The sequence below is a fragment of the Oncorhynchus clarkii genome, chromosome 21 (genome assembly GCF_045791955.1).
Source record: "Oncorhynchus clarkii lewisi isolate Uvic-CL-2024 chromosome 21, UVic_Ocla_1.0, whole genome shotgun sequence".
Taxonomy (NCBI): domain Eukaryota; kingdom Metazoa; phylum Chordata; class Actinopteri; order Salmoniformes; family Salmonidae; genus Oncorhynchus; species Oncorhynchus clarkii.
The window spans coordinates 24,139,162-24,427,519 of NC_092167.1; the positions used below are offsets into that span (position 1 = coordinate 24,139,162).

At 41.0% G+C, this 288,358-nt stretch overlaps 1 protein-coding gene across 2 annotated transcripts; it reads left to right on the top strand.

The window, feature by feature from the left end:
* The first annotated feature begins 11,862 nt into the window (after positions 1 to 11,862).
* LOC139378780 (ankyrin repeat and BTB/POZ domain-containing protein 3-A-like) lies at positions 11,863 to 231,112 on the top strand. Of its 2 annotated transcripts, XM_071121275.1 has the most exons (18): positions 11,863 to 12,927; positions 117,998 to 118,147; positions 124,268 to 124,472; positions 145,295 to 145,447; positions 159,612 to 159,777; positions 167,859 to 167,992; positions 171,657 to 171,676; positions 179,807 to 179,844; positions 184,283 to 184,376; positions 190,498 to 190,633; positions 215,216 to 215,442; positions 216,067 to 216,245; positions 218,416 to 218,518; positions 219,028 to 219,130; positions 219,574 to 219,655; positions 219,902 to 219,970; positions 221,119 to 221,232; positions 230,435 to 231,112. In XM_071121275.1, exons 1-18 carry the CDS (start codon positions 12,063 to 12,065, stop codon positions 230,663 to 230,665), a joined length of 3,069 nt encoding a protein of 1,022 aa, XP_070977376.1. In that variant the 5' UTR covers positions 11,863 to 12,062; the 3' UTR covers positions 230,666 to 231,112. The 2 variants fall into 2 exon arrangements, with proteins under 2 accessions (XP_070977376.1, XP_070977377.1); XM_071121276.1 differs by lacking the exons at positions 171,657 to 171,676; positions 179,807 to 179,844 and having other exon boundaries at positions 167,859 to 167,948.
* Positions 231,113 to 288,358: the final 57,246 nt, after the last annotated feature.

Below are 288,358 nucleotides of genomic sequence, written 5' to 3' on the forward strand. Positions count from 1 at the left end.
TTGGAAGTGTCGTGACGTTGTATTAGTTAATGTGATGATTGTTGCTCATTGAATGATTAAAGGTTTCTAATTGCGTTATTAATTAATCAAGCAATTATTAACTCATTAACATGGGGCACCATGGGAAAATTTGTTTTATTGCGTTTCTATTTCCCAAATTAACTCAAAGAATATCAGAATATCGATTTTACAACAGCAGCTAATTAATCAGTTACCTCTACAGTCTTGTTCTGAACGCCGCATAATCCGGGAATCTGCATGGACCCAGGTCTCACCAATGAGTTCGTACAACACCAATCTTAGTTGAGTGTTTATTTACTAGAAAGCTAAAATTATGATAAAATATACACATACACAAAAAGGGGGGGACGACTGCTATGATGATCCACAAACCAGGACATCGAATGGTCATTCTCATGGTGGGTTGCAACATGCAGAATCCTTCCAAGTTGAACCTACCAGAGGGGGACTGTCATGACTGTCCTGATCAGGTCAGGTTGCAGGAGACCACAATTCTACAGATTATCTCTCAACCACAACAGAGGAGGAGAGATCTAGGGGTCTGAAGATGTGGGGTTTTTATGACCCCTCGCGCCCATGGTAAATCTCAGGCCACAGACAACATTCCTGTGTGTTCTCAATATGGAGAACCAACCTCAGAACATTAAAGATGCAACATTTGGAATAATGGTTTCCGTCAGCCACAATGGTGGTCATGACGATAGATGGAATATGAAAAGCTATGTCATTTTTGTTTTGTTATTAAAGGTTAACTTCTTGACGCTTACCAATTCCTGTAGTGGGATAATTTTTGTCTGCAACCGCTGAATAGCATAGCGCAACAGTCAAATAATATTACTTGAAAATATTCATATTCATGAAATCACAAGTGCAATATTTTGAAACACAGCTTAGCCTTTTGTTAATCACCCTGTTGTATCAGATTTTGAAATTTTCCATAACAGCGAGAGGAACAATGGCCGCTTCACTCAATTGCGCACCATCTCACTCTGAGAGCCCCCACCTCTCCACTTACGCAATGTGATCCTTCAAGTTCATTTTTCAAAATAAAAGCCTGAAACTATTTCTAAAGATTGTTGACACCTTAGGGAAGCCACAGAAACAGGAATCTGGTTGATATCCCTTTAAATGGAGGACAGGCACGCATAGGAACACAGAGGTTTCAAAATGATCAGTTCTGTTATACCCACAGACAATATTTTTACAGTTTTGGAAACTTTAGAGTGTTTTCTATCCTAATCTGTCAATTATATGTATATTATATATATTATATAGGCTGTTTACTTTGGGAACGTTATTTTTCCAAACATAAAAATAGTTTCAAGAGGTTCAAGAGGTTAATAGATGACGTTATTACGATGACGTTATTACGAAAACATTGTAACTTTAACTTCATATGGCTGCAGGGTAAGTATTGAGTAGCTTGGATGAAAAGGTGCCCATTGTAAATGGCAAGCTCCTCGGTCTCAGTTGCTAATATATTAATATTATTATTAGTTTTGGATAGAAAACACTCTAAATTTTCTTGTCTGTGAGTATAACATAACTGATATTGCAGGCGAAACCCTGAGGAAAATCAAAGCAGGAAGTGGCCTCTATTTTGAAAACTCCATGTTTGATAGCCTCCCTTTGCTCCATTTAACGGTTAACCTCCGCTTTTTAGGGGCAGGCCTGTGCCTTATACCCGGGGGTCTCTTTTTTGGTCTTCGAGACAACATCATAAATATATTCAAACACAAGCTTAGCCTTTTGTTAACTTCTTGACCATACTTGAGACGCAGACGTCTCAAGTATGCCCCTGGAAATGCAAATGCGCTACGCTAAATGCTAAATGTACTCGTTACAACTCAATCTTTGATCAAAATTCACAAGCAGGGTATTGAATTAAAGCTACACTCGTTGTGAACCTAGCCAGCAAGTCAGATTTTTAAAATGCTTTTCGGCGAAAGCATGAGAAGCTATTATCTGATAGCATGCACCCCCCAAAATGCCAGCACGACACGTAAACAACAGATTTTGCGGTAGCCGGCGCTACCCAAAACGCAGAAATAAAATATAAAACATTCATTACCTTTGACGAGCTTCTTTCTTGGCACTCCTATATGCCCCATAAACATCACTATTGGGTCTTTTTTTCGTTTAAATCGGTCCATATATACCCAAAATAGCTTTGTATGGAAGCTGTGTCATTCAGAAAAAAACATCGTTTTTAAACGCTGCGTAATTTTTTTAAATTAAAAAAGTCGACGATAAACTTTCACAAAACACTTCGAAATCCTTTTGTAATCCAACTTTAGGTATTAGTAAACGTTTATAATCTATCAAAATGATTACAGGGCGATGTATTTTCAATAGGTCTTCGCTTGCAAATCAATGGCTGCTAATGTCTTCATCCACTACATCCGGGTGAAGACTGGGAAAATGGATGGCAGATAGATGGATTTTCCAACAATTAATTCAATTGAAAATGACGACAATGGCGACATCGTGTGGAATTTGTATGAATTGCAGGCAGGTCGATATTAAATTCTGTTCTCTTTTAACAACTCGTGGAAGTGACTTATGGAAATTATTTTTAGCTTTCAGAGAGCAGTTTTTCTTGCGTTTTTCAATGAAACACACGATCTGTTATAGTCACAGCCGTGATTTAACCAGTTTTATAAACTTCAGAGTGTTTTCTATCCACACATACTAATCATATGCATATACTATATTCCTGGCATGAGTAGCAGGACGCTGAAAAGTTGCGCGATTTTTAACAGAATTTTCGAAAAAGGAGGGGGTAGAAGTATTAACAACACTGTCATCTCAGATTTTCAAAATATGCTTTTCAACCAAAGCTACACAAGCATTTGTGTAAGAGTATTGATAGCCTAGCATAGCATTAAGCCTAGCATTCAGCAGGCAACATTTTCACAAAAACAAGAAAAGCATTCAAATAAAATAATTTACCTTTGAAGAACTTCGGATGTTTTCAATGACGAGACTCTTAATTAGATAGCAAATGTTCATTTTTTCCAAAAATATTATTTGTGTAGACGAAATAGCTCCGTTTTGTTCATCACGTTTGGCTAAGAAAAAGACCGGAAAATGCAGCCACTTACAACGCCAAACTTTTTTCCAAATTAGCTCCATAATATCGACAGAAACATGGCAAACGTTGTTTAGAATCAATCCTCAAGGTGTTTTTCACATATCTATTCGATAATCTATCAGTGGTGGCAGTTGGCTTCTCATCAGAAGCAAACGGAAAAATACTGCAGCTGGAGATTACGCAATAATTGCGACGGACGACACCAAGCGACCACCTGGTAGATGTAGTCTCTTATGGTCAATCTTCCAATTATATGCCTACAAATACGTCACAATGCTGTTGACACCTTGGGAAAGCGACAGAAAGCCTAAGCTCATTCTTGGCCCATTCACAACCATATAAGGAGTCATTGGCATGAGGCGGTTTCAAAAAATGCGGCACTTCTTGATTGGATTTTTATCTGGGTTTTTTCTGTAACATCAGTTCTGTGGCACTCACAGACAATATCTTTGCAGTTTTGGAAACGTCAGAGTGTCTTCTTTCCAAAGCTTCAAATTATATGCATAGTTGAGCATCTTTTCGTGACAAAATATCTTGTTTAAAACGGGAACGTTTTTCATCCAAAAATTAAAATAGCGCCCCCTATATCCAAGAATTATGAAAAGCTACTTGCCTGTCACCAGGAAAAAGTTGGGGGTGCATGGTGATATGAGGAGCCCACTTTGACAAACTGCAGAGGTCTCCCAAGACCCCCCGGTTGCCTGGTGGGGACAGAGGTGAATTTGTGGCTTATCGCTTCTCTGCCTTTTGGCTAAGATCAAGCGATCGATGGTCAGAGGGCGCCTTTCCTTGTGATTTAAGTTTAATTTGGTATTTTGTTCAGATTTACTCGTGTTCTTGATTCTTGTCTTTTTGAAACCTGGCGGAGTGACCGTTGGAGGAACTACAGGTGCTTCGGCACCTTTAGGGCGTGGTCTGTGTTTTTCCTTTTCCTTATTTCTTTACTTTTGTTAGTATGATTAGTTCTTGTTAGCATGTGTTTGCTTCCTTTCTTTTCCATATTTCTGCCCGCCAGCCCGCCCCACCATGTTTCGCCCCACCATGTTTCCTTGGCTTCGTACAGTCCTTGGCCTAGTGTGCCTCAGAGGCAGAAACGGCATCTCCGTGTGCTACATGAAGCAAAAATTTGCCCTTAGGCCATGCATCGCTTGCAAAAGGGGAGCTGTCGGTCATAAAAAAAGAGTCCCTCTATCTGCCCAGTAAGAAGAGTGCTGGGGGGTGTACAAAACCCTCCAAACCACTCTGGATCCTCCCCCAGGATGGTCTGGAATGGCCTCCTCCCTTTCCAGTATTCCAGTGAGTCCTGAATGTAAATGTGCTGAGGACATTACCTGGACAAAAATTATTATCTGCAACATCTAACAAGTGGTGATTGTACATGTGCACAGTGACCACGCGGAAGTTCTTTCTAAACAGGCATGTCACATGAAAATCAGACAACTTCTCACCTGCTTTAACCTGTTTAAGATGCTGCGAATTTTCGCAGATTTTTGTTAAAAATCGTGCAACATTTCAACGTCCTGCTACTCATGGCAGGAATGTAGTATATGCATAGTATGATTAGTATGTATGGATAGAAAACACTCTGAAGTCTCTAAAACTGGTTAAATCATGTCTGTGGCTTTAACAGAACGTGTTTAGGAGTAAAAATCCAGAGGAAAACTGTTCACAAAAAAAAAAATTATAATATTCATCCGCCAGTCTATGTATTGTCTACGGCAAGATAGAGATAGAGACCCGTTTACAATGCCTACAGATTCCACACGATGTTGCCAGTACTGGCATTTTATTAGTAGTTTATCCTTGGTGTGATGACGAATAGGCACTTCCTGTCTTGGGGTCCACCGAAGGAAGTTATGAGAGGCAAAATATGGACGATGATTTCAAGACTTGCTGCTATCGAATACAGATCGCCCCGTGATCAATTTTATCGATTATTAACGTTTATTAATACCTAAAGTTGGTTTACAAAAGTAGTTTGAAGTGATTTGTAAAAGTTTATAGGCAACTTTTAGTAATTTTATACGTTTTGGAAAGGCGCTTTTTAGATCCATGACAGCAACACCTTTAGCTTCCGTATAAAAAGTCACATCATATTTATGCTTCAAAGACATCACTCACTTTTTGTCTTCAAAACAGTCTTTCCAAAAGTATCCCTCGTCATCATCGACCAATCCATCTCCTTTCACTGAAATGGCACTGTGTTCGGGACCAAGTCTCGTCTTTGGGACCAATCTGCTTAACTGCTGGTTGTCATCGCCGCGAAGAGAGCTTGTTGGTGGAACAGATGATTCAAAGCTTTTATTTTATCTACTCAAACACTTACAAATTGAACATTTCACCTTGCAAAAGAAAAACAATCAATGCCTCCCCCCCCATTCTTTTGTAGGGGCTCGAGCAAACAAAAATCATACATACTCAGCGCATTTAAAACAACAACAGTTAACCTCTCTAGGGTATGTGGGATGCTAGCGTCCCACCTGGCCAACATCCAGTGAGATTGCAGATCGCCAAATTCAAATACAGAAATACTCATTATAAAAATTCAGAAAAGATACAACTATTAAACATAGGTTTAACTTCTTGTGAATCCAACCATGGTGTCAGATTTCAAAAATGCTTTACGGCGAAAGCATACATTTCAATTATTTGAGAACATAGCCCAGCAGACAAATCATTACAAACAGAATCCAGCCAAGTAGAAGAGTTACACAAGTCAGAAATAGAGATAAAATGAATCCCTTACCTTTGATCTTCATATATTTGCACTCAGAAGACATTTATTTATTCAATAAATGTTCCTTTTGTTCGATAAAGTCTCTCTTTATATCCGAAAACCTCCATTTTGTTCGCGTGTTTTCTTCAGTAATCCACAGGCTCAAAACAAGCAGACAAAAAAATCTAAATTGTATCCGTAAAGGTCATAGAAACATGCAAACTATGTTTATATTCAATCCTCAGGTTCATTTTAGCCTAAATTATCTATAATATTTCAACCGGACAATAATGTCGTCAATAGAAAAGTTAAACAAGAAAAGGCACACTCTGGTCGCGTGCATGAAAAAGCTCTGTGACAAGGCAGGTCCACTCATTCAGACTGCTCTTACTCCCTCATTTTTCAGAATACAAGCCTGAAACAATTTCTAAAGACCGTTGACATCTAGTGGAAGGCATATGAACTGCATTTTGAGTCCTAAGTCAATAGAAAACTACAACATCAACAAAAAATCCTACTTCCTGAATGGATTTTTGTCAGGTGTTTGCCTGCCAAATCAGTTGTGTTACACAGAGATTATTTTAACCGGTTTGGAAACTTTAGAGTGTTTTCTATCCAAATCTACTAATTATATGCATATCGTATCTTCTGGGCCCCGAGTAGAAGGCAGTTTAATTTGGGCATGCTTTTCAACCAATATTCCAAATACTGCCCCCTACCCTAGAGAAGTTAAACAATTTACCCTACACTTTACCTACCTCTTTCTGTGGGTCCACACATACAATGACTATGAACAGAATGAGGTTTATCTGTGGAGAGGGAATCCCCGGCGAGGCCGTCCTTAAACAGGTTACCTTACCTCCACACTCGAGTGCATCTTCTCTTGATGTAGATTCAATTTACATGGGAGTGTATCTTTTTTAGGATGCAAGCAAGGTGGAAGAGGATAGCTTCAACGGCCCAACAGGGGTCAGCAGCACCGCGGATGTGTTAGAAGTGACGGAGGGGTAAGAACAGTCAGAAAGCACGAGTGTGATTAACCTTTCTTCATGTCCCATCACTTCATGTGTGGAAAAAATGTGGTAAAAATATTGGAAACCCAAAACCTGGAAAAACAAAACTAAGAAAATGGAATTTGGGAAAAAAACTGAATTAGGCAAAAAGTTAAAAGGCCATACCAATGTTTATTTGCTGTACATGACTGCAGTTTAGAGTGTGCGTCATCCTGCAGCACAGCATTTTGGGGGAAGTTGAAGTCAGGTCCAATATTGACTATGCACCCAAAAGGGACAGAGGTTGGGCGATCCTAGAAATGTTTTAATAAAATATAATATATAACATTTAACAGCCACTCTTATCCAAAGCGACTTATAGTCATGCATGAATACATTTTTATGTATGGGTGGTCCCGGGAACAGAACCCAATATCCTGGAGTTGCAATGCTCTACCAAGATGCATGACATGTTTATAAATGCTTTGTGAATCCTCAATGTCAAATGATTTATAAGACCTTTATTAACTTTGGGATAGGGAGAGGTGTTTTGACGTCCGTATAAAAGTGTGCCCAAAGTAAACTGCCTGCTACTCAAGCCCAGAAGCTAGGATATGCATTAAATTGGTAGATTTGGATAGAAAACACTCTAAAGTTTCTAAAAGTTGGCAGGCGAAACCCAGAGGACAAACCATCAAGAAAAAAATAATTCAGCATACCACTGATTTCAATGCCTGGCGATCCTGGAGGGAGGAGACGCAGAGACAGCCTGGTGCGTGCGTGGGGCTGCCACAGGACCCACCAGGCTGGGGAGACCTACAGGAGGCCTGGTGCATGGAGGAGGCACTGGATGGCCCGAGCTGTGGGGGAGCACTGGAGCTCTGGTGCGCAGCATTGGCACCACTCCTCCAGGCTGGATGACCACTTTAGCCTGGACCCTCCAGAGTGCAGGCACAGGTTGAACCGGGCTGTGGGTGAGCACTGGAGATCTGGTGCATACCACTCACACCTCTCCCTTAGGATCAAAACCGGGCGGTGCGCAGGCATAGGACGCACTGCACCCTCCCAGCACCCCGGAGACACAGCACGCAACTACCGGCGCAGGATACCCTGGGCCGAAACGGCGTACCAGAGACCAAACACGCTGGGCCGGCACAATACGCCCTGGCTGGATACCTACACTCGCATGGCACTTGCGGGGGGCTGGCCTATAGCGCACCGGGCTATGAGCGCATACTGGAGACACCGTGCGCTTGACCGCATAACACGGTGCCTGACCAGTACGGCGCTTCCTCCGGTAAGCACGAGGTGTGGGCTCAGGTCTCTCCAACCTGACTCCGCCACACTCCCCGTGTGCCCTCCTCCCCCCATTTTGGGGGGGCTGCTGCCTCTCGAGCTGCCGTGCTACCTCCTCATATCGCCGCCGCTCAGCTCTCGCTGCCTCCAGTTCTTCCTTGGGGCGGCGATATCCCCCAGCCTGCACCACGATGCTTGGTCCTTGGTTGGTAGGTGTTTCTGTAATGGCTGCCGTAGGTGGAAGAAGGTGCAGCGTGGTACGTGTTCATGCTTTTAATAATGGAACTGAACACCAATTAACAAAACACAGAGAACAACCGAAACAGTTTTCTGGTGCAGACACAAAAACAGAAAGCACTCACCCACAACCAAAATGGGGAAAACAGGCTACCTAAGTATGATTCTCAATCAGAGACAACGAACGACACCTGCCTCTGAATGAGAACCATACTAGGCCAAACACATAGAAATATAACATAGAAAAAATAATATAGACACAAAGGCATAAAAAGATACTAAGGTAAGAACTTGACACTACTTAAATATGATCCCCAATAAGAGGCAACGATTACCAGCTGCCTCTAATTGGGAACCATACAAAAATCACCAACAAAGAAATACAATGACTAGAAGACCCCCCTAGTCACGCTCTGACCTAAACAACATAGAGAAACAAGGGCTCTCTATGGTCAGAGCGTGACAGATATAATTCATGCCTTACCTTTGAAGAGCTTCTCCTGTTGGCACTCCAATATGCCCCATAAACATCACAAATGGTCCTTTTGTTCGATGTATTCCGTCGTTATATCTCCAAAATGTCAATTTTTTTGGCGCGCTTGATCCAGAAAAACTCTGGTTCCAACTTGCACAACATGACTACAAAATATCTAATAAATTACCTGTTATCTTTGTCCAAACATTTCAAACAACTTTCCTAATACAACTTTAGGTATTTTTTAACATAAATAATCAATCAAATTTAAGAAGGGATAAACTGCATTCAATAGTGGATAAAAACAAAGTGGAGCGAGCTTTCAGGTCACGCACCTTAACCACAACAGCACACTTCACTCGACCCTCGTTCTGAACAGGGCTACTTCTTCATTTCTCAAAGGAGAAACATCAACCAATTTCTAAAGACTGTTGACATCCAGTGGAAGCGATGGGAACTGCAAGCAAGTGGCTTAGAAATCTAGATCCCCATAGAAATCACATTGAAAAGAGAGTGACCTCAAAAACAAAATTCCTGTATGGTTTGTCGTCGGGGTTTCGCCCGCCAAATAAGTTATGTTATACTCACAGACATCATTCAAACAGTTTTAGAAACTTCAGTGTTTTCAATCCATATCTACTAATAATATGCATATCCTTGCTTCTGGTCCTGAGTAGCAGGCAGTTTACTTTGGGCACACTTTTCATCCGGATGTGAAAATACCACCCCCTAGCCTAGAGAGGTTTTAACAGTCGTGGGTCTTTTGCTCTCCCTCCTGATGTAGCCTAATACTTGTCAGTCGCTGAAGTGAGGCCATTACCTTTAGTCAATGTATTTCTTTAATGCTTAATATTCATCTATCCTGCTCCATACTCAACTTTTTGATAGTAAGTGATAGTAAACACTAAGGCTCGGTTTCACATACACTGATTAAAACTAGTCCTGGACAAAAAGCATTTTAAATGGAGATTGCACTAAAAAGCATTTTTGATTGATTTATTGTATTTGCCAGTTTAAAAAAAATCATATCCACACACAGCACATACATTTTAAAAACTTTACAAGGATAACACAAAGTCAGTGACTTATTTCCATTGTGTTCCCTAATCTGCATTGAATGTGCTTTTTAGTCCAGGACTGTGCCTAATCTGTGTGTCTAGGGTTATAACAGCATTGGAAGCCCTTTCTATGAACAACCTGTATTTACATTAAGTGTATTTTAAATGAATGATTAATGAATAATAGGCTTTTTTCATTTTAGGCTTTTTAAAAGTGTCATGACCGCGTTATGAATGCTTCTAACAAATGTAATAAACATATGAACATTTATAAGCCTCATATGCATTACATTGCATTTATAACAAATTAATTTAGCATAAAAATGCTAAACGCATTTATAAGCTCTTCATGAGGCAAATTTTGCTGGGTGAGTTGTTATGAATGTTGATAGCATATTGTGCAATACGCAATGGATGTGATAAAGGGCACTACGCATATGAGTAAAACGAATGTTGAATAATGTGTGTAACGCTATAAATCTAAATCCTGAATGAAAAACAGGGTAACTAATAAGTACCAGTACCAGTGTTTTATGGCACTCAAATGAGGAAATATAAAAAATACCCAATCAATTAGGATTGTACAAACTACATAGTTAAAATGTTCATATAGCCTTTAGCCCACTGCCATTTCTTGATTGTTCCTTTATATCCTTTTGGCATTTGATGATGTTTCCATAAGATTATCTGCAGTAGGACTGCAAGGGTATGTTCAGTGATGTGAGCCATTCAGAAGGTTGCAGGAAGAAATGTAGCATTGAGCTGAGCGGACATAATTAATTATTTTAAGCCTACCTACCTGACCGAAAACCATATCTGTATATAGTCCCAACATTCAGTAACATTGCACCTCTGTGAAGATAGGACCTTCACCCCAAAGACACTGATGTTTTTTATCCTTTCCATCAATATTGTGAATGTTTATCTATGTGTATTTCAGGATCCTGTATTCATTCCATTTTCATATCATTGCCATAGTCGAATTATTTGTAATAATTTTTCCCATGCAGTCTATTGATTTGTAGCTTATATCAGTGAGTTCGTTTACATGCATCACTATTAAACTGGTTATAGCAGTAGGCAGATCATGCAATAGTCATGTAAACACCTTTGTGCAATCGAAAGATTGCTTTGCCTATCTTAAATCAGTGTAAGGCCAAATTCGAAGTAAGCATACTCCGATTTAACACAAGGTTTTCTGAGCAATCTTTCGAATTATTAGGATATTTAAACACCCCAATCGGCATCTCAGCTGTATATTTGAGCTGCACATGTGCAAGCACCAGCCGAGCAAGTCTTTAACATGAACTAAGTGAGTTTGAAACAACTGAATGTATGCGTCTTAGAAGTAATTTTCACATACAAACTTCATATGTTCAAAAAATAGCATGGTCGCAGTGGTTGAATGTTTATTTAGATTGCCAATTTTATGCATTCATCAGAGTGCCATCAGGTAGCCTGATTTCAGATGTGTCCATGTAAACAGGATAATCATTCTTCTTCCAAAGCATGTAAACATTTTAATCAACTATCATATGAATCTGATAATCCACAACAATCACATTATTATGTGCATGTAATGTACGGAGTGTGTCTTCATATGTGCAGACAGACATTGTTAATGTGCTAAATGCAACACCCTCCCAGCCATTAGGCCTGCTCAATAGCAGGTGTATGAATGTGTGGGAGAGTGTCATTCTTAATCTGCCTGTTTTAAGTCTGTTGTATTTATTATGATATAAGACTCAGATTTTTGAGTAAATCCCTTTCCAGTCATATTTGAAACATGTTTAATGTGCCCATCAACAGCTAATATCATAATACATCCCAGTTGACAAATTGAATATGTCAGTCAAGAGTAATAAAGGCATCAGATTGGCCTTTAGCAGCCAACCATGTGCCTAGCCCCTCCTCTCCATGCACGAGTCGTGCTGCGCCTGATGCAGTGGCTTGTGGATTCGATCTCTCTCAGGTTACGGAGGAGTTAGAGAAAGACCAGTTTAATGGAATATTTTCAGTAAACGCAAGAAAGCGAAAACTAGGTACAAGATTCACTTCATTTACAGAGATTGTATGTAGCCGAATATAACTCTTGGAGCCGTGGAATAGCTGCGACAGAGACAGGGTTTGTGGCATTCATTGAAAAAACAGACCTTTAGTATGCAATGCAGCCATGACAGGCAAGAGTAAGACAGCTGTGAGGACGCTGGAGGATTTAACGCTCGATTCCGGTTATGGTGGAGCCGCTGACTCCTTCAGGTCTTCCAGTGTGTCGCTGTGTTGTTCGGACACGAATCTGTCATATGCGCATGGGGGAAACTGCTGGCATCTGACTGAATCTATGCACAGCCGACACAACAGCTTGGACACGGTCAACACCGTCCTGGCGGAGGACACGGATATATTGGAGTTCTCCAGCCAATGCGCCAAGCTTCCCGAGCTGGAGGACGTGCCATGGAGCCTCAGCGAGGTGGAGTGTGCACTCAGGAAGAAAGAGGAGCTATGTGTCGGGAGCCCGTCACAAGAGGTCCTGGCCAAGCTCTCAGCACTGGTCAGTCGGGCGTTGGTGAGGGTCGCCCGGGAGGCTCAGCGCCTCAGTCTGCGCTATGCCAAGTGCACCAAGCACGAGATCCAAAGCGCCATCAAGATGGTTCTCTCCTGGACCATCTCTGTCAACTGCATCACCGCAGCACTCGGTGCACTTTCGCTCTATAATATGAGCACTAGGGATAAATTATACCGGGGCAAGTCAGCGCGGTGCGGGCTCGTCTTTTCTGTAGGACATTTTTTCAAGTGGATGGTTGAGAATCGAGTGGCACTCCGGGTCCATGAGCACGCGGCTATATACTTCACTGCCTGTGTGGAAAGCCTGTTCCTTGAGGTATTCAGCCGAGTGCAGCGGAGCGCGCTCATCGAGAATGACAACGGTACCTCCACATTTACGCTTGAGTCCCTAGAGCAGGCCATCAACAATGACTCAGAGATCTGGGGTCTGCTGCAGCCCAACCAGCACCTCATATGTGGGAAGAATGCAACTGGTAAGAAAAACAAAATGCATGTTGCTCGTTTTCTGTTGACAGAAATATGTCCTGAGTGGAATCGGATGTAATATGTTGTGGGTTTTTCGTTGGAAACTCAGGTCGTTTCAAGCAGAATGTACTTTGTTGACCACATCGTTGGCACAGATCCTTTGTTTTTGTTTCTATTATTTGTCTGGCAGATCTGCCAGTGCATTGGGGGATACAAGGATGTGTTAATAGCCGTCTGTTTGTATCATTGGCCCTCGCCAATGTTGTTGTGAATGACGGTCACCTCACGTGGAGTTGAGGGACTGTTTATAGAGGTGGCTACTTAATTAAAGCTTATTTTAATGGGTCTTTCATAATTGAGTTATTTTGATAGAGGAACGAAATTTACATCACCCACAGCTTATTGGTTCATAATCTGCATTTTTAAGCCACATTTTGTCATAGGTTAAGATTATTATATATTTTTTTTTACCTATTTGCCAAAGTTAGGGTAATATGGGGTAACTAGCTTCCTCGGGCAACTTCCCCCCCTCCCTTTAATTTGCATTAAGACCCAAATATGTTACAATTAACACTCTCTGTGTTGTAGATATATTCCAATGAAGTTAGATCTATAATTGTTTTTTAAATATACAAGAAGGAAAGCCTTAAGATAAATAATCCACTTGTTTAGAGAGAAAAATGTAGATAATTTAAGTAAAGTAGTAATATGTTGGATGAGTGTGTTGGGGCTACACCCCCTCCCCCTCTTACTAGGGGGTAATTGGCCCCTAGTATGTGTTTCCACCTGTAATTTAGACAATGACTAGCCCAGTTAGCGCTAGTTTATGCTAATTTGCTCGCTAGTTACTTCACCAGCAGTAAATACTAGCCAGCTAGCTATTTAGAATAAGCTGTTAGGAGTGCTAGCTAGCAACCTTACTAGTTGTAAATGTTTCCACTAATGACTGATAGTTTTACAGTTATTGTTACTTTTTAGCCTTTTAGCTGTTTTACACAGCATTTTATCTAATATAGCTAGATACTATAGCTAGCTCCATTTTTAAGAGAGCTTTTCAATTGGCATCTTTCCCCCTGTTTTCAGTCACAGGTGGGGTCTGGATTAGGTGTGAGCGGTGCAGGAGGTGGGCTCATGAGTTGTGCTCCAATTTTACTGGGGATAGCTTTATTTGTGACCTATCTACAAATTAGAATTGTGCAATAGCAAAGCATAACAGTTGCCATGTCAATGTTACACTGAATTAGTTAGTTAAGTTGTTGTTATTAAATGTTATTAGTTATATTCCAATTAATATATATATTTATTTAATTAAAAACAACTGTTAAACCTTTTGCTCTGGAATGTATTAAAGACTGCTGGGATTTAAAATCGTGCGTTATTCAAATCATATTTAGTGCAATTGTACATAATGGATTGTATGGATAAGGAATAACAAAGAAGGAACAAATAAAATGGATCTGAAGGTGACCTCTTATGGCTGCGATCCCCGTACAGGGATCAACATCAGGGGGAAATTTCAGAGTGACAGCTAAAAATACAATGTCGTAACAAACATTCTTGAAAATGCAAGTGTCCTACATCCTTCAAAAGATTAGAATCTTGGTAACAAACTACGTTTTCCAATTTAAAATAGCTATTACAGAGAACAAATACCATGCTTTTGTTTGAGAAGAGCGATCAACAACAAAAAACATTTTCCGCCATGAAGGTTTAGACACATTCACATCTGAAGGTAAAATTATGACTTACATTCTGATATCTTGCTCTTATTTATCTTCCTGAGGGTCCCAGTGATCAAATGAAATGCAGTTTTCTTTGATAAAATCAATTTTTATAGCCTAAAATGAAACATTTTGTAAACCGTTTTTGTCGTGAATTCCATCTCTATCAACTTTTTACGGAGAATTCGACGTAATTACACATACTAAACAATCGTTTATCTAGTCATAGTTGGTTTCAGTGCAATCCTCTGGATGTTTGCAACACAGCCAAACTTGATTGTTTTTTTTTGCGGGATGTATTGACCGAAGTGAACTGATTTGAAGACGACGAGCAATGACTTCATTGCGCACCAATAATATCTGCGAAGCTTCGTTGATTGACTGTATTTCTGCCCAATGACCACTGATCTTCTTGAAATCTAGCTGGGTAGATAGCCAATGAGCTGAGGTAAACGCCAGTATGTGATGTTTATGGGTTGGACCACCACCCCTTGTTTGTAAACGCATGAATAACGGACTTCATTCTCGCCTTGACCATCAGAGTAGTTGCAGTCACGCTTGTTACGCACAGCAGTGTTTTGGAAAGTAATATTTTGGAAAGTATTTTTTCAACAATTTCATTGAAGACATCATGGCGAATAAATCAGGAAAGGCGAAGTCCAAGTCTAAGTATACAGATTTGCACCAGATTATAGAAGAGATTGATCGGGAAAGTGAGACAGATTTTTTGTTTGAGGAATCTTTGAGTGTTATGATTCAAACATTGAGTAGCTGTTTCTGCAAGGACAGGACGTACTTCTGGACGGGTAAGTGCTGATGCCGTTATATTAAATATATATATAATTATACACTGATCAAAGGGAACACTTAAACAACACAATGTAACTCCAAGTCAATCACACTTCTGTGAAATCAAACTGTCCACTTAGGAAACAACACTGATTGACAATAAATTCCACATGCTGTTGTGCAAATGGAATAGACAACAGGTGGAAATTATAGGAAATTTGCAAGACACCCCCAATAAAGGAGTGGTTCTGCATGTGGTGACCACAGACCACTTCTCAGTTCCTATACTTCCTGGCTGATGTTTTGGTCACTTTTGAATGCTGGCGGTGCTTTCACTCTAATAGTAGCATGAGACGGAGTCTACAACCCACACAAGTGGCTCAGGTAGTGCAGCTCATCCAGGGTGGCACATCAATGCGAGCTGTGGCAAGAAGGTTTGCTGTGTCTGTCAGCGTAGTGTCCAGAGTATGGAGGCACTACCAGAAGACAGGCCAGTACATCAGGAGACGTGGAGGAGGCCGTAGGAGGGAAACAACCCAGCAGCAGGACCGCTACCTCCGCCTTTGTGCAAGGAGGAGCAGGAGGAGCACTGCCAGAGCCCTGCAAATGACCTCCAGCAGGCCACAAATGTGCATGTGTCTGCTCAAACGGTCAGAAACAGACTCCATGAGGGTGGTATGAGGGCCCGACGTCCACAGGTGGGGGTTGTGCTTACAGCCCAACACCGTGCAGGACATTTGGCATTTGCCAGAGAACACCAAGATTGGAAAATTCGCCACTGGCGCCCTGTGCTCTTCACAGATGAAAGCAGGTTCACACTGAGCACGTGACAGACGTGACAGAGTCTGGAGACGCCGTGGAGAATGTTCTGCTGCCTGCAACATCCTCCAGCATGACCGGTTTGGCGGTGGGTCAGTCATGTGTGGGGTGGCATTTCTTTGGGGGGCCGCATGTGCTCGCCAGAGGTAGCCTGACTGCCATTAGGTACCGAGATGAGATCCTCAGACCCCTTGTGAGACCATATGCTGGTGTGATTGGCCCTGGGGTCCTCCTAATGCAAGACAATGCTAGACCTCAATGTGGCTGTAGTGTGTCAGCAGTTCCTGCAAGAGGAAGGCATTGATGCTATGAACTGGCCTCCCCGTTCCCCAGACCTGAATCCAATTGAGCACATCTGGGACATCATGTCTCGCTCCATCCACCAACGCCACATTGCACCACAGACTGTCCAGGAGTTGGCGGATGCTTTAGTCCAGGTCTGGGAGGAGATCCCTCAGGAGACCATCGGCCACCTCATCAGGAGCGTGCCCAGGCATTGTAGGAAGGTCATACAGGCACGTGGAGGCCACACACACTACTGAGCCTCATTTTGACTTTAAGGACATTACATCAAAGTTGGATCAGCCTGTAGTGTGGTTTTCCACTTTAATTTTGAGTGTGACTCCAAATCCAGACCTCCATGGGTTGTTCAATTTTATTTCCATTGATCATTTTTGTGCGACATTCAACTATGTAAAGAAAAAAGTATTTAATAAGAATATTTCATTCATTCAGATCTAGGATGTGTTATTTTAGTGTTCCCTTCATTTTTGTGAGCCGTGTATATAAACATTTACCCCAAAAATATATGGGAGATTGGAAATGCAACATTTAGGTGATAAGCAGTAATGGGCAGCCACTACCATCATGGGACTTTTATTCATTGTTTTATTTGAGGGCGGAACCTAACAGACCTCAAAAAGTGCAAATTTGTCAACACTACAGTTATGTAACGACACCCAATTAAGGATATGGCCTGTTAGGTTCTGCCCTCAGCGCAGTGGTTATGCTCTCGGGCACTGTCACCCTTCTACTATGCCACCTACTGCTTGCCTCGCTGGCTAAACAACTCTGGCTCATGGTATATACAGTGCCTTCAGAAGTTAAACACCCCCCTTGACTTTTGTTTTGTTACAGCCTGAAATTAAAATTGATTAAATTGAGATTTTGTGTCACTAGCCTACAAACAATACCCCATAATGTCAAAGTGAAATTATGTTTTAATAATTTTGAACAAATTAATAAAAAATGAAAAGCTGAATATCTTGAGTCAATAAGTATTCAAATCCTTTGTTATGGCGAGCCGAAATAAGTTGAGGAGTAAAAAGGTGCCTGACAAGTCACATAATAAGTTGCATGGACTCACTCAGTGTGCAATAATAGTGTTTAACATTATTTTCTTCTGTACCCCACACATACAATTATCTGTACGGTCTCTCAGTTGAGTAGTGATTTTCAAACAGAGATTCAACCGCAATGACCAGGGAGGTTTTCCAATAGTTTGCAAAGAAGGTAACTTATTGGTAGATTGATATTAAAAAACATCTGACATTGAATATCCCTTTTAGCATGGTGTATCATCAATACACCCGCCCTTCCTATCTCAGTCATGCCAATAGTGACTTTAAAACAGTTACAGAGTTTAATGGCTGTGATAGGAGAAACCTGAGGATGGATAGACGACATTATAGTTACTCCACTATACTAACCTAAATGACAGAGTGAAAAGAAGGAAGCTTGTACATAATACAAATATTCAAAAACATGCATCCTGTTTGCAATTAGGTACTAAAGTAAAACAGATAATAATGTGGTAAAGAAATCAGACCTGTAACTTCTTCTTTAAGAGGCTCCTCTGTCCTCCACACATTACCTGTATTAATGGCACCTGTTTGAACTTCAGTATGTCATCAGTATAAAAGACACCTGTCCACAACCTCAAACAGTCACACTCCAAACTCCACTATGGCCAAGACCAAAGAGCTGTGAAAGGACACCAGAAACAAAATTGTAGACATACACCAGGTTGGGAAGACTGAATCTGCAATAGGTGAGCAGCTTGGTTTGAAGAAATCAACTGTGGGAGCAATTATTAGGAAATGGAAGACATACAAGACCACTGATAATCTCCCTCGATCTGGAGCTCCACGCAAGATCTCACCACGTGAGGTCAAAATTATCACAAGAACGGTGAGCAAAAATCCCAGAACCACACGGGGGGACCTAGTGAATGACCTGCAGAGAGCTGGGACCAAAGTAACAAAGCCTACCATCAGTAACACACTATGCCGCCAGGGACTCAACCTGCAGTGCCAGACGTGTCCCCCTGCTTAAGCCAGTACATGTCCAGGCCCGTCTGAAGTTTGCTAGAGAGCATCTGGATGATCCAGAAGAAGATTGGGATAATGTCATATGGTCAGATGAAACAAAATATAACTTTTCGTGTTTGGAGGACAAAGAATGCTGAGTTGCATCCAAAGAGCACCATACCTACGGTGAAGCGTGGGGATGGAAACATCATGCTTTGGGGCAGTTTTTCTGCAAAGGGACCAGGACAACTGATCCGTGTGAAGGAAAGAATGAATGGGGCCATGTATCGTGAGATTTTGAATGAAAACCTCCTTCCATCAGCAAGGGCATTGAAGATGAAACATGGCTGGGTCTTTCAGAATGACAATGATCCCAAACACACCGCCCGTGCAACGAAGGAGTGGCTTCGTAAGAAGCATTTTAAGATCCTGGAGTGGCCTAGCCAGTCTCCAGATCTCAACCCCATAAAAAAATCTTTGGAGGGAGTTGAAAGTCCATGTTGTCCAGCAACAGCCCCAAAACATCACTGCTTTAGAGGAGATCTGCATGGAGTAATGCGCAATAATACCAGCAACAGTGTGTGAAAACCTTGTGAAGACTTACAGAAAACGTTTGACCTCTGTCATTGCCAACAAAGGGTATATAACAAAGTATTGAGAAACGTTTGTTTATTGACCAAATACTTATTTTCCAGCATAATTTGCAAATAAATTCATAAAAAATCCTACAATGTGATGTTCTGGATTTTTTTTTTTCATTTTGTCTGTCATAGTTGAAGTACCTATGATGAAAATTACAGGCCTCTCTCATCTTTTTAAGTGGGAGAACTTGCACAATTGGTGGCTGACTAAATACTTTTTTGCCCCGCTGTATATATATCTGTCACGTTCTGACCTTTATTTCCTTTGTTTTGTATTTATTTAGTATGGTCAGGGCGTGAGTTGGGTGGGCAGTCTATGTTTGTTTTTCTATGTTTTGGGGCATTTCTATGTTTCGGCCTAGTATGGTTCTCAATCAGAGGCAGGTGTCATTAGTTGTCTCTGATTGAGAATCATACTTAGGTAGCCTGGGTTGCACAGTTGTTTTTTTGTTTACTGGTTTTGTATAGTTTTCAGTGTTCAGTACTTTCTTGATTAAAGATTTTACCATGGACACTTACCATGCCGCATATTGGTCCTCTGATCCTTTTCGCCTCTCCTCTTCAGATGAAGAGGAGGATGACCGTGACAATATCTGTTTATTATACCTGTTGATACAGGGCTCATATGTGAAACTATTCTAAATGAACATTTTCTTTCACAGTGACACTGACTCCGAATGGGAGTCTTATCCGGTGTCCTGTGTGAATTTATGTATGCTCTCTCTAATTCTCTCTTTCTCTCTCTCGGAGGACCTGAGCCCTAGGACCATGCGTCAGGATTACCTGGCATGATGACTCCGTGCTTCTACACCTGCATTGCTTGCTGTTTGGGGTTTTAGGCTGGGGCTATATAAATAGATGTGATTTGATAGAGGACTGAGGGTCTTCCAAATATTGAAAGTGTGTAAATAGTTACACATGTTATTATGTAAATGTAAATATACATTTTTTTTCATTTGATTTTTTTATCAATAATAATATTTTTTTTCCATTTTTTTGGGGGGGGGGGGGTGTGTTAGAATACCATTTTGGTATTTTGTATATAGTTATTTGTTTCAAAATGTATACCTTCACCAATTTGGCCACTTGGGTACATTTGGGATACTTGTGTGGGACACCTGGGTGACTTCATGATAAATGTCATGTAGCACACTCATTTTGGAAGTTATCAATTTCACTGAAATTGTCCCCATCATCCTATCTGAATGTCTGTTTTATTGTTCATTTTAAAGATGATGATACAAAAATAAAAAACGTATGTTTTTTTTTCATTATTTTATCTAAACCAGATCTATTGTGTTATATTCTCCTACATTCAATTCACATGTACACAAACTTCAGTGTTTTCTTTCAAATGGTGCCAAGAATATGCATATCCTTGGTTCCTGAGCTACAGGCTGTTAGATTTGGGTATGTCTTCAGGTGGAAATTGCACAAAGTAGGGGGGGAGCTGTAAGAGGTTGTTAAGCTAAATAGTCTGATCTGTTTTTGGGATGCTAGTGGTTGTATTAATTTGGGATCTATCGCATTCCACAACTGTCCCAGACTATTTTGGAATATTTATTTCTCGCACATAATAGAAAGGGGTAACTTTTGTACATCGTAGATTGCCATAGGCTAGTGCTTTTGCTGTTCATTAGGCCTACTCATCTTGTTGGCTGACACAAATTACGTGTACAGTTCTTCCAATATCTTCAACATGCGCCTTGGATTTGGATAAAGACTCGTGCAGTTGCATCCCGATGTGTCTGTCTTCACTTGTAGCCTGTGAGAAAACCTGATAAGGTGACACAGAGCAATGTGAGTGAGGGGTGCTTCGGATCACACAGCCGGGAGAAGAAAAGTATAATTATTATACTCAGTCCAAGGGCACAACGGCCACTGGCCGAAAAAGGCAAGGATTTTTTTTAGGGGGCATTACGGCCACAAAAAGGGAATGCCGCCAGGAAATTTTAGGCATTATCAAGTGCTTGTCATTTTGCGAATGAGAGGCTGATGATGTGTGTACAGCCTGCACAAAAAAAAAATAAAGGTTAAATAATAAATATATATTTGTATAACTTTTTCAAATAATTATTAGTCGTATCATGCAGCCTTAGAACATATTAAAAATCAAAACATACAGCCCAACATTTGTATCACAACTAAAGTTGCAGAAATAACTCCATATTAAGCATATAGGAGTACCTGTTTCTTTGCTAACCGCTCAACACAGAGTAGTCACATGTAGTCCTATTTTCAGATGTGAAATATTATCACAGATATTATCACAAAGGATTGGGGGTCTTTATTCCAGTGAGATTGCTAAATATTTCATTTCATTTCCAGACTAAATTAATGTAGACATTGCTGTTTCTGTGTGTCAGGTCAGTTTGTACAAAGCTAATAACATGGGAAACCTTGCATGGACTCTTATCAAAAAGTAAGCAAGTGAATCCCAACTTGGGTCGATAGAATTTGTTGCAGGTAAGGCGTCTCAAGCATTTCAGGTTGAAGCACATTTTAACAACTGTTCACATGCTCTGTGGCATCTGCTGGCAAAAAAAATTGGTGATTTAATGAGGAATTGCTGTCAGGGAATTAAAATACACACCATGGTAAATTGATTGGGATTGAAATCGTAATATGAAGACCCCTCCAGCTCTCACTCTCCACTCAAATTGTCTGAAAGGGTTCTCTTTAAGGTACTCATGATTCAATCTAGATTAACTGATAAGCACCAATCTTATCATCCATGTACTACACTGATATAACCTATATTATACCCTATGAAGCCTCAGTTTTGAACTCCGATATAGTTTAAATAAATACAGCTTCCCATGTGTCAATTATGTCATCTGAAGTGTTTTTTGTCTTCTAAAGCCCTCCCTGGGAGAGAAGCAAAAAGTAAAAATACAAATGCTAATGAAGAATTGATTGACGTGAGCCTGACGCCCCCTGCACTCATCTCTATCTCGATATATTGTGTTGTCACGACGTGTCCCTTTCTGGGTATAGCTAGTGGCTTCCCCCTTTCCCTCTCTCCTACACCCAGGTTCTGTTACCTCAGTTTGTAAATTCCTGGAGGAGACTCTCTCCCCCTGGCCATGCAGAAAGAGACACATAGAGAGAACAGAGGATTTCACATGGCGAAATCCTAAATCCCCAAAATGGGGATTTGATACAAAATGTCCACTTGTGAGAAGGTGGGAATGGTCCCTGGACACTTAAGAGACGGGTATGACGAGTGTGTTTCATTTGATGATTTCAGAGAGGACAGGAAACACACATAACTATATCTCCTTAAGGATTCACATGTGAGGCCATCTGCTAAACAGAGTGAGTATGGTAGACTAAAGGCTGGTTTATACTACGTCTATCTGTAGACAGTTGCCGTCCGACATCAAACTTGTCCTTATGAAAAAGGATAAACACATAAACGATAGGCTTCATGACATCAGGTCCAAAATAGCATAACTGGTATACAGTGGGGCAAAAAAGTATTTAGTCAGCCACCAATTGTGCAAGTTCTCCCACTTAAAAAGATGAGAGAGGCCTGTAATTTTCATCATAGGTACACTTCAACTATGACAGACAAAATGAGAAAAAAAATCCAGAAAATCACATTGTAGGATTTTTAATGAATTTATTTGCAAATTATGGTGGAAAATAAGTATTTGGTCAATAACAAAAGTTTCTCAATACTTTGTTATATACCCTTTGTTGGCAATAACAGAGGTCAAACGTTTTCTGTAAGTCTTCACAAGGTTTTCACACACTGTTGCTGGTATTTTGGTGCATTACTCCATGCAGATCTCCTCTAAAGCAGTGATGTTTTGGGGCTGTTGCTGGGCAACATGGACTTTCAACTCCCTCCAAAGATTTTCTATGGGTTTGAGACCTGGAGACTGGCTAGGCCACTCCAGGATCTTGAAATGCTTCTTACGAAGCCACTCCTTCGTTGTTCGTGTGTTTGGGATCATTGTCATGCTGAAAGACCCAGCCACATTTCATCTTCAATGCCCTTGCCAATGGAAGGAGGTTTTCACTCAAAATCTCACGATACATGGCCCCATTCATTCTTTCCTTTACACGGATCAGTCGTCCTGGTCCCTTTGCAGAAAAACAGCCCCAAAGCATGATGTTTCCACCCCCATGTACTGACTTAAGCAGGGGGACACGTCTGGCCCTGCAGTATTTGAGTCCCTTTCGGCGTAGTGTGTTACTGATGGTAGGCTTTGTTACTTTGGTCCCAGCTCTCTGCAGGTCATTCACTAGGTCCCCCCGTGTGGTTCTGTAATTTTTGCTCACCGTTCTTGTGATCATTTTGACCCCACAGGGTGAGTTCTTGCGTGGAGCCCCAGATCGACGGAGATTATCAGTGGTCTTGTATGTCTTCCATTTCCTAATAATTGCTCCCACAGTTGATTTCTTCAAACCAAGCTGCTTACCTATTGCAGATTCAGTCTTCCCAGCCTGGTGCAGGTCTACAATTTTGTTTCTGGTGACCTTTGACAGCTCTATGGTCTTGGCCATAGTGGAGTTTGGAGTGTGACTGTTTGAGGTTGTGGACAGGTGTCTTTTATACTGATAACAAGTTCAAACAGGTGCCATTAATACATGTAACGAGTGGAGGACAGAGGAGCCTCTTAAAAAAGATGTTACAGGCCAGTGAGAGCCAAAAATCTTGCTTGTTTGTAGGTGACCAAATACTTATTTTCCACCATAATTTGCAAATAAATTCATTAAAAATCTTACAATGTGATTTTCTGGATTTTTTCTCTCATTTTGTCTGTCATAGTTGAAGTGTACCTATGATGAAAATAACAGGCCTCTCATCTTTTTAAGTGGGGAACTTGCACAATTGGTGGCTGACTAAATACTTTTTTACACATTTGTTATTAAGGCACATGTTCCAGGAGGCTTTTTTTGGGCAAAAAACGCATTTTGATAAAAATAAATATTTACATTCAAATGCCGCTGAAAGGTGAATTTTTCTTCCGGTGTCTGTTGGATAGCAGGCAGAACCATGTTTTCCTCTAGGTCTTGCCTGTTTTTAGCACTATTCCATTTATTTGTATGAAAAAACTTCCATATTCCTTGCCGAAAAGCATACCCATAACATGATGAGGCACCACCATGCTTAGAAATACTGTATGAAGTGGTTCTCAGCAATGAATCTGCTCCAAACATACAATTTTGTATTCAGGGAATAAAGTTAATTTCTTTACCACATTATTATCTGTTTTACTTTAGTACCTAATTGCAAACAGGATGCATGTTTTTGAATATTTGTATTATGTACAAGCTTCCTTCTTTTCACTCTGTCATTTAGGTTAGTATAGTGGAGTAACTATAATGTTGTTGATCCATCCTCAGGTTTCTCCTATCACAGCCATTAAACTCTGTAACTGTTTTAAAGTCACTATTGGCATGACTGAGATAGGAAGGGCGGGTGTATTGATGATACACCATGCTAAAAGGGATATTCAATGTCAGATGTTTTTTAATATCAATCTACCAATAAGTTACCTTCTTTGCAAACTATTGGAAAACCTCCCTGGTCATTGCGGTTGAATCTCTGTTTGAAAATCACTACTCAACTGAGAGACCGTACAGATAATTGTATGTGTGGGGTACAGAAGAAAATAATGTTAAACACTATTATTGCACACTGAGTGAGTCCATGCAACTTATTATGTGACTTGTCAGGCACCTTTTTACTCCTCAACTTATTTCGGCTCGCCATAACAAAGGATTTGAATACTTATTGACTCAAGATATTCAGCTTTTCATTTTTTATTAATTTGTTCAAAATTATTAAAACATAATTTCACTTTGACATTATGGGGTATTGTTTGTAGGCTAGTGACACAAAATCTCAATTTAATCAATTTTAATTTCAGGCTGTAACAAAACAAAAGTCAAGGGGGGTGTTTAACTTCTGAAGGCACTGTATATACCATGAGCCAGAGTTGTTTAGCCAGCGAGGCAAGCAGTAGGTGGCATAGTAGAAGGGTGACAGTGCCCGAGAGCATAACCACTGCGCTGAGGGCAGAACCTAACAGGCCATATCCTTAATTGGGTGTCGTTACATAACTGTAGTGTTGACAAATTTGCACTTTTTGAGGTCTGTTAGGTTCCGCCCTCAAATAAAACAATGAATAAAAGTCCCATGATGGTAGTGGCTGCCCATTACTGCTTATCACCTAAATGTTGAATTTTTTTTTTTTTTTGGGGGGGTGGATCAGCTTTAATGTTGCGGATAGATTATCGCTTCCATCAATGTAATTGTCTGAATCATTTCCAATCCCCCATATATTTTTTGGGGTAAATGTTTATATACACGGCTCAAAAAAATGAAGGGAACACTAAAATAACACATCCTAGATCTGAATGAATGAAATATTCTTATTAAATACTTTTTTCTTTACATAGTTGAATGTCGCACAAAAATTATCAATGGAAATAAAATTGAACAACCCATGGAGGTCTGGATTTGGAGTCACACTCAAAATTAAAGTGGAAAACCACACTACAGGCTGATTCAACTTTGATGTAATGTCCTTAAAACAAGTCAAAATGAGGCTCAGTAGTGTGTGTGGCCTCCACGTGCCTGTATGAACTCCCTACAACGCCTGGGCATGCTCCTGATGAGGTGACGGATGGATCTCCTTCCAGACCTGGACTAAAGCATCCGCCAACTCCTGGACAGTCTGTGGTGAGACAGTCTGTTGGTGGATGGAGCGAGACATGATGTCCCAGAAGGAACTGCTGACACACTCCAGCCACATGAGGTCTAGCATTGTCTTGCATTAGGAGGAACCCAGGGCCAACCGCACCAGCATATGGTCTCACAAGGGGTCTGAGGATCTCATCACCCCAAAGAAATGCCACCCCACACCATGACTGACCCACCGCCAAACCGGTCATGCTGGAAGATGTTGCAGGCAGCAGAACGTACTCCACGGCGTCTCCAGACTCTGTCACGACTGTCACGTGCTCAGTGTGAACCTGCTTTCATCTGTGAAGAGCACAGGGCACCAGTGGCGAATTTGCCAATCTTGGTGTTCTCTGGCAAATGCCAAACGTTCTGCACGGTGCTCCTGGCAGTGCTCCTCCTGCTCCTCCTTGCACAAAGGCGGAGGTAGCGGTCCTTCTGCTGGGTTGTTGCCCTCAGGAGACGTGGCCTCCTCCACGTCTCCTGATGTACTGGCCTGTCTCCTGGTAGCGCCTCCATGCTCTGGACACTACGCTGACAGACACAGCAAACCTTCTTGCCACAGCTCGCATTGATGAACCATCCTGGATGAGCTGCACTACCTGAGCCACTTGTGTGGGTTGTAGACTCCGTCTCATGCTACCACTAGAGTGAAAGCACCGCCAGCATTCAAAAGTGACCAAAACATCAGCCAGGAAGCATAGGAACTGAGAAGTGGTCTTTGGTCACCACCTGCAGAACCACTCCTTTATTGGGGGTGTCTTGCTAATTGCCTATAATTTTCACCTGTTGTCTATTCCATTTGCACAACAGCATGTGGAATTTATTGTCAATCAGTGTTGCTTCCTAAGTGGACAGTTTGATTTCACAGAAGTGTGATTGACTTGGAGTTACATTGTGTTGTTTAAGTGTTCCCTTTATTTTTTTGAGCAGTGTATATATGCATACATACCCATATACACACACACACACACACACACACACACACACACATATTTATAGGAAAATATATATTTAAAATATATGTGCGTATATATATATATATATATATATATATATATACACTTTGGGGAGAACAAGTATTTGATACACTGCCGATTTTGCAGGTTTTCCTACTTACAAAGCATGTAGAGGTCTGTAATTTTTTATCATAGGTACACTTCAACTGTGAGAGACGGAATCCAGAAAATCACATTGTATGATTTTTAAGTAATTAATTTGCATTTTATTGAAAGACGTAAGTATTTACATCAGAAAAGCCAAACTTAATATTTGGTACAGAAACCTTTGTTTGCAATTACAGAGATTGTACGTTTCCTGTAGTTCTTGACCAGGTTTCCACACACTGCAGCAGGGATTTTGGCCCTCTCCTCAATACAGACCTTCTCCAGATCCTTCAGGTTTCGGGGCTGTCGCTGGGCAATACGGCCTTTCAGCTCCCTCCAAAGATTGTCTATTGGGTTCAGGTCTGGAGACTGGCTAGGCCGCTCCAGGAACTGGAGATGCTTCTTACGGAGCCACTCCTTAGTTGCCCTGGCTGTGTGTTTCGGGTCGTTGTCATGCTGGAAGACCCAGCCACGACCCATCTTCAATAGGGGAAGGAGGTTGTTGGCCAAGATCTCGCGATACATGACCCCATCCATCCTCCCCTCAATACGGTGCAGTCGTCCTGTCCCCTTTGCAGAAAAGCATCCCCAAAGAATGATGTTTCCACCTCCATGCTTCACGGTTGGGATGGTGTTGTTGGGGTTGTACTCATCCTTCTTTTTTCTCCAAACACAGTCGAGTGGAGTTTAGACCAAAAAGCTCTATTTTTGTCTCATCAGACCACATGACCTTCTCCCATTCCTCCTCTGGATCATCCAGATGGTCATTGGCAAACTTCAGACAGGCCTTGACATGCGCTGGCTTGAGCAGGGGGACCTTGCGTGCACTGTAGGATTTGAATCCATGACGGCGTAATGTGTTACTAATGATTTTCTTTGAGACTGTGGTCCCAGCTCTCTTCAGGTCATAGACCAAGTCCTGCCGTGTAGTGCTGGGCTGATCCCTCACCTTCCTCATGATCATTGATGCCCCACGAGGTGAGATCTTGCATGGAGCCTCAGACCGAGGATGATTGAACGTCATCTTGAACTTCTTCCATTTTCTAATAATTGTGCCAACAGTTGTTGCCTTCTCACCAAGCTGCTTGCCTATTGTCTTTTAGCCCATCCCAGCCTTGTGCAGGTCTACAATTTTATCTCTGATGTCCTTACACAGCTCTCTGGTCTTGGCCATTGTGGAGAGGTTTGATTGAGTGTGTGGACAGGTGTCTTTTATACAGGTAACGAGTTCAAACATGTGCAGTTAATACAGGTAATGAGTGGAGAACAGGGGGATTCTTAAAGAAAAACTAAGAGCTCGGTGAGAGCCGGAATTCTTACTGGTTGGTAGGTGATCAAATACTTATGTCATGCAATAAAATGCAAATGAATAACTTAAAAATCATACAATGTGATTTTCTGGATTTTTGTTTTAGATAGGAAAACCTGCAAAATCGGCAGTGTATCAAATACTTGTTCTCCCCACTGTGTGTGCATATATCTATATCTATATATCTATATCTATATCTATATATATATATATATATATATATACACATACTGTATATATTTTTAAAATATATTTTCCTTTTTTGGGGGGTGGCAGGTAGCCAAGTGGGTAGAGCTTGCTGGATCTAATCCCTGTTCTGCCCTTGAGCAAGGCAGTTAACCCACTGTTCCCCCGTAGACCGTCATTGTAAATAAGAATTTGTTCTTAACTAACTTGCCTAGTTAAATAAATATATATTATTCCCCTCAAACCCTACCACACCTCCCCTAATTGGAGTAAAACAACAACACGTAGGTTTCTACTTCCAGCTTATACATACTATATCTATTTTACAATAGTTATATTTTAGTTTTCTATTTGCCATACATTTGTAACTGTGCTATTTCACAAAAGTTCTGAACAGACCCTGTATGTTTTATGTCAGCGATTGGGTGCAGAGTGAAAGCGGAGTCAGGCGCAGGACACAGGTATGGAGTAATCCAACTGAGTTTACTCAAAGAATAAAGCAAAATTCCAAAAATGGAACATACAACAAAACTCTAACACAAACACAACCACTAACGACATAAACAATCACGGACAGAACAGAAATGTATGTTAGATGGTTAAATAGGGAATGTAATGAGGGAATGTAAAATGTAATCAGACAAAACAAAAAGAAACAGAAAAATGGATCGGTAGTGACTAGAAAGCCGGTGACGTCGACCGCCAAACACCACCCGAACAAGGAGAAGGGTCGACTTCGGCGGAAGTCGTGACAGTACCCCCCCTTGACGCTCGGCTCCAGCAGCGCGTCGACACCGGCCTCAGGGACGACCAGGAGGACGGGACGCAGGGCGATCCGGGTGGAGACGGTGAAACTCCTGTAGTAATGAGGGATCTAGGATGTCCTCCACCGGTACCCGGCATCTCTCCTCCGTGCCGTACCCCTCCCACTCCACCAGGTACTGAAGGCCCCTCGCCCGACGCCTTGAGTCAATGATGGCTCGTACGGTATACGCCGGGACCCCCTCGATGTCCAGAGGGGGTGGAGGAACCTCCCACACCTCAGACTGCTGGAGTGGACCAGCCACCACCGGCCTGAGGAGAGACACATGGAACAAGGGGTTAATGTGATAATCAGGGGGAGTTGTAAACTATAACAAACCTTGTTCAGTCTCCTCAGGACTTTAAATGGCCCCACAAACCGCAGACCCAGCTTCCGGCAGGGCAGGTGAAGGGGCAGGTTTCGGATCGAGAGCCAGACCCGATCCCCCGGTGCATACACTGGTGCCTCACTGCGGTAGCGGTCAGCACTCGCCTTTTGCCTCCTTACGGCCCGTTGTAGCCGCACATGGGCAGCTTTCCATGTCTCCTCTGAGTGCCGAAACCATTCATCCACCACAGGAGCCTCGATCTGGCTCTGATGCCATGGTGCCAGGACCGGCTGATAACCCAGCACACATTGAAATGGTGATAGGTTGGTAGAGGAGTAAACGTACCATTAAACAGTACCATCATGATTGAGTGTCTATATAGCTGTCAATATAGTCTATATTGTAGTCTATATGATATTTGTATTGCTACTAGGTAAACCTCCAATTGGTCCCCACTATTCCACCTGCTAAAACCCCTCCTCATCCCGAGTTGGGTTGTCATCTCAGTGACCAGCAGATCACCCCCGACCCCCCCGACCCCCCGGATCCCATGGCCCCTCAGAGACTGGGACCCATCCTTTGAAAAGTTGTGTATGTTAAAACAAATGTTATCTGATGACTTTATTATTTCATTCCAAGTCATCATCTCTATAGGGCTGCTGCATTTGCTGTCACTATTTTGTTGTTCTTCAAAGTAAATAAGCCATGCTTTTATGACTGCCGAATACCAACTATCAATCACTTAGATCATGTATTTACAGGTACAGTAGAGATACTTTGCAAAGCAACAGCTGCTCTCTATATACCCTCACGATCGAGCATGCTTCTGACGCTTGCGTAGCAGGCCTAAAACAACGCAGACCGGACAAGTAGATGCACAATGGATTATGGTCATTGTTTTAGGCACTCAATTAGGTAGAATATTGGCCTATTGGAAACTACAACTCCCTACTACATTGCACAGTTCAGGCTGGAATTGATTTAACTCAAGAGAAACATTTCAATGTGTGAATTGATCTCAAAGAAAGAAAACTGACAAAATTCAAAACGAAAAATAACCAATGTTGGTTATCCGCTCAGCAATACATAACTGACAGCCTTCTGTCCATAGCCAGAGAGAGACAGAGAGAGGTGGGACACATTTTTTAAAAAGAGAGTAAGCAAAAGTAAATTAAGTGGGAGGTGAGGTGTGCATGATGGTAAAAGTCAAAGTCTACTTTTTTTGTAGAGATTCTCAAAAGCAAAGTGGATTTCTGGAAAAAGTCAGGTCATCTGGTGTATAATGCAGTGTTTAATATGCTTTTTGTGCACGTTGAGTGTGTAAAACGTATCTGACATGCATACATCTTCTCCTATTTGTTGGGAAATTGATCTAAAAAGCCTACTACCCATGGGCAGTAGTGCCGAGCAACATGTATGGATTATATAACACTCACTCATAAGTTCACTGTTAACTGCATGAGATGTTTTATCAGTTAGAACAGCCTCTACTGTGAGTGTCTGCTTCCCCAGCATTTGGCATAATGTAGGTAAATTGAATAGCCACATTTTCTGCAACCTGGAAAGACAATATACAGTCTTTGAAAAATAAGGTTTAGATTTGTTCCTAAAGGGGTATAATTGCTTGTTACTGGGGTGGTATCCTGTAAGGTACATCCCTTGCACCTTTAGTTACATCTACATAATTGTACCCCAGTTCATATCTCTAGTTCATACCTCAGTTAGCACAATTCTAATATATACAGTACCAGTACAAAGTTTAGTCACACCTACTCAAGGGTTTTTCTTTATTTTATTATTTTCTACATTGTAGAATAATAGTGAAGACATCACAACTATGAAATAACACATATGGAATCATGTATTAACGAAAAAAAAAGTGTCAAACAAATCTGAAATATATATTTTATATTTGAGATTCTAAAAAGTTGACATGACATCCGTCGAAGTCGGCTCCTCTCCTTGTTCGGTTGGCATTCGGCAGTTGACATCACCGGGGTTTCTAGCCATCGCCGCTCCATTTTTCATTAATCCATTTGTTTTGTTTTGTTCCCTGCACATCTGGTTCTCCAATCGCACTGCATGTATTTATTCCTCTGTTCCCCTCATGTCTTTGTGTGGAATTGTTTGTCTTACGTGTTAATTGTTGACGCCCCAGACTAGTTTGCTTATACCGTGTTGTTCACGAAGATGTTTATTGTTAAACATAAATTATTGTGACTGTTTTGCGCGTTTTGCACTTTTGCCTATTGGCTGGAGGTTTTGACGCAATTGCGTCCATCTGTTGGTTTCTCCTGCATCAGTAAAGTGTGCGCCTGTTCACAACTCTCTGCTCTCCTGCACCTGACTTCGCTACCAGTAACGCACACACCTGACAAAAGTAGCCACCTTGATGACAGCTTTGCACACTCTTGGCATTTTCTCAACCAGCTTAACCTGGAATGCTTTTCAAACAGTCTTGAAAGAATGCCAAGAGTGTGCGAAGATGTCATCAAGGCAAAGTGTGGCTACTTTGAAGAATCCAAAATATATTTTGATTTGTTTAAAACTGTTTTGGTTACTACATGATTCCATATGTTTTATTTCATAGTTTTGAGATCTTCACTATTATTCTACAATGTAGAAAATAGTCAAAAATAATGAAAAACCCTTGAATGAGTGAATGTGTCCAAACCTTTGACTGTTACTATATATTATTACTCCACAGGTACAAAAGTGGGCTCTTAGAAAAGGTAGATGTTGTCTTCATAGGAAACAACCACAGTGACAAGTCAATGTACTCCTCAGAAATGGCATAAATGTACCTGTACCATAGACCATTTAAACTGATACACTTCCACTAATGGGTGGCCAATAATAACAATCTCAACCCCAAGGTACAACTAAGCCATGCCTCAAATATAATTTACCAGTGTGCCTTACCTTTTCAAGTGAATTGTAGTTAACACCCATGAGATAGAGATAGCATGTAAAATGACTTTGGAAAAACACTTTAAAAATGAATATACAATTAAACTCTTAATGACAATACATTACATATCTTATAAGTTCTTATTTTGAGACGTAATTTTACCTGAATACTTGAATATCATGGTTTACAGGGCACATCAGGCTTGCAGGTAGTAGTGTTACAGATCTCCAGTAATTTTCCCAGAAAACTTTTTGAAGGATTCTGCATTTCCTGCTTATTCCCTCTCACTTCCAGAAATCTTCCAATTGGGATTTCTGGAAAACCTGTGAATGTTATCAGCATTTTGTAACCTTACCTGCTGGTTTGCATTATGCTGTGTAATTCCTATCAGAATCCATCCAGAGTTAGACTTGTTTTATTTACCTGCAACCTGCATTCAGAATGACTGCCAGGGTTCAGATTTTTTTTTAGGAGACTGCCTAAGCCATTTGAACTGGAACAACCATTTCAGTAACGGGTGCAAAACAAATGTACTTGTTGATTTGGATTAGTTTAGAATGTTTTTATTCATTTTTGTGTAGCATAAGATGAATCAATCAATACTGAAGAAAAATAGAAATGCAACATGCAACATTATCAATGATTTTACTGTGTAACAGCTCATTTAAGGAAATCATTCAATTGAAATAAATAAATTAGGCCCTAATCTATGGATTTCACATGACTGGGCAGGAGCGCAGCCAATCAGAATGAGTTTTTGCCCACACAATTCTGTACCCTTATTTCTACAAGTGTAAAGACTGAAAGTTTGACATTCTAGACTAGCTTCAGGATCAATTTAAGCTATAGATTTCCCACCGCAAAGGGATCTCACTCTTAAACCCAAGTGAGCCACTTTTGTACTGGCATCAATACGGCTTTTAAATACATTTAATTTTTGTGATTTGTGTACAGTATGTCATGTTGCTGGTATGTGTTTACTATACAGTATGTCTATCTTATCTGACTTGCCACAATTGAAGTTCTCACTGGGATATTTTTCTTCTATTCTATTCAATGCAGACAGCATGGAGCTCCTGCGTCTGATGGACTGTGACGATTGTCCTTAGGTCCTCCGTCAGCTAATCTAAAGACGAGCCTTACTATGAATAACCAGACAATGAGAACATAAACCATTTATGACAATCACATTTATTTATTGTAATGTGTGGTCTTGATATGTGAATTGTTGAACATCTGAAAAAAAATAAGTGAAACTTGAATGAGATGTGCTACGTTTGGAGCATCTACAATTGGTTTGGGACCGAGACCTGTTGCTGTGCGTCTCCTGGTTATTGTATTATTTCTGTCATGTATGTAACAATGTAACTTTTAGATAAAGCTGTAGAAATGTTAAGGCTTACCCTATATTTCCTTATTTATTGAATGTTTCCTGATCAGATTTTGACAGGCAAACAGTGGCTGCTTTTGAGCGCATGGTTTATGAAGATTACGAGGTATAGCTGAAGCACTTTTTTCGCAGGGGATGTACATGCAGAGATGGGCAGTATTTCTGTTACATCTATTTGAAATATGTATTTAAATTATTTCTGATTCTTTTGTAATTTTAATTACGTAATTTATATGTTTAAAATACAAAAGACTTTTTTTATAACTTGCAATTCACATTTTGTGGCTCCCTTCCACCCTGCATTGGTATCAGAAGTTTGATGTCACTATGGGTGTGTTAAGAGTTTCTGCTAAATTAACTGAATAAAAAAGTATGTATAAAAATGACCATTTGCAAAATGTTTTATTCGAATGAGCTCCATCCTGAAACAAGGCCAGTAATAAAAAAAAACACATTTAATAAAATGTAGTAAAAAAAAAGCACAAAGCACATTTCAGTGTGCTTTGCAGTTCATTCAGGTAAGTTAATTTTCACATCTACATTTACTGTACATTATGGTTATATAGCAGACACTATTTTCCAGAATGACGTAGTCAGTGCATTCAACTAAGATGGATGAATAGCAACATATCACATAGTCATAGCAAGTAAAAGGTTTATGTAAACTGTTATTGAGAATTTTGTTGCTGCAAATGTATTTTTGAATTTTAAAATACATGTAATACATTTTTTCTAGTTTATGTTGATACATTGATCTTTATGGTATTTTATCATTTTGATTTGTTTGATAATGTGTGTGGCTTGTGATGTTAGGTTTGATACCGGAGCTCTGAGGCAAGCGTAGAAATCGCTAAGCAGCTAACTGATCATTTGATAACATGCATTTTCAAACCATGTGCTGCAAAATGCAAGATCCCAGTGCTTTCTTAGATTCCGAGCTGCTTTCAAACACCATTCAGACTGGAAACCGTACTTACGTACTTACGTCCCGTACTTATATTTAGCATATTGTACAAAAAGTTTACCTGGCCGGTAGCTTAGCAAGGAACTATGGAACATTCAGGGACGTGAGGTATGAGATTGAATCCTGTTGAAGACACATTATTGAGAAATAATTTTACGTGAAACCACACTTTCTGCACTATTAGTAGAGTATAAGCTTCTGCGTTAAGCATCCTAAATAATGCCATAAATTTAGTTTTTGAAAAATAGTAAACTTGAAGCATAATGTAACATTTAAACCTGGTATTCCAAATGGAAAAAAAAGCCAACGATTTAGTGCTGCACCACAGTTTTGATTATAACATTTTCTATTTGACAATCACATGCTGCTATTCATTGCCGACCAGCAGATGTCACAGATAATGAAGCTCAAAGTAATGAACAGTTTTTTTGCACAATTTGGTAAAAGCGCCTTCAGAAAGCCTGCTTCCCATCAATAATTGTAACGCTTGCCTTGTGATGTTAATTGAACATGTGAAATTTAAGTTACCTACTTTGTCTGTCAACACCCCTAGGATAATGTACATTTGATGCAGCATTATGACGACTCATTGTCACAATGGTAGAGATTAACTGAGCTGGTCTTGGGTCATTGTGAATACTTATGTAAATTAGGTATCCTTGTTTCATTTTCAATAAATTAGCTAACATTTTTAAACATGTTTTCACTTTGTCACTATGGGGTACTGTGTGTAGATGGGTGAGAAAAATATTTCATGCATTTTGAATTCAAGCTGTAACACAACAAAATGTGGAATAGGTCAAGGGGCGGCAGGGTAGCCTAGTGGTTAGAGTGGTGGACTAGCAACTGGAAGGTTGCAAGTTCAAACCGACAAGTTACAAATCTGTCGTTCTGCCCCTGAACAAGCAGTTAACCCACTGTTCCTAGACCGTCATTGAAAATAAGAATTTGTTCTTAACTGACTTGCCTGGATAAATAAAGGTAAAAAAAAAAAAGAAGAAAAAAAAAAGTGGTATGAATACTTTCTGAAGGCACTGTAGGATAAGCCTTGACTAGAATAGAGTATATACATATGAAGTTTGTAAAACATGATGACCAGTGTTCAATGACTATGTACATAGGGCAGCAGTCTCTAAGATGCAGGGTAGAGTACTGGGTGGTAGCCGGCTAGTAACAGTGACTAAGTTCAGGGCATGGTACTGGGTGGAGGCCAGCTAGAGGTTAATATTTAAGTCTGTTTGTCAGCCCCTCGGTCCCAGCTTTGATGCACCTGTACTGTTTCCACCTTCTGGAAGCGGGGTGAACAGGTTGTGGCTCAGGTGGCTGAGGTACTTGATGATTTTATTGGCCTTCCTGTGACACTGAGGGCTTTAAATGTCCTGAACGGTCCCAGTGTGCCCCGTGGATGAGTTGGGATAACCGAACCACCCTCTGTAGAGCCCTGCGGTTGCGGACGGTGCAGTTGCCATACCAGGCAGTGATTACAGCCCGACAGGATGCGCTCAATGGTGCGTCTGTAGAAGCTGATGAACAGCATTCCTTACATAGGTATTCCTCTTATCCAGATGGGATGGAGAATTGTGCATTGGATCTGACACTGTTGTAGTCCATGTGGGGTCAAACGACATCAGGATTGCTAGCTCGGAACATTTGTAAATTAATTTTAAACTGATTTTACCTTTAAAAGACTCCAAAAAATTGCCAATAATTTCAGGTCCAGTGCCATCGTTGGGCCACGGGTGTGAAAGATTCAGCAGACTGCTGACATTACACATCTGACTAAAAGACTACTGTAGCTCTGCTGGAGTCACTTTTATTCTACAGAAATGACTGGGTCTCTCCAAATCATCTGGGCTCCTGGACTCTGTCCATGCATTTCAAGGCTGCATTGAAACAATGACTGGTAAATGATTCAGGACCAGTTCAGTTAATCCCTACCATTGTGACAATGAGTCGTCATAATGCTGCATTAAATGTACATGATCTTAGGGGCATTGGAAAACACAATGTAAGTAATTTAATTTATGTACCCCTAATTGCACTGAATACATCTGTTTATCCTACGCCCATTGTAAGCTGTAATCATGTGCCTATAAACCAGAGTTACAGTGTTAGCACTGAGGCAGTGTGAAATTGGAAGACCACTTTATGCAACTCACCCTGCACCATCAGCTCCAATATCAATCACATTAATAAATCTACCTCTGATAAGCTTCCCAGTAATGCATTAAAAACAATCAAGCAACCAGAAAAGTGCTAAAAATATCCCATATTAACAAATGTAGCCTAAGAAACAAAGTCCATGAAGTCAATAACTTGCTTGAAACCGATGACATTCGTATTCTGACTATCTCTGAAACTCACTTAGATAATACCTTTGATACAGTGGTAGCAAAACATGGTTATAACATCTACCGAAAAGACAAAATGCCAACAGAGGCGGTGTTGCTGTCTATATTCAGAACCATATTCCAGTAAAGCTTAGAGATGATATAATGTTAAATACTGTTGAAGTAATATGGCTACAGGTTCATCTGCCTCACCTAAAGCCCATTCTTGTGGGAAGCTGCTATAGACCACCAAGTGTGGGTGTTTGAAGGATGTACATTGCATTGAGCACAGCCATTACATTTGTAATTTCCATCCAGTAGGGGCGCAAATAGACGTTGTTCAGAAATATCTTGGGGTGGTAAATCAGAGTGTACCAATTGGTCTCTGAGATTTCTGCCCCGCGAGAATACGACCAAGGGAAGGTCCGAAAACACATTACCGAGACGATCATCGGATTCCCTTAATTTGTTCAGAGCACTTTGAATAGCGGGTAGTTAGAACACAAGAATGCGTCTTTTTGCGAGACTGACCTTGAAAAAGGTCATGTCTCGTTTTGTTTTGAATTTTCTCAATGGCAATATTAATCTGATCATTCTTGTAGCCCCTCTCCTTGAACTTTTTTTTTAATTTTTTTATTTTCTTTTTTATTTCACCTTTATTTAACCAGGTAGGCTAGTTGAGAACAAGTTCTCATTTGCAACTGCGACCTGGCCAAGATAAGGCATAGCAGTGTGAACAGACAACACAGAGTTACACATGGAGTAAACAATTAACAAGTCAATAACACAGTAGAAAAAAGGGGAGTCTATATATACATTGTGTGCAAAAGGCATGAGAAGGTAGGCAAATAATTACAATTATGCAGATTAACACTGGAGTGAGAAATGATCAGATGGTTATGTACAGGTAGAGATATTGGTGTGCAAAAGAGCAGAAAAATAAATAAATAAAAACAGTATGGGGATGAGGTAGGTGAAAATGGGTGGGCTATTTACCAATAGACTATGTACAGCTGCAGCGATCGGTTAGCTGCTCAGATAGCAGATGTTTGAAGTTGGTGAGGGAGATAAAAGTCTCCAACTTCAGCGATTTTTGCAATTCGTTCCAGTCACAGGCAGCAGAGAACTGGAACAAAAGGCGGCCAAATGAGGTGTTGGCTTTAGGGATGATCAGTGAGATACACCTGCTGGAGCGCGTGCTACGGATGGGTGTTGCCATCGTAACCAGTGAACTGAGATAAGGCGGAGCTTTACCTAGCATGGACTTGTAGATGACCTGGAGCCAGTGGGTCTGGCGACGAATATGTAGCGAGGGCCAGCCGACTAGAGCATACAAGTCGCAGTGGTGGGTGGTATAAGGTGCTTTAGTGACAAAACGGATGGCACTGTGATAAACTGCATCAAGTTTGCTGAGTAGAGTGTTGGAAGCAATTTTGTAGATGACATCGCCGAAGTCGAGGATCGGTAGGATAGTCAGTTTTACTAGGGTAAGTTTGGCGGCGTGAGTGAAGGAGGCTTTGTTGCGGAATAGAAAGCCGACTCTTGATTTGATTTTCGATTGGAGATGTTTGATATGGGTCTGGAAGGAGAGTTTAGAGTCTAGCCAGACACCTAGGTACTTATAGATGTCCACATATTCAAGGTCGGAACCATCCAGGGTGGTGATGCTGGTCAGGCGTGCGGGTGCAGGCAGCGAACGGTTGAAAAGCATGCATTTGGTTTTACTAGCGTTTAAGAGCAGTTGGAGGCCACGGAAGGAGTGCTGTATGGCATTGAAGCTCGTTTGGAGGTTAGATAGCACAGTGTCCAAGGACGGGCCGGAAGTATATAGAATGGTGTCGTCTGCGTAGAGGTGGATCAGGGAATCGCCCGCAGCATGAGAAACATCATTGATATATACAGAGAAAAGAGTCGGCCCGAGAATTGAACCCTGTGGCACCCCCATAGAGACTGCCAGAGGACCGGACAGCATGCCCTCCGATTTGACACACTGAACTCTGTCTGCAAAGTAATTGGTGAACCAGGCAAGGCAGTCATCCGAAAAACCGAGGCTACTGAGTCTGCCGATAAGAATACGGTGATTGACAGAGTCGAAAGCCTTGGCAAGGTCTATGAAGACGGCTGCACAGTACTGTCTTTTATCGATGGCGGTTATGATATCGTTTAGTACCTTGAGCGTGGCTGAGGTACACCCGTGACCGGCTCGGAAACCAGATTGCACAGCGGAGAAGGTACGGTGGGATTCAAGATGGTCAGTGACCTGTTTGTTGACTTGGCTTTCGAAGACCTTAGATAGGCAGGGCAGGATGGATATAGGTCTGTAACAGTTTGGGTCCAGGGTGTCGCCCCCTTTGAAGAGGGGGATGACTGCGGCAGCTTTCCAATCCTTGGGGATCTCAGACGATATGAAAGAGAGGTTGAACAGGCTGGTAATAGGGGTTGCGACAATGGCGGCGGATAGTTTCAGGAATAGAGGGTCCAGATTGTCAAGCCCAGCTGATTTGTACGGGTCCAGGTTTTGCAGCTCTTTCAGAACATCTGCTATCTGGATTTGGGTAAAGGAGAACCTGGAGAGGCTTGGGCGAGTAGCTGCGGGGGGGGGGGGGGCTGTTGGCCGAGGTTGGAGTAGCCAGGCGGAAGGCATGGCCAGCCGTTGAGAAATGCTTGTTGAAGTTTTCGATAATCATGGATTTATCGGTGGTGACCGTGTTACCTAGCCTCAGTGCAGTGGGCAGCTGGGAGGAGGTGCTCTTGTTCTCCATGGACTTCACAGTGTCCCAGAACTTTTTGGAGTTGGAGCTACAGGATGCAAACTTCTGCCTGAAGAAGTTGGCTTTAGCTTTCCTGACTGACTGTGTGTATTGGTTCCTGACTTCCCTGAACAGTTGCATATCGCGGGGACTATTCGACGTTAGTGCAGTCCGCCACAGGATGTTTTTGTGCTGGTCGAGGGCAGTCAGGTCTGGAGTGAACCAGGGGCTATATCTGTTCTTAGTTCTGCATTTTTTGAACGGAGCATGCTTATCTAAAATGGTGAGGAAGTTACTTTTAAAGAAAGACCAGGCATCCTCAACTGACGGGATGAGGTCAATGTCCTTCCAGGATACCCGGGCCAGGTCGATTAGAAAGACCTGCTCACAGAAGTGTTTTAGGGAGCGTTTGACAGTGATGAGGGGTGGTCGTTTGACTGCGGCTCCGTAGCGGATACAGGCAATGAGGCAGTGATCGCTGAGATCCTGGTTGTAGACAGCGGAGGTGTATTTGGAGGGCCAGTTGGTCAGGATGACGTCAATGAGGGTGCCCTTGTTTACAGAGTTAGGGTTGTACCTGGTGGGTTCCTTGATGATTTGAGTGAGATTGAGGGCATCTAGCTTAGATTGTAGGACTGCCGGGGTGTTAAGCATATCCCAGTTTAGGTCACCTAACAGAACAAACTCTGAAGCTAGATGGGGGGCGATCAATTCACAAATGGTGTCCAGGGCACAGCTGGGAGCTGAGGGGGGTCGGTAGCAGGCGGCAACAGTGAGAGACTTATTTCTGGAGAGAGTAATTTTCAAAATTAGTAGTTCGAACTGTTTGGGTATGGACCTGGAAAGTATGACATTACTTTGCAGGCTATCTCTGCAGTAGACTGCAACTCCTCACCCTTTGGCAGTTCTATCTTGACGGAAGATGTTATAGTTGGGTATGGAAATCTCAGAATTTTTGGTGGCCTTCCTGAGCCAGGATTCAGACACGGCAAGGACATCAGGGTTAGCAGAGTGTGCTAGAGTAAGAGTGTGCTAGTAAGACACACTTAGGGAGGAGGCTTCTGATGTTGACATGCATGAAACCAAGGCTTTTTCGATCACAGAAGTCAACAAATGAGGGTGCCTGGGGACATGCAGGGCCTGGGATTACCTCCACATCACCCGCGGAACAGAGAAGGAGTAGTATGAGGGTGCGGCTGAAGGCTATCAAAACTGGTCGCCTAGGGCGTTGGGGACAGAGAATAAGAGGAGCAGGTTTCTGGGCATGGTAGAATATATTCAGGGCATAATGCGCAAACAGGGGTATGGTGGGGTGCGGGTACAGCGGAGGTAAGCCCAGGCACTGGGTGATGATGAGAGAGGTTGTATCTCTGGACATGCTGGTTGTAATGGGTGAGGTCACCGCATGTGTGGGGGGTGGGACAAAGGAGGTATCAGGGGTATAAAGAGTGGAACTAGGGGCTCCATTGTAAACTAAGACAATGATAACTAACCTGCACAACAGTATACAAGGCATATTGACATTTGAGAGAGACATACAGCGAGGCATACAGTAATCACAGGTGTTGAATTGGGAGAGCTAGCTAAAACAGTAGGTGAGACAACAACAGCTAATCAGCTAGCACAACAACAGCAGGTAGAATGGCGATTGATTAGGCAGAGAGGGTCGGATTAACTACACACAGAGCCTAAGTGCGGCTGGGGCCGACAGATAAAACATAAACAAGCAGAATGGATTACCGTGATTAATGGACAGTCCAGCATGCATCAGCTATGTAGCCAAGTGATCAGTGTCCAAGGGGCAGCGGTGGATGGGGCAGGGAAGCTGGACTGGCGAGTGTTATCCAGGTTAGAAAACTAACAATGACTAAATAGCTTGTAGCCAGTTAGCTGGTTAGCTTCTGGAGGTTCTTGAGTGTGTTCTAAAAATGTAAAGATAATAGCGGTTCCGTATCACATTGGGTGAGGCAGGTTACCGGAAGGTATAAACAAATGAAAAATCGAAAAGGGATAGAAAGTAAATATGGGTTCAGTGAGTGTTTGGGACGCGGCGATTCAGACGGTTAGCAGGCCTGTGCTAACAAGCTAACAGTTAGTAGACGGTGCTAAACACGGTAGCAGTTAGCGGACCGGGCTAAACAAGCTAGCAGTTAGCAGGCCGAATTTGCAAGCAAGGAGATAGCAAGGGCTAGAGAGTTAGCCTTTGGGGACGTCGCGATGGGGGGAGTCTGTTTATTCCTCTTCATGCGGTGACATCGATGGACCGGTCGTGGGTCTGGATATTGTAGCCCAGGAGCTCAAAATGTTCCGTTTGCGATGGGAATCCGGGGATGAAAAATAAAAATAAAATAATAAATAGGTCCGTTATGCTCTGGTTAGAGTCGCGTTGTTCGAACTGGCGAGAGCTTTCCGAGCTAAAGGTTAGCTGATGACCGGTTAGCTGAAGACCGCTAGCAATGTTTTGCTGAAGCTGGTAGTTAGTTGGCTAGTTGGCTAGCTTCAGTTGAGGGGTTCCAGATCCGAAGTAAATATAAATACTTTAGGAAAAATAGCTACGTTGGGTGAGGCGGGTTGCAGGAGAGTATTTAGAAGAAGTTGAGGTTCAGCAAAAAGTTTTAAAGATATGTGAAGAAAAAAAAACGAAAACAAACGATATATACAAGGGACACGACACGACAACACGTCCTACTGCTACGCCATCTTGGATCCTTTCTTTGCGTCTCAGCCATATTTCTGTCGAAATTTGATTGTTTTTTGCAAATTCTTTTGATTCGACAGAATTGGCTGAAGGGCAAACTCTTTTTCAAGGGAAGTGGGTGACAACTATCAGCCCTCAACAAACTGTTACGATCAGTTGGTTTCCTGTAAAGATCAGTGTATATTATCTTCACACAAGATCAGAAGATCAAGAAAACTGATTTGACGTGTGCATAGTAAATCTCAGATATTCAGAACAGGAGTTAAGAAAAGCATGGAATGCCTGGAGCTGTTTTGCATCACCCCTCCATAGAACAAAAATATAATCAATATACCATTTCCAAATAATGATGTGAGGCAAGAAAACATTTTTGAGAGGATTGAAAATAGACTGTTTCTACATGTAACCCACATACAAATTAGCATAGTTAGGAGCCATAGCAGTACCTTTCGTCTGAATAAAGAAATAATTTAGAAACATGAAATAGTTATGTGTGAGTACTATTTCAGCCAATGTTATTATGCAGGCACTGGAAGTTAGTTCATTAGGGTCACGTTGCAGAAGAAAATGTTCCATAGCTTCAATACTGCCCTCGTGTGGAATATTTGTGTATAACGACTCAACATCAAAAGTAACTAACAAGGTATTCTCAGGGAGAGGATCAAGAGATTCAATGATAGAGATCATACTGCTGGTGTCCTTCACAAAGGAGGGGAGCTGTTCTGCGAATGGTCTAATAAAAAAGTCAACAAGAGTAGATAGAGGGGCCGTTACTGCATCAATGCCCGCTACAATAGGGCGCCCTGGAGGTTGTGTAACATTCTTGGGTAATTTCGGCAAAGTGTAGAAAGTGGCAATTTTAGGGTGTTGAATAGCCAAAAAATCTTTTTTGGTTCTTTTTTGGTTATCTGACCAGAACTTAAATACCAATCTAGGACAGTAAAGATAGTGTTCTGAAATTGGGAAGTGGGGTCACTTCTGAGTTTCTTGTAAAAGGTGTTGTCAAGCAGCTGTCTATGACACTCATGTACATAAACTGTCCTATCCATGAGTACAACTGACCCACCCTTATCAGCAGGACGAATAAGGACTGACGTATCGGATTGTAAATCAAGCAAAGCTTGTTTTTCATCCTTAGGTAAATTATTGAAAGATTTGGACCCCTGTTTATTCTTAAGGAGATTTCCAACATCATTTTCCACAAGTCTGCAATATGTCTCGATAGAGTGATTGCGATTGGCTGGAGGTATAAAATAACTCTTGCTTCTAAGTATGTGCAGGAGAGCAACCTACTGGTTCAATGGAAGTGTCAGAATTAGGGGAGCTAAAGTATTCCCTTAAACTGATATTTCTAAAAAACTTAAACATGTCTACCTTAACATCAAAATTGTTGCACTGGGTTGTAGGCACAAAAGATAACCCTTTATTAAGCAAAGAGATATGGGCATGGCTCAAAATATTGCTTGATAAATTAAAGACACTCAGTCCCGTGGGTTCTGGTACCGTGTGAACGGACACCCGTGCATACCCCACAAGACATGCCAGCAGAGGTCTCTTCACAGTCCCCAAGTCCAGAACAGACTATGGGAAGCACACAGTGCTACATAGAGCCAGGACTACATGGAACTCTATTCCACATCAAGTAACTGACGCAAGCAGTAACATTTGATTTGAAAAAACAGATGAAAAAACACCTTATGTAACAGCGGGGACTGAAGTAACACAAACATTGGCACAGACACATGCAGACACACACACACAATATCATACGCACTATACATACACATGGATTTAGTACTGTAGATACGTGTTAGTGGTGGAGTAGGGGCCTGAGGATACACAGTGTGTTGTGAAATGTGGGTATATATTGTAATTTAATTTTTTTTTAATTAACTGCCTTAAATTTGGTAGCTGCTGCTAAGGAAATGTTTTACAATGGCAATGGCCCCAACTGTTCACTGAATCCCCCTAAATCAGGTAGGCACATTCCTTCATATGATGTGGGAGTGCCCTGCAGTTAAATGCTTCTGAGGCAAAGTTACTAAATTAATTTTGAAGTGTATGAATTTCAATATTCAATGCTTTGCATCTATTTTACTTAACAATGATAGCCCCTTGAATCTCTGTCAGAGAAGATTACTGCTGGCAGTCATGAAAAATGTAAAAAAATTTGGCTCTAAGACGGCAACCACCTCTCTCCCATTGGATACAGTTACTATTAGAAGTTATAACATTAGAATTATCGACAGCAAAACTGATTGGTAGTAGATAACAGAGGTGGGACCAAGTCATTGTTTTACAAGTCACAAGTAAGTCTCAAGTCTCAGCACTCAAGTCCCAAGTCAAGACCGACAAGTATCAAGTCAAGTCCTAAACTTTGAGTTTCGAGTCCTAAACAAGTCATAATGTGCTCTTCACCAAATGTAATACCATTTCATATTTTTAACAAGAGTAATAGTTAGTATATTACATTTACGCAAATCATGAATGCTTTTAAAAATATATTTATTACTTTCCAAATGAACTTTATATTTCTATGGAAATACATGGGTAGCCTCGACTATCGAGGATCGCTATGGGGTGCAATCGGGTGATGTAGGATTGTACACAATCGCCCAACCTTAACACACACACAAGCACATACACCGTACATATGTTGGGAGAAATTATTTTTTATAAAATAAGGCACAGCTCTCAGCCTTTAAGTAAAACAATACTTTATTTTTGACTGTTTTCATAACAAAATAATAGGTTCAAACATTAATTAACTTTACTTTACATTTCGGGCTGCAACTCAACTACAGGTCGGCTTTGACCACTGTCTTTCCGTACGGATGAAGAAGTAACAGAAAAGGCATCCCATTTTCTTTGGTTATCATACCAAGGACAAAGTATTTTATGGTCAGTTTGTATCCAGCCGGCTAAATCACTGGTCCTTTTGCCCAGAGTATTCCGTAATAGAAAGCATGAAGGTAACTCTGCCAACAAAGCCCAGAACTATACTGAACAAAAATATAAACGCAACATGTAAAGTGTTGGTCCCATGTTTCATGAGCTAAAATAAGACAAATCCCAGAAATGTTCCATGTGCTTATGAGTATTTATGTCAGTAATAAAGCCTTTTGTGGGGAAAAACTAATTCTGATTGGCTGGGCCTGGCTGCCAAGTGGGTAGGCCTATGCCCTCTAAGGCTTGCCCAGTCATGTGAAATCCATAGATTAGGGCCTAATGAATGTATTTCAATTGACTGATTTCCTTATATGAACTAACTCAGTAAAATATTTGAAATTGTTGCATTTTTATTACAAAATCTACCCCTCTTTAAAAAAAAAATGTTAAAAGCCCAAATATTTTTTTTCCACACATTAATTACAACAAAATGTACAAAACAGATGAGCATGGTTAGTAATGTTTCTTAAACAAGGAATGTATTACTAGTAATATGTATCTTGTTTTCAATGCAATATTTTGTGATCTGAGTCTTTTAACCAAAATATTACAGATGAGACTAAAGTTCAGCTGCCCATTTTAAGGTTACCGTGGTAACGGCCCACTCAGGTCCTCACATGTGCCTGGGTTCTTTTAACTAGAGGCAGTTGATGCTTGAAAACCCACAAATGTTGCTCAGTTACAGCAGTTTTCTTTGAAAGAGTGGTTCAAAATGCCTCCACAGCGACATGAGAGATCAATAACTACAAGAAGCATTTGGTTAGAGACATTGCAGCTAAATGTGGCACAACCAGTTATTGCATGTAAGGGAGCAATTACTTGTTCTTAACAGGGACATTGGGTGTTGCATAACTTTGTTTATGAAATAAATTAAATGGGTATAATTGTGTTATTTGTTCACTCAGGTTCCCTTTATCTAACATTAGGTTTTGGTTGAAGATCTGATAACATTCAATATAAAAAAATATACAAAAGTTGAGAATTAGAAAGGGGGCAAATACTTTTTCATGGCACGATCTCTTCGTTAGTGGACTCAAACATTGTTTTGTTCACAAGTTAGGTTGTTTTTAATGTAAATATTCAAGAAACACAAGGAAGTCTCACTATAGTAGATAGAAGCAATGAGCACAGGTATAGAAGTTGGTCTAAAACTGACTCTTTTCAGCTTCACTCAGTGCGCATAGTCCCCCAGGCAGGAGGTGTTGCTGTGCGAGGTGGGATATAACGCTAGGATTCGTATGTCTTTGTGCATTACCAGATATGAAACAAAACGGCAGAAATACTTAAACAGTTACTGCAGCATTTTTTTTGCTATAAATCACAACTTCCACATGGGCCTTGACTTGACTTTTGCTTGCCCTGTAGAGCCCCGAGTGTGACCACCCGCCAACGTGGCTGGTTAATTAGTCATTCTTACCCGCCAATGCCAAAATCTACCGCATTTGGCGGTGTTCATTTTTGGCACTGTCTGCCAAGATTAGTTCTTAGAGCTCTTCTCTTGGAAGAACTCTGCTTTGCAAAATAGGCCATTTGATTTCCATGCACAGTGAATTATTTTCAACTCAGGGCAGAGTTGACCATAATAAGGAAGTATGTTTTTATTAAAATAAGTTAACGTTGATGGATGGTGTAAAAGACAATTTGACAACAGATGAAAAGTAAACAGTTCCTACAGCTTTGCTTGTACATTTCAGTATTCCAGTCTTTGTTCGGCAACAGCGACACACGTTGCGTCAGAAATCATGCGGCACCATTGATATCCAACTCCCATTGATATGGTAGATGGCATGAGATATTTCTTCATTGTCTACATGGCATGGCTATTGTTAAAACGTGTGACTCGTCAGTGCATGGGAAGACGATTTGAGGGAGTAATGGTGACAACACTGCAGCATTCTGGGTTTGCACCCCACGGAGTGTGCTGCATTATATGTCTAGGAGTTTAGCCATACGATGCGTCATCGGGGTTGTCATGTAAGATGTAATCAAAGACAATATGATCCAGGAATGGAGATGTATTAGCATTCCAAACAGAAAGTCTAATTGAGTTGATGTCACTTCATTTCAAATCCATGTCGCTGCACCATGCTTGGCAAGAGTGACTCCTTTTATGCATAGTACGCTAGATTTGGTTCACTCCCCTGACTTTGACTTGAGGTTTCCTTGCTGTACACAGCACAATCACCTGCCGAGCTGAGTCACACTAAATAAAATGGTGCTTTTGAGAGCCACATCACCTGCCTCAGTGCGAAGGGGTGAGAACCTGTGTAAGCTGCCCACGTCCTTCTTTCCCTCGTATCACTCTGTGGAGGTGGTGAATTGGTCCCAACAATGCCGCATTTCTGCAGTAGCCAGGCAACAGCCCTGGCGTGTCATTGGAGGTGTGTTTACCAGAGTGCTGAGGACAAAGAAGGATCTTCTCAGAGGCTTCTGCTATACAGCCTTGGCTTCGCCAGCAGAGTGGATTTCAGCTTGTGATTTCCTTTCTAACGCAATTTCCAGCTATTTCACAGCTTGCTGTTTCTCTGATGCCCTCCACTCCCACCTCTCCAGGATCTAAGTTGTCATGAAAATGACTGGGTTGGGAGTTGGACTCTTGCATTCTTCTGTATTCAGTCAATATCTGTATCTTGTATTTCAGACTTAAAAATAATAAAACATGTTTATCCCTACCCAGTGGATAATGTGTACATGCATAAGAGTCAAGTCTTTACACAAGCTAAAGACCAGAGGATCTCCCCATGACAGCGCTTCACTCCATGCCTGTGGTTAAGGTGGTACCAACTGGATGTGTAAAGAGGCATATCAATGATCTGTGATGCTGTGTTCAGGAATAGGCAGACTCATGCTCTAAACGTGGAACAAATTACGACAAATTCAACAATTTAGCCATGGTGCAACAATTTACGTTTTTCTTTCCCACATTTTTGCCACATTTCAGGGCCCAGTCTCAGAGGTCCGTTAAAAGCGCAGAGAGCATCATGAAGAGCAAGGAACACACCAGGCAGGTCCGAGATACTGTTGTGAAGAAGTTTAAAGCCGGATTTGGATACAAAAATATTTCCCAAGCTTTAAACATCCCAAGGAGCACTGTGCAAGCAATAATATCGAAATGGAAGGAGTATCAGACCACTGCAAATCTACCAACTCCTGGCCGTCCCTCTAAACTTTCAGCTCATACAAGGAGAAGACTGATCAGAGATGCAGCCAAGAGGCCCATGATCACTCTGGATGAACTGCAGAGATCTACAGCTGAGGTGGGAGACTCTGTCCATAGGACAACAATCAGTCGTATATTGCACAAATCTGGCCTTTATGGAAGAGTTGCAAGAAGAAAGCCATTTCTTAAAGATATCCATAAAAAGTGTCGTTTAAAGTTTGCCACAAGCCACCTGGGAGACACACCAAACATGTGGAAGAAGGTGCTCTGGTCAGATGTAACCAAAATTGAACTTTTTGGCAACAATGCAAAACGTTATGTTTGGCGTAAAAGCAACACAGCTGAACACACCATCCCCACTGTCAAACATGGTGGTGGCAGCATCATGGTTTGGGCCTGCTTTTCTTCAGCAGGGACAGGGAAGATGGTTAAAATTGATGGGAAGATGGATGGAGCCAAATACAGGACCATTCTGGAAGAAAACCTGATGGAGTCTGCAAAAGACCTGAGACTGGGACGGAGATTTGTCTTCCAACAAGACAATGATCCAAAACATAAAGCAAAATCTACAATGGAATGGTTCAAAAATAAACATATCCAGATGTTAGAATGGCCAAGTCAAAGTCCAGACCTGAATCCAATCGAGAATCTGTGGAAAGAACTGAAAACTGCTGTTCACAAATGCTCTCCATCCAACCTCACTGAGCTCGAGCTGTTTTGCAAGGAGGAATGGGAAAACATTTCAGTGTCTCGATGTGCAAAACTGATAGAGACATACCCCAAGCGACTTATCGCAGCAAAAGGTGGCGCTACAAAGTATTAACTTAAGGGGGCTGAATAATTTTGCACGCCCAATTTTTCAGTTTTTGATTTGTTAAAAAAGTTTGAAATATCCAATAAATGTCGTTCCACTTCATGATTGTGTCCCACTTGTTGTTGATTCTTCACAAAAAAATACAGTTTTATATCTTTATGTTTGAAGCCTGAAATGTGGCAAAAGGTCGCAAAGTTCGAGGGGGCCGAATACTTTCGCAAGGCACTGTATATATATATATATATATTGTATTTCTTATTCTGATCCGTAACAAGTAATTAAAGAGCAGCAATACAATAACAATAGTGAAATAGTGAGACTATATACAGGGGGGGGGGGGGGGATTCAACGTGCAGGGGCACCGGTTAGTTGAAGTAATATGTACATGAAGGTAGAGTTATTAAAGTGACTATGCATAGATGTTAACAGAGAGTATCAGCGGTGTAAAAGAGAGGGCAATGCAAATAATCTTTGTAGCCATTTGATTAGGTGTTCAAGAGTCGTATGGCATGGGGGTAGAAGCTGTTTAGAAGTCTCTTGGACCTAGACTTGGCGCTCCGGTACTACTTGCCGTGTGGTAGCAGAAAGCACAGTCTATTACTAGGGTCTTTAACTATTTTTAGGGCCTTCCTCTGACACCACCTGGTATAGAGGTCCTGGATGGCAGGAAGCTTGGCCCCAGTGATGTACTGGGCCGTTCGCACTACCCTCTGTAGTGCCTTGCGGTTGGAGGTCGAGCAGAAGCTTTTGAGGATCTGAGGACCCATGCCAAATATTTTCAGTCTCCTGAGGGGGAATAGGTTTTGTCATGCTAGCTTCATGACTGTCTTGGTGTGCTTGGACCATGTTAGTTGCTGGTGATGTGGACACCAAGGAACTTGAAGCTCTCAACCAGCTCCACTACAGCCCTGTCGATGAGGATGGGGGCGTACTCGATCCTCTTTTTCCTGTAGTCCACAATCATCTCCTTTGTCTTGATGAGTAATGCAAGACATGTAAACATTATTAAAGTGGAAAAATACTTCAAATCTGCATACACAGTTGAAGTCGGAAGTTTACAAACACCTTTGCCAATTACATTTAAACTCAGTTTTTCACAATTCCTAACATTTAATCCTTGTAAAAATTCCCCTTCTTAGGTCAATTGGGATCACCACTTTATTTTAAGAATGTGAAATGTCTGAATAATAGTGAAGAGAATTACTTATTTCAGATTTTATTTCTTTCATCACATTCCCAGTTGAGTCAGAAGTTTACACTCAATTGGGGCGGCAGGGTAGCCTAGTGGTTAGAGCGTTGGACTAGTAACCAGAAGGTTGCAAGTTCAAACCCAGAGCTGGCAAGGTACAAATCTGTCGTTCTGCCCCTGAAAAGGCAGTTAACCCACTGTTCCTAGGCCATTGAAAATAAGAATTTGTTCTTAACTGACTTGCCTAGAGGTAAAAAAATAAATAATTGTATTTGGTAGCTTGGTCATCAAAACAAAATGCCTTTTCAATAGAAACAACGTTTTTTTTAAACCGACGCATTTCGGCTGCATGGGGAGTACAAGAAAAAGGAATACAATGTCCTCTTCTGAACAGCTTTTCCAATTAGCCCTAATTGGAAGAGGGAGTGGTTACAAAATTGATTGGACACGCCTAGTAAGCAATATTATTGTAACGGATCTCGTCCTCCTCCTCTGAGGAGGAGTAGGACCAATTTGCAGCGTGGTAAGTGTTCATGATGTAATATTTAATGAATCAAAACTGAACACTGAAATACAAAAAACAATAAAGTGAACGAACGAAAACCGAAACAGTCCTGTCTGCCGACATACACAAAGACAGAAAATAAACACCCACGAAACACAGGTGGAAAAAGGCTACCTAAGTATGATTCTCAATCAGAGACAACTAATGACACCTGCCTCTGATTGAGAACCATACTAGGCCGAACACAGAAACCAACATAGAAAAACAAACATAGACTGCCCACCCCAACTCACGCCCTGACCATACTAAAATAAAGACAAAACAGAGGAACGAAGGTCAGAACGTGACAACTATACACATTAATAGGTGAAATACTGTAGCTATGTTATCATAAAAATACAACTCCAAGCTAGACGTATCAGAATACTTAAACATGACTGGGAGAAGTGTCAAGAATAAGACAATTATATATTCCATAGTACACTAGAACACAGCAAAACATGAACAACAACAGTCTAAACATAGCTGAGGGCAATTGAGCAAATGTTTTATTTTTTTATTTTTTTTATTTCACCTTTATTTCACCAGGTAGGCTAGTTGAGAACAAGTTCTCATTTGCAACTGCGACCTGGCCAAGATAAAGCATAGCAGTGTGAACAGGCAACACAGAGTTACACATGGAGTAAACAATTAACAAGTCAATAACACAGTAGAAAAAAGGGGAGTCTATATATACATTGTGTGCAAAAGGCATGAGAAGGTAGGCAAATAATTACAATTATGCAGATTAACACTGGAGTGAGAAATGATCAGATGGTTATGTACAGGTAGAGATATTGGTGTGCAAAAGAGCAGAAAAATAAATAAATAAAAACAGTATGGGGATGAGGTAGGTGAAAATGGGTGGGCTATTTACCAATAGACTATGTACAGCTGCAGTGAATTATTTATTTCTGTTTGTAGAGGGAGAGAAACCAAAAACCTACAGTCATCTCGTGGGTCTCACAGTTGAGGCAAGCACAAATATTAAACCAGCAAATGTAGCTTGCATTGCTATGAAGTGTCTTAGACCATTGCGCCACTCAGGCAGTACTAGAGTAAGAGCAAAATAAAATAATAAAATCCTTAAAGTAACAACAGTTTTAGTAAGTAATACTGAATTCATGCACAATTATCCGTTTCTATTTAGGTTTATGTTGCCCATTCATTGTCAGTTAGATACACAAGAGGACCCAAAAGCATAATCATTGCTCTAACTCCCCTTGCGCTGGTCTGGAGCAATGAAGTGGTGACGCAGGGTAATGTACTAAACCACAAAGTACCACTGGAGGTAGGGTCATAGAGATTTTTTTATTTTTTTATTTTTTATTTCACCTTTATTTAACCAGGTAGGCTAGTTGAGAACAAGTTCTCATTTGCAACTGCGACCTGGCCAAGATAAAGCATAGCAGTGTGAACAGACAACACAGAGTTACACATGGGGTAAACAATAAACAAGTCAATAACACAGTAGAAAAAAAAGAGAGTCTATATACATTGTGTGCAAAAGGCATGAGGAGGTAGGCAAATAATTACAATTTTGCAGATTAACACTGGAGAGACAAATGATCAGATGGTCATGTACAGGTAGAGATATTGGTGTGCAAAAGAGCAGAAAAGTAAATAAATAAAAACAGTATGGGGTGTTGCCATCGTGACCAGTGAACTGAGATAAGGCGGAGCTTTACCTAGCATGGACTTGTAGATGACCTGGAACCAGTGGGTCTGGCGACGAATATGTAGCAAGGGCCAGCCGACTAGAGCATACAGGTCGCTGTGGTGGGTGGTTTAAGGTGCTTTAGTGACAAACCGGATGGCACTGTGATAAACTGCATCCATTTTGCTGAGTAGAGTATTGGAAGCTATTTTGTAGATGACGTCGCCGAAGTCGAGGATCGGTAGGATAGTCAGTTTTACTAGGGTAAGTTTGGCGGCGTGAGTGAAGGAGGCTTTGTTGCGGAATAGAAAGCCGACTCTAGATTTGATTTTCGATTGGAGATGTTTGATATGAGTCTGGAAGGAGAGTTTACAGTCTAGCCAGACACCTAGGTACTTATAGATGTCCACATATTCAAGGTCGGAACCATCCAGGGTGGTGATACTAGTCAGGCGTGCGGGTGCAGGCAATGTCCACTAGATGACAGCAAACGGATCCATCACGGAAGGGTGAGAATTCCATATCTTCATTTAAACCAGAGTATTTAGTGGCCTTTAGTTTGTAAATCCCAAAACCTTCCCTTTGGTTTAACTGTTTAAGACGGTCCCCTTTTCTAATAGAGGCCGGAATATGATCAATACCCGTAGCTTGTAGGCAGGGTTGCCATGGTGTAGGGACTTGTAGTGCCTTGCCATGGGGTAGTCTTCATTGCCTACCCATATGGCGTACTTGTGTTCCGCTAAGCGGTCTTGAAGGCATCTCTTTGTCCGTCCAATGTAGAACACCTTGCACTGTGGACATTCCAATCTATAGATGACATGAGTGGTTTTACAGAACTTCTTATGGCTGGGGGCAGTATTGAGTAGCTTGCATGAATAAGTTGCCCAAAGTAAACGGCCTGCTCCTCAGTCTCAGTTGCTAATATATGCATATTATTAGTATTGGATAGAAGACACTCTAAAGTTTCTAAAGCTGTTTGAATGATGTCTGTGAGTATAACATCTCATGTGGCAGGCAAAATCCTGAGGAGAAATCGAAATAGGAAGTGAGATCTGAGCTTGGTATGTATTCACCACAGTTCCCAATGAAATCCTCTTGAGATATTAATGATGTTGCACTTCCTGGGGCTTCCACTAGATGTCAAACGTCTATAGAAATTTGAATGAGACTTCTACTGTGTTGTAGGACTGAATGAGAGCAGAATATATCAGGTGACTGGCAGTCAGCCATTTTCTGATCACGCGCATTCCTCATGGTATCCACTTGCGTTCCATTGCTCAAGACACAAAATAATACTCCGTTTGGAACTTTATTGCAGCTATACGTTCAAAACATCCTAATGATTGATTCTGTACTTAGTTTGAAATGTTTCTTCGACCTGTAATATAACTTTTTGAAGTTTTTCTCCGACGTAACGCTGACCAGAATGAGCGTTTGGATATGTATACCAAACGCGCTAACAGAAGGAGGTATTTGGACATAAATAACGGACATTATCGAACAAAACATACATTTATTGTGGACCTGGGATTCCTGGAGTGCTTTCGAGTGCTTTCTGATGAAGATCAAAGGTAAGGAATAATTATCATGTAATTTATTGTTTATGTTGAAGCCAACAAAAATTGTTTTGTGACTATTTTTCTGAGCGCCGTCTCAGATTAATGCATGGTTTGCTTATTCCGTAAAGTTTTTTTGAAATCAGACACAGCGGTTGCATTAAGGAGAGGTATATCTATAATTCCATGTGTATAACTTATCATCTACATTTATGATGAGTATTTCTGTTGAATGATGTGGCTATGCAAAATCACTGGATGTTTTTGGAACTAGTGAATGTAACGCGCCAATGTAAACTCATATTTTGATAAATATGAACTTTATCAAACAAAACATACGTGTATTTTGTAACATGTAGTCCAATGAGTGTCATCTGATGAAGATCATCAAAGGTTAGTGATTCAATTTATTTATTTGTGCTTTTTGTGACTGCTATCTTTCGCTGGGAAAAATGGCTGTGTTTATTGTCATTTGGTGGTGACCTAACATAATCGTTTGTGGTGCTTTTGCTGTAAAGCATATTTGAAATCGGACACTGTGGTGGGATTAACAACAAGATAACCTTTAAAATGGTATAAAATACATGTATGTTTGAGGAATTTTAATTATGAAATTTTGGATGTTTTGAATTTGGCGCCCTGTACTTTCACTGGCTGTTGTCATATCGTGTCACGTTCTGACCTTTATTTCCTTTGTTTTGTCTTTATTTAGTATGGTCAGGGCGTGAGTTGGGGTGGGCAGTCTGTGTGTGTTTTTCTATGTTGGGGTTTTGAGTTCAGCCTAGTATGGTTCTCAATCAAAGGTAGGTGTCGTTAGTTATCTCTGATTGAGAATCATACTTAGGTAGCCTGGGTTTCACTTTTGAGTTGTGGGTGTTTGTTTCCGTGTGAGTGTTTGTTGCCACACGGTACTGTTTCGGTTTCGTTCGTTTCACGTTTATTGTTTTTGTAGTGTTCAGTTTAGTCTTTAAATAAACGTTATGGACACTTACCACGCTGCGCATTGGTCCTCCGATCCTTCTCACTTCTCTTCCTCAGAAGAGGAGGAGGAATGCCATTACATAAACACCCACCAATAAAGGACCAAGCAGCGTGGTAAAGGGCAGCAGCGGCAAAGAACACAGGACTCTTGGACATGGGAGGAGATTCTGGACGGCAAAGGACCCTGGGCACAGCCAGGGGAATATCGCCGCCCCAAAGCAGAGCTGGAGTCAGGGAAGGCAGAGATGTGCTGGTATGAGGAGGCAGCACGGCAGCGCGGCTGGAAGCCCGAGAGGTAGCCCCAAAAATGTATTGGGGGGTGTGGCGAAGCCAGGTAGGAGACCTGCGCCAACATCCGGTGCTTACCGGAGAGAGATAGAGACCGGGCAGGCACTGTGTTATGCGGTGGAGCGCACAGTTTCCCCAGTGCTTGTGCATACATTCCAGCTCCTCATATCGGCCGGGCTAGAGAGGGCATCGAGCCAGGTGCCATGAAGCCGGCTCTACGCATCTGGTCTCCAGTGAGTCTCCTCGGGCCGGCTTATATGGCACCAGCCTTACGCATGTCGTCCCCGGTTCGCCAGCACAGCCCAGTGCGGGCTATTCCACCTCGCTGCACTGTCCTGGCTACGGGGAGCATTCAACCAGGTAAGGTCGGGCAGGCTCGGTGCTCAAGAGCTCCAGTGCGCCTGCACGATCCGGTCTACCCAGTGCCACCTCCACGCACCAGCCCTCCGGTGGCAGCCCCCCGCACCAGGCTGTCTCTCAGTCTTCTGCCTACAGATGTTCCCGCCTGTCCAGCGCTGCTAGAGCCTTCCTCCTCTCCAGCGCTGCCAGAGTCTCCCGTCTGTCCTGGGCCGCCAGAGTCTCCCGTCTGTCCTGGGCCGCCAGAGTCTCCCGTCTGTCCTGGGCCGCCAGAGTCTCCCGTCTGTCCTGGGCCGCCAGAGTCTCCCGTCTGTCCTGGGCCGCCAGAGTCTCCCGTCTGTCCTGGGCCGCCAGAGTCTCCCGTCTGTCCTGGGCCGCCAGAGTCTCCCGTCTGTCCTGGGCCGCCAGAGTCTCCCGTCTGTCCTGGGCCGCCAGAGTCTCCCGTCTGTCCTGGGCCGCCAGAGTCGCCCGTCTGTCCTGGGCCGCCAGAGTCTCCCATCAGCCAGGAGCCGCCAGAGCCGCCAGTCAGCCAGGAGCCACCAGTCAGCCAGGAGCCGCCAGAGCCGTCATTCAGCCAGTAGCCGCCAGAGCCGTCAGCCAGCCAGGAGCCGCCAGAGCCGTCAGCCAGCCAGGAGCCGCCAGACCCGCCTGTCATGCTGGCGATGCCGGAATCGCCCTTCACTCCGGAGCTGCCGGGGGCTCCCGTCCATTCAGAACCCATTTCTAGGGTCCCCAGTCCGAGGTCGGCGGTGAGGGTCGCCGCTCGTAAGAGGCCACGGAGGCGGACAATGTTTGGTTACTACATGATTCCATATGTGCTATGTCATAGTATTGATGTCTTCACTATTATTCTACAATGTAGAAAATAGTAAAAAATAAAATACTCCTGGAATGAGTAGGTGTCAACTTTTGACTGGTACTGTATATGGGCTTTGATTGCCATCATGCAACAGTCCAAGCACTCTACGTGATTTGAAAACCGAGGGGTATTCAAGCTTATGGAATTCACATTTTATCTAATAGTACTGGGTGAGCAGACCACAGTGGGCTTCTTTTGAGCTAAAAATAACAGCTGTAAGAGTGGAGTTCAAATACCCCTGGTTGTATAGACAACAGTACGATGACAACACTTATGGGAGATATTACCTGAGCGGGGCTTGGTCTGTTTCTGAGTCAATATCTTAATACTGCCTTGAAATAGTATACTACAATCTGCCAAAACGATACATTAATCACTATAGTGGCCAATTATTGCCTAAGAAACCGTAACTCAAAGTTTAGCATAAATCAGACATTGATGTCAATGTGATCCAAGTCAGGATTCCGCCCTGTAAGTGGATGTGAGATTTTGTATTTTATTTGGATCCCCATTAGCTTTTGCTGAAGCAACAGCTACTCTTCCTAGGGTCCAAAAAATATTTGATCCAGAGCAGTGAAGTTTATCATTCATCCTGTTCATGAAGCACACAATCCCCTGCCTGCCACTGAACCTGACATTAGGCACTTAATTTTTAATTTTCACTAAATAATCCCCCACTTATATTTACCACTAGCGAGAACCTATTTCCCCTCACTATTATAATATTGCTGGCGGCTGCATGTTCTGTCTGTTGTGAGCGCTGCTCGGCTGATTTAACAGGAGGCAGACCTGTCAAACGATGCCTCTCCTCTGGAATAATTTAACAGCCAGAGGTCGACCTCCATGGTGGTGAGCACTCTTTGTGGCGCAAGTTGTCGACCACTGAAGGCATTGCGATTCTACAACTAGAAACGGCAGGTTCGTTGGTACCAGGTCTGTACAAGAGAAGGAATGGCCTCCTACTGTGCTAAGTACCTATCAGCAGTCAGATTTATTGGCTTGTCTGTACCATTACATACTCCAAGTGACTGAAGGTGCCTGCCTTTCTGTCAACTAACTTCCTCAAATATACTGTATCGCCAGTGAAATATATATATATATCTTTTGTGCTTTATCTATATTGAGGGATCTGTTGTACGCAGTGGCGGTGTCACAGGATTCTTCTGTTGAAGGAGAGGCGGACCAAAACGCAGCGTGGTTATTGTGATACATCTTTAATAAAGATGAAAATAGAACAATATACAAAAAACAAGAAACCGTGAAAAAAACGAAAACAGCCCTATCTGGTGTAACAAACACAAAGACATCACCCACAAAACCCAACACCAAACCAAATATGGTTCCCAATCAGAGAAAATGACTAACACCTGCCTCTGATTGAGAACCATATCAGGCCAAACACAGAAACAGACAAACTAGACACACAACATGGAATGCCCACTTAGATCACACCCTGACCAAACAAAACATAGAATCATGCAAAGCAAACTATGGGTGTGACAGGCGGTCAGTGCCGTTTCAGATGAGTGAGGCCAATACATTTTTTCATGAGCATGGCCTTCTATTACAGCATATTGGATGACTCATTCATATTCAATTCACCCAGGTAAATATAACAGCGACAGGTTTAGGCTACTACATGATACTCAAATGTTCCCTATACCCATCATGAGGTTGCTACAACCTAGCTGATAGTGGGTGTAATCAAGAGTTTCTATTGGACAAATTTGGGTATGTTTATCCCCGTTTTTTGTTCTGTTTGATTCTGTTCATGTAAAGTTTTTGAACAGAATCGGCAGAATGAATACACCCTTGACCATGCGTAAACACAGTTCACCGTTTCATAGTAGCCACGTTGTATTCCTTCTCGCATCTACGTTATGCGCTCCTCCTTTCACCTCTTCCCTTCACTTGTGGACTTCAATGTACAACACATCAGCTGTATGTGACCAGGCGAAAAAAACATTCAAGCCAAACCGCTACACACAGCCTACATCATTGTCACCATATTAGCCAAAGTAACATCCGTCAGCAAAGCTAAGAGAACTAATGTGTTAGTAAACTTTGTACAATCATGTCGTAAGGTTAGTGTACAGTCAGTAAGCAGTTACAGCAGGCGGGCCCCGGTGGCAATAAATGGCAATAAATACTGTATATTGTGGATAAAGAGTTACCTGTCTAACAGAACAGAGGGTGTTCTTTAATGCAAGCCTCTCCAATATAATCCAGGAAGAATCAGGAATTCCACAGGGTAGCTGTTTATGCCCCTTTATTCAATCTTTACTAATGACATGCCACTGTGTATGTATGCGGATGACTCCACACTATACCTGTCAACTACTACAGTGACTGAAATGACTGCAACATTTAACAGTGAGTTGCAGTTTCAGAGTGGGTGGCAAGGAATACTTTGTCCTAAACATTTCTAAAACTAAAAGCATTGTATTTGGGACAAAACATTCACTAAACTCTAAATCGTAATAAATAATGTGGAAATTTAGCAAGTTGAGGTCAAAATAGTCATGGTTGACACAACAGTAGCTAAGATGGAGAGAAGTCTGTCTATAATAAAGCAGTGCTCTGCCTTAATGCTATCAACAAGGTCCTACAGGCCCTAGTTTTGTCACACTTGGACTGCTGTTCAGTTGTGTGGTCAGGTGCCACAAAGGGACTCAGGAAAATTGCAATTGGCTCAGAACAGGGTAGCATGGCCTGTGGTATTGGTGGAGTAGGGACCGGAGGGAAGTGTGTTGTGAAATCTGTGAATGTAATGTTTTTAAAATGGTATAAACTAACTTATTTTTGCTAGACCCCAGGATGGGGATCCATAACAATTACAAATGTCCCTTTCTTAGTTGTTACATGTTAACAAGCCTCTGACCTTGAGGATTTTACTCAACTCAGAGATGATGCTCCATCTGAGTTGAGCTTACAGTATATATCAAACAACCAAACAACATTTTTCTCACATCCTCTGAAAAACATGCTTCAAGTTACTCTAGTAATTAATTTGTTCGTACTAGCGTACGGTTGAAATTAAGTCGAATACTCAACATGAATTGTGATTGCTGGACACTCCCACTAAAGGCATTGGGGGTGCATGAGTAAACAAATAATTAGGGTTAGGGTTTGGCCGTGGTAGGCCGTCACTGTAAATAATAATTTGTTCTTAACTGACTTGCCTAGTTAAATAAATGTAATAAAAATACTAAGTAGAGACAAACATCCTATTCTCCTAACTAGGGCTACTCAACATTTAAATTTCTTTCTGCGAAAGAGGGCTGGACCCTGGAAGAGTATTCGGATATATAGCCAAGGGAAAAACAGGGAGGGAAGGAGGGGGAGGGAGATTCATACCCTCTCTCTCCTCATTTCTCTCTCACCTCCCCCTGTTTTTAGCTCACTTCATCATTCTTCTATCTCTAAAATAGACTGAGCACAGGTAGTGCTATGGGGAGGTTAGATATTCCGGACCTGCCCTGGGCAACTGTCAGAGCAGTGAACTCAGCCACTACCCAACTGCCCCATTACCCCTGAGGGTTAGAGACCTGTGACCGTGCTATGCATTGAAATCACCAAGCTCCCGATTCAACCAGAGTGGCCCCCTGTAACCACAATCACCACAGCTTTTGTCCAAGTCAAGCTTCTTCATTGTAGGAGTAGGTTGTTTGAGGACTTACCTCTGGAAGTTTTGTCTGTGCATGCTTCATTGAACACTTTTCCAGAAACAAACTTTGGAGTGAGTGGATTCTTGACAAGGCCATTGTAACTTCTTATGAATATCATCCAAGTTATTTTATTATAATTCCTAATACATTATACTGTAGTTGCACTAACTTGGACACCATCCATATGGACTTGATCAATCCTCTAAGGACTTTATACACCGCAAAATGTACTGCCTGTATAATGTATGGCTTGACCTTGCTCTCACCTTCTCTGTGAATATCTAGAAGTGTTTGTGCGTGTATCAGAACTGTAAACAGACAAAGCCCAAGGCTGTGTATTCATGAGATCTGTGCCTGTTGCAGCAAGTCAAACAGTCACTGTAAAAAAATACAAAAAACATGTTAATTCAATTGTAAGGCAACCAGGTGCAATAGCATTGAAGTTGATTCAACATACAATTGTAAAGCAACCAAATGTAATAGGATTGTGAGTTTCCTCAACTTTTAGATTGAGTGAACAGACAACTTGAGAATTTACTCAACCTTATTTGCATATTTTCCAATCTGGCACTGCCTTGCCTTTTCGAGTGAATTGTAGTTCCCACCAATGACGTACAGTAACAGTCAAAAGTTTGGACACCTACTCATTCCAGGGTTTTTCTTTATTTTCTACATTGTAGAAAAGTAGTGAAGACATCCAAATCATGAAAAAACACAGGTATTATGTGCTTCTACACCTGCATTGCTTGCTGTTTGGGGTTTTAGGCTGGGTTTCTGTACAGCACTTTGAGATATCAGCTGATGTACGAAGGGCTATATGAATACATTTTATTTGATTTGATTTAAAAGGTAATTTGTGGAATTTCTTGTTAAATTACAAGCCTAGTTGGTTTAGCCATGGAAAAAGCGGAACCTTCCCACTAGCCATGACTGGCTGAGATGAGTTTGGATTGGTCTGCCATGTATCAGACTTCTGTCTATAACGTGCTGCTCTGTGTGTGTAGGCAATTATTTTCTAATGCTTATTTTTTTAAATATTTCACGAAGAACTGCAAAAGTGTTGCTAATGCTCTCCACTTTCTGGAGGACTCTGAAAATGAATGAATCAGACGATAAGGGAATTCCTTAGTTAGGTTATAAAAAATTATTGAACCAGATATGATAGTCTTCTGAAACGGCGACAAACAGTGTTGTCCCAAGAATTGGACCTAGTATTTAAATAAGTGGAATGCCCGGTGGAAGCACAGTATGATAGATAAGGAGATGGAGACAATTCGGGCATTTGATGCAAATTTGCAGAGGGAGTCAAAACGAGAACACACAAGGCAGTTGTATAAAACACCTGTCTCCGGATTACATCTTCAAACTAAGGTCAACCATGGCATCTGTGACAGAGGGAGAAGCATTCATCCATATATGTAAGCTTGCTACATTTTCAAATTTCGTGATTCGTTTTCATTACAAGTTAAAGCATACTGTTAGCTCGCTAATGTTAGCTGACTGGCTCGCTAGCTAACATTACGTGTATGATCTGTATAGTAATATTATTTGTATCTCAGAAGGCAATTTAAATTGCCAGTTATAGCCTAATGTTAACTAGCTAACATTGACCCTAGTTGGTTAGCTTTAGCTTCGTGCAGATTTCTGCAGAGTAGTAACATGAGTCTTGATGATGGTTAATTGTTTAAGTTCTTGACGCTACGCATCCCTTAAGTGGGATAATTGTCATCAGCTACCGCTGAATAGCATAGCGCCTCAGTCAAATAAATTACAAAAAATATTCATATTCATGAAATCACAAGTGCAACATTGCGAAACACAGTTTAGCCTTTTGTTAATCCACCTGTCGTCTCAGATTTTGAAATTATGCTTTACAGCGAAAGCAATCCAAGCGTGTAAATTTATTGATCGCACGACAAAACATTAAGTACACTTAGCATCAGGTAGCTCGGTCACGAAAATCAGAAAAGCAATCAAATTAATCGTTTACCTTTGATGATCTTCGGATGTTTTCACTCACGAGACTCCCAGTTACACAGCAAATGTTCCTTTTGTTCCATAAAGATTATTTTTATATCCAAAATTCCTCCGTTTGTTTGTTGCGTTATGTTCAGAAATCCACAGGACAACGCAGATGAAAATTCCAAATAGTTTCCATAATGTCCACAGAAACATGTCAAACATTTTTTATAATCAATCCTCAGGTTGTTTTTAAAATATATAATCGATAATATATCAACTGCAAATGTCTTTCACAGTAGGAGAAGGAAAAACAATAGCTGTCCAAATTCTGTTGCGCTAGCAAAACTCATGTGACCACTTGATGTGATGTTATCGTTCTGGCTCATTTTTCAAAATAAAAGCCTGAAACTATGTCTGAAGACTGTTGACACCTTGAGGAAGCGATGGGAAAAGGAATCTGGTTGATATCCCCTTAAATGGAGCAATGGGAGGCTATGGAACATGAAGTTTTCAAAATAGAAGCTCGGAAAGCTCTCACCAGTTTGTAGAAAGCGATTCAAACCAGAGCATACCGGCCCTATTTTCTCTCCATATCCCCGGGTTCCTACCGCAAGCTCTGAACCTTTCACCGGATCATCGCAGCTAGCTAGCTGCAACTCGAGTGACTACTCCTGGCTAACGTCTGTCCCGCAGCAAGCACCAATTAGCCTGGAGCAAGCCCATGCTAGGCCAATTCTCCCGGCTAGCTGAAGAGGCCCATCAGCCACTCCTAGGCTACAATACCCGGACCCCTTCTACTCCCTGTACAGGGCACGGAACCCTGCCGATCCCTCACGACTGGACTACCAATGTAACATGCTCGAGGGGGTATTCAACTGGCCCCTATGCCGCGACATCACCTGAATGCCCATCTGCTAGCCTACTAGCCGCGGCCTGTTAGCTGCATATTGGACTGTCAGCTGAATAGATCCATCGGCCAATTTCTTGTGCCACTATACCTATTTTGTCAATTGGACATGGACCCCTCTGCTACTCGGAACCCTACTAATCCATCACAACTGGTCTATCGATGTCACCGCATGCGGAGGCTAAAACAGTCTATCCGATGTTGCGACGTCCTTCTAAGGCCCTTCTGCTAGCTTGCTAGCCCCGGCCTGCTAGCTGTCTGAATCGCCATGTCTCCAGCCAGCCCAACCACTCACTGGACCCTTATGATAACTCATAGGGTTCGTCTATTTTGAACTTATGCTTTACAGCAAAAGCAATCCAAGCGTTTGTGTAAGTTTATTGATAGCCTAGCATAGCATTATGTACACTTAGCATCAGGAAGCTCGGTCACGAAAATCAGAAAAGCAATCATATTAGCTGTTTACCTTTGATGATCTTTGGATGTTTTCACTCACGAGACTCCCAGTTACACAGCAAATGTTCCTTTTGTTCCTTAAAGATTATTTTTATACCCAAAATACCGACGTTTGTTTGTCACATTCAGAAATCCACAGGAAATAGCGGTCACGACAACGCAGACGGAAATTCCAAATAGTCTTCATAATGTCCACAGAAACATGTCATACGTTTTTTATAATCATTCCTCAGGTAGTTTTTAAAATATATATTTGATAATATATCAACCGAGTTATGTAGCTTTTTCCATAACAGCGGGAGGAACAATGGCGGCTTTACTCAATTGCGCACAAACTCACTCTGAGTGCCCCCACCTCTCCACTTACGCAATGTGATCCTTCACGCTCATTTTTTCAAAATAAAAGCCTGAAACTATGTCTAAAGACTGTTGACAACTTAGGGAAGCCACAGAAAAATGAATCTGGTTGATATCCCTTTAAAGGGAGCAATGGGAGGCTATGGAACGTGGAGTTTTCAAAATAGAAGCCACTTCCTGGTTTGATTCTTCTCAGGGTTTTGCATGCAATATCAGTTCTGTTATACTCACAGGCAATATTTTGAGTGTTTTCCATCCTAATCCGTCAATTATATGTATATTCTAGCATCTGGTCCTGAGAAATAGGCCGTTTATTTTGGGAACGTTATTTTTCCAAACATAAAAATAGTGCCCCCAAGCTTCAAGAGGTTTTAACAAAAGGCTAAGCTGTGTTTTCCAATATTGCACTTGTGATTTCATGAATATAAATATTTTTAGTAATATTATTTGAACGTGGCACTATGCAATTCAGCGGTTGTTGATGACAATTATCCCGCTACAGGGATGGGTAGAGTCAAGAAGTTAACTTGTTAATCCAGCCGCTTTGTCAAAAAGGCTTTACGGCGAAAGCATACCATGCAATTTTCTGAGGACAGCGCCCCAGCCCAAAATACTATTTCAACCAGCACAGGTGTTACAAAATCAAAAATACCTTTGAAGATCTTCCTCTGGTTGCAATCACAAGGGTCCCAGTCACACAATGAATGGTTGTTTTGATCAACAAGGTCCTTCTTTATCTCCCCAAAATGTCAGTTTATTTGGCGCCAATGAACTCAGTAATCAAGTCCTTCAAGATGTATACAAACAAATCCAAAAATGTACCAGCAAAGTTCGTCCAAACGAGTCAAACTATACGAGTCAAACAAAGAAACTACTTTTGCTGGACTGCTCCTCTTGGATAAACAACTATTACTCGTTGGTTTATCAAGAAACTAGCCTGAAACCATGTATAAAGACTGTTGACATCTAGTGGATGCCATAGGAGTAGCTTCACATTTGAAGTAGATGGTATCTCAACAAAAAAAATGACGGATGTATTTTCCTCTGGTTTTCGCCTGCCATATCAGTTCTGTTATACTCACAGACGTTACTGTAACAGTCTATCTCTTCCTTAAGTTGTATAGTCCAGATACTGCTCCAATAATCCTGACATCGCTGCTCCTCCTGCCGCTGCCTGTCACCACGCTGCTTGGTCCTGTTTTGGTGGGTGATTCTGTCAAGGTTTTCCTCCTCTTCGTCTGAAGAGGTGAAACAAGGATCGGACCAATACGCAGCGTGGTAGGTGTCCATGGTTTTTTAATAAGAAAAAACTCAACATGACCACAAAAAAAATAAAAAATAAACTTGAACTAACCGAAACAGTCCCGTGTGGCACAAACACTGACACAGGAAACAATCACCCACAAAATACCAGAATATAGCTGCCTAAATATGGTTCCCAATCAGAGACAACGATAGACAGCTGCAATAGATATACAATTACCTAGAAAGGATACAGCCCCATAAACTTACAAAACCCCTAGACAAGACAAACACCCTAGATGAGACAAAACCATACATCACCCATGTCACACCCTGGCCTAACCAAAATAATGAAGAAAACAAAGATAACTAAGGCCAGGGCGTGACAGGATATAGATCATTTTGTACCTGTTTCCTCCAGCATCTTCACAAGGTCCTATGCTGTTGCTCTGGGATTGATTTGCACTTTTCGTAACCAAAGTACATTAATCTCGAGGAGACAGAACACGACTCCTTCCTAAGCGGTATGATGTTTATACTTGGGTACTATTGTTTGTACAGATGAACATGGTACCTTCAGGTGTTTGGAAATTGCTCCCAAGGATGAACCAGACTTGTGGAGGTCAAAAGACAATTACTGAGGTCTTGGCTGATTTCTTTTGATTTTTCCATGATGTCAAGCAAAGAGGCACTGAGTTTGAAGGTAGGCCTTGAAAAACATTCACAGGTACACCTGAAATTGACTCAAATGTTGTCAATTAGCCTATCAGAATCTTCTAAAGTAAGGACATTATTTTCTGGACTTTTCCAAGCTGTTTAAAGGCACAGTCAACTTAGTGTATGTAAACTTCTAACCCACTGGAATTGTGATACAGTGAATTATAAGTTTAATTATCTGTCTGTAAACAATTGTTGGAAAAATTACTTGTGTCATTCACAAAGTATATGTCCTAACTGACAAACTATAGTTTGTTATGAAGAAGTTGGAAAATGAGTTTTAATGACTCCAACCTGTGTATGTAAACTTCTGACTCAACTGTATGTGATAGTGGAGTTGTCGCCTGAGTGAGCACACTAAATGTATTGGGTAAAGTGTTATAAGTCATTTTAAATTATTTATAACCACCTTCAAGTTGCTGCACGACAGGAATAAATGCCATTGCTTGTGGTATATTTAGAGCACGTAAAAGCAGTGGAAAGTACCAAAATTCCTTGATATTCTGGAGGTGCAAGCAAGCAGATGAGGACATTTTTTCTAGGATAGACAAAGTACATAGTAAAACCTGCAAAAGGGCAAATGTAAACCAGAGGTAATAAAACCCTACTTCCCCTGTGCCTCAAAAAAGCACACTACCTTACCCAAAGTTTGACACCCACCCCTTTTTTGGGACAGGGCCTTACTAACCAGGGAGACATGCCTTTTTCAGTTGGCAGATGGCATTAAACTTGGCTGCAAACTTTCCAACTTCTCCAAAAGTTATCATCTAACTTGACAACACGTGACCCAATTCACTTTGATGTAAACTGTCAGTCTCATTATTGAAAGTAGCTGTGTCAGAGTTGGTAGAGTAAGCTATTTCTCACATAGGAAGATAATAGCATAGCTTCTCTGTGCATTCAAATGTGGTATTCGAATTAGAAAGGCTAAGAGGATATTTTTTTCTGTATTTTCATGGAAGTTGTAATGCTCTGGGTGTCGTGGGTGTGGAGTCAAACGCAGGAGACAGAGAATGCAATGCTGTGCTTCTTTAATTGCACCAAACGCACCACAGGGTGCTCACAATAGTAACGGCCCCAAACACAGGGAATGAAAAATGTACATCCGAAAATGCACGACCAGGCACTAACACGTACCTCTACAACAGAGCCGAAGGTTACAACGAATAATCCCACACAACAACCAGGCGGGCCGGCTGTCTAATAAAGACAAACTAATCATTCATAAACAGGTGCTACCAATAAACATGCAAGGAGGGGGAGGAAAGACAATCAGTGGCAGCTAATAGGCTGGTGACGACGACCGCCGAGCGCCACCCGCCCGGGAAGGGAAGCCACCCTCGGTCGGACTCGCAAGTGAAATGACTTGCTTGCATTTGCATTACATTGACAGATACATGCATTGATGGTTTATTTATGAGGACTGTCTCTTATTGGACATCATTGCAGGGTGATGGAGTTAGTTCTTGGAATGATGTTACAAGGATGTGCAAGAACATCAACTTTATTTAAGCTGTTGAATGGGTCACTTTTGAATGTCTTTCATATACTGTATAGTGAGATTTTTTTTAAAGTGAGTGTTTTTAGTAGGTGTCATTGTAATACTGTAGTTGTCCTGGTTTTGATCTTCAATTAACTAATCCTATATATGAAGTACTTAAGAAATTATTGTTTACCTAATGTGTAAAGTGATAGATCATGTGCATGTCTGTGATTTGGTTGGCCCACTGGGTACCAATGCTAATTTGAATAACTAAAGCAATGTCTGGAATATTGTCATCATTCTCATATTCAACCTTGTAATGATTCAGTTAATCAAAGAATTACAAACAAATTTTAAAAAATGCTGATCTTCCATGATCCTTTTATAATTTTTTTGCAATTCTACTGCCGTAACTCTCCTTTGGGGTCATTACATTATGGAGGGGCAGCAGGGCCACCACCTAATAGTTCAACCATCGCACAGTCTGGACCCTCTGTAGTGTCAGTGGCTAAGCTCTCTAATATTCTAATGTTCTAATGCTCTCTAAAGTCCTCCTTGTGCGGGCTTCCCGGGTTGCGCAGTGGTCTAATGCACTGCATCGTAGTGTTGCGGCGTCACTACACCCTGGGGTTCGATCCTATGGGACCGGGAGTCCCATAGGGTGGCCTACAATTGGACCAGTGTTGTCCGGGTTAGGGAAGGGTTTGGCAGGGGGGGCTTTACTTGGCTCATAGCACTCTAGCGACTCCCTGTGGCAGGCTGGGTGTCTGCAGGCTGCCTCAGGTTAAGCTGGCGGGTGTTAAGAAGCGCGGCTTGGCGGGTCATGTTTTGGAGGACACATGTCTCGACCTTCGCCTTTCCCGAACCCATTGGGGTGTTGCAGCGATGAGACAAGATCGTAATCTCGAAATTGGGGAGAAAAGCACTTTACAACATGTGAAATGCTTGTAAAAGGCCTGTGCAGATGTCAAGTTAGGCAACTGATAGATTTTTCCATGTCCCTTGCAACTAATGCGGTCTTAATCAAGATCTATTAACCTGTTGCGATGACCAAACCCGGATCCGGAATTCTATTTATAGACCTAAGCTCATTACCATAACGCAACGTTAACTATTCATGAAAATCGCAAATGAAATGAAATAAATATGCTATCTCTCAAGCTTAGCCTTTTGTTAACAACACTGTCATCTCAGATTTTCAAAATATGCTTTTCAACCATAGGAAAACAATCATTTGTGTAACAGTAGCTAGCTAGCGTAGCATTTAGCGTTAGCATTAGCGTTAGCATTTAGCAGGCAACTATCACAAAAACAAGTAAAGCCTTCAAATAAAATAACTTACCTTTGAAGAACTTCTGATGTTTTCAATGAGGAGACTCTCAGTTAGATAGCAGATGCTCAGTTTTTCCAAAAAGATTATTTGTGTATTAGAAATAGCTCCGTTTTGTACATCACATTTGGCTACCAAAAAAATAAATTAAAAAAAACAAAAATTCAGCCCTCAAAACGCGAACTTTTTTCCAAATTAACTCCATAATATCGACTGAAACATGGCAAACGTGGTTTAGAATCAATCCTCAAGGTGTTTTTCCGCATATCTCTTCGATGATATATCCTTCGTGGAAGCCTGGTTTCTCCTTGCTCTCAAATGGAAAAATAATTGCACCTGGCTTTGCGCTCCAATTTCGACGCAGGGACACCAGGCGGACACTTGGAAAATGTAGTCTCTTATGGTCAATCTTCCAATGATATGCCTACAAATACGTCACAATGCTGCAAACACCTTGGGGAAACGACAGAAAGTGTAGGCTCATTCCTTGCGCAATCACAGCCATATAAGGAGACAATGGAAAACAGAGCTTCAGAGATTCTGCTCATTTCCTGGTTGACGTATCATCTTGGTGTCGCCTGTAGAATGAGTTCTGGGGCACTTACAGACAATATCTTTGCAGATCTTTCCAAAACGGTCAATAATATGCACAGTCGAGCATCTTTTCGTGACAAAATATTGCGCTTAAAACAGGAAAGTTTTTTATCCAAAAATGAAATAGCGCCCCTAGAGATCCAAGAGGTTAATTCATTATTGATGAGCGAATTACAGCGCCTTGCGAAAGTATTCGGCCATCTTGAACTTTGCGACCTTTTGCCACATTTCAGGCTTCAAACATAAAGATATAAAACTGTATTTTTTTGTGAAGAATCAACAACAAGTGGGACACAATCATGAAGTGGAACGACATTTATTGGATATTTCAAACTTTTTTAACAAATCAAAAACTGAAAAATTGGGCGTGCAAATTTATTCAGCCCCTTTGTAGCGACACCTTTTGCTGCGATTACAGCTGTAAGTCACTTGGGGTATGTCTCTATCAGTTTTGCACATCGAGAGACTGAAATGTTTTCCCATTCCTCCTTGCAAAACAGCTCGAGCTCAGTGAGGTTGGATGGAGAGCATTTGTGAACAGCAGTTTTCCGTTCTTTCCACAGATTCTTGTTTGGATTCAGGTCTGGACTTTGACTTGGCCATTATAACACCTGGATATGTTTATTTTTGAACCATTCCATTGTAGAATTTGCTTTATGTTTTGGATCATTGTCTTGTTGGAAGACAAATCTCCGTCCCAGTCTCAGGTCTTTTGCATACTCCATCAGGTTTTCTTCCAGAATGGTCCTGTATTTGGCTCCATCCATCTTCCCATCAATTTTAACCATCTTCCCTGTCCCTGCTGAAGAAAAGCAGGCCCAAACCATGATGCTGCCACCACCATGTTTGACAGTGGGGATGGTGTGTTGCTTTTACGCCAAACATAACGTTTTGCATTGTTGCCAAAAAGTTCAATTTTGGTTTCATCTGACCAGAGCACCTTCTTCCACATGTTTGGTGTGTCACCCAGGTGGCTTGTGGCAAACTTTAAACAACACTTTTTATGGATATCTTTAAGAAATTGCTTTCTTCTTGCCACTCTTCCATAAAGGCCAGATTTGTGCAATATACGACTGATTGTTGTCCTATGGACAGAGTCTCCCACTTCCAGAGATCTCTGCAGTTCATCCAGAGTGATCATGGGCCTCTTGGCTGCATCTCTGATCAGTCTTCTCCTTGTATGAGCTGAAAGTTTAGAGGGACGGCCAGGTCTTGGTAGATTTGCAGTGGTCTGATACTCCTTCCATTTCAATATTATCGCTTGCACAGTGCTCCTTGGGATGTTTAAAGCTTGGGAAATCTTTTTGTATCCAAATCCGGCTTCCCAACAGTATCTCGGACCTGCCTGGTGTGTTCCTTGTTCTTCATGATGCTCTCTGCGCTTTTAACGGACCTCTGAGACTATCACAGTGCAGGTGCATTTATACGGAGACTTGATTACACACAGGTGGATTGTAATTTATCATCATTCGTCATTTAGGTCAACATTGGATCATTCAGAGATCCTCACTGAACTTCTGGAGAGAGTTTGCTGCACTGAAAGTAAAGGGGCTGAATCATTTTGCACGCCCAATTTTTCAGTTTTTGATTTGTTAAAAAAGTTTTAAATATCCAATAATTGTCGTTCCACCTCATGATTGTGTCCCACTTGTTGTTGATTCTTCACAAAAAAATACAGTTTTATATCTTTATGTTTGAAGCCTGAAATGTGGCAAAAGGTCGCAAAGTTCAAGGGGGCCGAATACTTTCGCAAGGCACTGTAATTACTTTGTCCATTCATTCTCACTGTTACCTGTTGAAACATGCTTCTGTAAAAGGCCCCTTCCATCAAAGGATAATTGTCTATCATAGGATATGAGGCCAGTGCGAAATGCAATAAATAAATGAGTCCATGGTGTGGCTTCCACTATAACAGGTGGAAATCCTGTACACTCACCATCACTTGTGTGGTTACAGTAAAAGTGGTGCTTTTCCCTGCTCAACCAATCACACAGCTGCTGGGTAGCTCTCATCTATTGCCATGGTAACCACATGTTAATATTCTGGGAGCATTTCTCTCTGACAAGAGACTGCTTAAAAAAATAAATAAATAAATTAATTAATTTAAAAAAAGCAGCATTTCGCTACACTACAAGCATTTCGCTACACTACAAGCATTTCGCTACACTCGCATTAAAATCTGCTAACCATGTGTATGTGACAAATAAAATTTGATTTGATTTGATTTTTTATTTTTATTTTTTTACTCGCTACAGAAAATAAATCCATTGGATGTGCATTGGCAATTGGATGTGCATTGGCAATTATGCATTGGCAATGCATTATTGGGTCTCAATGGCATTCCGATACACTGCCGTAAAATTGCTGTAATTGTACAACACAATTTTAAAGTATTAGCTGTTTCTGCTGTATATTTACAGCAGCATACAGCATAATGATGGTGCATTGTGGAAAAATGTGGGCATGGAAAGAATCTCTTGCTCTTTAACATATTTTGAGGCCTGCCTTGTAAGAGGATATATTTTTTGCACCCTTTAGTGAGAATGGTGAACCCCACAGAATACAGTACCATACCGTGTTTTTGGAATCTAAAAGCATTTTCCTCTGCTGTCAGTAATTTACAGTAATTCAGTACCACCCCACAATACAGTACCATTCTCAAAAACCTTTTGAACACTAGTGGGTGCATGGTATTGTTTCTAGCTTATTAACATATTTTGAGGCTCATTATCTTGTAACAGGCTATATTTGTTGCACCCTTTGGTGAGAGTGCTGTACCAATTTAACTGAAATGTGGTAGTAGTTCCCAAACAATTGAATGTATGTAGAAGACGGATCAGTGGCAGCAAATCTCAAATCTTAATGATTTGAGTGTTTTGTAATGTTATTTTGATGCATTTTGTCTACAAGTGCAAGTGATATAAATCAAAAATATATGATTTGGTAAACTGTAATGTATAATTACATAATTGTTGTAATTTTATTACAATACAATTTCATAATAAATTACTATTTTGCTGTATATTTACTGCAGCGTTCTGCAAAGTATGATGCATTGTGCCGACTTTGTCAGGGGAAAGTGAGTCCATGCAATGTATTATGTGACTTATTAAGGATCGGACCCTTTTTTTCAATTTTCGCATAAAATGACATACCCAAATCTAGCTGCCTCTACCTCAGGACCTGAAGCAAGGACATGCATATTCTTCATACCATTTGAAAATAAACACTTTGAAGTTTGTAGAAATGTGAAATGAATGTAAGAGAATATAACACATTAGATCTGGTAAAAGATAATACTAACAAAAAACATGCGTTTTATTTTTGTATTTGTTTTCATCTTTGAAATGCAAGAGAAAGGCCATAATATAAAATTGCAGTTTAGGCGTGTGTGTGCAAACTTTCATATTGATCCAGTGAAGCATTGCAATACTGGACAATATGTTGTTTCAAGTCTGCCCAAATGTGCAGAATTGGTAAATTGATACATTTTAAATTAAGTACATAACTATAGAGAATATACACAAATGATATGATAATACAACATTTAAGTTTACACACTCCCAGAAATGTCATACATGATGGATCATTAGCTTATACACTAACTTTCACACATCTACATGGCTGGGCGGTAGAACCCAGTTCCTATATTTAAATATAAAGATTGATTTTATCAAACAAAACTATGCTACAGTTTATCTCTGGGACCCTCAGGCTGACAAATCAGAGCAAGATTACTGAATGTACAGTGGGGAGAACAAGTATTTGATACACTGCCGATTTTGCAGGTTTTCCTACTTACAAAGCATGTAGAGGTCTGTAATTTTTATCATAGGTACACTTCAACTGTGAGAGACGGAATCTAAAACAAAAATCCAGAAAATCACATTGTATTGAATCCCGTTACAGTTTGTCTTCTTCCTGTATTGAACACAGATCATCCCGTCTTCAATTTTATTGATTATTTACTTAAAAAAATACCTAAAGTTGTATTACAAAAGTAGATTGAAATGTTTTGGCAAAGTTTACAGGTAACTTTTGAGATATTTTGTAGTCACAAGTTGGAACCAGTGTTTCTCTGGATCAAACACGCCAAATAAATGGACATTTTGGATATATATGGACGGAATTAATCAAACAAAAGGAAGATTTGTGATGTTTATGGGACATATTGGAGTGCCAACAGAAGAAGCTCGTCTAAGGAAAGGCATGATTTATATTTTTATTTCTGCGTTTTGTGTCGTGCCTGCTGGGTTGAAATAGGTTTTCTCTCTTTTGTTAATGGAGTTGCTATCCTCAGATAATATCATTGTTTGCTTTTGCCGAAAAGCCTTTTTGAAACCTGACATGTTGGCTGGATTCACAACACGTGTAGCTTTAATTTAGTATCTTACATGTGTGATTTCATGAAAGTTTGATTTTTATAGGAATTTATTATAATTTGGCGCTCTGTATTTTCTCTGGCTTTTGGCCAAGTGGGACACATATCCCAGAGAGGTTAATCCTCTACAGGATCTGTGTTCCTATACCGGGACAGTTGAGCTAACATGCACTAATGTGATTAGCATGACAGTTGTAAATAACAAACTTTCCAGGACATTGACATGTCTTATATGACGAACTTTGTACGGCTAAAAATCAAGCTAGGCTTCCTCTATAGAAACAGGACATGTTTGTCCTCTATAAATAGAAGACACATTTTACAAGCTAATTATTATGGGGATATTATCTACATGCATGCTATGGCATTCACACTTAAATCGCTGGATGCTACTTATCATTGCATACATAGGTTTATTACGGGTGCTAGCTACAGAACTCACCACTGTGTTTTATATCAAAATCTGGGTTGGTCTTCACTGTCAATGAGACAAGAACAACATGTTCTCGTGTTTGTCTATAAAGCACTTCTGAATAAACTACCTTCTTATTTATCATCCATCTGTAAATAGCCCACCCAATCTACCTACCTCATCCCCATACTGTTTTTATTTACTTTGCTGCTCTTTTGCACACCAGTATCACTACTTACACACCATCATCTGCTCATCTATCACTCCAGTCTTAATCTGCTAAACTGTAATTACTTTGCTACTATGGCCTATTTATTGCCATACCTCCTCATGCCATTTGCACACACTGTATATATACTTTTTTTTATGTGTTGACTGTACGCTTGTTCATTCCATGTAACTCTGTGTTGTTGTTTCTGTCACACTGCTTTGCTTTATCTTGGCCAGGTCGCGGTTGTAAATGAGAACTTGTTCTCAACTGGCCTACCTGGTTAAATAAAGGTGAAATAAAAAGTACACAAATCACTCGTCACCATCAGAATTATAGTTCCTAAAACCAGGTCTCAAGCATGGATTACACTTGAGGCCCATGCAATTTACACAGAGTTGGGTGTTGCTGTCTTTTCCTGTTACACTCCTTGCCTATGGAATAGCCTGCACACTAAACTTAAACGTGAGACTCTTGTCCCCCTTGCTCATAGGAGGCTGTAGGAGACCACAGATCTGGGACCAGGCCGAAACATATTAACCTGTAAAAGAAAAGGGTTCATATTGAAACAAAAAGTATTGAATTCTTTGAATTCTTTAATTATAACTTTCAAAACCGAATTACTTTCCCATTGTTCCTCAGCTATAGTGTATGACATAACATTTTCTAGCTCTGAGTCTGTACTTTTGTAAAAATGTAAAAATGTAAAAAACAAGACCGAATCGAGCCAGTCGGTCACATCTCTTTTCTCTGTATATATCAATGATGTTGCTCTTGCTGCGGGCGATTCCCTGATCCACCTCTACGCAGACGACACCATTCTATATACTTCCGTCCCGTCATTGGACACTGTGCTATCTAACCTCCAAACGAGCTTCAATACCATACAACACTCCTTCCGTGGCCTCCAACTGCTCTTAAACGCTAGTAAAACCAAATGCATGCTTTTCAACCGTTCGCTGCCTGCACCCGCACGCCTGACTATCATCACCACCCTGGATGCTTCCGACCTTGAATATGTGGACATCTATAAGTACCTAGGTGTCTGGCTAGACTGTAAACTCTCCTTCCAGACTCATATTAAACATCTCCAATCGAAAATCAAATCTAGAGTCGGCTTTCTATTCCGCAACAAAGCCTCCTTCACTCACGCCGCCAAACTTACCCTAGTAAAACTGACTATCCTACCGATCCTCGACTTCAGCGATGTCATCTACAAAATCGCTTCCAACACTCTACTCAGCAAACTGGATGCAGTTTATCACAGTGCCATCCGTTTTGTCACTAAAGCACCTTATACCACCCACCACTGCGACCTGTATGCTCTAGTCGGCTGGCCCTCGCTACATATACGTCGCCAGACCCACTGGCTCCAGGTCATCTACAAGTTCACTGGTCACGATGGCAACACCCACCCGTAGCACGCGCTCCAGCAGGTGTATCTCACTGATCATCCCTAAAGCCAACACCTCATTTGGCCGCCTTTCGTTCCAGTTCTCTGCTGCCTGTGGCTGGAACGAATTGCAAAAATCGCTGAAGTTGGAGACTTTTATCTCCCTCACCAACTTCAAACATCTGCTATCTGAGCAGCTAACCGATCGCTGCAGCTGTACATAGTCTATCGGTAAATAGCCCACCCATTTTTACCTACCTCATCCCCATACTGTTTTTATTTATTTACTTTTCTGCTTTTTTGGACACCAATATCTCTACCTGTACATGACCATCTGATCATTTATCACTCCAGTGTTAATCTGCAAAATTGTAATTATTCGACTACCTCCTCATGCCTTTCGCACACAATGTATATAGACTCTCCTTTTTTTCTACTGTGTTATTGACTTGTTTATTGTTTACCCCATGTGTAACTCTGTGTTGTCTGTTCACACTGCTATGCTTTATCTTGGCCAGGTCGCAGTTGCAAATGAGAACTTGTTCTCAACTAGCCTACCTGGTTAAATAAAGGTGAAATAAAAAATTAAAAAATAAAAAAATCTCTATGACCCTACCTCCAGTGGTACTTTGTGGTTTAGTACATTACCCTGCGTCACCACTTCATTGCTCCAGACCAGCGCAAGGGGAGTTAGAGCAATGATTATGCTTTTGGGTCCTCTTGTGTATCTAACTGACAATGAATGGGCAACATAAACCTAAATAGAAACGGATAATTGTGCATGAATTCAGTATTACTTACTAAAACTGTTGTTACTTTAAGGATTTTATTATTTTATTTTGCTCTTACTCTAGTACTGCCTGAGTGGCGCAATGGTCTAAGACACTTCATAGCAATGCAAGCTACATTTGCTGGTTTAATATTTGTGCTTGCCTCAACTGTGAGACCCACGAGATGACTGTAGGTTTTTGGTTTCTCTCCCTCTACAAACAGAAATAAATAATTCTAAATAACAAACTGGCTTTATTTACAAATTTGTAACAATGTCCCACCCCATGTTCAACAATGGCCTTTTTCTCGCTAATTTTACATGATTTGAAAACAAAATCATCTCCAAAATATATTTTTTAAACAAAGTGACTATTATTATTATTAATTTAGGACTATATAAAATCCAATTGGATATTCTCACAGATATATTATTAACCCTGTTATTAGCAGGACAATAAATAATGGCTGCCAAGTGACGCACAATGTGATTGCTTTACAGTTCTCCCGCTGTATGCACTGAAAGCGTGCGAGGTTCAAGGCACAAGGGCAGGGGGCATGGGATGGGCCGCAGAGCCGTGCACAGAAAACAGACCTAGCCCATGGGGAAGGGAGTAGGGGTGGACCCTCGCCCCGCCACACTGGGTAGCACAGAGCAACACTTTAAGGAGCATTGCACTAATAATAATAACTAAGGAAACATTCCCGCTGTTCTAGCAGGTATCTGGACAATAGACTTGCCTAGATGGAGGGTAGGGGGAGAATTCTATCATCAAATGTATTTCTAAGTTAAGTATTATTATGATGTATCACATCTGACCATGATTGGGAGTCCCATAGGGCAGCGTACAATTTAGTTGTTTTTATTGTACCAGGCAAGTAGGAACAGTTTGTTAACGGCCTTGTTCGAACGACAGATTTTTACCTTGTCGGCTCGGGGATTCAATCTCTAAACAAATCAAAGTTTAGTTGTCACGTGCGCTGGATACAACAGGTGTAGACCTTACAGTGAAATGCTTACTTACAGGCTCTAACCAACAGTGCAAAAAAGGTATTAGGTGAACAATAGGTAAGTAAATAAATTAAACAACAGGAAAAAGATTGAAAAATAACATTAGCGAGGCTATAACAGTAGCGAGGCTAAATACAGGCACCGATTAGTTGGGCTGATTGAGGTAGTATGTACATGTAGACATGGTTAAAGTGACTATGCATATATGATAAACAGAGAGTAGCAGTGGCGTATAAGAGGGGTTGGCGGGTGTTGGGTGGCGGGACACAATGCAGATAGCCAGGTTAATCAATGTGCGGGGGCACTGGTTGGTTGGGCCAATTGAGGTAGTATGTACATTAATGTATAGTTAAACTGGGCCGTTCGCACTACCCTCTGTAGTGCCTTGCAGTCGGAGGCAGAGCAATTGCCGTACCAGGCAGTGATGCAACCAGGATGCTCTCGATGTTGCAGTTGTGGAACCTTTTGAGGATCTCAGGACCCATGCCAAATCTTTTTAGTTTCCTGGGGGGAAATAGGTTTTGTTGTGCCCTCTTCACGACTGTCTTGGTGTGTTTGGACAATTCTAGTTTGTAGGTGATGTGGACACCAAGGAACTTGAAGCTCTCTAACCTGCTCCACTACAGCCCCGTCGATGAAAATGGGGACGTGCTCGGTCCTCCTTTTCCTGTAGTCCACAATCATCTCCTTAGTCTTGGTTACGTTGAGGGATGGGTTGTTATTCTAGCACCACCCTGCCAGGTCTCTGACCTCCTCCCTGTAGACTGTCTCAATTTTGTCGGTGATCAGGCCTACTACTGATGTGTTGTCTGCAAACCAAAGGATGGTGTTGGAGTCGTGCCTGGCCATGCAGTCGTGGGTGAACAGGGAGCACGCACCCCTGGGGGGCTCCAGTGTTGAGGATCAGCGTGGCATATGTGTTGCTACCTACCCTCACCACCTGGGGGTGACCCGTCAGGAAGTCCAGGATCCTGTTGCAGAGGGAGGAGATGTTTAGTCCCAGGATCCTTAGCTTAGTGATGAGCTTTGAGGGTACTATGGTGTTGAATGCTGAGCTGTAGTCAATGAATAGCATTCTCACATAGGTGTTCATTTTCTCCAGTTGGGAAAGGGTATTGTGGAGTGCAATAGAGATTGCATCATCTGTGGATCTGTTGGGCGGTATGCAAATAGGAGTGGCTCTAGGGGTTCTGGGATAATGGTGTTGTGAGCCAACATGCATTTCAAAACACTTCATGGCTACGGACGTGAGTGCTATGGGTCTGTAGTAATTTTGGCAGGTTGCCTTCGTGTTCTTGGGCACAGGGACTATGGTGGTCTGCTTTGAAACATGTTGGTATTACAGACTCAATCAGGGACATGTTGAAAATGCCAGTGAAGACACTTGCCAGTTGGTCAGCACATGCCAGGAGCACACGTCCTGGTAATCTGTCTTGCCTTGCAGCCATGTAAATGTTGACCTGTTTAAATGTCTTACTCAAGTCGGCTACGGATAGCGTGATCACACAGTCGTCCGGAACAGCTGATGCTGTAGTCTGTAATAGTTTGTAAGCCCTCTCCAACATAAGACGAGCATCGGAGCCGGTGTAGTACAATTCAGTCTTAGCCCTGCATTGATGCTTTGCCTGTTTGATGGTTCGTCGGAGGGCATAGCGGGATTTCTTATAAGCTTCCGTGTTAGAGGCCTGCACCTTGAAAGTGGCAGTTCTACCCTTTAGCTACCCTTTAGCTCAGTGCGAATGTTGCCTGCAATCCATGGCTTCTGGTTGGGGTATGTATGTACAGTCACTGATGCACCTATTGTTAAAGCCAGTGACTGATGTGGTGTACTCCTCGATGCCATCGGAAGAATCCCGGAACATGTTCCTGTCTGTGATTGCTAAACAGTCCTGTAGTTTAGCATCTGCTTCATCTGACCACTTTTTTATAGACCAAGTCACTGGTGCTTTAGTTTTTGCTTGTAAGCAGTAATCAGGAGGATAGAATTGTGGTCGGATTTACCAAATGGAGGGAGAGCTTTGTATGTGTCTCTGTGTGTGGAGTACAGGTGATCTAGATTTTTTTTTAATCTGGTTTCCTGATTGCTTATTTCATTATACAGCTGACTGAGTGTGGTCTTAGTGCCAGCCTCCGTCTGTGGTGGTAAATAAACAGCCACGAAAAGTATAGCTGAAAACTCTCTAGGTAAGTACTGTGGCCTGCAATTTATCACAAGATATTCTACTTCAACACCAGCACCAGCTGGTGTTAACAAATATGCACAGACCGCTCCCCCTTGTGTGTGTGCTGTTCTATCTTGCCGGTGCAGTGTATGTCCCGCTAGCTGAAAATCCATGTCATCATTCAGCCACAATTCCGTAAAACATAAGATATTACGTTGTTTGATTTGCAGCGTTGTAGGATATTCGTGATCGTAACTCGTCTAATTTATTGTCCAATGATTGCACGTCGGCAAGTAATATTGACGTTAACAGCAGCTTTCCCTCTCGCCTTCTGCGGATCCTAACAAGGCACCCTGCTCTGTGTCATCTGTACCAATCTAACAACATTTTGGTAACTTGAAAATGCTCTAACCACTAGGCTACCTGCCACCCCAAAATTGGCCCAGCTTTTCTCTCTCTCTAAAAACAGAAATAAATGTTTTGGCCTTTGCAAATATTATTTTGGCCTGTATTCAGATTACAATTGCTCACTTTCATTTTTTGGGAAATTAAATAACCTCAAATATCATTATATATTATCAAGTTGATGGCACAGTCATATAGCCCGGTACCTACATAAAGCTGAGTGGCTCACTCTTTCATGGCTTGTACCATGTACCAACATTCTTTCTGATAGTCTATAAATACATGTTTTTGGTTACCCTGACCTGGACACCATGTACAGTATTATAATAGCCCATTATGGATATAGACAATATACCTTGACCAACACCTCTCTGTATTTTGAAACTTTGTGGATGGGGGCTCCTGCAGTGCAAAATGAATTGCTACAGATGCAGGTTTGATACACATGCTGGCCGCCACCGGGAGACCCATGAGGTGGCTTTTGGTTTTAACCTCTATAGAGAGTGTGGGACGCTATCCCAGGTGGGATGTTGTAGATTGCAGATTGCCAAATTCAAATTAAATTACTATAAATATTTAACTTTCATGAAATCACAAGTGTATTACATCAAAATAAAGCTTAACTTGTTGTTAATCCAGCCACCATGTCAGATTTCAAAAAGGCTTTAGGGTGAAAGCAAACCATGCGATTATCTGAGGACAGCGCTCAGCACACAAAACATTACATACAGTTACCAGCCAAGTAGATTAGTCACGAAAGTCAGAAACAGCAATAAAATAAATAACTTACCTTTGATGATCTTCGTATGGTTGCACTCACAAGACTCCCAGGATTTGAAGCAATAGCATACAACTATTTTAGCACAGTTTCACACTGCTCTGAGTCAAGCATGGGGACTGGTCTTGATAACTCAATGAGTCTTTTATTTTCACTGAATCTCTGAATTAGACTAGAATTAGAAAATTAGGGTGTAGGAATGTTATGCTCTTAGTGTAACCTTTATTTATCTAGGCAAGTCAGTTAAGAACCAAATCTTATTTACAAGGACAGCCTTCCCCTTCTCCCGGTCAGGAGTCTCACACGTACGACACGGGGATTCTTTAAGTAAATAGTACTGTACTCCCGACAGTCAAGTTGTACAGCGCCATATTTTATGTTCATCCTAACAGAAACCCAGCGGGTTTTTGGTGTTTCTTGGAATAGAAAAACCATAATATTAATAAAGCAAGTACCAGTCAAAAGTTTGGACACACCTACTCATTCCAGGGTTTGTCTTTATTTTGACTATTTTCTACATAGAATAATAGTGAGATACCACAACTATGAAATAACACACATGGAATATGTTAAAGGTTGAACCACTGTACATACTAGAGGTCGACCGATTAATCAGAATGGTCGATTAATTTGGGCCGATTTCAAGTTTTCATAACAATCAGAAATCGGTATTTTGGGCGCCGATTTCCGATAATTTTTTTAATTACAAAGAAAATGCTTTTTTTAGATACCTTTTATTTAACTTCTTGGATATAGGGGGCGCTCTTTTAATTTTTGGATAAAAAAACGTTCCCGTTTTAAACAAGATATTTTGTCACGAAAAGATGCTCGACTATGCATATAATTGACAGCTGTGGAAAGAAAACACTGACATTTCCAAAACTGCAAAGATATTGTCTGTGAGTGCCACAGAACTGATGCTACAGGCGAAACCAAGATGAAATTTCAAACAGGAAGTGCCCCAGATTTTGAAGGTGCTGTATTCCAATGTCTCCTTAGGGGTTCCAATCTTGCAACCGCACAGTTAAATAGTCCAACGCTCTAACCATTGCACTCCACGAGTAGGACTCTACGCGAATGCAGTAGAAGCCAAGGGAAATTGCTAGCTATAATTAAACTTATCTCATAAAAAACAATCAATCATAATCACTAGTTATAACTACTAATCCAGTTTAGCAGGTAATATTAACCAGGTGAAATTGTGTCATTTCTCTTGCGTTCATTGCATGCAGAGTCAGGGTATATGCAAGTTTGGGCTGCCTGGCTCATTGCGAACTAATTTGCCAGAATTTTACGTAATTATGACATACATTGAAGGTTGTGCAATGTAACAAGAATATTTAGACTTAGGGATGCCACCCGTTAGATAAAATACAGAACCGTTACGTATTTCACAGAAATAATAAATGTTTTGTTTTCGAAATGATAGTTTCCGGATTCGATCATATTATTGACCAAAGGCTCATATTTCTGTGTGTTATTATGTTATAATTAAGTCTGATTTGATAGAGCAGTCTGACTGAGCAGCAGTAGGCCCGTAATCATTCATTCAAACAGCACTTTCGTGAGATTTGCCAGCAGCTCTTCGCAAGCACAGTGCTGTTAATGACTTCAAGCCTATCAGCCCAATGGCTGGTGTAACCAATGTGAAATGGCTAGCTAGTTAGCTGGGAGTGTGCTAATACTGTTTCAAACATCACTCGCTTTTAGATTTGGAGTAGTTATTCCCCTTGCGCTGCAAGGGCCGCGGCTTTTGTGGAGTGATGGGTAACGATGCTTCGAGTGTGGCTGTTGTCAATGTGTTCCTGGTTCGAGCCCAGGTAGGGGTAAGGAGGGGGACGGAAGCTATACTGTTACACTGGCAATTCTATAGTGCCTATAAGAACATCCAATAGTCAAAGGTATATGAAATACAAATGGTATAGAGAGAAATAGTCCTATAAATACTATATTAACAACAACCTAAAACCTCTTACCTTGGAATATTGAAGTCTCATGTTAAAAGGAACCACTAACTTTCATATGTTCTCATGTTCTGAGCAAGGAACTTAAACGTTAGCTTTTTTTACATGGCACATATTTTACATGGCACACATTTTTTCATGGAACATATTACTTTCTTCTCCAACACTTTGTTTTTGCATTATTTAAATCAAATTGAACATGTTTCATTATTTATTTGAGGCTAAATTGATTTTATAGATGTTTTATATTAAGTTGTGCTCAAAGAAATAAAGGGAACACTTAAACAACACAATGTAACTCCAAGTCAATCACACTTCTGTGAAATCAAACTGTCCACTTAGGAAGCAACACTGATTGACACATGCTGTTGGGCAAATGGAATAGACAACAGGTGGAAATTATAGGCAATTAGCAAGACACCCCCAATAAAGGAGTGGTTCTGCAGGTGGTGACCACAGACCACTTCTCAGTTCCTATGCTTCCTGGCTGATGTTTTGGTCACTTTAGAATGCTGGCAGTGCTTTCACTCTAGTGGTAGCATGAGACCGTGTCTACAACCCACACAAGTGGCTCAGGTAGTGCAGCTCATCCAGGATGGCACATCAATGTGAGCTGTGGCAAGAATGTTTGCTGTGTCTGTCAGCGTAGTGTCCAGAGCATGGAGGCACTACCAGGAGACAGGCCAGTACATCAGGAGACGTGGAGGAGGCTGTAGGAGGGAAACAACCCAGCAGCAGGACCGCTACCTCCGCCTTTGTGCAAGAAGGAGCAGGAGGAGCACTGCCAGAGCCCTGCAAACTGACCTCCAGCAGGCCACAAATGTGCACGTGTCTGCTCAAACGGACAGAAACAGACTCCATGAGGGGGGTATGAGGGCCCAACGTCCACAGGTGGGGGTTGTGCTTACAGCCCAACACCGTGCAGGACGTTTGGCATTTGCCAGAGAACAACAAGATTGGCAAATTCGCCACTGGCGCCCTGTGCTCTTCACAGATGAAAGCAGGTTCACACTGAGCACGTGACAGACGTGACAGAGTCTGGAGACGCCGTGGAGAACGTTCTGCTGCCTGCAACATCCTCCAGCATGACCGGTTTGGCGGTGGGTCAGTCATGGTGTGGGGTGGAATTTCTTTGGGGGACAAGCACAGCCCTCCATGTGCTCGCCAGAGGTATCCTGACTGCCATTAGGTACCGAGATGGGATCCTCAGAACCCTTGTGAGACCATATGCTGGTGCGGTTGGCCCTGGGTTCCTCCTAATGCAAGACAATGCTAGACCTCATATGGCTGGAGTGTGTCAGCAGTTCCTGCAAGAGGAAGGCATTGATGCTATGGACTGGCCCGCCCGTTCCCCAGACCTGAATCCAATTGAGCACATCTGGGACATCATGTCTCGCTCCATCCACCACCACAGACTGTCGCTCCATCCTTCACCACAGACTGTCCAGGAGTTGGCGGATGCTTTAGTCCAGGTCTGGGAGGAGATCCCTCAGGAGACCATCCGCCACCTCATCAGGAGCATGCCCAGGCGTTGTAGGGATGTCATACAGGCACGTGGAGGCCACACACACTACTGAGCCTCATTTGGACTTGTTTTAAGGACATTACATCAAAGTTGGATCAGCCTGTAGTATGGTTTTCCACTTTAATTTTGAGTGTGACTCCAAATCCAGACCTCCATGGGTTGATAAATATGATTTCCATTGATAATTTTTGTGTGATTTTGTTGTCAGCACTTTCACCTATGTGAAGAAAAAGTATTTAATAAGAATATTTAATTCATTCACATCTAGGATGTGTTATTTTAGTGTTCCCTTTATTTTTTGAGCAGTGTATTTATGCGTAGATGTCTTTCACTGTTGTCTCTCTGTTTAAAACCACTCGATCTGTCTATGGGGAGTGGTTTGATGTAAGTCTCTGGTTGTCCAACAGAGGTCACAATATCCTTAGTTGTAGGCCTCTTTAGTTTTGGAGTGTTTATTAGAATATACACTTCAGGTGTACTACATGGCAAATGTCCTAGACTACCTTCCAAGCACCGCTGCAGACTGAATGTTCTGGTTTAGTCTTTACCTTCATTCAGGTTGAGAGTTTGAGGGTCTTACCATTTTCAGCTATTTAGCCACAGCTCCACGTGGTCTGTTCTTGTAGTTTTAATAATTTCTACTTGTGGGCCGCGGCCTCACGTTCTCTGGTCTAATGTAAATGTCATTAGCGAGTCCTTTTAAGCACTCTGGCCTTGGAGGGCGTTCCGCCATGTTGACAAGAACTCTGAGCTCACTTGGGCGTGGCTACTGAGTGGACACAAGTTTGCATGAAAGACAATTCTAATTTAGAAGGCTAAAATCACATTGCTATCTTCACAAGAGCATTCTCATATTTAATCATATAATTTTTACAATTTTTTTTAAATTTTCATTTAGATCTAAACCTGATATATACAGTGTGAAAGCTGTTAACCTCTCTAGGGTATGTGGGACGCTGGCCAACATCCAGTGAGATTGCAGAGCGCCAAATTCAAATACAGAAATACTCATTATAAAAATTCAGAAAAGATACAACTATTTTACATAGGTTTAAAGGTTAACTTCTTGTGAATCCAACCACGGTGTCAGATTTTGAAAATGCTTTACGGCGAAAGCATACCTTATAATTATTTGAGAACATAGCCCAGCAGACAAACAGTAACCAGCCAGGTAGAAGAGTTACACAAGTCAGAAATAAAGATGAAATTAATCATTTACCTTTGATGATCTTCATATGGTTGCACTCAGAAGACATTCATTTATTCAATAAATGTTCCTTTTGTTCGATAAAGTCTCTCTTTATATCCGAAAACTTTTTGTTTTGTTCGCGTTTTCTTCAGTAATCAGTAATTCAGTAAAGTAGGCCGCTCCAGGACCTTGAGATGCTTCTTACGGAGCCACTCCTTAGTTGCCCTGGCTGTGTGTTTCGGGTCGTTGTCATGCTGGAAGACCCAGCCACGACCCATCTTCAATGGGGGAAGGATATTGTTGGCCAAGATCTCGCGATACATGGCCCCATCCATCCTCCCCTCAATACGGTGCAGTCGTCCTGTCCCCTTTGCAGAAAAGCATCCCCAAAGAAGGATGTTTCCACCTCCATGCTTCACGGTTGGGATGGTATTGTTGGGGTTGTACTCATCCTTCTTTTTTCTCCAAACACGGTCGAGTGGAGTTTAGACCAAAAAGCTCTATTTTGTCTCATCAGACCACATGACCTTCTCCCATCATCCAGATGGTCATTGGCAAACGTCAGACGGGCCTTGACATGCGCTGCCTTGAGCAGAGGGACCTTGCGTGCGCTGCAGGATTTGAATCCATGACGGCGTAATGTGTTACTAATGATTTTCTTTGAGACTGTGGTCCCAGCTCTCTTCAGGTCATTGACCAGGTCCTGCCGTGTAGTTCTGAGCTGATCCCTCACCTTCCTCATGATCATTGATGCCCCACGAGGTGAGATCTTGCATGGAGCCTCAGACCGAGGGTGATTGACCGTCTGTTACAGGAATTTAATTCCTCTGTTCTAATACCCAACTAAAATTAAACACTCTGTCAATTCATAAGAATTTGTAAGACCCTTATTTTATAGAAATGGACAGGGCCCGGTCTTAAAGTCAAAGCAGCCTTATTTCACGAGAGTACTGAACACGATACAGGTTACCACATGTTATAAACTGAAAATGACGTCATTAGTTTCAGTACCAACCCGTGCCATCTCCGTTCCAGTACAAAGGATGTATCTCAAGCCTTCCCACATCCGTCTCCATACCAATTTAATATAATTTACGAGCCAAGGCCTTCTCGTGTAGATAAGCATTCTAGCCAGTCTGAAGATATTGTTCATTCATTCCTACCAAGGAACAGACAGTCATTGTTCTAACTCTTGACAACATTCACAGACATTATATTCAGTACTGGGATCAAGAAAGAAAACTCATACATATACAGAATAGTATTCTGATTAGTACATATACAGTAACTTAATAGTATTCGGATCAGTACATATACAGTAACATAATAGTATTCTGATTAGTCAGTCCTGATTGAAATGTATACATAATTAGTCATCATTGATAAAAATTCCCTTAACATATCCACCCTTTGATTAAATATTATACATCCAATCACACATGTTATATTGTAATATTAAAAAGCCTATTTCTATTTTTATTAGAGATATTTCTTGTCATCAAAACATCACCTAAACATAACCCACTACTTGCATTCGCCATGACTATTTTTTATTTTTTTTATTTTTTTAGGCCTACATCAGAATCATATCTCTTCTTATCAGGATTTTCGTTACAATCTTCATAAAAAAAACAGTCTAATATTGAAACAGGATACAACCTAGCCTCCCTACACATCAAAAATGGTCTCCTCAAACATAAATTCCCCACAAATGAAGGATCCTGATTCGTCCACTTGTTCTGTAGACATGCATTCAGCACTCCACGGGTCAGAACCTGGAATCCACTGGTACCTCACCATCTATTGTCATCGATTTCTCCAGAGTCCTGGAAATAAGGCCTCGTACACAGGGAATTAGACAACAGCCCCATAAAACTGAAACAGTCACACAGGTGAATGTAGCCCATAATACAGTGATCATAATATTTTTTCAATTTTCCGAACATACTATCAAATCAATTAGTCAGAGAAGTATCCACCCCAGAGTTTTCTGCCAAACCGTGAGCCAGGGTGGTGGTCAAACCAGCTGAGGCTTCGGGCACTGATTCGTCCGGAGCTGTGTTATTTGGGATGTAAGCACAAACATGGTCCCGATAATCATGAAACACTTCTCCCTTTTCAGCCAATAACATATCTAATGCAATTATATTCTGCCAAGCCATCAGGCTGGTTGCTTCAGTCTGTTCTGCAAAACCTTTAATATCATCTCTGGTATAATTGTTAAAGCGCTGTTGATTATAATAAATATAATTAATCCAGTCCACGTTCTTATTGAGAGTAGACCACCCGGAAATGCTTAACTCTAATCCTGCTATGATCTGATTTCTTGCTTTGAACTCATCTGGCACCCCCCGTGGAACCCCAATGTTATCAATGTATACTTTGTCATCAAGAGATAAACTTCATGTCTCGGTGTTGAATGAGTGTGAAAGGCATTCCCAAATGTACAAGGGAGCATAATCCTGTCCATCTGCTGGTAAAACCTCGCCCTGACATCATTTCCCAAGAGTACTGTACCGGGCCAAACGGTAATAATCTCCTCCGGTCACTGTAAAGGGAGGAACCTGTGGATATAAATAGTGCAAGTCAATGCAACTGTCATTATCTGGCATTCCTGCTTTCGTGAACAGCTTTACCATACTGGCCTAAACTCCTCTACCCAGAACCGTACTAGGGTGTCGACCAAGACCTGGTCATATCCATCATACCACAACCCTAGATTCTCCTTCATTACTGTTTAAAGGGTTAGGTGTATCTTTATGCAATACATCCCTCTCTCCGGATTACAATCAAAAACTCTCACCTTCACTATACTCCACCTCCTTCCATACTGGGTGAGTGGATTCATATAGCCCTCTCTCTCCAAATGAGCTATGACCTATGTCCACGATCAATATGGGGACCTGCACCGATATATACCATAATGGCTCAGAGTCCTAGACTGCCATGTAGTTAGAGACCCCATTTGGTCTACATAAAACTCCATTGAGAGATCCTTCCCAACCTCTACTCTAACTTCCTGTCTACCCAGATCTAGGGATCTCTTATGCTTGTTTTGGAACAAAATCCTCATCGTCTAAACCATGGGTCAAATTACCACTCTCCGCATACTCAGGTAGGATGTGCTGTATCAGGAATATGGCACCCACGATAAGACAGCTCAGATGAACAGCTTCCATGTGAAGCCCCACCCTCTCCCCGAGAACACATCACTAGCAAGAGCCAGACACACCTTCACTTCTATGAACAAAAATAGGGGTGATAGGACAGGGAGGATTACTTAATTCGAGAGTTGGCCCCCGGAATTCTGTTAATTCCAGTTCTCCTCTCGAACACTGTTTATTGTTCGACAGTGTCAAAGTGTCTTACCCTCCCGCCGTGCGATATCAATCCGGGTAGCTCTTTCAGCTAGCTGTCACCAGGAGTCCTTGGTATGGTCCCCCCAACAAGCCTCTGGGACTGGATTGAGTGACTTCACCTGTAGTTCACCTGTAATGCATAAAATCCTGGACATACAGGCTTGTTTAACAAACAGTTTCTCATATGTTTTATCTGATTATATCTTTAACTTCTATGCCTATTTTTTAGCACATTTTTTTATTTTGTATTATTAGTTTATTATCCTATAGGCCACTAACTTACCCACCCCCCTTTTGATACCTGGCTCTGCCCAGGTAACAACCTTATATACCCTAAATAATGATTTAGGTAGGATTAGTAAATTATCCTTATTTTCTGACATTATCATGTATGTCCAATTCTCCCTTGGGCATCCATTCATCTCAATCCTGTATCAATTCTCTGTCAGGTGTCTTATCTAGTTTAAGAAGTATCTGTGCTATTTATATATGTTCTTAAATATATATATATTTACCGATTTAAACAGCAATTCCTTTCTCTCCTATCTCTCAAAATGCCACTAAGCGTCTCACTGTTTGACTATCTAAAATTATTGATTTTTAGAGAAAAAAACATGTCTATAAGTGGCAATCTCTAAAGTCCTTACATTTCCTTAATCAATCTATCTTAATCCTTACAATAATCCTAAATCACCACAGATGTCCTATATTCCTGTTAAATTTAATACTATTTAAAAAACCTCCTGATAGTTAAACAGAACCAAAACAAATGCTAACCTTATCAAAATCCTTCCTACACTTACAAGCTCTTTCCTTCAGGGATCCTCAGTATTCTATCTGACAATAACATGAATTGAATATATGTTGCATAGTGTGGAATACCTTATCTACAGTAATTTATCACCCCTATTTATTCTCAATGATAAATATAATTATTTTCTGTTGTAATGTCAAATCCATAATAGCCAATTAAAAAACTTCACAGCTAATATTGTAAAACAGAATCCTGAAACACTTTCTCTTCAGTGATTCAAACAATAATTCTGAACCACAAACTAAAACTCCATTATAATTAATTTACCTTAAAATTAGTAACCCAACTGACCACAATTCATTATACAAATGTCTCTCCCCCGGGGCTGATCAGACCCCAAAAGATAGCCATGATAAGGTCAATAGGTCATGCCACCCTTTTATAGTCATGTTCCATACTACCTTAGACATATTAAAGAACCCTTTATCCTTAAAATAAATAAAAAATTCACTTGTGTAATTAAAACTCATAAAATAAAAACTCATAAAGTTCCATATGTGAGCGTGCCTCTTTAAAATACCTTTGCACTAAAACAAATAGTACTAACAAATGTTTTATGTGTATATATTTGCAAACCTTAATGGATAATCAAAACTTCCAGGCCTTTTTTAATTTGGTCGTTTATGGACGCTATCTCAGCCACTCTCCCCAAGATTATAATCCCAGGAAACCCAGAAGAACACATCCCGCCTAACTAGCATTCACTATGCTACTTCGATTCAGAAACTCAAAAGTGAACTATAAACTAAACCTAATGATAATTCCCCTTTGACTCAAATCATTAATCATAAGTTTTAAACAACGTCTATGTATATGTTTACTTAAATGAACATGCTACCCTTAGATACAATTAACCTGATAACATTATTATCCAATGTATTACTTTTTCCCTCTGCCGCAAATGTCGTACATTTCTCAGTGTAAGAAATCCGTAATTTAATCCCAGATATTTAATAAAAATGCAATCGCATTCTCCCATGGCTCCTTCAACTTACATATTTTAGATAACTTCCATCCGTCCCGGAATAAGGAATCCTACTTAAACACACCAGAATACAATGTTTAACTAAGTTAAATCAAACCCTAAAATTGACCATAACCAGTAACCAAATAAACAAACCACTTTTATCAGCAAAAAACAAACTATACAAAAGCTCACTACTATAATGCTTCAGATGACAAAATTACTCAGAGACTCACGTTTACATCTGCTAGTTCAGCTTGCCCCTGTTACAGATGTCTACGTATCAGGGGAAAAGCTCAATTAACCAAATCTAACCTAGCTAATTTCCTGAAACATATGCAATTGTGTTTTTCTATAGAGGTTGCTTTTCCACATTAATACCATAACATTGTTCCACATAATGGAAACAGTGCTCAAATTCACTGGTGTTACATAAACAGTCAAACCAGGAATCAATAACCATCAGAATCCATTATCACGATGTTTTACGATTCAGACATCCAGTCTCCCTTTCTCATAGCCTAACCACAAATCTATGATGCCCACCTAGCGAATCAGCTGCTAGTTTTTAACATCTTTCCTGACGACTCACAAACTACTTTTAAAAATGTATTTTGAAATTTTTATGAACTTCTGAAAAGTGACTCAAAACAATAATGCATGCATTTTCCTTCTAAAAGACAAACAATTTTCTCCGTTACCCCTAGTCACAACATAATTTCCGTGGCGACAAAAGTGCCTTGCGAGTGATGTCATCAACAAGCGCTCAACCTCGACCCAATCCGTAACGACTTTCAATAAATTGTAAATAATTGTTGTTCGATAAACCAAACCTAATTTATCACATCTGTTCAAATCTTGAATTATAATTTACAACCCCAACCAATATCTCTAAATTCGCTAATTTAATAAAAATATTTAGATGGGCCTAAATCGTAATTGTCTCTTCGTTATTATTTAGAATTCATTTTTATTTAAGTTACTGTCTCGTCTTTGACTTAGTATTTTAATTACGACTCTATTCCCAATATGTTATTCACTTGTCTAATTAAAACTCCTAACAATCCTTATGTGAGTGTACCCCTTTAAGATATCTTGTCTCTGGGAACAGGGAAATCCCCTTAACCCAAACTTTTACTACAACAACGAAACCTAATAATTATGATAATCCCTTCACATCATTCGTTTTAAATCCCTCGATGTTTCATGTAACTCATTCAGTCTATCTTCAAATTGTCGTCCCAAAATATTTTATACACTGCCATACACTCAAACCACTGTGATAAACGTGCGCTGTCCCTTTAAGATAAGACATTTACTTGTTCCCCGTAATGAAAACAGATAGTGTTTTTAGAATACGTTAACTTCTTGTTCGAATTCACTGGCGTTACCTAACCAAAAATCAATACTCGGGAAAACAATCACAACTTTTTACGATTAAACTATTCTTACCTATTTTATAGTTCAAAGTGTTGCACTATATAGCCCCATTGAATGCCTAGCAATTCCGTTGCTAGCTGTAGCATCTTTTCAGACTATCCTTACGATATTTATATCCTTTAAAAAAAAATGTATTTGGAACTTTTAGCCACTTTTGAAAAGTAACTCTAAGCTATAATGCACGCATTTTCCCTCTAAATGCCACAAGCCATTTTCTCTGTTTAAATTTATCGTATATCCATCGATTCATGAAAATATAACATCCTGGTTATCGTATCTCTCTGTTATTCCCTACAGAGTAGCCTAGTGGTTAGAGCATTGGACTAGTAAACGGAAGGTTGCAAGCTCAAACCCCCGAGCTGACAAGGTACAAACCTGTCGTTCTGCCCCTGAACAGGCAGTTAAACCCACTGTTCCTAGGCCGTCATTGAAAATACGAATTTGTTCTTAACTGACTTGCCTAGTTAAATAAATTTAACTTTAGGTTACTTTTCTGTCTGACTATGTGTGTGTCTCTTTTATGGAAATCTTATCAATAGCTTTGACTGTTGAATCAGATATTAGGTCTTACCTTATAAGCCCAGGGGTTGTAAATCCCTAGTTAATATCTTATTTTCCGGTTGTGTCAAAGGCTTTTAAAGAACGCTAATAATCGTTATCTCATGCCACTATTTCTTAGGCTTCCCTCTCGCATGGAACCTCTTGTCTATAGATTTGGCTTTTATCCCATTCCTTTAGATTTTGGTTCCCTCTCCTCCTTATTTGGATATTTCAGTAGTATTTGTTGAATCGGAACGATGATCAATACTGCCACAATTCAAATGACCATTCCAGTTATCTTGAGCATTCCCTTCCTGTCGCCCCACGCCTAGTATTTGTACAAGATCACCGTCCTATCCCCCAGCACCTCTTTAATATCCCGTCTTAATCTCGGGCGAATATGCCTCTCATGATTAAGTTTAGTTTATTTACGATAGTACCACAGGTTATTTTCGAACCTGCTCAGTGTATATCGGTTATACAAAACCCAGTGTATGTTGGTCATACAAAACCCTGTGGTAATAGCAAAGCTCCCATTATTGATGAATTCAAAAAATTTTAGAACATCAATCAAAGAACTCAAATCCCCCCAGAATCGAGAATATAGGCTACTAACCATGCCGCCGACTGGGAAAAGCATTGTTTGTTGGATCTAGTCACCGTACCTGCCGTCTGGGGTGTATACCGGCCTGTTTTTTAACCTCAATTTAGGGGCCAGGTCTTAAATAACGGGACCAGACCCGCTCGTGCACGATTTTTCCGGCGTACGACCTCCAGATGGCAGAGACGGGTATTTTAGATCCCGGTTCGAAGGACCAATTGTTACAGGAATTTAATTCCTCTGTTCTAATACCCAATTAAAATTAAACACTCTGTCAATTCATAAGAATTTGTAAGACCCTTATTTTATAGAAATGGACAGAGCCCGGTCTTAAAGTCAAATAGCAGCCTTTATTCACGAGAGTACTGAACACGATACAGGTTACCACAGGTTATAAACTGAAAATGACGTCATTAGTTCCAGTACCAACCCGTGCCATCTCCGTTCCAGTACAAAGGATGTATCTCAAGCCTTTCCACATCCGTCTCCCTACCAATTTAATATAATTTACGAGCCAAGGCCTTCTCGTGTAGATAAGCATTCTAGCCAGTCTGAAGATGTCGTTCATTCATTCCTACCAAGGAACAGACAGTCATTGTTCTAACTCTTGACGACATTCACAGACATTATATTCAGTACTGGGATCAAGAAAGAAAACTCATACATATACAGAATAGTATTCGGATTAGTACATATACAGTAACATAATAGTATACTGATTAGTCAGTCCTGATTAAAATGTATAAATAATTAGTCATCATTGATTAAAATTCCCTTAACCACGTCATCTTGAACTTCTTCCATTTTCTAATAATTGTGCCTACAGTTGTTGCCTTCTCACCAAGCTGCTTGCCTATTGTCTTTTAGCCCATCCCAGCCTTGTGCAGGTCTACAATTTTATCTCTGATGTCCTTACACAGCTCTCTGGTCTTGGCCATTGTGGAGAGGTTTGATTGCGTGTGTGGACAGGTGTCTTTTATACAGGTAACGAGTTCAAACATGTGCAGTTAATACAGGTGGAGAACAGGAGGGATTCTTAAAGAAAAACTAAGAGCTCGGTGAGAGCCGGAATTCTTACTGGTTGGTAGTTGATCAAATACTTATGTCATGCAATAAAATGCAAATTAATTACTTAAAAATCATACAATGTGATTTTCTGGATTTTTGTTTTAGATTCCATCTCTCACAGTTGAAGTGTACCTAAAATTACAGACCTCTACATGCTTTCTAAGTAGGAAAACCTGCAAAATCAGCAGTGTATCAAATACTTGTTCTCCCCACTGTATATTGTCCCAGTGTCCAATATTTGATTAAGTTTTGGGCAGCACGAGTCTCTCGGTAACAAAGGGATTTTTACCTTCTCTAGTACTGCAGGGCAAGAGAGAGAAAGTTTACAACTGGCTGTCATAAAACCATGCCAACTCCCCCCTATCTCCTCTCTGGCTCTGTCAGCCATGTGCCGAGCTGATCTGGCAACTTTGATCCTCACCAAGGAGAGAGAGAGTCGTGACAAAGGCCACTGTGTTCTTAGGGATCTTCAATGCTGCAGAAATGTTTTGGTACACTTCCCCAGATCTGTGCCGACACAATCCTGTCTCGGAGATCTATGGACAATTACTTCGACCTCATGGCTTGGTTTTTGCTCTGACATGCACTGTCAACTGTGGGATCTTTATGTAGACAGATATGTGCCTTTCCAAATCATGTCCGATCATTTGAATTTACTACAGGTTGACTCCATTCAAGTTTTATAAACATCTCAAGCATGATCAATGGAAACAAGATGCAGCCAAGCTCAATTTCGAGTCTCATAGCAAAGAATCGGAATACTTATCTAAATAAGGTATCTGATTTTAATTTTTAATACATTTGCAAAAATTTCTAAAAACCTGTTTTTACTTTGTCATTATGCGATATTGTTTGAATCGTTTTTTTTCCTCATCAATTTTAGAACAATGCTCTAATGTAACAATGTGGATAAAGTCAGCAGGTCAGAATATTTTCCGAATGCACTGTACATTCCCCCTGGGACATTCTGTATAGGTGGGGCTAATGTACAGGCGCCGCTCATAAGATTATTTTGGGGCATGGTCCAAAATGTGTTGTATATGTGCCAACCACTAGTGGAAGTGAAGAACCAGTCAAAGCGTTTTTATCATTATGTTGTTGAGGGTTGAGCACCTAATTTGTCCAATCCTTGTTATACAATAATTTGTAAGTACGTGTGACAATCAAAGCTGCACTGTTAAATCTTAGAGCTACCCCCCATGGAGAAAAAACATGAAAAAAAAAATATTTACAAAACAACACTTTCAATATTTGGAAGACACTCAGTCCTCTACACAATATTGTGCTGATGCCAAGTGCCATAGCACATCCATGCCTGCAGAAATACATTTGGGCAGATGAACACCACTTGTGGCAGGAGCTGGATGATCCAGCTTCAGTGGGGGATGGACACCTTGGCACTGGGGGCTCCCATTCGGAGTCAGTGTCACTGTGAAATAAATTGTTCAGTTAGAATAGTTTCACACATGAGCCCTGTATCAACTATATATATATATATATATATATATATATATAGAGAGAGAGTACAGGGAACATAAGGTTGAATATATTATTATAGACCTGCTTGATCTACTGTCTCATTTATATTATGACATTTCAGCTGGATCTACTCTCTCTATTATATTATGACAGACCAGCTGTATCTACTGTCTCCATTTCACTTTGGCCATTGTTGTGGGCCTGCCCTCCCCTTAACTGCCTCAAATAGGCTATTTCATTTCACAAATAATATTTTATATTATTAATTTCAAACAACGGCATTAGCATGAGAAGGACTTACCAGTCCAAAACGATGTCCTCTCCGTTCAAAAAACATTCCTCCATTTGGGAATCGCTAAATGAATCGTCCTCGATAAATTTCTTCTAAAATTGTGTGTACATCTGTATATCTAGACTTAGATTTAGCTTTCCCTGACTTAGTCGCCATACTGATTGATATATATACAGCTGAATATGCGCTTTACCAAAACAATGCTGTGCACAACATACGTGGCTCCTTCCAGTATGAATCGTCAATGGCGAATGAACCTCTTTACGCCGGAGTTTACTACATGAGTTGGTCTTCCAACACACAAACATTACATATTGCCGTTTACCTCAGCTCATTGGCTATCTACCCAGCTAGATTTCAAGACGATCATTGGTCATTGGGTTAAAATACAGTCAATCAACGAAACAGCGGGCAAATCATTGGTGCACAATGATGTCATTATTTGTTGTCTTCAAATCGGTTTCTTTCAGTCAAAACGTCCCGCGAAATGACCCATCAGGTTTGGTTGTGTTAACCCAATGACCACTGATCGTCTTGTTACAAAAAAACCAGTTGATTGCAATGAAACCAAACATGACTGGAAAGGTCACGTTCTGTGTGTGTATTTACCTCGAATGTGTTGTCGAAAATGGAATGAGATGGAATTCACAACACAAGCAGTTCACAAAATGCTTCGTGTTAGGCTATAAAAATTGATTTTATCAAACAAAAAAACATTAATTGTGTAACAATGAGCATCGGGATTGCAAACAGAGGAAGATAGTCAAAGGTAAACAATTTATTTTATTGCAGTTTGTGATTTTGTTACGCCTGTGCTGGTTGAAATAGTTGTTTTTTATGGGGCTATATCCTCAGATAATCGCATCGTATTCTTTCGCAGTAAATCCTTTTTTAAATCTGACAACGCAGTTGGATTAGCAAGATTCTAGGCTTTCGAAACATGTGAGACACTTGTATTTTCATGAATGTTTAATATGACTATTTATGTAGTGATCACCATATGTTGTCGAATTTCATCCCGCTATCGGGTTCGGTGCGCAGAGTGGTTGAGGTTCCTTTGCATTTTCCAGTAGTTCAAATCAAACTTTATTTGTCACATGCGCCGAATACAACAGCTTTAGATCTTACCGTGAAATGTTTACTTACAAGCCCTTGTTTTAAACCTTTATTTAACTAGGGAAGTCAGTTAAAGAACAAATTCTTATTTACAATGACGGCCTACCCCGGCCAAACCCAGACGACACTGGTCCAGTTCTGCACTGCCCTATGGGACTCCCAATCACGGTCGGATGTGATACAGCCTGGATTCGAACAAGGGACTGTAGTGACGCCTCTTTTTTATTTCACCTTTATTTAATGTCTAATTTCAACTGCGACCTGGCCAAGATAAAGCAAAGCAGTGTGACAAAAACAACAACACAGAGTTACACATGGGATAAACAAACGTACAGTCAATAACACAATAGAAAAATATGTATACAGTGTGTGCAAATGAAGTAAGGAGGTAAGGCAATGAACAGGCCATAGTGGCGAAGTAATTGCAATTTCACAATTAACACTTGAGTGATAGATGCACTGAGATGCGGTGCCTTAGACCGCTGTGCCACTCAGGAGCCCTTAACCAACAATGCAGTTCAAGAAAGAGTTACGAAAATATTAAACAATGCAACAAAAAAAAAAAATAGCACATTTGTTTAGGAGCCCATAAAACGGCAGCCATCCCTTCTTGTCGCCATTCTAGCATTCTCCAAGTTCATGTTGATTTTTCAATAATTTACATAAATACAGTTGCTGCAAGTAGTTATTGTAACGTTCAAAGTAACTTACTGTGGCTTATCTCTGTAATGTTCACTAACCTGATGGTGTCCCACTATAGCATTTTCCAGTTGGTGCCCGCATTGGCTTCATGACGTTATCAGAGTGCACGGAGAGCATGATATGTATGTAAATTTCTCATGGCTCAGAGTGGAAAAGATTGATGTCATCACTACTTGTTTTTGTAAGAAGTGTTGACAAGCTGAATGTACCGAGCTGTCTGTTTAACCCTTGTGTGGTGTTCATGTTGTTGTTATTCACCCAATGTTCGCGGATCTGATGGACCCACAACATTAATAGGGTTTTAAAACAATACAGCCATAACAATTATGTAAAAATACTTATGTTGACTCATGTCAATTACAAGCAATATAGACAGCATAGATGGGGACTCAGGTAGGTAGCCTAGTGGTTAGAGCTTTGGGCCAGTAACTGAAAGGATGGTGGATCAAATCCCTGAGCTGGGAAGGTAAAAATCTCTAGTTCTGCCCCTGAACAAGGCTATCATTGTAAATAAGAATTCTTTCTGGATAAATATTTATTTTTAAATGGTTAATATTTGACATTTACCTCTGCTAGATCACATTTATCAATAAAAGCGCTATTTGTTTTTTTGATAATGTGATTTTTTTGTAAACACAAAATCAATTATAATCAAGACATGTGTGGAATAAATCATATTCATCTTGAACAAATATAAATGAAACACGGTTTTCATCACTATTGATGTTTATTTCTTTGAAATTAACAAATTGAAGGACAAATTTTACATACAGTATTTTATGAAAATTATAAATGAGCCCCATTGTAGACACATTAAGGCCGGTCTACACACCACGAGGGGCAGAGTTTTACTGTGTGTGTTGCAAATATATTTCCTGCACTTGATGCATGTGTACTGTGTCTTCCTGTCCTTCTTGGGTCCACACACATCGCAACGCTTCTTCTTGTTGCAGACACAAACATCCCTCACAACATCCCTCATATGCAACAACATCCCCCTTAGTTCCGGTATTGGAGTTGTTGGTTCTGTGGGTCGGGCGGATGGGGCACAAGCATCCTCCTCACGATGGCTGCAGAAGCTGGGGCCCTTGGGATATGTTGCCTCATCTGGACTTGAGGTCCTACCACTGTCTTGCCCAGCAGCTCGAGAAAGAGCCATCTCCTCTGTATGTTCCCTCTGTTTCAATCTGGGTTCAATGCCATCCATTTGACAAACGTGTTGTACACCGAGATGTCCAAGATATTGAAGAATATCACAAGTGGCCTGCATATTGTTCTTCTTTTGCAGCTGTTTACAGTCACCAGCTTGTCTAAATTGTCCACCCCTCCTTTTGTGGCATTGTAATCCATTATGATTTCAGTTTTTTGATGTTCCTGGCCACATATTCTTCCATCCCTATTCAGCGTACTCGTGAGTACCACATTTTTGCCTTTCTTTTTCACATAGGACGTGTCGGCCATGAACACAAACTTTGAGGAATTGACAGGCCTGTTCCGTGTATTCAACAGCTGAAGTGAGAAGAAAAAAAACAGTTTGTACTGTTCTTACAATTGTCAGCTTCCTCTTGATGTGCTCCTGTCCCAGCTTGTGCGAAGCATTTGCATTTGATGTTGTGGCCACGGAGTCCCTGTGTCACGTCCAGGACAACCCGCATCCCTTGTTTCTTCTCAGGGGCTCCTCTGTCAGACTTCCCCTTATACACTTGCAAGTTCCACCCATATGATTAAACAGCAGTGGGAGCCCAGATCTTGATTCCATATTTTGCGGATTTAGACGGTATGTACTGCCTGAAGGGGCCAGCGGTCCCTAAATGGCATAAGCTGCTCATCAAAAGTAACGTTGGGCCCAGGTTTGTTAAATAGGGGAAGGCGGTCCACCCACTGGTCCCACATTGACCTGACTGCAGCTAGCTTGTCTCTCTGCCGCCAAGCTAGTGTGCTGTCTTGGTTATGGAAGAGGATAATCCTGGAAATAATGTGGAAGTTTTCCAGAGAAATTATTGCACATAAAAGTTCTCTACCAGTTTCCGCATCCCACAGGGATCTGAAAACACCAGCAAGGGTAAGAACACAAAAGTATGCATGTAAATAAGTCTCCTTCCATCTCTCTTCAAAAACACAACTTCCCTCAGAAGTCCAGAAAGATTTCTGGATGTTGTCTGGGATGAACAGTTCAAAAGAAGACTATGTCCTGCACATGAGTAACCGCCATCCGTGTCGGCCCTGGGTTGCATCCTTATCACATTGGCAGTCATTCTTTGGACAAGAAGACCCTCCATATTTCTCATTCTGCAGGCTGCTGATGAGCTGGTTGCTGACTGGCTGGTCCTGGTTTTGGCTAAGGGTCAATCTCATCCTCTTCTTCCAACTCACTGTCCAACTCTAAATTGACAGAGACATGATCCTCATATTCTGAAAATTCTTCATCTTCCAAAGTGGAAGACGCTCCTTCTCGCTCTGCAAAAATGATTTCTAAGGCCCTCTGAGCAGAGATTATTTTTTACCATACTCATTGATTGTGGTAAGGAGTCACACATGCAAAGAGGCGGTCCACCCACTTGTCCTACATTGTCTGAAGTTTACATACACCTTAGCCAAATACATTTAAACTCTGTTTTTCACCATTCCTGACATTTAAATCCTAATAAAAATTCCCTGTTTTAGGTCAGTTAGGATCACCACTTTTTTTTAAGAATGTGAAATGTCAGAACAATAGTAGAGAGGACGATTTATTTCATTCATCACATTCCCAGTGGGTCAGAAGTTTACATACACTAAATTAGTCTTTGCCTTTAAATTGTTTAACTTGGGTTTAAACTTTTTGGGTAGCCTTCTACAAGCTTCCCATTTTGGCCCATTCCTCCTGACAGAGCTGCTGTAACTGAGTCAGGTTTGTTGGCCTCGTTGCTCGCACACATTTTTTTTTATTTCTGCCCACACATTTTCTATGGGATTGAGGTCGGGGCTTTGTGATGGTCACTCCAATACCTTGACTTTTTTGGCCTTAAGCCATTTTGCCACAACTTTGGAAGTATACTTGTGTCATTGTCCATTTGGAAGACCCATCTGCGACCAAGCTTTAACTTCCTGACTGATGTCTTGAGATTTTGCTTCAAAATATCCACGTTTTTTCTACCTCATGATGCCATATATTTTGTGAAGTGCACCAATCCCAACCTGCAGCAAAGCAACCCCACAACGTGATGCTGCCACCTCCGTGCTTCACAGTTGGGATGGTGTTCTTCAGCTTGCAAGCGTCCCCCTTTTTACTCCAAACATAACGATGGTCATTATGGCCGAACTATTATATTTTTGTTTCATCAGACCAGAGGACACTTCTCCAAATAGTACAATCTTTGTCCAAGTTGCAAACCATAGTCTGGCTTTTTTATGGCGGTTTTGGAGCAGTGGCTTCTTCCTTGCTGAGCAGCTTTTTATGTTATGGCGATATAGGACTCGTTTTACTGTGGATATAGATACTTTTGTACCTGTTTCCTCCAGCATCTTCACAAGGACCTTTGCTATTGTTCTGGGATTGATTTTCACTTTTTGCACCAAAGTATGTTCATCTCTAGGAGACAGAACACAACTCCTTCCTGAGTGGTATGACGGCTGTGTGGTCCCATGGTGTTTATACTTGCATACTATTGTTTGTACAGATGAACGTGGTACCTTCAGGCATTTGGAAATTGCTCCCAATGATGAACCAGACTTGTGGAGGTCTACAATTTTTCTCTGAGATCTTGGATGATTTCTTTTGATTTTCACATGATGTCAAGCAAAGAGGCACTGAGTTTGAAGGTAGGCCTTGAAATACATCCACAGGTACACCTCCAAATGACTCAAATTATGCAAATTAGTCTATCAGAAGCTTCTAAAGCCATGACATAATTGTCTGGAATTTTCAAAGCTGTTTAAAGGCACAGTCAATTTAGTGTGTGTGAACTTCTGACCCACTGGAATTTTGATACAGTGAATTCATTATTAGTGAAATAATCTGTCTGTACACAATTGTTGGAAAAATGTCTTAAGTAGATGAAAAGTAGATGTCCTAACTGACTTGCCAGAACTATAGTTTGTTAACAATAAATTTGTGGAGTGGTTGAAAAACACATTTTAATGACTCCAACCTAAGTGTATGTAAACTTCTGACTTAAACTGTATGTGTTGTGTCCCTCCCCCAATTTGCACCTGGCTGGGGTAGAGTGTGGGAAAATAAAACTTTTTACAATGTATGGAAATAATATATTGTAATAACATTGTGCAGGTTCCCGCAAGACATTGTGTAGTTTCAAACACTACAAAGGATGCGGGACACAGACAGGTTCTTGGTGCTATGTTGAATCAGCATTCCCAAGGGGGAGGAAAACGGAGTGAAGACACAGTAAACCTTTTTGTTTAATTTTTACTTGTTTTCACACACACTTTTGTTACCCTTGGGTCCAGTGGACCTGAACACCACATACGTAATATATATGTTTAGGGTGGTGCAAAGTGTGAACTCAATGCAAATGTGTTCTTTTACATGTTCTTCACAGAAAATGAGCCTCGGCCAATGAGTCTCACGCTGAAAAAAGTATTAATTGTATAATTTTAAAACATTGAAAACATTGAAAATGGGTCCCACAGACCCGGAAATTACACAAGGATTAAACTGCTAGCACACAGCTCGGACACCCATGCATTCCCCACAAGACATGCCACCAGAGGTCTCTTCACAATCCCCCAAGTCCAGAACAGACTATGGGAGGCGCACGGCACTACATAGTGCCATGACTACATGGAACTATATTCCACATCAGGTAACTGATGCAAGCAATGGAAATACAATAAAAAAATATACTGGCAAAAATACACCATATGGATCAAATGGGACTGTGAAGAGACATACACAAAGGTGCAGACACACGCATATGCACACGCACTCTACACACACGTACATAGTAATATTGTTGTGTAGTGGTATCATACATTTTGTTTTGTGTAATTTATTTATTTTATTTATTTCACCTTTATTTAAGAGTTACACATGGAGTAAAACAAACATACAGTCAATAATACAGTATAAACAAGTCTATATACGATGTGAGCAAATGAGGTGAGATAAGGGAGGTAAAGGCAAAAAAAGGCCATGGTGGCAAAGTAAATACACAATAGCAAGTAAAACACTGGAATGGTAGATTTGCAATGGAAGAATGTGCAAAGTAGAATAAAAAAGTAAAATAATGGGGTGCAAAGGAGCAAAATAAATACATAAATTAAATACAGTAGGGAAAGAGGTAGTTGTTTGGGCTAAATTATAGGTGGGCTATGTACAGGTGCAGTAATCTGTGAGCTGCTCTGACAGTTGGTGCTTAAAGCTAGTGAGGGAGATAAGTGTTTCCAGTTTCAGAGATTTTTGTAGTTCGTTCCAGTCATTGGCAGCAGAGAACTGGAAGGAGAGGCGGCCAAAGAAAGAATTGGTTTTGGGGGTGACTAGAGAGATAAACCTGCTGGAGCATGTGCTACAGGTGGGAGATGCTATGGTGACCAGCGAGCTGAGATAAGGGGGGACTTTACCTAGCAGGGTCTTGTAGATGACATGGAGTCAGTGCGTTTGGCGACGAGTATGAAGCGAGGGCCAGCCAACGAGAGCGTACAGGTCACAATGGTGGGTAGTATATGGGGCTTTGGTGACAAAACGGATTGCACTGTGATAGACTGCATCCAATTTGTTGAGTAGGGTATTGGAGGCTATTTTGTAAATGACATCGCCAAAGTTGAGGATTGGTAGGATGGTCAGTTTTACAGGGGTATGTTTGGCAGCATAAGTGAAGGATGCTTTGTTGCGAAATAGGAAGCCAATTCTAGATTTAACTTTGGATTGGAGATGTTTGATATGGGACTGGAAGGAGAGTTTACAGTCTAACCAGACACCTAAGTATTTGTAGTTGTCCACGTATTCCAAGTCAGAGCCGTCCAGAGTAGCGATGCTGGACAGGCGGGTAGGTGCAGGTAGCAATCGGTTGAAGAGCATGCATTTAGTTTTACTTGTATTTAAGAGCAATTGGAGACCACGGAACGAGAGTTGTATGGCATTGAAGCTTGCCTGGAGGGTTCTTAACACAGTGTCCAAAGAAGGGCCAGAAGTATACAGAATGGTGTCGTCTGCGTAGAGGTGGATCAGAGACTCACCAGCAGCAAGAGCGACCTCATTGATGTATACAGAGAAGAGAGTCGGTCCAAGAATTGAACCCTGTGGCACCCCCATAGAGACTGCCAGAGGTCCGGACAGCAGACCCTCCGATTTGACACACTGAACTCTATCAGAGAAGTAGTTGGTGAACCAGTGTGGTAGAAAATCGGTTCAAATATGACATAATCAAGAACTTTGAATTCAATTATAGACTTTTAATACAAGAGTATAGCAAGCCGGAGTGCTCCGTGGAACACACACTTTTTTCAGAGCACTCGCTCTGACTTTATACACACACATAAGCCCATCCTACAAGCACATTAAGTTACATTCCAATCCGTGCATCCTGCTTGTTCAGCTCAACAACGCCCACATCTGCTTTCCATTAGATCCTAATGATGACAAGACCCTTGCTTTGTTCCTGCACTTAGCTAAATGCATTATTTTGTTTGTGTGTTATCTGGGATCAGGAGACTAAGTGTCTCCTCTGATTTTAGCGTGCTCAGCTATACTAAAAATACTACACATTCCTCTATGCTATAGGCTTGCTTTGTCCCTGCACTTAGCTCAATGTGTGTCTTTATCTCGGATCAATAGACTGTGTGTCTTCTCTGTCATTCCTTCTGCATCTCTACGTCCTAAAAATATGCGAACTATGTCTATTGGTCATCAGTTAGTAATTTGACTGACCCCCTCCTTTGTATATCCCTCTGGCCTTGGTATGTCCAGCTATCCTGGTACCTATGTGTCACCTTCCCTTCATGTAGTCTGTTTTTAGTGTTCAGCTATTCTATGCATCTTATGCATTTGTCTATGTGTTATATTTGCTCCCACAAATCCCCCCTCTGGGGCTAATTAGCCCCATAATAATACAAATATAACCCTAGGATGGTGAATGAGAATACCTGTGATAGACAATAAAATATAAAAACAGAGTAAAATATATAAACCAACTGGACCAAACATCTCTAGTATTTCATAAGAGTAAAATATCTAGTTCGGTATAGAAACAAAAAATAATACATTACATTTTGTTGAAGCATGAGCATGTAAGTACATAGCCTCAGGCAAGGCTATCTCAGTTATGTGAAAAAAAAAATAATAATTCAAAATAAAATTGACACAACATCATTCCAAATTTAAGCTGTCAACATGATCCTCCCTCTCAGACACCTCTCCAACAAACATGATACCAACCTCTGTTAGAAGATTAAGGACATGGTCCATAGACACTTGTAACCGGGATACCCCACTGTTACCTACATGTTTTGAAATTAACCTAATATTTAGAAGGCAAAACCAACTTTTAATTAAAATAAACATTCATTGATATACCTATCAAAAACAACAAATTCAACAAAACAAACAAAACACAAGGCCGTGAGCAAAAGTAGACCTTACATAGCCCCTCTTGTACTTACTACGGAAATGACCCTTTTTGTGGATATGTATCAGTTGACTTTCTTATGAATTTGGAATGACAGCATATACAGGTAAACCTTCCTTACGAAAACCATGGCAAGCATCACCACCTCCAGGGACCACTCCATACAGGCAGTTTGGATAAGGGGCAGTCAAGGGGTCCACCAACCGCATTGCATAACTGTCCATTTTCATCAGTATAATGGCCTGGGCTACCCGACACAGGATGAGCTATCACCGGAGGGTCAGCTCTACTTACAAGCATCTGTTTAACCGCTGTCTGGATCACAAATGATTTCACCAAGGGTACAACACAGCAAAATACAATACCCAGAGCCAATAACCCCCCGCCCAGCATAATGGCCATCCTAGCAAACACAGCTCCCCATTTTCCCAATGCTAAGTCCAACCAATCCCAAACATGAGAGTCAACCCCAGCATTTGCCTTAACCTCTAGTCGTAAACCTTTATGTTTAGCCATAGCGATTGCAAGGGATCCATTAGGCGCAGTGTTATTGGGAATAAAGGTGCAACAATCATCCCCGAACATAACACAAACTCCACCCTTCTCTGCCAAAAGCCAATTGAGAGCCTGTCTATTTTGCCAAGACATTTTACTGGTAGCCCGTACCTGTTCCCCCAACGCCGTTAGAGCCGAGTCAGTATAGTTAATGAATCTCTGTTGGTTATAGTATATGTAATTAATCCACTCTAAGTTCGTATTTGGTGTTATCCACAAAAATATAGATTCAAATCCAGATTTAACCTGTTAAGCCTATAGGGGCGCTATTTCATTATTGGATAAAAAAACGTGCCCGTTTTAAGCGCAATATTTTGTCACGAAAAGATGCTCGACTATGCATAGAATTGACAGCTTTGGAAAGAACACAGTCTAACGTTTCCAAAACTGCAAAGATTTTATCTGTGAGTGCCACAGAACTCATTCTACAGGTGAAACCAAGATGAAACGTCTAACAGGAAATGAGCAGAATCTCTGAAGCTCTGTTTTCAAATGTCTCCTTATATGGCTGTGAATGCAGCAGGAACGACCATGTGCTTTCTGTGGTTTCTTCAAGATGTCTGCAGCATTGTGGCGTATTTGTAGGCATATCATTGGAAGATTGGCCATAAGAGACTACATTTTCCAGGGGTCCGCCCGGTGGCCTTTATCTAAATTCGTGCGTAATCAATCTCCAGTTGCGGTCATTTTGTCCTGGGATTCAGAACGGAAAGCACACTTCCACGAAGGATATATCATCGAAGAGATATGTGAAAAACACCTTGAGGATTGGTTCTAAACAACGTTTGCCATGTTTCAGTCGATATTATGGAGTTAATTTGGAAAAAAGTTTGGCGTAATTGATGACTGGATTTTCGGGTTTTTTTGGTAGCCAAACGTGACGCACCAAACGGAGCGATTTCTCCTAAACAAATAATCTTTCAGGAAAAACTGAACATTTGCTATCTAACAGAGTCTCCTCATTGAAAACATCTGAAGTTCTTCAAAGGAAAATGATTTTATTTGAATGCTTTTCTGTTTTTTGTGAAAGTGTTGCCTGCTAAATGCTAATGATAATGCTAACGCTAAATGCTACGCTAGCTAGCTACTGTTACACAAATGATTGTTTTCCTATGGTTGAGAAGCATATTTTGAAAATCTGAGATGACAGTGTTGTTAACAAAAGGCTAAGCTTGAGAGCTAGCATATTTATTTCATTTCATTTGCGATTTTCATGAATAGTTGACGTTGCGTAATGGTAATGAGCTTGAGTCTGTATTCACGATACCGGATCCGGGATGGGTAGATCAGAGAGGTTAACTTCATCTCTTGCCTTGAACTCCCAAGGTACTCCTCTAGGCTATCCAATTACATCAAGGTATACCTCAGTGTCTTTCTCATACGCCCTCTTAACTCTAGTGTTAACATAGTCATCATGGGATGACTTAATAATAGTAACCTGTTGATTGCTCTAACTAAGGCACAAAGACCAGTCCATCCATCTGGCAGTACATTCAACAGTTTGTTTTTCCCACACATCCAGAAACTGTCCGCAACACCTCTGTCCTGATTTTTTAGCATAATTAGAAATGGCGCAACCTGAGTTATTGTACCACACACCCCTTTTCTATGCATTATCAACCCTTTATCTTTATTTCTACGAACCCCAGCAGTCTCTAGTACCCAAATAGTATCACATTCTACGGTGGTGTTTCCTACATCAATTTCTTCGGTGTTATGGCTGTACAAACATTCATATTTACCTAACCACAGTACTTCTGTCTAATTGAGGTCCATTTAATTCAGTTCTAATGTCATAGGCAGCACAATCCTTGTCTCCTAATCCAGTCTCGTTTAACATGGTTCTTCTGCCTCTAGTGCTCCCTCGAGCAATCCTACATTCTATGTCACACAAGGGAATGTAGTATTTTCTCTGAATATTGAACATTTTACATTTAACACATTCTTCAAATGATGCAGGTTCAGGTACTATCAAAAGATCAGACAAAGGTGATTTTCTACACAAAATACAATTGTCCATTCTATGTTTATTTCTGCTGTATACTTAGCCTAATTGTACCACTCATTCTTCACTACTTCTTCTCGTGTGGTGTCCTTGAGTGGTTCAGAGTCTGGTATGTCTGTGTCTGTCATCTTTGCAATGTTCTTATCTTGAGGTAGGTCATTAGAGTTAGTCAAAAAGTTCAAAATGTCAATAAAGAACCCTCCTGGTTCTGATGCTTTCTAGCTACCACAGGCTCTTCCTGTTTAGGTATTGGCATAAGACCAATTCCAATGACTGAGGAGCTACTCCCTTCGGTCAATCTTGTTCTCGTTAATTTCAACTATTAATTCTTCACCTTCAACTGGTTCAATCTGATTCATGGTGAGCACCCACTCGTCTACTTCTTTGGTTAACGTCAGGTCACATCCTTTTGAGTCCCAAATGACTTCTCTCTTCGTTCGATGATATGTCCATCCACCGAATGCAATCTCCGGTAAGGGTTTGATCCTTTTGTCTTCTGTTCTTCTGTTTCAGTTATATGTTGAGGTGGGACAGAGATTCTAACCTTGTCAGTCTTTTTAGATTGTTTGACTGGTTCCTCTCTTCTCTTCCTGTTTCCATCCTACATCTTGATTGTGCGTGAGTCTGTTGTTGCTATTCTAGCGTTCACTGTTACTTCTGTTATGTCAATATCATTGTTCTTCTATGGGTCTAACTTCAATTGTTCATTATGGAGACAATTCAAGAGCTGAAAAGTCAATTTTGGGGAAATCCCCATTTTCTTCAGCTTGCTGGACTTTTCCTACTCTTTGCGGGGTCTCTCCTTCCGTTCCTGTGAGGCCTCTCCTCCTCTGTCTTCCCCTGAGGCTCCCTCCTCAGGCCGGACTGGGCTTCCATCTGGAAGGTGTCCATTTCAGGGAAGAGATGTTCACATTTTTTAGGCAATACCTCGGGGTCCCACTGTAGAGGGCTTCTGTCAAAGAGGTCTGCCCCAACAACTGCCCCTCCCACTTCTGGGCTTTCTGGCCATACTGGAGGAAACTTTGGTTGTTTGTCTCTTTTCTTTTCAGGCTCTTTTTCCCTGGTTGGTTCTTCTGAGTGTGTTAGCTGATGCACTCGTTGTATCTGGTCTGCCATTTTCTTGATTCTTCCCCGGCGCTTTGATCGATTCCGCTGCTCCTGCTCCCTCCGGGGTCCCCTCTGGTGAATCAGCATCCTCTGTGTCCTCATCTCTGTATGGTTGTGTCCTTCTCTCCGTCGGGACTCTGGTGCAGTGGTTTAGATAATACCACGTCTTGCTTCCTTTCACTTGGACGGCCGTGTTTGTGGCCGTTGCCACCTCGTAGGGTCCTTCCCTCCTCGGCTGATCCCACTTCCTTCGGAACACTCAAACGTAGACTAGATCTCCTGGTATCACTGGGAGAGGTCCTTCTGGTCCCCTTGGATCATCAGATGTGGAACCTCTCGTCCTGGTTCAGGTTTCTGCCTTCTTTCTGTGGGGCATTCATACTTAGAGACTTATGGCCTCTGTTCTATGATTACACCATAAATTATCTTACTTCCATCACTCATCACACAAACTGACATTCCAGCTGAAGCTGGCGAACCCTTCTCCATCTGGTTTCCTAAACACAAGACTTGGAAAACAAAAGACAAAACATAACAGTATTGACAATGTTATGTGTTATGCATGACTGTATTCATGAATACTGAAATCTAAGACCATGACAATTCCCACTCTTTCTTCACCTGACTCTATGCCTCCAGGATAGGTTTCTGCTGGACTCCACAAAAATGGAGGCCCTAATTGGCTTCCTCGTGCTTTCATCCAGTCTTCCCCTTTCGGCCGCAGGTTCTGAGAGGTGTTCCCAAATCATGTCATTTTTTTACTTAATTCCCTATCTGCTCTGTTTCAACTGATAAGCATGTGCATAACCTTAGTCAACATTATTTCTTCTTGAAATAATTCAACACTGAATGGGCTTTCACTCCGAGCCTTCAACATGTTGTTTAGAGTACAACTACCCTAACATCTATCCTTTTTCATATGATACATTAACAAATAAAACAAGTAACCCCTAACTCAACCCAGTATGTCTACAGTGGAATCTAGTCTCTCTCTCTCTCTCTCTCTCTCTCTTTTGTTTCACGTCCTCTGTCATGGTATTTTCAAGCTCACCCATTATTCTGCTGGACCTTACTTCTTGTGAAACTTATGCACCCATCAAAGAGAGACATGACGATCTTTACCACTGCAGGTGCTGTAAGAAGTATATCCCCAGCCCGGTGTATTTTGATGTACACTCAGTTTCCAGAATTCAGCCCATGCCTTTCCATCTGGCCTCTTATGTGCTGTTTTTTTTCCTGGGGACATACACTCTAACACATGGGTTATTTCCTGACAACAGACTTTCTTCTTATAGTAGGATCACTAATCTTAATTTTTAAATAACAGCCCTATGTAAACATTCTGTCTCAAATACCTGGCCTCTTGCCACAAAAATATTCATAATGATAGCCAAATTATGGTCCCTACAGCAACTGCTGTAAGAATAACATGTACTCAGTCAAGTGTCTTCCAGTTGAAAGAATATCCAATCCTAACAAAACTAAGTCCTAAGCTTCTTAAACTTTTGCTCTAGTGTTCAAAATGCCACTACTTATTACTTTTACCATAATCTAGGTATGTGTAATATTCTATTTACTTTTAGAATTATTCCTATATTTTTACAAGACCAACTGTCCTTCCTTTTCTGTGAATTATCTTGTCCATTAATATACATTGTTTCTAGAAATAACACCCCTCCGCTACCATAACCTTCATATATGAGCCCCCCAATGTAGTTACAGTTTTTCTAACCCATAACACATAAGTCACTACTCCTAATTTCCTTCCATAGTTTGATACATACTTAAACATTCTCAAATCATTTTTAGTCAACTTATATCAGTCTCCCCTCAGAAAAAATATACACTCTTATTTTCCTCAAACCAAAAATAAGTTGACCAAACAAGAAAAATAGAGTAAATTATAATAACTGCATATTTGCAATAAATTATCACTATTTGTAATGTCTTCTTCATCCTTGGGTGTTATCACACAACAGACTATACTTTTTATTCAATTACTTATGTCATTCCAATGTATTACTCCAATTACAATGATATTGTAAAATAAAAGAAACAAAAACCTTTAATTTAATATTCTGCGAGTTCTGTCAATCAACCTGTCTCAGGATTAGTTTCCAGAGCTTCCCTAGGCCTAGTAAATTTAAACATTCCTATATTCAAAACATAACTAAATGTTGTTTATAAATTGTCCAATCCAATATTCAGGATAACAGTCCTTAGTGTTTACTTTAACTCAAATTTGACCTACTCAATTCAATACATCTCCCTTTAATAATTAACATCATACTAAAAACTTTTAGTACCAGTAATATCTATATTTACCATGCGCCCTTTTACCTCTGTTTTTCTGTCATGAGTGGCCTGGTAATAAAAGGTCATTATCCCAATCCCCTTTAGTCTTTCTTCTCCCAGACACATATCATTCCAGATACAGTTCACAGGTCATCAGACACAGTTGTCCCACACTATTCAGCCAGTAGGGTGGGTTTGAGTTTCACACACACTTGTTGTGGTGATAGTCTCTCCCAAGCATTAATGCATTCTGACATCATATTCCCATGATAACTCCCTTATTCTACTGGCGATCTCTCAGATGAGTTACAGATGATGTAGTTATCAACATAACCCTTGCAGAAACCCCCACTCCAACAAACCATTTGGAGTAAATGTTATCCCTTGTTAACATATATTTCCATTTTATATTTTATATGTAGAATGAACAAAGCACATTTTGTATTTACCCTAAGACCATAACCCCAGGGAACTGATGATCTCTCCTATGAACCCATGTTAAATAAAAATAAACCTATTTGAATAACTAGTCAATTCAAGATTACAACTCTTCATCTTTTTCCCAAGGAAATAATGGAATTTCAAAGTGATGGTACACTGGTGTTTCTCAATCATTTTATAATTAAATCCCACTTGTTCCAACAATTTCTAGTGAAGTTGATCAATCTTCAAGGGAAATTCTTAGGGTTCAGAGCATTTGACACCATTAAAATGTTTTCACTCTCTTTTCTTTAGAAACAGCTTAAATATATTTTCAAAAACATTTCCATCCTTCTGCATACCCAATTTGAAACTGAACTGAAAAAAAAACCCTTCCAAAGGAAATCCACTATCGCATGTAGGCCAAGAATACACACGAGCCGGCCTCACTTATCCGGAACTCCAGTTATAGCCTTATCCAGATACTAAGACTTTTAAAGTGGCCGAAATATCTCTAACTGCTTTCCTCAGTACTACAGTTTCCAATGACATTTTGACCAGAGAAAATGTAACCCCTTTTTTTTTGGAAAAGAAATGTACATTTCGTTAACATTCACCATGCCACCCTCTAAATCAGCAAGCCAACAGTATTACACATACTAAAATCCCCTTAGATTTCCCGAGCATGCGACAGAAGCTCCAGCCATGCACAGAACGCACAATTCCCCCCTGCTCGGCCATCTGTATCCTACCCTTAGAAATTGAATACACCCATACTCTACAATTTGCTTTTCTTCTAACTATTTTTACCACGCTTGTGATTTTTCATATACGTTTATTTTCCGTATTTTGACGCTAATAACAACTTCTCCACGCATTTTATCACCACTGAAACCACCATTTTAATGCAAAACGACTCCAAGTGGGTCTATTTGTAAATTACATCGGTACCTTACTAGAAGTTAGGTAAAACGTAATCTAGTACGTATTTCATCACATATAAACTGTACTTTCTATGAACCACTTATTGATCAAATCAGAAACTATACACCGCTTGGTGAAGATTCCATTCGTACTAACCTTAAAACGATTAGTTGTAGCTCTTTTGATAAGGGTGTAAATTCCTGTATAGCTGCATTCTCTGCTACCGCAATAAGTTCCAGTGTCGTCCCACACTCAATTTCCCCCACACTAGTTAGCCCTGATCTACAACTTCTTACGCTTCCCCCATCGTAATGTATTTCTGATGATAGAATGTTAATTAATATTAAAACTCTGGTAAGTTAAGCTTCTTGTTATGGTTTTATGTGTTCGTTCCAATTCATTATTTTATTTATCCTGTTTACCGGGTAATGTTGCCCTACATTATACGGTTTGCTCCTTCATATTCAAATCGAATTGGTAGAATTAACGTGCGCTTCTTTCAGCGACTCTATGGCTTTATTAAATTTCGCTATCTCTATATTCCAGGGAGAAACAGTCCATTTGTTTCCATGCCACAATTTATTTTTACCAAACTCTACCATCGCATTATACACTTTATTTACTATTTTCCAAGGTAGATCTACCCTACTTTCTCAAATAATAATTTATTAGTCACATCACTTAATACCTCCTATTAAAACCTACTCTATAATGTCTACAACTGTATTGCTGAATACTACAGAAGCCTTAATGTTTTATTCTAGTACAGCACCTCAAATATCACTGTGTTTTTATCTTTGCTTATACTATTACTTTAACTTTATTCAATGTATTAAATCCCATTTCATATCATTTTCCTTCTAATTCAGCTTATTTATAATGTCTGCACTTTCTTATCTCTTTATTTATCGCTTGCTATATTCTCTCTTAGCCTATTTTACTGTTTAATTCCTGAGGCTATTTTTAAATTGCAGCCTCCTTTTTTGTTTACGGGGCTCGTGATATTTTTAATATGTGTTCTAGACTTCTATTTTCATGCAATTCTCACTTTATTCTAGACCGCCTAGATTTATTTTAACCAGTATATTTTAGTTTATCTGTATATTTTTAAGTTATTTCTTCCTACTTCGCATCCGTTTTATACTATCCGGGTAATACTTCTTTAATTATTTTTATTACTTGTTTCGACACCTTTTCATTTTTCTTACCGCAATCGCTTATTTTATTTTGATGTTACTTACTTTTGTTCCCTCTGCCTAATAGTATTTAAACTATGATAGGGATCACTCTGTAAATGTATTAAGCTGATAGAGGATCACTTCTGGCCAGCCAGAAAAAGTTAAAAGCACCCCTCTTCAACTTTATACTCTGTCACAGGAGGGCTGCGCACTCCCTCTTCTGGACGTTCTGTCTAAACACATCCAACCTGTTCTTATCTCTACGGTTCTATCCTCACACAGAATTGTATTATAACATCATTCTCATTCATTCGTTCAATCCTTTTGTTTTTACCTAAAAACAAAACAGTCTCTCTCTCTGGACTTAATTCACTTCCACAACATAAGTTTTAGACTGATCGGATTTCTCACGCATACCTTTCGTTTTTACCTAAAAACAACCTATAGTTTATCCCTTAGCTCAATACACTTCCTCTACATAAGCTGGTATTATCCTATAGGATTTTTACGATATGACGAGACTACTGTCTAATCGGATCAGTTTGTCTTCATATCCTATTCATCCACCCCGTATTGATCTTTATTCTTCGTTAGAGCAATATCGTGGCGTGACCTACTCATTTATAAACCCCCCGTTTAGCTAAGCGGAGCGTGCTATATTCGCTGGATTTATTTTTGCAGTTGAACGTCGCACAATCAGGCCAGCATTCTTCCTGCATTCTAAATATTCATCTGTTCAGTCCTTCCTTTCAAAGCGGTAGCCATGTGTATTTATTTACTAAATACCCATCCGTACAGACCTTTTCCTTGAAGCGGTAGCCATGAATGTTTATCTATCTACTTATCAATAAAGTAGCCTACCCATTTAGTCCTTCAGCTAAATATTTTGAAGCGGTATCGCAGGATTACTTATCAATAAAGCAACCTACCCATTCAGACCTTCTGGTAAATATATTGAAGCGGTATCGCAGGATTTCTATAACTACTTATTTTATTCAAACCTTATAAGCAGCTAGCTGTAGTCCTGCGCCCAAACCCAGCCCCAACATGCCGAATAACACACCTGACACCAGCGAAGTTCACAGCCCCTGCCTACTTACTCACTAGACATGCATGCACATTCGTATCCGCTATACAATTCCCAAGCTTACACACACATGCAAATTCATAGAATTTCAAAAAGTTATTTCGTTTCTATAGTTTTTAGGAAATTTGAGAGAGAGACCTACTTGACGTCTGTCCTTCTGAGGCAGGATCTCTGAAGCAATCTATATAAACATTTCAACTATTTTGTAAGAACTTTGCTTACCTTCTTATAGCTGGGTGGCCACCCTTGTTTGCCAGATTGTCCAAAAGAACCCGCCGTCAGTCAGGACGCCTCGGCCCCTGACACTCTTGGCAAAGCTCGCCAAATATGTGGTAGAAAATCGGTTCAACTATGACATAATCAAGAACTTTGAATTCAATTATAGACTTTTAATACAAGAGTATAGCAAGCCGGAGTGCTCCGTGGAACACACACTTTTTTCAGAGCACTCGCTCTGACTTTATACACACACATAAGCCCATCCTACAAGCACATTAAGTTACATTCCAATCCGTGCATCCTGCTTGTCCAGCTCAACAACGCCCACATCTGCTTTCCATTAGATCCTAATGATGACAAGACCCTTGCTTTGTTCCTGCACTTAGCTAAATGCATTCTTTTGTTTGTGTGTTATCTGGGATCAGGAGACTAAGTGTCTCCTCTGATTTTAGTGTGCTCAGCTATACTAAAAATACTACATATTCCTCTATGCTATAGGCTTGCTTTGTCCCTGCACTTAGCTCAATGTGTGTCTTTATCTCGGATCAATAGACTGTGTGTCTTCTCTGTCATTCCTTCTGCATCTCTACGTCCTAAAAATATGCGAACTATGTCTATTGGTCATCAGTTAGTCATTTGACTGACCCCCTCCTTTTGTATATCCCTCTGGCCTTGGTATGTCCAGCTATCCTGGTACCTATGTGTCACCTTCCCTTCATGTAGTCTGTTTTTAGTGTTCAGCTATTCTATACATCTTATGCATTTGTCTATGTGTTATATTTGCTCCCACACCAGGCGAGACAATCATTTGAGAAACCAAGGCTGTCGAGTCTGCCGATGAGGATGTGGTGATTGACAGAGTCGAAAGCCTTGGCCAGATCAATGAATACGGCTGCACAGTAATGTTTCCTATCGATGGCGGTTAAGATATCGTTTAGGACCTTGAGCGTGGCTGAGGTGCACCCATGACCAGCTCTGAAACCAGATTGCATAGCAGAGAAGGTATGGTGAGATTCGAAATGGTCGGTAATCTGTTTGTTGACTTGGCTTTCGAAGACCTTAGAAAGGCATGGTAGGATAGACATAGGTCTGTAGCAGTTTGGGTCAAGAGTGTCCCCCCCTTTGAAGAGGGGGATGACCGCAGCTGCTTTCCAATCTTTGGGAATCTCAGACGACAGACGTAATGTAGTGCCATAATGTGTTTGGAACCAAGGAAGAGTAGCTGCTGCATTGGGAGCAGCTAATAGCTTACTAATATCTCTGAAAGTTCCTATCAAAGCAAGTGCCTGTATCATGATGTGTAATTTCTACTGTAACACCATTTTTACGTGTGGAGCATAATGTATTCTGTGTATATCCCTTCATGACCGCAGACACGTGATGCAATGATTTCATACCCTTTATGGCGTTATACTCAATTGTGCTTATGTAGCTACATATTTTCATGAGTCCTGTAAAACAATGCTAATGGCATCAAAAAAGTATTGTCTTGTGTTGTATACTTTGAAGCTGCCCTGGTCATGGCTAGAATTTGACGTATTTAGCATTATGCTAACCCTAACCCTTGAGGATGAAGGAGTGGGGATTTGGGTGAGATTGTCAGTATAATTGCATACTGGAACTATATTTGATTTGTATGTGAACTTTATGTCCAAAAACATAAACCTGTGTTCAGTAATCATCTCACTTTTTAGCTGTCAGGGAACTATGTGGCCATTGAGGACAGCAGTATCGATCAGATGGAAAAATATCTTCTTATACGACTTGGTGGTTTTCCGAGTGCATGGCTGCCTTATCCACTGCCACCATATTGTGATTTATAGTTAATCACACAGTCTGGTTTGATCTTTCTCCCTCCCATCATGTGATCCAACCTTTCCTGTGGCTCTTTCTTCTCCTGTAGCTACAAGGCATAGCAATTGGTCTTCTCGCCCAGTGCAGCTCTTCCAGTGCAGCTCTCTACAAATACACATGCTCTTACAAAGATTGTAGAACTCCGTGTTCAAAGAGCTGCTGAACCTTTGACAACATAACCATCTACCACTTAAACTGGTACAATATTTCGACTGATGGTTGGCACAAATACTCAAAATTCTGGAACTTGTTGTTTACCGTACTTTCACTGCAACCAGTAGCCTGTAGTGTACTGTAAAATTACAGGAACTTTTTAACAGTGTAGCATTTCATGTCATGGTGGAGAGGGAAAGAACAGTATTTTTCTGCACAACCATCACAGCAGTAAAGAACTGTCACCCCTGACAAATAACAATTCAATACCTTTTTTTGTGTACTCACCCCTGACCTCTAACCTCTGTCATGTGCCCTCACCAGGTGTGCTGAGCTTGCCGGACAATCTGACCCTGCACCGGAACCAGCAGGGCTCTGGGAAGGGTGGCAAGGGCAATGCCAACAATCAGGCTGAACTCCGCAACCTGGAACAGTCCCTACTAGCTACCCGTGTGGGAAGCATTGCAGAGCTCAGTAAGTGTGATTTTACTACCATTGCAGTAGACTACCATTAATCAAGACCTTTGTCGTTCCTCTCCCTCTCTCTAATGGGAGGGATCCATAACTCCACGACATACCCTTTCCGGGAACTAATTTATTACAGCTGTTCCAACACCTGTTTATGAGTCGTGTGGTGGGCGTTTAATGCAAGGGTCACAGGCCTGACGGTGTTTACCGTTGACTTGAAAGGCTGAACCCCACCTCTAACCTCTGACCCTTTGTCTTCTCTCTGTCGTATTTCAAATAGATATATTCTGAACAAAAATATAAATGCAACATGTAAAGTGTTGGTCCAATGTTTCATAGGCTGAAATAAAAGATGCAGAAATTTTCCATACGCACAAAAAGCTTATTTCTCTCAAATGTTGTGCCGAAATTTGTTTACAAACTGTTAGTTAGCATTTCTCCTTTGCCAAGACAATTCATCCACCTGACAGTTGTGGCATACTAAGAAGCTGATTGAACAGCATGCTCATTACACAGGTGCACCTAGTGCTGGGGACAATAAAAAGCCACTACACAAAATTCTGCCACATATCTCAAGTTGAGGGAGCGTGTAATTGGCATGGTGAATGCAGGAATGTCCACCAGAGCTGTTGCCAGATAATTGAAAGTTCATTTCTCTACCATAAGCCGCCTCCAACGTCATTTTAGAAAAGTTGGTAGTACATCCAACCGGACTCACAACTGCAGACCACGTGTAACCACGCCAGCCCAGGACCTCCACATCCGGCATCTTAACCTGCGCCATCGTCTGAGACCAGTCACCCAGACAGCTGATGAAACTGAGGAGTATTTATGTCTGTAATGCCCTTTGATGGGGAAAAACTCATTCTGACTTGCAGGTCACGGCTCCCCAGTGGGTGGGCCTGGCTCGCCAGTGGGTGAGCCTATGCCCTCCTAGGCCCATCCATGGCTGCGCCCCTGCCCAGTCATGTGAAATTGATAGATTCGGGCCTATTTCATTTATTTCAATTGACTTTTTTCCTTATATGAACTAACTCAATACATTTGTGGAAATTGTTGCATGTTGCATTTATATTTTTGTTCAGTATAGTTAACTATTGACAATTGGGGTATGTTTTTGTTTTATGTGTATAGGGACATGTTTTGGGCATATTTATAGTGTATAGAAGAATACTATGTTCATTGTTGAGAATGAAAATGTATAATTTTGCTTTTCAACCCAACTCTCCAAGGCTATACACATACAGGGTCAGCCGTAGGGTCAGCAGCAGTGCAGCACCCCCGGAGCAGTTAAGTGCCTTGCTCAAAGCAATTTTGGATACTGATGCCAGAAACTAGTCAGATTTCTCACATCAGATCTGTGTGTGTTGGGGGTCAAAGATTATCCAATAAAAGCAGAGTGCCTAAAATGAGCTGTAGTTAATAATTTCGAAATTGTCTTATTGAAAGTCATGGGTTCTATAATTAAACAAGCCCGACATGTAAGACCCATAACGAATGAACAGGAAGGAAGGATAATTTTTACACTAAATTATGTCTGAATTTGTCACAGTTACTATTTAAATGGTTTAAATGCATTTAAATAATGTGGCTTATTACCATTCGGAGTGGCCAATCCTAATTAACATGTTGAGTCCTACAGTACATTGCTAGATCAAATCCCAGAGCTGACAAGGTAAAAATCTGTTGTTCTGTCCCTGAACAAGGCAGTTAACCTACTGTTCCTAGGCCATTATTGTAAATAAGAATTTGTTCTTAACTGGCTTGCCTTGTTAAATAGAGGTAAAACAGTGGCTGAGACATACATCTTCTGCACTCCTAAAAGATAACAGAAACAGAAAGTGAAAACAAACTCCACTAAGGGCACTGAAAATGTTAGAGGGAATGATTAGCAACTCTTTTGTACTGAAGTATACAGACCCATTATTCTAAAATGCATCACCAATGACCTCCTCAATATGCTTTACACCTTTGTGAAGTTTCGATATGTTGGGAGAAATACTTACTGCTCAACATTTTTTGGATGTCTGGAAGTATATTTCCATTAGGTACTGTACATTCATGAAATGTATTTGAGGGATTGAATTTCACAGTTTCTGTATGTGTTAGCATGATTAGAAGTACAAAACTCCTATTTCTTTATCCTATTCCTGGAGGATTACAGTCCAAATTCACTGCAGTATTGGAGTATAAGCAATTAAAATGACTAGCGTTGTTTTGAGACAGCATTTCACCAGATGTCAGGAGTTGTGTGGGTGTGTGTGAATTAGCAATGTTATTGTGAGTAGGTGTGTGACTGAGAAAGCACTTGAATGAGGGAGTGTGTGAAGGCTTTAGCAAGGGAGTGTGTGCATTTTTGTATTATAAGGGAATCACGTGCCATAGAAAATTATAGTATCTTATTGTGTTGTAGAGTGAATGTGATGTTAGGAGTCAAGCAATAGGTGGACCAGACAATATTTTATATATACAGTAGTAACTCTTGACAGATTAACGTATGTCAGCCCTGCTGCTGAATCTGAGTGGATCAATTTTTATTTATTTCACCTTTATTTATTTAATGTAAATTATTATTTTGATATATCATGATTTCGTGGAAGGGATAATTGAAATGGGTCAGGGAAAGTTCTCTAGTGGTGCATATTAAATGTTGCCAACTTGCAAAATAGTTGCATTGAAAACATTGTCAGAAAACTCCATATTGTCATTCAGTGTATTGCATGCATTTTGGCTTTGGCAGAGACTTTGAGAGGGATGGTAGTTGTCTGCTGATTTTGTTCAGTACATATTACACCTCGACCCCCAGAAAGCGAATTGAGTAGCTGGCCAGAGCACACAAGATTTGATTTGGGTTCTGAGATTAACCAGGGAAAATGCAGCGTGGCAAATTCAAATAAATGTATATAAAAATCACATTTTCATTAAATCACACATGTAAGATACTCAATTAAAGCTACACTCGTTGTGAATCCAGCCAACATGTCAGGTTTTAAAAAAGCTTTTCGGTGAAAGCATAAGAACCTATTAACTGATGATAGCACAACAGTAAACAAAGAGGGTAGCATATTTCAACCCCCCAGGCGCTACACAAAACGCAGAAATAAAATATAAAACATGCCTTACCTTTGACGAGCTTCTTTTGTTGGCACTCCAATATGTCCCATAAACATCACAATTGGTCCTTTTGTTCGATTAATTCCGTCCACATATATCCAAAATGTCAATTTATTTCGCCCGTTTGATCCAGAAAAAAACAGCTTCCAAAATGCGCAACGTCACTACAAAATATTTCAAAAGTTGCCTATAAACTTTGCCAAATTATTTCAAACTACTTTTGTAATACCACTTTAGTTATTTTTAAACGTTAATAATCGATCAAATTGAAGACGGGTCTATCTGTTTTCAATAGAGGATGAGAGGAAACTAACACTACATTTCAAGTCTTGGCCAACTCTCAACAGTGTTACCCAGTTCCTAGTTGGCCCTACTTCTTCATTGCACAAATGAATAACCTCAAACAAATTCCAAAGACTGGTGACATCCAGTGGAAGCGGTAAGAACTGCAAACAAGTTCCTAAGAAATATTGTTTGCCAATGAGACGTCAGTGAACAGACAGAGACCTAAAAAAAAAAAGAAATCTGAACGGTTAGTCCTCGGAGTTTTGCCTGCTACATAAACTCACAGACATGATTCAATCAGTTTTAGAAACGTCAGTGTTTGCTATCCAAACCTACTAATAATATGCATATCTTATATTCTTGGCATGCGTCGCAGGAAGTTGAAATTGGGCACGCTATTTATCCAAAAGTGAAAATGCTGCCCACTATATCTTAAGAAGTTAAACAGGTATTATAAAGCTATTCAAATCACATTTTATTGGTCACATACATGTTTAGCAGATGTTATTGTGAGTGTAGCGAAATAATTGTGCTTCTAGTTCCGACAGTGCAGCAATATCTAACAATTTCACAACAAATACCTAATACACACAAATCTAAGTAAAGGAATGTAATAAGAATATATAAATATATGGATGAGCAATTTAGAGTGGCAAAGGCTAAGATGCAACAGATAGTATAGACTACAGTATATACATATGAGATGCAAGATATGTAAACATTATTAAAGTGACTAGTGTTGCATTTTTTAAAGTGGCCAATGATTTCAAGTCCGTATGTAAGCAGCAGCATCTCTGTGCTAGTGATGGCTATTTAACGGTCTGATGGTCTTGAAACAGAAGCTGTTTTTCAGTCTCTCGGTCACAGCTTTGATGCACCTGTACTGACCTCACCTTCTGGATGATAGCAGGGTGAACAGGCAGTGGCTCGGTTGGTTGTTGTCCTTGATTATCTTTTTGGCCTTCCTGTGACAAAGGATTTAAAGTTTATACCCGGTGTGAATACATTACTTTTTTTTTTGTCCTCAAGGTAAACAATTGTACAGTACCACACCTACGCATTCAAGGGTTTTTCTTTATTTGTACTATTTCTACATTCTAGAATAATAGTAAAGACATCAAAACTATGAAATAACACATGGAATCATGTAATAACCAAAAAGTGTTAAATAAATCAAAATATAAATGTATATTTGAGATTCTTCAAAGTAGCCACCCTGTGCCTTGATGACAGCATTGCACCATCTTGGCATTCTCTCCTTTGCACACTCTTGGCATTCTCTCATCCAGCTTCACCTGGAATGCTTTTCCAACAGTCTTGAAGGAGTTCCCAACTATGCAGAGCACTTGTTGGCCACTTTTCCTTCATTCTGCGGTCCAACTCATCACAGAACATCTCAATTGGGTTGAGGTCGGGTGATTGTGCAGGCCAGGTCATCTGATGCAGCACTCCATCACCCTTCTTCTTGGTCAAATAGCCCTTTCTAGCCTGGAGGTGTTGGGTCGTTGTCCTGTTGAAAAACAAATGATAGTCCCACTAAGTGCGAACCAGATGGGATGGCGTATCACTGCAGAATGATGTGGTAGCCATGCTGGATTAGTCTGCCTTGAATTAAAAATAAATCACAGACAGTGTCACCAGAAAAGCACCCCCACACGCTTTACGATGGGACACACATCCGGAGATCATCCGTTCACCTACACTGTGTCTCACAAAGACACGGCGGTTGGTACCAAAAACCTCATATTTGGACTCTTCAGACCAAAGGATAGATTTTCACAAGTCTAATGTCCATTGCTCATGTTTCTTGGCCCAAACAGGTCTCTTCTTCTTATTGGTGTCCTTTAGTAGTGGTTTCTTTGCAGCAATTTGACCATGAAGGCCTGATTTCACGCAGTCGCCTCTGAACATGTCAGAGGCTTTTATTATTTTATTAATAGGCTTTTATTCTCTATTTTGGATAGGCCAGCGTGTGACTAGGGTGGGCATTATAGTTTCTTTATTTCCATGTTTTGTATTTCTTTGTTTTTTGCCGGATGTGGTTCTCAATCAGAGACAGATGTCTATCGTTATCTCTGATTGGAAATCATACTTAGGCAACCCTTTTTCTTTCGCATTTGTGGGTACTTGACTTTGTTAGTGGCATGATTGCCCAAGTTAAGCTTCACGGCCGTTTCATTGTTTTGTTGGCGACATTCATTTCAAATAAAGAGAAATGTATGCTCATCACGCTGCACTTTGGTCCAGTCATTTCCAGGAGGAGCTGTTCTAGCCATAATATGGATTTGGTCTTTTACCAAATTGGGCTATCTTCTGTATACCACCCCTACCTTGTCACAACAAAACTGATTGGCTCAAACACATTAATTAAGTAGAAATGAAATCCCACAAATTAAATTTTGACAAGGCACACCTGTTAATTGAAATGCATCCAAGGTGACTACTTCATGAAGCTGGTTTAGAGAATGCCAAGAGTGTGAAAAGCTGTCATCAAGGCAAAGGGTGGCTATTTGAATAATCTCAAATATAAAATATATTTCGATTTGTTTAACACTTTTTTTTGGTTACTACATTAATCCATATGTGTTATTTCATAGTTTGATGGTCTTCGCTATTATTCTACAATGTAGAAAACAGTGAAAATTAAGAAAAACCCTTGAATGAGTAGGTGTCCAAACTTTTGACTGCTACTGTACAAACCAAAAATCCCTTTTTTTCCCCTTGTAGGTGATTTGGTGTCACGGGCCATGCACCATCTCCAGCCATTGCGCATTAAGAACCCTAGCAACGGCATGCCAGTTCACCAGAAGAGCGGCACGGTGCACTGGGAGCCTGAGGCACTCTACACTCTCTGCTACTTCATGCAATGTCCCCAGATAGAGTGGGATAACCCCAACTTGGAGCCCTCCAAAGTCACCCTGCAGATCGAGAGGTGAGTCCAACCTTGCTCTAAAACATCAAAGAAGTGGCATTTATTTGAGGTGGCTAATCATTTACTTACATACATACATTCGTGCTTGTTAAATATGGAGCAAAAGTGTGTAGCACTAGCAATGGAAAACAATGTAAATCTCACTTATTGGCTCCTTGGTTGCTCAGTTGGTAAGAACGTGGCACTACCCATAATACACTCTTAGATGTAAAGGTGCCAGGAAGAACTGTTTGGGTTGCTACACCGGCGGAACCTTTCCAGTTGAAAAAGTTTCCTTTAGGAAATCTGGTGTAAAGGTTCAAACCTGAACCTTTTTATGATGGGAGGGTTTCAATTTTGAACTTTCTAATAATATATTGTAGCTGTCAGATGTTGTTATTTTTGGTCACCCATCAGCAAAAATGTATTTCCTTTTTATCATGGTATGTTTGCACACTGCTAATTAAAATGTTCCTTGAGTATTGATGCATATTGCATATTCTAATACTAATATCATTGATTACATAGTTACAAATGGGTAACTATTCCAATATTTCTATAGGTTCAAGAGAAACTCATACACTCTGTTAACCTCATTAAGTCTACAAAGCTGTCAATGTTTAAGATTTGATGACAACAGAACAAATGAACAGGAATGACATTTATGCCAACGGGTGGCCCCCCAAAAGTTATCTTAAAGCCACGCCCGACTAAGCTTCACCTCCACTCCAGGAACCCGCTGCTACATTAAACCATTAAAGGTTCCTCCAAGAACCCGTCAACTAACCAAAGGTTGAAATATGAACCATTGACGACATAGCATATAAGCCAGTATTACCTAGTGTTGCATTTTCAGTGTAACATTTCTAGTGTTAAGTGTAAAAGAACCCCAGTATTTGTGTTAATAATAAGTGTTAAACAAAACCACCTCCATCAGTATCATATTTCCCAGCATGCTCTATTGTAGGTAGATTTTTTTTCAAATTGTTTCAAGATCTTTCTTTTTGTTTTTCATTGATTCATTGATCTTATGCTACTCAAATATAAATAACACAACTTTTCCTAACTAATCCAATCTGTTACTTGGACTTATTGCACCCGTTATTGAAATGGTTTAGGCAGAGTCATTTATAATGAGTCTCGACAGTCATTTTCAATTCAGGGTGTGGGTGAGTACACATTCCAACTGTTGGATATGAACTTTGGCCAAATTCCAATAGAGATTGCACATCACTTTGCAAGCCATCATAATAGGACTTGCAGACTTGAAAACCTTGAGTTTCATGGTAAAACTAGTCCCTCAAAAAAGTATTGATGGGTCGTTCGCAAACTTTTGGGAGCCAGCTCGCATATCAGAAGAGCTGAATCTATTTATAAAATTATAAAAAAATTAAGTTATGAATAATCAAAAGATTTAAAGAATATAGAATAGAATTAACTAATTCAAATAATGAAAAAATGTAATAATATAGGCCTAAATGCTCAAGCCCACAGATATTCGTTCTGAATCTCTGCTCAGACGAACAGACTCACCTGTTGTTCCTGTCAATCAGACACACAGTGTCAACCAATGAAACAAAGATGAGTGAGGGTAGGCCGAGCCAACTCACTCAGTCACACAACTTTACAGCCGAGGAGAGAGAGGAAGGACAGCTGTGAAATGAGTCGGAAGTACAGTAGCATTTGGATGCATGTTTAATGTAGACAATGTTAGAGCCAGTGTAGAATTTGTCAAAACAAAATCTCATATCAAGCCTGTTCTATGCACAACCTACAACGGCATATGCAAACTGTGCACCCAACTGTGAAGCTAGCTGTAGCTGCGCTTCGAGAAACTAGCAGGCCTGCTAGTGATAGTGGTGGAGCCAGCACCTCCACACATGGAGAAGTATCCACTCAGTCAAGTAGGCCTACTCCACAGTCTTCTATGGACCAGTGTATGCCAAAGTCTAGGTCTGTAGCAAAACAAGGCCAAATTGATATTGTATTGGCTAAAATGATTGCAACCGATTTCCAGCCATTTTTGATTGTGGAGGTTTTAGAAATCATAGCAATAGTCTAAATCCAAATATACACAATTCCAAGCAGGAAAACCCTTTCAAAATAACATATTCCACAACTGTACGAGATCACACAGGCTTCAGTGTGGAAAATAGTTCAAAAAGCTACTGCAGTTTGCCTTACCACTGACTTCTGGACATCAAGGGTAACCACTTCTTACATGTCAGTTACAAGTCACCTCATTGAAGATTTTTCAATGTCTAGCTGTCTTCTGGACTGCTTTGAGTTCAGCGACAGACACACCTCATAGAACTTGGCAGAGGAAGTGTTGAGAGTGGCCAGAGAATGACAAGTAGATGGAAAAGTGGTCTGTTGTGTCAGCGACAATGCAGCTAACATAACCTAAGCCATGAACATTTTAAAATGGATGCATCATCCATGTCTTGCCCACACAATCAAACTGATTGTAAGAGATGCTCTGAAGGTGGTGAAGCCCACTGTGGACAAAATCCTTCCACAGGAGCACAGCAGGTGCTGAAAAATTTAAGTCTACACAACGCCAGATCGGGATGCATTATTTTTCATAACAAACCAATGCATTTATTTGTATTTTTAAAGAAAACAACCCAACTATAGTGGTTGCTCAACTAAAAGTTTTGCGATTATGCTGTGGGATTTAGAGGTAATTTGTGGTTTAGTACGGTACCCCGCGTGACTACTTCATTGCTCCAGACCAGCGCAAGGGGGAGTTAGAGCACGATTATGCTTTTGGTTCCCAAGGCACTACTGTGTCTCTAAAAACACACTTACTTGTTACTACTCGTCAGTATTACTTACTAAAACTGTTGTTACACTAATGTTTTTATTCTAAGAGAAACTTAGACTACAATTAGAGTGTGGAAATGTTATGATTATTTTGCTCTTACTGTATTTTATTTATTTATTTTATTTTACCTTTATTTAACCAGGTAGGCAAGTTGAGAACAAGTTCTCATTTACAATTGCGACCTGGCCAAGATAAAGCAAAGCAGTTCGACAGATACAACGACACAGAGTTACACATGGAGTAAAACAAACATACAGTCAATAATACAGTATAAACAAGTCTTTATAGAATGTGAGCAAATGAGGTGAGAAGGGAGGTAAAGGCCATGGTGGCCATGGTGGCAAAGTAAATACAATATAGCAAGTAAAACACTGGAATGGTAGTTTTGCAATGGAAGAATGTGCAAAGTAGAAATAAAAATAATGGGGTGCAAAGGAGCAAAATAAATAAATAAATTAAATACAGTTGGGAAAGAGGTTGTTGTTTGGGCTAAATTATAGGTGGGCTATGTACAGGTGCAGTAATCTGTGAGCTGCTCTGACAGTTGGTGCTTAAAGCTAGTGAGGGAGATAAGTGTTTCCAGTTTCAGAGATTTTTGTAGTTCGTTCCAGTCATTGGCAGCAGAGAACTGGAAAGAGAGGCGGCCAAAGAAAGAATTGGTTTTGGGGGTGACTAGAGAGATAAACCTGCTGGAGCGTGTGCTACAGGTGGGAGATGCTATGGTGACCAGCGAGCTGAGATAAGGGGGGACTTTCCCTAGCAGGGTCTTGTAGATGACATGGAGCCAGTGGGTTTGGCGACGAGTATGAAGCGAGGGCCAGCCAACGAGAGCGTACAGGTCGCAATGGCGGGTAGTATATGGGGCTTTGGTGATAAAACGGATTGCACTGTGATAGACTGCATCCAATTTGTTGAGTAGGGTATTGGAGGCTATTTTGTAAATGACATCGCCAAAGTCGAGGATTGGTAGGATGGTCAGTTTTACAAGGGTATGTTTGGCAGCATGAGTGAAGGATGCTTTGTTGCGAAATAGGAAGCCAATTCTAGATTTAACTTTGGATTGGAGATGTTTGATATGGGTCTGGAAGGAGAGTTTACAGTCTAACCAGACACCTAAGTATTTGTAGTTGCCCACGTATTCTCAGAGCCGTCCAGAGTAGTGATGTTGGACAGGCGGGGTAGGTGCAGGTAGCGATCGGTTGAAGAGCATGCATTTAGTTTTACTTGTATTTAAGAGCAATTGGAGGCCACGGAAGGAGAGTTGTGTGGCATTGAAGCTTGCCTGGAGGGTTGTTAACACAGTGTCCAAAGAAGGGCCGGAAGTATACAGAATGGTGTCGTCTGCGTAGAGGTGGATCAGAGACTCACCAGCAGCAAGAGCGACCTCATTGATGTATACAGAGAAGAGAGTCGGTCCAAGAATTGAACCCTGTGGCACCCCCATAGAGACTGCCAGAGGTCCGGACAACAGACCCTCCGATTTGACACACTGAACTCTATCAGAGAAGTAGTTGGTGAACCAGGCGAGGCAATCATTTGAGAAACCAAGGCTGTCGAGTCTGCCGATGAGGATGTGGTGATTGACAGAGTCGAAAGCCTTGGCCAGATCAATGAATACGGCTGCACAGTAATGTTTCTTATCGATGGCAGTTAAGATATCGTTTAGGACCTTGAGCGTGGCTGAGGTGCACCCATGACCAGCTCTGAAACCAGATTGCATAGCAGAGAAGGTATGGTGAGATTCGAAATGGTCGGTAATCTGTTTGTTGACTTGGCTTTCGAAGACCTTAGAAAGGCATGGTAGGATAGATATAGGTCTGTAGCAGTTTGGGTCAAGAGTGTCTCCCCCTTTGAAGAGGGGGATGACCGCAGCTGCTTTCCAATCTTTTGGAATCTCAGACGACACGAAAGAGAGGTTGAACAGGCTAGTAATAGGGGTGGCAACAATTTCGGCAGATAATTTTAGAAAGAAAGGGTCCAGATTGTCTAGCCCGGCTGATTTGTAGGGGTCCAGATTTTGCAGCTCTTTCAGAACATCAGCTGAATGGATTTGGGAGAAGGAGAAATGGGGAAGGCTTGGGCGAGTTGCTGTTGGGGGTGCAGTGCTGTTGACAGGGGTAGGAGTAGCCAGGTGGAAAGCATGGCCAGCAGTAGAAAAATGCTTATTGAAATGTTCAATTATGGTGGATTTATCAGTGGTGACAGTGTTTCCTATCTTCAGTGCAGTGGGCAGCTGGGAGGAGGTGTTCTTATTCTCCATGGACTTTACAGTGTCCCAGAACTTTTTTGAGTTAGTGTTGCAAGAAGCAAATTTCTGCTTGAAAAAGCTAGCCTTGGCTTTTCTAACTGCCTGTGTATAATGGTTTCTAGCTTCCCTGAACAGCTGCATATCACGGGGGCTGTTCGATGCTAATGCAGAACGCCATAGGATGTTTTTGTGTTGGTTAAGGGCAGTCAGGTCTGGGGAGAACCAAGGGCTATATCTGTTCCTGGTTCTAAATTTCTTGAATGGGGCATGTTTATTTAAGATGGTTAGGAAGGCATTTTAAAAAAATATCCAGGCATCCTCTACTGACGGGATGAGGTCAATATCCTTCCAGGATACCCCGGCCAGGTCGATTAGAAAGGCCTGCTCGCTGAAGTGTTTCAGGGAGCGTTTTACAGTGATGAGAGGAGGTCGTTTGACCGCTGACCCATTACGGATGCAGGCAATGAGGCAGTGATCGCTGAGATCTTGGTTGAAGACAGCAGAGGTGTATTTAGAGGGGAAGTTGGTTAGGATGATATCTATGAGGGTGCCCGTGTTTAAGGCTTTGGGGAGGTACCTGGTAGGTTCGTTGATAATTTGTGTGAGATTGAGGGCATCAAGTTTAGATTGTAGGATGGCTGGGGTGTTAAGCATGTTCCAGTTTAGGTCGCCTAGCAGCACGAGCTCTGAAGATAGATGGGGGGCAATCAGTTCACATATGGTGTCCAGAGCACAGCTGGGGGCAGAGGGTGGTCTATAGCAGGCGGCAACGGTGAGAGACTTGTTTTTAGAGAGGTGGATTTTTAAAAGTAGAAGTACAAATTGTTTGGGTACAGACCTGGATAGTAGGACAGAACTCTGCAGGCTATCTTTGCAGTAGATTGCAACACCGCCCCCTTTGGCAGTTCTATCTTGTCTGAAAATGTTGTAGTTTGGAATTAAAATGTCTGAATTTTTGGTGGTCTTCCTAAGCCAGGATTCAAACACAGCTAGAACATCCGGGTTGGCAGAGTGTGCTAAAGCAGTGAATAGAACAAACTTAGGGAGGAGGCTTCTAATGTTAACATGCATGAAACCAAGGCTATTACGGTTACAGAAGTCGTAAAAAGAGAGCGCCTGGGGAATAGGAGTGGAGCTAGGCACTGCAGGGCCCGGATTCACCTCTACATCGCCAGAGGAACATAGGAGGAGTTGAATAAGGGTGCGGCTAAAAGCAATAAGAATTGGTCGTCTAGAACGTCTGGAACAGAGAGTAAAAGGAGGTTTCTGGGGGCGATAAAATAGCATCAAGGTATAATGTACAGACAAAGGTAAGGTAGGATGTGAATACAGTGGAGGTAAACCTAGGTATTGAGTGATGAAGAGAGAGATATTGTCTCTAGAAACATCATTGAAACCAGGAGATGTCATTGCATGTGTGGGTGGTGGAACTAATAGGTTGGATAAGGTATGGTGAGCAGGACTAGAGGCTCTACAGTGAAATAAGCCAATAAACACTAACCAGAACAGCAATGGACAAGACATATTGACATTAAGGAGAGGCATGCTTAGTCGAGTGATCAAAAGGGTCCAGTGAGTGGAGAGGTTGGTTGAGGGTCACGGCGATTTAGACAGCTAGCCAGGCCATCGGTAGCAAGCTAGCATAGGATGGAGGTCTGTTGTTAGCCACCTCTTGCGTTTGGTCAGTAGATTAGTGGGGTTCCGTGTGGTAGAGGGGATTAATCCAAATCACACAACAACAACAACAAAAATAAGAACAATAGATATAGTTATAGAGGCCCGAGAAGAAAACATAATAATAATAAAAATAAATAAATTGTCCGATTGTCTATTCAGATAGCATCCGGTAAGACAGCTAACGGTTAGCGGGCCGCAGATGGGCGTTCAGGTAACGTCGCGACGGAGGAGCCAGCCGGATCTCCTTCAGGTAGATAACGTCGGCAGTCCAGTTGTGAAGGCCCGGTGGGTCTCCGCGTAGGCAGTAAAACGGGTCCGGATAGGTGACTGTAGCCCAGGAGTGAATGATGGAACTCAGGAGTGATTGACGGAGCTGGCTAGCACCGGAACAATCGATGTTTGCTCCGGAATCGACAATCATGTTACACAATACATGTATGTTTTGTTCGATAATGTGCATATTAATATCAAAAAATCTCAGTTTACATTGGCGCCTTACGTGCAGTAATGTTTTGATACCAAAACATCCGGAAATTTAGCAGAAATACTAATAATAAACATTGATAAAAGATACTAGTGTTATTCGCAGAATTAAAGATAGACTTCTCCTTAACTTCTTGACGCACCCTATGTCTGCCGTACTCTGTTGCGCAAACAAAACTCATGCGAATACCCAGCTATCCACTGACACAATGTTTTCTTTCTTGCTCATTATTCAAAATAATAGCCTGAAACTATGTCTAAAGACTGTTGACACCTTGAGGAAGTGATAGGAAAAGGAATCTGGTTGATATCCCTTTATATGGAGCGAAGGCAGGCAATGGAACATGGAGCTTTCAAAATAGAAGCCACTTCCTGGTTTGATTTTCCTCAGCTTTCGCCTGCAATATCCGTTCTGTTATACTTACAGACAATATTTTAACAGTTTTGGAAACTTTAGAGTTTTCTATCCTAATCTGACAACTATAATCATATTCTAGTTTCTGGGCCTAAGAATTATGCAGTTTCAAATGGGTTCGTTTTTCATCCAAAAAATCGAAATACTGCCCCCTACACTCAACAAATTAATTCAACCGCTGTGTCAGATTTCAAAAAACCTTTACAGAAAAAGCATAATCTGAGAACTGCGCTCAGAACCCAAAACAGCCAGAGGAATAGCCGCCATTTTGGAATCAACAAAGTTAGAAACAAAACCATAAATATTAACTCACCTTTGATGATCTTCATCAGAAGGCACTCCCAGGAATCCCAGTTCGACAAAAAATGACTAATTTGTTCCATAAAGTTCCATCATTTAAAGTGGGGCAAAAAAGTATGTAGTCAGCCAGCAATTGGGCAAGTTCTCCCACTTAAAAAGATGAGAGAGGCCTGTAATTTTCATCATAGGTACACTTCAACTATGACAGACAAAATTTGAAAAAAAATCCAGAAAATCACATTGTGGGATTTTTTATGAATTTATTTGCAAATTATGGTGGAAAATAAGTATTTAGTCACCTACAAACAAGCAAGATATCCAAAGAAGGGCCAGAATTATCTCCGGATCTGGGAGAATTGTCATCAACCACGCTAATTAGTATAGCGCAACGGTCAAAAAATATTACTAGAAAATATTCATATTCATGAAATCACAAGTGAAATATAGTGAAACACAGCTTAGCCTTTTGTTAACCTCTTACGGCTATAGAGACGCTAGCGTCTCTTCTTGCCAATAGCCTGGGGAAATGCAGAGCGCCAAATTCAAATAGTACGAGATAAAACTCAAACTTTCATTAAATCACACATGCAGGGTACTCAATTAAAGCTACACTCGTTGAGCTTTGGATGTTTTCACTCACACTCACGAGACTCCCAGTTAGACAGCAAATGTTCCTTTTGTTCCATAAAGATTATTTTTATACCCAAAATACCTCAGTTTGTTGGTTACTTGAGAAATCCACCGGAAATAGCGGTCATGACAACGGTGAAAACATTCCAAATTAGTTCCATAATATTGACAGAAACATGGAAAACGTTTTTTATAATCAATCCTCAAGGTGTTTTTCAAATATCTATTTGATAATATATCACCCGGGACAATTGGCTTTTCAGTAGGAGCGAGAGGAAAAATGACTACCTCTGTCTTTTAAGCAAGAATCAGCTGGCCACTTACACAATGTAGTCGTTTACGCTCATTCTTCAACATAAAGGCGTGAAACTACGTCAAAATGCTGTAGACACCTTGGGGAATACGTAGAAAAAGGAATCTGGTTGATATCCCTTTCATTGGCCAATAGGGGTGCATAGGAACACAACGGTTTCAAAACATTAGTCACTTCCTGATTGGATTTTTCTTAGGCTTTTGCCTGCAATATCAGTTCTGTTATACTCAGACAACATTTTGACAGTTTTGGAAACTTTAGAGTCTTTTCTATCCTAAGCTGTCAATTATATGCTAATTCTAGCATCTGGTCCTGAGAAATAGGCGGTTTACTTTGGGAACGTTATTTTTCCAAAAATAAAAATAGTGCCCCCTAGTTTCAAGAGCTTAAATAAAGAATAATTATTATGTGTGTGACGTAAGGATGAAACCTGTATAAAAGTGTCTGCCAAGGCTGGAAAGCTTCATGAACCAGCTCGGCTTCTATTATTTTGTATTAAAGTCTATTTGAGCTGACAGACTCCGGTATTTGGGAAAAATTATTAACTGAATATTACCACGAGAGCCTCTCGGTGTATGCATGCAGTGTACCCAAGTGGCGTCGATAGCAACTGCTTGCACGTGCCTTACCACTACACTATGTCTCCCTGTTATGGCTTTTGCGCCATCAGTACACATCTTGACCATCCATTTGATGTCACAAAGCTGTCCAGTACTTTAAAAATATCCTCTCCTGTTTTCCAGTGGTTTGCAGAAGAGGATGTCTTTTCTTAATTGACCCGCCATAAATATAACGGTCATCTACCAGGAGCTGTGCCATGTCCGCAAAGCTTGCTGTCCCCAGTCCACCTGGCTGTGCTGCTGCTCCAGTTTCAACTGTTCTGCCTTATTATTATTGGACCATGCTGGTCATTTATGAACATTTGAACATCTTGGCCATGTTCTGTTATAATCTCCACCCGGCACAGCCAGAAGAGGACTGGCCACCCCACATAGCCTGGTTCCTCTCTAGGTTTCTTCCTAGGTTTTGGCCTTTTTAGGGAGTTTTTCCTAGCCACCGTGCTTCTACACCTGCATTGCTTGCTGTTTGGGGTTTTAGGCTGGGTTTCTGTACAGCACTTTGAGATATCAGCTGATGTACGAAGGGTTATATAAATAAATTAGATTTGATTTGTTGACCCATCTAGCTGTAAAGCATAGAATTGTATGCTTGTATGCGAAGCAGTAATTGTTTCAAAACATCTTCTGCCATGTCACTGATGCGTCGTGAAACTGTGTTTTTTGATGAAGACATTGTCTGTATAGTTTTTGGGGCTTTTACCCCAGCATTGTCTCAGCCATATCCGCGGCAGCAGGAAGAATGAAGTTCTCCACAATAGCATGGGGCTTGCCTATCCTATCCACTCGGGAGCTCACCATATAAGACGCTTCTAGCCTCTTCTTATTAACGGTATCTGTTGCTTTTATGCATGTCTTACTACTCGAAAGTCATCTTAATTCTCAGAAATTCTCTCAAAATTATCTCATCTTAATTCTCAAAAAGCTCCTGTGATTTATTTTTCAAATGCCATGTTTTGTTTCTAAATGTATGCGCAATAGTGAAGGTTTCATCGAGTTGTGAGATAGTGTGTTATATGTGCAAAAGTACTGTGGCTGAGGAAAGGCACTACTCCCAATTTAAGTGAACCCTAAATCAATGTAGTTCCCTTCTCATCATATTTGAGCCTCTTTGATGGTCCAACGTCCCTGTCTGTTGTTTGTTGCTTTCTCAGGTAAGGGGGTAGTAGATCTTTGGCTGCATCAGATTCCCAACTGTCAGTGTCCGTGGTAGCTGGACTAAAAACAAATGTAGAATTACTGATGCTAGCATTGGATGTGCTTGTGGAAGCAGAACAACTTGTGTCATTGACAGGTGCAGTACTGCTGGTGTAGCAGTACTACAAGTAGAGCTGGATTGTGTCTCTATGGACATGGGCCTTACTTTTAACTATTTATCCATTTTAGAGCAAACAGAATGAGCAGCAGCTACTGTTACTGTAATTTAATTATACCAATGTGTTTTCATTAATTGAATTCCCTTAATCTATTTCATGAGAATTTGTAAGTTTCTTGTTTGCATAAAATAGACAGAGACCAGTCTTATCAATAATAGATAACAGAATGTATTCTCGGAGCGCGCTGCCACGTTACCTCGAGCAACAGTTTATATACAAAACATGACGTCATTTCATTACTCCTAAAATGAATCTCCTCCTCCAGACCGGGTCAAAGGGAACTTTATAGGTTCATTCTGAGTTCATTCTGACCCCCCTAGCACGGACACACAACACAACTGAATTAACTTTTGACCCATCAACATTATCGATCACCACTTAGCTGACAGTTCTAATTAACAGAAAACCTAGGAATGCACTCACTGTCTTATCTAAAACACCCCAGAGCTAAGTTTCGTCGGTTCAAACATAGGTTAACTACCTTATCTGTTTACTTAATCCACTACCCATTTCTTTCTTTCTAGTTGGAATGGTGTTCATTAACTTTAAATACTCCTTGTCCGTGTCACACAATCCCTTCTTATGAACTCATATTGTTAATCAGATACAATAAAACAGAGTATAAGTTTACCTAGTTACAGTTCCATTTAAAATGATTTGTTCAGTCATTTAATCATAATTTTCCTAACAGCTACATACAGACCGTTAGTGCAATTCCCGCAAGAGAGTAACAGTTAATGTGATTGGATGTTAATTATTTGACTAGGCTACCTGAATCATAAAACACGGGACGAGATGTTAAAAACTGTCCATTGTGCCAATAGATGGAATGCACTCGCATGAGATTTGCCGTGATGTTGACAGAGTGGCATGGGGGGTTTATTTCTTAGACTGGGTTAACCTGTTAGAGCTCTAGGGGCGCTATTTCATTTTTGGATAAAAAACGTTCCCGTTTTAAGCGCAATATTTTGTCACGAAAAGATGCTCGACTATGCATATTCTTGACAGTTTTGGAAAGAAAACACTCTGAAGTTTCAGAATCTGCAAAGATTTTGTCTGTAAGTGCCCCAGAACTCATTCTACAGGCGAAACCAAGATGATGCATCACCCAGGAATTAGCAGAATTTCTGAAGCTCTGTTTACCATTCTCTCCTTATATGGCTGTGATTGCGCAACGAATGAGCCTACACTTTCTGTCGTTCGCCCAAGGTCTTAGCAGCATTGTGACGTATTTGTAGGCATATCATTGGAAGATTGACCATAAGAGACTACATTTTCCAAGTGTCCGCCTGGTGTCCTGCGTCGAATTCGGTGCGCAATTGCCAGCTGCTTCTACTTTACCATTTGATTCAGGGGAGAAAGCATGTGTCCAAGAACGATGTATCAATGAAGAGATATGTGAAAAACACCTTGATGATTGATTCTAAACAACGTTTGCCATGTTTTCAGTCGATATTATGGAGTTAATTTGGAAAAAAGTTCGCGTTTTGAGGACTGAATTTTCGGATTTTTTTTGGTAGCCAAATGTGATGTATAAAACGGAGCTATTTCTAATACACAAGGAATCTTTTTGGAAAAACTGAGCATCTGCTATCTAACTGAGAGTATCCTCATTGAAAACATCAGAAGTTCTTCAAAGGTAAATGATTTTATTTGAAGGCTTTTATGTTTTTGTTAATGTTGCGTGCTGGATGCTAACGCTAATGCTAACGCTAAATGCTAACGCGAAATGCTAACGCTAGCTAGCTACTTTTACACAAATGATTGTTTTCCAATGGTTGAGAAGCATATTTTGAAAATCTGAGATGACAGTGTTGTTTACAAAAGGCTAAGCTTGAGAGATGGCATATTTATTTCATTTCATTTGCGATTTTCATAAATAGTTAACGTTGTGTTATGCTAATGAGCTTGCTGATAGATTTACACAATCCTGGATACAGGGGTTTTTTCATAGCTAAACGTGACGCAGAAAACGGAGCGATTTGTCCTAAACAAATAATCTTTCAGGAAAAACTGAACATTTGCTATCTGAGAGTCTCCTCATTGAAAACATCTGAAGTTCTTCAAAGGTAAATGATTTTATTTGAATGCTTTTCTGTTTTTTTGTGTAAATGTTGCCAGCTGAATGCTAATGCTAAATGCTACGTTAGCCATCAATACTGTTACACAAATGCTTGTTTTGCAATGGTTGAGAAGCATATTTAGAAAATCTGAGATGACAGTGTTAACAAAAGGCTAAGCTTGAGAGCTAGCATATTTATTTCATTTCATTTGCGATTTTCATGAATAGTTAACGTTGCGTTATGGTAATGAGCTTGAGTCTGTATTCACGATCCCGGATCCGGGATGGGGAGATCAGAAAGGTTAAGATGTAAATTTTGGGACACATCCTCAGTAGTGTGCCTTCGAATCAGTGGGTGTTTCGGCCTTTAATCACTAAACACCCTCATCAAAGGTGGCCAGCTAAAGGGTGATCAAGCCTTAGCTTGTGTCCCATGCCCAATTAAGATGTCCCACGGGACTATGCAAGGCAGGGGTGTCCTCTTCCCTGAGCCAGCCTTACAGTTGACCGAATACCTCATGTACCCTCCTCAAGTTGGAGGGATCTGAATTGGGTTCTCAGGTGGGGGTGGGGGGGTCATGAAGTTATAGCCCAGCAAGGGTCCTTCCATTTGATCCAGATCCACTGGCTGCCACTTTCAGCTGCTTGAGAAACTGCTCTGACGGTCTGCCGCAGAGCCTGTCCATGGATTCCAAGTTCTTTCAGCAACCTGATGGTGGAAGAAGCCACGAATCCTCTGCATCCCACTTCAACTGGCCAGACTTTTGCATTCCAGCCACGCTGAGTTGCGTCTGCTGCCAACTCTGTGTAACGCAGTTTCTTACGCTCGTAGGCCTCTTCAACAGAGTTTTCCCACGGGACTGTGAGCTCTATGATATACACAGCCTTTCGTGAAGGGGACCAGAGTACCATGTCTGGCCTAAGGTTGGTAGAAGCAATCTCAGGTGGAAAAATTAGTTGCTGGCCAATATCGACAAGCATCTTCCAGTCCCGGGCCATGGCTAGGTGTCCAGTTTCTGGCTTCGTAGGAGGATACTTGGGCCTTTTCTGTCCCTCCTGGATGAATGTTGTTGTTTTAACGGGATTGCTTGTTTTTGGAGGTAATGAATTGGTTGCACTCCTCTTGGTCTCAAGTGCTGCAGCCAGGCTCTTGAGGACCTGATTGTGCCTCCAGGTGTAGCGGCCTTGTGAGAGGCTGGTCTTGCAACCTGTCATTAAATGCCTGAGAGTCGCTGGAGCTGGGCAGAGGGGGCAGGTCGAGTCCTCGCCATACCATTGATGTAGATTTTTTTGGTGATGGAAGCACATCATAAACAGCTCTTATGATGAAGCTGATGTTGCTTGCTACCATTTGCCAAAGCTCACTCCAGTTGATCTTTCTCCTCTCCAGGCCTTCCCACCGCATCCATTGCCCTTGTTTAGCAAGAGAGACAGCCTTTGCACTTCTTGCAGTCTCCTCCTGTCTGCGCACCGCCTCGACCACCAGCTTCCTGCGTTCAGATGTTGTTGCCTTATGGAACGTTGGTTTGCTTGCTGCCAGGCCAAAGCCTCCTCTTCCATGCTGGATATTACCCACAATGTATTGGTGTCTCAGGGCTGATGTTGCTTGCTGCACAGCCTTGGATGATGTCCATTTCTGTCCAGTTTGTAGGGGAGGTGCAGCCTTGCTAATGGTCTGGTCTTTGGAGTCCTTCAATGTCATCTGAAGTCTTACTTTAGAGCACTTGTACTCCTCCGTTAGACTTGTAAGAGGTAGTTCAAAGACCCCTTTTCCATAGAGGCCGATGTTACTCAGGCATCGTGGGACACCCAGCCATTTCTTCACGTATGAGGTAATGGTTCGCTCCATCTTCTCCACTGTTGTTATTGGGACCTCATAGACGGTGAGTAGCCACATTACCCGGGGGAGAAGTTCAAACTGTAGGCACCAAAGCTTGAGCCTCCCAGGCAAGGGTCTTGTTGATGTTCTCAAGACCGTCGGCGATGTCCTGCCTTACTTGGTGCACTTGATCTTTATCCCGGAGGCTTTCGTTGTACCATCTACCCAGGCTCTTGATGGGTTGCTTAGACACCGTTGGTATCGGGTCATCTCCAATGCAGAACCTCACATCTTTAAGCTGTCCCTTGACTATGGAGATGCTTCGAGATTTGCTTGGCTTGATTTTCATCCGGGCCCACTTGATGTTATCCTGCAGTTTTGCAAGTAACCGCCTGGTGCATGCTGCAGTGGTGGTCAGTGTAGTCATGTCATCCATGTATGCTCGGATAGGTGGGAGACGGAGCCCTTCCTTAGTTCTCTCACCACCGACCACCCATCTCGATGCCCTGATGATGACTTCCATGGCCATAGTGAAGGCCAGAGGAGAAATTGTACAGCCTGCCATTATGCCTACTTCCAAGCGCTGCCATGTTGTTGTGAAGTCAAGTGTTGTGAAAAACAATTGCAGGTCTTGGAAATAGGCCTTTACCAGTGTAGTGATGGGTTCTGGTACGTGGAAAATGTTGAAGGATTCCCAGAGGAGTTCATGGGAAACTGAGCCAAAGGCTTTGGCCAGGTCGAGGAAGATGACATAGAGGTCTCTCTTGTCCTTCTTAGCTGTTTGGATCTGGTGCCAAATCATACTAGTATGTTCCAGGCAACCAGAAAAACCAGGAATGCCTGCTTTCTGTACAGATGTATCAATGTACTTGTTCCTTTCCAGATAAGTGGACAGCCTCTGTGCTATTATACTGAAAAAGATCTTCCCTTCGACGTTGAGAAGGGAGATTGGTCGGAATTGACTGATGTCTGTCGCATCCTTCTCTTTCGGGATTAGCACACCACCAGCCCTTCGCCATGCCTTTGGTATTATTTCCTTCTGCCACACTATCCTCATGAGCCTCCAAAGAAAGCGTAGAACATCCGGGGCGTTCTTGTAGAGCTTGTATGGCACTCCATTAGGCCCAGGAGCCGAGGCCGCTCTTGCTCTTCGGACAACGTTCTTTACTGTATTTGACATTGTGTTATTTTGCTGAACACGAGATGGTTTAATTTTATTTTTGACAGTGAAACGAGGCAACTCAGGCAAGAAAAAAAACTCACCCAAATGTATAGCCCAGTTGGAAAATATAAATGGGCTGTTTGAAAATGTGAATAATAAAAATTTTTGAATTACTTTTATTTATATATTTTTTAAATGTGATTCACGTTTTTATTTGGCGACGGCATTGGCCATTTTGGGAATGCCTGCTGTAGCGTAGACTTTTTGTATTATTTTTGTCTTCTACCAAACCAATCTTTGGATGTCATTGCTCACTTGCTTCTGATAAAGTGATAAAGGCATTGGCTTACTGCCTCGAGAAAATGGAGTGGGAAATGAGCGTCAAATTAGTCAGCTGGCTGCTGAGAAATGGAAAAATCCCTGCAGTTTGTTTTCCCGGAGCATACTGTCTTGTAGGTGTCGTCTTGGGGAGAGGTTATGTCAATTCTGGTGACCTATAAAAGGTAGGCCAATCAAACACAGTGCACTGATATTCAAAGGCTGCATGTTGTAATCAATTATAAACATTCCCATGTAAATGTTTCAGGCTGTAGTAGCTCAGAAACGTTGTGCAATACGTGGGAATGTGGAACATAATCTATTATAATTTAACTGCTATAAATTATTTTGACCAACAGGGGTCACAGGTGTACACTGTTGAGCAAGCCATGAGCAATGAACCTATTTTCAACACAATTGGCTGGAAAACCTAAATACCTCAGGAACCTTTTGTTTCCCCATCACTAGTATAATTTTAAATGACAACATTTGCCTATGAGCTCACGTGGTGAAGGCCACAGGACTGAAAACGAAGGAATTCAACAACCATTTCTCTATCACTTACAAACAGTCATTGGTGGTAACTACAATTCACGCGAAAAGGCAAGGCACACTGGAAATTAAATTGGAGGCGTGGCTTAGTGGGGTGTGGCTATCAGTTAATTATTTTTGGCCGCCCATTAGTGGAAGCACATCAATTTAAGTGATCTATGGTTATGCCAGTTTGAAGTCTATGTACAGTGATATACAAAAGTATTCACACACTTGGCATTTTTCCTATTTTGTTGCCTTACAACCTGGAATTAAAATTGATTTTTTGGGGGGGTTGTATCATTTGATTTACACAACAGGCCTACCACTTTGAAGATGCAAAATATTTTTTTATTGTTAAACAAATGAGAAAGAAGACCAAACAAATTGAAAACTTGAGTGTGCATAACTAGTCACACCCCCAAAGTCAATACTTTATAAAGCCACCTTTTGCTGCAATTACAGCTGCAAGTCTCCTGAGGTATGTCTCTATAAACTTGGCACATCGAGCCACTGCGATTTTTGTCCATTCTTCAAGGTGAAACTGCTCCAGCTCCTTTAAGTGGGATGGGTTCTGCTGGTGTACAGCAATCTTTAAGTCATACCACAGATTCTCAATTGGATTGAGGTCTGGGCTTTGACTAGGCCATTCCAAGACATTTAAATGTTTCCCCTTAAAACCTTTTAAAGATAGGGTGCAGCATTTCCACTTTTGGATAAATAGTGTGCACAATTTCAACTTCCTGCTACTCATGTCAGGAATATGTTATATGCATATGATTAGTAGGTGTGGATAGAAAACACGTCAATCATGTCTGTGACTATAACAGAACTTATGTAGCAGGCAAAATCCTGAGGAAAAACTGTTCCGAATTATTTATTTTTTTTTCCTCTGTCTGTTCCCTCAGTTGTCTTTGCTAAGGGAAATTAGATAACGCCCATTTTACAGTTCCTACGACTTCCACAGGATGTCACCAGTCTTTGGAATTGGGTTGAAGTTAATCATTGGTGAAACAAAGAAGAGGCACATCCTGGAACAACGTTACACTTTTGATAGTTACGCAAGAGGGAAAATGGTGCATGTTTTGTTTACTTGCTGTATCGAATACAGATTCCCCCGTCTACAATTTGATCGATTATTAACGTTTAAAAATACCTAAAGTTGTATTACAAAAGTAGTTTGAAATATTTTGGCAAAGTTTATAGGCAACTTTTGAAATGTTTTGTAATGACGTTGTGTTTTGGAAAGCTGTTTTTTTCCGGATCAAACCTTCTTTATAAATGAACATTCTGGGTATAAATGGACGGAATTAATCGAAAAAAAGGACCAATTGTGATATTTATGGGACATATTGGAGTGCCAACAAAGAAGCTTGTCAAAGGTAATGCATGTTTTATATTTTATTTCAGTGTTTTGTGTAGCGCCGGCTACGCTAATTATTTTGTTTACAACTCGTTCAGGTGGTTCAAGGGGGGTGCATGCTATCAGATAATAGCTTCTCATGCTTTCGCCGAAAAGCATTTTTAAAATCTGACATGTTGGCTGGATTCACATCCATTGTAGCTTTAATTGAGTACCCTGCATGTGTGATTTAATGAAAGTTTGAGTTTTATAGTGTTTTATTTGAATTTGGCGCTCTGCTTTTCCCGAGGCTATTGGCCACTTGAGATGCTAGCGTCTCCCTATCCACTCAAGTGTTGCTTTGCAGTATGCTTAGGGTCATTGTCCTGCTGGAAGGTGAACCTCTGTCCTAGTCTCAAATCTCTGGAAGACGGAAACAGGTTTCCCTCAAGAATTTCCCTGTATTTAGCACCATTCATCATTCCTTCAATTCTGACTAGTTTCTCAGTCCCTGCCGATTAAAACATCCTCACAGCATGATGCTGCCACCACCATGCTTCACTGTGGGAACGGTGTTCTCGGGGTGATGAGAGGTGTTGGGTTTGCGCCAAAAAAACACATTTTTTGTCTCATCTGACCAGAATACCTTCTTCCATATGTTTGTGGAGTCTCCCACATGCCGTTTGGCGAACACCAAATGTGTTTGCTTATTTTTTCTTTAAGCATGGCTTTTTTCTGGCCACTCTTCCGTAAAGGCCAGGTCTGTGGAGTATACGGCTTAGTGGTCCTATGGACAGATACTCCAATCTCCGCTCTGGAGCTTTGCAGCTCCTTCAGGGTTATCTTTAGTCTCTTTGTTGCCTCTCTGATTGATGCCTTCCTTGCCTGGTCTGTGAGTTTTGGTTGGCAGCCATCTCTTGGCAGGTTTGTTGTCGTGTCATTTTCTTAACATTTTTTAATAATGGATTTAATGGTACTCTGTGGAATGTTGAAAGTTTTGGATGTTTTTTTATAACTCAACCCTGATCTGTTCTTCTCCACGACTTTGTCCCTGACCTGTTTGGAGAGCTCCTTGGTCTGCATGCTGCCGCTTGCTTGGTGGTGCCCCTTGCATAGTGGTGTTGCAGACTCTGGGGCCTTTCAGAACAGGTGTATATATACTGAGAGTCATGTGACACTTAAAGTCTACCTAACTAATTATGTGACTTCATAGGAAAGGGTGTGAATACATATACACGCATCACTTTTCCGTTTTTGGCTGAATAAGGCTGTAACGTAACAAAATGGTGTAACACTTAAAGTGTACATTCCCTAACACTGATAAAGTTTAACAGCATCAGCACTAAGCACAATGTTAATTTAAAACTGAAAATTGTGGACTCCTATAGATAATGCCCTAGTGTTAAATTGAACACTGTTTAGTGTTGATTTTTTACACTGGAGAAGTTGCCGCGTAGTATACCTTTTGAATAAACATCACCCTCCACAGTTTAGAAATAAATGTTGTTTATCTTTAACATTCAACCGCAAACATAATGAGAGGACCTATGACATGAAAAGCAAGCTTATCTCCCAACTTAAAATGATTGTCCCTAATTTGAGCTTTTCCTCTCAGATGGCGAATGGGAAGATTTCATCAGCATCCACAAAATGTGACCATAGAGGATCACATATTGGAACTGAGGAGAAAGAGAGAGAGAGAGAGAGAGAGATGAAGCAACAGATGGGTGTATTTGACAGAAGTACGGCTCAGAAATTGTGAAATATGAACATGTCAAACGGGAGGTTTCTTGGCAGATTGTGATTGAAGTAACCTTTAACAGCATAGAGGAGCCATTTCTGTGTGGAAATGGCATATTCCGTCAATTCTTGAATAATTGGAGTCTGTGTAAACCTTGAAACTGGTCTTGATAAAATAACTGATTTGATTTGTGATCAGAGTGATCAAATTAAAATGATACTCTGAGCATATATTATGATCAAGACAGTATACATCATGATTTAACAGGTCCAAATCAAGATTGTAACTTTTGTCAGCATGGTTTTGCAATGCCAATGCAGGGTCCACAGCGGTGCACAAGCCAAAGTAAATCTCAGTTGTCAATGCTGAACAGTAACACTGTGGTTATGAACAGCCAAGTGACGAGTCTCGGAAATCCCAGACCTAGGGCAACAACACTAGGTCTGGGGAACAATGGGGGGTTTCCTTGGCAACTTCGAAGCAGGAAAATAAAATCTTCCTTGGAGGGTCCTCTTCACACAGACAATTCTCCCAACAATTTACAAATTTGGGTAGGCAGGGCTTAAAATGTGGGCAGGAATTGTGCTCTTTGAAAAATAACAGAGACGGACCCAATAACAGACGTGGACCCGATGCGGACGCAAATAGCTAGGCTATTTATAGCCACAGACAGTCAGTGGTAGAATATTAGCTGTCATGGTGCAAACAAACTACTCACTTGCGAAATAGAAACTCAATGAAAATATCCATCTGGCTAGCTTCCAATTTTGTGTTTGGTGGGGATGTTTATCCCATGGCACAAATGGATAAGGCTCTGGTCGGACTTCCTATGTGTCCATTTCTGACCTGTTTCCTACTATACCAAACGGATGTTTGTACATGTGCAGATGGATGTGTATGCTGGAACATTATTAATGTGGGAGACAACCAGTCTGCCAAGGGAGACTACCTAGTGAGAGCTAATGGTGTGTCCCCCTTTCAGGCCCTTCCTTTTACTGCCACCGCTGATGGAGTGGATTCGGGTGGCAGTGGCACACACAGAACACAGGCGCAGCTTCTCTGTGGACAGCGATGACGTGAGACAAGCTGCCAGGTTGCTCCTGCCAGGGGTGGACTGTGAGCCACGGCAGCTAAAGTAAGACATGACATGGATGAACATACACAAGTACACACACACATAAAAATCTCTCTCAGACAGGCACACACAATTACTGAACACAGGATTGTGCATTTATTCAGACATACAGTGGCAAGAAAAAGTATGTGAACCCTTTGGAATTCTGGTTTTCTGTATAAATTGGTCATACAATTTGATCTGCTCTTCATCTAAGTCACAACAGACAAACACAGTCTGCTTAAACTAATAACACACAAATTATTGTATTTTTCTAGTCTATATTGAATACGTAATTTAAACACTCTGTGTAGGTTGGAAAAACTATGTGAACCCCTAGGTTAATGACATCTCCAAAAGCTAATTGGAGTCAGGTGTCAGCTAACCTGGAGTACAATCAATGAGATGAGATTGGAGATGTTGGTTAGAGCTGCCCTGCCCTATAAAAAACACTCACAAAATGTGAGTTTGCTATTCCCAAGAAGCATTGCCTGATGTGAACCATTCCCCTAACAAAAGAGATCTCAGAAAACCCAAGATTAAGAATAGTTGACTTGCATAAAGCTGGAAAGGGTTACAAAAGTATGTCTAAAGGACTTGATGTTCATCAGTAAGACATTTTCTTTTATAAATGGAGAAAGTTAAGCACTGTTGCTACTCTCCCTTTGAGTGGCCATCCTGCAAAGATGACTGCGACTGCACAGTGTAGAATGCTCAATGAGGTTAAGAAGAATCTTAGTGTCAGCTAAAGACTTACAGAAATCCCTGGAACATGCCAACATCTCTGTTGACAAGTCTATGATACGTAAAACACTAAACAAGAATGATGTTCATGGGAGCACACCACAGAAGAAGCCACTGCTGTCCAACATTGCTGCACGTCTGAAGTTCGTAGAAGAGCATCTGGATGTTCCACAGTGCTACTGGCAAAATATTCTGTGGACAGATTCAACTAAAGTTGAGTTGTTTGGAAGGAACACACAACACTATGTGTGGAGTAATAAGGCACAGCACACCAACATCAAAACCTCATCCCAACTGTAAAGGATGTTGAAGGGAGTATCATGGTTTGGAGCTGCTTTCCTGCCTCAGGGCCTGGACAGCTTGCTATCATTGATGGAAAAAATTAGTTCCCATGTCTCTCAAGACATTTTTCAGGAGATTGTAAGGCTATCTGTCCACCAATTGAAGCTCAACAGAAGTTGGGTGATGTAACAGCACAACCCAAAACACAGAGGTAAATCAACAACAGAATGTCTTCAACAGAAGAAAATACACCTTCTGGAGTGGCCCAGTCACTGAGTCCTGACCTCAACCCGATTGAGATGCTGTGGCATGACCTCAAGGGAGCGGTTCACACCAAACATCCCAAGAATATTGCTGAACTGAAACATTTTTGTAAAGAGGAATGGTCCAAATTCCTCCTGACCGTTGTGCAGGACTGATCCACAACTACAAAAAAAAACGTTTGGTTGAGGTTATTTCTGCCAAAGTAGGGTCAACCAGTTATTAAAACTAAGGGTTTACATACTTTTTCCACCCTGCACTGTGAATGTTTACACAATGTATGCAATAAAGACATGAAAACAAATAACTGCTAACGGAACCCCTCCCCCCAACATTCCGCTGAAAAGGCAGCGCAGGAAATTCAAAAATATTTTTTAGAAATATTTCACTTTCACACATTAACCTCTTGAAAGCTAGGGGGCACTATTTTTATGTTTGAAAAAATTACGTTCCCAGAATAAATGGGAACGTCTCAGGACAAGATGCTAGAATATGCATATATTTGACAGATTAGGATAGAAAACACTCTAAAGTCTCCAAAACTGTCAAAATATTGTCTGTGAGTATAACAGAACTGATATTGCAGGCGAAACCCTGAGGAAAATCCAATCAGGAATGCCTATTATTTTGAAAGCCTTCTGTTCCTATGCATGCCTATCCTCCATCAACCATATTCCTTTTTTCTCTGGCTTCCCTAAGGTGTCAACAGTCTTTAGATATAGTTTCAGGCTTTTATTTTGAAAAATGAGCGTGAAAGACTACATTGCGCAAGTAGATAGGTGGGGGCTCTCAGAGTGAGTTTTTGCGCTACAGAGTAAAGCCGCCATTTTTCCTCCCGCTGTTGTTGAAAAACCTACACACTCGGTTGATATATTATCAAATATATTTTAAAAACTACCTGAGGAATGATTATAAAAAACGTTTGACATGTTTCTGTGGACATTATGAAGACTATTTGGAATTTCCGTCTGCGTTGTCTTGACCGCTCTTTCCTGTGGATTTCTGAACATAACACGACAAACAAACGTCGGTATTTTGAATATAAAATAATCTTTATGGAACAAAAGGAACATTTGTTGTGTATCTGAGAGTCTCGTGAGTGAAAACATCCGAAGATCATCAAAGGTAAACTATTAATTTGATTGCTTTTCTGATTTTCGTGACCAAGCTTCCTGCTGCTAGCGGGACATAATGCTTTACTAAGCTATTGATAAACTTACACAAACGCTTGTCTTGCTTTTGCTGTAAAGCATCATTTCAAAATCTGAGACGACAGGGTGAATAACAAAAGGCTAAGCTGTGTTTCGCTATATTTCACTTGTGATTTCATGAATATGGATATTTTCTAGTAAGATTATTTAACCGTTGCGTTATGCTAATTAGTGTAGTTGATGACAATTATCCCGGATCCGGGATGGGTATTTCCAAGAGCATTGATTTGAATGACAGTGTTTCCACCAGTATCAGTCTAATACGACACCTCATGGTTAATCATTTGATGGACATCAGTTGCTTGACAACCACCTAACAACATGTATAATCTGTGCAAGTGTTCTAAATAATCAACCACCTCTAAATGACGAATTGTTGGTTAAAAATGTCTGCATGCTGTTTTCATAAAGTGATTACAGGTGACAATATCATCAATTTTGTTTTTCGATTACAAAAAGGAGTTATTCGATTAAATTTTTTTTATTGTCAATCATCCAAATTCGGCCATTGGAAACTTTCGCAGCTGCCACCATCAGGGAAGTGTCGGCAGATAGCAGACAACATAGAATGGCAAAGGTTTCCTGATGTGCTGTCCCAGAACTCCTAGGCCCAGTGGACTATCTGCCAATAGCCTGTGTAGCAGAAACACCTAGAGACAAGGGACGTGGGGTATTATTAGTAGTTACAAAAGTCTTGGAGACATGACTCAAAGTAGTAGCTATACCGAAATGAAAAGTAATATTCATGACTTACTCATGAGTAATGTCATGGTGGGGCCCATGTTCCTGTCTATGGTTTGAGGGAAGATGACTCGAAACCTGGATGCAGGGTCAGACAAGAGATGTTCTGGCTTGGAGAGAGATCCTCCACCAAACCCAAGTACTGTAGGCATCAATCTCCCTGCAGCAGATTCTCTTTATTGTTGGGGTCATTGGAAGGCAGTGTCCACACTTGCACCTGAAAAATCAAACCAACTTTTGACAACAAAGACTATCATTGATATTTAGTGACAAGATGCCAATAGAAACGTGCACGTCATTTTGCAGCATCACTAGCCAAAGGGACTAGTAGCACAGGTTTAGTTCTGGCTACATTAATCTCCCCACCACCTGTCACCATGAATTGTAACTTTTCTGGACTGTAATGTTAGCTTGCTAGATAGCTAGCTAATTTTCTATATGCTAGGTTTTGTTGAAGACTCATTTACAACCTTCAAACAACGGGGATGCCGAGAACAAGGTCAAATGACACTTGACTAAATGTAAGACTTAGCTAGCTAAAGTGAGTTACTGTAGCTAGTTACGATAGCTAGCAAGATAGATCACTTACATACACAATTCCTTCCTCTTTACTCTGACGTAGCTTTTATAAGCTAGCCAGACACAATTCAGATTTTGGCTGTCAGATATTTAGCTTGGCCTACTAGATCATAATAATGTTATATAATGGCAGCTAGCTACTTCAGTTCAGCTTACTTACCATGATTTCTGACCAACACGCCACAAATTATCCTCAGAACACAGCTCCATCTCTCTCCTATCTCCGTTCAATCTCCTCCTTCTTGCCTGCTCCTCTCTGGTCTCTCGGTCTCCATTAACCTCTTGGAACTCCCCATACCGGATCCGGTATCAGGAATACAGACTCAAGCTCATTACCATAACGCAACGTTAACTATTCATGAAAATCGCAAATGAAATGAAATAAATATGCCATCTCGCAAGCTTAGCCTTTTGTAAACAAAACTGTCATCTCAGATTTTCAAAATATGCTTCTCAACCATAGGAAAACAATAATTTGTGTAACAGTAGCTAGCAAACAAAGGATTTAGCGTTAGCATTAGCGTTAGCATCCAGCACGCAACATTTCAACAAAAACATAAAAGCCTTCAAATAAAATCATTTACCTTTGAAGAACTTCTGATGTTTTCAATGAGGATACTCTCAGTTGGATAGCAGATGCTCAGTTTTTCCAAAAAGATTCTTTGTGTATTAGAAATAGCTCCGTTTTATACATCACATTTGGCTACCAAAAAAAAACCGAAAATTCAGTCCTCAAAACGCGAACTTTTTTCCAAATTAACTCCATAATATCGACTGAAAACATGGCAAACGCTGTTTAGAATCAATCATCAAGGTGTTTTTCACATATCTCTTCATTGATACATCGTTCTTGGACACATGCTTTCTCCCCTGAATCAAATGGTAAAGTGGAAGCAGCTGGCAATTGCGCACCGAATTCGACGCAGGACACCAGGCGGACACTTGGAAAATGTAGTCTCTTATGGTCAATCTTCCAATGATATGCCTACAAATACGTCACAATGCTGCTAAGACCTTGGGCGAACGACAGAAAGTGTAGGCTCATTCCTTGCGCAATCACAGCCATATAAGGAGACAATGGAAAACAGAGCTTCAGAAATTCTGCTAATTCCTGGGTGATGCATCATCTTGGTTTCGCCTGTAGAATGAGTTCTGGGGCACTTACAGACAAAATCTTTGCAGATTCTGAAACTTCAGAGTGTTTTCTTTCCAAAACGGTCAAGAATATGCATAGTCGAGCATCTTTTCGTGACAAAATATCGCGCTTAAAACGGGAACGTTTTTTATCCAAAAATGAAATAGCGCCCCCAGAGATCCAACAGGTTAAGGCTCACATTTATAAGGCTGTATAAAATGTAAGATGAAACTAATGTCATGTAGCTAAATATCATTGATCACCGCTCCCGGTGGTATAGACAGACAATCAATGGGCTCCTAACCAATTGTGCCATTTTGTAATATATTTTTCTGCCACCATATATTATGACCGAAAAGAGCTTCTGGATATCAGAACAGCGATTACTCACCTCGAACTGGATGAAGACTTTTTCTTTAACAAATCGGACGCTAAGGATTTACTGCTGATACCGGACCAGAACCAAATCCCTGTAATTCGCATGAACAAGACGGGACCCAGGTCCAGGTGCCTTGTGAGAATTAGTCGTTGAGTGGGTAACCCGCCTCTACCATCCGTCCTATTGGCCAACTTGCAGTCATTGGAGAATAAGCTGGAAGAGCTTTGTTCAAGACTGTCCTACCAACAGGACATTAAAAACTAATATCTTATGTTGTTTCACTGAGTCATAGCTAAAGTCCATGGAGAATAAGAGCACCTCCTCCTAGCTGCCCACTGCACTGAGGCTAGGTAACACTGTCACCACCAATTAATCTACAATAATTGAGAATTTCAATAAGCATTTTTCTACGGCTGGCCATGCTTTCCACCTGGCTACCCCTACACCTGTCAACAGCTCTGCACCCCCCATAGAAACGTGTCTAATTCTTCCCATTTCTTGTTCACCCAAATCCAGACAGCTGATGTTCTTTAACCTGTAGTGACACCCCATCCCGTGAACGGGACCGTTGTCATCACCTGACACTAATTAGCATAACGCAACAGACATAAATCTTCCTAGAAAATATTCCTATTCATGAAAATCACAAGTGAAATATATTGGAACAAAGCTTAGCCTTTTGTTAATCACCCTGTCATCTCAGATTTTCAAAATATGCTTTACAGCCAACGCTAGAGAAGCATTTGTGTAAGTTTATCATAGCCTAGCATAGCATTATGCCTTGCTAGCAGCATGCAACCTTGTCACGGAAATCAGAAAAGCAATCAAATTAAATAGTTTACCTTTCATGAACTTCGGATGTTTTCACTCACGAGACTCCCAGGTAGACAGCCAAAGTTAATTTTTTCCCAAAATATTATTTTTGTAGGCGAAATAGCTCCATTTGTTCTTCACGTTTGGCTGAGAAATCACCCGGAAATTGCGGTCACCACAACGCCGAAAAATATTCCAAATTAGCTCCATAATATCGACAGAAACATGGCAAACGTTGTTTAGAATCCATCCTCAAGGTGTTTTTCTAATATCTATTCGATAATATATCCGTCGGGACAATTTGTTTTTCACTAGGACCGATTGGAGTAATGGCTACCTCTGTATTTTACGCGAGAATCTCTCTCGGAGCCTCCATGTGACCACTTACGCAATGTGGCCGCCAACGGCTATTCTTCAACAGAAATGCGTTAAACTACGTCACAATGCTGTAGACACCTTGGGGTATACGTAGAAAGCGTAAGCTCGTTGATGGTACATTCACAGCTGAATAGGGAGTCATTGGAACGCAGCGCTTTCAAAACCTGGGGCACTTCTGGATTGGATTTTTCTCAGGCTTTCGCCTGCAACATCAGTTATGTTATACTCACAGACAATATCTTTACAGTTTTGGAAACGTTAGAGTGTTTTCTATCCAAAGCTGTCAATTATAGGCATATTCTAGCATCTTTTCCTGACAAAATATCCCGTTTAAAACGTGAATGTTTTTTTTTCCAAAAATGAAAATACTAACACCAAGAGGTTTTTAAGAGCTGCAATGTCTAACCCCTATAAATCAGCTAGGTTAGACAATCTGGACCCTCTCTTTCTAAAATGATCCGCCGCAATTGTTGCAATCCCCAGAACTAGCCAACTTCTATTTCGTATGGTATGAGATCCCTAAAGATTGAAAGGACCATTTGTTATGATACAGGGCCCTTGTGATTGCAACCAGATGAAGATGTTCAAAGGTAAGGGATTTATTTTATCGCTATTTCTGACTTTCGTGAAGCATCTGCTTGGTTGGAAAATGTTTTTAATGCTTTTGTATGCGGGCGCTGTCCTCAGATAATCGCATGATATGCTTTTGCCGTAAATCATTTTTGAAATCTGCCAACACGGCTGGAATAACAAGAAGTTAAGCATTTAACTTCTTGCGACTAGCAATCCGGGAGCGTAATCATAGCCTCAAACGAATTAGCATAACGCAGCGGACATAAATACCCCTAGAAACTTTTCCTATTCATGAAAATCGCAAATGAAATATATTCAAACACAAGCTTAGCCTTTTGTTAATCACACTGTCATCTCAGATTTTCAAAATATGCGTTACAGCCAACGCTAGACAAGCATTTGTGTAAGTTTATCATGGCATAATGCTATGCTAGGCTCTGCTGGCAGCAGGCAACATTTTCACAAAAATAAGAAAAGCAACCAAAGTAAATAATTTACCTTTGAAGAACTTCGGATGTTTTCACTCAGGAGACTAGATAGCAAATGTTCCTTTTTTCCCAAAATATTATTTTTGTAGGCGATATAGCTCCCGTTTGTTCATCATGCTTGGCTGAGAAATTGACCGGAAAATGCTACCACTACCACGCCAAACTTTTTTCCAAATTAGCTCCATAATATCGACAGAAACACGGCAAACGTTGTTTAGGATCAATCCTCAAGTTGTTTTTAACATATATATTCGATAATATATCCGTCGAGGCAATTGGTTTCTCATAAGAAGCGATTGGAAAAATGGCTGCCTCAGTATTTTACGCAAAGTTTTCTGCGGGAGACACCATGTGACCACTTGCTAAATATGGTCCCTTACGGCTATTCTTCAACGGAAATGTGCAAAAAGACGTCACAATGCTGTAGACACTTTGGGGAATACGTAGAAAACGTAAGCTCATTCGTAGCTCATTCACAGCCATATAAGGAGTCATTGGCATGAGGCGGTTTAAAAAAATGTGGCACTTCCTGGTTGGATTTTTATCTGGGTTTCTCCTGTAACATCAGTTCTGTTGCACTCACAGACAATATCTTTGCAGTTTTGGAAACGCCAGAGTGTTTTCTATCCGAAGCTGTCAATTATATGCATAGTCGAGCATCTTTTTGTGACAAAATATCTTGTTTAAAACGGGAACGTTTTTCATCTAAAAATTAAAATAGCGCCCCCTAACACCAAGAGGTTAACCTCTTGTGGATTAGTGGGACGCTACCGTCCATTTTCAACAATTTCCGGTGAAATTGAAATCACAAGTGCATTACATAAAAATAAATCTGGTTCTTAATCCAGCCAAGGTGTCAGATTTCAAAAAGGCTTTACAGCGAAAGCAAACCATGCGATTATTTGAGGACAGCGCCTAGCACACAAATGCATAACAAATTATTTTAATCCAGGGAGTTGCGACACTAAAGTCAGAAATAGCGATATAAAAAATGCCTTACCTTTGAAGATCTTTCTCTGTTTGCACTCCAAAAGGTCTCAGTTACATTACAAATTGTCCTTTGGTTCGATAATGTCCTTCAGTCAATAATCGACTCGGTTTCCCTCCAAAATGCATACAAAATGAATCCCGAACATTACCAATATACTTATCCAAACAAGTCAATCAACGATTATGATCAATCCTTAGGTAACCTAATACGCAAATAAATTATACAATTCAACTTCTTAGAGATAGGGGGCAGCATTTCTACTTTTTGATAAATAGCGTGCACAATTTCAACTTCCTGCTACTCATGCCAGGTATATATTATATGCATACGATTAGTAGGTGTGGATAGAAAACACTCTGAAGTTTCTAAAACTGGTTCAATCATGTCTGTGACTATAACAGAACTTATGTAGCAGGCAAAACCCCAAGGAAAAACTGTTCAGAATTTAAGAAACTTCTCCTTCTGACAGTTCCCTCAAGTGTCTTTGGCAAGGGAAATTAAATAGCGCCCATTTTACAGTTCCTACGACTTCCACAGTATGTAACCAGTCTTTGGAATTGGGTTGAAGTTAATCATTGGTGAAACGAAGAAGAGGCACTTCCTGGAACAACGTTACACTTTTGATAGTTACGCAAGAGGGAAAAAGGAGCATGTTTTGTTTACTTTCTCTATCGAATACAGTTTGCCCAGTCTACAATTTGATTGATTATTAACGTTTAAAAATACCTAAAGTTGTATTACAAAAGTAGTTTGAAATATTTTGGCGAAGTTTATAGGCAACTTTTGAAATATTTTGTAATGACGTTGTGTTTTGGAAAGCTGTTTTTTTCCAGATCAAACATGCTTTATAAATGGACATTTTGGGTATACATGGACGTAATTAATCGGAAAAAAATGACCAATTGTGATGTTTATGGGACATATTGGAGTGCCAACAAAGAAGCTCGTCAAAGGTAATGCATGTTTTATATTTTATTTCGGCGTTTTGTGTAGCGCCGGCTACGCTAATTATTTTGTTTACAACTCGTTCAGGTGGTTCAGGGGGGTGCAAGCTATCAGATAATAGCTTCTCATGCTTTCGCCCAAAAGCATTTTAAAAATCTGACATGTTGGCTGGATTCACAACGAGTGTAGCTTTAATTGAGTACCCTGCATGTGTGATTTAATGAAAGTTTGAGTTTTATCGTGTTTTATTTGAATTTGGCGCTATGCATTTCCCGAGGCTATTGGCCACTTGAAACGCTAGCGTCTCACTATCCCTAAGAGGTTTTAAGACGGAGAATCGTTATTGTCTTTACCAGAGAAAAATACCAAAGAATGTGCTCTCAGTCACGTGCTTGGAAACACTACTGCCAAAATGGGAGCCACCTAGAAAAACTACAATTTCTGGCAAATTTTTTCCAAAAACCAGCCTGGAACTCTTTCTAAAGACTGTTGACATCTAGTGGAAGCCCTAGGAACTGCAATCGGGCACGATTTCGCCCTATTATAAAACTGCCAGCCATTGAAATCAGTGGTAGGATGAATGTTTTTTTTGGGGGGGGGGGGTTGTCCTCTGGGATTCGCCTGCCATTTCAGTTCTGTTATACTCACTCATGCTGCCTAGAAGGCCAGCATCCCAGAGCCGCCTCTTCACTGTTGACGTTGAGGCTGGTGTTTTGCGGGAAACATTTAATGAAGCTGTCAGTTGAGGACTTGTGAGATTTTTTTATGATCAATTTGATGTTATTTTAATGGACAAATTACTTTTCTTTCAAAAACAAGAATTTCTAAGTGACCTCAAACTTTTGAAACGGTTGTCTATATGTAATCGATTATATACTGCTGGCCTGCACATGCACCATAAAAATATTAAATGGAATATTGACTAGACTTGACGTGGAGTCGGGTGAATGCTGAGCCACATTGATCAAATCAAATTGTATTTGTCACATGTGCCAAATACAACAAATACAACCTTAGAGTAAAATAATAAGAGTAACAATAACGAGGCTATATAAGAGGGGTACTGGTTAGCCGAGGGAATTGAGGTAATATATACATATAGGTAGAGGTAAAGTGACTATGATCTTGATCACATTGAGGGAGAGGTTGGTGTCCTGGCACCACACTGCCAGTCTCTGACCTCCTCCCTATAGGCAGTCTCATCGTTGTCGGTGATCAGGCCTACCATCGTTTTGTCGTCGCCAAACTTGATGATGGTGTTAGAGTAGCGCTTGGCCATGCAGTCATGGGTGAACAGGGAGTACAAGAGGGGACTAAGCATGCACCCCTAAAGGGTCCCGGTGTTGAAGATCAGCATAGCAGATGTGTTGTGGCCTACCCTTAACACCTGGAGGTTGCATGTCAGGAAGTCCAAGATTCAGTTGCAGAGGAAGGTGTTTAGTCCCAGGGTCCTTAGCTAAAGTGATGAGCTTTGAGGGTACTATGGTGTTGAACATTGAGCTGTAGTCAATGAACAGAATTCTCACGTAGGTATTCATTTTGTCCAGGTGAGAAAGGGCATGGTGGAGCACAATAGAGATTTCATTGTCTGTGGATCTTTTGGGTCGGTATGTGATTTGGGGTGGGGTTTCTGGGATAATGGTATTGTGATCCATGACCAGCCTTTCAAAGCACTTCATGGCTACAGATGTGAGTGCTATGGGTCGGTAGTCATTTAGGAAGGTTACCTTGATGTTCTTGGGCACAGGGACTATGGTGGTCTGTTTGAAACGTAAGTATTACAGACTCGGTCAGGGACAGGTTGAACATGTCAGTGAAGACATGCCAGTTGGTCATCACATGCTCTGAGTACACGTTCTGGTAATCTGTCTTGTGAATGTTGACCTGATCACAGTCCTCCAGAACAGCTGGTGCTGTCTTGCATGCTTCAGTGTTGCTTGCCTCAAAGCGCGCATAGAAGTAATTTAGCTCATCTGGTAGGCTTGTGTCACTGGGCAGCTCGCGGCTGGGCCTCCCTTTCTAGTCTAATGGTTTGCAAGCCCTTCCATATCCTGATGAGGATAGGATTCAATCTTAGTCCTGTAATGAGCCTTTATCTGTTTGATGGTTCACAGGAGGGCATAGCTGGATTTCTTATAAGCATCCGTGTTAGAGCTCCTAGTTCCTTGAATGAGACAGCTCTACCCTTTATCCCACTGTGGATGTTGCCTGTAATCCTTGGTTTCTGTTTGGGGTATGTACGTAAGGTCACTGTGCGGACTACATCATCAATGCACTTATTGATGAAGCAGATGACTGATGTGGTACATTCCTCAATGCCATCAGATGAATCCTGGAACATATTCCAGTCTGCTAGCAAAACAGTCCTGTAGCTTGGCATCTACGTCATCTGACCACTTCCGTATTGAGCACTGGCACTTCCTGCTAAAGTTTTTAATTGTAAACAGGAATTAGGAGGATATAATTATGGTCAGATTTGCCAAATTGAGGGCAAGGGACAGCTTTGTACACGTCTCTGTGTGTGGAGTAAAGGTGGTTTAGAGTTTATAAAAAAATATGGTTGCACATTTGACATGCTGGTAGAAAATAGGTATAAAATATGAAAGTTTCCCTACATTAAGGCCACTAGGAGCGCTGCCTCTGGATGAGCCTTTTCTTCTTTGATTATGGCCTTACACAGCTCGTTGAATGCGGTATTTGTGGTAAATAGAAGGCAACGAAAAATATAGATGTATTTTTCATTTCACCTTTATTTAAATAGGCCAGTTGAGAACAAGTTCTCACAACTGCGACCTGGCCAAGATAAAGCAAAGCAGTGCCACACAAACAACACAGAGATACACATGGGATAAACAAACGTACAGTCAATAACACTATAGAAAAGTCTATACAAAAAAATAAATAACAATATGGGGATGAGGTAGTTGGGTGGGCTATTTTCAGATGGGCTGTGTACAGGTGAAATGATCGGTAAACTGCTCTGACTGCTAATGCTTAAAGTTAGTGAGGGAGACATCAGACTCCAGCTTCAGTGAATTTTGCAATTCGTTCCAGTCATTGGCAGCACAGAACTGAAAGCAAAAGCGGCCAAATGAGGAGTTGGCTTTGGGGATGACCAGTGAAATATACCTTCTGGAACGCAGGCTACGGGGGGGGGTGCTGCAATGGTGACCAGTGAGCTGAGATAAGGCAGGACTTTACCTAGCAAAGACTTATAGATGACCTGGAGCCAGCGGGTTTGGCGACGAATATGAAGCGAGGGCCAGCCAACGAGAGCATACATGTCGCAGTGGTGGGTAGTATATGGGGCTTTGGTAACATAATGGATGGCACTGTGGTAGACTACATGGGGATGGGTCGATGTTTTTGTAAATTACATCGCCGAAGTCAAGGATCGGAAGGAAAGTCAGTTTTACAAGGGTGTTTGGCAGCATGAGTGAAGGATGTTTTTTGCAAAATTGGAAGCCGATTCCAGATGTAATTTTGGATTGGAGATGCGAGTCTGGAAGGAGAGTTTACAGTCTAACCAGACACCTAGGTATTTGTAGTTCTCCACATATTCTAAGTCAGAACCGTCCAGAGAAGTGATGCTAGATATGCGAGCGGGTGCAGGCAGTGATTGGATGAAGAGCATGCATCTAGTTTTACTTGCATTTAAGATTAGTTGGTGACCACGGAAGGAGTGTTGTATGGCATTGAAGCTTATCTGGAAGTTTGTAATTACTAAAGGACAAGAAAGTCAAGATATTGGAGTGGCCATCACAAAGTCCTGACCTCAATCCTATAGAACATTTGTGGGCAGAACTGAAAAAGCATGTGCGAGCAAGGCGGCCAACGAACCTGACTCAATTACACAGGAGCAATGGGCCAAAATTCACCCAACATGTTGTGGAAGGCTACCCGAAACATTTGACCCAAGATACACATTTTAAAGGCAATGCTTACAAATAATAATTGAATATGTAAACTTCTAACCCACGTATTGAAAGAAATAAAAGCTGAAAAAAAATATTCTCTATTATTCTGACATTTCGCATTCTTAAAATAAAGTGGTGATCCTCACTGACCTAAGATAGGAATTTTTACTAGGATTGAATGTCTTGAATTGTGAAAACTGAGTTTAAATGTAGTTGGCTAAGGTGTATGTAAACTTCCGACTTCAACTGTGACATATTTTGATTTTAACACTTTCTTGGTTACTACATGATTCCTTATGTGTTATTTCATAGTTTCAAATCTTCACTGTTATTCTCAATGTTGAGAATAGTAACAATAAAGGAAAACCCTTGAATGAGTAGGTGTCCAAACTTTTGACTGGTACTGGATATGCACTAATCATTATTGTTTGGGTTGTTTTAATGTAAAGCATGGCCATTTAAAACACAGCTTGAATGGATACAAAAAAAATATTGAATATCTATTACTGTAATGTGTTAAAACTGCCTTGGGAAATGCACAAAACAAGTGTAGCGTTATATACCAGATCACCACACGAGATCTTGAGATCTTTAGAATCCATCATAATTTGTGGCAGATTCCCTCTTTTGATGATGTCGTAGTTTGCAATTTGATATTTATGGTAGCATTCAACATGCTATATGGATGTGTAAAATGTCAATTTGTTGAAGGAATCATGAGTATTAATCATCCTTATCCCTCCCTCAGGGCAGACGATTGCATCTTTGCCAACCGGAAGCTTGATGCGGCATCCACAGAGGCCAAGTTTCTGCAGGACCTGGGTTTCCGCATGCTCAACTGTGGCCGGACAGACCTCGTGAAACAGGCGGCCAACCTACTGGGGCCTGATGGTATCAACAGCATGAGCGAGCAGGTCCGAGAGATACACACTTACACATATTAGACACACAAGCTTGACATGCACTTACAGTACTTACGTACATACAGTAAAAACCTTTACACACGTGACCAGATTTCTCTGTGAGCTTAAAACCTCTTTAGGAAAGGGGACGGTTGCCCCACTTGGGCAAAAAGCAGGGAAAATGCAGCGTGACAAATTAAAACAAATTATATAAAAATCAAACTTTCATTAAATCACACATGTAAGATCCTCAATTAAAGCTACACTCGTTGTGAATCCAGGCAACATGTCAGATTTTAAAAAGGCTTTTCGGCGAAAGCATAAGAAGCTATTATCTGATTATAGCACAATAGTAAACAAAGAGGGTAGCATATTTCAACCCTGCAGGCGCTACACAAAATGCAGAAATAAAATACAAAACATGCATTACCTTTGACGAGCTTCTTTTGTTGGCACTCCAATATGTCCCATAAAAATCACAATTGGTCCTTTTGTTTGATTAATTCCGTCCATATATATCCAAACGTCCATTCATTTGACCCATTTGATCCAGAAAAAAACAGCTTCCAAAAAACGCAACGTCACTACAAAATATTTCAAAAGTTGCCTATAAACTTTGCCAAAACTACTTTTGTAACACAACTTTAGGTATTTTTAAACGTCAATAATCGATCAAATTGTAGACGGGTCTATCTGTGTTCAATACAGGAAGACAACAAATCATGCTACTTTTCACGTCTTGTGCACGCTCAACAGTGTTACCCAGTTCCTAGATGGCCTACTTCTTCGTTGCACAAATGAATAACCTCGACCAAATTCCAAAGACTGGTGACATCCAGTGGAAGCGGTAGGAACTGAAAACAGGTTCCTAAGAAATATAATCTGCCAATGAGGACTCAGTGAACGGTTAGTCCTCTGGGTTTTGCCTGCTACATAAGTTCTGTTATACTCACAGACATGATTCAAACAGTTTTAGAAACTTCAGAGTGTTTTCTATTCAAATCTACTAATAATATGCATATCTTATATTCCCGGCATGAGTAGCAGGAAGTTGAAATTGGGCACGCTATTTATCCAAAAGTGAAAATACCTTAAGAAGTTAAGTCAAATGTTAATCTTTTTATAGAAGTACCGACTCAGATTCAAAATGGTCTATCATACACTGTAGTTGGAGTAATCATGGGAATGTCATGCTGCTTCAACAGTTTATACACTTTCAGGATACTGCAAGTGGGTGTATGGAAAACTAACAGCTAACTGGACATATTTTGCATGGCTGCTTCCTTGTAAGGTAGCTTAGAGGTTAAGCACATTAGGCCAATAACTGAAAGGTTGCTGGTTTGAATACCCGAGCAGACTAGTTGAAAAATCTGTCAATATGCCCTTTAGCAAGGCACTAAACCCTAATTGCCCCTGTAAGTCGCTCTGTATACTATGAAAGTGTCTGCTAAATGATTCAAGTTAATTTTGTTTTAAAAATGATCCCAAGTAGGAGAAAATGCCCTTGAAATATTTTGCTTAGATTTTCACACTTGCTAGTGAGTTCTTTGTTAATGCCCACTCACCGAAAGACTCTCACTGGAATGACTATCACTGGAATTGTACACACACACACACACGCGCGCGCGCTATAACATATTCGTTCAGGGTCTTGTAAAGCATCTCTTTAATAATACTTCCTGTTGACTCGACCAAGTGACATCTCACCTATGATCATGCTGCGCCCTCGGTGTCAGCCAGTTCAGATGCAGGAGGGGTTCACCAAAACAGCTGATATAACCTAGAGGATTTAGGGAGAAGGGAGAGAGGGATGAAGTGTAGAAGAGAGACTGTTATTGTGTGTGTGGTCTCATCTGGTGTCCACACTAAGTGGCTACAGAGTACGTTAAGGACAAGCAATAGAATATAATGTTAATAGAATATACTTTATGTGATGCAGACACCTTAAGGGTTTTTTAATTAATGCATGTGAGACAGTTTCCATGTACAACAAGACAGGCACACATGGAGAAAAAGAACACAGAACAGTGTAATTACATCTGGTTATGGACACTTTTGCCAGCAATAAAGCTTCCACGGCCTGTTCCTAGGACAGTGAAAATCTGGCAATATCTGCATTCTCGACCCCTCGGTCAGCTCGCTCTCTGAAAGTAAAGAAAACAGCTTATTTTTTTATGGATATGTAAACAATTACACAGATATGACCGTTTAATCTAAAGCAGCAGCCGTTATTTTTAGGATACGTTAATACAGCCCAGTGCTGCTTCCCTGAGATGTCATCTTCGTAGGTGTCCGTTTTGACTTCCTTTGTGTCGGAAAAAAGTTGCTATAAGTACAATTATTTTTGATTGAAAATAAAAAGGTTTTGCTCTCGACAAAAAGACACATGTACCTCCATAGCAATTTGTCTGTGAATATAACCACACCTTCCTACAAACGTGCGTATGTAGAATTCTTGACAGACAACCACAGATGCTGCCATATCCTGCCAGCACGTCCACATGTGAGCGACTCAGGGGCAGAATGATGACGCGTGGAACAGGGATCATGAGATCGGAACAACAATTTGTTGCAAGTTGGGGAGGAGGGCTAATAGCCGAACAATAGACTATTCAACCTTAACTAAAGAATAGTCTGATAACCGAGCTAGGTGTAAAAAAAAACAGACCAGATTTGTCCTAACGACCAAGGGGTAGCTTGCTACTCAATGTAATAAAGTAATGACTTTTCAAATAAGTTACCTTAAACAATATGTTGGCTGACAATTTGTTAGCTATGCTGTCCTTACGAACCACATAGCATATCATTACAGCAGTATGTACCGGTATGTTAGCTAGCTACCTAACGCTAGTTGTTATACATCAAACTTGCCAGTGTATTAACTATAGGCTATCTAACTACCCAACATTTATTGAATTGATTATTCTGGTCATTCTTAGCTTAGCTAAATGGTATACTCGTTGTGCTTTCAAAATGGACATTCGGGTGCTTTCGTAAATTCGTTCTGGCTTTCTATAGGCTGGACAATACAACGAGCCAAAATTCAACCAAGGCTGAATAAACGGCTGATTAAATGGGAACACTAGCACGAGCCCATAGCAAATTAATGGAATTGAACGTTCGCAGAGCTTATTTTGACTGGAGTGATGCTTAGAATTACATAAAAAATGTATCTCTATTTTACCTCTACAATCTGTTCATCGGACGAAACTGGAAAAAAATATATTGTGTAGAAAGTAAACATCCGCACCACAATGGTGTCAACTGCGCTTATGTCTGCATAATGAAAAACTAGGGAAAAAATGTAAACTTAATGAAAAAGAGATTCTCCTGATTAAAATTATGCTCATGTAACAGTTTTGCTTCCGTCCCTCTCCTTGCCCCTACCTGGGCTCAAACCAGGGACCCTCTGCACACAGACAACAGCCACCCTCGAATGTCGGAAACCTGCTGGAACAGTGCCTCAGCAACCTGAAGAGAAGTGGGGAGACAAAGAGAGAGGGATAAAAGACATGATTTAGAGAATTTATCCATAACCACCAAAATGGTGGTAAACCCGTCAGAGGAGGGGGAGATTAGTGACAATATTAATGGTTAGATGAGACCAGGGATGCTGAGGAACAGGAAGGGGAAGGAGTTTCACTGCTGGACCGTGCCGGCGGGACTTAGTTTGGGCAAACACAGAACAGGAGTTGATGTAGCGAATAACGTCCTGCGCAAAGGTGGGCCACCAATACTTTTCGGAGAGAGATCCAACGACGACAGCTGTGTGCCCAGGTCAACAGCCGCACCCTTATCCCCATGGGAATGTAGATGCGCTCAGGAGGACATGTAGTGGGTGCAGGTTGCCTCTTCAGAGCCTGGCAAATGTCCAGATCTACATCTCAGACCACAGGTGATATGACTCGAGAGGGATCGGGAAAGGAGGTCCTCCAGCATTAGGGTGACCAGTTCGTGATTCTCATCCTCGACCATGAGATGGTGGAGTTATGACATTGGAGCCATGGGAGGCCGAGGATGATCTTGTGAGCTGGTGCACTAGTGATGAAGGAAATTTTCTCCTGCTGAATGGACTCCATTGTGAGGGTGAGTGGTCTGGTGATGGTTCCGGATCCTAGTGGCCGATTATCAAGGGCTTGAAACGGAGAGGAGAGGCACAGGTTCATGTAAAGATGTTGCCAGGTGTGCGTAATGATGGTAGTTAGAGCCAGTGATTAGTAAACCGGAGACGTTGAGCGTCTACAGGTCTCACCATATTACCCGTAGGACATTTTTCATCATCCTCCCTCTCTGGAAGGAATTCCTCCTCCACCAAAGCAGTACCGATCAACTCTGACTACTGCTTTGGGATCGCGAGATAACACCTTGATTTCATAATGCTTTGCAATGACGAGTAGATTGACCTTTGTACATTTATCTAGCATTTCCCATGTAGGATTTTCCACAAATTCTTCCAACTTAGTCAATGGCTTTATTAATATTTATAAGACTGTAACTTTCAAATATTATAACCCCTCAAGGTGGATGTCAGTGACAAACTCTACCACAAAAGTTTATTTTGAACACTCAAATATCTCTGCACAGCAGAGCTTCAGAGTAGGCGATTAAAGCCACTACATGGGAAACAAGATCCCGGATGAACCCCCATTTTGTTACGTTCCCCATCATGAATGTCGCTCAAACAGAAGAGAACTAACAAATTCACTAACCAACAGCCAAAACAAAACAGGTGGGGTTTTAGGAGACAGTCATATGTGTGTCCACTGAAAGTTTTCTAGCAACAACAACTAGAACCTAAAAAGACATTCACCATGAGCACCCACTAAGTTTGCCCAAGAAGAGGCAAATAAATGCAAAACCCACAACAAACCTAAAGACAGGAAGCAAACCAGAAAGGTGGAGCGAAACGAAATCAGGGAAATCAGATATAGGACTGTTTGTCTAGAAATAAACACAGGGAGAGCACTCTTAATTAAATAGGGGAGACGCTAGTGTCTCAACTGGCCAATTGCCAGGGGAAATGCAGAGCGCGAGATTCAAATAAAATGCTATAAAATTCAAACTTTCATTAAATCACACATGTAAGATACTGAATTAAAGCTACACTCGTTGTGAATCCAGCCAACATGTCAGATTTTAAAAATGCTTTTCGGCGAAAGCATAAGAAGCTATTATCTGATAGCCTGCACCCATCTGCACCAGCAGTAAACAAATGAGCTAACGCAACGTCACTACAAAATATTTCAAAAGTTGCCTATAAACTTTGCCAAAATAGTTCAAACTACTTTTGTAATACAACGTTAGGTATTTTTAAACGTTAATAATCGATCAAATTGTAGACGGGGCAATCTGTATTCAATACAGGAACGAAATCAAACACGTTCACGTCTTGCGCAACTCACAAAAGTGTCCCCAGTTCCGAGTTGGCCTACTTCTTCATAGAACAAAGGAATGACCTCAACCATATTCCAAAGACTGGCGACATCGTATGGAAGCGGTAGGAACTGAAAATGGGTTCCTATTAAATATCCAATGGCAAAGACAATATAGTGAACAGAGAGGGGGGGAAAAAATCTGAACAGTTAGTCCTCTGGGTTTTGCCTGCTACATAAGTTCTGTTATACTCACAGACATGATTCAAACTGTTTTAGAAACTTCAGAGTGTTTTCTATCCAAATCTTTGACTAATATGCATATCTTATATTATTGGCATGAGTAGCAGGAAGTTGAAATTGGGCACGCTATTTATCCAAAAGTGAAAATTCTGCCATATTGCTTTAAGAGGTTATTAACCACTTGGCTACCCTGCTGCCCCGGGGTAGGCCGTCATTGTAAATAAGAATTTGTTCTTAACTGACTTGCTTGGTTAAATAAAATAGAGTGCTTTCATCAGAAGTTTACAGTTTTTTACTGAGAAACCAATATGAAGTGGATATATAATGTGAATTGTGTAGACCCTAAAATGGACCCTTGACGTACAGTGCCTTGCGAAAGTATTCGGCCCCCTTGAACTTTGCGACCTTTTGCCACATTTCAGGCTTCAAACATAAAGATATAAAACTGTATTTGTTTGTGAAGAATCAACAACAAGTGGGACACAATCATGAAGTGGAACGACATTTATTGGATATTTCAAACTTTTTTAACAATTCAAAAACTGAAAAATTGGGAGTGCAAAATTATTCAGCCCCTTTACTTTCAGTGCAGCAAACTCTCTCCAGAAGTTCAGTGAGGATCTCTGAATGATCCATTGTTGACCTAAATGACTAATGATGATAAATACAATCCACCTGTGTGTAATCAAGTCTCTGTATAAATGCACCTGCACTGTGATAGTCTCAGAGGTCTGTTAAAAGCGCAGAGAGCATCATGAAGAACAAGGAACACACCAGGCAGGTCCGAGATACTGTTGTGAAGAAGTTTAAAGCCGGATTTGGATACGAAAATATTTCCCAAGCTTTAAACATCCCAAGGAGCACTGTGCAAGCGATAATATTGAAATGGAAGGAGTATCAGACCACTGCAAATCTACCAAGACCTGGCCGTCCCTCTAAACTTTCAGCTCATACAAGGAGAAGACTGATCAGAGATGCAGCCAAGAGGCCCATGATCACTCTGGATGAACTGCAGAGATCTACAGCTGAGGTGGGAGACTCTGTCCATAGGACAACAATCAGTCGTATATTGCACAAATATGGCCTTTATGGAAGAGTGGCAAGAAGAAAGCCATTTCTTAAAGATATCCATAAAAAGTGTTGTTTAAAGTTTGCCACAAGCCACCTGGGAGACACACCAAACATGTTGAAGAAGGTGCTCTGGTCAGATGAAACCAAAACTGAACTTTTTGGCAACAATGCAAAACGTTATGTTTGGCGTAAAAGCAACACAGCTGAACACACCATCCCCACTGTCAAACATGGTGGTGGCAGCATCATGGTTTGGGCCTGCTTTTCTTCAGCAGGGACAGGGAAGATGTTTACAATTGATGGGAAGATGGATGGAGCCAAATACAGGACCATTCTGGAAGAAAACCTGATGGAGTCTGCAAAAGACCTGAGACTGGGACGGAGATTTGTCTTCCAACAAGACAATGATCCAAAACATAAAGCAAAATCTACAAGGGAATGGTTCAAAAATAAACATATCCAGGTGTTAGAATGGCCAAGTCAAAGTCCAGACCTGAATCCAATCGAGAATCTGTGGAAAGAACTGAAAACTGCTGTTCACAAATGCTCTCCATCCAACCTCACTGAGCTCGAGCTGTTTTGCAAGGAGGAATGGGAAAACATTTCAGTCTCTCGATGTGCAAAACTGATAGAGACATACCCCAAGCGACTTACAGCTGTAATCGCAGGAAAAAGGTGGCGCTACAAAGTATTAACTTAAGGGGGCTGAATAATTTTGCACGCCCAATTTTTCAGTTTTTGATTTGTTAAAAAAGTTTGAAAAATCCAATAAATGTTGTTCAACTTCATGATTGTGTCCCACTTGTTGTTGATTCTTCACAAAAAATACAGTTTTATATCTTTATGTTTGAAGCCTGAAATGTGGAAAAAGGTCGCAAAGTTCAAGGGGGCCGAATACTTTCGCAAGGCACTGTACATGTTTACTGACCTCAAGGAATTGTGAATTGATAGTCAACAACAATACATCTGCCCATAAGGTAATTTCTGTTTGCTGTCATGTCCAACCGAGACAGTCTGTTCAATTACAATAAGTGCCTTTGACAGGTCAATAAACAGGGCTAAACAATGCTGCTTTTTATCTAGCGAGCATACAATATCGTTGACGTCAATGGATGCAGCTGAGATGGTACTTTGACCTTGTCAAAATACTTGTTAATATGTATTTAGGATATATTTGCTGGTTAAGAAGGAGCGAAGTTGAGAGTTTATCAATGATTCGAAAAGCTTTTATATATGGCAGTAGTTATTTAGGTCGCTAAGGGTTTCCGACCTTGTGATGAAGAAGTACAGTGTCCACACTTTAGGAATACTGAATCCCTGAAATTGGGACCATATGGTCCTGTAAGAGTCACCTCTGCAAGTGACTGTGAATCTGTCACCCCTTTTCTCTCCATCTCTCCCCTCTAGGGGATGACACCACTCATGTATGCCTGTGTGCGGGGAGACGAGGCCATGGTTAAGATGCTGCTGGACACTGGGGCCGACATCAACAGTGAGGTCAGTGCTTCCAAACAATATGTCCCCCGGGAACACAGTGATAAATAAATAGGTGGGATATTGTTGGGATGGTGTGGAGAGAAGCAGACAACCCCTGTCTTGTGTTGTAACATGTTTCTTGTTTCCTTTTTCTTGCATTATTTTACCTGCGTTTGAAATGTGTGTGTAGTGTTGGTAGCATTTTACATTAAGTGCCTACATCCTGCAAAGAAACCTGTTTGTGTTATCGTACAATTGCCAACTCCTTGTCTCTCATTGTCATGCCAAATATCTTTGGCTTTACAGTCAGAGATGAGCAAAGTACTATCTTGTTAAAATCACCAAATACTCTAAAGACCAATGTATCAAAATAAAATACTAAATACTTTAGCAAAGAATTGTTTTAATCCAAATAGTTATTGTATGAATTTTGTATTTTCAAAATACATAATCAATTTGCAAGTACACGCTTTCCCTACAACAACATACTCGGTAATGGTAACACATTTTTGGTTTCAATGGCTACGACTGTGATATGTGTTTGCTCATCTGCCATAGTTGATTGAATCGACTGTAATTAAATCATATCAAGTGTTAACTGGATGCTCCGGTCAACTGTAAGTGCATTTATTGTGAAGTGGAAATGTCTAGGAGCAACAATGGCTCAGCCGTGAAGTGATACAAGCGCACAGAACGGGACAGCTAGAGCGCGTAGCGCGTAAAATTGAAATGGTTTTCCATGGCCGAGCAGTTGCACACAAGCCTAAGATCACCATGTGCAATGCCAAGCATTGGCTGTAGTGGTGAAAAAATATTCTGTAGCATTGAAGGTCCCCAAGAACACAATGGCCTCCATCACTTAAATGGAAGAAGTTTGGAACATCCAAGACTCTTCCTAGAGCTGGCCATGCAGCCAAACTGAGCAATCAGGGGAGAAGGGCCTTGGTCAGGGAGGTGACCAAGAACTCGATGGTAACTCTGACAGAGCTCCAGAGTTACTCAGTGGAGATGGGATAACCTTCCAAAAGGACAACAGTCTCCGCAGCACTCCACCAATCGGGCCTTTATGGTAGAGTGGCCAGACAGAAGCCACTCTTCAGTAAAAGGCACATGACAGAGGAAGCCACTCTTCACATGACAGACAAAGCTACTTTTCACATGACAGACAGAGGCCACTCTAAGGCAAAAGGAACATGACGACTCTTTTCTCTCTATATATCAATGCTGTCGCTTTTGTTGTTGGTGATTCTCTGATCCACCTCTATGCAGACGACACCATTCTGTATACTTCTTGCCCTTCTTTAAACACTGTAATAAGAAACCTACAAATGAGCTTCAATGCCATACAACATTCCTTCCGAGGCCTCCTACTGTTTTTAAATGCAAGTAAAACTAGTTGCATGCTCTACAACCGATAGCTGCTCGCACACTCCCACCCGACTAGCATCACTACTCTGGACTGTTCTGACTTAGACTATGTGGTCAACTACAAATACCTAGGTGTCTGGTTAGACTGTAACTCTTCTTCCAGACTCAAATTAACCTCACTAGTGTAGGGGCACTATTTTCACCTCCGGATGAAAAGCGGGCCCAAAGTAAACTGCCTGTTACTCAGGCTCAGAAGCTAGGATATGCATATAATTGGTAGATTTGGATAGACAACACTCTAACGTTTCCAAAACTGTTCAAATAACGTGAGTATAACAGAACTGATATGGCAGGCGAAAACCTGAGAAATATCCATCCAGGAAGTGGGATGTTTTTATATCTGTAATTTTCTATTGAATGCCATTACAGTATCCATTGACTTAGGACTCAAATTGCACTTCCTATGGCTTCCACTAGATGTCAACAGTCTTTAGAAATGGTTTCAGGCTTGTATTCTGAAAAATGAGGGAGTAAGATAGTGGATAGTCCCCAGACCTGTTTGCTGCTGGTGGCCGAGAGTGTGCCTTTCATGTTTTTCTTTTATATTGACGAAGCTATTGTCCGGGTGAAATATTATTTATTATTTGGACCAGAAACAACCCGAGGATTGATTATGAACACCGTTTGACATGTTTCTACGAACTTTACGGATACTATTTGGATTTTTCGTCTGCCTGTTGTGACTGACTTTGAGCCATTGGATTACTGAACAAAACGCGCCAACAGAACGGAGGTTTTTGGATATAAAGAGGGACTTTATTGAACAAAACAAACATGTATTGTGTGACTGGGAGTCTTTTGAGTGCAACCATACGAAGATCATCAAAGGTAACTGATTAATTTTATTGCTGTTTCTGACTTTTGTGACTAGTCTACTTGGCTGGGAACTGTATGTAATGATTTGTCTGCTGAGCGCTGTCCTCAGATAATCGCATGGTATGCTTTCGCCGTAAAGCCTTTTTGAAAGCTGACATGGCGCCTGGATTAACAAGAAGTTAAGCTTTATTTTGATGGATAACACATATTTTCAAGTTAAATATTTGAATTGCGTATTTTTGTATTTCGCGCACTGCAATTTCACTGGATGTTGGCCAGGTGGAACGCTACCGTGCCAGGTACCCATAAGAATGTAGCATCTACAATCCAAAATTACATCTAGAATCGGCTTCCTATTTTGTAAAACAAATGCTTCTTCATGCTTCCAAACATACCCTCGTAAACTGACTATCCTACCGATCCTTGACTTCGGCGATGTCATTTACAAACTAACCTCCAACATTCTACTCAGCAAACTGGATGTAGTCTATCACAGTGCCATCTGTTATGTCACCAAAGCCCCATATACTACCCACCACCGCAACCTGTATGCTCTTGTTGGCTAGACCTCACTACATATTCGTCTGCAAACCCACTGGCTCCAGGTCATCTATAAGTCTTTGCTAGGTAAAGCCCCGCCTTATCTCAGCTCACTGGTTACCATTGCAACATCCACCCATAGCACGCGCTCCAGCAGGTATATTGCACTGGTCATCCCCAAAGCCAACACTTCCTTTGGCCGCCTTTCTTTCCAGTTCTCTGCTATCAATGACAGGAACGAATTCCAAAAATCAATGAAGCTGGAGTTTTAGATCTCCCTCTCTAGCTTTAAGCATCAGCTGTCAGAGCAGCTTACCGATCACCGTACCTGTACACAGCCATCTGTATAAAGCACACCCAACTACCGCATTCCTAAATTATTAATTACACTCTTGCTTTACATGCACCCCAGTATCTCTACTTGCACATCATCATCTGCACATCTATCACTCGAGTGTTAATGCTAAATTATTATTATTTCGCCGCTATGGCCTATTTATTGCCTACCTCCCTACTCTTCTACATTTGCACACACTGTACATAGATTTTTATATTTTTTTATGTTGTGTTATTGACTGTACGTTTATTTATGTGTAACCCTGTTGATTTTTCCGCACTGCTTTGCTTCATCTTGGCCAGGTCGCAGTTGTAAATTATAACTTGTTCTCAACTGGCCTACCTGGTTAAATAAAGGTGAAATATATATACAGTGGGGCAAAAAAGTATTTAGTCAGCCACCAATTGTGCAAGTTCTCCCACTTAAAAAGATGAGAGAGGCCTGAAATGTTCATCATAGGTACACTTCACCCATGACAGACAAAATTAGAAAAAAAATCCAGAAAATCACATTGTAGGATTTGTAATGAATTTATTTGCAAAATATGGTGGAAAATAAGTATTTGGCTAGAAGGCCGGTGACGTCGAACCGCCAAACACCGCTCGAACAAGGAGAGGGACCGGCAAAAGTTGTGACAGTACTGACTAAAGAGTCTGAATGCTTATGTAAAATGTCATATCATTTTTTATTTTTTATGAATGTGCAAACATTTCTAAAAACCTGTTTTTGCTTTGTCATTATGGGGTATTGTGTGTAGATTGATAAGGAAAAAGTAAAGTAACAATGTGGAAAAAGTCAAGGGGTCTGAATACTTTCTGAATCCAATGTATATACACAGCAAATTGTCCAGTGTTCCCCACATTGTAAAAACATTTTTACGGTAACTTACTGGTTACTGTAAGGGAACACCCCCCTGAAATGGACAAAAATGAATGGGAAGTCATTGGCACTGGACAAACCATATAAACGGTGTCCAATATCACCCAATTCGGCGTCGTTTCGTGTAAAGTTGATTGCAAATGCCATATGGCAAATGCCAGTTGTAACACTTTAAAAATCCAACAGGTGGCGAGCGCGCTCCACCATGGTTTTTCATATTGCAAATGCAACACAAGTCAACATCCAAAAGCAACATTTTTAAAAAGTTAATTTTTTTTCAAAAACTTATCACCCCCCAAAAAAGTGCTTTCTGGACCGTTTTTCGAAATTCTTTCGTTTTTTGTGTCAATTACACATGTATAAGAACTGTATCAACATACTTTTGTCCAAATTTATTATCATAATTTTTTTTTTTTTTTTTACTTGTGCATAAGGTTTTCTCCATTTGGAATATGATTTCATAGGAAGTCAAAAGTCAAAGTCAAAAGTCACTTTTTCTTTGGCCAAATAACATAAGAAATTTGACATGCTCAAAAATCCTTTAGAAATGCACAATTGACTGGCCCGATGAACTCGGGATGGCCGGGCAGTGATAGTTGTTCCCTTCCATCACTCGTTGTGTTTATTTTATTTTATTTTTATTTCACCTTTATTTAACCAGGTAGGCAAGTTGAGAACAAGTTATCATTTACAATTGCGACCTGGCCAAGATAAAGCAAAGCAGTTCGACACATACAACGACACAGAGTTACACATGGAGTAAAGCAAACATACAGTCAATAATACAGTATAAACAAGTCTATATACGATGTGAGCAAATGAGGTGAGAAGGGAGGTAAAGGCCATGGTGGCCATGGTGGCAAAGTAAATACAATATAGCATGTAAAACACTGGAATGGTAGATTTGCAATGGAAGAATGTGCAAAGTAGAAATAAAAATAATGGGGTGCAAAGGAGCAAAATAAATTAATTAATTAAATACAGTAGGGAAAGAGGTAGTTGTTTGGGCTAAATTATAGGTGGGCTATGTACAGGTGCAGTAATCTGTGAGCTGCTCTGACAGATGGTGCTTAAAGCTAGTGAGGGAGATAAGCGTTTCCAGTTTCAGAGATTGTTGTAGTTTGTTCCAGTCATTGGCAGCAGAGAACTGGAAAGAGAGGCGGCCAAAGAAAGAATTGGTTTTGGGGGTGACTAGAGAGATAAACCTGCTGGAGAGTGTGCTACAGGTGGGAGATGCAATGGTGACCAGCGAGCTGAGATAAGGGGGGACTTTACCTAGCAGGGTCTTGTAGATGACATGGAGCCAGTGGGTTTGGCGACGAGTATGAAGCGAGGGCCAGCCAACGAGGGCGTACAGGTCGCAATGGTGGGTAGTATATGGGGCTTTGGTGACAAAACGGATTGCACTGTGATAGACTGCATCCAATTTGTTGAGTAGGGTATTGGAGGCTATTTTGTAAATGACATTGCCAAAGTCGAGGATTGGTAGGATGGTCAGTTTTACAAGGGTATGTTTAGCAGCATGAGTGAAGGATGCTTTGTTGCGAAATAGAAAGCCAATTCTAGATTTAACTTTGGATTGGAGATGTTTGATATGGGTCTGGAAGGAGAGTTTACAGTCTAACCAGACACCTAAGTATTTGTAGTTGTCCACGTATTCTAAGTCAGAGCCCTCCAGAGTAGTGATGTTGGACAGGCGGGTAGGTGCAGGTAGCGATCGGTAAAGAGCATGCATTTAGTTTTACTTGTATTTAAGAGCAATTGGAGGCCACGGAAGGAGAGTTGTATGGCATTGAAGCTTGCCTGGAGGGTTGTTAACACAGTGTCCAAAGAAGGGCCAGAAGTATACAGAATGGTGTCGTCTGCTTAGAGGTGGATCAGAGACTCACCAGCAGCAAGAGCGACCTCATTGATGTATACAGAGAAGAGAGTCGGTCCAAGAATTGAACCCTGTGGCACCCCCATAGAGACTGCCAGAGGTCCGGACAGCAGACCCTCCGATTTGACACACTGAACTCTATCAGAGAAGTAGTTGGTGAACCAGGCGAGGCAATCATTTGAGAAACCAAGGCTGTCGAGTCTGCCGATGAGGATGTGGTGATTGACAGAGTCGAAAGCCTTGGCCAGATCAATGAATACGGCTGCACAGTAATGTTTCTTATCGATGGCGGTTAAGATATCATTTAGGACCTTGAGCGTGGCTGAGGTGCACCCATGACCAGCTCTGAAACCAGATTGCATAGCAGAGAAGGTACGGTGAGATTCGAAATGGTCGGTAATCTGTTTGTTGACTTGGCTTTCGAAGACCTTAGAAAGGCATGGTAGGATGGATATAGGTCTGTAGCAGTTTGGGTCAAGAGTGTCCCCCCCTTTGAAGAGGGGGATGACCGCAGCTGCTTTCCAATCTTTGGGAATCTCAGACGACACGAAAGAGAGGTTGAACAGGCTAGTAATAGGGGTGTCAACAATTTAGGCAGATCATTTTAGAAAGAAAGGGTCCAGATTGTCTATCCCGGCTGATTTGTAGGGGTCCAGATTTTGCAGCTCATTCAGAACATCAGCTGAACGGATTTGGGAGAAGGAGAAATGGGGAAGGCTTGGGCGAGTTGCTGTGGGGGGTGCAGTGCTGTTGACCAGGGTAGGAGTAGCCAGGTGGAAAACATGGCCAGTTGTAGAAAAATGCTTATTGAAATTCTCAATTATGGTGGATTTATCAGTGGTGACAGTGTTTCCTATCTTCAGTGCAGTGGGCAGCTGGGAGGAGGTGTTTTTATTCTCCATGGACTTTACAGTGTCCCATAACTTATTTGAGTTAGTGTTGCAGGAAGCAAATTTCAGCTTGAAAAAGCTAGCCTTGGCTTTTCTAACTGCCTGTGTATAATGGTTTCTAGCTTCCCTGAACAGCTGCATATCACGGGGGCTGTTCGATGCTAATACAGAACGCCATAGGATGTTTTTTGTGTTGGTTAAGGGCAGTCAGGTCTGGGGAGAACCAAGGGCTATATCTGTTCCTGGTTCTAAATTTCTTGAATGGGGCATGTTTATTTAAGATGGTTAGGAAGGCATTTAAAAAAAATATCCAGTGTTGATTTCATCATGTCCATTTGGTGATGTTTTATTCACTATTGAATCATATTGCAAATGCACGTGCATTTGCAATATGTTTCAATGGGAATTTACCATCACGAATTTGGCATGCTCAAAAGTCAAACTATACTTTGCTCAAACTATACTTTTGTCAACTTTTATTATCATAATTTTAATTTTTTTACTTGTGCATAAGGCACATGTTTTGTCCATTTGCAATATGATTTCATAGGAAGTCAAAAGTCAAAGTCAAAAGTCACTTTTTCTTTGGCCAAATAACATAAGAAATTTGACATGCTCAAAAATCCTTTAGAAATGCAAAATTGACTGGCCCAATGAACTCGGGATGGCCGGGCAGTGATAGTTGTTCCCTTCCATCACTCGTTGTGTTGATTTCATCATGTCCATTTGGGGATGTTTTTTTCACTATTGAATCATATTGCAAATGCACGTGCATTGACTGGTCTGATGAACACAGGATGGCCGGGCAGTGATAGTTGCTCCTTTCCATCGCTCGTTGTGTTGACTTCATCATGTCCATTTGGTGATGTTTTTTTTCACTATTGAATCATATTGCAAATGCACGTGCATTTGCAATATGTTTCAATGGGCATTTACCATCACGAATTTGGCATGGTCAAAAATCCTGCAGAAATGTAACATTGACTGGCCTGATGAACACAGGATGGCCGGGCATTGATAGTGGGTCTTCTCTATCGCTCGTTGTGTTGATTTCGTTATGTCCATTTGTTTATGTTTTCTCACTTTTGCAAAGTCACTGTGCATTTGCAATATGGTTCAATGGGCATGTACCATCACGAATTTGTCATGCTATAAAAATCCTGCAGGAATGTGAAATTGACTGGCCCGATGAACTCGGGATGGCTGGGCAGTGATTCTGGTTCATCTCAATCGCTCGTTAGGGTTGATTTCAGAATGTCACTTTGGTGATGGTACCTCACTGTTTAAACATATTGCAAATGGACAAGAGTCACCAGCAAGTCACTGTCCATCAGTCAATTAGATATCATTCTGACACCAAACTGATACAAACTGACACCAAACCCACTTTTTCCAACTCGTTTAGTAGCCAACTATCACATACTTCAGAGCTGGCCCAAAATTCACAACGCCTTCGGTTCAAACCATAAAAAAAAACGTAAAACACGTAGTTACGTTCCAGCTGTGGGTCCAGTTCAGATGTCATGTGTAGGTCTAGCTGAGGCGACCCCGAATCCCAAGTTTCGGCTCGATAGGTCATTTGGTGCCCGAGCAAGACCCTAATTGGTGCTGAAAATCCACTTTTTTCCATGACTTGCTACCAGGTCCTTGAATGAGCTATCGGACAGAAACGTTGGGGTCCGTCTATATGGGCCAAGGCGATCGTAATGCACCTAGTCTTTCGACTCTGGGACATTTCTAAATGTCGTCATTTTCGTGAAGCAAAATTGAATTGAAGTCATTGCAAATGTACGAGGCTGTTTCTCGGTCCGAGAACCTTCTATAGACACCTAACTCACCACGCACTATCGACCTGAGGTCTAGAACAGGTTTCTAAAGTTTCGGAACTCTAGGTCTGACGGTTCTTTAAAAGTTCCAACAAGGTTAACTAATGCAGGCAGTGTATGTCTCTACGCACCCCAATGGGTCCCTCCTTCCAAGCTGTGTGTGTGTGTGATTTAGTTTTCCTTTGAAATTTTATGGAAAAAATGACTGATTTACAGTTCATGGGGGTTGCATAATCACACATACGAAGTTTTGGACAGATCTGACTTTTTTACCCTTCGAAACAGCCCCTGAGACACCAATTATGGCACTTCCGGTTGGCACAGGAAGCTATAAGTCAACACACATCCTCATTGGGGTATGCTTTTACAGAATCCTGAGTTTTAAATCTTACGTTAAGAACTGACTTATTTACACAGGGTTGAATGCACTACGTCTATCAAACTGCAGGCAAGGTATGGGTAAACACTTTTAGGGTGATTTTAACCACTTCCGGTTGGTCCAGGTAGCTTAGAATCGACACAGGTAGACCTCATAGTGGCCTGATGGACTGTTATCGAAGACAGGCTCATAAGGCATTCATAACCCACATAGGCCTGAGGTTGAAATTAGGGGTACAGGCAATGTACTCCTATGGGGAGAGAAGTCATTGTAATCTGTGAGATCAAAAAAACCTGTTTTACTGTTAAGGGTTAATGCCACACGGTCAAGGTTAGGCTTGCAAAGATCGGGAGGACCTTAGGAACATTCATGTGGTTGAATTGTCCTTCTAAACCTAACGGTTCCGCCGCTGTCACCCAAAAGCAAATGACGTTGTGGTGCAGGCTTCATTTTGGGCCTACTTTTCTAATGGTCGCTGCGCTTAGACCGAGCGAGCTACGGTCAAGCGGGATATCTCGTTGAACTCGGCACGGCCTAGAGATTATGGTAATGCCATTGCCTGCTCTCTGTGTCTTTAAGCACCGCACTTTTTCACTCCATCCTTGCTGTGTGTGTGTGTGTGAGAGCTTTTCTTTGACATCTGTTGGGAGAAATTACTGATTTACAGTTCAGGAGGGTTACCTAGTCACACATATGACATTTTGGAGAGATGTGACTTTTTTAACCCTTCAAAACAAAACTGTTTGATGTAAACACCTTCTTTTAACTGTTAAGGGTTAATGCCACACGGTCAAGGTTGGGCTTGCACGAATCGGAAGGACCTTAGGAACGTACCTGAGGTCGAATTGTGCTTCTCACCCTAACGGTTCTCTCACTGTCACTCAAAAGCAAATGACATTGTGGGGCAGGCTTCATTTTGGGCCTACTTTTCTAATGGTCGCTGCGCTTAGACCGAGCGAGCTACGGTCAACCGGGATATCTCGTTGAACTCGGCATGGCCTAGGGATTATGGTAATGCCATTGCCTGCTCTCTGTGTCTTTAAGAACTGCACTTTGTCACTCCATCCTTGCTGTGTGTGTGTGTGAGAGCTTTTCTTTGACATCTGTTGGGAGAAATGACTGACTTACAGTTTATGGGGGTTGTCTAATCACACATATGAAGTTTTGAAAAGATCTGACCTTTTTAACCCTTGGAAACTGCCACTATGACACTATAAATAAACTCATATCCTGATTCGGGTAGGCCTTTACAGAATCCTGAGTTTTAAGTCTTTACGTTAAGAACTGAGTTATTTACGGAGGGTTTAGTATGTGTGTGTTATTTCAGAAAATCATAGAAAATCACAAAAATCTCGCATAGCTCCGCAGCACACTTTAAAAAGATTCGTATGAACACCCTGCACCTGGATCAGTAACTGTTGAAAAAAAAAAAACAATCTTTGAACATCATCAATTTGTCATTGTACGATTTCTCTTAAATGACGATAGATAAATTGCTGGTTCCTTTTTTATTGACACCGGAGGCTCCTTGACCTTGACCTGAAGTGGAAAAATAATTTCTCTATTTTCATTTTGGACCTTTAATCCCAGAGAAATGGCCATAACTCAAAAGCCGTTGAGGCCTAGACGCCATCTTGTTCGGGGCCAACTGCCCATTATGCCAAACCTACGCTCACCAAGTTTCGGCTTCAAAATATTTTCAGTTTTGGAGATAAGGCCCCGTCGTGATTCGTGATGTTTTGTACAATTGCAATATGATTGCTTATGCCCTCTTGTGGGATTTTCCGGGACAGTGGAAAAATGAACAAAATTTGATTATTTTATAAAACGGAAACCCGAGAGAAAGTCCGAGAAAGTTTATTTGATGACTTCCCGGTAGGTCCGGCCCTACCGCACGGCCCAACGCCGACCGCAAATTTTACGAACGTTTTCGGACGTCTAGTAAGGGACCGTACATTTGCAATATGGACTTTCTCACTAACCATACAGCAAATGTCAAAATGTTCCCTTAAAACCTCTTCATCCTACCCCCTCCTTTTTCGAACATTCTGTTAAAAATCGCGCAACATTTCAGCGTCCTGCTACTCATGCCAGGAATATAGTATATGCATATGATTAGTATGCGTGGATAGAAAACACTCTGAAGTTTCTAAAACTGGTTAAATCACGGCTGTGACTATAACAGAGCGTGTGTTTCATCGAAAAGCGCAAGAAAAACTGGTCACTGAAAGCTGAAAAAAGTGTCCATGCGCCCCTTTCATGGATTGTTTAAAGGAAACCAAATTTAATATGGACACGGATGCAATTCAGCTTCCACACGATGTCGCCAAAAACGTCATTTTCATTGACAAAAATCCTTTGAGACATTACCAATAGATCCGTCATTCCATCCAGCCTACCTCAATCGATTTTGGAAGATTGAAAAATGGACATTGTTTTCTTGAGTAGCTGCTATTGAATACAGATCGCCCAGTGATCAATTTGATCGCTTATTAACGTTTACAAATACCTAAAGTTGGGTTACAAAAGTAGGTTGAAGTGTTTTGTCAAAGAATATAGGCAACTTATATCATTTTTAAAAATGACGTTGCGTGTTGGAAGAGAGCTTTTTTCGTGAAGCAGACAGGCTATACAAATGGATATTTTGGGCATTCATGGACGGATTTAATCGGGAAAAAGACCAATTTGTGATGTTTATGGGACATATAGGAGTGCCAACAAAGAATATCATCAAATGTAATGAATGTTTTATATTTTATTTCTGCGTTTTTGTGTAGTGCCGGCTACGCTAATTCTTTTGTTTAAAAATCTGACTTGTTGGCTAGATTCACAACGAGTGTAGCTTTAATTCAATACCCTGCATGTGTATTTTAATGAACGTTTGAGTTTTAACGAGTACATTTAGCATTTAGCGTAGCGCATTTGCATTTCCAGGTCCAAGAAGTTAAGGTATGTAAATTCCAAAGACACTTTGCTTTAAAGAAGTGCTTTTTTACAAAATCTCACTGTTTAACTTTTTTATGGCTGCAGGGGCAGTATTGAGTAGCTTGAATGAAAAGGTGCCCATTGTACACGGCCAGCTCCTCAGTCTCAGTTGCTAATACATGCATATTATTATTAGTATTGGATAGAAAACACTATGAAGTTTCTTACACTGTTTGAATCTGTGAGTATAACAGAACTCATATAGCAGGCAAAAACCTGAGAAATTCTTTTTTTCTGGGGTGGCAGATCTTCAAACAAGGTCTCATTGAAATTACAGTGAGATATGGATGAATTTTCACTTCCTACGCCTTCCACTAGATGTCAACAGTCAATAGAACTTTGTCTGATGACTCTAATGTGAAGGGGGGTCGAATGACACAGGAAATATTCACCACTGCCACGAGTTGACCATGAAATCACTATGCGAGCTCACAGGGGAAGCACCTGCGTTCCACCGCTCATTTGAAGTCATTCTAATTCTCCGGTTGGACCGTTTTTCAAGATATATGTAAACAACATTCTAGAGATTGATTCAGTACATCGTTTGACATGTTTCTACTAACTGTTACGTATCTTTTGGACATTTCGTCACAGTATAGTGGACGCGCTTTGTGACTTTGGAATTGTTTACCAAACGCGCTAACCAAGTAGCTAGTTGTACACAAATAACGGACATTTTCGAACAAATCAAGTATTTATTGTGGACCTGGGATTCCTAGGACTGCATTCTGATGAAGTTCATCAAAGGTAAGGAAACATTTATCATGTATTTTCTGGTTTCTGTTGACTACAACATGGCGGCTAATTTGTCTACTGTTCTGAGCTCCGTCTCAGATTATTGCATGGGATTGCTTTTTCCGTAAACTTTTTTTTAAATCTGACACAGCGGTTGCATTAAGGAGAGGTATATCTATAATTCCATGTGTATAACTTGTATTATCATCTACATTTATGATGAGTATGTCTGTTGAAACGATGTGGCTATGCAAAATCAAGTGATGTTTTTGGAACTAGTGAATCTAAATAGCCAATGTAAACTCATATTTTTTAAATATAAATATTAACTTTATCAAACAAAACATTCATGTATTGTGTAACATGAAGTCCTATGAGTGTCATCTGATGAAGATAATTCAAGGTTAGTGAATGATTTTATCTTTATTTCTGGTTTTTGTGAATGCTATATTTCGCTGGAAAATGGCTGTGCTTATTGTGGTTTGGTGGAGACCTAACATAATCGTTTGTAGTGCTTTCGCTGAAAAGTCTATTTGAAAGCGGACACTTTGGTGGGATTAACAACAAGATTACCTTTAAAATGATATGAGACACATGTATGTGTTAGGAATTGTAATTATGAGATTTCTGTGGTTTCTGTATTTTCACTGGTAGTTGTCATATCGAGCCCGGTATTGGGATTGCAGCCTTAACAAGTTAACCAAAGTTTATTTGGAATTTACGGTAAATACTGTATTTTTTTAACACTGGATTCCAATAATAAATACACAACACTTTGCTAGCCAGCATAATGTGACTTGCAGACCTGATGTGGTCTGTAAACCATGAATTTCAGGTCACTGTATGAGGGTAAAACTACGCCCTCAAAATAACAAAATAATGCCTCATGAAGAATGTATTGTATTAAATAATTTGAAAGATGCACAATGCAGAAACTGTTCCACCATTTCCACCATTGCTAAATTCTAATATTTTGCCTAATTTCAGTTTGTGACAAAACAAGCAATTTTTGTGAAGAGAATCATTGTACCATCAAAACCGCTGTGAAATATATTTTCCATAACCAAAAGATTTAGATTTTCAGTTGTTTGAAGCTGGTGTACAAAAACAAAAGTAAAAGAGAAACAAATTAAACTTAAGAACGGGAAGCATAGAAATAGCGCACATAGAACAAATATACCGCTTCTTAGACTTGCTTTTAATAAGAATGACAGATCTATAACACACATTTCTAAGTGTATTTGGTCAGGCCGAAATATCTAAATAACTCTTTACATTATACCAAGGGTGCTGAATTTCAAAAAAAAATTCCTCTACAGTTGTGATGTATTATATACTTAGCATCAAAATCACAAACTGGTTATTTTTTACCTTAATTTAACTAGACAAGTCTTAAGAGCAAATTCTTATTTACAATGACGGCCTACCAAAAAGCAAAAGGCCTCATGCGGGGACAGGGGCTATGATTTTTTTTTAAGAATCACAACAAGAGACAACAATACATAAAGATAGACCTAAGACAACATAGCATGGCAGTAACATATGACAACACAGCATGGTAGCAACACAATATGACAACAACATGGCAGCAGCACAACATGGTAACAGTACACAACATGGTATTAACTTTATTGGGCACAGACAACAGCACAAAGGGCAAGAAGGTAGAGACAACAGTACATCACGTGAAGCAGTCACAACTGTAAGTAGGAGAGTCCATGATTGAGTCTTTGAATGAAGAGATGGAGATAAAACATTCCAGTTTGAGTGTTTTTTGCTAGCTGCGAACTGAAAAGAGGAGTGAATTGAAAAGAGGAGCGACCCGGGGATATGTGTGCTTTGGGTACCTTTAACAGAATGTGATTGGCAGAACGGGTGTTGTATGTGTAGGATGAGGGCTGCAGTATTTGTATTTTTGTATTTATTACGGATCCCCATTAGCTGCTGCCAAAACAGCAGCTACTCTTCCTGGGGTCCAGCAAAATGAAGGCAGTTTATACAATTTAAAAACATTACAATACATTCACAGATTTCACAACACACTGTGTGCCCCCAGGCCCCTACTCCATCACTACCACATATCTACAATACTAAATGTGTGTGTGTGTGTGTGTGTGTGTGTGTGTGTGTGTGTGTTGCTTCACAGTCCCCGCTGTTTTTTCATCTGTTTTTTTAAATCAAATTTTACTGCTTGCATCAGTTCCTTGATGTGGAATAGAGTTCCATGTTGTTATGGCTCTATGTAGTACTGTCTGCCTCCCATAGTCTGTTCTGGACTTGGGAACTGTGAAGAGACCTCTTGTGGGATATGCATGGGTGTCCGAGCTGTGTGCCAGTAGTTCAGACAGACAGCTCGGTGCATTCAACATCTCAATACCTCTCATAAATAAAAGTAGTGATGAAGTCAATCTCTCCTCCACTTTCAGCCAGGAGAGATTAACATGCATATTATTAATATTAGCTCTCTGTGTACATCCAAGAGCCAGCCGTGCTGCCCTGTTCTGAGCCAATTGAAAGTCCTTTTCTGTGGCACCTGACCACATGACTTAACAGTAGTCAAGGTGCGACAAAACTAGGGCCTGTAGGACCTGCCTTATTGATAGTGTTGTTAAGAAGGCAGGGCATTTATTTTATAATCTTTATTATATACAAACTTCGCCCCATCTTAACTACTACTGCATCAATATGTTCTGACCAGTTTACAATCTAGTGTTACTCCAAGCAGTTTAGTCATCTCAACCTGCTCAATTTCTACATTATTTATAACAAGATTTAGTTGAGGTTTAGGGTTTAGTGAGTTTTGTTCCAAATACAATGCTTTTAGATATAGAAATATTCAGAGCTAACTTATTCCTTGCCACCCACTCTGAAACTAACTGCAGCTCATTGTTGAGTGTTGCAGTCATTTCAGTCACTGTAGAGGCTGAGATAGGGGTGGAGTGAGGGCTAAAAGGGTTTTATAAATTAAGCATCAACCAGTGGGTCTTGCGCCATGTATACAGAGATGACCAGTTTACAGAGGAGTACAGAGTGCAGTTATTTGTCCTATAAAGAGCATTGGTGGCAAATCTGATGGCCGAATGGTAAAGAACATCTAGCTGCTCGAGAGCACCCTTACCTGCCGATCTATATATTACGTCTCCGTAAACTAGCATGGGTAGGATGGTCATCTGAATCAGGGTTATTTTGGCAGCTGGTGTGAAAGAGGAGTGATTACGATAGAGGAAACCAAGTCTTAACCTTAGCCTGCAGCTTCGATTTCTGATGAGAGAGGACAGTATACTGCATAACCATGCTCCCAAGTACTTGTATGACATGACTACCTCAAGCTCTAAACCATCAGAGGTTGTAATCACACTTACCAAATCACATGACCTTTGTTTTGGAGGTGTTCTGGCAAAAAGCCAGTTCTTGTTTGTACAACACCAGAGGAAATGTTTACTCAAATCAGTCATCTTGACAACAAACTAAATCTCAACTGAAAAACCACAACTCAAAAGTGATAGCTTGAATAAAATTATGTCTAGAATCGTGGGTATTATAATTCTGATGAATACCAGCGTGAGAGGCATTTGGGCATGTGCCTTGCTGAACTTGTCAGTAACGTGTTTCTTTCATTCACTCCCCTCTCCCGTCTTCCTGGTATCCCTTCCTCTCACAGTTGCTCCTGGATAGTCGAGACAGCATGGAGGGGGCCCTGCCAGATGGAGCAGATAACTACACTGAGACCCCACTTCAGCTGGCCTCTGCTGCAGGTACTTGTTGACAAAATAGGAATACGCCATTGACAATGTGTGTAGATGTATTTTTATTGAACCTTTATTTTGACAGTGACGTTATACTTTAAAAAATGTGTATATATATATAATAAAAACATTTCTAGAAACCTATTTTTGCTTTGTCATTATGGGGGTATTTTGTGTAGAGGGGAAAAATGTAATCAATTTTAGAATTAGGCTGTAACGTAACAACATTTTGAAAAAGTCAAGGGGACCGAATACTTCTGTGTGTATATATACAGTGGGGCAAAAAAGTATTTAGTCAGCCACCAATTGTGCAAGTTCTCCCATTTAAAAAGATGAGAGAGGCCTGTAATTTTCATGATAGGTACACTTCAACTATGACAGACAAAATGAGAATTTTTTTCTCTCCAGAAAATCACATTGTAGGATTTTTAATGAACTTATTTGCAATGACAGAGGTCAAACGTTTTCTGTAAGTCTTCACAAGGTTTTCAGACACTGTTGCTGTTATTTTGGCCCATTCCTCCATGCAGATCTCCTCTAGAGCAGTGATGTTTTGGGGCTGTTGCTGGGCAACACAGACTTTCAACTCCCTCCAAAGATTTTCTATGGGGTTGAGATCTGGAGACTGGCTAGGCCACTACAGGACCTTGAAATGCGTTCTTACGAAGTCACTCCTTCATTGCCCGGGTGGTGTGTTTGGGATCATTGTCATGCTGAAAGACCCAGCCACGTTTCATCTTCAATGCCCTTGCTGATGGAAGGAGGTTTTCACTCAAAATCTCACAATACATGGCCCCATTCATTCTTTCCTTTACACGGATCAGTCGTCCTGGTCCCTTTGCAGAAAAACAGCCCCAAAGCATGATGTTTCCACCCCCATGCTTCACAGTAGGTATGGTGTTCTTTGGATGCAACTCAGCATTCTTTGTCCTCCAAACACGATGAGTTGAGTTTTTACCAAAAAGTTATATTTTGGTTTCATCTGACCATATGACATTCTCCCGATCTTCTTCTGGATCATCCAAATGCTCTCTAGCAAACTTCAGATGGGCCTGGACATGTACTGGCTTTAGAAGGGGGACACGTCTGGCACTGCAGGATTTGAGTCCCTGGCGGCGTAGTGTTTTACTGATGGTAGGCTTTGTTACTTTGGTCCCAGCTCTCTGCAGGTCATTTACTAGGTCTACATTTTTGTTTCTGGTGTCCTTTGACAGCTCTTTTGTCTTGGCCACAGTCTAGTTTGGAGTGTGACTGTTTGAGGTTGTGGACAGGTGTCTTTTATACTGAAAACAAGTTCAAACAGGTGCCATTAATACAGGTAACGAGTGGAGGACAGAGGAGCCTTTGAAGAATCTCAAATATAAAATATATTTTGAATTGTTTAGCACTTTCTTGGTTACCACATGATTCCAAGCGCTATTTCATACTTTTCATGTCTTCACAATCATTTTACAATGTAGAAAATAGTAAAAATAAAGAAAAACCTTGATACTGTATATACAGTGTATTCAGACACCTTGACTTTACTCACATTGTTACCTTTACAGCATTTTTCTAAAATGGATGAAAGCATTTTGTTTCCTCATCAATCTAGACACTAAACCACGTAATGAGAAAACAAAAACAGGTTTTTAGAAATGTTTGCAAATGTATTTAAAATAAAAAACCGAAACATCACTTTTGACTGGCACTGTACGTAAATATATATAGTTGAAGTCGGACGTTTACGTACACTTAGGTTGGAGTCATCAAAACTTGTTTTTCAACCATTCAACAAATTTCTTGTTAACAACCTATGGTTTTGGCAAGTCGGTTCGGACATCTACATGTGCATGACATGAGTAATTTTTCCAACAATTGTTTACAGACAGATTATTTAATTTCTAACTCTCTGTATCACAATTCCAGTGGGTCAGAAGTCTACAATACACTAAGTCGACTGTGCCTTTAAACAGCTTGGAAAATTCCAGAAAATTATATCATGGCTTTAGAAGCTTCTTATAGGCTAATTGAAATAATTCAAATGGAGGTGTACCTGTCGAAGTACTTCAAACTCAGTGCCTCTTTGCTTGACATCATGGGGAAATCAAAAGAAATCAGCCAAGACCTCAGACCTCACAAGTCTGGTTCATCCTCGGGAGCAATTTCCAAACGCCTGAAGGTTTGAACCACGTTCATCTGTACAAACAATAGTATGCAAGTATAAACACCATGGGACCATGCAGTCGTCATTACCGCTCAGGAAGGAGACGCGTTCTGTCTCCTAGAGATGAACGTACAAATCAACCCCAGAACAACAGTAAAGGACTTTGTGAAGATGCTGGAGAAAACAGGTACAACAGTATCTATATCCACAGTAAAATGAGTCCTATATATCGCCATAACGTGAAAAGCCGCTCAGCAAGGAAGAAGCCACGGCTCCAAAACCGCCATAAAAAAGCCTGACTACGGTTTGCAACTGTACATGGGGACAAAGATCGTACTTTTTGGAGAAATGTCCTCTGGTCTGATGAAACAAAACTAGAACTCTTTGGCCATAATGACCATCATTTTGTTTGGAGGGAAAAGGGGAGGCTTGCAAGCCAAAGACACCATCCCAACCTTGAAGCACAGGGGTGGCAGCATCATTTTGTGGGGATACTTTGCTGCGTGAGGGACTGGTGCACTTCGCAAAATAGATGGCATCATAAGGTAAGAAAAATATGTGGATATATTGAAGCAACATCTCAAGACATCAGTCAGGAAGGTAAAGCTTGTGGGTCTTCCAAATGGACAATGACCCCAAGCATACTTCAAAAGTTGTGGCAAAATGGCAACCTTTTGTGACTAGGGGGCAGTATTTTCATTTTTGGAAAAATTACGTTCCCGTAGTAAACGGGATATTTTGTCAGGACAAGATGCTAGAATATGCATATAATTGACAGCTTAGGATAGAAAACACTCTAAAGTCTCCATAACTGTACAAATATTGTATGTGAGTATAACATAACTGATATTGCAGGCGAAAGAAAGCCTGAGAAAAATCCAATCCGGAAGTGACTCATCTTTTAAAAGCTCTGCATTCCAATGCGTCCCTATTGAGCAGTGGGCTATCAACCAGATAACTTTTTCTCCGTATTCCCCAAGGTGTCTACAGAATTGTGACGTAGTTTTACACATTTATGTTGAAGAATACCCGTAAGCGGCTACATGGTCACCTGATGGCTCCCAGATTGAGGATTGATTATAAACAACGTTTGCCATGTTTCTGTCGATATTATGGAGCTAATTTGGAATATTTTTCGGCGTTTTCGTGACTGCAATTTCCGGGCGATTTCTCAGACAAACGTGAAGAACAAACGGAGCTACAGTGCCTTGCGAAAGTATTCGGCCCCCTTGAACTTTGCAACCTTTTGCCACATTTAAGGCTTCAAACATAAAGATATAAAACTGTATTTTTTTGTGAAGAATCAACAACAAGTGGGACACAATCATGAAGTGGAACGACATTTATTGGATATTTCAAACTTTTTTAACAAATCAAAAACTGAAAAATTGGCCGTGCAAAATTATTCAGCCCCCTTAAGTTAATACTTTGTAGAGACACCTTTTGCTGGGATTACAGCTGTAAGTCGCTTGGGGTATGTCTCTATCAGTTTTGCACATCGAGAGACTGACATTTTTTCACATTCCTCCTTGCAAAACAGCTCGAGCTCAGTGAGGTTGGATGGAGAGCATTTGTGAACAGCAGTTTTCAGTTCTTTCCACAGATTCTCGATTGGATTCAGGTCTGGACTTTGACTTGGCCATTCTAACACCTGGATATGTTTATTTTTGAACCATTCCATTGTAGATTTTGCTTTATGTTTTGGATCATTGTCTTGTTGGAAGACAAATCTCCGTCCCAGTCTCAGGTCTTTTGCAGACTCCATCAGGTTTTCTTCCAGAATGGTCCTGTATTTGGCTCCATCCATCTTCCCATCAATTTTAACCATCTTCCCTGTCCCTGCTGAAGAAAAGCAGGCCCAAACCATGATGCTGCCACCACCATGTTTGACAGTGGGGATGGTGTGTTGCTTTTACGCCAAACATAACGTTTTGCATTGTTGCCAAAAAGTTCAATTTTGGTTTCATCTGACCAGAGCACCTTCTTCCACATGTTTGGTGTGTCTCCCAGGTGGCTTGTGGCAAACTTTAAACGACACTTTTTATGGATATCTTTAAGAAATGGCTTTCTTCTTGCCACTCTTCCATAAAGGCCAGATTTGTGCAATATACGACTGATTGTTGTCCTATGGACAGAGTCTCCCACCTCAGCTGTAGATCTCTGCAGTTCATTCAGAGTGATCATGGGCCTCTTGGCTGCATCTCTGATCAGTATTCTCCTTGTATGAGCTGAAAGTTTAGAGGGACGGCCAGGTCTTGGTAGATTTGCAGTGGTCTGATACTCCTTCCATTTCAATATTATCGCTTGCACAGTGCTCCTTGGGATGTTTAAAGCTTGGGAAATCTTTTTGTATCCAAATCCGGCTTTAAACTTCTTCACAACAGTATCTCGGACCTGCCTGGTGTGTTCCTTGTTCTTCATGATGCTCTCTGCGCTTTTAACGGACCTCTGATACTATCACAGTGCAGGTGCATTTATACGGAGACTTGATTACACACAGGTGGATTGTATTTATCATCATTAGTCATTTAGGTCAACATTGGATCATTCAGAGATCCTCACTGAACTTCTGGAGAGAGTTTGCTGCACTGAAAGTAAAGGGGCTGAATAATTTTGCACGCCCAATTTTTCAGTTTTTGATTTGTTAAAAAAGTTTTAAATATCCAATAATTGTCGTTCCACTTCATGATTGTGTCCCACTTGTTGTTGATTCTTCACAAAAAAATACAGTTTTATATCTTTATGTTTGAAGCCTGAAATGTGGCAAAAGTTCGCAAAGTTCAAGGGGGCCGAATACTTTCGCAAGGCACTGTATTTTGCCTACAAAAATATTATTTTTGGAATAAAGGAACATTGGCTATCTAACTGGGAGTCTCGTGAGTGAAAACATCCGAAGCTCATCAAAGGTAAACGATTTAATTTGATTTTTTTCTGATTTCCGTGACCAAGTTACCTGCTGCTAGCTGGACAAAATGCTATGCTAGGCTATCAATAAACTTACACAAATGCTTGTCTAGCTTTGGCTGTAAAGCATATTTTGAAAATCTGAGATGACAGGGTGATTAACAAAAGGCTAAGCTGTGTCTCAATATATTTAACTTGTGATTTTCATGAATAGGAATATTTTCTAGGAATATTTATGTCCGTTGCGTTATGCTAATTAGTGTCAGTCGATGATTACGCTCCCGCACTCGGGATGGGGAGTCACTAGAGGTGAACAACAAAGTCAAGGTATCAGAGTGGCCATCACAAAGCCCTGACCTCAATCCTATAGAACATTTGTGGGCAGAACTGAAAAAGCGTGTGCGTAGAAGGAGGCCTACAAACCTGACTTAGTTACACCAGCTCTGTCAGGAGGAATGGGCCAAAATTAACCTAATGTATAGTGGGAAGCTTGTGGAAGGCTATCCGAAACGTTTGATGCAAGTATTAAACAATTTAAATGCAAGGCTACCAAATACTAATTGAGTGTATTTAATCTTCTGACCCACTGGGAATGTGATGAAAGAAATAAAAGCTGAAATAAATCATTCTCTCTACTATTATTCTGACATTTCACATTCTTAAAATAAAGTGATGATCCTAACTGGCCTAAGACAGGGAATTTTTAATAGGATTAAACGTCAGGAATTGTAAAAAAAAAAAAAAAACGGAGTTTAAATGTATTTGGCTAAGGTGTATGTAAACTACCGACTTCAACTGTATACATGCACATCACATGCAGGCCGGACTCCAACTTTACTCGTCGTAATATTTCTTATTTCCATTATTTTTACTTTTATATGTGTGTGTATTGTTAGATATTACTGCACTGTTAGCTAGGAACACAAGTATTTCACTACACCCACAATAACATCTGCTAATTATTTGTAAGTGACCATTGCAGATGGCTAAAAATATGTTGGTAAGCTAAAACACATAATCATTATTTGTTTTAACATGAGTTGGTTAATTTGAGTTCATAACGTTGCTTTTTCTCCTCAGGGAACTTTGAGCTGGTCAGTCTATTGTTGGAGAGAGGGGCAGATCCCATGACTGGGACCATGATCAGAAATGGCATCTCATCTGCCCAACTGGGGGACATGAACTCATATAGCCTGGCAGCATCACATGGGCACAGGTAACACACACTCACGCCAGTGGAGTTTCCTCAGAGAAGGAAGGGGAGAATCATCCTACCCAGTGAATTTCATTTTTTTTAAATATTGAATTATTTTTTTATGTTAGAATTTTTTTGATAAAAGTAAATATATTAACGTCACCAAATAACTGATTGAAACATTTGTTTTTGCAATGAAGGTCTACAGTAACCTCAACAGCATCCTCTAAGGTAGCACCACGGTATAGCTGGAGGACAGATATTTTCTGTCCTCCTCTGGGTACATTAACTTCATTATAAAATCTAGGAGGCTCATGGTTCTCACTCCCTTCCATAGACTTACTCAGTAATTATGAGTTCCGGACGACTTCCTCCAACCTATCAGAGCTCTTACAGTATGAAATAACATCTTGTCCATCCAATCAAAGGATCAGAGAATGAATCTAGTAGTGAAAGCATAAGCTACAGCTAGCTAACACTACAGTGCATGAAGTGTTGTCAGTATTTTACTCAAAGAGAGAAAGACAATAATTTCTTCAAAAATGGAAGAGAAGCAGCGTGTATATTTAGTCATGTGTTTCTTGTTAATGTACCTTTCACTTAGCTAATGCAGCCAATTTGTGACCCAACTCGGGTCCAACTAGGCGTATGTCACAAGTCACGACGTCACAGGAGAGCCGTTTGAATTTTTTTTAATCAAAATGAATTTTTTGGCAGAAATGTCTTCTCGAACATGTCAACTTTCATGTGCCTTAATAACAAATGTGTATGCTATCTAGGCTACCTGCCACCCTGATTCTACACTACAGGACTGTTTTGCTTGCACAGACTGGAATATGTTCCCAGGATTCATCCAATGGCATCCAACACCATCAATAAGTGCATCGATAAAGTCGTCCCCAAAGTGACTGTATGTACATATCCCAACCAGAATCCATGGATTACAGGCAACATCCGCATCGAGCTAAAGGCTAGAGCTGCCGCTATCAAGGAGCGGGAGACGAATCCGGACGCTTATAAGAAATCTCGCTATGCCCTCAGATAAACCATGAAACAAGCAAAGTGTCAATACAGGATTAAGATTGAATCCTACTACACCAGCTCCGGCGCTCGTCGGGCTTGCAAACTATTACAGACTACAAAGGGAAACCCAGACGCGAGCTGCCCAGTGACGCAAGCCTTCCAGACAAGCTAAATGCCTTTTATGCTCGCTTTGAGGCAAGCAACACTGAAGCATGCACAAGAGCACAAGCTGTTCTAGATGACTGTGTGATAACGCTCTCGTTAGCCAATGTTTATTTATTTATTTATTTTATTTTACCTTTATTTAACTAGGCAAGTCAGTTATGACCTTTCGGTTACTAGTCCAACGCTCTAACCACTAGGCTACCCTGCCGCCCCGCCGATGTGAACAGAACCTTGAAACTGGTCAACATTCATAAAGCCGCTGGGCCAGACGGATTACCAGGACGTGTACTCAAAGCCTGAGTGGACTAACTGTCAAGTGTCTTCACTGACATTTTCAACCTCTCCCTGACCGAGTCTGTAATACCTGCATGTTTCAAGTAGACCACCATATTCCTTGTGCCAAGGTAACCTGCCTAAATTATTACCGCCCCGTGGCACTCATGGCGGTAGCCACAAAGTGCTTTGAAAGGCTGGTCATGGCTCACATCAACAGCATCCTCCCGGATACCCTAGACCAACTCCAATTCGCATACCGCCCCAACAGATCCACAGATGATGCAATCTCAATCGCACTCCACACCACCCTTTCTTACCTGAACAAAATGAACACCTATGTGAGAATGCTGTTCAGCAAAGCGTTCAACACCATAGTGCCCACGAAGCTCATCACTAAGCTAAGAACTCTGGGACTAAACACCTCCCTCTGCAACTGGATCCTGGACTTCCTGACAGGCCGCCCCCAGATGGTAGATGAAGAGTAGGCAAAAATACGTCTGCCACACTGATCCTTAACACTGGGGCCCCTCAGGGGTGTGTACTTAGTCCCCTCCTGTATTCCCTGTTCACCCACGACTGCGTGGCCAAACACGTCTCCAACACATTCATTAAGTTTTCTGACGACACAACAGTGGTAGGCCTGATCACAGACAACGGTGAGACGGCCTAAAGGGAGGAGGTCAGAGAACTGGCAAAGGTGGTGCCAGGACAACAACCTCTCCCTCAATGTGAGGAAGACAAAGGAGCTGATCGTGGACTACAGGAAAAGGCGGGCCGAACAGGCCCCCATTTACATCGACTGGGCTGAAGTATAGCGGGTCGAGACTTTGAAGTTCCTTGGTGTCCACATCACCAACAAACTATCATGGTCCAAACATACCAAGACAGTCGTGAAGAGGGCACGACAAAACCATTTTCCCCTCAGGAGACTGAAAAGATTTGGCATGGGCCCCCAGATCCTCCAAAAGTTATACAGCTGCACCATTGAGAGCATCCTGACCGGTTGCATCACTGCCTGGTATGGCAACTGCTCGGCATCTGACCGTAAGATGCTACAGAGTGTAGAGCGAATGGCCCAGTGCATCACTGGGGCCAAGCTTCCTGCCATCCAGGGCCTATATCACATAGGCACTGTCAGAGGAAAGCCCATAAAATCACCCAAGATATAGACTGATTTCTCTGCTACCGTATTGAACGCGGTACCGGAGCACCTCAACATCTTCTACCCCCCCCCCCCCCCAAGCCATTAGACCTCAACAGCTTCTACCCCCAAGCCATTAGACTGCTGAACAATTCATAAAAATCGCCACCGGACAATTTACATTGACACACCCCTTCTTGTACACTGCTGTCACTCACTGTTTGTTTGTTACCTAGTCACTTCGCCCCCACCTACATGTACAGATTACCTCAACTAGTCTGTACCCTTGCAGACTGACTCGGTACCAGTGCCCCTGTATATAGCCTCGTTATTGTTATTCTTATTGTGTTAGCCTAGTGGTTAGAGCACTGGGCCAGTAACCAACAGGTTGCTGGATCGAGTCCCTGAGCTGACAAGGTAAAAATCTCTCACTCTGCCCCTGAACAAGGCAGTTAACCCAATGTTCCTAGGCTGTTATTGTAAATAAGAATTTGTTCTTAAATGACTTGCCTAGTTAAAAAAAGGTAAATAAAATAATACAAAAAATCTGTAAATAAGAATACAATTGTTAAATTATAAGCCTTATTGGTTAAGCCACAGAAAAAGGGACCTTCCCACTAGCCATGATTGGCTGAGAAAATGAGTGGGCTGGACATGCGGATTGGTCTGTAGAAGATATAGAAGGCTGCTGCCTATTTGAACTCATTAGTCTGTGTTGGTAGTCCTGTTGAGTTGAAAGCAGCTTTTTTTAATGTATTGTGTAGTGGAGTTTTATAAGTGTTGCGCTCCACTTTCTGAAGGATTAAGTTTTGAAATCAGTGGAATTAGAGTATGATAGCTAAAGAGATGGAGTAAACACCTGCAACCTTGGTATGGCAATCCTGACTGGGAGACACATCCATCATGAATGATGATGTATACAGGTAGGATAGTCTTGCGTTAGCCAGCTACATTTTCAGATATTACACTTTTCTAATTTTGACAGAAAGTGGTTTCATTTCAAGCTAAAGTGTACTGTTAGCTAGCTAGCTAACATTAGCTGGCTGGCTCCCTAGCTGACATTATTTGTTTCCCAGAGCCGTTTGCTTTTCTAGTTCGAGCCTAACATTGGACCTGGTTGGTTAGCCCCCAGCACAGGGAAATTGTTGGCACTTTGTTCATTGTTGTTTAACTAGCTATTGTTAGCTGGCTGGCTCATTAGCTAACATTACGTGTGTGATCTTAAAAGTTGTTTACCTAACTAGGTTCATTGTTTATCTAGCTAGCTAGCTATATGTCTTAAGCTAAAGTGTACTGTTAGCTAGCTAGCTAACATTAGCTGGCAGGCTCCCTAGAGGACATTATTATTAGTTTCCCAGAGCTGTTTGCTTTTCTAGTTAGATACTAACATTAGGCATTGTTGGCAACTTTGTTCATTGTTGTTTAACTAGCTGGCTGGCTCATTAGCTGATGTTACGTGATGTGTGTTCAACACCCGTTGAATGTGGCCGGTGGCAATATACATCTGCAAAAAAGCAAAAAATGAAATTGTTGCCAGCAGAGCTGGTTAGGCTGTTTTCTGTTATCCAGAGATAAACAAATCATCGGTTAGAGCGTCAAGTGTGCGCTCTGAGAGCGAAATGAGATGCGTGGGGCTAAAGTTTAAGAGTGTGTGAACGATACTGAATGGGTGTAGACAAAGAAGAGCTCTTCACTAGATACCAAAAGAGTCAAAGGCTATTTTTTCAAGTGAGTTTACAGGTTGATAAAATTTCAAAGCAGAATTGTCTTTCCCATTGTTCCTCAAATGCAGTGAATGATATACCATTTTGTAGCTCTAAGTCTCTATAACGTTAATATGGTGATAACGATGCAGACTGTGTAGAGGTTAGCGGTTATGGTATTGCTTGGAGGGGTTTTTGCACCTGTTCACAGACAGCTGTTGTGTTGTGCACTGAAGTCCACAAGCAAAGGGAAAAGGTGAGAGCAGGAGAGTGCGTAGATGCGAGAAGGAATTATACAATGAGCAATGTAGTGATCCTGTGTGTGGCTGCTATGACGGTGAACTGTGTGAATGGGTGATCAGTGGTGTATTCATTCCACTGATTCTTAATCGGAATGAAACGGAGGGAGACCTACTTGAATTTTTCTAATAGAAACTCTCGTTTTGCAACTGTTTGGACTAATGATTGCACCCCAGATCAGCTAGATGCAGTAAAGAGTGTGCAAGGCGGTATTGAATGTGCTACTGTGTCACCTTGACTACTCCATTCTGTCTAAGCCATTGGTTCTCAATATTTACTAAGCTAACATATGCAATTGTTTTAAGATGGTCATACCATGGATCATTTAGTTGTTTGTTTTAGAATTTTAGGTTATAAAACAAATCTCTATATTTTTTATAAAATAATGAATAAACAGTCAAAAAATCTATCATGAACAATACGTGTTTGAAGTGTCTGTCCTATATCTAGTGTCTGCCCTATATCATTTTTTACACCCTTTTAGTCACTTTGCTTATGGCACTTTTTACACCCTGTTCACTTTTAGCCATTTTTACTTACATTCCAGCATCTCCCCTGAAGCTTGCATAGAGCAAAACAATTGTGCTGACTGTTTGTGTCTTACCTGTCGATGTTGGTAGCTCAAACGGTTCAGCCAGGACAGTTTGTTTTATGAGAAGATCTCTTTGAAATTAGGACGTGGCCTTCTGAAAGTTCAGACAACTTCCCTAAAGCTTGTGGATGTCATAGACAATGTCGTGTTTGTGAGAGACTCCTTTGATGATGGGGTCATATGAGTTGCTAGCTCAAACAGTTGGCATATTTTCAAGAATATTTCTTTTCCGGATCTTCTCATTTATTAAAAACACCACTTTCACAAGCACTATGTTATGGAATATGGGCGGAAGAGGGGATTGATCTGCAGCCACTGCAATGAACGGTAACTCTCTAGCATAAACAAACACCGAGTTATTCCGCATTCAAAATGACACCACGTGTGACACACAGGCATGTCAATCGACTCTAGGTTCTAGGTTGTAGCAACCTCATGATGGGTATAGGGCAAAGTCGAGTATTATTTAGTAACCTAAACCGATCGATGTTGCATTGAGCTGGGTGAATGGAATATGAATGACATTCATCAAATATGTTGTAATAGAAATAAGGCCATATACATATTCTCGTCCTCCCTAATCTTGAACAGCAGTAACCGCCACACACACACACACACACACACACACACACACACACACACACACACATACACCTTAAAGCTTTACGTCACATTTATAGATCACAAACAGCAACAGCAATGGGATAATAATAATGACAGAACCCTGTGAGTTTCTTTAGAATTTCGTGGTCACATTGAGATTTGTGGTTGCAAGTATGACTTGCAAATGTGTAATTTAATTTCGCAAGCTTGTGTCATGGTGTGACATTTTTTATAACAGTCACAAACGTGTAACTTGACATCAATAAGGTTTGCAAGCATAATTTATTTTCCAAATGATCAATTTAAGTCCATTTACAACTATGAATATTCTGCTGGCAATCAAAAACACGCTTTCATATTTTTTTTATCTACGCATGGTCTGAATTGTGTCACTATTGTCATGTTACCAAGATATTTGTAAGCTTGTAGAAAGTTATGTAAATTTGTAGAAAGAGATTATGACTTTATTCAAATATCAATTCACACTGTTAGCAGTTGATGTTAATCTTCAATAACACAGAACCCAAAGCAAATCAGGGGGAGAAAAATAGGTTTATTCAAAGAGAACAAATCATAGTTGTTAGGCTGGGAAGTAGATGGCCGATGTTCATTCTTCCCTGTCCTCAATGATTCTCCACAGAACAAAGGGACAGGATGTAATTTATAACCTGCAACCCTAGCCTTCGGTTGACCAATTAGAATTCCTTGCAGGAAAATTGGCCAGTGGCCAGGTAACAAGTATCCCATTTCAGGCTCAATGTGTAGACCATTCGAACCAATGAGAACTTACCACGTCTAGATTTGAGTCCAGGAATGAAACCCCTATACAGATTCTAAACAGATGTTGACCAATTCCGCCACCTGTGCTGATGTTCCTGCAGGTAACGTGCCTGTCACTATCACATTGTCCATTCTAGAATCTGCCAAGCATGCTTTCCTCACACCCCCCTCCACAATGCTTGAACCATCTGTGTATAAGATAAACTCAGGGTTTTCCAATGGATGACTTTTAGTTAACCCATCAGAAAGCTGATCCAAAACCAACTCACAACATTCATGATCAAGAAATGTATCTGGAGGAAGCATCAGAGTAACTGGATTACATGGTGTTCCACATTTTATGACGATGTTAGGAGCCTCCAGCACAGTTGACCACCAGATCCAACGAGCAGCTGTTACCTGTGCAGCTCGATTCATTGTCAAGAGTATGAACAATATGTCGGCAGAATGTGTCTTTTCAACTATACCCATGTCCCATAGATCTTTAATCACTACTTTAGTAGCAGCGATAGCTTCCTTGCTAATGGGATATTGTTTTGTGCAAGGTGGGGCAACACCTGTCAAGCACACTGGTTGTCACGCGGGACTAGGTGTGTGTGCAGGAATCAGACGCAGAGAGCGAGTAACGGAGTAAAGTGCTATTGCACACCAAACTGATAAGCCCAATACAATACAGGGCACAGGACACTATACCAGACAACCCAAAACTACAGGGTGTCCAGTATAGAAAATAAAATGCACCACAACCTAATATGTACACACGTAACAAAAGACAATCCCGCACAAAACAAGGGCGGGTCAAACTACTACATATAGGGAAGCTAATTAAACCAAAATACACACAGGTGAAACTAATAAGGCAAAACCAACAGACAAATCCCCAAAAAGGGATCGGTAGCGGCCGAGCACTGCCCGAACAGGCAGGGGAGCCAACTTCGGCGGAAGTCGTGACACTGGTTCCATATCCAAAGTTCCACTCATTTTTATTCGTAGTCCAAATAGGATGGTTCTGAACTGTAGATCGCTTAAGTTGTTTAATTTTTCATGTCACCTTTCCTTCAGAGATTAGTCAAGTTGCATAATAACATCAAGGCCTAAAATAGGTTGTTCAAATGAGCCTATTCACACCCCTGCATCAATCTTCTTACTTCCGGCGCCGACAGAGATGGCCGCCTCGCTTCGCGTTCCTAGGAAACTATGCAGTTTTTTGTTTTTTTACGTGTTATTTCTTACATTAGTACCCCAGGTCATCTTAGGTTTCATCACATACAGTCGAGAAGAACTACTGAATATAAGATCAGCGTCAACTCACCATCAGTACGACCAAGAATACGCTTTTCGCGACGCGGATCCTGTGTTCTGCCTTACAAACAGGACAACGGAGTAGATCCTATGCAGCGACCCAAAAATACGACTCCGAAAAAGAGGGAAACGAGGCGGTCTTCTGGTCAGACTCCGGAGACGGGCACACCGTGCACCATTCCCTAGCATTCTTCTTGCCAATGTCCAGTCTCTTGACAACAAGGTTGATGAAATCCGAGCAAGGGTAGCATTCCAGAGGGACATCAGAGACTGTAACGTTCTTTGCTTCACGGAAACGTGGCTTACTGGAGAGACGCTATCCGAAGCGGTGCAGCCAACAGGTTTCTCCACGCATCGCGCAGACAGGAAAAAACATCTTTCTGGTAAAAAGAGGGGCGGGGGCGTATGCCTTATGACTAACGTGACATGGTGTGATGAAAGAAACATACAAGAACTCAAATCCTTCTGTTCACCTGATTTAGAATTCCTCACAATCAAATGTAGACCGCATTATCTACCAAGAGAATTCTCTTCGATTATAATCACAGCCGTATATATCCCCCCCCCAAGCAGACACATCGTTGGCTCTGAATGAACTTTATTTGACTCTTTGCAAACTGGAAACCATTTATCCGGAGGCTGCATTCATTGTAGCTGGGGATTTTAACAAGGCTAATCTGAAAACAAGACTCCCCAAATTTTATCAGCATATCGATTGCGCAACCAGGGGTGGAAAGACCTTGGATCATTGTTACTCTAACTTCCGCAACGCATATAAGGCCCTGCCCCGCCCCCCTTTCGGAAAAGCTGACCACGACTCCATTCTGTTGATCCCTGCCTACAGACAGAAACTAAAACAAGAGGCTCCCACGCTGAGGTCTGTCCAACGCTGGTCCGACCAAGCTGACTCCACACTCCAAGACTGCTTCCGTCACGTGGACTGGGACATGTTTCGTATTGCGTCAGACAACAACATTGACGAATACGCTGATTCGGTGTGCGAGTTCATTAGAACGTGCGTTGAAGATGTCGTTCCCATAGCAACGATTAAAACATTCCCTAACCAGAAACCGTGGATTGATGGCAGCATTCGTGTGAAACTGAAAGCGCGAACCACTGCTTTTAATCAGGGCAAGGTGTCTGGTAACATGACCGAATACAAACAGTGCAGCTATTCCCTCCGCAAGGCTATCAAACAAGCTAAGCGTCAGTACAGAGACAAAGTAGAATCTCAATTCAACGGCTCAGATACAAGAGGCATGTGGCAAGGTCTACAGTCAATCACGGACTACAGGAAGAAATCCAGCCCAGTCACGGACCAGGATGTCCTGCTCCCAGGCAGACTAAATAACTTTTTTGCCCGCTTTGAGGACAATACAGTGCCACTGACACGGCCTGCAACGAAAACTTGCGGTCTCTCCTTCACTGCAGCCGAGGTGAGTAAGACATTTAAACGTGTTAACCCTCGCAAGGCTGCAGGCCCAGACGGCATCCCCAGCCGCGCCCTCAGAGCATGCGCAGACCAGCTGGCCGGTGTGTTTACGGACATATTCAATCAATCCCTATACCAGTCTGCTGTTCCCACATGCTTCAAGAGGGCCACCATTGTTCCTGTTCCCAAGAAAGCTAAGGTAACTGAGCTAAACGACTACCGCCCCGTAGCACTCACTTCCGTCATCATGAAGTGCTTTGAGAGACTAGTCAAGGACCATATCACCTCCACCCTACCTGACACCCTAGACCCACTCCAATTTGCTTACCGCCCAAATAGGTCCACAGACGATGCAATCTCAACCACACTGCACACTGCCCTAACCCATCTGGACAAGAGGAATACCTATGTGAGAATGCTGTTCATTGACTACAGCTCGGCATTCAACACCATAGTACCCTCCAAGCTCGTCATCAAGCTCGAGACCCTGGGTCTCGACCCCGCCCTGTGCAACTGGGTACTGGACTTCCTGACGGGCCGCCCCCAGGTGTTGAGGGTAGGCAACAACATCTCCTCCCCGCTGATCCTCAACACTGGGGCCCCACAAGGGTGCGTTCTGAGCCCTCTCCTGTACTCCCTGTTCACCCACGACTGCGTGGCCACGCACGCCTCCAACTCAATCATCAAGTTTGCGGACGACACAACAGTGGTAGGCTTGATTACCAACAACGACGAGACGGCCTACAGGGAGGAGGTGAGGGCCCTCGGAGTGTGGTGTCAGGAAAATAACCTCACACTCAACGTCAACAAAACTAAGGAGATGATTGTGGACTTCAGGAAACAGCAGAGGGAACACCCCCCTATCCACATCGATGGAACAGTAGTGGAGAGGGTAGCAAGTTTTAAGTTCCTCGGCATACACATCACAGACAAACTGAATTGGTCCACTCACACAGACAGCATTGTGAAGAAGGCGCAGCAGCGCCTCTTCAACCTCAGGAGGCTGAAGAAATTTGGCTTGTCACCAAAAGCACTCACAAACTTCTACAGATGCACAATCGAGAGCATCCTGGCGGGATGTATCACCGCCTGGTACGGCAACTGCTCCGCCCTCAACCGTAAGGCTCTCCAGAGGGTAGTGAGGTCTGCACAACGCATCACCGGGGGCAAACTACCTGCCCTCCAGGACACCTACACCACCCGATGTCACAGGAAGGCCATAAAGATCATCAAGGACATCAACCACCCGAGCCACTGCCTGTTCACCCCGCTATCATCCAGAAGGCGAGGTCAGTACAGGTGCATCAAAGCTGGGACCGAGAGACTGAAAAACAGCTTCTATCTCAAGGCTATCAGACTGTTAAACAGCCACCACTAACATTGAGTGGCTGCTGCCAACACACTGACACTGACTCAACTCCAGCCACTTTAATAATGGGAATTGATGGGAAATGATGTAAATATATCACTAGCCACTTTAAACAATGCTACCTTATATAATGTTACTTACCCTACATTATTCATCTCATATGCATACGTATATACTGCACTCTATATCATCGACTGTATCCTTATGTAATACATGTATCACTAGCCACTTTAACTATGCCACTTTGTTTACATACTCATCTCATATGTATATACTGTACTCGATACCATCTACTGTATCTGCCTATGCTGCTCTGTACCATCACTCATTCATATATCCTTATGTACATATTCTTTATCCCCTCACACTGTGTACAAGACAGTAGTTTTGGAATTGTTAGTTAGATTACTTGTTGGTTATTACTGCATTGTCGGAACTAGAAGCACAAGCATTTCGCTACACTCGCATTAACATCTGCTAACCATGTGTATGTGACAAATAAAATTTGATTTGATTTGATTTGATCTTCATTGGACCAATAGAAATTGATAATGTTTTGGCCTGTTTCGTATCTGCTGATCAACTGATGTGTGATTGCCCCATTTTTGTAGACTTTGAGTGCATCTTCATCTTCCATGTCGGGTAACCCACTGTGTTTAACCTTGTTAATTTTTTTTTTACACATTATGATACAAGCTTGCAAAATGTTATTACACATTTGCCAATCGTAATTCTAAATATAAACTCACAGTCATCATTATTATCCCATACATCAAATGCAGATCCAATGTGAACCCATTGTCCTGCCTTTCACAAAATAATATGTCATCAAACCACTAACCACTCACAAATCACAAGCAGGAACATAACTACATAACGTAATTTTGTGTAATGAAAAAAATATATACGGTATATATTTCACAATAAAAAAAATCTAATACGGGTCATCATCTAAGCATTGCTCCCAGCATTAATCAAAGCTCAGAATGCTTATATTCTTGATCTGACTGAATTCTAGTAGCATATTCACCACTGCCTCAAATGGCTAAGTCCGCTCTCTCGCGGCACAGGCGAGGCAGGTGAGACGTGAAACAAACTATCCCAGCTCAGAGACGGCTCAAGTAGGCAAGTAGTTACTCTTCTGACAGTGTGTTTGCGAGAAACATTGCAACAACTGGTAAGTAGTCGCTTATGGATAGGATGTCAGTCAGCTGTTGAAAGGCTCTGGCTAGTATTAGCCAGCTAGACGGATGATATAAGAAGCTAACATTAAACGGAGCCTACCTTAGGAGGAGCAAAAAAAGAGGCTACTAAGTTCTCATAATAACTTTGCTTTACAGAGGGTAGGCTTCTGAGATAGACAGTGATGTGGCACTCAGTGGTGAGGCTGAGGCAACCTACAATGCGTGCAGGAGGAAGCAGAGGAGATAGAGAGGTTAGTTCAGTGGTTCCAAAACTTGGGGTCGGGCCTATCATGCCAAATATTGTCCCCCAGGCCAAAGTGTCCCCCCCTCTGCATCACAATGGGATTTGATAAACTCTTAGCGTCTGTTGCTATATTAACAGTGTGATGACCTAATGATTCAAACTTTGCAGATCATTATAGCCTAAATAACTTTTTTTTCATCATCGCTATGCGAACAAGGCTGATTTTCCGCAACAAAAAAGTTTTGTTTAGCTAAAATGAAAACATTACTTCGATCTACCTTGTTAACCAGGGATGCAAACTGGTGAGGGCCCCCCAAATTTTTTTTTGCACTGAAACATGCAAAAAATCCCTGCTGCAGGTTTTTAACTAATTACACAGCAAAGAATATGATCTAATGTACATGACAAGTCTCTGTGTGTAAAATAAAAAGTGGTTAATGTGAAACTAACTCACAGCTAAAAAATAGACAAAGAAAGCAGCCCAATGTTATTTGTTGCCTAGACTTTACTGCAAATGACACTCAAGTCTTGAGAAAAAACAATACAACAATATTGCAGTTAGTCATGAAAGCCTTTATAATAGAACACTTGTGACCACACACATCTAAATATTCCACCTGGGAAAAACATCTTAAAGTAGAAATAGAATAAAACAAACAGCAATTCTATTTTTTGCTCGATTCAAGTATAGTGGCCACTATAGTAGACATTAATCAAGTGCAAAAGGCTACATGTGTGCAAAAATAACGTTCACCGAGTAAATAAATGTAATAATCCCCCCTCACACACACACCAGTGTTACTGTCAAGTTCAACACAACAAAGGCAATATCTTTGGGCTACACTACATATTGTTACATAGTATACTTTCTGCCTGTGGACATCTGTTCTACAATGTACCAACAGAGCATGATACCCTTTGTTGGAGATACTTGATCTCTTTTCTGGCAGAGAGCACACCTGGCATACCCCTTTTTATCCACTGTATTGAAAAGGTGAGAAAGGGGGGAAAGTGCGTGGTGTTCCTTTCACCATAGTGGCATCCAGTTTAAGCCAGGCCCAGCTCCAGCTACACTTGATCCCTGAATCCACTTGTTTAACAAGCAATGCCTCATTTACACCTAATTCTCTTATTCTGAAAACTAACCACATACTGTAGAGGGAAAACATTAATTCACAGATAGTAGTTAGTTAGTTAACGTTTCACACAGATTGCCAGGAGCCATCCCTGGTTAACATTACAACATGAAATCCATGTCTCGGAAATGGTAAAGATATTGTGTAATCTGCTTGACACAGTTATTTACCTTACAGATCACAAAGTTAACTAATTTCCACTCCATTCATATGTAAATCCATTTGATTCATACACTGGCTTGTCTGGCTGTTATGTTTTTATTTTAACCAGCCCTTTCCTTATCTACACTGAAATAGTATAACTTCAGTAGTCCTCTAATATGATTCCGTCTTTTCTATCTCGTATAGCTCATGAGTATACGCTTGTGGTGTACTATTGAGTACACAAATGCTCTGCAACAAAGCTTTGTTAGGATCCAACAAGCTTTCTATGCCCTTAACCTTGTTCTGAACACCTCCAAAACAAAGGTCATGTGGTTTGGTAAGAAGAATGCCCCTCTCCCCACAGGTGTGATTGCTACCTCTGAGGGTTAAGAGCTTGGAAGTATGGTTAGACGGTACACTGTCCTTCTCTCAGCATAAATCAAAGCTGCAGGCTAAAGTTAAATCTAGCCTTGGTTTCCTCTATCGTAGTCGCTCCTCTTTGACCCCAGCTGCCAAACTAACACTAATTCAGATGACCATCCTACCCATGATAGATTACGGAGATGCAATTTATAGATCGGCAGGTAAGGGGGTTCTAAATGTTCTTTACCATTCGGTCATCAGATTTGCCACCAATGCTCCGTATAGGACACCACTGCTCTCTGTACTCCTCTGTAAACTGGTCATCTCTGTTTACCCGTCGCAAGACCCACTGGTTGATGCTTATTTATAAAACCCTGTTAGGCCTCACTCCGCCCTATCTGAGATATCTACTGCAGCCCTCATCCTCCACATACAACACCCGTTCTGCCAGTCACATTCTGTTAAAGGTCCCCAAAGCACACACATCCCTGGGTCGCTCCTCTTTTCAGTTTGCTGCAGCTAGCGACTGGAACGAGCTGCAACAAACACTCAAACTGGACAGTTTTATCTCAATCTCCTCATTTAAAGACTCAATTATGCACACTTTACTGACAGTTGTGGCTGCTTTACGTGTGTATTGTTGTCTCTACCTTCTTGCCCTTTGTGCTGTTGTCTGTGCCCAAAAATTTGTGTACCCTGTTTTGTGCTGCTGCCATGTTTTGTTGCTACCATGTTGTTGTCATGTGTTGCTGCCATGCTATGTTGTCTCTCTTCATGTAGAGTTGTGTTGTCTCTCCTTTTGTGATGTGTATTTTGTCCCATATTTTTATGCCCTCGTCACCGCAGGAAGCCTTTTGATTTTTGGTAGGCTGACTTGCTGGTTAACTAAAGGTTAAATAAAAAGGAAATAAAAAACTACATTCGCTACCAGTCACATTTTTTTGAATACCTACTCATTCAAGGGTTTTTCTTTATTTTTACTATTTTCTACATTGTTGAATAATAGTGAAGACGTCAACCCATGAAATAACACATAGCATGTAGTCATGTAGTAACCAAAAAAGTGTTAAACAAATCAAAGTATATTGTATATTTGAGATTCATCAAATAGCCACCCTGTCACGACTTCCGCCGAAGTCTGTTCCTCTCCTTGTTCGGGCGGTGCTCGGCGGTCGACTTCGCCGGTCTTCTAGCCATTGCAGATCCACTTTTCATTTTCCATTGGTTTTGTCTTTGTTTCCCACACACCTGGTTTTCATTTCCCAATTAATGGTCATGTATTTAACCCTCTGTTTCCCCCATGTCTTTGTGTGTGATTGTTTATTGTTAAGGTCGGTATGTTTCCGTCTGTTTTTCCAGGTGCTGTTTCACCCGTGTTTTGTGGCAACCGTTATTGTTCGCACATTGGTACAGTGCCTTGCGAAAGTATTCGGCCCCCTTGAACTTCGCGACCTTTTGCCACATTTCAGGCTTCAAACATAAAGATATAAAACTGTATTTTTTTGTGAAGAATCAACAACAAGTGGGACACAATCATGAAGTGGAACGACATTTATTGGATATTTCAAACGTTTTTAACAAATCAAAAACTGAAAAATTGGGCGTGCAAAATTATTCAGCCCCTTTACTTTCAGTGCAGCAAACTCTCTCCAGAAGTTCAGTGAGGATCTCTGAATGATCCAGACCTAAATGACTAATGATGATAAATACAATCCACCTGTGTGTAATCACGTCTCCGTATAAATGCACCTGCACTGTGATAGTCTCAGAGGTCCGTTAAAAGCGCAGAGAGCATCATGAAGAACAAGGAACACACCAGGCAGGTCTGAGATACTGTTGTGAAGAAGTTTAAAGCCGGATTTGGATACAAAAAGATTTCCCAAGCTTTAAACATCCCAAGGAGCACTGTGCAAGCGATAATATTGAAATGGAAGGAGTATCAGACCACTGGAAATCTACCAAGACCTGGCCGTCCCTCTAAACTTTCAGCTCATACAAGGAGAAGACTGATCAGAGATGCAGCCAAGAGGCCCATGATCACTCTGGATGAACTGCAGAGATCTACAGCTGAGGTGGGAGACTCTGTCCATAGGACAACAATCAGTCGTATATTGCACAAATCTGGCCTTTATGGAAGAGTGGCAAGAAGAAAGCCATTTCTTAAAGATATCCATAAAAAGTGTCGTTTAAAGTTTGCCACAAGCCACCTGGGAGACACACCAAACATGTGGAAGAAGGTGCTCTGGTCAGATAAAACCAAAATTGAACTTTTTGCCAACAATGCAAAACGTTATGTTTGGCGTAAAAGCAACACAGCTCATCACACTGAACACACCATCCCCACTGTCAAACATGGTGGTGGCAGCATCATGGTTTGGGCCTGCTTTTCTTCAGCAGGGACAGGGAAGATGTTTACAATTGATGGGAAGATGGATGGAGCCAAATACAGGACCATTCTGGAAGAAAACCTGATGGAGTCTGCAAAAGACCTGAGACTTGGACGGAGATTTGTCTTCCAACAAGACAATGATCCAAAACATAAAGCAAAATCTACAATGAAATGGTTCAAAAATAAACATATCCAGGTGTTAGAATGGCCAAGTCAATGTCCAGACCTGAATCCAATCGAGAATCTGTGGAAAGAACTGAAAACTGCTGTTCACAAATGCTCTCCATCCAACCTCACTGAGCTCGAGCTGTTTTGCAAGGAGGAATGGGAAAAAATGTCAGTCTCTCGATGTGCAAAACTGATAGAGACATACCCCAAGCGACTTACAGCTGTAATCGCAGCAAAAGGTGGCGCAACAAAGTATTAACTTAAGGGGGCTGAATAATTTTGCACAGCCAATTTTTCAGTTTTTGATTTGTTAAAAAAGTTTGAAATATCCAACAAATGTCGTTCCACTTCATGATTGTGTCCCACTTGTTGTTGATTCTTCACAAAAAATACAGTTTTATATCTTTATGTTTGAAGCCTGAAATGTGGCAAAAGGTCGCAAAGTTCAAGGGGGCCGAATACTTTCGCATGGCACTGTAAATAAAATAAATACAGTAGGGAAAGAGGTAGTTGTTTGGGCTAAATTATAGGTGGGCTATGTACAGGTGCAGTAATCTGTGAGCTGCTCTGACAGTTGGTTCTTAAAGCTAGTGAGGGAGATAAGCGTTTCCAGTTTCAGAGATTTTTGTAGTTCGTTCCAGTCATTGGCAGCAGAGAACTGGAAGGAGAGGCGGCCAAAGAAAGAATTGGTTTTGGGGGTGACTAGAGAGATATACCTGCTGGAGAGTGTGCTACAGGTGGGAGATGCTATGGTGATCAGCGAGCTGGGATAAGGGGGGGGCCTAGCAGGGTCTTGTAGATGACATGGAGCCAGTGGGTTTGGCGATGAGTATGAAGCGAGGGCCAGCCAACGAGAGCGTACAGGTCGCAATGGTCGGTAGTATATGGGGCTTTGGTGACAAAACAGATTGCACTGTGATAGACTGCATCCAATTTGTTGAGTAGGGTATCGGAGGCTATTTTGTAAATGACATCGCCGAAGTAGAGGATTGGTACGATGGTCAGTTTTACAAGGGTATGTTTGGCAGCATGAGTGAAGGATGCTTTGTTGCGAAATAGGAAGCCAATTCTAGATTTAACTTTGGATTGGAGATGTTTGATATGGGTCTGGAAGGAGAGTTTACAGTCTAACCAGACACCTAAGTATTTGTAGTTGTCCACGTATTCTAAGTCAGAGCTGTCCAGAGTAGTGATTTTTGGACAGGAGGGCAGGTGCAGGTAGCGATCGGTTGAAGAGCATGCATTTAGTTCTACTTGTATTTAAGAGCAATTGGAGGCCACGGAAGGAGAGTTGTATGGCATAGAAGCTTGCCTGGAGGGTTGTTAACACAGTGTCCAAAGAAGGGCCAGAAGTATACAGAATGGTGTCGTCTGCGTAGAGGTGGATCAGAGACTCACCAGCAGCAAGAGCGACCTCATTGATGTATACAGAGAAGAGAGTCGGTCCAAGAATTGAACCCTGTGGCACCCCCATAGAGACTGCCAGAGGTCCGGACAGCAGACCCTCCGATTTGACACACTGAACTCTATCAGAGAAGTAGTTGGTGAACCAGGCGAGGCAATCATTTGAGAAACCAAGGCTGTTGAGTCTGCCGATGAGGATGTGGTGATTGACAGAGTCGAAAGCCTTGGCCAGATCAATGAATACGGCTGCACAGTAATGTTTCTTATCGATGGCGGTTAAGATATCGTTTAGGACCTTGAGTGTGGCTGAGGTGCACCCATGACCAGCTCTGAAACCAGATTGCATAGCAGAGAAAGTATGGTGAGATTCGAAATCGTCGGTAATCTGTTTGTTGACTTGGCTTTTGAAGACCTTAGAAAGGCATGGTAGGATAGATATAGGTGTGTAGCAGTTTGGGTCAAGAGTGTGTCCCCCTTTGAAGAGGGGGATGACCGCAGCTGCTTTCCAATCTTTGGGAATCTCAGAGAGGTTGAACAGGCTAGTAATAGGGGTGGCAACAATTTCGGCAGATCATTTTAGAAAGAAAGGGTCCAGATCGTCTAGCCCGGCTGATTTGTAGGGGTTCAGATTTTGCAGCTCTTTCAGAACATCAGCTGACTGGATTTGGGAGAAGGAGAAATGGGGAAGGCTTGGGCGAGATGCTGTGGGGGGTGCAGTGCTGTTGACCGGGGTAGGAGTAGCCAGGTGGAAAGCATGGCCAGCCGTAGAAAAATGCTTATTGAAATTCTCAATTATGGTGGATTTATCAGTGGTGACAGTGTTTCCTATCTTCAGTGCAGTGGGCAGCTGGGAGGAGGTGTTCTTATTCTCCATGGACTTTACAGTGTCCCAGAACTTTTTTGAGTTAGTGTTGCAGGAAGCCTCCGAGCAGCGAGGAGACTGAACCCTCGGCAGGCAAGGTGGGCCATGTTTTTGACCCATTTTGTGTTTACCATTTCCTACAGACCAGGCTTCCAGAATGTGAAGTCAGACGCATTGTCCCGACTGTATGACACAGAGGAGTGCCCCATGGAGCCCACTCCCATACTCCCCTCCTTGTGCCTGGTGGCGCCGGTAGTGTGAGAGCTGGACACGGACATTGAGCAGGTGTTACGTGCAGAGCCCGCTCCCCTCCAGTGTCCCGCTGGCGTCTGTACGTCCTGTCTGCTGTTCGTGACCGGTTTATCTATTGGGCCCACACATCACCCTTCTCTGATCATCCTGGGATCGGTCGGACAGTGCGCTGTTTGAGCGGGAGGTACTGGTGGCCTACCTTGGCTAATGACGTGAGGGTTTATGTGTCCTCCTGTTCGGTGTGCGCCCAGTGTAAGTCTCCTAGGCACCTGCTCAGAGGTAAGCTACACCCCTTACCCATTCCACAGCGGCCTTGGTCGCACCTGTCAGTGGATTTTCTGACTGATCTTCCACCTTCACAGGGTAACACCGCGATCCTAGTCGTTGTGGATCATTTCTCTAAGTCCTGTCGTCTCCTCCCTCTGCCCGGTCTCCCTACGGCCCTACAGACTGCGGAGGCTTTGTTTAGGCACGTCTTCCGGCACTACGGGGTGCCTGAGGATATAGTGTCTGATCGAGGTTCCCAGTTCACGTCTAGGGTCTGGAAGGCGTTCAAGGAACGTCTGGGGGTCTCGGTCAGCCTTACTTCAGGGTTTCACCCCGAGAGTAATGGGCAGGTGGAGAGTAAACCAGGATGTGGGCAGGTTTCTGCTGTCCTATTGCCAGGACCGGCCGGGGGAGTGGGCAGCGTTCGTGCCCTGGGCCAAGATGGCACAGAACTCGCTTAGCCACTCCTCCACTAACCTCTCTCCCTTCCAGTGCATACTGGGGTACCAGCCGGTTCTGGCGCCTTGGCATCAGAGTCAGACCGAGGCTCCTGCGGTGGACGACTGGTTCAGACGCATAGAGGAGACATGGGAAGCTGTCCGTGTCTGTGTTCACCGTGTCAAAAAGAGAATGCAGACCGCCACCGCAGTGTGGTGTTCACACCGGGGGATCGGGTCTGGCTCTCGACCCGAAACCTGCCCCTCCGCCTGCCCTGACGGAAGCTGGGTCTGCGGTTTGTGGGGCCATTTAAAGTCCTGAGGAGAGTGAACAAGGTTTGTTATATGTTACAGCTTCCCCCCGATTACCGCATTAACCCCACAGGTCCAGGAATGGCTGAAGAATTGCAACATTTGCCTAGAACTAACACTACAGATAGCAATACTGGGTGATTTGAAAAGCCATAGTCAATCAATCAACAATGTAATAATTATTTTAGCAATTTTTTTTATTTTTTTTATTTTTCCTGTGTTCATTGACTACACCTCAGTGGTCAACACTATTGTGCCCACAAAGCTCATCACTAAGCTAAGGACCTTGGGACTAAAGACCTCCCTTTGCAACTGGATCATGGACTTCCTGATGGGCAGCCCCCAGGTGGTAAGGGTAGAAAACAACACATCTGCCACGCTGATCCTCAACACAGGTGCCCCTCAGGGGTGCATGCTTAGTCCCTTCCTGTTCTCCATGTACATACATGACTGCATGGCCAGGCAAGACTCCAACACCATCATTAAGTTTGCTGACGACACAACAGTAGTAGGCCTGATCACCGACAACGATGAGACAGCCTATAGGGAGGAGGTCAAATACTTGGCAGTGTGGTGCCAGGACAACAACCTCTCCCTCAATGTGAGCAAGACAAAGGAGCTGATTGTGGACTACAGGGAAAGGAGGGCCGAACAGGCAAAAAGTCATACAGCTGCACTATTGAGAGCATACTGACCGGTTGCATCACAGCCTGGTTTGGCAACTGCTCGGCATCTGCCAAAAGGCGCTACAAAAGGGTAGTGCATATGGCCCAGTACATCACTGTTGCCAAGCTTCCTACCATCCATGACCTATAGACTAGGCGGTGTCAGAGGAAGAACCAAAAAATTGTCAGACTCCAGTCACCCAAGTCATAGACTGTTCTCTCTGCTACCACATGGCAAGCGTTACAGGAGCATCAAGTCTAGGACCAAAAGGACTGCTGAATTATTCAAATGGCCAACTGGACTATTTGAATTGACACACACCCCCCTCCCTTTGTCACACCTGTCTTTGTTTTTACACTGCTGCTAATTTATCTATACATAGATACTTTACCCCTACCAACATATAAAAAATAACTTGACTAACCTGTACATTGACTTGGTACCAGTACCCCCTGTATATAGCCTCATTATTGTTATTTTTATTGTTATTTATTTTACTATTTTTACTATTTTCACTTTTACGATCTTTGTCCCCATGTGCAGTTGCAAACCGTAGTCTGTCTTTTTTATGGTGGTTTTGGAGCAGTGGCTTCTTCCTTCATGAGCGGCCTTTCAGGTTATGTCGATATAGGACTCGTTTTACTGTGGATATAGATACGTTTGTACCTGTTTCCTCCAGCATCTTCACAAGGTCCTTTGCTGTTGTTCTGGGATTGATTTGCACACTTCACACCAAAGTAAATTAATCTCTAGAAGACAGAACGCGTCTCCTTCCTGAGCGGTGTGACTGCTGCGTGGTCCCATGGTGTTTATACTTGTGTACTATTTTTTGAACAGATGAACATGGTACCTTCAGGCATTTGGAAATTGCTCCCAAGGATGAACCAGACTTGTGGAAGTCCACAATTTCTTTCTGAGGTCTTGGCGGATTTCTTTTGATTTTCCCATGATGTCAAGCAAAGAGGCACCGAGTTTGAAGGTAGGCCTTGAAATACATCCACAGGCACACCTCCAATTTACTCAAATGATGTCAATTAGCCCATCAGAAGCTTCTAAAGCCATGACATTATTTTCTGGAATTTTCCAAGCTATTTAAAGGCACAGTCAACTTAGTGTATGTAAACTTCTAACGCACTGGAATTGGGATACAGTGAATTTTAAGTGAAATAATCTGTCTGTAAACAATTGTTGGAAAAATTACTTGTCATGCACAACCGACTTGCCAAAACTATAGTTTGTTAATTAAATGAAAAACAGATGTTTGTGTTGTGGGATTTAAAATACAGCTTCATGTCTACAGTCCTGTGTGGTGACCAAGGCCTACCTTCAGGAATTCTTCCTTCATGACCCGATGGAGGGCTTCACAGGTCTCCATAAAAATCTTGGACACAGTGCACACAATCCTATACTGGAATCTGTGGGATTCTTCATGAAAAAGACAAACATTTAGAAAACAAAACAATCATGTAAAATTGTTATGATATAGGCCTACACACCCATTGCCAAAAAATTGTCTCATCTTGGAGTCCTGCATTCTGATGAGTCTCACCATCCCCAGCAGGAAATCAAATGTGTCTGAGGTCATCCGCTGCAGCTCCCTGAACCCTGTCCTATCATGCATCTATTATCGGGGGCGGAGCCTATAGGTGAAGGCAGAGCACAATGTAGCCCTATTAGAGCTAAATATCCTGAATCAGATCATTCTATTTACATGCAACAATAATTCTTATGAATTTGTATTGGTGCTACAGCCATAACAACAACAAAACAATAACAACCCTTCATTGGTTATGTAAGTGATATTAGGACATACTACATGCACTGTATGAAAAACATCAATTAGTACCCTAGCTAGCTGTGCTGATTGGGCATTACTTTCCTCCAACTCTCTCTGCAGAACATACAACCCAAACTGTCCTCGTCTCACCAACCATGGCCTCACCCAAATGTCTTATTTTTCTGGCCAGCTGCTCTTCACTGTCAAACTCCATATTTGTTTTGCCACTGTCTGGCTCGTGACAAACTCCTGTTTTGTTTTCGTGCTATAGCATGGTATCGAGAATCCTCGGGACCAAGTGAAGAATCTTGTAGTATGTGACACCCAGTCTGTGACAGATCATTTAGTGTGCGCACCACTATGTTGGCAAGACAAAAAATTACAGGAAAGACAGTAATTTACTAAGAGAGGCTCAGCGATATTTTGTGTAGTGTTCACCCGGCTTTAGAAGGGTTCTATGTTAGAACCTTTCTTGCCTTACAAAGAATCCTTCTTGCCTTCCAAACTATAGGCAAATATCCCTTAATTCCAAAAGTGTTTTTTCAGATGAAAACTATTCTTGGTAGAACTCCATCCCTTTGCAAATAATCATTTTGGAACCCTTTTTTCTAAGAGTGTACAAGCCATACATACCGGCCATACCTTTAAAACAGGATTGTAACTAATTGTAGGGTGTTTTTCCAATGTTGTTGATCATAGCGGTACAAATTCTCATTAAGTCTGCAGTATATAATTTGTGACCCAATATGAAGAGAATGTTGAAATGTCCATGTCCCAGGTAGCTGGGTTATACTGTAATGATCACTTGACCTGTGTTTGCATTATGTTTGAGTTTGACAGCTAACACATGCAGAATGTGATTGTTGTTTAGCTCTGGTGTTCTGGAGGGTGAGAAAAGGGCGGGACAGGGGCGGAACGGGAGGTTAGATATCGTCACGAATCCTCGGCCTAGAAAAGAAACTCCAACACACTGGAGTGTTCCTGATGAAGTTATATTGGGACTGAAACATTGGAGAAAAGATCCATTAAATCTGTGGAGCATTAAAACCTGTTACGGCTTGGGGTTCCGCTAGCGGAACATTTCGACAACATCCAGTGAAATTGCAGAGCGCAAAATTCATTGTTTTTTAAATTCGAAATATTAAACTTTCATACAATCACACATGCAATACATCAAATTAAAGCTACACTTGTTGTTAATCCAGGCAACGTGTCAGATTTCAGAAAGGCTTTATGGCGAAAGCAAACCATGCGATTATCTGAGGATTTTTATTTTTTTTATTTTTTTTTATTTTACCTTTATTTAGCCAGGCAAGTCAGTTAAGAACAAATTCTTATTTTCAATGACGGCCTGGGAACAGTGGGTTAACTGCCTGTTCAGGGGCAGAACGACAGATTTGTACCTTGTCAGCTCGGGGGTTTGAACTCGCAACCTTCCGGTTACTAGTCCAACGCTCTAACCACTAGGCTACCCTGCACCCCACAAAACAAACACATGACATTCATAAACATCACCAACAGTCCTTTTGTTCAATAAATTCTATAGTTATATTCCCAAAATGTCAATTAATTTGGCGCGCTTGATTCAGAAAAACACCGGTTCCAACTCGACCACCATGACTACAAATAATCTAATACATACCTGTAAACTTATTTCAAAAACGTTTCTAATCCAACTTTAGGTATTTTTAAATGTAAATAATCAATCAAATTTAAGACGGAATAAACTGTGTTCAATTGTCGCTAAAATTAAAGTGTAGCGAGCTTCAGGTCGCGCGCACCAAACAAAAAAAGGACACCAGGCTAGACCCTCGTTCTGAACAACCGTACTTCTTCTTTTCTCTAAAGAAAAACATCAACAAATGTCTAAAGACGGTTGACATCTAGTGGAAGCAATAGGAACTACAACCAATTGCCGCAGAAATCTAGGTTCCCATAGAAAACGCATGGAAACCACAGTTACCTAAAATGTTTTTATCCTGGATGGATTTTCTCAGGTTTTCGCCTGCCATATAAGTTGTGTTATACTCACAGACATTATTTTAACGGTTTTACAAACTTTAGTGTTTTCTATCTAAATCTAATTATATGTATATCCTAGCTTCTGGGCCTGAGTAGCAGGCAGTTTACTTTGGGCATGCTTTTCATCTGGACGTGAAAATACTGCCCCCTAGCCCGAAGAGGTTTTAAAGATCACCCGTGTGTTGGGGTTTCTTTTCTACTCAGCTTACCGTTTTTCTCCTTGCATCTGGTAGAATGATAGGTGTGTGAGTTATAATATAAATCCAACATTACAAACCTCCCCCTTTTAGAAATGTATTCCGGAAGCTTCTGTCTCATGGAGAGAAAGAAAAGGATGACGTCCTCTCCCTGGAGGAGATCCTGGCCAAGAGCTCGGTGCCCGGGGAGAAGAAACCTCCCCAGGCCGTCGGGACCCTCCAACGAACAGGAAAGGCCAAACTGAGGGCCCTGAGAGAGGCCATGTACCATAGCACTGAGCACGGCCATGTGGACATCACCATAGACATCCGCAGTTTAGGTCAGAGTTAACATGCACTCACCCCGCGCCAAACACTATATGTCAAACACTTTAAAAAACTTAAAGTGCACTAGACTTGTTTTGGTAAAATGGAGCGAATGGAACAGTCCCAAAAATGCAGCTTAATCAGGTGTACATCAAGTATTTGAAAGTATTTGATGTATGGATTTGACCCAGGTCTGATACCGCATCCAAGTGCTAGTCGGAACTAGATAACTCTGACATTTCCGACTTGCTAATTGGTTGTAATTATACGTGTGCCGGTTTCAACTGCTGGGAGCTGTGTTTATGCTGCGCGCGGCAATCATCACCTATCAAAATAATGCTAATGCACTGCCATCATACAATATAGTAGACATTCACTGATTAGGTGAGTCCATGGACTGTACAAGACCACCATAGATATCCACAACTGAGGGCCAATGGAAAAACTGCCCACCACTCCATATACACCACAGACAGCAACAGCTGCACTTTAAGCTCATCCATCACCATTATAGAGTGAGGCAGGCATGGTCAGTGCTTTAGCCATTTTTGATCTAATTGCTTTTCCTGCTGGTGTAGTAGCTAGCAGCTACAGTATTTACTTTTGTGTTATTTATTGATTGCTGCTGGTCTTCCCAGGTGTCCCCTGGACCCTGCACACTTGGCTGGAGTCTCTGCGCACCTGTTTCCTGCAGCACCGGCGCCCACTGATCCAGGGTCTGCTCAAGGACTTCAGCTGCATCCAGGAGGAAGAGTACACTGCGGAGCTCATCACCCATGGCCTGCCACTTATGTTCCAGATCCTCCATGCCAGCAAGGTGATGTGATTGTGTGTCCTCCCCAATTTAAGGCTCTGGAATTCCCTGTCCACCGTGGTCATGTTCATTAGGGACCAAACAGAAGAAAACAGACTGAAACAGGGAAGGACTATGTGGACTTTTCCAATAAGAAACAATTTTTTCATTTTTAGTTTCCAAAATGTTTTATAAAAAATGTTTCCGTTTTGTGTCCATGTGACCAGGAAAAATTCCAGTCACTAGTTCTGTGCAGTCTGACTTTTTCCTGTAGGTCACGTGGCCAGGAAAAACTTAGGGTCCTACCTCCTTTCATGGCACATGTTTCTATTAACATTTCTTGTTTTTCTTACCCATCAGTTGCTTTTTTACAGTACAAATTCCAATATTGTCCTGTTGCAAGTCTGTCTCAATCATTTACTTTCTGACTTTTCTTATTAATTTGCATCTTCGTATGATATATTTTTTCCCAATGTACATTACCAGTCAAAAGTTTGGACACACCAACTCATTCAAGGGTTTTTCTTTCTTTTTACTATTTTCTACATTGTAAGAATACCAAGTCCATATTTTGTCAAGAACTGCTCAAATAAGCAAAGAGAAACGACAGTCCAATTGAGATGGTTTGGGATGAGTTGGACCGTAGAGTGAAGGAAAAGCAGCCAACAAGTGCTCAGCATATGTGGGAACTCCTTCAAGACTGTTGGAAAAGCATTCCAGGTGAAGCTGGTTGAGAGAATGCCAAGAGTGTGCAATGCTGTCATCAAGGCAAAGGTTAGCTACTTTGAAGAATGTCAAATATAAAATGTGTTTTGATTTGTTTAGCACTTTTTTGGTTACTACATGATTCCATGTGTGTTATTTCATAATTTTGATATCTTCACTATTATTCTACAATGTCGAATATAGTAAAAATAAAGAAAAACCCTTGAGTGATTAGGTGTGTCCAAACATTTGACTGGTATTGTATGTAGCAGCTTTGATATGTTCTTCAATCTGTATCATTATATTCATGCATGAATTGCAAAACATTCACCGCTATGGCCTTCTATTTAAAACTTCTTGTGACTCCCAAACCCGCATGCTGGAGCGTAGACTAATTAGCATAACGCAACGGCATAACGCCTGAACCTAATTAGCATAACGCAACGGACATAAATATCCCTAGAAAATATTCCTATTCATGAATATCACAAATGAAATATATTGAGACACAGCTTAGCCTTTTGTTAATCACCCTGTCATCTCAGATTTTCAAAATATGCTTTACAGCCAAAGCTAGACAAGCATTTGTGTAAATTTATCGATAGCCTAGCATAGCATTATGCCTTATGCAGCAGGTAACCTTGTCACGAAAATCAGAAAAGCAATCAAATTAAATTGTTTACCTTTGATGAACTTCAGATGTTTTCACTCACGAGACTCCCAGGTAGACAGCCAAAGTTCATTTTTTCCCTAAATATTATTTTTGTAGGCGAAATAGCTCCGTTTGTTCTTCACGTTTGGCTGAGAAATCGACCGGAAATTGCAGTCACGAAAACTGCGATATCGACAGAAACATGGCAAACGTTTTTTATAATCAATCCTCAAGTTGTTTTTCTAATATCTATTCGATAATATATCCGTCGGGACAATTAGTTTTTCAGTAGGACCGATTGGAGTAATGGCTACCTCTGTATTTTACACAAGAATCTCTCTCGGAGCAACCATGTGACCACTTACGCAATGTGGCCGCCTACGGCTATTCTTCAACAGCAATGCGTAAAACTACGTCACAATGCTGTAGACACCTTGGGGAATACGTAAAAAGCGTAAGCTCGTTGATGGCATATTCACAGCTGAATAGGGACTCATTGGAACGCAGCGCTTTCAAAACCTGGGGCACTTCCGGATTGGATTTTTCTCAGGCTTTCGCCTGCAACATCAGTTCTGTTATACTCACAGACAATATCTTTACAGTTTTGGAAACGTTAGAGTTTTCTATCCAAAGCTGTCAATTATATGCATATTCTAGCATCTTGACAAAATATCCCATTTAAAACAGGAACGTTTTTTTTCCAAAAATGAAAATACTGCCCCTAGAGTTGCAACAGGTTTTAATAACTCTTCTTACAGCAGTACATAACTGCCCTTTTTCCAAACATTTCCCATGTCCATTTATGTCTTCTCATCTCCCTCTTTGCCTGGCCTGCAGAATGAGGTGATCAGCCAGCTGTCTGTGATTTTCTCCCAGTGCTATGGGCCCTTCCCTATCCCCAAACTCACTGAGATCAGGAGGAAGCAGACCTCGAGACTTGGTGAGCAAAGGAAGGTGTTGCTCCTGAGTGGAAACGGTTTGCACCCACGCCATGCATGTTCAGAAAGGCAGCGGAAGCAGCCGTTACTTGCCTCCCTCTTTGTGTTTGTGGTGCCTCTAAAATGTGCTTAAATGTGATGGGATGGAGGAGTGGCCCTATAGAAATTGCAATAATAATTTGTCTTCATTCATCATTAACAGTGTAGAATGAAATGGAAGCTTGAAAACTAGAGCTTGAAAATGATTGTTCTGCTATACTGTACGTTGGCAGTTCAAGTTGTATTCCACACATTTGTGTTTGTGTCTCTAGCACCATCGAGAGTGCATATAGATTTTGAATTATCGATGGGCTGGTGTGTTCTAGTTACTTGACCTTGATCTAATATGTTCAGCGTTGTTAATAAAAGTCAGCATTTGCTACAATGTAATTTTGTAATTACAACTATAGAGATAAATATAACACAGTGTTAAAAGTGGACAAATGTTGTAATTATCCTTCACTTCTTTCAGACCCCCACTTCCTCAACAACAAGGAGATGTCTGATGTAACATTTCTGGTGGAAGAAAAACCCTTCTATGCACATAAAGTCCTGTTATTTACTGCTTCAGCCAGGTGATGAAAAATGCTTGAACATGATAATCTGTGAAATACTTGTATGTTGGAATTGAACAATAAAACATTTTTATTAAAATAAATGAGAAAAATAATGCTTGAACAATTAGAATGCCCCCAAACTATTTTTTCTAACAATGTTTTTTCAGAGGTGGTTATAAATCAATTATTTCACGTGCATGTTAGGTTATATATGTTCATAAGAGTGACAAAGACATGTCATATGCAAAAATTGGTGGGTAAACGCTGATCGTTGTTGGCGGTGAATAAAGTAACGCTCCCTATACTTTCAATGCATTTTTCTGCAAAAGATGCTCATGCAAAATAGAAGAAGGTGTTTACCAGTACAGCACTGGTCTCATGTCACTAATGCAGACTACGACATGCTCCTTTTGTTTTCTGACAACTTGTCTTCCCCACCTTTCTTTAATTATTTCATACAGGTTTAAATCCCTGCTCCAAAACAGACCAGCAGCAGAGAACACCTACATTGAGATCAGTCATGTCAAGTACAACATATTCCAGGTAGCCTACTGTATGTACTACTGTAACTAGGTTGCAGTAAATGGGTTAATAGTAATGTGTTCATAGTTCAACTGGGATTCGCACCACAGGAAAAACGAATTTAAAACTCTGGAGCTTTCTATATTTTTGAAATGCTATAGGGTGACATACTGTATATAAGTATTGCTCTACCAGTACCAGTAATTCAGTTAGGCTGTTCCTAATGTGTTGAGAGGCTTGAGTCATAACAACATTCCTCTTTTACAGTTGGTCATGCAGTACCTGTATTGTGGAGGCACTGAGTCCTTGCACATCATGAATACTGAGATTATGGAGGTAAGAATTACTTTTTTTAATATATATTTTATTTCAATGACAATGCAGCCGTACTTGTCACACAATAATTCTCAAACAATTACACTGACAGAGCAGGTTTGCAAATCATACATACTGTACATACTGTGCCATGATTATTATCTATGCGTGTAAATTGCAAAATTACATTTTGTTTTGTGTTTTGTATTACCGATTTTGTGAATGACACTTAAATAAAATACACTATATATACAAAAGTATGCGGACACCCAATAAAATTAGTGGATTCAGCTATTTCAGCCACACCAGTTGCTGACAGGTGTATAAAATCGAGCACACAGTCATTCATTCTCCATAGACAAACATTAGCAGTAAAATGGCCTTACTGAAGATCTCTGTGACTTTCAACGTGGCACCGTCATAGGATGCACCTTTCCAACAAGTATTTTTGTAAAAAATACTGCCCTGCTAGAGCTGCACCGGTCAACTGTATGTGCGGTTATTTTAAAGTGGAAACGTCTAGGAGCAACAACGGCTCAGCCGCATAGTAGTAGGCCACACAAGCTCACAGAACGAGACTGAAGTGTGTAGTGTGTAAAAATCATCTGTCCTCGGTTGCAACACTCATTACAGAGTTCCAAACTATCTCTGGACGCAACTGTTAGTCGGGAGCTTCATGAAATGGGTTTCCATGGGCGAGCAGCCACATACAAGCCTAAGATCATCATGCGCAATGCCAAGCGTCGGCTGGAGTGGTGTAATTTTGGATTTGCCGGATGCAAGGAGAACGCTACCTGCCCTAATGCATAGTGCCAACTGTAAAGTTTGGTGGAGGAGGAATAATAGCATGGGATGGTTTTTCATTGTTCTGGCTAGGCCCCATAGTTCCAGTGAAGGGAAATACAATGGCATTATATACGATTCTGTCCTTCAAACATTGTAACAACAGTTTGGGGATGGCCCTTCCCTGTTTCAGCATGGCAACGCCCTGTGCACAAAGCGAGGTTCATTACAAAAATGTTTTTTGAGATCGGTGTGGAAGAACTTGACTGGCCTGCACAGAACTCTGACCTCAACCCCATCAAACATTTTTTTCATGTCATTACCCAGAAAGTCCAACCAACTTCTCACTGTGTGTGTTTCTGCTCTCTTTTCCCTCTCTTCCACAGCTTCTGTCTGCAGCAAAATTCTTTCAACTAGAGGCCCTTCAACGACACTGTGAGATTATCTGCTCCAAGAACATTGCCGTGGAAACCTGTGTAGACATCTACAAACACGCTAAGGTGAGAGGAAATGGGAACAAGCCAACGTATACCGTTCAAAATGTTTTCTAAAATGAGTTGAAATTGAAAAAACATTTGGTGTTCACAGGTGTATTAGTTTGTTTAAAAACTGCACAGGACCAAGGGAAACATTTTTTAATTTAAATTGAGTCATAAGTCATTAAAGTCATAAATGTCCAAATTAATGTGGTTGGAGGCAAGTGATTCTTTAATCTGACCTGTGATAAGTGTCAGGTGCCTACAGGATAAAAATTGCCATTCAACCAGTTTCAAAAGGAGAAGACAGAATATTTTGCTCCATTGCACATTTTAAAATTGTACATTTGTAACACATGAAGCTGTGGAAGAATAAAAGGTGCTAAGTTGAACCTAAAGGGTTCTTCGGTTTGTCCCCTTAGGGGACCCCTTTTTGGTGCAATGTAAAACCCTTTGCAGAGGGTTCTAGCTAAAACCTTGTACACCCAAGTACTTCTCTGCAGCTGCCACTACAAAGTACACTGCTCAAAAAATAAAGGGAACACTAAAATAACACATCCTAGATGTGAATGAATTAAATATTCTTATTAAATACTTTTCTTTACATAGTTGAAGGTGCTGACAACAAAATCACACAAAAAATATCAATGGAAATCAAATTTATCAACCCATGGAGGTCTGGATTTGGAGTCACACTCAAAATTAAAGTGGAAAACCACACTACAGACTGATCCAACTTTGATTTAATGTCCTTAAAACAAGTCAAATGTAGGCTCAGTAGTGTGTGTGGCCTCCACGTGCCTGTATGACCTCCTTACAACGCCTGGGCATGCTCCTGATGAGGTGGCGGATGGTCTCCTGAGGGATCTCCTCCCAGACCTGGACTAAAGCATCCACCAACTCCTGGACATTCTGTGGTGCAACGTGGCGTTGGTGGATGGAGCGAGACATGATGTCCCAGATGTGCTCAATTGGATTCAGGTCTGGGGAACGGGCGGGCCTGTCCATAGCATCAATGCCTTCCTATTGCAGGAACTGCTCACACACTCCAGCCACATGAGGTCTAACATTGTCTTGCATTAGGAGGAACCCAGGGCCAACCGCACCAGCATATGGTCTCACAAGAGGTCGGAGGATCTCATCTCGGTACCTAATGGCAGTCAGGCTACCTCTGGCGAGCACATGAAATGCCACCCCACACCATGACTGACTGACCCACCGCCAAACCGGTCATGCTGGAGGATGTTGCAGGCATCAGAATGTTCTCCACGGCGTCTCCAGACTCTGTCACATCTGTCACATGTGCTCAGTGTGAACCTGCTTTCATCTGTGAAGAGCACAGGGCGCCAGTGGCAAATTTGCCAATCTTGGTGTTCTCTGGCAAATGCCAAACATCCTGCACGGTGTTGGGCTGTAAGCACAACCCTCACCTGTGGACGTCGGGCCCTCATACCACCCTCATGGAGTCTGTTTCTGACCGTTTGAGCAGACACATAAACATTTGTGGCCTGCTGGAGGTCATTTTGCAGGGTGCTCCTCCTGCCACAAAGGCGGAGGTGGAGGTAACGGTCCTGCTGCTGGGTTGTTGCCCTCCTACGGCCTCCTCCAAGTCTCCTGATGTACTGGCCTGTCTCCTGGTAGCGCCTCCATGCTCTGGACACTATGCATGGAGGCGGATACAACAAACCAAAACTTTTTTTTACCTTTATTTTACTAGGCAAGTCAGTTAAGAACAAATTCTTATTTTCAATGACGGCCTAGGAACAGTGGGTTAACTGCCTGTTCAGGGGCAGAATGACAGATTTTGCACCTTGTCAGCTCGGGGATTTGAACTTGCAACCTTTCAGTTACTAGTCCAATGCTCTAACCACTAGGCTACCCTGCCACTTGTGTGGGTTGTAGACTCCGTCTCATGCTACCACTAGAGTGAAAGCACCGCCAGCATTCAAAAGTGACCAAAACATCAGCCAGGAAGCATAGGAACTGAGAAGTGGTCTGTGGTCACCACCTGCAGAACCACTCCTTTTTTGGGGGGTGTCTTGCTAAATGCCTATAATTTCCACCTGTTGTCTATTCCATTTGCACAACAGCATGTGAAATGTATTGTCAATCAGTGTTGCTTCCTAAGTGGACAGTTTGATTTCAAAGAAGTGTGATTGACTTGGAGTTACATTGTGTTGTTTAAGTGTTCCCTTTATTTTTTTTGAGCAGTGTATATTTTCTGTAATTTTACATTCCATTTCTGCAGGACAGTTGATAACCATGGCAATGAATGCTAAGAAGCCAACATTACTGAAACACAATTTCGTATCACTCTGTATTATCCAAGGCCTACTACTCCTCCTACTCACCCTTGAACCAAGGCCTACTACTCCTCCTACTCACCCTTGAACCATCACCCTATACTCTCTTCACTGACTCAGCATATGACACCTTCTGTTCTACTCTGACCCTGGCAATCTCAATCTCTCTCATACCGGACACTTCTGATCCCCAGCAACATGGACACCCCCACAATTGAGACACAGTTTTTACACCAATACTACACATTCCTTTGTCCCATGCCCTCCTGCACACTTGACACATCTCTGCATTTCCCTCCTACACACTGCTGCAACAAATGTATACACATTGTGAAAGCCCTTCAAGGTACAATGTTTTTGTTATAATGTCTTCATTTAACTTTTAGTGACATCACAAAATAGACATTAATCTTCCACATTCCATCTCTCATCATTACCAACATTCGGAGGATGAAAAATATTGTCCCGGTGTCCATTGTTTGATGTTGAAGTTCTTGGACCTCTTTATAAGGCACATAGACATGCAACTAGGCCCCAAAGTGAGTCGTCTGCTGCCTATGGTTTACAATCGAGTGAGGTGTCATTAAACCCCCACATCCATCCCTCTTCCCCTCTGCGGGAGAGAGGGAGAGCGCTGTAGAGCTGATACATTGTAACCTGATCCTTTGGATCCTCACAGGATAGTCATGACAACCAGCACGGGTTATTTTACACCACTGGCCCTCTCCATTTTGTGAACTGCTTGCGTCGTGAATTACGTGTCATTCCATTTTCGACGACACATTCCAGGTAAATAACCCACACAGAACGTGACTTTTCCAGTCATGTTTGGTTTCACTGCAATCAACTGGTTTGTTTGTAACACAATCAAACCTGATGGGCCATTTCGCGGGACGTATTGACTGATTTGAAGACAACAAGTCATGACATCATTGTGCACCAATGAATTGCCTGCTGTTTCGTTGATTGACTGTCTTTTAACCCAATGATCACTGATCGTCTTGAAATCTAGCTGGGTAGATAGCCAATGAGCTGAGCTAAACGGCAATAGGCCATGTTTTTGTGTTGCAAGACGAACTCATGTAGTAAGCTCCAGCGTAAAGTGAGTCATTCGCTATTGAAGTTTCATACCGGAAGGAGAAACACATATTACGCATTGCATTGTTTGGTAAACGCGATTCAGCTGTTTATATATATCAATCATTATGGCGACTAAGTCAGGGAAAGCTAAATCTAAGTCTAGATATACAGATGTACACACAATTTTAGAATAAATTGATTGGGAAGGTGAGGCAGAGATTGTTGTAGGACAATTCATTTAGCGATTGTAGAGGAATATTTTTTGAACGGGAGAGGACATCGTTTTGGACTGGTAGGTTCTTATCATGTTAATGCCCTTGTTTGAAATTAATAACATATCATTTGTGATTTCTTGTAAATTTTAGAAGCAATATATAAACATGTAATGTCATGAAATGTGAGATGCGTGTGTCTGCCGCCCCACCCCAACCCACATGAAATAGCCTATTTGAGGCTGTTGAGGGGAGGGCAGGCCCACACAACAATGGCCAAAGTGAAATGGAGACAGTAGATACAGCTGGTCTGTTGTAATATAATAAAGACAGTAGATCTAGCTGGTCTGTCATAATATAATAGAGACAGTAGATCGAGCTGAAATGTCATAATATAAAAGAGACAGTAGATCTAGCAGGTCATAATAATGTATTCAGCCTTATGTTCTCTGTACTCTCTCTCTATATATATCTGTTTATTATACCTGTTGATAGAGGGCTCATATGTGAAACTATTCTAACTGAACATTTTCTTTCACAGTGACACTGACTCCTAATGGGAGTCTTATCCGGTGTCATGTGTGAATTTAAGTATGCTCTCTCTAATTCTCTCTTTCTCTCGGAGGAGGACCTGAGCTCTAGGACCATGCGTCGGGACTACCTGGCATGATGACTACTTGCTGTCCCCAGTCCACCTGGCCTTGCCGCTGTTCCAGTTTCAACTGTTCTCCTTTGGAGCCCTAAACTGTTCATTTTTACTCTTGAGGTGCTGTCCTGTTGCACCCTCTACAACCACTGTGATCTCCACCCGGCACAGCCAGAAGAGGACTGGCCACCCCTCATAGCCTGGTTCCTCTCTAGGTTTCTTCCTAGGTTTTTTGCCTTTCTAGGGAGTTTTTCCTAGCCACCGTGCTTCTACACCTGCATTACTTGCTGTTTGGGGTTTTAGGCTGGGGCTATATAAATAGATTTGATTTGATAGAGGACTGAGGGTCTTACAAATATTGAAAGTGTGTAAATAGTTACCCATGTTATTTTGTGAATGTATATATTTATATATTTTATTTAATCAATAATAATTTTTTTCCCATTTATTTATTTTTTCATTTATTTTTCTCAATTTTTGGGGGGAGTGGTTGTTAGAATACCATTTTGTTATTTTGTATATAGTTATTTGTTTCAAAATGTATACCTTCACCAATTTGGCCACTTGGGGAACATTTGGGCTACTTGTGTGGGAGACCTGGGTGACTTCATGATAAATGTCATGTAGCACACTCATTTTGGTTATCATTCTGAAACTTTTCACAAGTACTGTTGCCCTCTCATATTTTGCACTGAAATTGCCCCCATCATCCTATCTGAATGTTTGTTTTATCTTGTTCATTTTAAAGATGATACAAAAATAAAAATAAAAAACGTATTGTTTTTTTCATTGTTTTATCTAAACCAGATCTATTGTGTTATATTCTCCTACATTCAATTCACATTTCCACAAACTTCAGAGTGTTTTCTTTCAAATGGTACCAAGAATATGCATATCCTTGGTTTTGTGCCTGAGCTACAGGCTGTTAGATTTGGGTATGTCTTCAAGCGGAAAATGCACAAAGTAGGGGGGGAGCTCTAAGAGGTTTTAAACCGCTGTATAACACTTCTATTTTTATGAATGTTTAATTTGACTATTTCTGTATTTTGAATTTGGCGCTCTGCAATTTCCCGGACGGTCGTGTCCCACCTGCGCATAAGAAGTTAACCTGTTATGGCTGCAACCCTTTGTTCTCAATTTCCGCCTGAAGACATACCCAAATCTAACTGCTTGTAGCTCAGCCCCAGAGGCAAGGATATGCATATTCTTGGTATCATTTGAATGGAAACATTCTGAAGTTTGTGGAAATGTTAATTGAATGTAGGAGAATATAACACAGTAGATCTGGTAGAAGAAAAGAGAAAAAGAGCATACGTTTTCTGTTTTTTATTGTTGTAGTATCATCTTTCACATGTACAGTGCCTTGCGAAAGTATTCGGCCCCCTTGAACTTTGCGACCTTTTGCCACATTTCAGGCTTCAAACATAAAGATATAAAACTTTATTTTTTTTGTGAAGAATCAACAACAAGTGGGACACAATCATGAAGTGGAACGACATTTATTGGATATTTCAAACTTTTTTAACAAATCAAAAACTGAAAAATTGGGCGTGCAAAACTATTCAGCCCCTTTTACTTTCAGTGCAGCAAACTTTCTCCAGAAGTTCAGTGAGGATCTCTGAATGATCCAATGTTGACCTAAATGACTAATGATGATAAATACAATCCACCTGTGTGTAATCAAGTCTCCGTATAAATGCACCTGCACTGTGATAGTCTCAGAGGTCCGTTAAAAGTGCAGAGAGCATCATGAAGAACAAGGAACACACCAGGCAGGTCCGAGATACTGTTGTGAAGAAGTTTAAAGCCGGATTTGGATACAAAAAGATTTCCCAAGCTTTAAACATCCCAAGGAGCACTGTGCAAGCGATAATATTGAAATGGAAGGAGTATCAGACCACTGCAAATCTACCAAGACCTGGCCGTCCCTTTAAACTTTCAAGGAGAAGACTGATCAGAGATGCAGCCAAGAGGCCCATGATCACTCTGGATGAACTGCAGAGATCTACAGCTGAGGTGGGAGACTCTGTCCATAGGACAACAATCAGTCGTATATTGCACAAATCTGGCCTTTATGGAAGAGTGGCAAGAAGAAAGCCAATTCTTTAAGATATCCATAAAAGTGTCGGTTAAAGTTTGCCACAAGCCACCTGGGAGACACACCAAACGTGGAAGAAGGTGCTCTGGTCAGATGAAACCAAAATTTAACTTTTTGGCAACAATGCAAAACGTTATGTTTGGCGTAAAAGCAACACACCATCCCCACTGTCAAACATGGTGGTGGCAGCATCATGGTTTGGGTCTGCTTTTCTTCAGCAGGGACAGGGAAGATGGTTAAAATTGATGGGAAGATGAATGGAGCCAAAGACAGGACCATTCTGGAAGAAAACCTGATGGAGTCTGCAAAAGACCTGAGACTGGGACGGAGATTTGTCTTCCAACAAGACAATGATCCAAAACATAAAGCAAAATCTACAATGGAATGGTTCAAAAATAAACATATCCAGGTGTTAGAATGGCCAAGTCAAAGTCCAGACCTGAATCCAATCGAGAATCTGTGGAAAGAACTGAAAACTGCTGTTCACAAATGCTCTCCATCCAACCTCACTGAGCTCGAGCTGTTTTGCAAGGAGGAATGGGAAAAAATGTCAGTCTCTCGATGTGCAAAACTGATAGAGACATACCCCAAGCGACTTACAGCTGTAATCGCAGCAAAAGGTGGCGCTACAAAGTATTAACTTAAGGGGGCTGAATAATTTTGCACGGCCAATTTTTCAGTTTTTGATTTGTTAAAAAAGTTTGAAATATCCAATAAATGTCGTTCCACTTCATGATCACTTGTTGTTGATTCTTCACAAAAAAATAAAGTTTTATATCTTTATGTTTGAAGCCTGAAATGTGGCAAAAGGTCGCAAAGTTCAAGGGGGCCGAATACTTTCGCAAGGCACTGTATATATTTGTATATTTCATAAAACGGCATTAGCACTTACCCGTCCAGAAGTACGTGGTCCAATCCAGGAACTGTGGTCCAATCCTGTCCTTGCAGAAACAGCTCCTCAGTTCGTTCGAATGATAACACTCCAAGATTCCTCAAACAAAAAATCTGTCTCACTTTCACTTTTACTTTAGAGTTTAACTTCGCTTTACATGAAGTATTCGCCAGGATATCTTCAATGAAATCGTTGAAACTACAACTTTCCGAAATACAGCTGCACGTAAAAAGCCTTTACAGCAACTCCTCTGATCGTCAAAGCGAAAATGGAGTTCCCTGCGCGTGCGATTACAACCAAGGAATTGTGGTCCAACCCAAAACCATTACATACTGGCGTTTAACTCAGCTCATTGGCTATCTACCCAGCTAGATTTCAAGAAGATCAGTGGTCATTGGGCATAACTATAGTCAATCAATGAAGCTTCGCTAAAATTATTGGTGCGTCAGATAGTCATTTATCGTTGTCTTCAAATCAGCTCACTTCGGTCAATTCTCCCCGCAAAAAAAACAACGTTGTTTGACTGTGTTGCAAACATCCATAGGAATGCACTGACACCCACCATGACTATGTAAACGATTGTTTACAGGGGCGAATCACGCCGAATGCTCCGTAAAAAATATATTGAAACACAAGCTTAGCCTTTTGTTAACAACACTGTCATCTCAGATTTTCAAAATATGCTTTAGAACCAAAGCTACACAAGCATTTGTGTAAGAGTATTGATAGCCTAGCATAGCATTAAGCTTAGCATTCAGCAGGCAACATTTTCACAAAAACAAGAAAAGCATTCAAATAAAATAATTTACCTTTGAAGAACTTCGGATGTTTTCAATGAGGAGACTCTCAGTTAGATAGCAAATGTTCATTTTTTCCAAAAATATTATTTGTGTAGGAGAAATCGCTCCGTTTTGTTCATCACTTTTGGCTAAGAAAAAAAAAAGAAAATTCATTCACTACAACGCCAAACTTTTTTCCAAATTAACTCCATAATATCGACAGAAACATGGCAAATGTTGTTTAGAATCATCCTCAAGGTGTTTTTCACATATCTATTCGATGATAAATCCTTCGTGGCAGTTGGGTTTCTCCTCAGTAGCAAACGGAAAAGTACTTGCAGCTGGAGATTACGCAATAATTGCAACCGAGGACAAGCGACCACCTGGTAAATGTAGTCTCTTAGGGTCAATCTTCCAATGATATGCCTACAAATACGTCACAATGCTGCAGACACCTTGGGGAAAACGTGGAAAAGGTAAGCTGACTCCTAGCTCCTCCACAGCCATATAAGGAGTAATTGCCATGAGGCGGTTTCAAAAAATGCGGCACTTCCTGATTGTATATTTTTATCTGTTTTTTTTTCTGTAACATCAGTTCTGTGGCACTCACAGACAATATCTTTGCAGTTTTGGAAACGCAAGAGTGTTTTCTTTCCAAAGCTGTCAATTATATGCATCTTTTCGTGACAAAATATCTTGTTTAAAACGGGAAAGTTTTTCATCCAAAAATTAAAAGAGCGCCCCCTATATCGAAGAAGTTAAACACTGAGGTAAACACTAATGCTTATTACTTAAAAGAAATAAAAACATTTAATAAAAAGCTTATTCAGATGCAGAAGGGTTCTACGTAGAACCCTTCTTTCCTTTCAAATAATCCTTCTTGCCTTCAAATAATCATCAAATAACCTTTTCTTCCAAAAAATGTTCTTCGGATGAAAAAGATTCTATGTAGAACTCTTTGCCTTACATAGAATCATTGTCCTCCAAATATGATTCTTCTGATAAACGGTTCTTGGTAGAACCCTATCCCTCTGCAAAGATTTTGTAACCCTTTTTTCTAAGAGTGTACAGTAAAAGAGTATAAAACATAAGAAGGCAAGATAACCATGCATGATACAATGTGTATATATCAGACATAAAAAAAAACACAAGTCGTAGAGAGGGCATTGTGACAGAGTGAGTTAAGGTTCTGACTGTATCCTTATGCCCTGTTTAGTTCCTCTGTGCCAATGAGCTGGCGGTCTTCATCGAAGGCTACTTCCTGAAGAACATGGTGCTGCTGATTGAGGTGGAGGCTTTCAAACAACTACTGTACGAGATGCCTGTTACTGTGAGCCCCGGACCCTGCCTGAGCCCCATCTCCGATGTCCTCCATGACCTGGAGAAAACTCTAGCCACCCGCATCCAGTCAATTCACCTCTCCTCCTCCAAGGGCTCCATTGTGTGACCTCTCTGGGTTATTTAAACACACTTACAATCACCCAGTAATGTTACTGCAACATCCACTACCCCAGTTCATTCACCTGTCCCCTGATGTTAACATTTTCATAACATCCCTTTAATGTTACTGCTATTTCAAACCCTGTCCATCTACCTGTCCACGCTAGGGAGTGCTGTTGGTTTATGTGACAGGTCTGGGTGCTTACGCTTCACAACATTGCTGCAGAGTTACACTGCAGCGTCCAGCCATCTGACAGCTCCATTGTCTTCTCTTTGTTACAGGTTTGAACATTGTTGTAATACTCCTCTAACGTCACTGCACCATCGAATACATAAAGGAAATATAAAAAAAAAATGTATGACTTGTTACAGGCATATAATATGCCCATGATAATAAAATGTACAATTGTATTTCATATGAGATGCATACGTAGAATAGGTCCCTTTTGCTGAAAGAGTGGAATAACTTGTAGAATAAAAACTCTACTTTGAAAAATGAACTCATTCAGTGGTTAGTATCTGGTATGAGAGTTTACTTGGCTTTGTAATATTTTTGTTTGTATAATTGGGATGCAAATCTGTTTGGTGACAGAGCAGGTGACTAAAGTAAAGGAAAAAATGTCAAACTTTAACTTTAACTAAACCAACCACAAAAAGTTCACTGTAAAAAAAATCTGGTTGTTTTTATGGTAACTTAGTGGCAGCCAGTTACTGTAAAAAAAAGACACAGTATGTTACTGTAAATTCCAAAGAAACTTTGGTATAACAGTATATTACTTTACATTTCAATAATGTACTGTTAAATCAAAGTTTTTTTTACATTAACGGAAAGTTACCATAAGTTGTTTTTAAGTTACAATAAAAACAACATTATTTTTTTAAAGTGTATTCTTTGGAAGTGCATTGTAGCAATGATTTCAGAGTGATTTGAGAATGTAAACACATATGCCAACTCATTATCTTCATGTGTGGGACAGCATCTCACTCAGTCGTCGATAAAGCTGATGGAACATTTACAGAACTGACTAATACTTCAGTGCTCCTTGAACTGTACTCCCAACAATCATTATCCATTTATGCTTGAAACATGGATGTTCAACTTAGACCAAACTTATGATATATTTATAAACAATGTCAATAATTTGCATGACACCTCTCAACTGTCCTACCCTACTGTTGCATTTCAGCAGAGCCAACCTCATAGACTACTTTGGAGGGAAGTGAAGAGTTTTCTAGCTATGACGAGTCAGACTCATACTGGCACTCTCGAGAAGGAAGGGTCTTCATGCTGTAATTGTGGGAAACAAGGTAAATATGTGATGAAAGTCAATTCTGTTGGTTGTTCTTTCTACAAACTAATGTACAGTATATTTAATTCACCTACAGTTGCTTGGATAACAGCATTGCTCTTGTTGGATGTGTTACCTGCTCAAACATTGTTCTTAAATGTTCAATTCTGGTAATGCAACGTTGCATGTTAAATGTACAGTATGAATCTTTAGATTCTTCTGTTTAAGACTTTTTTTCAAAATGTGTGTGTCATGCAGATTGGTATAAGTGAGTAAAAGGTATTAGTCTCTGATATATGTAGGATTTCAAGCATGGGATGTTTTCCTTCTACACTGTGCAACTACTGATGCATTCCAAATAATCAAGGTTAAAAGGTGACACGGTAGTTCTTAGGTGATCCCCAAAATAGTTGATTGCCATGATAAGACATTGTCAAATCACGTGTAGATATTGAGATATACTGTATGTATAATATGCATAAGGTATTATGGTGCATGAAGTGGTAACACTTTTTTTGGGTAGTCCATCTGTAGATGCAAACTATCTGTTGATAAGCAACTCGGTTTAGAGTTAGGGTTAGTAGATAGTAATTTGAAACGTTGCTGATAGTCTGTAGATAGTCAGTCTGTAGAGCATCTACAGATGATCAAAATAAAGTGTTACCCATTAAGCAACATCCATCTATTAGATATCTATTTTCAATATAATTCCAGGGACATAGATTAATAAAACAGTTGCTGTGCAAGCAATGTCATAGAACACCATTTCAGATTGCTTTAAAGCCATATGTTTCAACTTATTCTAAATCAACATGACCAGAGAGAATAGAGGGAAGAAACCACAAAACTGGCTTTGGGTCAAACAGGGCACAGTATGTCAGCCATTAAAATAAGATTTCTCCTTTTACCTATTAAAAAGAACTGGGTGATATTTAATTTAGGTTATTTAATTTAGGTTATTGTTAACTCATACCATTTTAGCTGGAGCCTAAGGGTTGAATAGTGATTAAGTATGAATATTTGAGGACATTTAAAATGTGTAAATAATAAAAAAATGAATTATTATATTTGTTTTTTCTACCCCATACACAGCACTGTTTTATTTCATGATTGTCCACTGTTACTTTGTTTAACAAAGTTAAAAATATTATAAAAACATCTAAGGTCTCCAGATTTAGCTAATATTTTATATAGGGCAGTATTACGTCCCTGCAAAAATAGGGCTATTATTTAAAAAGTTCTTCTGTGACAAATGTTGGCATTTTTAGTGCACAGGCAAACCCTATCTACAGGGCCGTAAACCTGAGTAGCTTTGATGTATCTCATACTAAACAACTCAAAGTAACACTCTGGGAAGGGTATGTGACTTTTATGCTATGTTTATAACATCTGACATTCTGTTTCAAAGGATTTCCACATTCCCTAACACACCTGTACGTTCCAACTGACACAATGTTTTATGTAAAATTGCCATTGCATTTTCAAACAAATTCAAAACTAAGCTTTTTTCAACCATTTTATTTCAAAACAATTACAGTAAGGTACTTAATTGTTACCCAGAAATGATTTGATATTGAAATAAAAATGGCTGTATTGGATCTTTAATCAATTTGCCGTGCACTGTGTGTGCAATTGTTATGACTAGATGAGCTCCTCACATGCTCATACTCAAAGACTTGGGGTTGGATTCAATCCGTATCGCGGAATATCTACATTAGAGCTTGATTTAATTTAAAAGTCAGCGTAAATTTTTACGCAGATCTCCCGCGATACGGATTAAATTCAGACCTTGGTATGTGAGAAAAAGCAATTCGGATTGAATAGAGCCCCAAGTATTTGAGTCAAGGATGAGAATGTGAGGAGCCCATCTAGTCATAACAATTACACACACAGTGTGTGTGTGTGTGTGTGCAATACATACAGTTGAAGTCGGAAGTTTACATACACTTAGGTTGGAGTCATTAAAACTTGTTTTTCAACCACTCCACACATTTTTTGTTAACAAACTATAATTTTGGCAAGTTGGTTATCTACTTTGTGCATGACACAAGTCATTTTTCCAACAAATATTGTTTGCAGACCGATTATTTCACTTATAATTAAATTCACTGTATCACAATTCCAGTGGGTCAGAAGAAGAAGTTTTAACACTGTTTTTTGTTACTACATAATTCCATATGCATTATTTCATAGTTTTGATGTCTTCACTATTATTCTACAATTTAGAAAATAGTACAAATAAAGAAAAACCCTGGAATGAGTAAATGTGTGCAAACCTTTGACTGTTACTGTATGTGACTCGTTTCTTGAAACTAGGCATTAGTTTACAGGAGAGGCATTTGAAGGTAAACGTTTTTTAATCAAAATATTTTTGTGTGCAGAAATGCTTTCTGGAACATGTGAACTTTAAATGTGCCTTAATTAACAAACTTGTATTCCATCTGTAAATGCATTTAATTTTTTTTAATTACGAGCCTAGTTGGTTTAACCACAGAAAAAGTATTTGTGACACTGAACATTACTCTAGGTGCGACAACTAGGGCCTAAAGGACTTGCCTTGTTGATAGTGTTGTTAATAAGGCAGGGCTTTTTAATGGACAGACTTATCCCCAGCTTAGCTACTGTTGTATCAATATGTTTCGACCATGACAGTTTACAATCCAGGGTTACTCCAAGCAGTTTAGTCACTTCAATTTTCTCAATTTCCACAGTATTCATTACGATATGTAGTTTAGGTTTAGGGTTTAGTGAATGATTTGTCCCAAATACAATGCTTTTAGTTTTGGAAACATTTAGAACTAACTTATTCCTTGCTACCCATTCCAAAACTAACTGCAGCTCTTTGTTATCTGTTGCAGCCATTTCAGTTGATAGTTGGTAGTAAATGACGTGTATAGTGTTGAGTGATCTGCATCAGAGTTGTGGACTTGCATCACATGACTTGGACTCGAGTCAGACTCGAGTCACAAATATGATGACTTGCAACTCAACTTTAACACTAATGACCCGTAACTTGAACTTGAGCAATATTACTTGACCTGAATTGATACCCTCCCCAAGCCCAACTATTAAAAATTATGCTATTAAAAAAAGTGTCCAGTTCATCAACTCTTCATTTAACTTCTTGGTGACAGGGGGGCAGTATTGAGTAGCTTGGATGAATAAGGTGCCCAGAGTGCCTGCTACTCTGTCCCAGATGCTAATATATGCATATTATTAGTTGTATTGTATAGAACACACTCTGAAGTTTCTAAAACTGTTTGAATGATGGCTGTGAGTATAACAGAACTCATATGGCAGGTGAAAACCTGAGACAAATCCAACCAGGAAGTGGGAAATCTGAGGTTTGTAGTTTCTTTTAAAGCATACTGTTAGCTAGCTAGTTAACATTAGCTGTCTAGCTCTCTAGCTAATGTTACGTGTATCATATCGTCAATCATATTTTTGAACATAATCCCTAGCTGTGTATTGTCACTTTCCATGTTGTCTGTTGTCTGTAGCTTGTGAGGTGTGGAAACACTTTGTTGCTTTTATGTATTTTGTCTTGTTGCTTTTTGTTCTATGTTGCTCTGTCTGTATGCTACGTCTTGCTTGTCCTATGTTGTCCACTACTCTGTGTGTGCTCACTGCTCAATGTTTGTCTGTGTTGTAATTGTTTTTAATAACCTGCCCAGGGACTGAGGTTGAAAATTAGCCGTATGGCTAAAACCTCCACTTTTACTGAAACGTTGATTAAATACAATATTTATGCCATTTACTTTATGTTTGTAATGTTATCTTTTAATTTTTCTTATTGTGGAGAAAGAACCTGCAAGTACTCCCATCCTCTTGCTCTTTTGCACCCCAGCATCTCTACTTGCACATCATCATCTGCACATCTATCACTCCAGTGTTAACGCTAAATTGTAATTTTTTGGCCTCCAAGGCCTATTTATTGCCTTTACTACTCTTCTACATTTGCATACACTGTACATAGATTTTTCTATTGTGTTATTGACTGTACCTTTGTGTTGTTGTACCTTTGTGTGTTGTTGTTTTTGTCACACTGCTTTGCTTTATCTTGGCTAGGTCGCAGTTGTAAATGTGAACTTGTTTTCAACTGGCCTACCTGGTTAAATAAAGGTGAAATAAAAAAAATAAGGACGCATTTTGTTGGACGGTGTATACCATGTGTATCCCATATGACTCAAATTTGAAACTTGCTTCAATCCAGATGTACAGTGCCTTGCGAAAGTATTCGGCCCCCTTGAACTTTGCGACCTTTTGCCACATTTCAGGCTTCAAACATAAAGATATAAAACTGTATTTTTTTGTGAAGAATCAACAACAAGTGGGACACAATCATGAAGTGGAACGACATTTATTGGATATTTCAAACTTTTTTAACAAATCAAAAACTGAAAAATTGGGCGTGCAAAATTATTCAGCCCCTTTACTTTCAGTGCAGCAAACTCTCTCCAGAAGTTCAGTGAGGATCTCTGAATGATCCAATGTTGACCTAAATGACTAATGATGATAAATACAATCCACCTGTGTGTAATCAAGTCTCCGTATAAATGCACCTGCACTGTGATAGTCTCAGAGGTCCGTTAAAAGTGCAGAGAGCATCATGAAGAACAAGGAACACACCAGGCAGGTCCGAGATACTGTTGTGAAGAAGTTTAAAGCCGGATTTGGATACAAAAAGATTTCCCAAGCTTTAAACATCCCAAGGAGCACTGTGCAAGCGATAATATTGAAATGGAAGGAGTATCAGACCACTGCAAATCTACCAAGACCTGGCCGTCCCTTTAAACTTTCAAGGAGAAGACTGATCAGAGATGCAGCCAAGAGGCCCATGATCACTCTGGATGAACTGCAGAGATCTACAGCTGAGGTGGGAGACTCTGTCCATAGGACAACAATCAGTCGTATATTGCACAAATCTGGCCTTTATGGAAGAGTGGCAAGAAGAAAGCCAATTCTTTAAGATATCCATAAAAGTGTCGGTTAAAGTTTGCCACAAGCCACCTGGGAGACACACCAAACGTGGAAGAAGGTGCTCTGGTCAGATGAAACCAAAATTGAACTTTTTGGCAACAATGCAAAACGTTATGTTTGGCGTAAAAGCAACACACCATCCCCACTGTCAAACATGGTGGTGGCAGCATCATGGTTTGGGTCTGCTTTTCTTCAGCAGGGACAGGGAAGATGGTTAAAATTGATGGGAAGATGAATGGAGCCAAATACAGGACCATTCTGGAAGAAAACCTGATGGAGTCTGCAAAAGACCTGAGACTGGGACGGAGATTTGTCTTCCAACAAGACAATGATCCAAAACATAAAGCAAAATCTACAATGGAATGGTTCAAAAATAAACATATCCAGGTGTTAGAATGGCCAAGTCAAAGTCCAGACCTGAATCCAATCGAGAATCTGTGGAAAGAACTGAAAACTGCTGTTCACAAATGCTCTCCATCCAACCTCACTGAGCTCGAGCTGTTTTGCAAGGAGGAATGGGAAAAAATGTCAGTCTCTCGATGTGCAAAACTGATAGAGACATACCCCAAGCGACTTACAGCTGTAATCGCAGCAAAAGGTGGCACTACAAAGTATTAACTTAAGGGGGCTGAATAATTTTGCACGGCCAATTTTTCAGTTTTTGATTTGTTAAAAAAGTTTGAAATATCCAATAAATGTCGTTCCACTTCATGATCACTTGTTGTTGATTCTTCACAAAAAAATAAAGTTTTATATCTTTATGTTTGAAGCCTGAAATGTGGCAAAAGGTCGCAAAGTTCAAGGGGGCCGAATACTTTCGCAAGGCACTGTATATATTTGTATATTTCATAAAACGGCATTAGCACTTACCCGTCCAGAAGTACGTGGTCCAATCCAGGAACTGTGGTCCAATCCTGTCCTTGCAGAAACAGCTCCTCAGTTCGTTTGAATGATAACACTCCAAGATTCCTCAAACAAAAAATCTGTCTCACTTTCACTTTTACTTTAGAGTTTAACTTCGCTTTACATGAAGTATTCGCCAGGATATCTTCAATGAAATCGTTGAAACTACAACTTTCCGAAATACAGCTGCACGTAAAAAGCCTTTACAGCAACTCCTCTGATCGTCAAAGCGAAAATGGAGTTCCCTGCGCGTGCGATTACAACCAAGGAATTGTGGTCCAACCCAAAACCATTACATACTGGCGTTTAACTCAGCTCATTGAGTTCATTCAGTTTTTGATTTGTTAAAAAAGTTTGAAATATCCAATAAATGTCATTCCACTTAATGATTGTGTCCCACTTGTTTTTGATTCTTCACAAAAAAATACAGTTTTATATCTTTATGTTTGAAGCCTGAAATGTGGCAAAAGGTCGCAAAGTTCAAGGGGGCCGAATACTTTCGCAAGGCACTGTAACTAGGCAAGTAATTTAGAACAAATTATTATTTACAATGATGGCCAAACTCAGACAACGCTAGACCAATTGTGCGCCGCACTACAGGACTCCCAATCACAGCCAGTTGTTATACAGCCTGGATTTCAACCAGGGTGTCTGTAGTGACGCCTCTAGCACTGAGATGTAGTGCCAGAGACCGCTGCGCCACTTGGGATTCATAAGGCCAGGGTAGCTTCAAATTACAACACAAGCTAAGAGTTCCTGACACAACTAGCATTGTTTTACAGAGCTAATAGAATAATGTAGCTACGTAAGCATGATTGACTATAACACCATGAAGGTTATAAAATGTGTAACGTTACCTCACGTGTCCGCAGTTATAAGGAATATATTATGATCCATACATACAGTGAGCTACAGCAGAAACGGCATACGGAAACTATTATAACGTAATAAGGCACTTACTTTGATAGAAAGGTAGCCTGGATTTGAACCAGGGATTCTGTAGTGACGCATCTAGCACTGATGTGCTGTGCCTTTGACCACTGCACCACTTGGGAGTCATAAGGCCATGTAGCTTCAAAATACAATACAAGATAATACTTCTCTGACGCAATTAGCATTGTTTTACAGAGCTAATGGAAGAATGTAGCTACATAAGCACGATTGACTATAACACCATAAAGGTTATAAAATGAGTAACGTTACCTCACGTGTCCGCGGTGATAAAGAAAATACACAAATATATTATGCTCCATACATACAGTACGCTACAATAGAAATGTGGAATGGAAAATGTGAACACGTGTGCAGATCCTGTTCTGACGAGCGATGAGCAAATGTTTGCAGACGTGAACTGCACAAACAATTGGGAAGTGCTTGGGGAATTTTGTCCGTGTCAGAAATGTCCCAAAAATGTAATTGTCCGCAAAAGTAAAAATGAATATTTTTATGTGAATGAATGAGGAGGCGGAACACACCTAAATTCAAACTGTTTTTAGAAAATAAAAACTTGTTAGAAAATAATTTGAAAGTGAAGTTGAAACAACCTATAAACAGGCTGCATGCTGTAGTTTGAGGGCAGCGCGGATAAAATGTACTGTTACGTATCAATCACATTCTGGAATGGAGAGAACATTCTAACATCGCATGCATAAAAAAACTCACGCTGGGGCGACCGTTAGAGATATTTGGAACTCACGCATGAAAGGTCAAACCCTAAAATACTATTTCTATCCCTTTTTCAATCAAAATCCTAAATTGCATAATGCATCTTAGGTTTCCTTGGCAGCTGGGTGCTGTTTGATCCAGAGCACTCTGGGAGGTTGGACTGAGGTATGTCTGAATCAGAAAGGCTACAGGCTTTATCCGATTAGCAACCACCGGATCTGGGCTGCATCGAAAATGCCATCCCTTTCCCTATATAGTGTACTACTTTTGACTAAGCCTCACAGGGCCCTGGTCAAAAGGAGTGCGCTATATCATTGAGCAGCCATGCCTGCTGGGTATTAATCAAATCAAATCAAATCAAATTGATTTATATAGCCCTTCGTACATCAGCTGATATCTCAAAGTGCTGTACAGAAACCCAGCCTAAAACCCCAAACAGCAAGCAATGCAGGTGTAGAAGCACGGTGGCTAGGAAAAACTCCCTAGAAAGGCCAAAACCTAGGAAGAAACCTAGAGAGGAACCAGGCTATGTGGGGTGGCCAGTCCTCTTCTGGCTGTGCCGGGTGGAGATTATAACAGAACATGGTCTAGATGTTCAAATGTTCATAAATGACCAGCATGGTCGAATAATAATAAGGCAGAACAGTTGAAACTGGAGCAGCAGCACAGTCAGGTGGACTGGGGACAGCAAGGAGTCATCATGTCAGGTATTCCTGGGGCATGGTCCTAGGGCTCAGGTCCTCCGAGAGAGAGAAAGAAAGAGAGAATTAGAGAGAGCATATGTGGGATGGCCAGTCCTCTTCTGGCTGTGCCGGGTGGAGATTATAACAGAACATGGCCAAGATGTTCAAATGTTCATAAATGACCAGCATGGTCGAATAATAATAAGGCAGAACAGTTGAAACTGGAGCAGCAGCACGGCCAGGTGGACTGGTGACAGCAAGGAGTCATCATGTCAGGTATTCCTAGGGCATGGTCCTAGGGCTCAGGTCCTCCGAGAGAGAGAAAGAGAGAAGGAGAGAATTAGAGAACGCACACTTAGATTCACACAGGACACCGAATAGGACAGGAGAAGTACTCCAGATATAACAAACTGACCCTAGCCCCCCGACACATAAACTACTGCAGCATAAATACTGGAGGCTGAGACAGGAGGGGTCAGGAGACACTGTGGCCCCATCCGAGGACACCCCCGGACAGGGCCAAACAGGAAGGATATAACCCCACCCACTTTGCCAAAGCACAGCCCCCACACCACTAGAGGGATATCTTCAACCACCAACTTACCATCCTGAGACAAGGCTGAGTATAGCCCACAAAGACCTCCGCCCCGGCACAACCCAAGGGGGGGGGCAACCCAGACAGGATGACCACATCAGTGACTCAACCCACTCAGGTGACGCACCCCCGCCAGGGACGGCATGAGAGAGCCCCAGTAAGTAAGCCAGTGACTCAGCCCCTGTAATAGGGTTAGAGGCAGAGAATCCCAGTGGAAAGAGGGGAACCGGCCAGGCAGAGGCAGCAAGGGCGGTTCGTTGCTCCAGAGCCTTTCCGTTCACCCTCCCACTCCTGGGCCAGACTACACTCAATCATATGACCCACTGAAGAGATGAGTCTTCAGTAGAGACTTAAAGGATGAGACCGAGTTTGCGTCTCTGACATGGGTAGGCAGACCGTTCCATAAAAATGGAGCTCTATAGGAGAAAGCCCTGCCTCCAGCTGTTTGCTTAGAAATTCTAGGGACAATTAGGAGGCCTGCGTCTTGTGACCGTAGCGTACGTGTAGGTATGTACGGCAGGACCAAATCAGAGAGATAGGTAGGAGCAAGCCCATGTAATGCTTTGTAGGTTAGCAGTAAAACCTTGAAATCAGCCCTTGCTTTGACAGGAAGCCAGTGTAGAGAGGCTAGCACTGGAGTAATATGATCAAATTTTTTGGTTCTAGTCAGGATTCTAGCAGCCGTATTTAGCACTAACTGAAGTTTATTTAGTGCTTTATCCGGGTAGCCGGAAAGTAGAGCATTGCAGTAGTCTAACCTAGAAGTGACAAAAGCATGGATTAATTTTTCTGCATCATTTTTAGCTTGGAAAGACAGTACTGTGCAGTACCGAAGAGCCCTTACTGCTGCTCGATCATCCTATTTTTCTAACTTAATTGAGGAAAATAAGAACAATCCGAAATTCCTTTTTGATACTGTCGCAAAGCTAACTAAAAAGCAGCATTCCCCAAGAGAGGATGACTTTCACTTTAGCAGTGATAAATTCATGAACTTCTTTGAGGAAAAGATTAGGATCATTAGAAAGCAAATTTCGGACTCCTCCTTAAATCTGCGTATTCCTTCAAAGCTCAGTTGTCCTGAGTCTGCACAACTCTGCCAGGACCTAGGATCAAGAGAGACACTCAAGTGTTTAGGTACTATATCTCTTGACACAATGATGAAAATAATCATTGCCTCTAAACCTTCAAGCTGCATACTGGACCCTATTCCAACTAAACTACTGAAAGAGCTGCTTCCTGTGCTTGGCCCTCCTATGTTGAACATAATAAACGGCTCTCTATCCACCGGATGTGTACCAAACTCACTAAAAGTGGCAGTAATAAAGCCTCTCTTGAAAAAGCCAAACCTTGATCCAGAAAATATAAAAAACTATCGGCCTATATCGAATCTTCCATTCCTCTCAAAACTTTTAGAAAAGGCTGTTGCGCAACAACTCACTGCCTTCCTGAAGACAAACAATGTATACGAAATGCTTCAGTCTGGTTTTAGACCCCATCATAGCACTGAGACGGCACTTGTGAAGGTGGTAAATTACATTTTAATGGCATCAGACCGAGGCTCTGCATCTGTCCTCGTGCTCCTAGACCTTAGTGCTGCTTTTGATACCATCGATCACCACATTCTTTTGGAGAGATTGGAAACCCAAATTGGTCTACATGGACAAGTTCTGGCCTGGTTTAGATCTTATCTGTCGGAAAGATATCAGTTTGTCTCTTTGAATGGTTTGTCCTCTGACAAATCAACTGTAAATTTCGGTGTTCCTCAAGGTTCTGTTTTAGGACCACTATTGTTTTCACTATATATTTTACCTCTTGGGGATGTTATTCGAAAACATAATGTTAACTTTCACTGCTATGCGGATTAAAAGCCCTGCTTTGAGTGAAACGCACGTATTCCTTATTGCTTCATCTCCTCATCCTGCAGCTTACTTTTTCTCTCTTTCTTCTCTCCTATTGGTTCATCAGGAGGCCACTTTTGGGGATCATCCCCTCAAGGCATTCCACTGCACTTCATCCAGTTCAACAGGAATTCCTTGGAGCCCTTCGTAAATACTTGTCTTTGCTTTGGTCTTTCTGATGCGGTAGCTTATTGTCAGATGGGGTCTGATTTGTTGTTCACTGCTCTCGCAGTCTGCATGCTAAATGGCACCTTATCACCTACAGTACCAGTCAAAAGTTTGGACACACATTCAAGGGTTTTTCAATATTTTTTTTACTATTTTCTACAATGAAAAATAATAGTTAAGACCTCACAATTATGAAATAACACAAATGGAATCATGTAGTATCCCAAAATTGTTAACAAATCAAAATATATATATTTTTTTGATTCTTCAAAGTAGCCACCCTTTGCGTTGATGACAGCGTTGCACACTCTTGGCATTTTCTCAACCAGCTTCACCTGGAATGCTTTTCAACAGTCTTGAAGGAGCTCCCACATATGCTGAGCACTTGTTGGCTGCTTTTGCTTCACTCCGCAGTCCAACTCACCCCAAACCATCTCAATTGGGTTGAGGTCAGGTGATTGTGGAGGCCAAGTCATTTGATGCAGCACTCCATCACTCTCTTTTTGGTCAAATAGCCCTTACACAGTCTGGAGGTGTGTTGGGTCATTGTCCTGTTGAAAAACAAATGATAGTCACACTAAGCACAAACCTCTACGCTTCACAGTGCGAACAACACTTGCAGAGATCATCGGTTCACCTACTCTGCGTCTCACAAAGACACTGCGGATTTAACCAAACATCTCAAATTTGTACTCATCAGACCAAAGGACAGGACAGGACAGCCTGTCTAATATCCATTGCTCGTGTTTCTTGGCCCAAGAAAGTCTCTTCTTCTTCTGTTTCTGTTAACTGAACTCTATGAAGCATGTATTTGGGTTGCAATCTGGTGCAGTTAACTCTAATGAACTTATCCTCTGCACTAGAGATAACTCTGGGTCTTCTTTTCCTGTAGCGGTCCACATGAGAGCCAGTTTCATCATAGCATTTGATGGTTTTTGCAACTGCACTTGTATAAACTTTCAAAGTTCTTGAAATATTCCGGATTGACTGACCTACATGTCTTAAAGTAATGATGGACTGTCGTTTCTCTTTGCTTATTTCAGCTGTTCTTGCCATAATATGGACTTGGTCTTTACTAAATAGAGCTATCTTCTGTATACCACCCCTACCATGTCACACAACTGATTGGCTCAAACGCATTAAAAAGGAATTAAATTCCACAAATTCACTTTTAACAGGGCACACCTGTTAATTGAAATGTCTTCCAGGTGACTATCTCATGAAGCTGGTTGAGAGAATTCCAAGCGTGTGCAATGCTTGTCATCAATGCAGCTACTTTGTTTAACACTTGTTTGATTACTACATGATTCCATATGTGTTATTTCATAGTTTTGATGTTTTCACTATTATTCTACAATGTAGAAAATAGTAAAAATAAAGAAACACCCTTGAATGAGTAGGTGTGTCCAAACGTTTGACTGGTACTGTATACATTGCATTAATTTTGATCAGAGCCAATCTTAATCTTAGTCTTAATCTTAGGATCTTAATTTTATCACTATTTTCATTCTGAGAATGTATCTGCACAGCAGGAAATGCATACGTATAATGTATTTCATTTTTAAAAATGCTTGTAAAGTTTGTAATATCCTATTTGAACATTCAGACCTGATTTGCCCAATTGAAAAATGTATCAACCACTACAAAAATGTAAATTAAAGGGAAATTTCACAAATGTTCTACTAAATATTCATAATCTCCAGCACCACCCCAGCATCAGCATATGTGAAAATTGTGCATTTCTATGTTTTGTAGTAAAAGATAGAGGGAGATAAGTGTTTCCAATGACATCATTAGTGTGCATCGTGTGATTTTAACCAATCGTGTGATTTTAACATTCTTTTTTACCCTCTATCTTTTACTACAAAACATAGTAACATGGCATTTTCACATATGTTGGTGTAGGGGATGATGAATATTAAAAGTTGTGTACTACTAAGGTGCAATTTTGGATACTGCCCCAGTCTCTCAGGCTGTTATGGCTGCAGATTGATGCGTGATGATGTCAGGGCACCTGTTTGTTAGAACACCTGTCTCACAGCTGTTAGAGAAACAATTAGGGTTCTGGAAGAAAGATTGCAGCAGGTTGCCTGTCGGAAAGTATTCATATTTTTTGCAATTTTTAGTTCACTACATTCCAAATGCAAATGATGTATGTTTACTCCATACATTTTCCCTGACACCCAAAAGAACTTGACGGGACCAGCGAGACTGCTGTGGAGAATGTGAAAAGCTTCAAATTTCTCGGCATATACATCACTGACCATCTGAAATGGTCCACCCACACAGACAGTGTGGTTAAGAAGGCTTAACGGTGCCTCTTCAACCTCAGGAGGCTGAAGAAATTCGGCTGAAGCAATTGAGAGCATCCTGTCGGGCTGTATCACCGCCTGTTATGGCAACTGCACCGCCCGCGACCGCAGGGCTCTCCAGAGGGTGTTGCAGTCTGCCCAACACATCACCGGGGACACACTGCCTGCCCCAAGGACACCTATAGCACCCTATGTCACAGGAAGGCTAAAAAGATAATCAAGGACATTAGCCACGGCCTGTTCACACTGATATCATCCAGAAGGCAAGGCCAGTACAGGTGCATCAAAGCTGGGACCGAGAGACTGAGGTACAGCTTCTATCTCAAAGCCATCAGAATGCCAACACTAGCCGTCTACCACCCGGTTACTCAACCCTGCACCTTAGAATCACTGGCCACTTTAATAATGGAACACTAGTCACTTTAACAATGTTAACATACTGTTTTATTAATTTCATATGCATATACTGTATTCTACTCGATTCTAGTCAATGTCCCTCCGACTTTGCTCGTCCTGATATTTATATTTCTTTATTGCATTCTTTTACTTTAAGATGTGTGTGTATTGTTGTGTATTGTTAGATACTAATACACTGTTTAAGCTAGGAACACAAGCATTTTGATACACCAACAAAAACATCTGCTAAGCATGTGTGTGTGACCAATAAAATTTGATTTGACTCCTTATATTTTTTATGTTTAATATTGATACGTGGGATGGTAGCGTCCCACTTGGCCAACATCCAGTGAAATTGCAGAGCGCGAAATTCAAATATTTTACATTCTTGAAAATATGTGTTATACATCAAAATAAAGCTTGACTTCTTGTTAATCCAGCCAAGGTGTCCAATTTCAAAAAGGCTTTATGGCGAAAGCAAACCATGCGATTATCTGAGGACAGCGCCCAGCACACAAATGCATAACAAATCATTTTCAACCAGAGAGTTGCGACACGAAAGTCAGAAATTGCGATATAATATATTCCTTACATTTGAAGATCTTCTGTTGGCACTCCAAAAGGTCCCAGTTACATTAAAAATTGTCCTTTTGTTCGCTAAATTCCTTCTTTATATCCATAAAAACTCAGTTTAGCTGGCGAGCTTCAGTCAATAATCAACTCTTTCAAAATGCATACAAAATGAATCCCAAACGTTACCAATAAACTTATCCAAACAAGTCAATCAACGTTTATAATCAAACATTAGGTACCCTAATACGCAAATAAAATTTAAGACGGAGAATCGTTATTGTCTTTACGGGAGATAAACAAAAATAACGCACTCTCTCGGCCATGCGCTTGGAAACACTTGGAAAGCCACTTTGAAAAACTGCAACTTCTGCCTCATTTTTCCAAAAACCAGCCTGAAACTCTTTCTAAAGACTGTTGACATCTAGTGGAAGCCCTAGGAACTGCAATCGGGGACGATTCCACCCTATTATAAAAGTGCCAGCCATTGAAATCAGTGATATGCTGAATTTTTCTGGGGGGGATGGTTTGTCCTCTGGGTTTCGCCTGCCATTTCAGTTGTGTTATACTCACAGACATTATTTTAACAGTTTTAGAAACTTTAGAGTGTTGTTTGCATATCCCAGCTTCTGGGCCAGAGTAGCAGGCAGTTTACTTTGGGCATGCTTTTCATCTGGAAGTCAAAATACTGCCCCCTATCCCAGAGAAGTTTTTACAGGACAGGAAAAGGGTCCAATTCACGTACTAATAAAAATAACATCCATGATCATCCCTACTGGAGTGTGGAGTGTGCCCCTGGCTATCCTTAAATTAAAAAGATTTGCCTAACGATTTTTACTTTTACTTTTGATACTCAAGTATATTTAAAACCAAATACTTTTAGACTTTTACTCAAGTAGTATTTTACTGGGTGACTTTCACTTTTACTTGAATCATTTTCTACTAAGGTATCTTTACTTTAACTCAAGTATGACAATCGGTTACTTTTCCACCACTGGCGCTGTCTCTTTCCATCTCTCACCCTCTCTTTCTGTCTATCTCCCCCCTCTCTCTTTCAATCCCTTTCTCTTTTCACTCTCTCTCTAGCCCTGATTATACCTGGTGCTAGCATGGGTCCTTTGTCCTGATCTTGTCTACATTCAATTGTGCCCACATTTCCAGAAATATATCAACACATTATATTAAAATGTGTCAATTATCTGTCCGCTCTCAGATTTCCTGGTCCCTTTCTTGTATATAAATTATTTCACAGCTATTCTTTCAAAATCATATGTATTTATTGTAAGACACATGTTGATATAATCAGTTAATGGTTCTACCTAACAAAGACTTTAGAGTGTCGAATTATATATGATTTCAATGGTTTCTCTGTCAAGATCTGCTTGTAAGATATCCAGACACAATGGCTGAGGTTCAAACTCATGGAAGACACACCCTCGTACACTTACCCTCACCTTATGCCCTTGGGGGATCCCCGTCACCATCCTGGCGGGTGGTCCAAATGATTAGCCAAGCAATGGAAGTTTGCAACTTAAGCACTCAGCCCTCATTTTTAGTTGAGTTTGCGAGTGTACAATTATGTTCAAACTCCCCAGAATTTAATTTGCGACGATTGCACATCCGCTAAGAAAAGTCTGCCAAAAATGAAAACCTCAACGTCAATATGCAGTCAACATACAAGTGTAAGTAAAAACAAATTTAAATCAGTTAGAAATTGTGCAACTAATGTACATGACGGCACAAACACAAAAGTAATGATATTTTTGATTAGTTAGCTTTTGGAAATTATAGAAATAAATAATTGTCCTTCTTTAGAAATTCCAGCTAGGCATGCTATCTTTATTTAGCTAGTTCATTTTCGAGCTCTCATACAGTAGGCATATATTAATAACTATATATTTAACGTAAGTAGACATGCAATCATAATTGACTGTAGTGCATATAATGCACCCACTGAAAACACAATCATAGCAGGATGAATGACTGACAAATTTCCGGTCAAGGGCGGTCCATTTAAAAATAATTCCATCCTGCCTCGCCCCTTGCCCTGCAAGTGTATACTCAGACGTCATGATACATAATCAGAAGTGTCCACTTAATTTGAGGGTTGAGGGGATAGGGTGTGTCTTTTAAATGTTTGGACTACAGCCAACATGATCTGATTGCAATGTGCCTTTTGATTGTGCCCACATTTTTAGACAGGTGTCAGAATGTGGACAAGATCAGGAGCAAGGTGACAAGTTATAACCAGGTATAAACGGTGCTTCTCAAACTCCACTCTCTGTCCTAACGAAAACACCATTCACAGCTGCTTTTTCTTCCACAGAAACTCCAGCTGAGATGAATAATTTATTTAATAACTCATCAAAGAGTTATCCTGGGGTTCACACACGGGAACAGTTAAGCTGTCTGCTCCGTAATAATTAAAAGTATCAGTGTCCTCACTCTGGGACCAGTACGCGCTGTTCCTCCTCCCCGGCACTCGCCCTGAGGTGCGTGTCACCAGCCCGGTACCACCAGTGCCAACACCACGCACCAGGCCTCCAGTGCGCCTCCAGGGTCGAGTACGTCCTGTTCCTGCTCCTCGCACTCGCCCTGAGGTGCGTGTCCCCAGCCCGGTATTAGCAGTGCCGGCACCATGCAACAGGCCTACTGTGCACCTCGGCAGTCCAGAGCGTCCAGCGACAGTACCCAGTCCAGAGCGTCAGGCGACAGTTCACAGACTGGAACATCCAAAGACGGGCCACAGTCCGGAACCTCCCTCAACGGGCCACAGTCCGGAACCTCCAACGACGGGCCACAGTCCGGGGCCTCCAACGACGGTCCAGCGGCGGTACCCATTCCGGGGTCTCCAGCGGCGGTCCCCAGTCCGGGGACTCCAGCGACGGTCCCCAGTCCAGGGACTCCAGCGACGGTCTCCAGTCCGGGGTCTCCAGCGATGGTCCCCAGTCCAGGACATCCGGCGATGATCCACGCAGCGAGGGTCCCCAGCCCGGAGCCTACGGTGAGGATCTGCAGTCCAGAGCCTCCGACGATGATCCACGGGTCTGTTCTACAAGAGCGGACTCGGTGTAAAGAAGAGCGGCGGCGTCCAGAACCAGAGCCGCCACCGAGGTTAGATGCCCACCCAGACCCTCCCATATAGGTTTAGGTTTGCGGCAGGGAGTCCGCACATTTGGGGGGGTACTGTCACGCCCTGACTTTAGTTATCTTTGTTTTCTTTATTATTTTGGTTAGGTCAGGGTGTGACGAGGGTGGTATGTGTGTTTTTGTTCTGTCTATGTTTTTTTGTATATCTATGGGGTTTTGGGATTGTCTAGGTAAATGTAGGTCTATGGTGGCCTGAATTGGTTCCCAATCAAAGACGGCTGTTTATCGTTGTCTCTGATTGGGGTTCCTATTTAGGTTGCCATTTCCCATTTTGGTTTTGTGGGTTATTGTCTATGTGTCGTTGCATGTCAGCACTCGTGTTATAGCTTCACGTTCATTTTGTTAGTAGTTTGTTCAGTGTTCTTATTTTAAATAAAGAAGAATGTATTCATATCACGCTGCGCCTTGGTCTCTTCGTTATGACGAATGTTACAGGTACTGTGGGAGAAATTAGGTACATATATGGATAAATATACTGTCCTATATAAAAGAGGGATGCATTTGCCATTCTGGTAAGGTACATTGTCTATTGTATAGGACAGGAAGCCAGAGTGGGGCCATGGGAGAGGGCAACACCTAGGGCAGCTGGACATACAAAGGTCAGAGGTTGTCTAAGGAGGGGGTCAGCCAAAGGACCAATTGATGGATTACAGACATCAATCACATCACAGGAGACAAGTCTGTTTGATCTTAGACAACCATATGAAGAGAAGGCGACCAGAACAGCTAGGCACCCTAAAGCTAAAGGAGATGAAAGACACCAAAAGGGACACATGGAGTTAATTACAGGGTATGAACACAGGCCACAGGAAAGGGGAATGTATAGTATTTTTAGTATAGCTGAGCATGCTAAAAACAGAAGAGACACATAGTCTGCTGACCCTAGATAACACACAAACAGGAGAACGCATTAAGCTGAGTGAAGGGTCAAAGCAAGGGTCTTGTCACCATTAGGATCTAATGGAAAGCAGATGGGGGCGTTGTTGGGCTGAACAAGCAGGAAGCACGGATTGGGATGTAACTTAATTTGCATATGGGAGGGACTTATATGGTAGGTGTATAACTCAGAGCGAGGGCTCTGAAAAAGTGTGTGTGTTCCGCGGACCGCTCCGGCTTATGATACTGTTGTATTAAAAGTCTATATTGATTTTCACAAAGTTCTTGGTTGTGTCATATTTGAACCGATTTTCCACTACAGACTTGGCGAGCTTGCCAGGAGAATTAGGGACTGAATAACGTTCTTGGCTGACAGCGGGATCTTTGGACGATCTGGGCAAACAAGGGTGGCCACCCAGCTAAGGTAAGACAACAGTGAAATGTTTGCATAGATCGCTTCAGAGATCCTGCCTCAGCAAGAGGAGCGTCAAGTAGGTCTCTCTCTCTCAAATTTCCTAAAAACTATAGAAACGAAAGAACTTTTTGAAATTCAATGAATTTGCATGCATGTGTGTAAGCTTGGAAATTGTATAATGAATGTGCATGCATGTCTAGTGAGTAAGTAGGTGGGGGCTGTGAACTTCGCTGGTGTCGGGTGTGTTATTCGGCATGTTGGGGCTGGGTTTGGGCGCAGGGCTACAGCTACCTGCTTATAAGGTTTTAATAAAATAAGTAGTTATAGAAGTCCTGCGATACCGCTTCAAAATATTTACCAGAAGGTCTGAATGGGTAGGTTACTTTATTGATAAGTAATCCTGCGATACCGCTTCAAAATATTTAGCTGAAGGACTGAATGGGTAGGCTACTTTATTGATAAGTAGATAGATAAACATTCATGGCTACCGCTTCAAGGAAAAGGTCTGTACGGATGAGTATTTAGAAAATAAATACACATGGCTACCGCTTTGAAATGAAGGTCTGTACGGGTGAATATTTAAAACACAGAAAGAACGCTGGCCTGATTGTGCGATGTTCAACTGAAAAAGGAAATCCTGCGAATATAAAACGCTCCGTCTAGCTAAACGGGGGTTTATAAATCAGTAGGTCGCGCCACGATATTGCTCTAACGTAGAATAAAGATCAATACGGGGTGGATGAATAGGATATGAAGACAAGCTAAACCGATTAGACAGTAGTCTCGTCATGTCGTAAAAATCCTATAGGATAATACCAGTTTATGTAGAGGAAGTGTATTAAACTAGGGGATAAACTATAGGTCGTTTTTAGGTAAAAACGAAGGGTATGCGTGAAAAATCCTATAGGATAATACCAGCTTATGTAGAGGAAGTGAATTAAGTTAGGTAATAAACTGTTTTGTTTTTAGGTAAAGACAAAATGATTGAATGAATGCTGTAATATAATTATTTGTGATGAATGAGCAGATTAGAAAGAAGAGGAAGAACAGGCTGTGTGTCTGTGACCAACTGGGAATGCGCAGGCCTCTCTGACAGTTAACTAAGTGTAATTTGAGAAAGAGAGCGCATTTAACTCTCACTGGGAAGAGGAACGAAATCGATAAATATTGGGCAAGATAAGTTATACATAAGCATAAAACATTGACTGGATAATGAGTTAAAAGACCATTGTAAAAATTACAATAGGTGTTAAAAAGAGGTATTAAACAAGGCATGGATAGTATAAAACGGATGCGAAGTAGGAAGAAATAACTTAAAAATATACAGATAAACTAAAATATACTGGTTAAAATAAATCTAGGCTAAAGTGAGAATTGCATGAAAATAGAAGTCTAGAACACATTAAAAATATCACGAGCCCTGTAAACGAAATAGGAGGCTGCAATTTAAAAATAGCCTCAGGAATTAAACAGTAAAATAGGCTAAGAGAGAATATAGCAAGCGGATAAATAAAGAGATAAGAAAGTGCAGACATTATAAATAAGCTGAATTAGAAGGAAAATTATATGAAATAGGATTTAATACATTGAATAAAGTTAAAGTAATAGTATAAGCAAAGATAAAAACACAGTGATATTTGAGGAGCTGTACTAGAATAAGACATTAAGGCTTCTGTAGTATTCAGTAATACAGTTGTAGACATTATAGAGTAGGTTTTAATAGGAGGTATTAAGTGATGTGACTAATAAATTATTATTTGAGAAAGTAGGGTAGATCTACCTTGGAAAATAGTAAATAAAGTATATAATGCGATGGGAGAGTTTAGGAAAAATAAATAGTGGCATGGAAACAAATGGACTGTTTCTCCCTGGAATATAGAGATAGCGAAATTTAATGAAGCCATAGAGTCACTGAAAGAAGCGCACGTTAATTCTACCAATTCGATTTGAATATGAAGGAGCGGTTTGCTACAATGTAGGGCAACATTACCCGGTAAACAGGATAAATAAAATAATGAATTGGAACGATCACATAAAACCATAACAAGAAGCTTAACTTACCAGCGTTTTAATGTTAATTAACATTATATCATCAGAAATACATTACGATGGGGGAAGTGTAAGAAGTTGTAGAGCAGGGCTAACTAGTGTGGGGGAAAATTAGTGTAAGATGACACTGGAATGCGATAGCAGAGAATGCAGAAATACAGGAATTTACACCCGTTTTAAAAGAACAACAACTGATCGTTCTAAGGTTAGTACGAATTAAGTTTTCACCAAGCGGTGTATAGTCTCTGATTGATCAAAAAGTGGTTCATAGAGAGTACAGTTTATGTGATGAAATACGTACTAGATCACGTTTTACCTAACTTATAGTAAGGTACCGATGTAATTTACAAATAGCCTCACTCGGAGTCGTTTTGCATTAAAATGGTGGTTTCAGTGGTGATAAAATGCGTGGAGAAGTTGTTATTAGCGTCAAAATACGGAAAATAAACGTATATGAAAAATCACAAGCGTGGTAAAAATAGTTAGAAGAAAAGCAAATTGTAGAGTATGGGTGTATTCAATTTCTAAGGGTAGGATACAGATGGCCGAGCAGGGGGGAATTATGCGTTCTGTGCATGGCTGGAGCTTCTGTCGCATGCTCGGGAAATGTAAGGGGATTTTAGTATATGTAATACTATTAGCTTGCTGATTTAGAGGGTGGCATGGTGAATGTTAACGAAATGTACATTTCTTTTCCAGAAAAAAAGGGGTTACATTTTCTCTGGTCAAAATGTCATTGGAAACTGTAGTACTGAGGAAAGCAGTTAGAGATATTTTGGCCACTAAAAATCTTAGTATCTGGTTAAGGCTATAACTGGAGTTCCGGATAAGTGAGGCCGGCTCGTGTGTATTCTTGGCCTATATGCGATAGTGGGTTTCCTTTGGAAGGGTTTTTTCAGTTCAGTTTCAAATTGGGTATGCAGAAGGACGGAAATGTTTTTGAAAATGTATTTAAGTTGTTTCTAAAGAAAAGAGAGTGGAAACATTTTAATGGTGTCAAATGCCCTAAGAATTTCCCTTGAAGATTGATCAACTTCACTAGAAATTGTTGGAACAAGTGGGATTTAATTATAAAATGATTGAGAAACACCAGTCTCTATTCAAAGTGTACAATCACTTTGAAATTCCATTATTTCCTTGGGAAAAAGATGAAGAGTTGTAATCTTGAATTGACTAGTTATTCAAATAGGTTTATTTTTATTTAACATGGGGTTATAGGAGAACATATCAGTTCCCTGGGGTTATGGTCTTTGGGTAAATACAAAATGTGCTTTGTTCATTCTACATATAAAATGGAAATATATGTAAACAAGGGATAACAGTTACTCCAAATAGGTTATTGGAGTGGGGGTTTCTGCAAGGGTTATGATGATAACTACATAATCTGTAACTCATCTGAGAGATCGCCAGTAGAATAAGGGAGTTATCATGGAAATGTAATGCATTAATGCTTGGGAGAGACTATCATAACACCAAGTGGGTGTGAAACTCAAACCCACCCTACTGACTGAATAGTGTGGGACAACTGTGTCTGATGACCTGTGAACTGTATCTGGAATGATATGTACTGGGAGAAGAAAGACTAAAGGGGATTGGGATAATGACCTTTTATTACCAGGCCACTCATGACAGAAAAACAGAGGTAAAAGGGTGCATGGTAAATATAGATATTACTGGTATTAAAAGTTTTTAGTATGATGTTAATTATTAAAGGGAGATGTATTGAATTGAGTAGGTCAAATTTGAGTTAAAGTAAACACTAAGGACTGCTATCCTGAATATTGGATTGGACAATTTATAAACAACATTCATGTTTTGGTTATAGGACTGTTTAAATTTACTAGGCCTGGGAAAACTCTGGAAACTAATCCTGAGACAGGTTGATTGACAGAACTTGCAGAATATTAAATTAAAGGTTTTTGTTTCTTTTGTTTTACAATATCATTGTAATTGGAGTAATACATTGGAATGACATAAGTAATTGAATAAAAAGTATAGTCTGTTGTGTGATAACACCCAAGGATGAAGAAGACATTACTAATAGTGGTAATTTATTGCAAATATGCAGTTATTATAATTTACTTTACCATTTTTCTTGTTTGGTCAATTTATTTTTGGTTTGAGGAAAATAAGAGTGTATATTTTTCCTGAGGAGGGACTGATATAAATTGACTAAAAATGATTTGAGAATGTTTAAGTATGTATCAAACTATGGAAGGAAATTAGGAGTAGTGACTTATGTGTTATGGGTTAGAAAAACAGTAACTACATTGGGGGCTCATATGAAGGTTATGGTAACAAGGGGGGGGTGTTATTTCTAGAAACAGTGTATATTGATAGACAAGATAATTCACAGAAAAGGAAGGACAGTTGGTTTTGTAAAAATATAGGGACAATTCTAAAAGTAAATAGAACATTACACATACCTAGATTATGGTAAAAGTAATAAGTAGTGGCATTTTGAACACTAGAGCAAAAGTTTAAGAAGCTTAGGATTTAGTTTTGTTAGGATTGGATATTCTTTCAACTGGAAGACACTTGACTGATTACATGTTATTCTTGCAGCAGTTACGGTAGGGACCATAATTTGGCTATCATTATGAATATTTTTGTGGCAAGAGGCCAGGTATTTAAGACAGAATGTTTACATAGGGCTGTTATTTAAAAATTAAGATTTAGTGATCTTGCTCTAAGAAGAAAGTCTGTTGTCAGGAAATAACCCATGAGTTAGTATGTATGTTCCCAGGAAAAGACGCCAGATGGAAGAGCATGGGCTGAATTCTGGAAACTGAGTGTACATCAAGATACACCGGGCTGGGGATATACTTCTTACAGCACCTGCAGTGGTAAAGATTGTCATGTCTCTCTATGATGGGTGCATAAGTTTCACAAGAAGTAAGGTCCAGCTGAATAATGGGTGAGCTTGAAAACACCATGACAGAGGACGTGAAACAAAACAAAAGAGAGAGAGAGAGACTAGATTCTACTGTAGACATACTGGGTTGAGTTTGGGGGTTATTTGTTTTATTTGATAATGTATCATGTGAATAAGGATATATGTTAGGGTAGTTGTACTCTAAACCACATGTTGAAGACTCAATGTGGAAGCCCATTCCGTGTTGAATTACTTTAAGAAGGAATAATGTTGATTAAGGTTATGCACATGTTTATCAGTTGAAACAGAGCAGATGGGGAACTAAGTAAAAAATGACATGGTTTGGGAACACCTCTCAGAACCTGCGGCCGAAAGGGGAAGACTGGATGAAAGCACGAGGAAGCCAATTAGGGCCTCCATTTTTGTGGAGTCCAGCAGAAAAGTATCCTGGAGGCATAGAGTCAGATGAAGAGAGAGTGGGATTTGTCATGGTCTCAGATTTCAGTATTCATGAATACAGTCATGCATAACATATAACATTGTCAATACTGTTATGTTTTGTCCTTTGTTTTCCAAGTCTTATGTTTAGGAAACCAGATGGAGAAGGGTTCGCCAGCTTCAGCTGGAATGTCAGTTTGTGTGATGAGTGATGGAAGTAAGAGAATGTATGGTGTAATCATAGAACAGAGGCCATAAGTCTCTAAGTATGAATGCCCCACAGAAAGAAGGCAGAAATCTGAACCAGGATGAGAGGTTCCACATCTGATGATCCAAGGGGACCAGAAGGATCTCTCCCAGTGATACCAGGAGATCGAGTCTACGTTTGAGTGTTCCGAAGGAAGTGGGATCAGCCGAGGAGGGAAGGACCCTACGAGGTGGCAACAGCCACAAACACGGCCGTCCAAGTGAAAGGAAGCAAGACGTGGTATCATCTAAACCACTGCACCCGGAGAGAAGGACACAACCATACAGAGATGAGGACACAGAGGATGCTGATTCACCAGAATGGACCCCGGAGGGAGCAGGAGCAGCGGAATCGATCAAAGCGCCGGGGAGGAATCAAGAAAATGGCAGACCAGATACAACGAGTGCATCGGCTAACACACTCAGAAGAACCAACCAGGGAAAAATAGCCTGAAAAGAAAAGAGACAAACAACCAAAGTTTCCTCCAGTATGGCCAGAAAGCCCAGAAGTGGGAGGGGGTAACATGTCTGCCACTCCTGATGATATACTTGTTGGGGCAGACTCTGTTGACGGAAGCCTTCTACAGTGGGACCCCGAGGTATCGCCAAAAGAAGGGGAACATCTCTTCCCTGAAATGGACGCCTTCCCAGATGGAAGCCCAGTTCGGGCTGAGGAGGGAACAACAGGCGAAGAGAGTGGAGGAGAAGCCTTATCAGGAACAACAAGTGAAGAAAGCAGAGGAGAAGCCTTACCAAGAGCAGAAGGAGAAATCTTGCAAGATGAAAGAAATGGGGATTTCCCCAAAATTGACTTTTCAGCTCTTGAATTGTCTCCATAATGAACAATTGAAGTTAGACCCATAGAAGAACAATGATATTGACATAACAGAAGTAACAGTGAACGCTAGAATAGCAACAACAGACTCACGCACAATCAAGATGTAGGGTGGAAACAGGAAGAGAAGAGAGGAACCAGTCAAACAATCTAAAAAGACTGACAAGGTTAGAATCTCTGTCCCACCTCAACATATAACTGAAACAGAAGAATAGAAGACAAAAGGATCAAACCCTTACCGGAGATTGCATTCGGTGGATGGACATATCATCGAACGAAGAGAGAAGTCATTTGGGACTCAAAAGGATGTGACCTGACGTTAACCAAAGAAGTAGACGAGTGGGTGCTCACCATGAATCAGATTGAACCAGTTGAAGGTGAAGAATTAATAGGTGAAATAATGAGAACAAGATTGACTGAAGGGAGTAGTTCCTCAGTCATTCAGAATTGGTCTTACGCCAATACCTAAACAGGAAGAGCCTGTGGTAGCTAGAAAGCATCAGAACCAGGAGGGTTCTTTATTGACATTTTGAACTTTTTGACTAACTCTAATGACCTACCTCAAGATAAGAACATTGCAAAGATGACAGACAGACATACCAGACTCTGAACCACTCAAGGACACCACATGAAAAGAATAGTGAAGAATGAGTGGTACGAATGGGCTAAGTATACAGCAGAAATAAACATAGAATGGACAATTGTATTTTGTGTAGAAAATCACCTTTGTCTGATCTTTTGATAATACCTGAACCTGCATCATTTGAAGAATGTGTTAAATGTAAAATGTTCAATATTCAGAGAAAATACTACATTCCCTTGTGTGACATAGAATGTAGGATTGCTCGAGGGAGCACTAGAGGCAGAACCATGTTAAACGAGACTGGATTAGGAGACAAGGATTGTGCTGCCTATGACATTAAAACTGAATTAAATGGACCTCAATTAGACAGAAGTACTGTGGTTAAAGGCAAATATGAAGGTTTGTACAGCCATAACACCGAAGGAATTGGTGTAGGAAACACCACTGTAGAATGTGATACTATTTGGGTACTAGAGACTGCAGGGGTTCGTAGGAATAAAGATAAAGGGTTGGTGACGAATAGAAAAGGGTTGTGTGGTAAAATAACTCAGGTTGCGCCATCTCTTATTATGCAAAAAAATCAGGACAGAAGTATTGCGGATAGTTTCTGGATGTGTGGGAATGACAAACTGTTGAATGTACTGCCAGATGGATGGACGGGTCTTTGTACCTTAGTTAGAGCAATTCAACAGGTAGTCATCATGGGGTGATTTAATAATGGTTATGTTAACTCTAGAGTTAAGAGGGTGTATGAGAAAGACACTGAGGTATACTTTGATGCAATTGGACAGCCTAGAGGGGTACCTCGGGAGTTCAAGGCAAGAGATGAAGTTAAATCTGGATTTGAATCTATATTTTTGTGGATAACACCAAATAAGAACTTAGAGTGGATTAATTACATATACTATAACCAACAGAGATTCATTAACTATACTGACTCGGCTTTAACGGCGTTGGGGGAACAGGTACAGGCTCCCAGTAAAATGTCTTGGCAAAATAGACAGGCTCTCAATTGGCTTTTGGCAGAGAAGGGTGGAGTTTGTGTTATGTTCGGGGATGATTGTTGCACCTTTATTCCCAATAACACTGCGCCTAATGGATTCTTTGCTGTCGCTATGGCTAAACTTAAAGGGTTAAGAGAAGAGGTTAAGAAAAATGCTGGGGTGGACTCTCATGGTTGGGATTGTTTGGACTTAGCATTGGGGAAATGGGGAGCCATGTTTGCTAGGACGGCCTTTATGCTGGAAGGGGGGTTATTGGCTCTGAGTATTGTATTTTGTTGTGTTTTACCCTGGGTGAAATCACTTGTGATCCAGACAACGGTTAAACAGATGTTTGTAAGTAGAGCTGACACTCCGGTGATAGTTGATCCTGTGCCGGGTAGGCCAGGCCACTATACTGATGAAAATGGACAGTTATGCTGTCATTCCAAATTCATAAGAAAGTCAACTGATGCATATCCACAAAAAGGGTCATTTCCGTAGTAAGTACAAGAGGTGTTATGTAAGGTCTACTTTTGCTCACGGCCTTGTGTTCTAGTATGTTTTGTCAAATGTTTTTATAGGTATATCAATGAATATATCTGGTTTCTTTTAATTAAAAGTTAGTTTTGCCTTCTAAAATGCTAGGTTATATTTAAAAACATGTAGGTAACAGTGGGATATCCCGGTTACAAGTGTCTACGGACCATGTCCTTAATCTTCTAACAGAGGTTGGTATTGATGGTATCACGGTTGTTGGAGAGGTGTCTGAGAGGGAGAATCATGTGGAAAGCTTAAATTTAGAATGATGTGTCAATTTTATTTTGTAACTGCATGGAGGCCTAGTGTTTTCTCATATTCAATTTATTATTTGACTCATTGCTTTATTATATATATTTTTATTTTTCGCGTAGCTGAGAACCTCAGACAAGGTTATGTATTTACATGCTCATGCTTTAACAAAAGATAATGTATTATTTTTTGTTTCTATACCGAACTAGATATTTTACTCTTATGAAATACTAGAGATGTTTGGTGTAGGTGATTAGGAAGTTTTATTTATTTATTCTTTTATTTTTTTTTTATTAAAAAAAAATATATATATATTTTTTTTTTGATAATCGACTGTTGATATTATGTTCCATATATGTCCTTTTTAAGTTTTTGGTGCTTATTAAAGCACCAGAGGGGGGTTATGTGGGAGAAATTAGGTACATATATGGATAAATATACTGTCCTATATAAAAGAGGGATGCATTTGCCATTCTGGTAAGGTACATTGTCTATTGTATAGGACAGGAAGCCAGAGTGGGGCCATGGGAGAGGGCAACACCTAGGGCAGCTGGACATACAAAGGTCAGAGGTTGTCTAAGGAGGGGGTCAGCCAAAGGACCAATTGATGGATTACAGACATCAATCACATCACAGGAGACAAGTCTGTTTGATCTTAGACAACCATATGAAGAGAAGGCGACCAGAACAGCTAGGCACCCTAAAGCTAAAGGAGATGAAAGACGCCAAAAGGGACACATGGAGTTAATTACAGGGTATGAACACAGGCCACAGGAAAGGGGAATGTATAGTATTTTTAGTATAGCTGAGCATGCTAAAAACAGAAGAGACACATAGTCTGCTGACCCTAGATAACACACAAACAGGAGAACGCATTAAGCTGAGTGAAGGGTCAAAGCAAGGGTCTTGTCACCATTAGGATCTAATGGAAAGCAGATGGGGGCGTTATTGGGCTGAACAAGCAGGAAGCACGGATTGGGATGTAACTTAATTTGCATATGGGAGGGACTTATATGGTAGGTGTATAACTCAGAGCGAGGGCTCTGAAAAAGTGTGTGTGTTCCGCGGACCGCTCCGGCTTATGATACTGTTGTATTAAAAGTCTATATTGATTTTCACAAAGTTCTTGGTTGTGTCATATTTGAACCGATTTGCGCCTTGGTCTCTTCGTTATGACGAATGTTACAGGTACCCAGTGTCATGGCTTCATTGCTCCAGAGCACCGCAAGGGGGAGTTAGAGCACTCATTATGCATTTGGGTCGCAAGGTTTTTATATGACCAATATATGCAATGACGAATTTGACGCAAGCCACCCATCACTGCTGACTTTCTTTAGTAAGGGAATACCCCTCTGAATTGGACAAAAATGAATGGCAAGATATTGGCATTGGACAAACCATATACACGATGTCCACCCAAAGCGGCGTTGATTCGTGCAAAGTATATGGCAATTGCCAATTGTAACACTTCAAAAATCCAACAGGGGGCGAGTGCGCTCCACCTGGGTTTTTCATATTGGAAATGCAACCCAAGTCAACATCCAAAAGCAAAATTTTGAAAAAATGATTTTTTTTTCAAAAACTTTCCACCCCTTAAAAAAGTGCTTTCTGGGCCTTTTTTCGAAATTCTTTCGATTTTTTTGTCAATTACACATGTGTAAGAGCTGTATGAATATACTTTTGTCCAATTTTGTTATCATATTTTTTTTTGTTTAATTACATGCGCATAAGGCATATGTTTTGTCCATTTGCAATATGATTTCATAGGAAGTCAAAAGTCAAAGTCAAAAATGTAAAAATTTGGTAAAAAACTTCACACATCCTTAAAAAAGTGCTTTCTGGACCGTTTTTCAAAATTCTTTCAATTTTTGTGTCAATTACACATGTATAAGAACTTTATCAACATACTTTAGTCATACTTTATTATCATTTTTTTTTTTTTTTTTACTTGTGCATAAGGCATATGTTTTCTCCATTTGGAATATGATTTCATAGGATGTCAAAAGTCGAAAATTAGATTTTTTTTTAAAACTTTAAAAACTAAAAAAAAGTGCTTTCTGGAACGTTTTTCGAAATTGTTTCGATTTTAAGACAATTAATCATGTGTAAGAAGTGTATGAATATACTTTTGTAAAATGTTATTATCATAATTTTTTTTTTTACTTGTGCATAAGGAATATGATTTGTCCATTTGCAATATGATTTCATAGGAAGTCAAAAGTCAAAGTCAAAAGTAAATTTTTTGGGGGCCAAAATTGACTGAACTGATGAACTCGGGACGGCCGGGCAGTGATAGTTGTTCATTTCCATCACTCGTTGTGTTGATTTCATCATGTCCATTTGGTGATGTTTTTTCAGTATAGAATCATATTGCAAATGCGCGTGCAACTGGTAACCGAAAAAAAAAATGATGATTTCATTATGTCCATTTGTTTATGTTTCCTTACTTTTTCAAAGTCACTGTGCATTTGCAATATGTTTTAATGGGCAGGTACCATCACGAATTTGTCATGCTCAAAATTCAAACTATACTTTGCTCAAACTATACCTTTGTCAACTTGTATTATCATCATTTTTTGTTTGTTTTACTTGTGCATAAGGCATATGTTTTGTCCATTTGCAATATGATGTCATAGGAAGTCAAAAGTCAAAGTCAAAAGTAACGATTTTCCTCCGTGCAACTGGTGATCTGAAATGTGCAACTGGTAACCCCCCCAAAAAAAATTGGTTTATGTTTCCTTACTTTTTCAAAGTCACTGTGCATTTGCAATATGTTTCAATGGGCAGGTACCATCACGAATTGGTCATGCTATAAAAATCCTGCAGGAATGTGAAATTGACTGGCCCGATGAACTCGGGATGGCTTTGCAGTGATTCTGGGTCATCTCAATCGCTCGTTTGGGTTGATTTCAGAATGTCGCTTTTGGTGATGTTTTTTCACTGTAGAATCATATTGCAAATGCACGTGCAACTGGTCACCCAAAAATAAAAAAAATGTTGATTTCATTATGTCCATTTGTTTATGTTTCCTTACTTTTTCAAAGTCACTGTGCATTTGCAATATGTTTTAATGGGCAGGTACCATCACGAATTGGTCATGCTATAAAAATCCTGCAGGAATGTGAAATTGACTGGACCGATGAACTCGGGATGGCTTTGCAGTGATTCTGGTTCATCTCAATCGCTCGTTAGGGTAGATTTCAGAATGTCGCTTTTGGTGATGGTACCTCACTGTTTAAACACATTGCAAATGTACAAGAGTCAAGTGGACAAGAGTCCATCAGTCAATTAGATATCATTCTGACACCAAACTGATACAAACTGACACCAAACCCACTTTTTCCAACTCGTTTAGTAGCCAACTATTACATACTTCAGAGCTGGCCCAAAATTCACAACGCCTTCGGTTCAAACCATAAAAAAACCATAAAACACGTAGTTACGTTCTAGCTGCGGGTCCATTTCTTATGTTATGTGTTGGCCTAGCTGAGGCGACCCCGAATCCCAAGTTTCGGCTCGATAGGTCATTTGGTGTCCGAGAAAAACCCTAATTGGTGCTGAAAATCCACTATTTTCCATGACTTGCTACGGGGTCCTTGAATGAGCTATCGGACAGAAACGTTGGGGTCTGTCTATATGGGCCGAGATGTTCGCAATGCACCTAGTCTTGCGACTCTGGGACATTTCTAAATGTCGTCATTTTCGTGATGCAAAAATGAATTGAAAGTATTGCAAATGTACGAGGCTGTTTCTCGGTCCGAGAACCTTCTAGAACCACCTAACTCACCACGCACTATCGACATGAGGTCTAGAACAGGATTGTAAAGTTTCGGAACTCTAGGTCTGACGGTTCTTTTTTAGCTCCAACAAAGCTAACCATTGCAGCCACTGTCTGTCTCGACGCACCCCAATACGTCCCTCCATCCAAGTTACAGAATCCTGAGTTTTAAGTCCTTACGTTAAGAATTGACTGATTTACACAGGGTTGAATGCACTATGTCTATCAAACTGCAGGCAGGGTATGGGTAAACACTTTTAGGGTGATTTTAACCACTTCCGGTTGCTTCAGGAAGCTTAGAATTGACACAGGTAGACCTCATAGTGGTCTGATGGACTGTCATAGAAGACAGGTTCATAAGGCATTCATAACCCACATAGGCTTCAGGTTGAATTTAGAGGTGCAGGCAATGTATTCCTATGGGGAGAGAAGTCAAAGCAAGCTGTTTCAAGTAAACACCTTATTTTTACTGTGAAGGGTTAATGCCACACGGTCAAGGTTAGGCTTGCACGGATCGGGAGGACCTCAGGAACGTACCTGAGGTCGAATTGTGCTTCTCACCCTAACGGTTCTCTCACTGCCACCCAAAATCAAATGACATTGTGGGGCAGGCTTCATTTTGGGCCTTCTTTTTTTCAAGTTCGCTGCACTCAGAACGAGCTACGGTCAAGCGGGGCGTCTCGTTGAACTCGGCACAGTCAGGAGACTATGGTGATGCCATTTTTTGTGTTGATTTCAGAGTGCCATTTTGGTGATGGTCCCTCTCCGTTTAAACATATTGCAAATGCACAAAAGTCAACTAGCAAGTCAGTGTCCATCAGTCAATTAGATGTCGTTATGACACCAAACGGATATCAATTGACACAAAACCCACGTTTTCCTACTCATTTAGAAGCCAACTATCACATATGTCAGAGCAGGCCCATAATTCACAGCGCCTTCAGTTTAAAACATAATAAAAAGGTAAAACACATAGTTACGTTCTAGCTGCGGGTCCAGTTCGGACATTATGTGAAGGCCTATGTGAGGTGACCCCGAATCCCGAGTTTCGGCTCGATAGGTCATTTGGTGTCCGAGAAAAACCCTAATTGGTGCTGAAAATCCACTTTTTTCCAGGCCTTGCTACGGGGTCCTTGAACGAGCTATCGGACAGACACGTTGGGGTCCGTCTCTATGGGCCGAGCCAGTTTCAATGCACCTAGCCTTGCGTCTCTGAGACTTTTCTAAACGTCGTCATTTTCGTAATGGTCAAAATGAATTGAAGGTATTGCAAATATACGAGGCTGTTTCTCGGTCCGAGAACTGTCTAGAGCCACGTAACTCACCACGCACCATCGACCGGAGGTCTAGAACAGGTTTCTAAAGTTTCGGAACTCTAGGTCTGACGGTTGTTTTTTAGCTCCAACAAAGCTAACTATTGCAGCCACTGTCTGTCTCTACGCACCCCAATACGTCCCTCCATCCAAGTTGTGTTTTAGTGTGATTTTTTTTTCCTTTGATTTTTTTGGGGAAAAATGACTGATTTACAGTTCATGGGGGTTGCCTAATCACACATATGAAGTTTTGGAAAGATCAGACCTTTTTAACCCTTTGAAACAGCCCCTGAGACACCAATTATGGCACTTCCGGTTGGCACAGGAAGCTATAAATCAACACATATCCTCATTGGGGTATGCTGTTACAGAATCCTGAGTTTTAAGTCCTTACGTTTAGAACTGACTGATTTACACAGGGTTGAAAGCACTATGTCTGTCAAACTGCAGGCAGGGTATGGGTAAACACTTTTAGGGTGATTTTAACCACTTCCGGTTGGTCCAGGAAACTCAGAATCAACACAGGTAGACCTCATAGTGGCCTGATGGACTGGTACCGAAGACAGGTTCATACGGCATTCATAACCCATATAGACTTCAGGTTGAAATTAGGGGTGCAGGCAATGTATTCCTATGGGGAGAGATGACACTGTAATCTGTGAGATCAAAAAACACTGTTTTACTGTTAAGGGTTAATGCCACACGGTCAAGGTTAGGCTTGCACGGATCGGGAGGACCTTAGGAACATTCATGTGGTGTAATTTTTCTTCTCACCCTAACGGTTCTCTCACTGTCACTCAAAAGCAAATGACATTGTGGGGCAGGCTTCATTTTGGGCCTACTTTTCTAATGGTCGTTGCGCTTAGACCGAGCGAGCTACGGTCAAGCGGGATAGCTCGTTGAACTCAGCACAGTCTGGAGACTATGGTGATGCCATTTTTTGTGTTGATTTCAGAATGCCATTTTGGTTTAAACATATTGCAAATGCACAAAAGTCAACTAGCAAGTCAGTGTCCATCAGTCAATTAGATGTCATTATGACACCACACCCACTTTTTCCTACTCATTTAGAAGCCAACTATCACATATGTCAGAGCAGGCCCATAATTCACAGCGCCTTCAGTTTAAAACATAATAAAAAGGTAAAACACATAGTTACGACTTATAGCACAGGAAGCTATAAGTCACCACATATCCTCATTGGGGTATGCTTTTACATAATCCTGAGTTTTAAGTCTTTACTTTAAGAACTGAGTTATTTACGGAGGGTTTAGTATGTGTGTGTTATTTCAGAAAATCATAGAAAATCACAGAAATGTCGCAGAGCTCCGCAGCACACTTTAAAAATATTCGTATGAACACCCTGCAACTGGATCTGTAACCGTTGAAAAAAAACCCGCCTATTTGTGACCATCACCAAGTTGTCATTGTTCCTTTTCTCTTAAATGACGATAGATAAATGGCTGGTTCTTTTTTTATTGACACCGGAGGCTCCTTGACTTTGACCTGAAGTGGAAAAATAATTTCTCTATTTCCATTTTGGACCTTTAATCCCAGAAAAATGGCCATAACTCAAAAACCGTCGAGGCCTAGACGCCATCTTGTTCGGGGCCAACTGCCCATTCTGCCAAACCTACGCTCACCAAGTTTCGGCTTCGAAATATTTTCAGTTTTCGAGATAAGGCCCCGTCGTGATTCGTGATGTTTTGCCAAATTGCCATATGATTCCGTATGCCCTCTTGTGGGAAATTCCGGGATAGCGGAAAAACAGTCAAAAACTTGTTTATTTTATAAAACGGAAACCGAATGTCCGACAAACTTCATTTGATGACTTCCCGGTAGGTCCGGCCCTACCGCACGGCCCGACGCCGACCGCGAATTTTACAAACGATTTCGGACGTCTAGTAAGGGACCGTACATTTGCAATATGGACTTTTTCACTGATCATACACGAAATGCCGAAATGTTCCCTTATGTATGCAAAGATGCCTGACAAAACATTACGGTGGAAGAAAATGTAAGTAATTATAACAACATAACGAGTCAAGCAAAACATTTACAATTGAGAGCAATATATTAGTTATGTAGAGACAAACGATTGTGCATACTGTTTTGTCATAGTTAATTTACGAAATTCGCTATTTAGCAAGTTAGCTGACTAGCTAACATTAGCCAGCTAGCTAGCTAGTGTTATGACATGATAATGAAATTGTAATTGCATCTCCAATCCAAAATTAACTCTAGAATCGGCTTCCTATCTCTCAACAAAGCTTTCTTCACTAATGCCGCAAAACATACCCTCGTAAAACTGACTATCCTACCGATCCTTGACTTCGGCGATGTAATTTACAAAATAGCCCCCAACACTTTGCTGGGTAAAGCCCCGCCTTATCTCAGCTCACTGGTCACCATGGCAACACCCACCCATAGCACGCCTCAGCAGGTATATTGCACTGCTCATCCCCAAAGCCAACACTTACTTTGGTCACCTTTCCTTCCAGTTCTCTGTTGCCAATGACTGGAAGTCTTATATCTCCTCCTCTAACTTTAAGCATCAGCTGTTAGTGATCGGTAAGCTGCTCTGTACATTTACACAGCCAATCTGTAAATAGCACACGCAACTACCTCATCCCCATATTATTACTTACCTTCTTGCTCTTTTGCACCCCAGTATCTCTACTTGCACATCATCATCTGAACATTTATCACTCAAGTATTAATGCTAATTGTAATTATTTTCACCTCTATGGCCTATTTATTGCCAACCTCCCTAGACTTCTGCACACACTGTACAAGGATTTTTCTATTTTAATTTTATTTTGTGTTATTGACTGTACGTTTGTTTATGTGTAACTCTGTGTTGTTGTTTTTGTTGCACTGCTTTGCTTTATCTTAGCCAGGTCGCAGTTGTGTATGAGAACTTCTTCTCAACTGGCCTAAACAATCTAATTAATTCACTGTCATGTTTTTGCGGACACGACTATATTATACTATGGTTTCACTATAGTGTTTTTGTGGACACGACTGTAGTACAGTGGTTGCTCCACTAAAGGTCTTGCGATTATGCTGCGGTACTTAGAGGTAATTTGTACGGTACCCTGCGTCACCACTTCATTGCTCCAGACCAGTACGAGGGGGAGTTACACGGAACCCAAACAGGCTACGCGCATGCGACATTGTGCCTACATTTATCTTGTCCCCCCACACCAAACGCAATCACGACACGCAGGTTAAAATATCAAAACAAACTCTGAACCAATTACATCAATCTGGGGACAGGTTGAAAAGCATTAAACATTTATGGCAATTTAGCTAGCTAGCTTGCACTTGCTAGCTAATTTGTCCTGGGATATAACCATTGAGTTGTTATTTTACCTGAAATGCACAAGGTCCTCTACTCCAACAATTAATCTACACACCAAACAGTCAACCAAATCGTTTCTAGTCATCTCTCCTCCTAAGCTTTTTCTTCTCTTGACTTTACATTCTAATTGACAACTTTCATAAATTAGGTGCATTACCACCACTGACCTCATTTGTCTTTCAGTCACCCATGTGGGTATAGCCAATGAGGAGATGGCACGTGAGTACTTGCTTCTATAAACCAATGACTTGCAGCGCGATCTGCAAGTCCTTTTTGGAGAAAAGTCCTCTGGTCTGATGATACAAAAATGGAACTGTTTGGACAGAAAGACTGGTGGGACTGGTGGGACTGGTGGCATCATGAGGTAGGAAAATAATGTGGATATATTGAAGCAACGTCTCAAGACATCAGTCAGATAGTTAAAGCTTGTTCGCAAATGGGTCTTCCAAATGGACAATGACCCAAAGCATACTTCCAAAGTTGTGGCAAAATGGCTTAATGACAGCAAAGTCAATGTATTGGATTGGTCATCACAAAGCCCTGACCTCAATCCTATAGAATATTTGTGGGCAGAACTGAGAAAGCATGTGTGAGCAAGGAGGCCTACAAACCTGACTAAGTTACACCAGCTCTGTCAGGAGGAATGGGCCAAAATTCACCCAACTTATTGCGGGAAGCTTGTGGATGGCTACCCGAAATGTTTGACACAATTTAAACTAAAGGCAATGCTACCAAATACTAATTGAGTGTATGTAAACTTCTGACCCACTTGGAATGTGATACAAATAAATAAAAGCTGAAATAAATCATTCTCTGTACTATTATTCCGACATTTCACATTCTTAAAATAAAGTGCTGATCCTAACTAACCTAAGACAGGGGATTTTTATTTGGATTAAATGTCAGGAATTGTTAAAAAAAAGTTCAAATGTATTTGGCTAAGGTGTATGTAAACTTCTGATTCCAACTGTATGTACATATAACTAGGAATAAAGTTACATAATACACGGTATTAACACCACATGGGATTTGTCAAAGAAGTTGGTGCAAAAAGGGTCAATGTAGATAGTCCGGGTTTCTATTTTGTTAACTATTTAGCAGTCTTATGGCTTGGGGTAGAAGCAGTTCAGGGTCCTGTTGGTTGCAGATTTGGCACAACGTTACCGCTTGCCGTGCATGATGCAATAATTTCCATGGTAATGTAGAATGTTCATTCAAATGATGCTAACTGATGTGGCTCACGCAATGGAATGTATTTTTTTTGTAATGTCAGTTGACTTGATTCAACAAATCACAGCACAGACTGACGGGTACACTTCCGGCTTTTACTTACTGCTTTTATCCTATGGGTACACTCGCAATTGCCGGCAGTCCACCCATTATGCCATCATTGTCTTGAATGGGAACACCCGTTCTATTCAATGAGGGGATTTGATTAATCTGGCCCAGGCACCCGGGTAGGCATGTTTTGCACCAGGTGAATATTTTGAAACGGGCTGCTTCACAGGCATGAGTCAGCACATGGAGTAATGAGTACGATTCTGTGGGATGATCTCAAGTCCATATTCCTCGAGTCCTCTCTCCTCGTGTCCTTCTCAAAACACAATGTTACATCCAATGTGTTTTGAGAGGGAGAGAAGACGCAAATCATATGCAATTGGGATCTTCCCTGTGTTTACATACCCACACAGTTCTCAAAACTTAGAGAGCTACCGTTCTATCGGTTTTTAATCCAACACATTTTTTAACTATAATGGTATATGAGAATTCTCAACTTTCTGGAATCCAATGTAGCTGCTGTTGGAGTCAGGGTAGTTAAATGTAATTGCTGCCACCACAGAGGCTGGGAGTGGCCGTCGTTGGCCTCAACCTATGTGTTCTCCCCTCATGCACTACAGGGTGATCCGATAAGAGACCAGTCTATATTGCCTAGAGAGACAGAAAACAAATGTTTTTGAAAAAAAATATTTTACCTTTATTTAAAGAGTTTTTTCAAACTTCCACAAACAACGTTTGTTTTGACGACTTTCAGCTAAAATCTTCCCCTGCTTCTCTGCTCTTCAGAGACTAAGTCGGATTTTAAATCGGTGCAACCAATCTGTAACTATAGACGTTTTCGTAACCCATCGCCTCTCTTTCAAGTGTCTGTAAATCATGTCAGCAGCAAGGCAATTTATTACTTTCCAAAACAACTATCGTTTTGACCACTAAACAAACAGTTTGACAAACATAGTTTGGCTTAAAATCTTACTCCACTTCTCTGCTTCTCAAAGGCGGAAACGCTTTTTAAATTGGGTCTACCGTTCTCGTGGGAGAGCGATTTAATTAACCCCTCACCTGCTCTTCACTAACAGCTCTCTGTGTCAATACTGATATTCCAAAACGATACCGTTGGCTAGGATACTCGCAGACGCTGCAGGGCCAAAATCATGAGGAGACACTCCTCCTACACCGTTAAGCTAGAAATGCCGTTCCAATATCAACAATTCCGCAACTGTCGCGATCGAGTTGTTTGCATAGAATTTTTGATATCTGTTATACTTGTTCCGTTATTCACTTTCTTGTCCTCTTTTTGTCCTCCATCCGCTTTCATTGGATTTCTCAAGATACTAAAGTGCCCCATTGTGACATCATCACTTCCAACTGACATTCTCTGTAAGTGAAATCAAGCTACCTTTGACACAAATCAGCTAATAACTCCACGTTGCAACCACTTAGACAAAACATTTCAAGTTCCCCAGCTTCGTCTACTTCTCTGCTACTCAAATCGGGAGTTTGGAGAAGAAATGATATTCACATCAAAAGTTACAGCAGTTTAAGTAAGAGCACCAATATCATTTTCTGTAACATTTTGGCAAACATTGTCCATTTTGACCAATACGTCAACAAGTTAGACAAAAAGTCAGAGTGTATGGGATATTCGTCTACTTCTCTGCTATTCATAGCTGTGTGCAGAATCAAAATATTCCATACGGAACTTACGGTACAGCTGTTTTTGTAACTGCATTACCACGTGTTTTTCAAACTTCCACAAACAACGTTCGTTTTGACCACTTTCGGAACGTTTTTGAGGAAAAAAGTCCGGCAAGCTAAAATCTTCCCCTGCTTCTCTGCTCTTCAGAGACTAAGTCGGATTTCAAATCGGTGCAACCAATCTGTAACTATAGCCGTTTTCGTAACCCATCGCCTCTCTTTCAAGTGTCTGTAAATCATGTCAGCAGCAAGGCAATGTATTACTTTCCAAAACAACTATCGTTTTGACCACTAAACAAACAGTTTGACAAACATAGTTTGGCTTAAAATCTTACTCCACTTCTCTGCTTCTCAAAGGCGGAAACGCTTTTTAAATTGGGTCTACCGTTCTCGTGGGAGAGCGATTTAATTAACCCCTCACCTGCTCTTCACTAACAGCTCTCTGTGTCAATACTGATATTCCAAAACGATACCGTTGGCTAGGATACTCGCAGACGCTGCAGGGCCAAAATCATGAGGAGACACTCCTCCTACACCGTTAAGCTAGAAATGCCGTTCCAATATCAACAATTCCGCAACTGTCGCGATCGAGTTGTTTGCATAGAATTTTTGATATCTGCTATACTTGTTCCGTTATTCACTTTCTTGTCCTCTTTTTGTCCTCCATCCGCTTTCATTGGATTTCTCAAGATACTAAAGTGCCCCATTGTGACATCATCACTTCCAACTGACATTCTCTGTAAGTGAAATCAAGCTACCTTTGACACAAATCAGCTAATAACTCCACGTTGCAACCACTTAGACAAAACATTTCAAGTTCCCCAGCTTCGTCTACTTCTCTGCTACTCAAATCGGGAGTTTGGAGAAGAAATGATATTCACATCAAAAGTTACAGCAGTTTAAGTAAGAGCACCAAGATCATTTTCTGTAACATTTTGGCAAACAGTGTCCATTTTGACCAATACGTCAACAAGTTAGACAAAAAGTCAGAGTGTATGGGATATTCGTCTACTTCTCTGCTATTCATAGCTGTGTGCAGAATCAAAATATTCCATACAGAACTTACGGTACAGCTGTTTTTGTAACTGCATTACCATGTGTTTTCAAACTTCCACAAACAACGTTCGTTTTGACCACTTTCGGAACGTTTTTGAGGAAAAAAGTCTGGCAAGCTAAAATCTTCCCCTGCTTCTCTGCTCTTCAGAGACTAAGTCGGATTTCAAATCGGTGCAACCAATCTGTAACTATAGCCGTTTTCGTAACCCATCGCCTCTCTTTCAAGTGTCTGTAAATCATGTCAGCAGCAAGGCAATTTATTACTTTCCAAAACAACTATCGTTTTGACCACTAAACAAACAGTTTGACAAACATAGTTTGGCTTAAAATCTTACTCCACTTCTCTGCTTCTCAAAGGCGGAAATGCTTTTTAAATTGGGTCTACCGTTCTCGTGGGAGAGCGATTTAATTAACCCCTCACCTGCTCTTCACTAACAGCTCTCTGTGTCAATACTGATATTCCAAAACGATACCGTTGGCTAGGATACTCGCAGGCGCTGCAGGGCCAAAATCATGAGGAAACACTCCTCCTACACCGTTAAGCTAGAAATGCCGTTCCAATATCAACAATTCCGCAACTGTCGCGATCGAGTTGTTTGCATAGAATTTTTGATATCTGTTATACTTGTTCCGTTATTCACTTTCTTGTCCTCTTTTTGTCCTCCATCCGCTTTCATTGGATTTCTCAAGATACTAAAGTGCCCCATTGTGACATCATCACTTCCAACTGACATCCTCTGTAAGTGAAATCAAGCTACCTTTGACACAAATTAGCTAATAACTCCACGTTGCAACCACTTAGACAAAACATTTCAAGTTCCCCAGCTTCGTCTACTTCTCTGCTACTCAAATCGGGAGTTTGGAGAAGAATTGATATTCACATCAAAAGTTACAGCAGTTTAAGTAAGAGCACCAAGATCATTTTCTGTAACATTTTGGCAAACAGTGTCCATTTTGACCAATACGTCAACAAGTTAGATAAAACGTCAGAGTGTATGGGATATTCGTCTACTTCTCTGCTATTCATAGCTGTGTGCAGAATCAAAATATTCCATACGGAACTTACGGTACAGCTGTTTTTGTAACTGCATTACCACGTGTTTTTCAAACTTCCACAAACAACGTTCGTTTTGACCACTTTCGGAACGTTTTTGAGGAAAAAAGTCTGGCAAGCTAAAATCTTCCCCTGCTTCTCTGCTCTTCAGAGACTAAGTCGGATTTCAAATCGGTGCAACCAATCTGTAACTATAGCCGTTTTCGTAACCCATCGCCTCTCTTTCAAGTGTCTGTAAATCATGTCAGCAGCAAGGCAATTTATTACTTTCCAAAACAACTATCGTTTTGACCACTAAACAAACAGTTTGACAAACATAGTTTGGCTTAAAATCTTACTCCACTTCTCTGCTTCTCAAAGGCGGAAACGCTTTTTAAATTGGGTCTACCGTTCTCGTGGGAGAGTGATTTAATTAACCCCTCACCTGCTCTTCACTAACAGCTCTCTGTGTCAATACTGATATTCCAAAACGATACCGTTGGCTAGGATACTCGCAGACGCTGCAGGGCCAAAATCATGAGGAGACACTCCTCCTACACCGTTAAGCTAGAAATGCCGTTCCAATATCAACAATTCCGCAACTGTCGCGATCGAGTTGTTTGCATAGAATTTTTGATATCTGCTATACTTGTTCCGTTATTCACTTTCTTGTCCTCTTTTTGTCCTCCATCCGCTTTCATTGGATTTCTCAAGATACTAAAGTGCCCCATTGTGACATCATCACTTCCAACTGACATTCTCTGTAAGTGAAATCAAGCTACCTTTGACACAAATCAGCTAATAACTCCACGTTGCAACCACTTAGACAAAACATTTCAAGTTCCCCAGCTTCGTCTACTTCTCTGCTACTCAAATCGGGAGTTTGGAGAAGAAATGATATTCACATCAAAAGTTACAGCAGTTTAAGTAAGAGCACCAAGATCATTTTCTGTAACATTTTGGCAAACAGTGTCCATTTTGACCAATACGTCAACAAGTTAGACAAAAAGTCAGAGTGTATGGGATATTCGTCTACTTCTCTGCTATTCATAGCTGTGTGCAGAATCAAAATATTCCATACGGAACTTACGGTACAGCTGTTTTTGTAACTGCATTACCACGTGTTTTTCAAACTTCCACAAACAAAGTTCGTTTTGACCACTTTCGGAACGTTTTTGAGGAAAAAAGTCCGACAAGCTAAAATCTTCCCCTTGCTTCTCTGCTCTTCAGAGACTAAGTCGGATTTCAAATCGGTGCAACCAATCTGTAACTATAGCCGTTTTCGTAACCCATCGCCTCTCTTTCAAGTGTCTGTAAATCATGTCAGCAGCAAGGCAATTTATTACTTTCCAAAACAACTATCGTTTTGACCACTAAACAAACAGTTTGACAAACATAGTTTGGCTTAAAATCTTACTCCACTTCTCTGCTTCTCAAAGGCGGAAACGCTTTTTAAATTGGGTCTACCGTTCTCGTGGGAGAGTGATTTAATTAACCCCTCACCTGCTCTTCACTAACAGCTCTCTGTGTCAATACTGATATTCCAAAACGATACCGTTGGCTAGGATACTCGCAGACGCTGCAGGGCCAAAATCATGAGGAGACACTCCTCCTACACCGTTAAGCTAGAAATGCCGTTCCAATATCAACAATTCCGCAACTGTCGCGATCGAGTTGTTTGCATAGAATTTTTGATATCTGTTATACTTGTTCCGTTATTCACTTTCTTGTCCTCTTTTTGTCCTCCATCCGCTTTCATTGGATTTCTCAAGATACTAAAGTGCCCCATTGTGACATCATCACTTCCAACTGACATTCTCTGTAAGTGAAATCAAGCTACCTTTGACACAAATCAGCTAATAACTCCACGTTGCAACCACTTAGACAAAACATTTCAAGTTCCCCAGCTTCGTCTACTTCTCTGCTACTCAAATCGGGAGTTTGGAGAAGAAATGATATTCACATCAAAAGTTACAGCAGTTTAAGTAAGAGCACCAAGATCATTTTCTGTAACATTTTGGCAAACAGTGTCCATTTTGACCAATACGTCAACAAGTTAGACAAAAAGTCAGAGTGTATGGGATATTCGTCTACTTCTCTGCTATTCATAGCTGTGTGCAGAATCAAAATATTCCATACGGAACTTACGGTACAGCTGTTTTTGTAACTGCATTACCACGTGTTTTTCAAACTTCCACAAACAACGTTCGTTTTGACCACTTTCGGAACGTTTTTGAGGAAAAAAGTCTGACAAGCTAAAATCTTCCCCTGCTTCTCTGCTCTTCAGAGACTAAGTCGGATTTCAAATCGGTGCAACCAATCTGTAACTATAGCCGTTTTCGTAACCCATCGCCTCTCTTTCAAGTGTCTGTAAATCATGTCAGCAGCAAGGCAATTTATTACTTTCCAAAACAACTATCGTTTTGACCACTAAACAAACAGTTTGACAAACATAGTTTGGCTTAAAATCTTACTCCACTTCTCTGCTTCTCAAAGGCGGAAACGCTTTTTAAATTGGGTCTACCGTTCTCGTGGGAGAGTGATTTAATTAACCCCTCACCTGCTCTTCACTAACAGCTCTCTGTGTCAATACTGATATTCCAAAACGATACCGTTGGCTAGGATACTCGCAGACGCTGCAGGGCCAAAATCATGAGGAGACACTCCTCCTACACCGTTAAGCTAGAAATGCCGTTCCAATATCAACAATTCCGCAACTGTCGCGATCGAGTTGTTTGCATAGAATTTTTGATATCTGCTATACTTGTTCCGTTATTCACTTTCTTGTCCTCTTTTTGTCCTCCATCCGCTTTCATTGGATTTCTCAAGATACTAAAGTGCCCCATTGTGACATCATCACTTCCAACTGACATTCTCTGTAAGTGAAATCAAGCTACCTTTGACACAAATCAGCTAATAACTCCACGTTGCAACCACTTAGACAAAACATTTCAAGTTCCCCAGCTTCGTCTACTTCTCTGCTACTCAAATCGGGAGTTTGGAGAAGAAATGATATTCACATCAAAAGTTACAGCAGTTTAAGTAAGAGCACCAAGATCATTTTCTGTAACATTTTGGCAAACATTGTCCATTTTGACCAATACGTCAACAAGTTAGACAAAAAGTCAGAGTGTATGGGATATTCGTCTACTTCTCTGCTATTCATAGCTGTGTGCAGAATCAAAATATTCCATACGGAACTTACGGTACAGCTGTTTTTGTAACTGCATTACCACGTGTTTTTCAAACTTCCACAAACAAAGTTCGTTTTGACCACTTTCGGAACGTTTTTGAGGAAAAAAGTCCGACAAGCTAAAATCTTCCCCTTACTTCTCTGCTCTTCAGAGACTAAGTCGGATTTCAAATCGGTGCAACCAATCTGTAACTATAGCCGTTTTCGTAACCCATCGCCTCTCTTTCAAGTGTCTGTAAATCATGTCAGCAGCAAGGCAATTTATTACTTTCCAAAACAACTATCGTTTTGACCACTAAACAAACAGTTTGACAAACATAGTTTGGCTTAAAATCTTACTCCACTTCTCTGCTTCTCAAAGGCGGAAACGCTTTTTAAATTGGGTCTACCGTTCTCGTGGGAGAGTGATTTAATTAACCCCTCACCTGCTCTTCACTAACAGCTCTCTGTGTCAATACTGATATTCCAAAACGATACCGTTGGCTAGGATACTCGCAGACGCTGCAGGGCCAAAATCATGAGGAGACACTCCTCCTACACCGTTAAGCTAGAAATGCCGTTCCAATATCAACAATTCCGCAACTGTCGCGATCGAGTTGTTTGCATAGAATTTTTGATATCTGTTATACTTGTTCCGTTATTCACTTTCTTGTCCTCTTTTTGTCCTCCATCCGCTTTCATTGGATTTCTCAAGATACTAAAGTGCCCCATTGTGACATCATCACTTCCAACTGACATTCTCTGTAAGTGAAATCAAGCTACCTTTGACACAAATCAGCTAATAACTCCACGTTGCAACCACTTAGACAAAACATTTCAAGTTCCCCAGCTTCGTCTACTTCTCTGCTACTCAAATCGGGAGTTTGGAGAAGAAATGATATTCACATCAAAAGTTACAGCAGTTTAAGTAAGAGCACCAAGATCATTTTCTGTAACATTTTGGCAAACAGTGTCCATTTTGACCAATACGTCAACAAGTTAGACAAAAAGTCAGAGTGTATGGGATATTCGTCTACTTCTCTGCTATTCATAGCTGTGTGCAGAATCAAAATATTCCATACGGAACTTACGGTACAGCTGTTTTTGTAACTGCATTACCACGTGTTTTTCAAACTTCCACAAACAACGTTCGTTTTGACCACTTTCGGAACGTTTTTGAGGAAAAAAGTCTGGCAAGCTAAAATCTTCCCCTGCTTCTCTGCTCTTCAGAGACTAAGTCGGATTTCAAATCGGTGCAACCAATCTGTAACTATAGCCGTTTTCGTAACCCATCGCCTCTCTTTCAAGTGTCTGTAAATCATGTCAGCAGCAAGGCAATTTATTACTTTCCAAAACAACTATCGTTTTGACCACTAAACAAACAGTTTGACAAACATAGTTTGGCTTAAAATCTTACTCCACTTCTCTGCTTCTCAAAGGCGGAAACGCTTTTTAAATTGGGTCTACCGTTCTCGTGGGAGAGTGATTTAATTAACCCCTCACCTGCTCTTCACTAACAGCTCTCTGTGTCAATACTGATATTCCAAAACGATACCGTTGGCTAGGATACTCGCAGACGCTGCAGGGCCAAAATCATGAGGAGACACTCCTCCTACACCGTTAAGCTAGAAATGCCGTTCCAATATCAACAATTCCGCAACTGTCGCGATCGAGTTGTTTGCATAGAATTTTTGATATCTGTTATACTTGTTCCGTTATTCACTTTCTTGTCCTCTTTTTGTCCTCCATCCGCTTTCATTGGATTTCTCAAGATACTAAAGTGCCCCATTGTGACATCATCACTTCCAACTGACATTCTCTGTAAGTGAAATCAAGCTACCTTTGACACAAATCAGCTAATAACTCCACGTTGCAACCACTTAGACAAAACATTTCAAGTTCCCCAGCTTCGTCTACTTCTCTGCTACTCAAATCGGGAGTTTGGAGAAGAAATGATATTCACATCAAAAGTTACAGCAGTTTAAGTAAGAGCACCAAGATCATTTTCTGTAACATTTTGGCAAACAGTGTCCATTTTGACCAATACGTCAACAAGTTAGACAAAAAGTCAGAGTGTATGGGATATTCGTCTACTTCTCTGCTATTCATAGCTGTGTGCAGAATCAAAATATTCCATACGGAACTTACGGTACAGCTGTTTTTGTAACTGCATTACCACGTGTTTTTCAAACTTCCACAAACAAAGTTCGTTTTGACCACTTTCGGAACGTTTTTGAGGAAAAAAGTCCGACAAGCTAAAATCTTCCCCTTACTTCTCTGCTCTTCAGAGACTAAGTCGGATTTCAAATCGGTGCAACCAATCTGTAACTATAGCCGTTTTCGTAACCCATCGCCTCTCTTTCAAGTGTCTGTAAATCATGTCAGCAGCAAGGCAATTTATTACTTTCCAAAACAACTATCGTTTTGACCACTAAACAAACAGTTTGACAAACATAGTTTGGCTTAAAATCTTACTCCACTTCTCTGCTTCTCAAAGGCGGAAACGCTTTTTAAATTGGGTCTACCGTTCTCGTGGGAGAGTGATTTAATTAACCCCTCACCTGCTCTTCACTAACAGCTCTCTGTGTCAATACTGATATTCCAAAACGATACCGTTGGCTAGGATACTCGCAGACGCTGCAGGGCCAAAATCATGAGGAGACACTCCTCCTACACCGTTAAGCTAGAAATGCCGTTCCAATATCAACAATTCCGCAACTGTCGCGATCGAGTTGTTTGCATAGAATTTTTGATATCTGTTATACTTGTTCCGTTATTCACTTTCTTGTCCTCTTTTTGTCCTCCATCCGCTTTCATTGGATTTCTCAAGATACTAAAGTGCCCCATTGTGACATCATCACTTCCAACTGACATTCTCTGTAAGTGAAATCAAGCTACCTTTGACACAAATCAGCTAATAACTCCACGTTGCAACCACTTAGACAAAACATTTCAAGTTCCCCAGCTTCGTCTACTTCTCTGCTACTCAAATCGGGAGTTTGGAGAAGAAATGATATTCACATCAAAAGTTACAGCAGTTTAAGTAAGAGCACCAAGATCATTTTCTGTAACATTTTGGCAAACAGTGTCCATTTTGACCAATACGTCAACAAGTTAGACAAAAAGTCAGAGTGTATGGGATATTCGTCTACTTCTCTGCTATTCATAGCTGTGTGCAGAATCAAAATATTCCATACGGAACTTACGGTACAGCTGTTTTTGTAACTGCATTACCACGTGTTTTTCAAACTTCCACAAACAACGTTCGTTTTGACCACTTTCGGAACGTTTTTGAGGAAAAAAGTCTGGCAAGCTAAAATCTTCCCCTGCTTCTCTGCTCTTCAGAGACTAAGTCGGATTTCAAATCGGTGCAACCAATCTGTAACTATAGCCGTTTTCGTAACCCATCGCCTCTCTTTCAAGTGTCTGTAAATCATGTCAGCAGCAAGGCAATTTATTACTTTCCAAAACAACTATCGTTTTGACCACTAAACAAACAGTTTGACAAACATAGTTTGGCTTAAAATCTTACTCCACTTCTCTGCTTCTCAAAGGCGGAAACGCTTTTTAAATTGGGTCTACCGTTCTCGTGGGAGAGTGATTTAATTAACCCCTCACCTGCTCTTCACTAACAGCTCTCTGTGTCAATACTGATATTCCAAAACGATACCGTTGGCTAGGATACTCGCAGACGCTGCAGGGCCAAAATCATGAGGAGACACTCCTCCTACACCGTTAAGCTAGAAATGCCGTTCCAATATCAACAATTCCGCAACTGTCGCGATCGAGTTGTTTGCATAGAATTTTTGATATCTGTTATACTTGTTCCGTTATTCACTTTCTTGTCCTCTTTTTGTCCTCCATCCGCTTTCATTGGATTTCTCAAGATACTAAAGTGCCCCATTGTGACATCATCACTTCCAACTGACATTCTATGTAAGTGAAATCAAGCTACCTTTGACACAAATCAGCTAATAACTCCACGTTGCAACCACTTAGACAAAACATTTCAAGTTCCCCAGCTTCGTCTACTTCTCTGCTACTCAAATCGGGAGTTTGGAGAAGAAATGATATTCACATCAAAAGTTACAGCAGTTTAAGTAAGAGCACCAAGATCATTTTCTGTAACATTTTGGCAAACAGTGTCCATTTTGACCAATACGTCAACAAGTTAGACAAAAAGTCAGAGTGTATGGGATATTCGTCTACTTCTCTGCTATTCATAGCTGTGTGCAGAATCAAAATATTCCATACGGAACTTACGGTACAGCTGTTTTTGTAACTGCATTACCACGTGTTTTTCAAACTTCCACAAACAACGTTCGTTTTGACCACTTTCGGAACGTTTTTGAGGAAAAAAGTCCGACAAGCTAAAATCTTCCCCTGCTTCTCTGCTCTTCAGAGACTAAGTCGGATTTCAAATCGGTGCAACCAATCTGTAACTATAGCCGTTTTCGTAACCCATCGCCTCTCTTTCAAGTGTCTGTAAATCATGTCAGCAGCAAGGCAATTTATTACTTTCCAAAACAACTATCGTTTTGACCACTAAACAAACAGTTTGACAAACATAGTTTGGCTTAAAATCTTACTCCACTTCTCTGCTTCTCAAAGGCGGAAACGCTTTTTAAATTGGGTCTACCGTTCTCGTGGGAGAGTGATTTAATTAACCCCTCACCTGCTCTTCACTAACAGCTCTCTGTGTCAATACTGATATTCCAAAACGATACCGTTGGCTAGGATACTCGCAGACGCTGCAGGGCCAAAATCATGAGGAGACACTCCTCCTACACCGTTAAGCTAGAAATGCCGTTCCAATATCAACAATTCCGCAACTGTCGCGATCGAGTTGTTTGCATAGAATTTTTGATATCTGTTATACTTGTTCCGTTATTCACTTTCTTGTCCTCTTTTTGTCCTCCATCCGCTTTCATTGGATTTCTCAAGATACTAAAGTGCCCCATTGTGACATCATCACTTCCAACTGACATTCTCTGTAAGTGAAATCAAGCTACCTTTGACACAAATCAGCTAATAACTCCACGTTGCAACCACTTAGACAAAACATTTCAAGTTCCCCAGCTTCGTCTACTTCTCTGCTACTCAAATCGGGAGTTTGGAGAAGAAATGATATTCACATCAAAAGTTACAGCAGTTTAAGTAAGAGCACCAAGATCATTTTCTGTAACATTTTGGCAAACAGTGTCCATTTTGACCAATACGTCAACAAGTTAGACAAAAAGTCAGAGTGTATGGGATATTCGTCTACTTCTCTGCTATTCATAGCTGTGTGCAGAATCAAAATATTCCATACGGAACTTACGGTACAGCTGTTTTTGTAACTGCATTACCACGTGTTTTTCAAACTTCCACAAACAACGTTCGTTTTGACCACTTTCGGAACGTTTTTGAGGAAAAAAGTCTGGCAAGCTAAAATCTTCCCCTGCTTCTCTGCTCTTCAGAGACTAAGTCGGATTTCAAATCGGTGCAACCAATCTGTAACTATAGCCGTTTTCGTAACCCATCGCCTCTCTTTCAAGTGTCTGTAAATCATGTCAGCAGCAAGGCAATTTATTACTTTCCAAAACAACTATCGTTTTGACCACTAAACAAACAGTTTGACAAACATAGTTTGGCTTAAAATCTTACTCCACTTCTCTGCTTCTCAAAGGCGGAAACGCTTTTTAAATTGGGTCTACCGTTCTCGTGGGAGAGTGATTTAATTAACCCCTCACCTGCTCTTCACTAACAGCTCTCTGTGTCAATACTGATATTCCAAAACGATACCGTTGGCTAGGATACTCGCAGACGCTGCAGGGCCAAAATCATGAGGAGACACTCCTCCTACACCGTTAAGCTAGAAATGCCGTTCCAATATCAACAATTCCGCAACTGTCGCGATCGAGTTGTTTGCATAGAATTTTTGATATCTGTTATACTTGTTCCGTTATTCACTTTCTTGTCCTCTTTTTGTCCTCCATCCGCTTTCATTGGATTTCTCAAGATACTAAAGTGCCCCATTGTGACATCATCACTTCCAACTGACATTCTATGTAAGTGAAATCAAGCTACCTTTGACACAAATCAGCTAATAACTCCACGTTGCAACCACTTAGACAAAACATTTCAAGTTCCCCAGCTTCGTCTACTTCTCTGCTACTCAAATCGGGAGTTTGGAGAAGAAATGATATTCACATCAAAAGTTACAGCAGTTTAAGTAAGAGCACCAAGATCATTTTCTGTAACATTTTGGCAAACAGTGTCCATTTTGACCAATACGTCAACAAGTTAGACAAAAAGTCAGAGTGTATGGGATATTCGTCTACTTCTCTGCTATTCATAGCTGTGTGCAGAATCAAAATATTCCATACGGAACTTACGGTACAGCTGTTTTTGTAACTGCATTACCACGTGTTTTTCAAACTTCCACAAACAACGTTCGTTTTGACCACTTTCGGAACGTTTTTGAGGAAAAAAGTCTGGCAAGCTAAAATCTTCCCCTGCTTCTCTGCTCTTCAGAGACTAAGTCGGATTTCAAATCGGTGCAACCAATCTGTAACTATAGCCGTTTTCGTAACCCATCGCCTCTCTTTCAAGTGTCTGTAAATCATGTCAGCAGCAAGGCAATTTATTACTTTCCAAAACAACTATCGTTTTGACCACTAAACAAACAGTTTGACAAACATAGTTTGGCTTAAAATCTTACTCCACTTCTCTGCTTCTCAAAGGCGGAAACGCTTTTTAAATTGGGTCTACCGTTCTCGTGGGAGAGTGATTTAATTAACCCCTCACCTGCTCTTCACTAACAGCTCTCTGTGTCAATACTGATATTCCAAAACGATACCGTTGGCTAGGATACTCGCAGACGCTGCAGGGCCAAAATCATGAGGAGACACTCCTCCTACACCGTTAAGCTAGAAATGCCGTTCCAATATCAACAATTCCGCAACTGTCGCGATCGAGTTGTTTGCATAGAATTTTTGATATCTGTTATACTTGTTCCGTTATTCACTTTCTTGTCCTCTTTTTGTCCTCCATCCGCTTTCATTGGATTTCTCAAGATACTAAAGTGCCCCATTGTGACATCATCACTTCCAACTGACATTCTCTGTAAGTGAAATCAAGCTACCTTTGACACAAATCAGCTAATAACTCCACGTTGCAACCACTTAGACAAAACATTTCAAGTTCCCCAGCTTCGTCTACTTCTCTGCTACTCAAATCGGGAGTTTGGAGAAGAAATGATATTCACATCAAAAGTTACAGCAGTTTAAGTAAGAGCACCAAGATCATTTTCTGTAACATTTTGGCAAACAGTGTCCATTTTGACCAATACGTCAACAAGTTAGACAAAAAGTCAGAGTGTATGGGATATTCGTCTACTTCTCTGCTATTCATAGCTGTGTGCAGAATCAAAATATTCCATACGGAACTTACGGTACAGCTGTTTTTGTAACTGCATTACCACGTGTTTTTCAAACTTCCACAAACAACGTTCGTTTTGACCACTTTCGGAACGTTTTTGAGGAAAAAAGTCTGGCAAGCTAAAATCTTCCCCTGCTTCTCTGCTCTTCAGAGACTAAGTCGGATTTCAAATCGGTGCAACCAATCTGTAACTATAGCCGTTTTCGTAACCCATCGCCTCTCTTTCAAGTGTCTGTAAATCATGTCAGCAGCAAGGCAATTTATTACTTTCCAAAACAACTATCGTTTTGACCACTAAACAAACAGTTTGACAAACATAGTTTGGCTTAAAATCTTACTCCACTTCTCTGCTTCTCAAAGGCGGAAACGCTTTTTAAATTGGGTCTACCGTTCTCGTGGGAGAGTGATTTAATTAACCCCTCACCTGCTCTTCACTAACAGCTCTCTGTGTCAATACTGATATTCCAAAACGATACCGTTGGCTAGGATACTCGCAGACGCTGCAGGGCCAAAATCATGAGGAGACACTCCTCCTACACCGTTAAGCTAGAAATGCCGTTCCAATATCAACAATTCCGCAACTGTCGCGATCGAGTTGTTTGCATAGAATTTTTGATATCTGTTATACTTGTTCCGTTATTCACTTTCTTGTCCTCTTTTTGTCCTCCATCCGCTTTCATTGGATTTCTCAAGATACTAAAGTGCCCCATTGTGACATCATCACTTCCAACTGACATTCTCTGTAAGTGAAATCAAGCTACCTTTGACACAAATCAGCTAATAACTCCACGTTGCAACCACTTAGACAAAACATTTCAAGTTCCCCAGCTTCGTCTACTTCTCTGCTACTCAAATCGGGAGTTTGGAGAAGAAATGATATTCACATCAAAAGTTACAGCAGTTTAAGTAAGAGCACCAAGATCATTTTCTGTAACATTTTGGCAAACAGTGTCCATTTTGACCAATACGTCAACAAGTTAGACAAAAAGTCAGAGTGTATGGGATATTCGTCTACTTCTCTGCTATTCATAGCTGTGTGCAGAATCAAAATATTCCATACGGAACTTACGGTACAGCTGTTTTTGTAACTGCATTACCACGTGTTTTTCAAACTTCCACAAACAACGTTCGTTTTGACCACTTTCGGAACGTTTTTGAGGAAAAAAGTCTGGCAAGCTAAAATCTTCCCCTGCTTCTCTGCTCTTCAGAGACTAAGTCGGATTTCAAATCGGTGCAACCAATCTGTAACTATAGCCGTTTTCGTAACCCATCGCCTCTCTTTCAAGTGTCTGTAAATCATGTCAGCAGCAAGGCAATTTATTACTTTCCAAAACAACTATCGTTTTGACCACTAAACAAACAGTTTGACAAACATAGTTTGGCTTAAAATCTTACTCCACTTCTCTGCTTCTCAAAGGCGGAAACGCTTTTTAAATTGGGTCTACCGTTCTCGTGGGAGAGTGATTTAATTAACCCCTCACCTGCTCTTCACTAACAGCTCTCTGTGTCAATACTGATATTCCAAAACGATACCGTTGGCTAGGATACTCGCAGACGCTGCAGGGCCAAAATCATGAGGAGACACTCCTCCTACACCGTTAAGCTAGAAATGCCGTTCCAATATCAACAATTCCGCAACTGTCGCGATCGAGTTGTTTGCATAGAATTTTTGATATCTGTTATACTTGTTCCGTTATTCACTTTCTTGTCCTCTTTTTGTCCTCCATCCGCTTTCATTGGATTTCTCAAGATACTAAAGTGCCCCATTGTGACATCATCACTTCCAACTGACATTCTATGTAAGTGAAATCAAGCTACCTTTGACACAAATCAGCTAATAACTCCACGTTGCAACCACTTAGACAAAACATTTCAAGTTCCCCAGCTTCGTCTACTTCTCTGCTACTCAAATCGGGAGTTTGGAGAAGAAATGATATTCACATCAAAAGTTACAGCAGTTTAAGTAAGAGCACCAAGATCATTTTCTGTAACATTTTGGCAAACAGTGTCCATTTTGACCAATACGTCAACAAGTTAGACAAAAAGTCAGAGTGTATGGGATATTCGTCTACTTCTCTGCTATTCATAGCTGTGTGCAGAATCAAAATATTCCATACGGAACTTACGGTACAGCTGTTTTTGTAACTGCATTACCACGTGTTTTTCAAACTTCCACAAACAACGTTCGTTTTGACCACTTTCGGAACGTTTTTGAGGAAAAAAGTCTGGCAAGCTAAAATCTTCCCCTGCTTCTCTGCTCTTCAGAGACTAAGTCGGATTTCAAATCGGTGCAACCAATCTGTAACTATAGCCGTTTTCGTAACCCATCGCCTCTCTTTCAAGTGTCTGTAAATCATGTCAGCAGCAAGGCAATTTATTACTTTCCAAAACAACTATCGTTTTGACCACTAAACAAACAGTTTGACAAACATAGTTTGGCTTAAAATCTTACTCCACTTCTCTGCTTCTCAAAGGCGGAAACGCTTTTTAAATTGGGTCTACCGTTCTCGTGGGAGAGTGATTTAATTAACCCCTCACCTGCTCTTCACTAACAGCTCTCTGTGTCAATACTGATATTCCAAAACGATACCGTTGGCTAGGATACTCGCAGACGCTGCAGGGCCAAAATCATGAGGAGACACTCCTCCTACACCGTTAAGCTAGAAATGCCGTTCCAATATCAACAATTCCGCAACTGTCGCGATCGAGTTGTTTGCATAGAATTTTTGATATCTGTTATACTTGTTCCGTTATTCACTTTCTTGTCCTCTTTTTGTCCTCCATCCGCTTTCATTGGATTTCTCAAGATACTAAAGTGCCCCATTGTGACATCATCACTTCCAACTGACATTCTCTGTAAGTGAAATCAAGCTACCTTTGACACAAATCAGCTAATAAATCCACGTTGCAACCACTTAGACAAAACATTTCAAGTTCCCCAGCTTCGTCTACTTCTCTGCTACTCAAATCGGGAGTTTGGAGAAGAAATGATATTCACATCAAAAGTTACAGCAGTTTAAGTAAGAGCACCAAGATCATTTTCTGTAACATTTTGGCAAACAGTGTCCATTTTGACCAATACGTCAACAAGTTAGACAAAAAGTCAGAGTGTATGGGATATTCGTCTACTTCTCTGCTATTCATAGCTGTGTGCAGAATCAAAATATTCCATACGGAACTTACGGTACAGCTGTTTTTGTAACTGCATTACCACGTGTTTTTCAAACTTCCACAAACAACGTTCGTTTTGACCACTTTCGGAACGTTTTTGAGGAAAAAAGTCCGGCAAGCTAAAATCTTCCCCTGCTTCTCTGCTCTTCAGAGACTAAGTCGGATTTAAAATCGGTGCAACCAATCTGTAACTATAGCCGTTTTCGTAACCCATCGCCTCTCTTTCAAGTGTCTGTAAATCATGTCAGCAGCAAGGCAATTTATTACTTTCCAAAACAACTATCGTTTTGACCACTAAACAAACAGTTTGACAAACATAGTTTGGCTTAAAATCTTACTCCACTTCTCTGCTTCTCAAAGGCGGAAACGCTTTTTAAATTGGGTCTACCGTTCTCGTGGGAGAGCGATTTAATTAACCCCTCACCTGCTCTTCACTAACAGCTCTCTGTGTCAATACTGATATTCCAAAACGATACCGTTGGCTAGGATACTCGCAGACGCTGCAGGGCCAAAATCATGAGGAGACACTCCTCCTACACCGTTAAGCTAGAAATGCCGTTCCAATATCAACAATTCCGCAACTGTCGCGATCGAGTTGTTTGCATAGAATTTTTGATATCTGTTATACTTGTTCCGTTATTCACTTTCTTGTCCTCTTTTTGTCCTCCATCCGCTTTCATTGGATTTCTCAAGATACTAAAGTGCCCCATTGTGACATCATCACTTCCAACTGACATTCTCTGTAAGTGAAATCAAGCTACCTTTGACACAAATCAGCTAATAACTCCACGTTGCAACCACTTAGACAAAACATTTCAAGTTCCCCAGCTTCGTCTACTTCTCTGCTACTCAAATCGGGAGTTTGGAGAAGAAATGATATTCACATCAAAAGTTACAGCAGTTTAAGTAAGAGCACCAAGATCATTTTCTGTAACATTTTGGCAAACAGTGTCCATTTTGACCAATACGTCAACAAGTTAGACAAAAAGTCAGAGTGTATGGGATATTCGTCTACTTCTCTGCTATTCATAGCTGTGTGCAGAATCAAAATATTCCATACGGAACTTACGGTACAGCTGTTTTTGTAACTGCATTACCACGTGTTTTTCAAACTTCCACAAACAACGTTCGTTTTGACCACTTTCGGAACGTTTTTGAAGAAAAAAGTCCGGCAAGCTAAAATCTTCCCCTGCTTCTCTGCTCTTCAGAGACTAAGTCGGATTTCAAATCGGTGCAACCAATCTGTAACTATAGCCGTTTTCGTAACCCATCGCCTCTCTTTCAAGTGTCTGTAAATCATGTCAGCAGCAAGGCAATTCATTACTTTCCAAAACAACTATCGTTTTGACCACTAAACAAACAGTTTGACAAACATAGTTTGGCTTAAAATCTTACTCCACTTCTCTGCTTCTCAAAGGTGGAAATGCTTTTTAAATTGGGTCTACCGTTCTCGTGGGAGAGCGATTTAATTAACCCCTCACCTGCTCTTCACTAACAGCTCTCTGTGTCAATACTGATATTCCAAAACGATACCGTTGGCTAGGATACTCGCAGACGCTGCAGGGCCAAAATCATGAGGAGACACTCCTCCTACACCGTTAAGCTAGAAATGCCGTTCCAATATCAACAATTCCGCAACTGTCGCGATCAAGTTGTTTGCATAGAATTTTTGATATCTGTTATACTTGTTCCGTTATTCACTTTCTTGTCCTCTTTTTGT

Bases quoted from the DNA above. Each gene is read 5' to 3' on its own strand.
- LOC139378780 (XM_071121275.1), top strand. From the start codon at position 12,063: ATGACAGGCAAGAGTAAGACAGCTGTGAGGACGCTGGAGGATTTAACG. The intron at 124,473-145,294 runs GTGAGTCCAACC...TCCCCCTTTCAG, and splicing joins GTCACCCTGCAGATCGAGAG to GCCCTTCCTTTTACTGCCAC. The intron at 218,519-219,027 runs GTGAGCAAAGGA...CACTTCTTTCAG, and splicing joins GAAGCAGACCTCGAGACTTG to ACCCCCACTTCCTCAACAAC.